The sequence below is a fragment of the Mustela erminea genome, chromosome 9 (assembly GCF_009829155.1).
Source record: "Mustela erminea isolate mMusErm1 chromosome 9, mMusErm1.Pri, whole genome shotgun sequence".
Taxonomy (NCBI): domain Eukaryota; kingdom Metazoa; phylum Chordata; class Mammalia; order Carnivora; family Mustelidae; genus Mustela; species Mustela erminea.
Genome location: NC_045622.1, coordinates 107,347,225 through 107,558,843, shown reverse-complemented (window position 1 = coordinate 107,558,843; position 211,619 = coordinate 107,347,225). Strand labels below are relative to the sequence as shown.

Here is a 211,619-nt window from a genome sequence, read left to right as displayed (position 1 = left end):
CCTGGGAACAACAGACCCTGGCTGCACACGCCGATGGACTGTGGCTGCGAGGACGACCCCAGCGGGTGCGGCACGTCGGGGTACCAGACAGCATCTGGAGAGTTGAACCTGCGCTCCAGCCTCTGGCCCAGGGGGCGGAGCCAGGGGTGGGGCCCGAAGCAGGTGGGCCACTCAGGGATCAGGCCAAGTGCAAGGGGCGGTCCCGAGCGCGGTTGCCAGGTCAGGACCCCTGCGAACCCGAGGGGTAGCACCCGGAGAGGCGGGGCTTGATGGAACCCCAGCACCGGGGGCGGGGCTAGGGCGAACCGCCGGAGACACGCGGAGGGCTGAGAAGGGTACGGAGCAGGGGAAGCGGTTGGCTTAGCAGTGTGCGCAGCCTGAGTACCCCGGGGAAGGAATGAGCCCTAGTCCTCCCAGCCAGGCCACGCCTCTCCCTTGGCTTTCCCAGGGTCATACGATCACCATTTAGGGTCAAGGGAGCGCCAACCTACCTAGGGAAAGGAGGTGCGGCCTGCCTTGGGGGGCAGCACCTTGAAAAGTGAGAGGGCCTTTACATCCGGGCATAGTCAGGCTCTCGTTGATCCCTAGAACTCCATCCCTCCCCCTGCCCTGCGGTCCACTTCTGTCCCTTCTGCCCCTGATCTCCTTCCCTCAGGTCTGGTTCCAGGGCAAGTGGCAGGCTGGGCCGGCTCCCAAGACAAAGCAGAGTAGGGGTGGGGTGTGAACATCTGCTTCCCAACAGACCAAATAAATGTTTGTGAGCGAGAAGCCAAGGGGTGGCCTAGCTTCAGAGAACGCCTCAGTGAGTGCCAGCCTAACCTGGGCCAATGGTCCAAAGGCCTGTCCTTCTAAGTGGTCCCGGGAACCTGGCTGGAGACTCTGGGGACAAACCCCCTTCCCCTGTCATGTCAGGAACACCCGCACAGACACAAATAGTAGTGGCTTCTTTACTCCCTGAAGTCCCCTTTTCTCCACAGAATATTTACAAACAGGGACAGGGTAAGGGGGACTTCACCACCAAATTCCGGGAGGGGGAGTGGGGCAGTGCTAAGATGCGCCTCTGAGCGCAGGGAGAGTTCCTGAGGAGGGCCCAGGGACCCCACTGTGCCCCAGGTGCCCTGAAGGGCCTGAGCTGTAGCCAGCAGGTCCCCAGCCAGGCTGAGGCTGGACCAGACAGTCGGCTCAGTCCAGATCAGTGGTGGGTGTGCCCAGCTGCTTGGATGCCAGGAGCAAGCGGGTGGCAGCGCTCTCCGACTCAGCCTGAAGCCTCCGGTTGTTGTGCCGCAGGCTCCGGACCTCCTCCTCCAGGGCTGCCCTGTCGGCCCTCTCCTGGGGTGGGGGGAGGCAGGTGTCACGACGCTGGCTCCTTGCCCAGGGCAGCCCTGTACACTCCCTGCTGACCCCCAGCCCACCCACACTGTCACCTTCTCCAGGTCCTCCTGCAGCTTCCTGAGTGTGGCCTCCAGGTGAGAAACCTTCTCGGACAGGCTCCCGGGTTCTGGCCTGAGGACAGAGGGGTCAGGTCACAGGACCAGGCAGGCAGGAGCACCTCTGCCTGCCCCCCCAACCCACTTCAATGGGACAGGCCCAGTTCCTGTGTTCGCAGACTTCTATGTCTGGAAAAGCAGAGCCCTGCCTGGGACAAGGCTTAGTTCTCGTGCATGGGCACCGACAGTGGTCCCACGCGCACAGTGAAGGGACTAGGTCCGGCACCGGGAGGCTTACTCAGCATCGGCCTTTGGCATTCCCTTGCCATCTCCATTCTCCGGGATGGGCTGTCCTGTGGGCGGACACAGGGATCGTGTGGGCAGGGAGGTAAACGGAGAAAGCCCCACCCTATCCCGGCTCCAGCCCCAGCGCCCTGGTGGCCTCACCCTCCCGGGACAGTGACTGCAGGATGGTGTTGCAAGTGGAGGCGATCTCTGAGATGGACTGCCACTCATCTTCCAGGGTCTCACTGCCTGCCTCCGACATGACTGTGGACACAAGGAGGTGGCTCAGCCAGGGAAGCCCAAGCCAGCCGCTCTGAGCCCCACCCCCACCCCCACCCACCTTGCCCTAGACTCACTTTTGCTGATGGAGTTCCGCAGAGACAAGGTTCGCGGCAGGAAGGAGGCTCTCAGCTCTGGGGCCGGGTCGACCCTGTCCTCACCACCACTGGGGCTGCTAGGCCCATCCTGGGGGGGTGTGAATGGGTATGGATGCACAGACGTCCACCACCACCATTGTGCCCAGCCCCGTGCTTCAGGCTTCAGAGCCTTGTTTCTGCTCACCTGGGTGGGGGGTGTCTGTCTGCCAGTACTGGGTGCTGCCGGCTTGGCCGTGGTGGCCAGGAGGAGGTCCGGGGTGGTGTTGGGCAGGACCGGGGCCTCGTCTGACAGGGAACTGGGGAGAGCAGGGACAGCTCAGCAAGGGAAGCTGCACCCCACGGCCCCTGCTTTCAGGACCACACCGGTCCAGCCTCACTGCGCCTAGAGAGGAGGGAAGGCTGAGAGGGGGCACCTGCGGGGGGACGGTGAGTGCTGGCTGTGCAGGAACTCAGTCCTCTCTTCGGCCAGATCCCCAGGCCCTGTGGGACTGCCACCATCGTGCAGGCACAATTGCAGCAGCTGCTTCGTGGTGGGCAGCAGGGTCACCACCCCTGGGGCCTCCTCCTGCACCGGCTCCGGGGGCCCCCGCCGGCTGGGCTCCTGCAGAGATAGCGTGTACAGCTCCGAAAAGCTCCTGCAGGGAGGAGTGGGCAGTGTCAGGCAGGAGCGGCCCGTCCCCAGTGTCCTCCATCTCCAAGCCCACTCCCAGCTGTCGCTGAGGCTCACTTCCAGGAGGCGAGCTCTCCAAACTCCCTAACAATGAAAACTGTTTGCCTGACTGCTGGCCATTTTTCCGGCCCCAGTGCTGCCCCTGCGTATCCCGGGCAACTTGCTCGGAACACCGATTTCTCCATCTGTGAAATGGGGTTAACAGTACTGGTCCACAGCTTGCTGTGAGGCCTTAAATACTAACACAAGTAAATCACTTAGCGTGGAGATCGAAAACCTACTGCTCGTGAACCAAATCCAACCCGTGTGCCTTTTTCTGTTTCAGCAGATGTGACTGTTCTTGTACTCCTGTGTGAGAGTGGGTTTTACATTGTTAAACCATTGAAAGAAATCCAAAGAATATTTCATGGCACGTGAAAATCAAGAAAATTCGAACTTCAGTGCCCACAAAGTTTTAGCGGAATAAAGAAAACTCATGCATTTACCAATCGTCTACGGATGCTTTTGTGCTGCAGCAGAGCTGTGTACCTGCAGCAGAGACCAGATGGCCCAGAAAACCTAAATATTTATTATCTGGCCCTTTACAGAAAAAGTTCGCATATCCTGGCTAAGGCAGCAATTAATCAATAGCATGTATGTGTCTTGGATGATCCTTAAAAAAAAAAAAAAAAAAAAAAGATGGAACTGATTGTTGGATCCCGAGCAGTGAAAACAGCCTGTTTAATTGGCTTCACACTGCATATGTGACTCCCAGGGATTAAGAGATAGAGTCTCTCGAGGAGAGCCTGCCTCAAGGTTAGGTACTCTCTGGGAAATGCTAACGGCCACCCGGGAGGCCCGGGCTCCGAGGTGGCCAGCGGCCGGGTCCTCCCGCCTCCCCGCGTCCCGGGCCTGACCTGCGGGGCCGGCCGCTCTCGTCGGGGGGCAGGACGGTGACGCAGACCTTGGGCGCCGAGCGCAGGAGCTGGGCGGCGGCCTCGGAGCCCAGCGTGGGCAGCGTCTGGCCACACACGCGCAGCAGGCGCGCCCCCGGCCGCAGCCCCGCCGTCTCGGCAAATGTGAAGCGCTCCACGTGCGTGATGAAGCCCTCGGCGTCCACCTCGAAGCCCAGGCGGCCTTGGCCGTCGCGGGGCAGCGCCAGCTCGCGGCTCTCGCAGCCGCGGCTCACCAGCTGGGGCGAGGCGGGGCATGAGCGGGGGAGAGAGGGGACCGCCCCGGCGCCACCCCCGCCCCCGCCCCCGGGGCCGCCCGGACCTTCCCGCACCCACCCCGCGGACCCAGGGTCTGGGGCTCAGACAGCGCAAGCCACCCGCCCAAGGACCCCCCAGTTCCAGCTTTGCCAAGCGCCAGAGGTTTCCCCTTTCACGGGAGAGGCGGCGGGAGCGAGGGGTTCCACCGCCCACTCGGCCCTCGGAGGCGCTGGGGGGACCCGGCGGGGAGACTGCCCTGACTCCCGGGCCTCACCTGCAGGCGCGCCACGACCTCGCCTACGGCTTGGCCGGGGGACCCGTCGAACCGCAGCGTGATCGCCTCCCCGCGACCGTAGTACAGGTCGAGCCGCTGCTCCGAGAAGGTCCAGGCCAGCACGTCGCGACAGGCGCAGTTGAAGACCACGCGACCGTCGCGCGGCGCCACGAGTACCAGCGCCTCGGCCGAGATGCCCAGCAGGCAGGGCACCTCGGCGTCGTCGGGACCTCCGGCCTCGACCCCGGCCCCAGCCGCGCCCCGCGCTCCGGGCGCCGCGCGCACGCCCCACACCAGCGCCCCCGCCGCCTGCAGCTCGGCGCCCGGGCCCCGAGGGGGCGCCCGCCGCCTCCCGCCCAGGGAGGGCAGGCCGAAGCGCGAAGCCGAGTCCAGCGACGTGGTGGTCACCTCGTTGGTGGCCAGGTCCTGCAGGTACTGCTGACGCGTCCGCGTGGCCATGGCGTGGAACTGGCGTGCGTGGCCCGCTGCCTGCTCGCCGTTGAGCGCCTTGGCCAGCAGGAAGGCGCGGAAGTCGGAGTTGGCCGCGAAGGGGCCTCCGCCCGGGGGCAGAGCTGGTCCAAAGGCCGGGGTGTCCTGGGTGCGGCTCACGGCCACCCTGAGGGGAGGGAGGCGGGAGTCAGGGGCAACCGGGAGGCCCCCTGACATCGGCAGAACTGAGACCCTCCGGGCACCCACCTGTACGAGGTGTGTGGAGTGCAGGGCGCGTCAGCCCGCACCACCAGGAACACGTGCTGGAAGTGTGAGCGGATGGTGGTCGGGGAGAAGGGCTTGCTGCCGGGCTCCTGGAACACGATGGTCACGATGTCGTTGCCGATGTGGCGTTTCCGCAGGAGCTGGGAGTTGGACGGTGGGGGGTGTAAGCGGGACCTGTCTGTCCTCCAAGCCCCTCCACATGCAGTCAGGCCAGAGCCTGGGCGTCAGCGCCCCCCCCCCCATCTGCCCCTGGTCAAGGTCTGGGTGTTTGCCTCTGGGGAAGATTGTTAAGGCTCAAGAGAAGCCAGGCCAAGGCTCAAATGCCTCCGCCCACACAACACCGCTGCAGGGGTCCCCAGAGGCTCTTGGCTAGCCCCCCCCAAGCTAGCCCCCTCACACCTGCTGCTGGTTATTGGGGGTGTAAGGCAGCATCGTGGACACGTGGAACATGATCTCGTGGTCCTGGTAGGTGGTGTAGAGGGAGTGCGTGCCCGTGGAATCCGCTGCGGCCAGGGAATTGGGGACACAGAGGGAGAGGAAAGGGAATCTTCTTGAACTTGCCATCCCTGCCTGCGGTCTGGAGCTCCTCTGTCCCCAGCCTGCAGGTGGACAACCCCTTCCCGCCACGGGCCATGAGCTCTAGGGGCCTCAGCTTTGGCTGCTCCCTTCCCCTTCCCCCACAGGCTCCAGGCTCCAGGCAGGCGGGCTGAGACAGAATGAAGACCGAAAGGAGGAATGGGCCGCTATGAGGGAGGCGGGGGTGGATGTCCCGGGAGAGGACAGATGTCAGCCCAGGCACCAGCATGTGGGGAGCAGCTGAGAGTGGGAGGCAAGACTGGTGCTCCATGATGGCCCCTGGGACACTTCCAACCAGAGAAGCAGGCGCGCTCCCCAGGAAGCTGGGCTGGCGGACTATGTGTGTGGTGGGGGGCATGGTGCCCGCACACCCCCTTGGCCCCAGCTCAGATGGTAGGACGTCAGGGCCTCGGGGGACGATCCTAGTCCCTCCTTCCAGCCTATGGCTCGCTTGGCCCCCACAGCCCCTGGCCTGTATCCTCAGCCTACCCAAAGAACTCTGCAACCCCGAGCCTGGGCCCAGGCCAGCATGGGGTAGAGAAGTGACAAGGCAGCTGGTTCCCGCCAAAGGCTGTCTGCCCCCCACTCCCCAGCCCCCCAGGACCTCACTTTTGGTGTCCAGTTGGGCCCTGTAGCTCTCAAAGCCTTTGAGCCGCACCACGTCGCCCAGCAGGGTGAGGAACTGCAGGAAGGCAGGTCCTGCCTCGCGGTTGTTGTACATGTCCTCCTCCGAGGCCTGGCCCGCGCGGCAGTACAGGACGCCCACCTTGCGCTGGAAGCTCAGCTGCCGGGTTGGGGGGAGGGGGAACAGATGGAAGGCCCAGGTCTCAGTCTCTGGGGTCCCCCCACCTGGGTCTTGGGGAATGACCCGGGGGCCGGGCTGTCCCTACATGTGGCCCTGAGCCCCACCCTCCCTAAGCCGCCTCTGGGTCTTCTAAGAGGTTCGGTAGGTCCTGCTGCCAGTGGCCGGGAGAAGTCACACGTGGGAAGGGACCCGGAGGGGCGCTGGTTCTCGAGTGACCCCTTGAGAGAGAGGAGGTGGTTCGTGGAGAAGACCCAGGCAGAGCGTGCTTCATCCCAATAAACGCCCCCATTGTTCTCCTCCTTATCTCAAGGTTAGCCTGGCCTCCCCTCCCTCAAATCCCAGGCACCCCCAGCCCAGCCTCTGGAGGCCTTGAGATCTGCACCACCTTCGCTTGCCCTGCCCCTGGCTCCTTTAGCTTCCTCCCATCGGGGGTTAATCGTGCCAAGGTCAAGGTTCTCGGGCCCCTCCAGCTCAGGCCTCCTTTCTTCATATGAAACTTGTCTATACCCACAGGCCCCACTTTGAGTGGGTCCCTCGGAACCCCTGCAGCCCCGCTTCCACCCCAGCTTCCCCTGACAGCCCACAGGCATGGCTTCGTCCTGGCACGGTCATACCACAGCAGGCACTTGAACAACTAAACTTCATGTTGCCTGAGACCCTAGCGACCCCACCTGCCCTGGTCTGGGCCTCTTCTCCACCCATGGTCTTCAACCTCAGTGACTGCAACAGCTGTCTCCATGGAAACACACTCCAGTCTCTGCGTCCAGCCCCAACCTCTCTTCTGAGCTCCACACATACTCTCCGCCGGGTGTGGCCTGGATGACTGCAACAGCCTTTGGCCTGGCCTCCCTGACCCTCCAGTCTGGTCCCCATACTCCAGCCAGAGGCTCTACCTCTCATATCTTTCCATGGCTCCCCAGTGCCCCCACCACCAAATGCAAGCCTTCCCCCCCACCCCTTCTCCCCAAGCACGACTCCAGCCACACAGAACTCCCTACAGGACCCCAGTGTGACCTGCTCTCAGTCTCTAAGCTTTCACACAAGTTGTTCCTTCTTCCCAGAAAATGCCTGATTTTCCTGACTTAAACGCTTACATTTCTACCATGACACTAAACCCCCGGCCAAGGCAGGGCTGTCAAAACAAACTTCGTGCCCCATGGAGCCTTCAACACTCCCCTTTCACTGCTCCACAGTCCCTCATGATTCCCTGTGGGTCAGTCTCTCGCTCTTTCCCCCTGCTGGCTGTGAGCTACTCAGAGACAGCACCTGGTCTGGACATGTCTCCAGCGTCCACTCTGGGGCCTGGCACCAAGGTTGAGGAAATGTTTGTTGAGTGGCTGACAGATTGAATGACACAGAGGAGGAGAATCAGAGCCAGCGGGCAGCTTTCAGCACAGGCTAGGGAGGGACTTCCACTGCCCCATAGTGGGATAGGCAGCCCCAAGGAGTAAGCACCCCGCACTGAGAGGAGACTACGCAGCACCTTGCTGGCCAAGTGCACAGAGAATGGGAATGACAGCTGTGTGCAGGAAGGGGAGGGGATGGTCAGACCAGTGCTTCTCAGCTGAAACGTACATAGGAATTAATTCCGGACCTTCTTAAAGTACAGCCTCTGATTCAGCAGACCAGAGGCGGAGTATAGGGCCCCCAAATCTGCATTTCTAACTAGCTCCCAGATAATGTGGATGTTGCTGCTGGTCTACAAACTTTACTTTGAGAGGCAAGGTTCTGGATGAACTCTGCTGCCCTCTCTGAAAGGCCAGCTCTCCCGGGTCACCGTCTGGCCCGGATCAGGGTCAAGGCTGGGTCGCTGGGAGCTGGACAGGCTGGATTCTGACCAGGTGTATGTAGCTGTTGGGTTGGGGTCCGAGTGGGGGCCCCGCCGGCCACTCACCACTTGCTCATCCAGCGTGAGCAGCGTGCGTGGCACCTTTGGTGAAGCTGAGCCCAGGCGCAGGCAGGTCGGGCTCAGCCGCGGAGCCACGTGTTCCAGAAGCTTCCTAGGGGACAGGCCCCGTGGGGGCCCCGGCGGCAGCGCATCTTCCGAGATGGTGCCTCGGAGGGTCCGGAGCTGAGGAGGGGATGTACGGACCTCAGAATTCATACAGGTTTTCAAGGAGGCAATGCGCGATCGGATCCCAGGACCCCCGCCCACCTGTGTGGTCCGCACGATGATGCGGTAGCTGTGCAGAGTGCCCCCTCCGCTGCTTTCCTTCTCTTCCCTCCGCAGGCTCACTGCCACCGGGCCCAGCACCTCGTCCAGTCCGAAGAAGTTCTGATGTTCTGGTGGGGAGCGGGGCCCGGGCCGTGGATGACCGGTCCCGCCCCCGCCCATCTCGAAGCCCCGCCCACGCCGCATCGCACCTCGTAGTGCAGACCCTAGACTAAGGCCCCCTCCCTCCGCTGCCCCGCCTACATCCTACAAGGCCAAATCTCTATTCGTGCGGCCTCCCTGATGCTCGGCCCTCTTCCCCGCCCCCTCGGAGGCTCCGCCCACAGCAGCCTTGCCCCCGACGCAGAGGGCCAATGCCTGCCTGCTTCCAGGTCTACGTCCTGCAAGGCCCCGCGCGCCACGCCCATGTTCCGCGGCAGGATGTAAGCGGCCCTCCCTTCTGGCCGCTGATGTGAAGGAACAAGTTTCCCACAAGGGTACAGAGGTTCTCAGACCTGTTTCCACCTCACAGAAATGTTGATGGGAAATCTCCCCCAAGCCCGGAGGGGTAGGAGGACGAATCAGATGGCGGCCAAAGGCCTTAGGAACGTGGTTAAAGCTCGGCTCCGCAGGGCGGTTTGGGCCCCAGAGGCAGAGCACGATCCTTCATATGGCCAGGAACTTAACAGGGAAGGGACAACTCGTGAGCCCTACTGTGCTCCCCAGGTGACAGGGACTGCCGCCCGGCCAGGCAGCCCTCCCCTTACCTTTGCCGTAGAAGTACTTGCGGTAGTAGCCGGCGCCCAGGTCTGCGTGCTCCAGGCTGTAGGCTGAAGTTCGGTTCTGTGGCTCCTCCAGGACGGACACGGCGGCGTTGGGCAGTGCAGGGGGCACGGGTGGGGGCACGGGTCCACCCAGGCCCAGCTCGCCCTCACCCCCAAGCTCACTCACAAAGCCAGGCGCTTCAAGCAGCAGGTCCGAGCCCGCAGAGCGGTCCTCAGCAGAGGCCGGAGTCCCAGAGGTGGCCTCCGCGTGGCCCCCTGTCCCCCGCGGCTTTGGAGCCCAGTCAAAGAGGAGACTCTGCACGTCATAGTGGGCAAACCAGTGGGGCTCAGGCACTGGCGGAAAGGCGGGCTCCGGCTCCTCGGCCGGCAGCCCCAGCAGGGCCAGCGGGTCAGTGAAGAGCCGGGTGGGGCCCGCGGCAGGGCGGCTGGCCTCCTCGTGGCTGTGGGCACGGGCACGCGGGCTGGCTGGTGTGGGGGGCCGGGCCTCGCCCGCATCGCTGCCGCTGCGCAGGAGCGGGCCGCGGGCTGGCCTTGGCTCGAAGGTGTGCGGTGTCAGCGGGGGCCGTGCCGGCTGGCGCAGCTTGCGCGCAAAGAGGTCATCCGTGGGTGCAGGGGCCGCGCCCCGCCGAGGGCTCCCCACGCCGCCGCCGGCCCACATGGGCGTGCTGTGGGCCTGGCTCTCCGGGGAACGGGTCGCATTGGCGGGCACGGGGGTTGGTGCCCGGGCAGCAGGCCAGTTCCTGCCCTGAGGGAGGAGGGGTCTGCTCAGAGGGGCCTGGGGAGAAAACAGGAACCCAGGCCCCCAGCCTGGTCCTCTACCACGCGGGTTGGCTTCCGGCCCCCTCCGCGACCATCAAAGCCGCTTCCGCTTTCCTGGCCACTTCCTTGTCTGCCTTAGGCTGAGGTTTCCAGCCCCCTCCTGAAGCTAAGCACTGGTCAGGGCCAGGGGCTGGGCTGTCCCAGTCTTGGCCCTGGGGGCTTGGAACCCGGGCAGCACCAAGGCTGCCAGGGTCCCTCAGTTCCTACTCACACACCTTGGCTTTGGCCTGGGCCCAGAATGAGGGTCCCTACCAAGTCCTGGCCCAGCTGGACAGATGGGTTTGTCCCGCCTGGGACGGGAAACCCATGGGGCCACTGGTGTCTGAGTCCGGCCCACTTGACAAAGGGAGGACGTCCTGTCCCCAGAGACCTTCCTCCCTGCCCCTCCCACTTCCTCCAGGGTCCCTGAGGAGCTGAGCACCCAGAAGCTGGGTCTCAATGTCCTGGCTCTCATGGCCTCAACACCTCAAGGACACAGGGGTGCCCGGGGGCACTGGCAGGGCAACAGAAACGCAGGAGCACTTCCTTCAGTACAGGAAGTGGCCCCAACTCTGAGCCCAGCCCCCTGCCCAGCCCCATATCCTGAGGAAGGTGCTGGGGTCACACCAGCCCAGTCATGGGATCCATCACCCCAGCTTGAAGGACAGGCCCAACCAGGCTCACTCTCTGCAGGAGACTGTGGCCATGCCTGGGGGGCAGGGGAAGGAGTCACACAGATGGAGCCCCCTTGCAGGAACTGGGACCATGGGACCTCTGCCTACCTGATGCTGACAGGGGAGTCTGAGCCCCATGTGACAAATGCTCAAACTGAGGTCCAGATAAAGGGAGGCTCTTTGCCTGACATAATCCCACATTACAGCTAGGATTTGAACCCGGGTCTGCCAATCTCCCAGGCCTAAACAGTGCGGTACCTGCCCACAACTGTCCCTGTATGTGTAGGTGTGAGGTGAATGGGGGTTGGGCTGAGGCTCAAAGTCTCACAGGATGTAAGACTGAGACACCCAAGGCACCAGGGACCTGCTAAATGCGGAAATGTGTGGAGACCCAAGGGCAGGTGCAAAGGGTGGTGTGAGAAAGTTGGGGAAGGGGGGCCGCCCCAAGTGGACCCAGGTTGGTGTGGGCAGGCAGGGCAGGCATATGGGACCCTCCACTGGCAACACAGACAACTGCTGGCAGGTCTTGGTCCATCCTCCAGTGATGCTGTGTGTGGCTGGGCTGGGACAGGGCAGGGGCAGGGGTTCCGTGCAGCCCTCATCCACAGCTCCAGGACCCTGCAAGGGTAGGCCTCCAAGCTCGGGGTGCCTCCTCCCATAGTTTCTCCTAGACAATGTCTGACACCGAGGCTGAGCCTGTCCTCTCATCTCCAAAATGAGGTTACCCCTTCTGCCCTTTCCCAACACCACTGGGAGACTGAAAGGAGGTTCGAGAGTGTGAAGCCGGCCATGTGTTAAGTATGTGGTGGTGAGGCAGGCCTTTGGTCCATGTGCCAAGCTCTCGGGCCTGGGCTGTGATGTGTGTGTTGGGGCGGGAGGGGACAGGAGGGGACATGAGAGGGGAGCTGTGTATGCCCCTGTTACGTGTGGGCTGAGCTCTGTGTATGTGTGCGTGCACAGCCCATGGGCTGCCTCTTGTTCTGGCCCAAGGCTGGGCTCTGGCCCTGCCTTCGGGGGTGTTCTTGGGCTCTGCCCCCCACCCGGCAGCTTCACACAGGGTCCATTGAGGCCGGGACATTCCTTGCAGCCTGTGTCACTGGGGGGAGAGGGCCGGCCCCGCCCCCACAGATCCGGAAGGCCTGGCTGCCCCAGGAGGAGGCGCTGGACGCTTCCCAGCACATCTGGAGGTCATGACCCCATTTCTGCTGCCAGGGGGCGCGACAGATGTTTCCTCCCAGGCCAGACCTCAGACTGGGGGGCGGTGTGCAAAGGCTGGGGAGGAGGCCGTCCCAATATCAGGGGAGCCCCAGGACAGGGGGAGCCCCGCACACGGCCGGCAGCAAGGGCAGTCGCCAGCGCCGCCCAGAGGAGTCGGGGGCCGCCGCATCCAATCGCCCTCACACTGGCCGGGCGGGCCGGCCCGTCACGCAGAGGAGAGTGGGGGCCGCCAGCCGGCCGGACGCAGGGGACTGGACGTGCTGACTCGGACCGGAGCCCGGACGGAGGTTAGGAGGGTGCAGGCAGCGAACGCGGCAAGGATCCCCCTTCCACATACACACCACCCGGGCCCACGCCAAGCCACCTTTCCCCCTGTCCGGCCCGACCGCGGTGCTTCCACTCCCCCGCTCCCGCCGGTACCTCTGGGGCTCCCGCCTGGTGGCCGCCTCCCGCGCTGGGGTCCCGCTGCCTCTCCTGCTACTGCTCGGGCGCTGGCTCCGCCTGGGGGCGGGGCCATGTGGGGGGGGCGGGACCGCCGCGGAGGGGGTGGGCCCAGCCTGGGAGCAGTCTGCGGCGGGAAGTTCAGAGGGCGGGGACTGGAGGCCCTGGGTCGGTAAGGTTGGCGCTGGGTCGGAGCACCCAAACCGATCCCGGCCCAGTCCGGCCCTGCTGTTGGGCCTCCAGCCTCAGCTGAGAAACGCAGAATAGTGTGCCTGCTTTCCAGACCACCTGGGAGGGCTACAGCAGGGTTCCTTGGGTCCCCTGTGCCCTTGCCCTCCTCCACCCCACCAGGCAGGTGCCCAGAAACTGCGACTATTTAAGAGCACTCACTAAGCACTGAACCCTGCTCTACACACGCTCTCATTCTTAAAACACCTTAGACAGGTGTCCTCTCTTCTTTATAAGCTGAAGAACTTCAGGTTCAGAGAAAGGCTTTCACCAAGGTCAAGGCTGATCATTTTAGGCACTAACCTCATGAGCTGGAAGTCTGAAAATACAGGGGTGAGAAACTGAACAAACTGAACTTCAGATGAAGGTTTAAAAAGGAAGTCTTCTGAGGAAGGGGACCTAGGCCTACTTGAACCCCACCTGGGCCTTACTACTATCTCCCATCATCACCCAGCCCCGCATTCTTTATCCCCAACCCCACTCTCTGTGCTCATCTACCCTGACCTGGCCATCCTCCCCCACACTCTACCCAAACATTCCCAGTCAGAAAAAGAAAACACCAACCAAAATCAAAAATAGTGTTATTAATTCTGGTGTCTCCGAAGCATGGAAAAAAAAAAAAAAAAGAAAGAAAGAAAAAAAGAAACCACCCTTCCCACATTTCAGCCCCAGGTCCTGGCCAGGGGGTTGCCCCTGCAGGCAGTGCGGGCCCGGGGGCCAAGTCAAGTCAGTCCTGGCCACAGGCTCGAAGCGGGACCAGCCCATGGGTTTGGCTTTTGGGGCCTGGCTGGGAGGCTGCCTGCGTCAGTTTGGGGAGCCCAGGCCCTGGACTAGGGATGAGAGATCAGGGATCAAGGTCAGAGGTCTGGGCCACTTAGTTCTGATACTCTGGCTAAGGCAGCCAGAGGTCAGGGTTCAGATGTGGAAGCCAAAGCCCCTCAGTTCTGTGGTCCAGCAGAGGAGGCCAGAGCCCGGGGATCCAAGTTACTGAATCCTGGGGCTGGGATCCAGAGGGTACCAGGCCGCTCAGTACTGATGCTCCAGCAGGGGCTGGGCGGCCGGGCTCTCACGCTCCTCAGGAGGGGCAGGCCAGTCACCCAGGGTCCCAGTGGGTGTGCCACTTTCAGGAGCGCTGCTGTCCAAGCAAGGAATGTCCTGGGCTGCTCTGGGGGGCGAGGAGGCGTTGGTGCCAATATCCGGGCTGAGGCTGAGGTCTAGGGGCGCCTAGGGGTGGGGAGAGAGGTCGGTGGAACAGCAGACCTGAGCAGCCCAGGACCCAACTCTTCCACAGGACCCTTACCTGAGATTTGGGGGTTCCTCCTTTGGGGCTCCCTGAGGCTGGCTCCGCCTCAGATCCTGCTAGCCCCTTCCGGCCCCCCAGGCTCCACTTCCCACTGGGACCCTCAGAACTGAGGAGACCAGGGCCAGGGGGCCTTGAGGGCCGGGGACCCTCAGTGGGTGCAGGGGAAGCAGGGGTTGGTCCAGGGAGCCGAGGGGGCGGCCACTGCAGCAGAGGAGGCGGGCGCCCGTCACCAGAGCCACTCAGGGAAGGCCGAGGGCCCCAGCCTGGGCCGGGAGGGAGGGGTTGGTCGCCACTGCCTGTGGGAGACAGATAAGAGGGTTGAGGTCTCAGCTAGGCTGTCCTCTCCCACTGGCTCCGGCCGGCCTCGCCAGCTCACCTGCTGTGTTCTCAGGTGTGGGGTGGGCCAGCGGGGGGTTATTGCTGAGGGAGGTCAAGGCGCCGCCTCCACCACAGTCCGAGTCGTCCACGTTCCCGCCGCTGTTGCAGCCGGCGCCGCAGCCCTTATGAAGCCTGGGAGGGCGGTGGCAGGGAGGGACAGGTTGGAAGGGGGAGGGCCCAAGACCCCAGAGGCGCAGGTCCCCAGCTCTAGGACAAGCCAGCTAATGTTTCTGAGCCCCAGGACCCCGTCTCTAAGAGATCTCGCCATCTACTTTCTAGGACCTTCTAAGAGGCATTATCGATGGCTCTGAAGGCGAAAGGCCACCGTCAGCTGTGGGAGAGCGGCACGAAGGCGGGTCCGCTCTGGGACGGTGTCGGCTCTCCGGGCCCAGTCCTGGCTCCAGCACTTCCTCACTCTGAGCCCTAGGAGGAAGTCGCTTCACCTCGCCGAGCCTCTGCCTCCCACTCCAGGACCTCGGCCCCCCGGGCTCACCTCTCCCAGCTGCGCAGAAGCCAGCGGGCAATGGCGCTCAGGCTGATGGGGCCGCCCCACAGGGCCCGCAGCTGGGGGTGGCTGCCGGCCAGTGAGGTGGTGAGGGGTGACACGTAGATGGGGTAGCCCAGCGGCTGGTCACAGGAGGAATTGATCATGTTGCGGAGGGCCTGCTTGGCGTTCTGGATGCTGCCGCGTTCGGGATTGCGGTTGCGCAGGAACACCAGCTCCTGCTGCTGCCCAGCCCACAGGCCCCGGACGCACTCGCGGTTCACCTGCAGGACAGCCCGCACAAAGGTCAGGGGGGCTGGCACCAGGCGGGGGCGGGGCAGGGGCCAGGCCCTCGGTCCCCACCTTGATGACCCGGAAGCTGAGGTGGCGCCGGTTGAGCATGATGATCTTGTACTCGTCTGAGGCGTCGTCCAGGACGTGGCGCAGGGCCAGCAGCGAGGGCGTGTTGCTGAGGATGGCGCTGCGCCAGGCGGGGTCACCCTCATGTGAGATGACCAGGCGCTCCTCGTTGGCGGCGATGGCATCGTACAGAGCGGCCGGCTCCTCATACTCGTCCGGGGACGTGAAGTGGTCCTGTGGGGCCAACAGGAGAGCTGGGTCAATGCCCCCCGCCCCGCTCCATCCCCCGACACCCACCCTCCCCCGCACGCCTGTCCCCACCTGGTGGAGCTTGAGGGCCATGCGAACCCCGGGCGCCACCACACGATGAAGCAGGTCCATGTCCGCGAAGACCCACTCATCCCGCGGGGAGGTGATGCGGAAGTCGCCCTTGAACAGGGCATGAAGGCCATAGAGAAAGGGCTCTAGGCTGGGGGAGAGAAGCAACAGGTGAGCGTGAAGGTTCCGAGTTCTGGTGCTCCACTCCAGGACTCGAGCCCAGACCATGCCTCCAACGGGGCCTGTTTCCCCATCCCGACAAGGTCCAGCTCTGTCTCGGTCCCTCAAGGGGTGGTGGGGACCAGGAAAGGTCTAGAACTGGGCGGTGCCTTGCCCATGTGGCAGAGCCGACCTGGAGGAAGGGCCGATGCGGTTCCTGGGGGCCGCTGGCCCGGAGCTCTTTGTGGAGGGGATAGAGAGAAACATGGGAGGCCCAGCTGGCCCCATGGCACCCACCTGGCAGACATGCTGTGCGAGGCTGTCCCCAGGGCCCGTCGGCCCAGCACACACAGGCCGAAACACAGCGTGACCAGCGGCGAGTTCCAATCTTGGTCCACGGGCTGTGGCACAAGGACCCCGTCCCCAGAGCCCCACTCAGACCCAGGGCAGGGAAACGTGCGGTGGGGGCTCGGGCCCAGACCAAGGGAGGCTGAGAGCGAGAGGAACTGGGACAGGGGAGGGGGAACCGGGGTTGGAGGGCAGCCCCAGGGCAGTGGGGGCTGGACCTGGCTGCGGCGGGAGGCGCAGTACTGGATCCACTCGAGGTGCACCGCACAGAAGGCAGGCAGTGAGAGGCCGGAGAGGCGAAGGTCATAATCCTCGTCCACACTCAGAGAGAAGGTGGGGTCCGAGTCCGCGTAGCCTGGTGCCCTCACTGGCCGCAGGGCCGTGGCGATGCCCTCGTGGCTAAGCCATGCCTCCAGCTTTGGGGAGCGGCTCACGTAGTAGATGATACTCTGCGAGGAGGAGCAGGCATTAGGCCTGGGGCTGGGGAGCACAGTCGCGCCCTCGCCGCGGAACAGAAAGCCCCAGGATGTCACCTAGGACTCCCACCTTGTGTCTCCTCTGAACTCCCTGAAGGCACACAGGCCAGTCTGATCCCCTCTCCGAGGCCAGGGAGGAGGAGTGAGAGTGTGGCCAGGAAGCAAACCCCCCCTTACAGAGCAAGCCCTGGAGGGTCCTGCCTGTGACAAGTGCTCGCCTGCTTGCTTCAGAAGATCCCCGTTGATAAGAGACCAGGGTGCAGAAAGACAGCAGACTTGCCTGAGGTGAAACAACAGGGCAGACTGAGCTACGACTGGAGCCCCCAGTACCTTCCACGCCATTACGCTGTGGGATGCGATCTGAGAGGCCTTGGAAGGTCAGGCTGAGGTAGTGGGGCTGCCTGCAAGCCAGTGGGGCCTACTGTGGGTCCCGGTCCCTCTAGGCAGTGGAGGTCTGGGAGCCACAGGGCGCTCCTCTCAGAAAAAAAGAAAGGCACAGTAACCTGTGTTCCAAGTCACAGGCTGCTATATCCTTTAAGGGGATGCTGGCTGCTGCATAGGGCTTTGAGCCGATGGAGAGTTTCTGGAAGGCAGACGGGCAGGGTGGACGGGCAGCATGAGGTTGGCAGCTGGCAACCAGCAAGGTCACTGGGATTCCATGTGCCCACCCTGGGTGGGCCCCATTCCCTGGGGATGGGGTGGCGAGTCCAAGGCTGGGGTGGGTGCCGCCACTGGCCCCAAACACAGGGCACCCCTGCAGTAGGAGCAGGAACGTCTAGCAGGGTAGCTCTGGTGCAGTCTGCAGGCCCAAGAGGCTGCCACCTCACCCAGGCACTGCCCCTGGCAGCCCCAACTCCTCCTTCCAAACTTGAGCCCACACTGTCCTTGGCAGAGCACCCCCAGGTTCCCCGGACGCCGCCACCCCGCTCCAACTGTGCCGGCCTATGAGGCGGCTACAGCCGTGGCGAGTTAGCCTCCCCATGCGACGGTCAGCTTGGCAGGGCTGGAGCTCATCTCAGCCTGCAGCCTGGGCCGGGCTGCGTGCCTGGTGTGCGGCCACAAGACGGCCGTGTTGGCCTTGAGCTGGGCTGGCGGGAGGCAGCAGGGTGACCTGCGTAGGGGCAGCTCTCTGACAGTGGGGGACAGGACAGGTGGACAGAAGCGTGACCTCTGGATGACCTGAGCCTGGGAATGTCCCTGTCTGGACCACAGTGTCTCTCTGGGTGAAGGTGAGGGGCGGGAGGCTCGCACACCCTTCCCTAGGAGTGGCTGGGGGGACGGGAAAATTGACAGAGGAATTCCAGGTTCTCTGACATATGCCACGACGGGGTGTCCGCAGAGGCAAGGGCATAGCCGGGAGGTGCAGAGGACTGCCCTCAAGAGAGCCTCAGGTGAGCTGGCTGCCCTGGGCCCTGACGGGCCTCCCCCACCCCAAGGCCCTGCACAGGGAGCCCCAGGGCAGACGCTAAGAGGGCACAAGGGGCCCAGGAGGCACCCTCACCTCACTGAAACAGTGCCCTTCCCCCGGGGGCCATCATTCCTGCCCTCTCGCGGCACTACAGGGATCCCTCCTCCTCAAGGGGATAAACTGAGGCACAGCAAAAGAGGGGCCATCCCAAAGGAGGCTTCCTAGAACCCAGTCCAGGGCTGCTGCTGGACCCCACACCGTGCCTCACAGCCCTCAACCCCCCGTGCAGGGGCTTGGAGCACCCACATAACACAGGGAAGCCCAGGCCTGGATCTGAGCTCGGCTCCGCCACTTTCTCCTGATCCTGGGGCCGCAGGCTAATCGCTCGGTCCTGCCAGCCAACTGCCAGAGCTGACAGCAGGCTCTCCCCTGGAGGGCGTGGTAGGCTTCACCCGCTTGGGAGTGGAGCCTGGCTCAGAGCCTGCCCCCCGGTAGCCACCAGTGCTTGGCAGCCGTTCCTGGGATCATCATTTACCGCCGTTAGCATTATCGGTGCTCTGCAACCGGAGTGGGGCAGGCTCCCAGGGGTCTAGGAGGCTGGCCTCCGCAGCCGCCCTTCCCAGGACCAGCAGCCCAGTGAGGGGATTCATGCACACGCTGCCTGCCCGCCGCCAGGACTCACTGTCCAGGTGCATCTCCCAGAGGAGGCGGACAGCAAGCCCTGTTCTCCGCCCCACCCCCCAACACTAGACTGTCAGAGGCACGCAAGCCGCTGGGACCCGTGGGGCCCGCTGTCAGGTGGTGAGTGGCATCTTGAAGGACGCTTAAAGCTCTCTAAGGCCTATGTTTCTCTTGGGGAAAACGGGTTCCCAACCATCCAGAAGGTGGCACTCGGGATGCTCCCGGTGAGCCGTCCAGGGACCCCTGCTGCCCAGCCCCCGCCAGGCATACCTTGACATAGTACGTGATGAGGATTTTGCGGAGATCAAACACCTGCAGCATGGAGGCCGCATTGTTGTCGCTGATGCTGTAGCCCTCCAGCACGTACTTGCTGGCCGTCACCTCCCAGGCCAGCCAGCGCTGCCCAAAGGCGGCATTGAAGGACAGGACCCGTGGCAGGTGGCCGGGCTCACAGCAGCAGCAGCCCTCGTCCTCCTCCACGCCCTCCGTGATGGCCTCTACCTCGCGCTGCTGGCAGTAGGTACCTGGGGGGGGCGGGGGGGAGCAGCCAGTCAGGGGGCCACTGGGACCTCCCTGCTTGCCTTCTCCCTGTTGAGAGCCCAGGCCTTAGCCGCTCCCTGTCCGAGGATGCCGTGAGCAACAGTTACTAGACGCGCGGATTAACAAATGAACCTTCCTCCTCCAGACTCCCAGAGGCCAGGGCAAAGACAAGCTCAGAGCAAAGTGGCCTGCTCAGGTCCATGGTGCTCGTGAGCTGGGCCTCGAGCCCTTCTGTACCCTCAGAGGCCTCTTCCGAATCTGATGTCCAACATGTGCATGGCCCGGAGGGCAAAGACCTGGCTCGCTCACCAGGGGCTGTACGTGACACCCAACCTGAGCCAAGCCTGAGACCAGAGAGCAGGCCTGGGGCAGCTGATGGGAGAGGCCAGAGCTCCGGGCCCACACTTCCACCAGACCAGCCTGTTCGATCCCTGTGGACCCAGAGTCAGGATGGGGGCACGGCTTGGCCGAAGGAGGCCCTGCCACCTCAGCACTCAGACTGGGAAACCCAGGCCTAGGGAGGAAGGGTGCCTTGCCCCACGTCACCCTGCAACCAGAGCAGGGCTGCACCAGAAGCCGGCCCTCCTGCGCTATGAAACGCAGCGGCCTGCGTCAGACCCAGGCCCCGCGGCTCACCCCGGAACTCGAGGCCACGCAGCTGGAAGGTGACAAGGCCATTGCCAACCTCGATGAGGTGCACCAGGGCGTTGAGGTAGTCAGAGGCCAGGACGAAGCAGTCACCGGGGCCGTAGTTGCCCCAGCGGCCCAGCACCAGGTCCCCACACAGCGTGTGCTGCAGCGAGCGCGTCAAGTGCTCATAGAAAATGGAGTTGAGGTTGTTGTCGTCAGCGCCTGAGGCCCGGGACAGACAGACACGTGGACGAAATGACAAGTAAGCGAGGCCCCCTCCCCAGGGAGGCACCACCCGAAAGGCCCCTGGATGGCTGAGAACACACCGGGGTTCCGATCCAGCTGCGTGACCAGGCGGGTGTTGGAATGGTCCACACGTTTAGTGCTGTTCAGACAGAACGACAAACCCAGTCGGCCGATAGGCTCGGGGGAGGATTCCTGCCAGCCCACCACAGCATCCTCATGGCCCACAGCCCTGTTCTCTGGGCAGATGTCATGAGAGCCCCATTTCATAGGAGGCCGAGGCTCCAGGACATGAGGGGACAACCCCAGGACCCCACAGCCGGGACGCCCAGGGTGGGATCCCGAGGCTTGGCCCGACTCAGATTTTGCCCTTATCACATCAGCCCCCTGAAAGTGGCTGTGCCCCCCCAGCTGCGGCCCCTCGCTGTGCCCCACCCTGCCTGGGCCCCAAGCTCCCCCTCCTTCCAAGGCACCTCTGGAGGACCCGCCTGCTCCCCCAACACTCACTTGTAGTCGCGCTCCCAGAACTTGAGGGGCCGCGCGTAGGACATGATGAAGACGGCGCTGCCCAGCAGAGGGTTGAGCGGCGTGGAGAAGAGTGCTGAGAGCAGGGCTTGAACAAACAGCATGGCCGAGTCTGGGCACGAGTCAAGGAGGTGGCAGGCACACAGGACCCCACGCTAGCCTCCCTTGCCACCCGTGGACTCCCACCAACCTGCCCCGCGCACCCCCCTCCGGGACGCCGCCCTCCCCGCATGCCCCATCTGCAGGTCACAGGCAGCAGGCTGGGTACGAGGCACGGCGAAGGGCTGGGCGAAGGCGTGGAAAGCGGAGCCCCAGGTGATCTGCCAGGGCGCAATGTAGGTCAGCACAAACCGCAGCTTATACAGCAGGTCCCACAGCTGGCGGGTTGGAGACGGCGAAAGGAAGAGACACACAGGTCACTCACAGAGGCGGGGTCGGCCAAGTACCCCATTCAGAGCCTCGGGCTACCCCAGGGGCTGCCCCTGTGGGGGTCAAGCTCACCAGGACTCCCAGCCCTTTCTCTCTGGACCTAGCACAAAGGAGCCCGTTTCCATTGGCAGACCCTCTATGGAAGCAGCAATGACTTGTGGGACCACCCTGAGAGCCTCCCATCTTGTCCCATTTCAGGACCAGATGGGAAAGTTCAGAAAAAGCAGGGCAGGACAACGGCTTGCTCAAGCCATCGGTGAGTGATGAAACTGGGCCTCAACCGTGACACTGGAAGTCGAGACGGGCCCCGCCCTCAGAGGGGAGCACACTTCAGATCTCTACCATCCTGGACCAGACCAGAAACCAGACTAGAATGCCCACGTCAAAGAGAAAATGGCTCAGGCCCATGCTGGGGTCCCATGGCAGGCACCACCATAGGCCTCCAGGACAGTGCCAGGGAATGGTGCTGTTCAGTGATTCCCCGCACCCCCGAGCCCCACATCAGGGGGTCCCACAGCCTGGCAAAGCAGTCTAGATCTGTCCAGGCCCCATGGGCCTCTGAAACTCAGCTCTTCACTGCTCCCCGAGGCTGTGGCTGGCAAAGGGGCAGAGTTCAGAGGCTGGTTTCCAAAGGCCAAAGCCAAGTCTTAACTACTTAACTCCCTAGTAACTGTCCACAAGGAAGGTGATGAAGGGCCATGACTCTGAGAGTGGGCAGCAAAGTCATAGGGACCCGGATTCAAGTCCGGGCTGCTCACCAGTTCTCCGGGGGACAGAAGGCAAGTGACTTTAGTGCTTTAAACCACAGCTTCCTCTGTGCCCCTGGGGGACCTGCTGCAGAGGCCCACAGCGGGGCGGACGTGGAGAAGCAGCTAGCGGGGCTGCAGGCCCCTGGGAAAGTTCTCCCCGCAGCCAACGCAGACAGGGTCTGCTCCCGCCGCTCACCCTGCAGCACAGCCACCAACTCACCTTGCTGCAGAGCAGAGACATGAGGAAGTAGTCGAGTAAAAAGCCCTGGGAGAGGCGTGGGTAGTCAAAGTGGAAGAGCAGGACAGTGAAGGCCAAGGTCAGGTACTGCTGGGGAGGGCAGCAGAAGGCTGAGCGCAGCAGCTTCAGCCCAGCCACGGTCATCAGCAGCGCCCGGCAGCTGTGGGGGAGGAGCAGGCATTACGTGGCAGGTGGGATTCGGGGGGCAGCAGGGAAGAGGGCCCATCCCTCCCCAGCCCTGGCCGGGGCTCTACTGAGCCGGGCCCTGCTCTCCTGAGCAAGAGACGCGCAGTCTCTGCTCTCTAGAGGGGTCTCCCTTTTAAGACACATCTGGGAAACACATCTGTCTTCAAAGAGGCAACTATCTTCAACAAAGGGCAGCAGGAGTTCGCTTGCTGGGGCAACTGAGGCAGGTTTCATTCCATCTGTGGGCTTCAGTGTCTCACGTGTCCCATGGGAATATGGACGATGGGATGGCGGGGGCCGGGGCAGTCCTCACTAGAGGCAGAACTTGTCTGGGTGGCTGACGACGGCATGGGCGTCCACCGTGAGGGCGTTGAGCACCACCGCCGGGTAGATGAGGTACTTCTCGACGCACTGGAGGCTGGCATACAGCTTCTCAAACCACATCACCTGCGCAGCGCCTGCGGCAGAAGGCGGCACTGCTGACCGGCCACACTCCCCTCTCACTGCCTGACCAGGTGAGGTATACGCCCAGAGGGAGGGAAAACCAGGGGCCATGGCTCTCTGGGCCCCCAGAGACTTTGTGGCAGCTCAAAGGAGGTGATGAGGCCCAGGTAGGCCATTCCGGGTCTTAGGGCACATGCTTTGCCCATTCTGTCATCTGGAAAAACAAACCAAATGAGGACATCCCAGGTGCCCGCTGGAGGTTCGGTGAGGCCCGCATCCACGGTGACCTCGAGCGGCAGCCCTTCATCACGTAGCCCTTCATCTGACCGTAGCCACGTGAGAACGCCAGCCCAGGGGGCAAACTCTTTATTGCGGACGTAAAACAGGGCACGTGGAATTTCAGGCACCAAATCCAGGTGATGAAACAGAGGCTTAGAGACGTCTGCATCGCACAGCCCAAATAAAAATCCGCCAAGCAGACCTAGTCTGTGGGCAATCGATCAATCCTTCTGGACAAAAGATCCCCTTAGGGCCTTGGAATTCTACATCCTCCATCTCCCCAGTGAAAGCAGATGGGCAGAGGAAGGCAGGGTGGGCGGGGCGAGGGGCAAGCAGGGGCCAAGTCGGGGCGCAGTCAGTTGGAGGGGAGAGGACAGGCAGAGAGCACAGGCAGGGCTGCACAAGGGCCGTGGGGACAGGGCGGCATGTGCAGAGGCTGCCCCCTGCTGGCGCAAGGAGCCTAGAGGGCCAGAGGTCCCCGGGGCATGGGGCAGGGAGGCAGGGGGGTCAGAGGGGCCCCAACCCTGGGAAAGGCACTCACCTCGGACCTCGTACTGGCTGTACTCGGAGGGCTTCAGCACGGGCTGCGACAGGCAGAACCAGGGCAGCTGTTTGCGCAGCTGCGGCAGCAGGTAGTGCGTGAAGAAGCCCACGGCCCCGGCCAGTGCGTACAGCACGAAGCCCAGCACCGACTGCAAGAGGGACAGGCCGGAGGCTCAGCCCAGGCGAGCGGGCTGAGAAGCCCATGGGGCCCAGCACAGGCGGGCCAGGGCAGAGAAGGACGAGGCCACGCCAGCCCAGCACCCTCAGGCAGACGGAGAGCGGGGGGGCAGCCCAGGCCACACGAACCTTCAGGGCAATGAAGACGGTGCTGGCGCTGATGGCAAAGGTGAGCACGGCGATCACCACACACATCACCAGGTCAGAGTGCAGGACCTCACGCTGCAAGGCCGGGAGACACCAGCGTGGGTGCCCGCTACCCCGGGGCCGACCGCTCCCGGGCAGCCCTCCGCCCCAAGACCAGGACCCCACGCGCCAGCCTCTCACCACCGACTGGCGCATCTTATCTGGCAGGGGGTCCGGGGGCTCAGCCCGAGCCGTCTCCAAGCTCCGCTCCTCCAGCTCAGGGAAGAGCCTGCTCCGGATCAGGGACCTGGGGTGGGTGAGAAAAGGCAGAGGCCTGGGTCTGCGGGGGCCGCCCCTCCTCCTGCGGGCTCCAGGGTCAGCTGGTGACAGGCACATGCACAGACCCCCACCGCCAACCCTTGCCATGCACACTCACGAAAACACACACATGCGCACAGACAGGCCCATGCAGGCACCCACCAGAGCACAGTGGGGTCACTGCTCTGACGGCTCAGGTGGTAGGACAGTGCCACCAGGAGGCCACAGAAGACCGAGAAGAGGACAGGGACGTGCTGCTCCGGCCAAGGAGTCTGGGGAGAGAACCCATGCTGGTCAAGGGAGGCAAGGGGAAGCGTGGGGAGTGGGGGGTGGGGGTCCCCCCAAGGGAGAAGCCACTGCTGAGCCCAATTCACAGTCCCGTCCCAACGACCCCCCTGGGCCTCAGCATGCCCCCCACCCCACAGGTCATCCCTACCTTGATGGCCCCAAGGCAGAAGCCATAGAGCAGGGCAGCGGCCAGCAGGCTGCGGGAGAGGCTGAAGAGCGCTGTGAGCGGGCTGGTGGCAGCTGCGAGCGGAGAGACAGCAGGTAAAGCCCAGCTCCCACCTGCCGGGGCTCCGATGCTCCTTAACTCCCATGGGCTAACCTCCCTGGGCCCCATCCCCAGTCCAGTGCTGTCCACTCCCCGAGCCCTGAGAGGCCTTCAGAGCTTCTAACATTCTTGGGTTTAAGCCATTTGCTGGGGGGGGGGGTCGGGGGAGAGGAGACGGGCTCTTGGAATCCACCGCATCAACAGGGAGAAAGATCAGCAGAAGGCCAGAGCCACGCCGTAAACCACAGCCCCTCCAAGGCCCCATGCTCTCCCGACCCCCCAGGCTACCTATGGGCCCCCTACCTGTACCCCCAAAGCCGTGCATATCTATCTGCTCCAGCAGGTACATGAGGCAGGTGTTGACCTGGGGCAGGAGGCCCAGGAGGAAGACGAACGGGAAACACAAGGTGAACACTGGCGGGGAGAGAGAGCAAAGGCCCGGTCAGTCCGCCCGCGCACCGCCCCTTGGCCTGCCAGCCTCGGGGCCTCACTCCCCTGGGCCACACCGCCCCATCTCACCAGTGGCCACGTCCCGGGCACAGAAGAAGAAGGAGGCGGAGAAGAGCGTGAGGCCGTACAGGGAGACGGGGGGGAAGGGCTGGGCTGAGCCCAGAGCGTCCAGCAGCCAGATGAGGAGACAGCAGATGCAGAAGTAGACAGGCCGGCTGTATGCGATCACCCAGTTGTGGCCCTGGGGAGCGGGACAGCGAGGAGCCAGCTGTCCCCAGCTGACCATCCCGCACGCACACGCGCACACACACACACACACACACACACACACACACACACGCATACACGTGCCCTGCCCATGGCCCTGGAACCAAAATAGGAAGCCTGGCCCTCAAGGTAAGGGCAGCAGGACTGAAGATCTGAGGCCACAGAGGTGGTAAGGGAGCCCTGCCCCTCCCAGAGCCCTCCACGTCTGTGTCAGCCCCTGCCCAGGGCCCACGCCCGAGCCTCGTGGGTAAAGGCAGGGTACTCACGTGCATGGGAGATGCCGCATCGGGCTGGACACTCTGGAAGAGACAGGAGCCATGTTGGCAAGGAGAGCGAGAGCCCAAGGGAGGATCAGAGACCCCAGACCCTGCTCAGTTCCACCGGCGGACTATCCGGGGTGGCCAGGGCAGGACCTTACACCATTTGGAGTCTCAGTTCTTTCACGGGTAAGACAGAGAGCTAACTACAGGAGATCTTAAACACCACCTCTGCTTTCAAGCTCACACCCCTCCACCTTGTAGGCATGGAGACGTCTGGAAAGAGGGGTGTGGGGGAAGGAAACCCAAGGAGCAAGGCCTGACCTTCAGCAGGGAATACTGGCAGGAAGCGATGACCAAGCAGAACTGGAACACCCAGATATCCGTGAAGAAGCCCTTGAGCAGCAGCAGGTAGCCCAGGAAGGCGACGAGGCTGCTCAGGCCCACACCGAGGATGTTCTCCACCAGCCCCCGAGTCCTGGAGAGACAGCAGGGTCAGGACACACCCATCCCCTTCCCAGCTAGTGGGACGAAGGCAGGCGGCGTGGGGAGGAGAACAGGACCTAGCCACAAAGGCCCACGTCTGAGCCTATGCCCAAGCAACCCCTCGTCCTCCAAATATGCGAACCTGTCCCTTTCAGGGACGAGGCCAGGGGCACCTGCTCCAGAAAACTGCCCCATTGCTACCCTGCATCCCGATCTTTGCCCCTTCTAGACCCCGAGGTTCCAAGGGCCACCACCACAGGGCTTGCCTGTCTCTGGCTCACGCATGCCCGGTCAAGCACGCCATGCTGTGCACACAGGCGGTGCCGGACACGTGCCGGCTGCAGGGCCGGGGGCCATCCAGAGCGTGGGAAACTGGGCCACAGGTTCAAGGCCCGAGCCATCCATGCAGACAACAGAAGTCATCTGACCTTCCTGTCTGGCTTCCTGGGCCTCAGTTACCCCGAAGAAACAGGAAGGCTGACATAAGGGGTTTGTGAGCTTTTCTAGACCACAGAACTCAATTTCATCAGCTCTAACACCGAGCAAATAAAAACAAGAGACTGGCTGGGAACAGCCGATTTGGAGCAGAGCTCTGGGGCAGGGAGTGCCTAGAGCACCACCCATAAGGCCATGCCCTTACATCCCAGGAGGACCTACCTAGTCAAACCCCACCGCAGACCCCAGCCTGAGGCACCTTCAGGGACGCCACAATGGGCTCCCCACATTTAGAGGCTCAGGAAGGCCCGGGGGCCACGGCAAATGGGCACTCACCGGTCCAGCAGGGCCAGGAGGGCCAGCCGCTCATAGCGCACGGACGTCCAGCGGCCGGGAAGGAGCCAGTACTTGTAGCTGTGCTGGGCCCGAGGAGGTGCCTCCTCCATCAGCGTCTGCTCCTGGGATTCGTGCAGGGAGTCCTGGTCCAGCAGGTCAAACTGCGGTCCCCACAGCCGCAGCCATCAGCCCCTCGCCCCCCAACACGGCCCATTGCCACCACACTCCCCTGCCTGGAGCACACTGACTGGTCCGCCGTCTCCTCTGCCACAGAAGGCCCCACGATCTAGTGGCCCTGCGGCCTGTCCTGCGACTCCATCACAAAGGCGCGCTCATCTCTCCAGGTCCCCGGGACGTGCCCCAGTGGCTGCTGAGGGCCGGAGTCTCTCCTCTTGCCTCTTCCTGGGCTCAGTGAGGTCCACCCTGCCCTCTGAGACCCAGTACAAATCCTACCATCCTCTGATGACGGAGCCATCGGGGGTCACCCTGACCTCCCCAGCCTGGAGCACACAGAGCCCCAGCCCTGACGACAGGCCTGGGTGCCAGGGGCCATGCTGTGAGACCCCAGGCAAGCTACTTAATCTCGGGATTTCTCATGCCCACAAGTACTCAGGAGGCAAGCTATGGGTCTGGAGCTCTGCGGGGCCTTGGGGATCCCATGCAGAGCTGGATGTGGCCATCAGCGGTGTCAGGACCGTGGTGTCCCTCCTGTGTGACCACTAAGGAAAATACATGCATCAGGAAGGGACACACGGGGCTTCTGGGCACTGCATGTACTCTGTGACCCTAAGCGTTAGACATGTGGGTGCCGTTTTACCACCGTTCTTTAAGTTCTGAGTTTTTCACTCATCCTTAACACGTCTGCTATTACCACGTTGACCATGTAACTTATGATGCAAACCGGGACACTTTCAGGAGCAAAACGGGACATTACAATAAGGAGCAGGGACAGAGCGCCCCGAGCCATGCCCCATGCCTGGGCCCAGCACAGGGAGCGGCAGGCCTCGGCCAGGTAAGCTGCGCTGCCTCTTCGGCGGGTTTCCCTGCAGAGACCCGCCGTCCCAGCTCCCTGCAGGCCCCTCCAAGATCAAGTACTCCGGACACACTTGTTGAATAAGCAAACGAACGACTCCTTGAGTCACAGAGATCCAGAGCCTGCACACCCATAGCCAGCCGTTAAAGGTCAGGATGGACACCAAGGGCCCCCAGAGCACTGACTCGAGCAGCCTGTCCCTCTCGGTACGGGGGCAAGTGCTCCGTGAGCCGCCCGCCCGCCCCCGCCACTGCCCCTCCTGCGGGTCCTTCCCCGACCACTGGCTCCTCACCTCCGGGATCTCCAGGGGCACGCGGCGCACCTGCATACCCTGCAGGACCACAGGTCTCGGCTGCAGCAGGTTCAGGCTGCCTGCTGCCTCCGGGACATCGGCCGAGTGGAAGCTGGAGGAATGCGAGTGGCGGTCCCTGTGGGCACAGCAGCCATGAAGAAAGATCGGGGCCACTGGAGGGCCCCAGGACCGCAGTGGGGTTAAGGCCAAAGCCAGGCCATAACTGGGGGCTCCGGGGGCTGCTCAGATACCCAAAAGGAGCACCAAGGATCCAGAGGCAGCAAAGGGCAGAAGTGTCTCCCTCCCAGACCGTGGGCTTCCTGGCAGCCTCCTGCCCAGAAACGCCACATTACTGCGGTATCACAGGATCCCCGCAGGCCTGCCCCTCGCTGCTCCCCTCTCTTCTCCTAGAGGTTCTGAGCTGCCGCTACCCCAGCACAGCGCAGAGAGAAAATGCCCAGAAACGGTAAACTCGCCAGGCTGCAGGCCAAGAGAGCCCCAGCCGGGAGACTCACCAAGCTCCGTTAGCTGCCTGCTCCCCTTGCTGTCCCACAGGGTTCTCGTAGCCGCCTCCAGCGAGGCCGAAGGTGTAGGAGCGCCGCACACCTGGGCCCGGGGACACAAGGCAGCATGTCAGGGACGGGGCACCAAAGCCCGACCCATATGAACCACCCAGTGAGGCGTTCCCCTGGACGGCAGCCCAGCAGCCCCAGGAAACCACGAGCCGGAGAAGAGAGGGCCTGCAGGTCAGCCCGCCCCGGGTTTGGGTCCCTGTTCTGCCACTTGCTCAGCTGGGACTTCAGGTAGTGCCTTGGCTTCCTCACAAGCAGAGCAGGGACAACGAAGCCGCCCACATCTCAGAGAAACTGCAAGTTTGGTGGCGGGCAGCACGGGGGCTGAGCAGGTCCGTGGCCAACAGAGCGAGCACTGCCGCGGGGACAAGGAAGACCCTCGGCAGGAGGGAAGGGGGGTGGCGGGCCACAGAGGCCAGGCCACTGGACGCAGGGAGGGGCTCACCGCTCTCATCGTAGAAGTAGTGTACGGCCCCCTCGGACGTGTCATCGAAGGTGCAGGCCTCGTGCACGGCGGCGCCGGCCCTCGTGAGCAGCAGCGAGGAGGCGAAGTGCAGGGCGGAGGGCAGCGTCAGCGCCCGGGAGTGAGAGGCGGCGCGGCTACGCTGAGCCTCCTGCAGGCTGCTGAGAAAGGGACAGCCCGCAGGTCAGCGCCACTCAGAGCCACGGGCCCCCACCACCCCTCCGGCCACCCGGCAGGTGCTCACCTGGGCGGCGAGCCCATGACAGAGGCTGGAGGGGTGGGGTTGCTGCCCGCATTGTGGCGTCTGCGGATCGCCTGAGTCCGCCGCACGCTGCTCGTACGGTCCCGCTTGCCAGTCTCGTCAGCTGCTGCCCAGAGAGAGGCCCCGCGCGTGAGCCACAGAGGCGTGGACACAGCCTCGGACTTGGGTAGCGGCCGGGGGGCGGCAGCAGCCCCTGCCCAGAACTACAGGTCAGGTCTCATCCAAGCATGTCCTGCCTCTGGGGCCCAGCCAGGTCACCTAACCACTTGTGCCTCGGTTTCCACATTTGGAAATCAGGACACGATGAATGTGGATGCTGAGAGCCCTCAGTGGACAAGGGCTTGGCGCTAAGTGCAGGACCTGGAGCCAGGGGTCTGCGATCTCCCCGCCCCACTCGTGTGAGGGGTTCAGCAGACAGTACTCCCTCGCTCAGTCCTCATCTACCCACTGCCTGAGCCAGAGGCCGAGCTGACTCTGACCAGCTCCACTCCAGCCTGGGCTCTGTCCAAACCCGAGCCCATACCCAGCTCACCTCCCCCGCCCCCCAGCAGAGCGGGCACTCACCTCCCCCCACAGCACCTTCCTCTTGCAGCTCCCCCCGCCAGCCGGGCTGGTTGGCAGCAGGTCCCCTGTGGGCCTCAGCAGGCAGCAGAGCAGGCTCACCAGAAGCCAGCTCCACCCCCGCCTGGGCCTCCAGCTCCGCCTTGGAGCCAGCCAGGGGGGCCCTGAGGACATCACCCCCTGCCCCATCCATGCTCAGCACACGCGCATGCGTTTTGGCGCTGGCGGTACTAGGCGTCCGCTGGGTCCCATAGGGCCGCTTGGGGGGCACAGCAGCCCCCTCCTCAGCCCCATGGGGGGCCCGTCGCTTCCGGGGTCCCCCAGCTGCCCCACGGGAGCTCTCGGGGGAATAACAGGAAGTGGAAGAAGAGCTGTCAGTACTGTAGCGGCGCTGAGATCGGAGGCTGGAGGCTGGGCTCAGTTCGCTGCCCTCGCTGGTGTCTTCGTCCTCAAAGAAGCCCCCGCCTTCAAGCAGGGGCCGCCTCGGGGCACGGCCAGGTGGGGAGTGTCTTCGCATGGGGGGCCGCCGTTTGGTAGGCCGCAGCAAGGCCAAGTCCTTGGGCCGCACAACCAGGAGTGGCTCAGCTGGACCCGGTGGCGTCCCTGCGCCTATGACGGTGTCAAAGGAACGCAGCGTGTCATCGGAGGGAACCCCAGCATCTGGTGATGCGGGCAGCTCAGCCTCGGAGGGTGGGTCTGTGTCACTGCCCTCGGGGGCGTGGCCACCGGGGGGGCTGTCCAGATGGGTTGAGTTCGTCTTCTCGCTCTTGAAGCTGCTCAGCGTCTCCCTATCGGTGCCACTGAAGCAGGAATCCGAGGAGCCTGCTTTCTGGGGTGTGGGCTCACCCGAACCCCGCCGGTCCAGGGGCTGGTAGCCACCTGCTCCCCGGCGTTGTTCCCGTCGACTGCTGGTCCTCACCAGGGCCCGCTCAGGCCGGCTCAGGGTCAGGAAGCTCTTGCTCAGCTCCTGGCTGAGGCTCCCCTTCAGAAGGGGGCTCATAGGAGTGTCCGCCACACTGCTCCCACTCCAGGGGGCTCCATCCCCGGCCAAGGGAGAACGATCTGAAGAGTCTGTGCTGGGGAGAGAGGGGTCTGGGGCAGCCCCCGGGGGTGTCTGGGGAAGGTCTCCAACTATCAGAGAAAAGGAAAACAAAATGAGGAAAGGGCATGCTGCAAAAGGAACTAACCACTAAGGGGGTCCTGTGGCCACCACTTCCCCAGAGCCCAGCTGCAGCAGGACCATGAGAAGGCCCCATTCTGAAGGCCAAAGAGAGCTCTGGAGAAGCAACAGTTGGGGTGACTCAAAGATAAGATAGCCCATCCTCCCCCTTGGCGTCTGCCAGAGCATGCCCACTCACTCAGCTTCTCCTGTGAGCTTAACTTCAGCATCTCTCGATCCGCCGAGGTCACGATCACATTGTTGCTGCCCTGCTCCCGCACCAGCTCCTTGATGTCTGCAACCACAGCCCCACAGGTGTCAGCAGGACTTCAAGACACCAAGGCGCCATCCCGTTCCACGCCGCCAAGTTCAGACCTGAGCAGCAGCCACCTACCTCTGAGGGGACCAGAGTCCTCCATCCGGGGCAGCAGCTCCTGAGCAGACAAAGAGAGAAGTGAAGGAACAAGCCGGATAAGAAGTAGCCTCAGGACATACCCGGTGGGGATGGGCTCTTGGGAGAGGAGTGGGACAGGCTGAGGACAGGCAGCACTCACCGAAACCTGGTTGAAGCCAAACACAGAATGCTGGGAGCTACAGCGAACTGGAGGCGTGGAACTCACTTTCCGAAACACTGTCATCTCCACTCCTGGGTCCCTAGCAGGGGAGAAAAGTGCCAGCTTTCAGCTAACCTCCCCCTCCCTTTAGGTCCTACTTCCTCCGCTATCCCCAGCACTCCTCTCTTCTCAAGGGTCCTGTGGGGCTGACCACAGAACAGGGACTCATCTGCTCCTGAAGCCAACGTCCCCAAGGCGCAGATGCTTAAGCCCAGGCACCAAGACCCCTTAGTTCCCCACACGGCCCCTCCCCCACTCACCTGGGCAGACTGCTGTCCCCCTGTACAGGCTCCTCCTCAGGCTCCCCCATGGTCGAGTTGCGCTTCTCCACAATCTCGCCCTGATCGAACATGGCATGTAGCCGATAGTTCACTGTCTTGATGGTAGTGAAGATGACAGCCACCACGAGGCAGTACACGCCAGCCACCATCAAGCTGGGGGGCAGGACCTGGAGGCGGCACTGAGTCAGGTTCTCCTCACACAGCCCTGTCCCCATGGGATAGACCTACTGCCACAGTCACAGCCAGCATTAACAAATTCACAAGACCTCCTCACCCGTCCCTTGCAACTGGTCCAAACACCCTGTCAGGGGGTTTTATCCTCTCACTGGAAAGAAATCCAGTGAGAAGCTCAAGGTCACCCAACCCAATTAAAGGATAATCTGGTCGCTCCTCCATATACCCCCAAACTCTGCAGTGAGTCCTTTCTCCACCCCCAAGCCTACAAAACATAGCGCCGAATCACTGCCAGTTCTGCACCCCTCCGTGACACCTGCCCTCCCTTTCCCCGGCGGGAGTTACAGGTGGCGGCAGCATCTCACCATGTACAGCAAGAAGGGAAAGGTGAGCAGGAAGATCCAGACGTAAAGGTGAAAGCAGTTGGAGAAAGTGCTCTGGTGCGGGTCGAAAAACCAACCGCCGGTGAGCGAGGCCCACACCCCCTGGCGCAGGATCTGCAATACCTGCGACCCCATGGCCCCGCCGCTGCTGCGCGCGCCCCCCTCCCGGGACCCTCATGGGGGCGGCCGCCGGCCCATGCCCCGTCTGGCGCCCGAGGGCCCCGGGGCCCGGCCTCGCGCTCACGCCATGGCCTCCCCTAGCCGGGGAGAGGGGTCGGCCGGGCGACGGGGCGGGCAGGGGGCGGGGCCGACCCGAGCAGTCAGCGGTGCGAGGCCTGGACGCGGGGGTGGAGCCTCATTAGGGGCGGGGTCCAGGCCCCCACCCCCGGCCCAGAACTCCGAGGGGCCGAGCCGGTAGGCGGGCGCGGGGCAAGGGCCGGACACCCGTCGGCGGCATTCAGAGTTGGGCGTGGGGTGGGTGCTCCGCGGGTGCAGGCGACGGCTCCCTCGGCTCCGGCCCGGGGAGAGCCCCGGGACCCTGAGGTCCACTTCCGGGGTTACAGGTCAGTCGCTTCGGTCTCCGCGCTCGCCCGGCTACTGCGGGACCCGGCCCAAGGGGAAGGCCGGAAGGAGCAGCGAGCCGCCAGCCAGCGGTGGCGCATGCGCCCGACGAGCCTAGTTGAGACCCGGAAAAGGAAAACTTGAAGGCGGAAACCCGACGCACGCGCAGGAAGGTGGTGGAACGCTAAGACGCCGGGGAGCCCTTTGGGCATGCGCAGAGTCGTAGCGCTGGGACGCATGCGTACACTTAGGCGTTGGCAATCCCGTTGACACCACTGGGCGGAGCCGAAGGGATAGTTGAATGGCCACTGGGTAATGGCGGAATTAATTGGCACAAAACTCTCCCAGTGAGTTACAGGAGGCGGGAAGAGGTTGGAGGCGTGGACTTCCCAGGGCTACTGCGACAGTTCGCCACCAAAGCACGCCCCTTTCGGCCCGCCCCTTTTAGTGCTGGACCTCAAATCTGCACTCTCGCCCCGATCTGCCTCTACTTCCGGGTCAGAGCTCAGACTTAGCGTGTAGAAAGCAACCCTCCAGAACAGGCCTGAATAATAGAAATAGGATAACGTCGCTTTTCTTAAAGTGACAGGCTCTAGGCAATGGGGGTGGAGGGTTCTATCCAGCGGTTGTGACGGCGACTTAGCCATTCTGAATCCAACCACTGGGCGAAGTTCAGGTCGACAGTCTCAGGTTTCCAACCACTTGGTAAGGGGCATGAAAGAAGTGGATTATTTACCAGGTGAGGGGAAGAGGATGGGTTTAGACAACCCGTTCCTAAAGCTTGAGATGCAGTCAGTTCCGTATTCCAATCTTGCCCATTCCCAACCCAAGGAGCTTCTGGTCCCTGTGTCAGCTATGAAGGGAAGGAGGCGAAGAGAAGATGAATCACACAGCCGTGCAACTTCGGAGCCAAGACTAGATTCACTCCCAAGCCAGATTCTTTACCTCATTTTGCTGATGCGGATGCAGAGGGGACGGCCTGTCCTTAGCAAAGACCAACCTTGACCCTGAACCTTCAGGGATGGGCATTTGGGGATACCCATCCCCTCCTGCCCTTCATTGCCCGCCTACCCGGGAACTGCTGGGACCAGCGCCGGCAGCCTCTGGGAGGGGAGCAGTCTACCCGCCCGCGTCATCTGATGCTGTTTCCTGCAGGAGGGAGACGAGCGGAAAAAAGTGAAACTCCACCCTCCACCTCTGCCTCCCGCCCCCGGGCCAAAGTACAAAGGGAGGAGGAAGAAGGGAACGGGGTTGGAGCCGTCGGGCTGAGGGAGCCGGATTGGGAAGCCACAGCTCGGCCCAACTAGGGACACTCCAGCCACCCCCTGTGCGCAAAAAGACCCAACGGAGTCCAGGCGCTGCCTTCTTGCTGGCCCCACCTTGCGCTGGGCGAGTGCTGGAGCCAACCTCCCAGGACTGTTCCGGGACTGAGGGACATTCCCGATCCCTCCAAGCTGGCCATGGTGAGACGCCGGAGGCCTCGGGGTCCCACCCCCAAAGCCTGACCACACTGCCCTGGGTGGCCCTCCAGACGCCCGAGATGCGGGGGGCCGGGAGTCAATACTCCTGGCTCCCCAGAGAGGTTTGGGTCTGGGGCTGAGGGCCAGGGCCCGGATGCCCAGGTTCCGGGACTAGGGCCTCGGGCGCCAGCGGGGGTGGGGACCAGGGGCACCCAGGGAAGGTACCCCGCTTGCCCCAATATCGGCTCCCAGCCATGGAGCCCTTGAAGAACCTCTTTCTCAAGAGCCCGCTGGGGTCATGGAATGGCAGTGGTGGTGGGGGCGGTGGGGGCGGCGGCAGCGGAGTCTGGCCAGAGGGGTCCCCGAAGACAGCAGCTTATGCCAACCCTGTGTGGACAGCCCTGTTTGACTACGAGCCCAATGGGCAGGACGAACTGGCCCTGAGGAAGGGCGACCGTGTGGAGGTGCTGTCCCGGGATGCAGCCATCTCTGGCGATGAGGGCTGGTGGGCGGGCCAGGTGGGCGGCCAGGTGGGCATCTTTCCATCCAACTATGTGTCTCGGGGCGGCGGCCCGCCCCCCTGCGAGGTGGCTAGCTTCCAAGAGCTGCGGCTGGAGGAGGTGATCGGCATCGGCGGCTTCGGCAAGGTCTACCGCGGCAGCTGGCGAGGTGAGCTGGTGGCCGTGAAGGCGGCTCGCCAGGACCCCGATGAGGACATCAGTGTGACAGCTGAGAGCGTGCGCCAGGAGGCCCGGCTTTTCGCCATGCTGGCACACCCCAACATCATTGCCCTCAAGGCCGTGTGTCTGGAGGAGCCCAACCTGTGCTTGGTGATGGAGTATGCGGCCGGCGGGCCCCTCAGCCGTGCCCTGGCTGGGCGGCGTGTGCCCCCACACGTGCTAGTCAACTGGGCTGTGCAGATAGCCCGCGGGATGCACTACCTGCACTGTGAGGCCCTGGTGCCCGTCATCCACCGAGACCTCAAGTCCAACAACAGTGAGTTTCGGGGAGCATGGTTGGAGGGCGGCATGGCCCAAGCACACACCTGCCAGCTCTCAGCTGAGCCACCTGGGGGGTCTACTAGAGGCTGGAGCTCTTGTCCTAGGGGAGCCCCAGTTGACTCGGGGCGCCATGGGCCCACACCGGCCCCAAAGCCGGAGACCCAGGCACCAAACAGTCCTTTGCGCCCGAGCCTCAGGAGTCCTTGGCCCCAGCTCCCAGCTGCCAGGTTAGAAAATTGGGATCTCCCAGGTGAGTCGTAGGCATCCATGGGAGCTCTGGATGTGCTGTTGATGCTGTGCTCTGGGGGTAGAAAGCGCTTCCAGAACAGAGATCTTGGAGTGGAAAGCCCCCCTGCCCGGCTCCCCACCCCTGGTGGTCAAGGCTGGGGACAGGACTGGAATTCTGGCCCTGCCCATACCCCTAACTACATGACCTTTAGCTGGTTATTTCAACTCAGAGCCTCACTTTCGGACTCTGGATAAAAGGAGTGACCAGGAAGGGGAAATGGCGCCAGGGGCTGGAGGGGTCTGGCACCTGCTGCCTGCCCTGCGGTGGGTCTGCAGCTGTGAGGGTAGACATGTCCGGTCTGGATCGCCGAGAGGGCCTTACCCAGAGTTAGCACTTGGGGTGGGCGTGGTGGGGCTAAGGGAGATTTAAGCAGTAAGGTACTCCACCTCTAGCCATCTTAGGCCCAACACACTGCCCAGCGTGGGTCCAAGACAAGTGAGTGACAGGCTCAGAGGGCTTCCTGGAGGAGACTAGCTTCACACCAGGCCAGAAGCAGGCCGCGTTCAGAGAGGCACCAGCTGGATGTTTTGGTTAGGGCCTGGGCCAGAGCGAAGGCAAAGAGGCAGGGCCCAGCGCCACATACCCCGCCCCCCAGTAGTGGAGACACAGGGCTGGGGCTGATGGGTTATTGAGAGACATGGGCAGCTCCTGGGGTGTAGTGAGCATGGAGATTTTGGGCTGCCTGGCCTGGGCTGGCCGTATACAAGTGACTTGTGGGGAGAGAAAGGCAGAACCCAATAATACCCGAGTCCCTGCCAGGACTGGAGGGGTCTGGGGAGGCCTGCCGGCCACCCCCCTACTCCCCTCATCCAGTGGGGCACTTCGCACTGCTCAGCCTCCCTCCCTGGCTCTAGCCCCCCAGGGACCCCCACTCCCTGTGCCAACCCAAGGGAGATTCCCCGAAGGCCTTGGGGGAGGGGACTCCCTTCTTCTGTTTTTCCTCCAGTTTTCTTTCCAGAAAAAATGGAACAATAGCCCAGGCCCCTGCTCCCCACCCTCCCCACTGCTTCCTGCGTTTCCTGCTGCCCCTGAGCCGGCTTCCTGCCCCTGCTCCAGCCTCTGCTCCCTCCCCAGCCCAGCTGCCTGCAGGGAGGAAAGAGCCAAGGGTGGGGGGGGTTTCTGTGGGAGAGGAAGGAGCCAGGGGTTACATCCCCCCCATCCTGTATGTCTCTCCCAGAGTCTGGGTGGTGGTGAAGGACAGGGAAGGTGCCCTCAGCCTCCCTAAGCCCGGCCTCCCACCTCGAAGACCCCAGTCCTAGGCCTGGGGTGCTGTCTGCGGGATGGTGGGGGGAGTCCCTGGGTTGGGGGGGCACAGGCAGGAAACAATGGCGTGATTTTCCTGGACAATGGGGGCCTTGTGAGGAAGCCTGGCGGGGAGTGGAGGGGGAATTCTCCAGGCCCACGAGTCACAGGACTAACCAGCCAGCCCAGCCTGGGTCTGACCTCCCCCAATGCTCCCCCAAAGGACTCCCCCCCCAGTTGGAGACCTGGCCCAGGCCTCCCAGAAAGGAGAAGTAGGGACCATGGAGGGAAGCGGAAGAGGTGTGAGCTGTGCACGCCACTCCCTAGCCCCGCAGAGGCCAGCCTGGGGAGGGGGCTGGAGGCCAGGGCCCTTCCAGAGGCCAGGAAGCCCCACATGGGGACTGAGAGCTTGGGATCTCCAGCACCCTCTCCTCCAGGTGGCTCCTGATTACCCCTTCCCCAAGGTCTAGATCAGGCGCCAAATGAGCCATTTGGGTTGGGACAAATTCAAGGGGATGTGGAGATGAGGATAAGGATTCAAAGGTGTCAAGCCAAGTTGGGGGGCGGGAGGTGACAGGTCACCAGGACAAAGAAGTCCCAAGGCTTGGATGAGAGGCTGCCTATCTCTGGGCCTCAGATTATGTGATGGAAAAGGGGAGGCTGGCCTCCTAGCCAGAGATGTTGGTGCGGAAAGTGCTTCACTGGTCTGTAAGGTTCAAGTGGCTAGAGGCCTGGCCGGTGGGTCTTAAGGAGGATGGGTGGATCCCGTCACCAGAGGAGACCGGAGTCCCTCTCCTGCCTCAACACGCAGACCCTCCGGCTGGTTCCGCTCCAGCCACCTGCCCTCCCCCTGTTCTGGTTCTGCTCTGGAATGAACCTGTGTAGTGTTTACTAAATGGTCCGGTTCTGAGCCTCCAGCACCCAGGCCAGAGGCTGTTGCAAATCGGGGAATGCTGGTAACAGAGGACAGTGAGGAGGGCCGACTGGAGATGGCGGAGGACTAATCTTTAGGAGAGCGGACAAGCTTTAGGACACGCATACTAGACGTCCCACCCTGTACTAAGGATTTAAAAAGTGCGATCTTGCTGGGGGTGCTGGTGGGGGTTGGGGCTCAGTCAGTTGAGTGTCTGACTCTTGATCTCACTTCAGGTCCTGATCTCAGGGTTGTGAGTTCAAGCCCTGGGTTGGGCTCCACACCAGGCATGGAGCCTACTTAAAAAAAAAAAAAAAAAAAGTGGGGGTCTTGTTAAATGCTTATGCCGACCATCCGAGGTGGGTTTTGTTATCCGTAGCTTTATGAATAGTTCAGGACTCAGCCCCAGTCTGGCTCCAGAAGAGAAGAGGGTGGATGGCAGGACCATTCACTGGATTAGGAGAAATTGCAGGGAGATTTGCCCCGTGGTGGGTGGATAAAGGTGGGGGCGGGAGGGCATTTGAACATGAGATAGTGCAGTGATGGACAGCTGAACCGGCTCCTGGCGCAGAGCTCCAAATGTGGGAGGGCCCATGGGGAGGGGGCAGCGGGCACTTAGGAGAAGCCAAGACAGCCCGGGGACAGTGGGTAGGGGTTGAGGAGAGGCCACTCTCTGAGGACCACTGACACTGAAAAGGCTGAGGCTAGGGGAGGCCCTAAGGAAACGCCACAAGCAGGCAGAGGCCCCAGGATCAAAGACAGAAGGGAGGGGTGACAGAAGGGCCAGGTGCCCCACAAGGCCCAGAGAACTTGGCCAGTGACCAAGTTCTGGGATCGGGAGTTAGGGCTTTACCCCTGGTCCTGCCACCTCCTCTGAGAAGTCCTCCCTTTCACCAGGCTGGGTTAGGTGCCCATCCCCTCTGCCCACCCCTCTGCCCCTCACCCTAAGCTGCCCCAGAGTAGTGCCGTCACCCTGGCCAGGAGAGCTGAGAGGTATGTGCGCCCTGAAATGACATATGTTCAGAAAGGTAGTTGGTTTGGATGTCGCTTCTCTACATTTACCAGGAAAGGGAGAGGCCTTTTCAAACCCTTGATGATTCTATGACTTTATCGTCTTTCTGTTCCTCAAAACCTTCTCTCATTTGAGCCATGTTTGTCCTGATGAGATTTGCAAGCTGCTGCTTCTCCTCTGTATACAAGGCCCCCCTTGGGTCAGCTCCACAAGCCCCTGTCGGATCTGACCATCCACTCCCACATTTGTCCCAAGCTCCTCCTTTTCTGGCCGAGAACCTTCGCTTCTCGAACCCCCTTGTTCTTCACATCCAGCTCTGCAGCGGCAGACATCTTTGGTTGGAGGCTCTCATCTGGGCGGGGCTGTACCAGCCATGAGGGGGTATGGGCACTGGGGCGTACTGGGTTTCCTTTCTCACCAAGGGGTTCCCTCTTGCTCCCCATCCCAAGGGAGGTCCTAATTCACACTCCTGCCTCAGCAACATGACAAGACACAGGGGTTTCTATGCAATGAACACCAGCTTTAGAACCACACAGATGGGGTTGAAATCTGTTCTTTATTTGCATATGATCTCAGCAAGTCATTTCTCTGCCCAGTTTCCTTTTCTGTAAAATGGGGTTGATGATGTGTACCTCAGAGGCTGTTTTGGGAGTGCTAGAGCTGAGCATAAAAGCCTGGCCTCAAGGAGCCCCTCCAACCACGTTTCACAGTATGGCTACTTTTGTCTGATTCTGCCTCAACCGTCCAGAGCAAGATCACCTCTGTGCTCCCAGTATTTAGCCAGCATGTCTGTCAGATGATGGTTTGCTTCTAGCTCCTCCCTTGACCCCACGATCTGAACACGGAGTACCCACAGTCCTGCCCCCTCTTCCCCAGTTCTGCTGCTGCAGCCCATTGAAGGCGATGACATGGACCACAAGACCTTGAAGATCACTGACTTCGGCCTGGCCCGGGAGTGGCACAAAACCACACAAATGAGTGCAGCAGGCACCTACGCCTGGATGGCTCCTGAAGTTATCAAGGCCTCCACCTTCTCAAAGGGCAGTGATGTCTGGAGGTGAGGCCTGGCTGCAGCCTGGACAAGGCCATCTGTGGGGCTGAGGAGGGCCAAGGGGGGTATGGAAATCGAGGGCTGGGCAGAAAGGCAGACCCCTGGGGGAGGGAACTCAAATCATTTGGCTCCTCATTGCTTTGGGGTGAAATGGAATTGAGTAAGTAGAGGAGGGAACACAGACCCTTTGTCTTGCCCACAGTTTTGGGGTGCTGCTGTGGGAGCTGCTGACTGGGGAGGTGCCCTACCGTGGTATCGACTGCCTTGCTGTAGCCTACGGAGTAGCCGTCAACAAGCTTACACTGCCCATCCCGTCCACCTGCCCTGAGCCCTTCGCTCAGCTCATGGCAGGTAAGGGGACTGGAGGGGGAGAGGCAGAGCTCCTTGGCACAAGACACATCCCCCCACAGACCCCTTCTCACTCTGTGCCCCCTCCGCTCCGTGTCCCCAGACTGCTGGGCGCAGGACCCCCACCGCAGGCCCGACTTTGCCTCCATCCTGCAGCAGCTGGAGGCGCTGGAGGCGCAAGTCCTGCGGGAAATGCCGCGGGACTCCTTCCATTCCATGCAGGAAGGCTGGAAGCGCGAGATCCAAGGCCTCTTCGACGAGCTGCGGGCCAAGGAAAAGGTAGGGGTCCCGGTTGGAAAAGGAAAGGAAGTGCCTCCCCGGTCTTCTTGGGGCAGAGTCTGTACCGGGCTGATGCCACTGCCTTCACTGTCCCTGGCACAGGAACTTCTGAGCCGCGAGGAGGAGCTGACCCGGGCTGCGCGTGAGCAGCGGTCACAGGCGGAGCAGCTGCGGCGGCGCGAGCACCTGCTGGCTCAGTGGGAGCTGGAGGTGTTCGAGCGCGAGCTGACGCTGCTGTTGCAGCAGGTGGACCGCGAGCGGCCGCACGTTCGCCGCCGCCGCGGCACCTTCAAGCGCAGCAAGCTCCGCGCGCGGGACGGCGGCGAGCGCATCAGCATGCCCCTCGGTAAGGGGCGGGGCCCAGCGCGTGGCCCAGCCATTGGCTGCGTGAGCGGAGGGGAGCGGGGCCAGGCTTGTGCTGGCCATACTGGGATTGGTCGGGGAAGTTGGTGGGTGGACCTGTGAGCCGAGGGCTGGAAGGGGTGGGACCGGGAGCGCTGTTTTCGTGTGTGGGCGGGTTCTGGCGGAAATATTTGCATGGCGGCCGGGGAGTGGCTGCGCCCGCGGAGGGGCGGGGCTCATGAAAGTTCCGGTAAGGCCTGGGGACTTGGCGCGTCCCCTCCCGGGAATCTCCGGCTGCGTCTGGCTTCTTCGGATGCTGGCGTCCAGGAAGGCAGTGATGCGGGCCCCAGTCCCACAGCTACCGTGCCAGGCCCGGTCCCTGCACTGCCTTCGTGGCCTGGGAGCCGGCTGATGGCCCTGAGGGCTGGAATCCTGACTCTTATTCACCACAAACCTTTCCCCTGCTTTTCCCCCAACCCCAGACTTCAAACACCGCATCACTGTGCAGGCCTCACCTGGCCTGGACCGGAGGAGAAACGTCTTCGAGGTCGGAGCTGGGGATTCGCCCACCTTCCCCCGGTTCCGGGCGATCCAGTGTAAGAAACCTCTTCTCATGCGAAACCCCTCCACGGCCCCTTCTCTTCTGTCAAACCTTATCTTAGGAGGTGGGTTCCACCCACTGTCTCCTCCTCTGACTGCTGGCACCCAGGCTCCCTCCGCTGTCTGACTAGGCTGGTACCTCTGAGTTCTCAGGCAGCATTCATTTTCTCTAAGTTTCATAGATGAAAAAAGTGGAAAAAAGTAACTTAACAAATGTCACACAACTAATGAGGGGCAGGGCCAGAATTCAAACCCAGACAAGATTGCCACAGTGAACTAACTATACCCCACCCGAGTGCTAGCCCCAGGACCCTAACCCACCCACCGTGTCTCAGTTCTCTTCAGATTCTCTGTGGCCCAAAGCCCACCCTTGGAATAGTATGGGCTCCAACCTGATCCCCCATCCTCTAAGAAGGTGTCCCTGGTGACTGACTCTCATGATGGGGCTCCTGGCCTCAGTTCAGACTTGGTTCTCCTCCTACAGTGGAACCCGCAGAACCAGGCCAGGCATGGGGCCGCCAGTCCCCCCGACGTCTGGAGGACTCAAGCAATGGAGAACGGCGAGCATGCTGGGCCTGGGGTCCCAGTTCCCCCAAGCCTGGGGAAGCCCAGAATGGGAGGTGAGTGCCTGAGTGTCCCCACCCCACCATCATCTGCCTCCCGATAGTCCTAAGATTGCTGAAGCCCGACTTCCCTCCCCAGGAGAAGGTCCCGCTTGGACGAAGCCACGTGGTACCTGGATTCAGATGACTCGTCCTCCTTGGGATCTCCTTCCACACCCCCAATGCTCAATGGTGAGTGGCTTTGTCTATCCCCAGCAGACTCTTGCTGCACCCCTGTGGGTACTATGGGGAGAACTACAAGAAATTAACTGTAGGGCCGGCCGCTCCTAGGATTCGCACCTGCCCTGTAGGTCCACAGCTGAGCCAGGTGCAACCCAGGCTTCCGGGGGCCCAGAGTGCGGCCTCTTGTCCAGGCCTGGCCTGTGAGAGAGCTCGGTCCTGGCCCTGTAGCAGCAGCCGGGCTTTGGCAGGTTGCGGGGAGGGAAGGAAGACGGAGTGGTACTGCCCATCTGGGACCCAAGGGAAGCTGGGTCCAGAGAGGGGACCGTGCATAGGGGAGCCAGGCAGGTGCCTGCCACACTGCGCTTCTCAGAGTCCCTTCTGGGGATCCTGTAGGTGAGAAGAGGGTAAGCAAGCTGAGCAGGGGTGGGGGGTGGGGGGGAGGGAATCCAGGGCCTGCTCTCACTGCGTCCGGGTCTGGGCTGTTCTCTTCTCCGTGAGGACAGCGGCAGTTACGGGCACCAGGCATTCCATCTGAGCAACAACCCAGTGAGGGACGTGCTATTATTTTTGCCATTTGAGAGATGAGAAAATCGGGGCTCTGAGAGGTAACGTAACCTTACCTAGAGCCCTCAGCTTTTGAGGATCCTAAGCCTCAGGATTTGAGAGGCTTAAAAGCTTTCACCTGAAGAAAGGGCTGGGCACATACAGAGAGGTGCAGAGAGGTTCTTTGGTTTGATGTGGGGTACCCAGCAGAGGAGAGATTTGAACCCAGATCTGACTCTAGAGGCAGGACCCTGGACCGTCCTCTGACACACCATTCCCCGCTCCAGAAATTGCACTGCCCCAGGCTGGCTGGACTGCAGGGACTGAAGGGAGCACTGGAAGGCCAAGGGGGAAGCTTGGATTCACCTGCTCTTGAATGTGCCAAGCTAGAAGGGCCAATAGAGAACTTAAAGTCCCGTCAACCCAGGTGTTTAGGTTGAGGCTGCCCCTACCATGCTCGGCAGAGCCCTCTGGGCCTGCCCTTCCCAAGCAAGCAGGAGTAGGAACAAAAGGGCCTGAACCTCATCCTCCACAAGCTTGCCCCTTATTTGGAAGGAGCTCCCCTACCCCAGCCCAGCTGCTGGCCGAGCACTTGGTTCCCTGAGCACAAGTCCACACTCCAGTGGCCATCTTGGGTCCAGGAGAGTACATGACCTTGACCTCTCAGCCACCCACAGAGTCGGGAGGCTGGCTGAGAATCGAAGAAAACCCTGTGAGATTGCCCAGGCAAGGGCCGCACTACTGGGGAACGGGCTACAGTGAGTTGCCTGCTGGTGGAACAGTCAGCCTACACTGATGGAACAGCCCCTCTCATCCTCATGTCCCAGGGGTTCTGGTTCAGGTTCAACACAAAGTATGTTGTCCTAGAGCCACTAATGACCACATGGTGTGTCCTTGCTGTGAGGTCTCACGGAAACGATTTCATCTGCATCCGTGGGTCGAAAATGGTTGTACTTATCCTAAACCCAGGGATGCCTCCTCCTCATGCTAGGAAGCTCAGAGGCAAATTCAAGGAACCCCTTCCTGAATTACCTCGAGCAAGGCACGTACCTCTCGGAAACCTCTGTTTCTCAGGCCATTGACCAGAGGAATGTCTTTACGCTTTCCATTTTGCAGACTGACTTCCATCTCCCTTTAACTCTGTCTCATTTTTCGCGCTGGTGTGAGACAGGTTTGTCCCCTGTTCTGCTTAATTTTATAAACGGCCCGTGCCTTCACCTGCACAGTGGGAGCGTAGCATTCAGCTTGTGTAGCTGTGGCAGGGGAGCAGGAGAACGGACTCTTCCATCAGACTGTGTCAGTGCATTTTATGAGCCAGTCATCGACACGTTAGGAATCAGCCCTCCCGTGATCTGGGGGCGGGCCTAGTCTGGCGGTCGGGGCAGCTCAGAAACAAGTGAGAGCAGCAGGCAGCAGGAAGCGGCTGTGTCAGGCCTGATGAGAGCCATAAGCGCTCTGGTGGGGGGTGGGTGCTTCCAGGAAGCCTTCTAGAAGCAAGAAAAAACCTTGTTCTCCCCTAGGTGTCACCCACTCCACTTATGACACCAGATGTGTGGTTCACAGTCAGTTCTGACAGGCTAGCCCGCAGGTGAAGGGCTCTGTACCACAAGAGCCCTCCCTACCCCGCATCTCCGCCCCACCTCGGTCTCCAGCCGCAAGTCCAGTTGTCCCCTGTGCTGCTTCTAAATCAGTGGTTCCCGTCACCTTTGATCAGTTGCTAGAATGGCTCAAAGAGCTCAGGAAAACGCTTACTTACTAGATTACCAGTTTATTATAAAGGACATCGCTGGAGAACAGCCAGAGGGAAGAGATGCGTAGGGCAAGGCATGTGGGAGGGGGCGTGGGGCTTCGGTACCCTCTCTGCGGGCGCCACTCCTAGCTCCTCCAGGTGCTGGCCGACCTGGATGCTCTCGGAACCCTTTGGCTAGGGTTTTAATGGAGCCTTCATTATGTGAATGTGATCAGTTGATTTAACCATTGGCTGTTGGTGATAGACCTCAGTCTCCAGCTCTCTAGTCCTTTGGTCCGTGCTGCCAGCAACCAGACCCTCTTCCTTATGAGCTTTCCAGAAGTGACCTAATTAACCTGAACGTAAATGTGATTAAAAGGGTCTGGTTAGGAAGAGCAGAGATGCACCTTTTGCTTCTGTGATCCAATCCTTTAGGAAGAGCTGGGAGTTTCAGGAGTTCTGTGCCAAAAATGAGATGAAGACCCAATGTATATTTCTTGTTGTAATTAACATATCAGGGTTTCACAGAGGAGGGGACCCTTTACCTAGGTCTTAAATGGTGAATAAGGGATCACAGAAAGGCGAGGTGGAAAAGGTGTGCTGGGCAGAGGGAACAGTGTGTGTGCAGGCACCAGGTTTTCCACACCCAGGGGAGAGGAAGCCTGGCTGGGACCCGGAGGGGAGTTGACAGCCTGGGAGTTACAGGTCTCAGGCAGCAGGTGAGGGCCAGGCCTTCATCCCCTGGGTCTGTGGGGCCCAGCCGAGTCCCAGCAGATGTTGGTTGAGTGAATGGGTGGGTGAAGCCAGAAAAGCAGGCAGGAGCCAGTTCAGGAAGGGCCAGAAATAAGAATGAATTTGGCCAATTTGCATTTTAGAAGGCAAGGACCTGGGGTAGGGGCGCGAGGATGGGTCAGAGCCTGGGTAAGGGCTGTAGCTGAGAAAAGGGACCCCGAACTGAGTTCCTGCTAGTAAAAGCTCAATTTCCCCAGCATTGCATTTCTTCCTCTGGATACCCAGCCCCATGTCCTGCTCCAGGCTGGGTGCAAAGTGGGCAGAGTGCGAGAAGGCTTTGAAAGCCCGGCCAAGGGGCTTGGACTTTATGTTAGTGGTAATGGAGAGCCATGGCAAGTTCTAGTGCCAAAGAGGACTTAACAAAATTGGGCTTTGTGGGAGGCCATCACAGGACCAAAGGACCCTACCACCACTACCTTCTTAATGTGTGGTTCCCCAGAGTCGCCCCTGGTGGTCTAGAACGGAGTCAGGTCAACCTTAGGCCCATAGACAGGACACCAATGTCCTGAAATCCGGAGCAGAGTCTGGGCGGGAAGTGGTGGAGAGTGAAGGCTCTGTTGCCTCCACCTGGAGTGCGGCCATCTCCAGCCCTCCCTGGCTGTGCAGCCTTAGACACACCCTTAACCTTTCTGAGCCTGGAACCCCTGCATGAGGATCGGATAACATATACCCCTAAATCAGTGAGCTCGAGCCTGGCACTAACCACTCTGAGTCTCAGTTTCCTCATTTCTAGGAGAGGGACAGTGACACATGCCTCTCGGTGCTGTTGTGTACGTTGGAACTGGCCTGTGTGCCCCATACAAGCTATTGATCGAGTAGGGGGAGGTGGGCAAAAGGACCGGGCCTGACCAGACAAGAAGGAGGTGGACACAGGGCACAGGAGCCCTGCAGATGCCCCTGGCTGGACACTAAGGCCACCGAAGTCGGCTTGGGATTGGGGGGGCAGTCCCCATGGGTGGGCAGGAACTGAGTTGGGGAGTAATGGGAGTCCGGGAAGACGCTGGTGAGGAGCAGAACTCGGTCCTTGTTCCAGGGCCACTCAGGGGTCCTCGTGGCCCCTGCCCAAAGACCGCCTAATGTGTGCCCACCCCCGCTGCCAGGTAACCCCCAGCGGCCCAGCCCTGAGCCCGAGGAGCCGCGACGCGCAGGCCCGGCGGAGCGGGGCAGCGGCTCCGGGACGCCCAAGCTGATCCAGCGCGCACTGCTGCGCGGCACCGCCCTGCTCGCCTCCCTGGGCCTGGGCCGCGACCTGCAAACTCCACCGCCGGGGGGACCAGGCCGCGAGCGCGGGGAGACCCCGCTGCCGACGCCCCGCGCACTGCCCTCCGTGTCCCCCGCCGAGCCGCCCCCCTCCCAGCCCATCCGCTTCTCCCCCAAGACGCTCGACGTCCCCGCCTCCCTGCTGACCCCGGAGGCCCCTGGCCCACCCGCCCCTGCACCCCTGCTGCTGGAGCTGGGGGTCCCTGTGGGCCAGCTGTCCGCCAAGAGCCCCCGGCGGCACGACGAAGAGAGGCGTGGTGAGTAGCCCCCAAGCAGGCCTGATTGCGGGGTGGGGGGGACCCGCAGGGCGGTGAGGCTGGGGGCTGCCTGGAGGGAACTGAGTTCTAAGTTCAGCCACCCAGTTGCAGGGATGGGGTGCGGCGGGCCGGGCGGGTTGTGAGATAAAAGGAATGATCATCTGGAGGGGAGGAGAGCTCCGCCTACTGGTTGCTCACTTGCGCCAGGTTCTGTTCCTCCGGCCACCCCGCCACGTAGGGCGATTGTCTCGCTTAACCACCTGCCCACCCTTTGAGCACGGCGCTCAGGTCATACCCAGGCTCTAGGTGAGGAAGCTCAGGGCACAGAGAGATCAAGGGACTCAAGGCTCCCAGAGGTAAATGGCAGAGCTGGGATCCGAGCCCAGGCCAGGCTGTCACAGAGATCTTGTTCTTAACACCGCAGAGGTGGACGTCCTGAGTCAAGCAGCTCCCTGTGCAGATGGGCAAACCCCCACCTGACCCCATGCCTCTTCCTCCCACTCCTAGGAAGTACCGTCTCACCCCCGCCGGGGATATCCCGCTCGGCTCCTGGCACCCCAGGCACCCCACGCTCACCGCCCCTGGGCCTCATCAGCCGACCTCGGCCCTCACCCCTTCGCAGCCGCATCGACCCTTGGAGCTTTGTGTCAGCCGGGCCCCGGCCTTCGCCTTTGTCCTCACCCCAGCCTGCGCCTCGCCGGGCACCCTGGACCTTGTTCCCAGACTCGGACCCCTTCTGGGACTCTCCACCTGCCAACCCCTTCCGGGGAGGCCCTCAGGACTGCAGGGCACAGACCAAAGACATAGGCGCCCAGGCCCCGTGGGCGCCCGAGGCAGGGCCTTGAGTGGGCCAGGCTGCCCCCGCCTGGGCTCCAGCGGCCCTAGAAGAGCCACAGTGTACACTGGAGCTGGGCAAGCCTCTGCAGCTGCCTCGGTTTCCCCCAGGGACCTCTCTGGGGGGTCAGGAACACTACACTGCACAGGAAGCCTTCACACTGGACGGGGGGCCCACACCCCCCACACCCCAAAACCTGTGGGTCCCCCAACTTACCTGCCCCATTGGGGCCCAACACTGTACCCAGCTGGTTGGGAGGACCAGAGCCTGTCTCAGGGAATTGCCCCCAGGGGTGGCACAGGAAGGAGGGGTAGGGCCGGGGAGAGGGGCCAGCCTCAGCCGTCACCAGCACTTTTGACAAAGCCCTGCTACTGTGGCCCCTGCCCCAGGGCTTGGTGCCTGGAACCCCCCCACCCCACCCTGGGGGTTTTCTGGGGCCGGGACTCTCTGGGTGCCTTCCTACTGCCCCGGCCAGGGTTGGGGCCTCGGCCTCGGGATCCAATGAAGCCAAATAAACTCCCCAAGCTGTCTCCCCAAGCCTCGCCTGTCACCTTTCTGGAGGTAACTGGGGGCTCCAACCCGTCGCTCAAACCTGGTGACCATGCCCCCAGCGCAATGGGCAGTCAGCCTGGGCCTTGGCTGGGGTCCAGTCCACGGGCCTCAGTCAGGCGATCCAGACCGTCCTCGGACCCCACTTTCTGCAGGCCTTTCCTGCTCATCCTCGGCAGCTTGCCGAGCTGGGGGTTGGGGCTGGTGCCTGGAGCCCTCCGGGCAGCATCCTCGGGGTTTGTCCTGGGTTTGTCTATACCATGGTCTGGCGCCCGGAGGAGGAACCCGCCCTGGCAGAGGGCCCCCCACACTCTTACTGCTCCAGGGCTCTGTGGGCGGCCACCCCCATGCCAAGCCCCGGGGCAGGCCCCCTCTGCGGTTCTGGGGAGCGGTAGCTTAGGCTCCCCCTCGCCACTTCCCAGCAGCCAGGCCCGCCAGGTCCCTTGTTCTGTGGAACAGGACCTCGGAGCATGGGGGGTTCTCAGGGAGGACTCAGAATGGACGTGGGTGAACATCTGTCCAGAGGCCACTGGGCATCCTCGGCTCCACTCACCGCCCTCCCCTACCTGACCCATCCCAAATCCTGCTCCTCCTCTCCCCTCCTCCGCAGAGGACACCTGCCGTAACCCCCGTCGGTCTCCCCGGGCTGCTGCTGTCCTCCAGGCCTTGTGTCTTCACCCTCATCCCCCCCCAGCCAGTCCCCGCCCCCCCCCCCCAGCTCTCTCCCACCTTGCCTGGCTGGCCTCTCCTGTTCCTCAGAGGCAACGTCACTCCACTTCTCCAGGAGCCTTCCCCAGGGCACCCCCCCACACACACAAAAAACCTTCAGGACACATGTGACCACGTGAAGTTAGCACATTTCCTTGCTAACGGGTTTCCGGTGGCGACACCAGAAGGGAAGGGACCTGGGTCCATCCTCTTCTCTGGTGTCCTCCGGACCGAAGCGCTTGCCGAGTGGGTGAACAGAGTGTGTGTGGCTAAGCGAGCTCGAAGGGGCCTCCACCATGGGGCCTGAGCCAGCCGCTCGCTCTCCAGGCCTCCCCCTGCGGCTCCACACCCGCATCTCCCCAGCTGCGGGGAATTGGGCAAATGATGTCTGGGCCCAGGAACAGGGACAATGGACCTCGATCGCCTCCAAGCTTGTTCACATCTCCCTGGCTTCCCAGTCCCCAGCGTCCCTCCGTCTCCAGCCACCCACGCCCCGGCGCCTCCTCCCGGCTCCACCCTGCCCAGCCCCTCCCAGGTGCCTGCGGTTGGCACAGCCCCGGCTGCCACAGCACCTCCAACCCCGGGCGGCTCACCATGGGGGCTCTGAGGCCCTGGGCCCGATTCCCACTACTGGTGGTGGCCCACCTGCTGGCCCTGGGGATTGGGGCTGTGGTGTTTCAGGCCCTGGAAGGGCCTCCAGCGCTCCAGCTCCAGGCCAAGCTCAGAGCCGAGCTGGCCACTTTCCAGGCGGAGTATGGGGCCTGCCTGCCCCCGGGGGCCCTGGAGGAGCTGCTGGGCACCGCTCTGGCAGCCCAGGTCCACGGGGTCTCCAGCCTGAGCAATGGCTCAGAGGCCGGGAACTGGGACCTGCCCTCGGCCCTGCTCTTCACTGCCAGCATCCTCACCACCACGGGTAAGGGTGCCAGGCGGCCGGGCAGGAGGGGACTCCTGGGGACCCTGGGGGTGTAGCCCTTCTCCCAGCCCCCAAAGGTCAGCCAGAGCCCAGGCCTGACAAGGCGTGATGTCACAGCTGCGCTTCCCACACCAACACCCCAACTGGTGCCTCCACTTCAGCTGCCAGGTGGGGTGTGTCCTCAGCCACACCCCCTGACACCCCCTAAAACCAGACCCCAGGGCCTGAGACAAAGGGAGGGGACAGGTATTGTGGGGTGAATTCTTGGGTGGAGGAAAATGGAGTGAACCCCGGATACAGATTAGGCCACCGACTGAGGAGCGAGTGTCCAGGGGAGGAAGTCCTGATGAGATGTTAGCCATGGCAAGAGGGCACGGAGATGAGGGAGGAAGAAATTCCTGGCAGAGGGAACAGCATGTGCAAAGGCCCAGAGAAATAAAGGAATGGGACAACCCCCCCCCCCAGCCCTGCAGGTTCTTCATCCTGGAAAGTGTTTAAATGTCTTTTGAATGAAGGTCTATATTGCCTGGTTCTTGTGACCAATCAGGAAACCTCTTTGCACTGGGCCAGAATCCCTGTGAGGGGTTCCATTTTGTCTGGAAGAGGCCTGCCCTTTGGGGCAGAGCGTGTCCTCCCCAGGCCAGCACAGTCCCCACCACTCCCTCTTGTCTCCCCTCTGGCTCCTCCAGGCACTCGAGTTTACCACCTTGGCAGGACTAGCCGGTCCTGTTCTCCCAGCGCTGCCTGCTCTCCCACCTCGCCCTAAATCTGCACATACTTTTCCAGGCTGGAATGCCCTCTCGGGCACGCTGCCTCTTTTTGCAGCACCTGCCTGTCTCCCGGCACCACAAAGCGGGGCCCGGACAGACTCAGATGCTAGAGCAAGGCCTAGCACACGGGATGTCTCAGTACTCCTTCAGGGGGTGAAACAGCAGGTACCATTCTTTCTAGTGGATTTGCAAGTATTGTGTCGGTCAAGGGCAGAGCTGAGGAATCTGAGAACACTCAGCCTCCCCTGGGACAGGACAGCAGTTCTCAGAACTGTCCCAGCTACAAGAGGCCTAAGGTGACTGCCTCTTCTAATTCCTACATTTTCCAGAAAAGAATGGCCAGAGAGGTTTGTTTATTTATGTATCTATTTATTTATTAGAGAGTGGGGGGTGGGGGGCGGGACGGTGCCCAGAGGGAGAGGGAGAGAATCTTTTTTTTTTTTTTAAGATTTTATTTATTTATTTGACAGAGATCACAAGTAGGCAGAGAGGCAAGCAGAGAGAGAGAGGAAGGGAAGCAGGCTCCCCGCCGAGCAGAGAGCCTGATGCGGATGCAGGGCTCGATCCCAGCACCCTGGGATCATGACCCGAGCCGAAGGCAGAGGCTTTAACCCACTGAGCCACCCAGGCGCCCCAAGAGGGAGAGAGTCTTAAGCAGGCTCCAGGCTCAGTGCAGAGCCCCACGGGGGGTTGATTTCATGACCCTGAGATTATGACCTAGCCAAAATCAAGAGTCGGACACATAACCAACTGAGAAGAGGGGCCAGGGAGGTTAAGAGACTTGCCTAAGACCCCCAGCCAATGAGGAGCAAAGCCAGCTAGAGCCCGGGCCAGAACAGTTCCCATCATCTCGGCCACCAGAGGGCAGCCTTCTGCCGGACGCCTGGTTGGGGGACACCAGCATCCCTCTCGCAGGTTCATTGCCCACAGCCTTGCTCCTTTCCAGGCTACGGCTACCTGGCCCCACTGTCGGCTGACGGAAAGGCTTTCTGCATGGTCTATGCAGCCCTTGGGCTGCCAGCCTCCCTCGTGCTCCTGGCCACCCTGCGCCGCTGCCTGATGCCCCTGCTCTGTCGCCTGGGGGCCTGGGGAGCCAGCCGGTGGCAGCTGGCCCCGGCCAGGGCAGCGTTGCTGCAGGCGGCTGGATGGGGCCTGCTGGTGGCCGCCATCTTCGTGCTGCTTCCGGCCCTGGTGCTGTGGGGTCTGCAGGGTGACTGCAGCCTGGTGGAAGCCGTCTACTTCTGCTTCGGCTCACTCAGCACCATCGGCCTGGGGGACCTGCTGCCGGGCCATGGCCGTGGCCTACACCCTGTGCTCTACCACCTTGGCCAGCTGGCCCTTCTTGGTGAGTCCAGCTGCCACGGAGTGGGAGGGAAAGGAGATGAGGGGCGAGGAGCTAGGACCAGGACTCCCATAAAGGGCTGGGGAGGCTAAGCGGCACAGGTGAAGGCCTTACCTAGGGTGCGGGGTGCGGGTTGTGGTTGGAAGAACCCTGATGGCTGCGTTCAGAAGACTGTGAGCGGTACCAGGTGCCAGGCGTGGCGGGTCACCTGCCTGGCAGGGGAGCAGGGAGCTGCCCTAGCCCACCTCTCCTCCCCAGGTTACTTGCTCCTCGGGCTCCTGGCCATGCTGCTCGTTGTGGAGACCTTCTCAGAGCTGCCACAGGCCCGTGCCCTGGTCAAGTTCTTTGGGTCCAGTGGCCCGATGACCGCTGAAGACCAAGGTGGCATCCTGGGCCAGGATGACCTGGCTCTGAGCACCCTGGCGCCCTCGGCTGCAGCCCCAGAACAGGCCCCGACTTGCTGACCGGGGTCAGGTGATGGAGTTGGGCTCCTTCCAGGTGGACAAGCCTCCAGAGGAAGCCTCCAGAGAGGGGAGGGGAGGCGGATGACTGTAAGGCCCTCAGGCAATAGTGTATTTTAAAAAGCGGGGCCAATAACCCTGACTGTTTTCGTCTCTTCTTTCAATGGGCCTCCTAAAGCGATCGACAACCCACGACCCAAACCCCATCATCCTGAAACCGCACCATCCTTTCAGGGTGAAGCCCCAGCAGGCCCTCGGCTGCCTCTTGGAACCTCCAAGCCCGCACGGGCCCCACTCGGGATCCCAGACGACCTTATCGGCCTCAGCCCCACCCCCTTCCGTCTATTGAAAGCCCCAGTCCTGAGAAAGGCTTGTCCAACTTTATTGCTCACGACGATCAGGAAAGAGGGGAGGGCGGGGGCGCCCCGGCCCAGCGGCCATCCCTGCTCCTGCGGCGGCCGGCCCGGGCCCCGCCGTCGGGGAGGGGCGGCTCTGCGGGGCGCTCCTGGGACGCCCCCCGACCTCCGGCCCGCGAACACACGCTCACGCACTCACAAGGACCAATAAATACGGCCCGGACGGCACGGCCGTCCAGCCGCTCCCGGCGGTCCGGCCCCAGGGGCCCCCCTCCTCCTCCCAGCTCAGGGGCGGCGGCGGCCCCCACGAGCGGCGCGCTGCGGCCGTGCGGCCCCGGTGCTCCGGAGCGCCAGCCCAGGGTGGCGACCCACGCGGCGGCGGCGGCGGCGGCGGCGGCGGCGGCGGGAAAACCTGCGGTGCGGGCGGGCCGGGCTCAGCTCAGCGAACAGCGCTCGCGCCGGCTCAGCTGCCGGCTCAGCTTGCGGCGCCGCTGCTCCAGGCCGCGTTCCAGGCGCTCGTCCTCCTCCAGGGCGCTGCCAGGGCGCGGCTTCAAGTCAGAGTCGGGGCCCTGCTCCTGCTCTGCGCACCGCACCCCCACCCCCAGTCCCGCGGGCCGCAGCGAGCACCTCCCACCCCTCGCCCCCCAGACCCCCACGCGGAGCCTGCCCCACTCACATCCGCTCCCTGTGGTCCAGATCCCGGACCAGCTCGTCGCGCTGGTTCACCAGGGACACCAGCTCCTCCAGCAGAAGCTGCTCTCGGTGCTGCTGCGCGGCCGTTTTCAGCCAGTCTGAGGGCGGAGGAGGCTGAGGGTCAGGAGGCGCCGGCCCCTGCTCTGTCCTGGCTCTCAGCCCCTCCCGCCCCATCTCCCAGGCCCCATCGCCCACCTTCGATAGCTAGCATGGCCCGTAGCTCCCGGCTCAGCAGCTCAAACCTGCGCTCCAGGTCCTGCTCCTCGATGCTGTTTGGGGGGGGGGGGGGAGGTGGGTCGCGGACAGGGGAAAGGGAGGGGGAGGGGTCCCACCGCTGTGACCGCTCCCTGCCCCCCCATGCCACCTCATTACCCGTTGGGGGTTGGGCCGGCCTGAGGGCAGCTCTGTATCCCTCTCCCTGCACCAAATCATCTTCCAACTGTTCCCCGAGTTCTGGATGTTTATATGGTTTTCTCCCATCCCCACCACTCCTTCCTGTCTGTCTGTCTGTCTGTCTTTCTTTTAAAGAAACAACCTTGCAGGATTATTTGGATGATCATTATTCATAAGCCCTAAGTATTATACCAAAGTTATTCTGAAAAATGATCCAAAATGCAAAGGAGGCAAAACTGCCTTCATCATGCAAGACTAGAAAAACAAACATGGCCAAGAGTCGCGTTTGACCCCACTTCGGGAGCCAACTCAGCTCCCCCTGGGCCTCGGTTTTCCTTACTGTAAAGGAACAGACTCAAACTGAGGCACTCAGCCCTGACCTGCCTGTTAGGTATCACGTTTTTCCCTGGGCCTTGGTTTTCTGATTCATAAAAACAGTACCAATTTACAAGGTGTACGACTTATACAGGACTTTTCCGGGGGAGGAAATAAGATGACTGAACAATTTTTCAAAAAGATCTTTGCAGAAAGAAGAAAGCGGTGAATAACGGACCAAAGCCGCCAAGATTCCCTCTGTTCCGCGGGCCCTGGGTTGGCTGGGGTTGGCGCCTGCACTGGGCGGGGCCTGTCTGCGCTGGGCGGGACCAGCCCGTGAAGGGTGGGGTCTGCCCGAGCTGGGCGGGACCAGCCCGTGAAGGGTGGGGCCTGCCCGCGCTGGGCGGGGCCTGCCTGCACTCACAGCAGCTGGAGCTGGTCCTGCCTTCGGATGAGAGCGTTCTTCTTGTTGACCAACGTGAACCATTCCTGGATCAGCAACTCCTCCTGCAGCTTGTCGGCACCTAGAACCAGGCCAGGACAGTCACAAGGCCTGCCCCCAACCCAGATGGCAGGAGTGGGTGGCTGGGGTGTGGGAACGGTGCTTGCTTCCCTGCAGGCGTCCCAGAAACCAGAGCCGTGTGCCTCCAGCAAGCTGCTTCCCTTGTCCAGCTGTAAATGGGACAGTGACCCCAGCCTTGCCTCCTCCCAACTCCTCCCCAGATCGGGAAGGGCCGCAGGGCTAGGCAGACCTGGTAGCATGTGTTGGCGAGGGGACTCGGAGGCTACCCCACCTGACTCCATAAGGCTCCTCAGCTGGGTCTCCACCTCGGCTGCCCGCCCGTCTATCTGTCTCTGCTCCTGCTCCAGGGCCTGCAGCTCTGCGCACACATACTGACTTGTGTCCTGGAACCTTTGCTGCAAAAAAGGGGGGCAAAGGCCAGAGTGGGCTCAGCCCCGGCTCTGCCTAGAGAGTGCCCTCCACCAGCTCCAGCTCCGCCCACCCCAGCCCATCTTACCAGCCCAGCCTCCTCCGCTGGACTTGGGGGTGGCTCCTCCGAGGGGGCACTCCCACCTGCAGACAGAGACCAAGCTAAGACACCTCCAACTGACACCAGCCCCCCAGGGGATCCCCAGCTCAGGATGGATCTGTGAACAGCCTGAACTGAGCTGGGTTGCTCCTTCCGCAGAACTACTCACCAGGGGGCTGCTGTGGGGCTGTGGTTGTGGGTGGGCCAGGGGCTGAGCTGGGGTCAGGGCTCAGGCCTTCCTGTGGAGAAAGAGGCCAGTGAGGCCTTGTAGGGCTTTCCCAACAGTACCACCCACCCTGGGGCCAGCCACAGCCTCTTGCACAGGTAGGACAGGAGGGCCTCAGCTCAGGCCGTGCCCACCCCGCTGCTTCTCCAGTTCCGAGTGCACAGAGCTCCACCCCAGCCCCTCTAGGGAAACTGCCTCTTCAAGCAAAGGCCATGGCCTTCACCCTCCCTGGCCCTGTGGTCCTGGGCCGCTCTACTCCCACTCTTGGAGCTGCACAGTCTTTGTTCCTGGGGCTGGGCTGATAAACCCTGGCTTCAGGGGGATTTTGTGAAAGCCAGGGATGAAAGACTGAGAAGGACCGGACAGGGGCCTCTCCTTCCCTCTCTCGTCCCCTCCTCCATGGAGCTCCATCAGGCCACTTCCCACTCGCATCACCTAGCACTTGCGTCTCGATCATGGCCATGGGCCCACACAGTGACACACGCTACTGAGCTGACCTGATACAACTCATTGCAGGACCAAGGCCATCCTGAACCAGCACCTCCATATCCTGGCCAAAAGGGGGCACCCTCCCACTTTATCAAATCTAACGCCTGTTGGGCTCTCCACAGGACCCTCAGAAAAGGCCAGGTTGGCTGGACCTACCAATTTCAGCCTGGAAAGACAGGGCTGGCCCCTTTTATTTATTTATTTTTTAAGATTTATTTATTTATTTGTTTGTTTGTTTTGACAGAGACCACAAGTAGGCAGAGAGGCAAGCAGGGGGTGGGGGGGAAGCAGGCTCCCCGCCGAGCAGAGAGCCCCATGCGGGGCTCGATCCTAGGACCCTGGGATCATGACCTAAGCCAAAGGCTGAAGCTTTAACCCACTGGGCCACCCAGGCACCCCAGGGCTGGCCCTTAATAGGCCCCACTCCTGGCTAACCACTGGGAGAGGCAGCTGGGGGGGTGGGGGGCATCAGGTCCCCTCTGATGGCTCCTGCTCCAGCCCCCCTTCTGGGTCACAGGGTGGGAAGAAGGGCTTGAACCACCTGGCTTTCCAGCCCACCCTGCACTTCTCGGAGAGGCACCCCTGGACACACCCTGCTCAGGGGCCGCCCTTTGTAGCCTGGGTCAGCGGCAGCCATTCCCCAAGCCCTGCCTGCCGACTGCACCCTCAAGCCACAACTGAGGGGTCTTCCTAAAGCAGTCCCACGCTGGTGTCAGTCTCCCCCGACCCCCGCCTCAGCCCTCAGCCTTGTGGCCAAGGCCTGGTGGCAGCTCCGGCCTCTACTACTACCCCCTAACCCTGCGCATGGACTTTCGCTTCCCCAAATAGCTTCCTCGGCCCAGAATGGCCTCTCTCTGGGGCAGCCTCACATCAGCAAGCTTCACGACCCAGCTCAGCTCTGCCCCCTTGAGGCACCTTCGGGTTCTCACACGGCTCCCCTCCCCCTCCCTCACCTTCACACATCCCGAAGCCTCACTGATCCCCAGGCTGGACTCACTGACTCCCTCACTGATCCCCAGTGCTCCCGCGTGGCCTCCCAGGCTGTCCCCGGCACAGCGCCCACGCCGTCATGGCTGCTGGCTACCCGTGTCTCCCTGCCCAGAGGTAGCCCCTGCAGACGGGGGTGGGAGGGGTGGCCAGGGGGTGCACGTGGGGACCACTGATGAAGGGCTATTGACTAAACATCGATGCTTCTGGCGCAGCGCATATACGGACTCCTTCAGTTCCCCCAATGACCCGGGGTGTCGGGTGATTAACATCCCCAGTTTACAGATGAGGAAACTGGAGGTCAGAGATGAGGCTCATACGGAGCCTGGCTTAGCACCCAGGGCTGTCCAATCCCGTGATTTGTTCCCAAGCTTAGCCACCAATTTGCTCTTTGCCTCTGGGCCAGTGAGATCCACTGGGTTTCTGTTTGTGTCTTTTTTGTGTAGGAGGAAGCCCAGCCCTGTGTAATCTGGGGGTCGCAAAGCTCTAGAAAGGCATCTGGGGGAGAACACAGTCCCCCCCCCTTTTCTTAAAGATTCTATTTATTTAACAGACAGAGACAAGTAGGCAGAGAGAGAGGGGGAAGCAGGCTTCCCGCTGAGCAGGGCACCAGATGTGGGGCTCCATCCCAGGACCCTGGGATCATGACCTGAGCTGAAGGCAGAGGCTTAACCCACGGGGCCACCCAGCCACCCCAACAGTTCCCCTTTTTTTTTGACAGCACCCTGAAGGGGTGTCGTAAGGCCACTCTGGGAGGAACTTTCATGCCCTTGCATGCTTCTCATCCTCAGGGAGAGAGCACAGAGAGGTTAAATGGCTTGCCGGGGGTCACACAGCCAGTCAATACTGCGGGGCCTTATAGAAAGTGCCATTTAAGAGTTCTGGGTTGGAACGCCTGGGTGGCTCAGTTGGTTAAGCAGCTGCCTTCGGCTCAGGTCATGATCCCAGCGTCCTGGGATCGAGTCCCACATCGGGCTCCTTGCTGAGCAGGGAGCCTGCTTCTCCCTCTGCCTCTGCCTGCCATTCTGTCTGCCTGTGCTCGCTCTCTCCCCCCCTCTCTCTGATAAATAAATAAAATTTAAAAAAAAAAAAGAGTTCTGGGTTCACAGGTGAACCTCAACTTTCTCTGCTTCTTCCTTCATCTCTCTGAGCCTCAATGTTCCCACCTGCAAAATGGGGTGATCATTCCTCCCTGGAAGGGGTATTGTGTGGAGTCAGTTAAGAGCCAATAAGGAGTCATGGGAACAGGCGAGGGACAGGGAAGTGGGCTCTTCACCAGGCAGAGCAGGCAGAGGCAGGAGGGTGAAGGAAAAACCCCAACCTCAGCAACAACTCAGCTTACTCACCCCAGCCCTGATGGGAATGCCAATGCTTCCTCATGTCTGACCCCAATTCCGCTTTCTATACTCTCATGTATGGCCCCTCCTCCAGGAAGCCTTTCTGGGCAGAGGCGTCCTGCCTTCCCTATGGTGTTGCTTCTACCCCACCCCAGCTTCAAGGTGCCTGACGTCATCCCAGCCAGGACTCTGGGAGCTCCCAAGGGCAGGAACAGGCCTGACCTTCTCCCACTGCATGTATGGGGCATGGGGAATGGGAATGGCCAAGAACGAGGAGTCCCAGGGCGCCTGGGTCATGGACGGTCTGACTCTTGGTCTCTGCTCAGATCATGACCTCCGGATCATGGGATCGAGCCCTGTATCAGGCTTGGCACTCAGCACAGACTCTGCTCGAGATTCTCTCTCTTCCTCTGTTCTTCCTCCTGCTTCTCTCACTCTCTCTCTCAAATAAACAAATAAATAAATAAATAAATCTTTAGGAGAAAAAAGAAACAAAACAAAACAAAAAAAAAAAAAACAAAACGAGGTGTCCCCTCCAGGCCTATGGGACAAGGTCTGGAGAGGGGCCTGGCTTGGAAGGACCAGACGCTGGGACTTGGGCAGAGAAAGGTATAAGATGGACCCTCCCCTTTGAGATTCAAAGAGCCACTGACACACATCAAGGAGGCGTTGCCAGAGGCCAACAGATTGGCCCATGGGTGGCTGTGTCTGACCCCTGCCTACCACATCCCCTGTGGGTGCCTCTGGGCCCCTCCTGTCTCTCATTCCCAAAGCCTGCCTCTGTCACTGCTCTGTCACTGCAAGACAGCCTCATCACCACCTGCGGGCCTTAGCTCTGTGGGATGATAGGCAGGCTGATCCCTAAGTGAGACGCGAGCTTTCCTGCCAGCAGTAATTGCAGCAGGTCCCCCCACGTCAGAACCACCCCCTCTCAGCTTTCATCTGGGAAAGCTTGCCCACCTGATTTATCAGCCTCGATCACATGGCTGCTTCTTCCAGAAAGACTTTCCCAGTTTGTGCCCTCCTTTCTTTAGAACTCAGGGGTCATCCCCGGGCAGTTGAAGGCGTGGCCTCACAGAGCTGCCCCTGCTGTCACAGGCAGGACGGGTGCACTGGGTGGAAGGAAGCCCAGCTGGAAAGCCATTTCAGCCGAAATGGTTTCAGTTTTCTTGAGCAAATCCCTGCCTTCTCTGGGACCGTCCCCCTTTCAGTGCAGTGACCATGGGACATCCCGAGAGCCCCTAACCTGAGACCTGCAGGGGCAGGGGTGGGGGACATCAGCACCTGGCTGGGTCTACCATCTCCAACCTCCCGTTATGAGAGAAGAATGGGTCTCCAGGATCTGGAGTGGAGTCAGAGATCCTCCGGGCTGGGAGGCCCTGGATGGTCCCTGTGAGCACAGAAGCTCTGTCCCAGCTTACAGGACAACGGTGGCCCCTGGGTCACCTGCAGGGTGACCTTTTCCCTGCAGGGAAAGAAACGCCTAACCCACTTTACAGTTCATAAACAGCAGTGCGCTGAGTGCTGAAAACATGGAGTCTTCTAGGAACTTCCTACTCCAGCTCACGATTCTACCACCTGGGGGTCAGGCATTAGCCTATATCCCAAGACTGGAAACAAAGGTGGAGCCTCTGCCCCCGCCGCTGCAAGCCTGAGGGGCCTCGACTTGCATGTGTCCCCAGCGCAGGAGCTCACTACCTCGTCGGGGGACTCCGCCGCCGCACCTCAGTCCCTCCACTCAGAAAATGCCTCGTCGGGTCCAGCTGAATCCCGCCGCCCTGGGCCAGCCCTGCTCTTGGGGGCCTCTCCGGGCCGGTGCTTCGCTGGCCCGCTCTCCCGATCCCCGCGCCACAGGGGACACTCACTGCGGCCACCGCTCCGGAAGTCCTACTAGCGGCTCCGGCGGCTCCGGCGGCTCCCGCCGCTCCCGAGTCCCCGTCGTCCACCGAGAAGGAGTTGCTGTTCCGCAGCCGCGAGCGCCTCTTCTTCAGCAGGTCGGCGTCGCGCACGTGGGAGAAGGAGCCGTGCGCGCGGGGCGGCGGCACCGGCCCGGCCTCCCCGTTGACCGACGGCCGCCGCAGCCTCACGCCGCCGCCCGCGCCCGGCGCCCCGGCCCCGTTCACCAGCCCTTCAGCCGGGGGCACGGACGCCCGGGCTCCGGGACCGTCGGCAGGGGCCTCCGCCCTGCGCGCCTCCTGGGCCGCCTCGGCACCGTGGTCCTTGGAGGCCGCCTCAGGAGCCGCCCGGTCCTCCGCGCGTTTCTCGGGCTTCTCGGGCTCCTTGGGCCCCTTGGGCTCCTCCGGCGCCTCCGCCCGGTGCTCGCGCAGCCGCTGCGCCAGGCCCCCGGCGTGCAGGCCGTCGGGCGGGCTCGGCCGGGCGCTGGCCACACAATACGTGCCGGCGCCGCCGCCGCCCTCCAGCTGCACCAGCTGCAACTCCTGCCCGGTGCAGAAGGCGCGGATCTGGCACAGGTACGTCATGACGATGAGCTTGTCGGGCACGGACAGCAGCACCATGTCCGCCGGCTCCAGCAGCCGCGACACGCCCAGGGCCGCGAAGCCATCGAAGGCCTAGGAATGGGGGAGCTGGGGATCAGCAGCGGCGGCGGCGGCGGCGGGCGTTACCCGGCGACTGGCAAGCCAGGAGTTGCCTAGCAACGCCTTCGCCCTTCCATTGGGGGAGATCTAGCTGCAGGGCCCGCCCCCGCCGTCACCCAGCAACCGCACACCGAAGGGTGGTTTGGGAAAAACCCTCCGGTGGAAATATGCTGTAAAACAAAACTAAACTAAACTAAGGAAACCAAACGATTTAAAGCTCAAGAGAGTTAAAAAGTGGCAAAACTTCAAAGTCCACGGCTGGGGCCCTGCAGCCCCCAGATTCCTCTCCTGAAGAGTTAGGGACCCGCCTGAAATCTTAGTCCTAGGCCTGGCTCTAGAACCTTCCCTCCAGGCGTGGCTCCCTCTGCATCTCACCTGCTTGTTGTTCTGTTTGATGTTGAGCGGATCCAGGGAGGCATAGTCACTGCAGAGACAACACTGGTCAGAGGCGGGGCTCCCACAGCCCTCCCGGGAGGCTCCCCCATTCTTTCCCACCCCCTCCGGCGGCTCACATCTTGTCTGGGTAGAATCGGTGCAGGATGGCACAGAAGGCCAAGCCATTGCGCCACGATGTAGTGAAGTTGGTGACTCGGACGCCACGGTAGCCAGCGGTGACTTCCTGGCACCACTCCAGCAGGGACTGACTGGAGCTGACTGGGGCAGGCGGTGCCTAGGAACACAAGGATGGGCTCAGGGCCTGTGAACATAGGACCGTGCCCTCTGCTCCTCGGGCAGAAAACAGCCCCAGCTCTGGGTTTGCAGGGATCACCAGAGACCACTGGTCAGAGCCCTGGGACCAGGCAAAGGGTTTCCAGCTCTGCGGTTATCTACCAAGGTCACCTAAAAGGTCAGTGGCCCCCAGGCAAGATCAGAGGTCACCAGCAGCCACACCTCAAGGTCAGCCCAGAAAATCAGCTTAGGGGGTGTCCGGCTCCATGCAGCCCAGGGAAGACAAGAAGGGGGAGCCAGGGCATCCTGAGAGAGGAGAGGGTGAGGGGGGCTCCTTGAAGCTGAGCCCCTGTCCCACCACTCCCCAGTCCACCAGGTGGGTCCATGCAGAGCCGCCGTTAGCTCAGCCCCAGGTTAGTGGGAAGCAGCAGACTGGGCCCTCGGCGGCCCCCATCCCTACCTGGCTGCCCGGCAGCCTCCTGTCCTCTTCAGGCTCCTCTGGGGAAGAGGCCCCTGAGGGCTTGGGCACCCCGGCCCCTGCCCCGCTGGCCACCTGCACCTCAGTCAGGCTGGCCTCTGGGAGGTCTGCCTTAGCTTCTTTCCCCTTCTCCATCCCCGAGACCCCAGCTTCTGCATCCTGGGCCTCCAAAACACCGGATTTGTTCTCTGGTGGCCCAAAACCCTCCACCTGTACTTCCGGGGCTCCCCAAGCCCCAGACTTGGTCTCTGAAACCCCCTGAGCCCCAACTTCCACCTCCTGGACCCTTAAAACTGTACTCTCCACCTCTGCCTCTGCTCCCTGAGGCCCTAAAACTCCATACTTAGGGATGGGATCCTGTAAAGCCTCGTATTTGAGGGTCCCCCCAAGCCCAGTCTCTGCTTCCTGGACCCCCAAAGTCTCAGCCTTCGCCTTCTCAGCCTCTAACACTGTAAACTCTGGCTGATGAGTCCCCAGTTCCTCAGCTTCTGCCATTCCAGCCTCTGTCCCTAAAACCCTTGAATCTGCCACCTCCGTCTCCTGGGCTCCTGTCACCTCATTCTCTGTCCTGGGGACCCCTGAACCCCCAGCTTCTAGCTCCTGGGCCGTCTCAGTCTCAAATACTGGCATCCCTGAACCACCCACCTCTATTCCCTGGGTCCCTGCTATCTCAGATTTTATCCCTGAAACTCCCACTTTTGTCTCTTGGGTCCCCAATATCTCCACCTCTGCCCTCCCAGCCTCTATCTCTGGCATCCCGGAACCTCCCACCTCTGTCTCCTGGGCCCCCCGTATTTCAGATTCTGCTGTCTCAGCCTCTCTCCTCAGTATCCCTGAACCACTAGCTAGCTCCTGGGCCCCCAATATCTCAGTCTCTGCCATCCTAATCTTTGTCCCCAGAAATCCTGAATGCTCAGCCTCCGTTTTCTGGGTTCCCAGTTCCTCAGACTCTGCCATTCCGGCAGCCTCTGAGTCCAGGACCCCTGATCCCACGGTCTTCGTCTCCTGGGCCCCCAATACCTCAGCTTCTGCTGTCCCAGTCTCTATCTCTGGGAATCCTGATCCCCTCATTTCTGCCTCCTGGGTCCCCAGTACCTGTGACTCTGCCACCCTAGTCTCTGTTCCCAGGATGCTCAAATCCCCAGCCTCTGCCTCCCCAAACCCCAGATCCCTAGACATTACTCCTTGGTCAGCTGCTGGTGGGGCCCTCTGGTGCCTGCTCACCGGGGACCTGATGCTTGCTGCTCCAACAGAGGGACCCTGCTCCAGGCCTGTCCCCCCAACACCAGGGGCTCTACCTTTCACCTCTGCACCCTCTCTCTCCTGGCCTGCGGCAGCCCCGGCCCCCTTGAGGTCACCAAGAGGCAGGGTGTGCCCCGCAGGCTCCGCTGGGGACGCGCTCAGGATTGTGGGAGCCTCATTCCTGCTCCTGACCCCTGCCCTTCCCTGGCAGCCCCTCGGAGGAGCCTCGGGAGTCTCCTTGAATGTGGCCTCAGACATCACCCCTGTAGCTTCGGACCCCTTGGTGTCCTCGTGTCTCACCTTTGATCTCTGCTCAGCATCCACTTGACTTGGTCCTAAACTCTCTTCAGCCTTCCCCGCGCTGATGACTGACCTCTTAGTGTTCACCTCTCTGCCTCCTGACTCGTGCCCGGCGTCCACCCCGCTAGCCCCTGGCCTGTCCCCAGCACTCTCCTCCTCCACCTCGGGTTTCTGCCCTACCAAAGAGACTCTGGAGCCTCCACCCTCGATGCCCGGGCCCAGCCCGGGTCCCTGAGCCTCTGTCCCTTCCTGAGGGCTTCCCTGGGCCTGGGTCTCCCCAGAGGAACCCACTCCTGCTAGGGGAGCGCCTAAGGCTTTGGGAGCCTCATCTTCCCCTTGGGTGCCTGGGGGCCAAGGGGCATCAGAGCCTTTCCGGAGCCGAGGGGCTGGGGTGGGGGCCGCATCCTGGCCTGGCTGTCTTGAGGACCTGAGGGGAGAGCAGGAGAAAGCATTGGGGAACCCACATAGCTCCCCACTGACAGCCCCATCCCCACATTTCTGATTGCTGAGGCCCCGGAAAGGCAGGTAGGAAGGGGGAATGGAACTTTCTAACAGTGGGGCAGGGGATGGAGGTAGGGCCCATCCCAAATCTCACCTCCTCTCTGGTGGGGTTCCCGGGGGCCCCTCCTGGCCCCCTGCCACAGCAGCTGGTTCTGACCCCTGGCCCCGGGAGGCCCTGGCTGGGGGCGCAGGGGCACTCACAGGGGCTGGGCTGGTATCCTCCGTGCTAGAAGGGCGGGCAGCTGGGGAGGAAGGAAGGGAGGGGCGCTGAGGCCTGGGCCCTGAGACTAGAGGTCCATTCCCTCCCCAGCCCTAGCCCCCCAGCCTGGGCCTCACCTGCCTGCGGGGCCTGTGCCCGGCCCCCCTCTTCCTCCTCACAAACTGTCTTCAGCTCCCGAGGTGGGTCTGGGGGGAGGATGGGGGGCAGGTCAGCCCAGGGGAGGGCCCCTCAGGTCGGACCCCTTTCCCCCCAACCAGAGTCTTGGGCCTACCTGGGAAACGCCCCAGCCTCAGGGCACCGCCCCGGCCTGCGAGAAGAGACAGGCCCTCGGATGCAGAGAAAGAGAGAGAGAGAACCGCAGGGACAGACAGAAACAAAGCCTTAACGAGCCAAGGGAAGGGTGAGGAAGCTAGTGGCTGAGCATGAGGGTCGGTGGCGAGGGTTGGGGAACCAGGCCGGCATCTCCCCGCCACGCTTTCGGCCCGACCAGCGCAGGACGGGTGCCAACCTGGGCAGGCACCCCATCGGGGCTGAGGAGAGGGCCTGGAGGACTTAGCTAATGAGCTAGGCTGCCACGGGACTAGGAGCCAAGTTTGGACAGTCAGAGCTGCTGGGCAGGTTGGGACTGCCTGGGCAGGAGCGAGCCCCCCGACTGGGCCTGCGCCAGCGGCCCGCGGCCCGGCTCACCCCCACCCTCCCTCGGTCCTGGTGATCTCATCCACGGCAGGCTATGAGCCCACCTGGCTGCGGGGCATGAGCCCGTGCTTCGGGGGCCCCTGGGCCATTAGCCTCCTCCTCATCGCTCTCAGCAAAGTCGTCCAGGTTGCCCACATCGCTTGGCTTCACGCTCATGAGGCTGGCAAGACTCTGCATGTCATCGTCCCTGGTGGGGGGTGGGGAGGGTCAGAGGTCGGGGGTGAGAGCTGGGGTCGGGGGTGCAGACCGAGGCCAAGGAAAGAGGGTGGGCACTCACGTGGCGCGTCCCTCCCGCAGCAGAACCCCGGAGAGGGTGAGGCTCAGCTCGGCGTGTACCACCTTCACCGACTTGGGCTTTAGCCGCAGCCGCAGGGGGACCGGGGCCAGCATGGGCCCTGCGTGGTGGGCCAGGTCCACGTCGGCCGTGGCCAGCACCTTCCGCTGCCCCTTAGACTCCTGCAGGCCAGGGAGAGGGGCCAGGGGAAGGGCCATCAGTGCCAACCCGCAGCCCCCAAGAGCCCGGGCCCCAGCCTGCTGGGCCACTCACATTCTCAATAACAAACGTCCACTCTTTGGCCTCGTACTGGTCCACGTGAGGGTCCTAGGGAAAGGGGCACTGGTGAGTACAGCGGCTCTGGGGTGAAGGCAGCGTGGGGAGAAGGGCCAGCTGTCTCTCATACTGCTCGGGGCCCTACATGTGCATGCTACCTCCTCCGAGGAGACCTCCTGGGCCACCCCCACCCCCATCTCGGTTCTCAGTCTCACCCCTTTGTGCTCTGCTATTTGGATAGATAACCCACTGGGGGATCCCCCGTGTTGCCCGCCCCCCCCATTCCCACCTGTGCAGAAGGGCTAGGGACTCACCCTGTAGAGGGTCACAGAGATGTCCACATTCTCCGGCACCATCCACACCACAGTGCCCCGGTACGGGTTCTGGATGCCTGGCTGCCAGCTGTGGGCCTGCAAGGCACAGTCTGAGGCCTGCCTGACTCACGGCTCTCCCCTCGCCCCCTGCCCTTAGCCCCAGACTCAACCTCATCTTTCTCTCCTTTATATGGTTTCAGATCCAAACCTACACCAGACTCCACTCCCCCATCAGGCCTCACTCACCCACTATCCCCACACCCGGCTGGCCTCACCCCCAGCGGGCGACCTCCCCCACCTTGGAGCAGACTCGTCGGTTCCGCCGGGTCCACACCACCACCAGCTTATCGGGTTGCCTGGGGGTGGGGAGAAGGAGGTTCTACTCAGTTAGGCCCACCCGGCCTGGCTCTCCATCTCCTCCGGGGTCTTCCTTCTGCCCACATCCCCCTCCCCCAGGAGATGGCCCAGGCAGCTGGTTATCGGGAGCCACCAGGAGGAGGGTGAGGCTGCGCAGGCAGGGCGGGGCCCAGGGCAGAAGGGCAAAGGCCCCAGGTGGGTCTGCAGGGATCATGAAGACAGACAGCAAGAGAGACAGTGACGTTCGGAGAGACAGGCACACACAGAGACGGAAAGACCCACATAAACCCAACAAGGACCTTGCAAGAGACACAGACTTAGAGACACGGAGAGGCACAGACTCAGAGTTAAACAAACCTGTTCACTCACAAATATGTGGGGAGTGCCCCCTGTAAACCTAGCCCAGTTTAGGGGCAGGGCAGAGCAGAGCTAAAGGGAGGCAAGACCCTTCCGGGGCTGGGGACGACAGAGGCTGGGGAAGAGTGCCAGTCAAGAAGGAAAATAAATTAACAAGCGGACTTCAGGGAGACGGGAGAGAGCCACTGGGATCCTCTTGAGGTTGGGGTGTCTGAGCAGAGGCTCAGAGGGAGGGACAGGCTGTGCGCGGGTCTGGAGAAGGAAGGCTCCAGGAAGAAGGAATGGCAAGCGAGAAGGTCTGAGCTTGGGGGGAGGCTTGGGGTCAGAGAGAGGGGTAGAGGGTGGGAGGTGGTCGGGGAGGAGGAGGGTCAGCTTGCCATTAGATACCCTCCCACAGCCCGGGGGCCCTGAGAATCAGCCATGCTCCCCAACTCTCAAAGCCCGAGCTCTGGACTCTAGCTTTGCAGGGCCCCTGAACTCCCACAAGGGACATCAAGGAAGACTTCCAGAGGGTGACTGCCAGGCTGAACCGCACAGGCTAGAGCCGACTCAGGGGAGAGGCAGAGATGTGAAGAGACAGAGAACACAAGAGCAACGAGTTGCTTGCGCCGAGCCCGGCCCCCCAGACCTGACACACGGCTGGGCCGGGGAGAGAGAAAGCTGTCTCAGGTTAGAGGGTCCAGCTGTAACCCCGGAGGGTGGGGGTGGTTGAGGGGACCATGAGGCCGAGGACAGGACAAGAGGCCTTCTTGCCTGTGCCCAGCCCAAGCCAGGACGCTTAGGTCTGCCCACCTCACCGCCCCTCTGTGGGCTGAGGCTGGACAAATGGCTTCCTGGTTAGCCCCTGAGGATGCTAAGGCCCAGAGAGGTTGGGAGCCAGGCAGGGTCACAAAGCAGAGCCCAGAGCCCTCTGGCCTGCAGCCAAGCTCCTCTTCCCAACCCCAGACTGACTGTAGGCGATGGCTGAGCAAGGTAGCCATGGGGCCTTCCCAGAAAGGGGAAGCAGACAGGGGGTGCCTAGAGAGGGCGGGGCCTGGCCAGGCAGCCTGACTCAGGCTGGGCACACCCTCCTGGGCAGTCAAGACCTGGGCAGGGGCAGCTTCCTATCCTGGACTCCCATGACTCAGATGCATTGCCACTGCCCGCACCCCAGGCCTGGGCTCTGGGACCATGCCCAGCGTTTTCCCCCTGGCCTCCCCCAGGATCCTGGGGCAGAAGGCAGAAGCCAGAGGCCGGGGTTCAAGTCCTAGCCCTGTGCTGTGTTACCTTAGCCAGGCCCTGGTCTTTTCTGGGCCTCACCAAGGCAGTGAGCTGGCCCTCTGGCTGGCCCAGTCAAAACCAGGGATATGGCTGCTGCCCCAGGGACCCCAGCCTCCTGCTCACTCTCCTCCCTTTGGACCCCATAATCCCTTCCTGCCGGAGCAGCTCTTCCTCTTGGGAGCCTAAATTTAGCCGGGCCTGGCCCTGGCGGGTGAGGCCCCCACAGCTGTGCCCTAATCCAGCCAAGGGAAGCCGACACCAGCGAACACCAGTGAACACGTATATTTAGGGTGTGACGCAGGGGTCCCGGCAGCTGCGGGTGGGAGCACGTGAACGAGATGCCCCCTGGGGCCCTCAGGCGTCCAGTTAGGTCCTGTACACTCTCACCTATCCTCCCCACCCCGCAGCCGCGCCCTCCAAGCCCTCTCCTCCCAGACTCCGAGCCCTCTAGGCCCTCAGGCTCCTTTAAGTAGATGGGGCCTCCCTCCTCATCCCTCCCAGTGCTCAGTTTCCCCTTTTAAGGACATCGTGGAGACACAGCCAGCCTCCCAGCACCCACTCTGGCTCAAGTGTGCGTGTGGGTTCCTCTGGCTCAACAAGCGGGCAGAGGAGGAGGGGGCAACACCCTTGCTCTGCACTGAGGTCTGTGGAGGTTTCTGCCACGACCAGGCCACCCGCAGACCTCAGAATTTGCTCCCTTTTCTGATGTTACCCCAATCGTCCCTCTGGTCACAAAAACATGAGACCTCCCTTCCCCCAGCGCTGAGCGCCACTAGGGAAGGTGTGGGCACAGACAGATTCTCAGGCCTGCCATTTCTGACCTCCACTCCCCAAAAGCGACCCACACCCCCAACTCCAGGGGTCCCACAAGCTGCAGAGGCATTTTTGAGTCTGTGTCTGGGACACCAGGGCCCAAGGTGGGGGCAAGGGGCCACCGGGCTGGGGACAGGGTTCTCTCGGGCTCCAGCGGCGCCGTGGGGTCCCAGCCTGTCTGCAGAGGCCCCCAGGCCTCCCTGCCACTCACCATTTCTTGGTGCACTCCACCACCAGCTCGTGGTAACAGGCCACAAACTGGAACTTGGCGGCCCGCTTGCCCACGCGCTGCAGGCGCTTCCACACCGAGGTCATGGCCCCCGCCGCCCCCGGCGCCCGCTCCTCAGACTCGGGGCTCCCGCTGGCCCACGACCGCTGGCCGGGCCTGGGTCCCCATGGCCCCCCGGGCTGCTATCCGCGCCACCCGCCCCGTCCGTGGGAGATGTCCGAGGCTCGGACCCGGAGCCGATCACCCCGCTGCCGCCGCTGGGGCCCGCCGGGTGGTCGGGCTGAGCCGGCCGGGTCGTCGGGGCGCGTCGGGGCGCGTCGGGTCGCGGGAGCGCTGAGCGGCGAGCGCGCCGTTTCCTGGAGCCGCACCCCCGTCGGAAGGCGGGCGGGGCTCCGGCGGGGGGCGGGGGCCGGGGCGGGAGCGGGGGGCGGGGCGGCCTGGCTTCCGGGGCCTCGCGCGGCGGCCGCTGTTGGGGCGGCAGCGGGGGAGGGGGGGGTGTGCCTGGGGGGCGTACCAAGGGGCCCGCCGGGACAGCACGGCCCGCTGATAGCGCGCGGAGGCGGTGTGGACGCGTGGGCCGGGGAGAGAGCTACCAGCAACTTGGTGCCGCCCTCAGGAGCACTGCCCGGGCCGCCACCCTTCCTGCCCGCAGCCCTGGGAGGTACGTACTGATTGACGATGGCCCCATTTCACAGGTTGGGGAAACAGAGCCCCAGAAAGAACAGACATGCTCGGGGCCACGCTGCGAATCTGGGCCAGAGCCAACTGTCAACACTGGGGTGGCAGACTCCTGCTGTCATCCAGGTCTTAGAGCAGAGTCAGGGGTCAACTCGAGTGTCCCTACCTTTGGGTAGCACGCATTTGCCAGTCACGGAAGACAGTCCCAACACCCCACAAGCAGCTGATTTCCAACAAGTGTGTGACTTTGGGCAAAGTACTAACATTCTGAGCCTCAGTTTCTACCTCGGTTAAATAGGGATAATTATAGTTCTGACTCTTACAGTCACTGAGAGTAGGAAATCTTGGGAAGCATTCCCTACATAGACTGGCTGATTTTCTGAGGTCTCATTAAACGGAATCCGTTATTGCAGACTGAAGGGAGGGAGGGAGGGAGAGAGAGAGAGAGAGAGAGAGAGAGTGTGTGTGTGTGTGTGTGTGTGTGTAAGCAGGAGCTTGGGCTACACACACACACACACACATTTACTCTACCTCTCCGAAGAAGCCTGCCCCAGGCATTAGCTGCCTTGTTCACACCTAGATCAGAGCCCTTATCGCCTACCTGCGGGCCCAGCATGCTAATGAGCACCTCCCGGTGTCAGGGCTGGAGTTAGGGAACTGCCCTGGGGGCAGCTCCTCAGCTTTCCCTCCCTGCCGGCACTAGGAAAGGTTTGTGAACGGACTGCAACCTGGTGCTTAATAAATACTTGGTTGGAACAGCCTCTCTGACCTGCCAAGAGTGCCGACTGTTGTCTCCAGAGGCAAGGGACCGTGCACAGGGTGTGGGGGTGAGCAGCCTGGAAGCCTAAGTGTGTAACCACGAGGTCCTCTCCTCTTCGTCTCAGGGAGCTGTAGGGGGTTTATGTGTGTGCCTGGAGATCTGAACACCCACCATCCCCAAAGGTGTAGGCTTCTTCCGGCGAGCCTGACACGTGGGTTTGTCTCCCAGGCCCAGCGGCGTGGTCCTCCGTAAGAGGAAGTCCCTCACACACAGGCCTAAAGTCTCCAAGTGCTGTTGGGGAGCCAGGCGGCCTGTACAAGAGTAAGTGCAGAATGGGAGTGTCTGGAACGTAAACGCTCCTCACCAGAGCTGGGTCTCCTGTCCAGGAGCGCAGGGCCCTGGTCCTTTCTCCCCGCCCCCTCGCCCAGGGCTTCTGTGGCCTCTGGGGAAGTGTGGGCCATCGCCACCTCATCCCCTTCTGCCCCTGCAGCTGTTTCCTCCCACCCGAAGAGCACTCACTAGCTCCTGGGCGCATCCTGGAGGCGCCTTCCCCTCTCCCTCCGAAGGGCCCCTAGGCCAGCGGGCTCCGGCCCACCCATTTCCTGTGCCGCCCCAGCTCCGCCCCCACTTGGGGTGGAAAGTTTCTCTCAAGATAGGCGGCTCCTTCTCCTTCCTTCCCGGCGGGCCAGGAACCACCAAGGCACGTTGGCGGGGCGGGAGGGTTGGGCTCCCAGATCTCCGGCCAGAGGGGAAGTCACTCGCCCGCCGTCGCAGACCGCGGTGCTAGCTCGGCCAGGTCCGCATGTTCGCCAGCCCGGTTGGTGGAGGGAGGATTCGCACTCCCTCGTAGGCAAGCCTTTCTTCCACTCGGGGGTCTTCGGCGCCACCTACCGGCGGAGCGCGGGACCGCACTTCCCAGAAACACCGCTATCTCCCCGCCCCAGAGCCAGGCATTCAGAACACAAGAACGCTGAGAGAGTATTTATTTACCTACGTGCCCAAGAGTCTGGCCCCTAAACTTAAATATCCAGCACGGAGCCTTGGCCCTCCCGGCCGTGGGTGGGTGCAAGAATGGGGATGCCCTGGTCTAGAGCAGTGGAACCCAGGGACCAGAGGGGGGATGCCCCTGAGCCAGCAGCTGCCAATAGCAGCAAAAGGTGAAAAGGAGATGGGAACCAGGCACTCATCCCAATCCCAGAGACGTCAAGGGGAGTGCCAGATGCTTTGGGCCCCACCACCAGACCGCAGGTTGGCCAAGCTGGGGTGCACACATGTGGGAGGAGTGGAGGTTCGGTGCCATGGGCCAAGGCTGTAGCCCAGGTGCCTGCCCCAGTGCTAGCTAACCAGAGTCGGGAGAGAGGGCGTTGGCAAGTTTACCTCTGAGGGGCCCAAAGGTTTGCCTTCTTGTGAAGTGAGGTGGAACAGGGAAAGCAGGCACTAGAAGCCTGAGTACTGACTGCGGGCTGAGTTTCTGAGCCTTTTGCATGGGTGCGTGTTCCCCCCACCCCCAGCTCTTCAGAGGCTGATGTGAAAGGCATCCTGCAGCCACTGGTCCCGGGCATTGTGTGTCTGGGGCACAGTGAGGGGTGGCGGGTCCGGGGGCAGGCTGGCATCGGGAGGCTCATCGTCATCAGACAGGCCAGCATCAGGTGGATAAGAGCTGTCTGAGTGCAGGGAGGATGACAGGTCCTGGCACAGGCTCAAGTCTTGGCACAGGTGCTTATAGTCTTGGATTGACTCGTACAGGCCCCACAGCTGGCACAGCAGGGACATGTCCAGCTGCCGCAACCCCACCTGCAAAAGACTGAGGGTGGGCTGGGGTTGGGGTCCAGGCCACCCTCAGCCCTAGCCAATCTTCCTGCACCTCTCTAAGCAACAAACTTTTGTGGACAGCCGACGCCATCTACAAGCTGTAAATCTTTAGACAAGTCACTGACCCTCATCTGTAAAATAGGGGTAACATTTACCTAGCAAGATGGAATAAAGTAACATGAGTAAAGCACTTAAAAAATACATGGTAACTACTGGCATAAACGGCAACTATAATCATTGTTACTGTAACCCCTCTGACCCAACCCGCTTCTGCAGTTCTTCTGACGCTCAGGCCATGAGATCCCGGTTACGGGCCTCTGACTGCGCTCCGCCCCGGGACCTTCATGCTCAACTGCAGCCCCCCGCCCAGCTGGCCCGGGGCCCAGCCTCTCACCATCTCCTTGCGCAGCGCTGCTAGTGCTGAGTCCAGATTGACAGGGCGACGCGGGCCGGGGTGACCGGCGGCGGGTCCCGCGTCGGTGGCGCCCGCAGCGTAGCGGGGCCCATCGGGGATACGTGCCGCGCGGCTCAGCTCGTCGTGGATGCGGCTGCGCTGGCTGTAGACGCGCTCCAGCTCCCGCCACGAACCCCCGCTTGCGTTGAGAAGACCGCTGAGGCCGCGCGGTAGCGGAGGGAGCCCGGCTAGGGCGCAGCCAGCACCGCCCGGCGCCTCGGCCGAGGGCAGCCCATTCATGGCCCGGCCGGCGCGGACGGCGATGCTGCCTCTTTCCCTTCAACCCTCCGCCCGGGCCGCAGCCCGCAGGCCCCGCACCGCGCGGCCCCGCCGGCCGAGCCCAGCCGCCGCCCGCAGGCCGCGCTTTGTTCCTTCCCCGACTCCTCCGACTCCGCCCCTGCCCCACCCCCTTCGTATGGGCGGGGCCTCTCTTAAAAGGGCTACGGTGGTGGGACCACATCGCGAAAAGCTGAGAAAGGGAATGGGCTATCCACCAGAACGGAGCGAGAAAAAGGGGCGGGGAAAGAGACTGAAAGCGGCGAATGGGGTTCCTTAGCGGTTCTTCTTTGCTCCCCCCACAAAAATGTGTTTAATTATTCTGCTCAATTTTAACTCCCCAGGGAAAGGATCTAAGCCTGGGGGTGGGGAGTCAGGAAACTTGAGTTAAGTCCACACTGGGTCCCTAACGTGAAACCAGACGCCCTGTCAGTGTCTCATGTCTGAGTACCTTGACTGGGCATGAGGTGGGTCAGGATGGTGGGATCAGAATGCTCAGGGGACAGAGAAGATACCAAAAGGGGCTGGAACCCAAAATCTCACTCAAGACTGGGAATTGAGCACTGGACGGCTGAGAGGCTGCAGGGATGCCACAGAGGTCCATCCCTCTTGTCCCTGCTTTTGAGGAGGCTATGACCTCCTCCTCGGAAAAAAAGGATCATATAGTCCTCTCCCTCCCCCCTCATTCTGAGTGGGGGAAAGCAAGCACAAACAAGCCCAACGAATCTCTCAGGGCATCAAGGAGAGCAGACAGTGGTAGAGTAAGAGGCCAAAGGCAGGAAAAAGGCAAGTGGAGCTGGAGCTGGCATGCACACTCAGAACCAAGAAAAGAACAAACCACACAAGAGGACAGCTGTTTTTCTAGAGGGTTTTTCTCAGGAGGGGCCTTTCAGTGTTGCAGCTGCCGCAGGCTGCGCAGAGCCTCAGCACAAGCCCGGATTAGGCTACACAGCTGGATGCTGGTCTCCAGGGAGGTGCTAGGGCCCAGCTCAGCTGAGGCCCAGGTCAGCTTCTGCAGGAGGGCCTCCTGTGTGCAGGCCAGGACATCTGCATTTGGAGGCACAACAGGAGGGGGCGGCCCCTGGGCTGCCTTGAGCCCTGCTGCAGCTCCCTCACAGTGCTCTGGACGGGGTACTGGGGGCTGAGGGGCTGGCCGCGAGCCGGAGGGGAGCTCCGAGGCGGAGGCAAGCTGGTGTTCCCGAGCTTGGGAGAGGGCAGCCTGGGCATTCAAAGCTAAAAGAGGAGAAAGTGGACGGAGTGGTCAGGAAGTCTGTCCCCCATCAGCCCTGAGCCACCTCCTCTCTACTACTCTGGTCTTCCTATGCTTGAGATGTTTTTCCTTCCTCCGTTTTCTTCTTTGTGTCAGAGTTAGTCATGCCCTTCCTTCATCTCTCCCATTAGGACTATGCCCAACTGAGCTCAGACTCTTGATAGTGTCTGGCACACAGGTATTTAGTGCTTCTACTGAATGAATGGTCCTAGCCGAAAAGGGAAAGCGCCTTACCTCCGCCTCACCCAGACTCCACTGTCACCTCCCAAACCTACTGTTTCTGGGCCTCTATCACCACGCAGCTTCTCCAAGCACATTCGCCCCTCACCCGGGTTATCTTTATCCACGTCTGAGTCGAGCTCCTGGCAAGCCACGCAGTAGATTTTCCGCTGTTTATCTTGGAGGAGGATCGTCTAGAAGCAGAAAGCACGCGGGCACGGATGAGACACAGGGTGAGATGCAGGGCGATGGGGTCCAGAGGGGAGAGTTGGGGAAGGGCCGGGCGGCCTGGTCCGCGGTCCCAACCCGGATCCCACGTCCTGAGTGTCTCCTCACCCCGCAGTCCGCGCACGTCTCGCCCAGCATGCGGTAACCACGCAGCAGGTAGTCGCCCATGAGCCGGGAGATGCGATCCTGTCGCTCCCTTCGCGCTTGCAGAACCTTCGTCTCCGCTTCGGTTGGGGGCTCCCAGGAGAAATCGTCGACTTCTGGGGGAAGAGGGGCACAAGAGACAGAGGAGTCTTTGCCGAGCGGGCTACCTCCTGCACCCCTCAACCACAGGCCCCCACAGCCCAAACCCTCACCAGCACCGTTCAGAGCCATGTTGCCGTTGTCGCCACTAGGCTCACCGGACGTGACGTACAAGCAGAGCGCTTTCCGCTCGGCTCCGCCCCCTCTTTTTAGGCCCAGGATGAGGGCGGAAATGGCGCCTCTCAGACGTCAAGTTGCCCGTAGTGGGGCGTGTCTGCTGCTGGAGCTCTTGGCCTGTGGGCGAGCTCCTCCACGCGAACCGGGTAGACGAACTTTGGGCTCGCTGGGCCGCAGGGCGGGAGTCTCCAGGCTAACGCCGCTCGGGTCGCAGGACCTGAAAGTGGCTGCGCGGGGTCGCCCTTCCTGCCCGCCGCAGATGGGGACCACTTGGTTTGAGAAATCCCCGCTGGCCTCCATCTCCCCTTGGATTTCCCTTTCCGCACAAGTGGGCCCCGGGGCAGGCTGGGCAGTGGCGTAATCAACAACACCCCTGATGATAACAAGTGGCCCCTTGCGCCCCCGTACAGCCTCTTCCGTCGTCAGTGCTTCTCACTTAACCCGCAAGACCGGCCAGGCGGGGGGTCGTCCTCCCTTTCTGTACCTTTCAGCCTAGTTCAAGACACCCTCACCCTCTTCTGCATGTTCGGAGGCCCAGTCTGCCGATCCCGTTAACCCCAAGGCCTGGGACTGATGCGAAGTCCGCCCCTCACTTTTTTTTTTAAATCTAAGTCCTCGAAACGCGGGCCGGCTGATGAGCGCTGTACCTGGCATGTGCAGGTCGGCGTCCAGCGGCCGCGGAGCGCTTCCCGCAGGTTGGTGAAGCTGAATGATCTAGAATAGTTATGGTTATGGCCATTATGCTGTTTTTTAGGTGGGTTTCTGTTAAAATTACTCGTGCTCCCTGAACACTGGACTTGATTTCCGCCCCCCCCAACCTTCTGTGTTCTTTTTCTTAAACATCCTCTCCCTTATTAGGTTTGGAGAAGCCAGATGAGGCAGGCAATGGTGCCCTAAAGTGTAGCCTGAAGGGCCTTAGGGCGGTTCGCAGGGCAGGGGAGAAGGAGCTAGGATTTAGACACCCCCCTCCCCCGTAATCTCATTGGCAACCTCCTCCTTTAACTAGACAGCACATGCTTCTGCATTCTTACCTGGAGGTTGAATGCCCTTCTCCTGGCCCCATCTTCCTGCCGTCTGCTTACTTGGAGAGCCCTGTGCCCCTCTTCACTGTCTCCATCTACTGGCAGGTTCTAGGGCAGCAGTGCTCCTGACTCTGGGCCTGACCCTAGGTAAGTTATGCCAAGCTGACTAGAGGACCTCTTGAACTCTAGCCGGCATGTACAGACCCTCCAGGTGCATACTGTCTTCAGCTCCCAGTCCCATCCTAAATTTCTCAGTGCACCTTCTGTCACCGTCATGGCCAGTATCCACTCAGCCAACAGCTATTCTTCCTGGCACCAACTAAGACCCCGGCACTCCTCCTTCTGTTTAATCCCTATCATTTACTCCTCATGCCAACCTTATCGGGAAGGTACTACTGTTATCCCCACTTTGCAGAACAGGAAACAATTATTTTAAAACATAAATCAGGGGACGCTTGGGTGGCACAGTCAGTTAAGCGTCTGCCTTCAGCTCAGGTCATGATCCTAGGGTCCTGGGATCGTGTTCTACATTGCCCTTCTTGCTTGGGGAGAGCCTGCTTCTCCCTCTGCTTGCCACTCCTCCTGCTTGTGCTCTCTCTTTCTCCCTCTCTCCAACAAAATAAACAAAATCTTCAAAAATAAATAAGCGAATAAATAAATAAATAAACAAACATAAATCAAGGGGTACTTGGGTGGCACAATCAGTTGAATATCAGACTTTTGGTGTTGGTAAGGTCGTGACCTTGGGGTTGTGGGATCAAACCTACATGGGGCTCTGCACCCAGCTCCCTCTCCCTCTGCCCCTTCCCACTGTGCTCTCACTTAACCGGCAAGACTCTCTCTCTCTCTCTCTCTCTCAAATAAATAATAAATAAATCTTTAAAACATAAATCAAGTCAGGGGCGCCTGGGTAGCTCAGTGAGTTAAGCCTCTGCCTTGGGCTCAGGTCATGATCTCAGGGTCCTGGGATCGAGCCCCGCATCAGGATCTCTGCTCAGCGGGGAGCCTGCTTCCCCCACTCTCTCTCTGCCTGCCTCTCTGCCTACTTGTGATCTCTGCGTGTCAAATAAATAAATAAAGAATTAAAAAAACATAAATCGGGTCATACCACTCTTTTGCTCGAAACTCTCTGGCATCTCCCAATCACCCTTAGACAAAAATCCAAAGTCCTTACTGTGGTCTCCAAGGTCCTACAGATCTGGCTCCTGGCCCCTCTCAACCCTTCCTGCCCTCCCCACAATCCTGTCCCACTACTCAAGGGAATTGCCATCATCTTTCTCCCCTCAGAGCCCCGCCATGCCTCAAGTTCTGCAGATAGGATGGACAAGACACAGGCCTGGAATCAGGTTGGCCCGGGTTTGATCCCGGATCCACTGCTTACTGGCTCTGTCACCGGGAGTAATTCACTTCACTTCCCTGGACTTCAATTCCTCATCTGTGAAACCAAGTCAGTTAAATACCTACTTGGCAGGGTTGCCATGAGGATTTAGTGAGATGTGAGGAGTGAGGCGGTAGGAGACCACTGATCACCGCCTCTCTCACGTGAATACAGGTGTAGTGAGCGGAGACATTACCTTGGTTCCAGACTGTCTTTTGCTGGATGTTTGTATAGTGGACAGCCTTGGACAGTAGAGACAACTCGCCCCTCTGGAGCAAAGGGCTGGCGTATTACTGCCCCTTATAAAACACCTGGATGCCCCCAGCTCAGCGTCCCTCCAGGCACCTATAGGAGTCCGGCCGCCTTGCTTTGGCAAGACTTGAGGGGAAGGGGAAGGGACCGATATGCTCACATTCATGACACTTGTGTGCTGTGAGTAATCAAGTTCTTTAAAAAAAAAAAAAGATTTGGGGACGCCTGGGTGGCTCAGTTGGTTAAGCGGCTGCCTTCAGCTCAGGTCATGATCCCAGCGTCCTGGGATCAATTCCCACATCGGGCTCCTTACTTGGCAGGGAGCCTGCTTCTCCCTCTGCCTCTGCCTGCCTCTCTGTCTGCCTGTGCTTGCTCTCGCTTCTCTCTCTATGACAAATAAATAAAATTTAAAAAAAATCTTTAAAAAAACAAAGATTTTATTTTTTCATTTAACAGAGAGAGGCACAGCGAGAGAAAACACAAGGGAGAGGGAAAGGGAGAAGCAGGCTTCCCGCTGAGCGGGGAGCCCGATGAGGGACTCGATCTCAGGACCCCGGGATCACAACCCAAGCCTAAGGCAGACACTTAACGGCTGAGCCACCCAGGCCCCCTGAGTAATAAAGTCCTTCATCTCTTACTCAAAAGTCTCACGTTTTCTGCTGGTAGTCACAAAATTGTATCCCCATAACTTGTTTATTTGAAAGTAGGGTGAAATGAGAGACCTTACCACAATTCTTGACTGTTTGGGCATGGGGGATGAGACGTTGACAGAAACATGGTTTTCAGGGGCGCCTGGGTGGCTCAGTGGGTTAAAGCCTCTGCCTTCGGCTCAGGTCATGATCCCAGGAGCCTGGGATCGAGCCCCCCATCGGGCTCTCTGCTCTGCAGGGAGCCTGCTTCCTCCCCTCTCTCTCTCTCTGCCTGCCTCTCTGCCTACTTGTGATTTCTCCCTCTCTGTCAAATAAATAAAATCTTAAAAAAAAAAAGAAACATGGTTTTCAGTATGAGGACCTCAGGGGTTTACTAACAAGTTCTGAGGGAAGACCAAGGGAATCAGCAGCACACATGTTGACCAGATTGAATAATCAACCAAGCAGTAAGGGGTCTTCAACTTTATTTCCTGTTCATGAGAACAAATTGGGGAGGTAGTTACCAGCAGAGTACCCGGATGTCGATTCAAGGTCAGCTGCCAGACATCACCCAGGAGTTACTAACACTCCTCCGGGTAGAACTGGGGAGTGGAGGAGTCACCCTCAGGCCCGCCCCATCGTAACAACCAATCCTAAGCCTCATCTAGGGCATACAGAAGTTTCTGTCCCCTTTCAGACAGCACACACACACACTAAACATGAATGGAGGGAAATTTACTACCACTACAGACAAAAACCAGATGAATCATTAGAATTTTGCTGGCTCACTTGGGAGGTGAGGGGGAGGACATGTGCTGCTTGTTAAGGGAGAATAAAAACAGCTGCGCCATCTTGCCACTCAGTCCTTCCTACTGTCTGTCATGCCAATCTTATACCCACTCCAAGATGACAGTAAAAGGTCTCAGGGTTTTTTGTTTGTTTGTTTGGTTGGTTGGTTTGGTTTTTTCCCTTCCAGGGAGTCCTGGCTGCTTATATAAGGGAGATTTATCCCGCTCAGGGAGACTCTCTTGAGACAGACCAACTCCCATAGAAAACCACAGATGAGTCATTGATTACTCTTAGTGTTCTTATCGTCTTAGTTTGGGTTTACAACGCTGCTCAAAGGTGACCCAAAGAAATCCAGTTAAATTCTTGCTATCAGCCCCACTTAGGAAACGCTCCTAGCCCTTATATTAAAACCAGGCAAAAACAGATGTTATTATCACAGTCAGACAGAAATAGCTTCTATCAAGGTAGACTCCTTTAAAAGAAAAGTCACAGCGCGTGACTCAAGCCCAAGTAAGGACAGACATCTATAGAGCACTCCACCCAACACTAGTGGAATGCATATCCTCAAGCATACATGGAACATTCTCCAGAATATATGTTAAACCATAAAGCAAGTCTCAATAAACTTAAAAGGGCTGGAATCATACAGAATATGTTCTCAGACCACAATGCAATGAAACTAGCAATAACAGGAGGAAACTGGGGAAATTCACAAATACGTGGAAATTAAACAACACACTCTTAAATAACTAATGGGTCATAGAAGAAATCACAGGGGAAATTAGAAGCTTCTTTAAGATTTATTTTAAAAATCTTTAAAAACACAACAAACCAGAACTTACAAGTTGCAACCAAAGCAGTGCTTAGAGGGAAATTTATAGTTGTCAAATCTTACTTTTATAAAAAGAAAAGACCTAAAATCAGTAACTTAAATATCCACCTTAAGAACATAGAAAAAGAAGGACAAGCTTAACCCAAAGCGAGCAAAAGGAAGGCTGTAATGAAGATTAGAGAAAATCAGCTAACCTACAAGTTCAACGAAAAGATCAATGAAATTGACAAGCCTTCATCTATATGGACCAACTCAAGCCCAGCTTAGCCAAAGGGCATGAACCTTGCAGGTCCAACTGGAAAGCAAGTTGTGTTTGTTACATGATGTGTTTGCTACAAGATGTGTTTGCAACATCCAGGAGTACCTAAATGCCAGGTAGATAATGTCAGCAATAGTAACCCTACCACCCAATAGAAAGTTTTGGATGGTAACATTTTCAGCTAACTGTGGAAACAAATCAGAGTGGACCAGTCTAGATCACTTATGTAGATGCCCATGCTAAAGGGTCATTCTCTAATGAGACTGACAGAAATCAGGCTGTTGGTTGATCCTGCATTGTCCAGATTGTCTCCATTTCTGCCTGGATCCCTCAACATACCAGACATGGCCACAGGTCCGCCATCATAGAATTGGCACAAAATAAGGGACTCTGGGGGCGCCTGGGTGGCTCAGTGGGTTAAAACCTCTGCCTTCGGCTCAGGTCATGATCCCAGGCTCCTGGGATCGAGCCCCACATCGGGCTCCCTGCTCAGCAGTGAGCCTGCTTCCCCCTCTCACTCTCTGCCTGCCTCTCTGCCTACTTGTGATCTCTGTCTGTCAAATAAATAAATAAAATCTTAAAAAAAGAAAATAAGGGACTCTGTGCTTCTGGTGCCACTCCATGCCAGACTTGTGATTCCTGGCAACGTTCATCTGTTTTTCCTGGGACTAGAGAGGCCAGAGTATATGCCGTGTTGCCTCTGTTCACTCCTGAGGGGTTGAATACATAGAACCTTTCACTCCCTCTTGGGGCTATCGGTGATGCCTCACACTTTTGTGGTTACACGGGTGCTGCTCCAGTCCAACCAGCCAACTGCGGCCACATCATTGTGGTTCTTGATACTAATCCGTGTTTTTAACTTTCTGGATGATTTGATCTAGCAACAGGGTGACTTTTATCCCAAAAGCCACTCCATAATGGGCTTATAGTCTAGGGATATGGTTGCCCTTCCAAACCTTCTCTCAACCCCAGGCATTGGGTGTTGAAGTAACCTCCTCAAATATAAACTCAAAAAGCATGTGACTCTTGATCTCAGGGTCATGAGTTCAAGTCCCACGTTGGGGGTAGAGTTTACTTAAAACAAAACCTCAGGAAAATTTCTGGCCCTCCCTCCTGGTCCACACACCTCAATACAGCAGTTCAGTCCCTGAATGTGGCTGTGCCCAGGATGGAGCCATCTCCCTTTGGTCAGGTCCTTTGTCATGATCAGGACGAGAGGGGTGGAGCTTAGACCAGTTTTAAAAATTCACTGGAGTGCCTAGTTGGCTCAGTCAGTAGAGCATGGGACTCCAAATTTCAGGGTTGTGAGTTCGAGCCCCACACTGGGTATAGAGATTACTTACATAAAAATTCAGACTTCTACACTCACCATTCCTAGATGTAGGATTCTTTCTTTCCCAGTGTTAACTGGCTCCAGCCTGGCTGGTGCATCTCCTGGGTGGCAGCTCAGTCAAAAGGGGGCCTACAATCGTGGGTCAACCACCTAGTTTCTCTTGTTGGGCTTCCTGGATCATGAGAATAAGAGGAGTGCTCTGTGCGTACCTCTCTGAGTCCCCGGAAGTGGCCCTCATGTAGACTGGGGGACATGATGAGTCCATGTGAGTTGTTTTTTTGTTTTGTTTTGTTTAGGTTTTATTTGTTTATTTGACAGACAGAAATCACAAGTAGGCAGAGAGGCAGGCAGAGAAAGAGAGAGAAAGAGGGAAGCAGGCTCCCTGCTGAGCAGAGAGCCCGATGTGGGACTCGATCCTAGGACCCCTGGATCATGACCTGAGCCGAAGGCAGAGGCCTAACCCACTGAGCCACCCAGGCGCCCCAAGTCCATGTAAGTTTTATAAAAATGTCCTTGTCCTTCTTGCACCAGACCCTTCCAGATGAAAGGTTTAAGTAGGGAAAAGGTGACATTCTAGTTACTGGAACAGAACAGATTGATTTTGTAACAACGGCAGGAAAATGACCACCTCAGCAGCTGGGGAAGGAGAAAGGAGGCCACAGGAGGACGTCAGACCCAGGAGACATGGAGGAAGGAGAGACATTAGTGATCGTTGCCTTTCTGGCCACCAGAACCTCCCTTACTGAGGTCAACATCCTGGTGCCACTCACCCAAACTATCGCAAGGGGTTTAAATTTAACTGACTGCTGGGCCTGCTGTCCTCGGTTCTGACCTGCTGGATTGCCATTCTGCTTAACCTACTGAAAGCCTAGAAGGAGCAGAGAGCCGCCTCACCTCCAATACTTTCCACACAAAACACCTGCCAACCCCAGCACCCCCAGGTGTCTTCCTCACCCAGTCATAGCCATCACCACTCCCAATTCCCTGGGGTAGATGAATGCCATCTGGCTGGTGGCATGGACAAATGGGACAGGTTGGGCCATTAGTCAATCCCCCCCAAACAAGGACTAGACTCAATTATTTAACTTGGACTGGGAACTCTAAGGCTACCAGCTTGTGGAGAGGCCAATGGGAGGCACCATCAACCTGTGCTTCCTAACTGATAGAGTTCTGTCCCACTTGGGCTGGCGGGGGGGGGGGGGGCGCGCCAGGTTTCTTCCCAGAAGCACCATGTGCACCCTTGAGACTAGCCAACTTGTGTGGAAGTCAAAGAGTAACTTGCCTCTTTCTTGAAAACAGGATGACTTGAACTGTATCCCCAACTTTAGTTGAAATCATCAGTGACACCACCTTGGCCTGGACGGCTTTTGGGAGAGCTTTCCTTTACCAGCTCACTGGTGCTATAGATGATAGGATTTCCCTGGACTTCTTCTTCCTTACAGGGCCGGGCAGAGTCTGTGCAGCTGTTCATATAAGCTGCTCTACGGCGAGTAACACTTCCGGCCAAGCGGACAGGTTGTTACAGAGAGCTAAGGAGCAGCCACCTTGCCTTTGTCAGGGAGATCGGACGCTTTATGAAATTGTTCAGCTAGGACCTCCTGAGGGTCGTGGTTGAGGTAAGGGCTATAAATTGGCCTCATCTTGGCCTTGATGTCCTGTTGAGAGCAGCCTTAAGAAATGCCGCATGTGACAAATTGGACAGATTTGGTTTCAGACCCTGTTGAACAGGTGTCAATAGAGTGGTGCAGCCTTGGGAAAATCTGCCGAAATTGAAGACAGTTTCGATGTGAGGGTTGGTTGTTCTTGCAAAACAACTATCCAGGAGTCTCTTGAGTTTCTGCTCATTTTGCAGAAATGTGAGAGAGGCCTGGCCTCCCTTGTCCAGGACTTTTCTCAGGGATGTAGGTATAGTAAGCAACCATGGAAGACGGAGACAACGTCTCCTCCAGAGCCAAGTGCGGACATGCTTGCTGGCCACTAGAAAAGATTTGAGTGCTCTAAGGTTAGAATCCTCTCCATACTGCAATGTATTGTGTGCAGACATCTGTCTGGCCCACTGGTGCCACCTCTGTGGGACTTAGGGACAGGGAGACTAATGTCAATAGGCTGGTGATCACACTGTTCACTACGCCGTGAGTGATGAAGTCCTTTGTCTCTGACCCAGGAATCTCGTGTCTTCTGCCCACGCGCACAAAACAATGGTGAGCTCCCCTGTTAGTCTGCAAGTGGGGGATAATCTCAGTCCCTTCCCAGGGCGTCTGTTTTCTTTGGGGCAGGCACTGTGCTAAGCGATTTGCATGAATTATCTCACTTAATGCTTGCGGTGACACTGGGAATTAGGTTTTCTCATCATCCCCAAGTTACAGATGAGGAAGCTGAGGCTTGGCCCGATAAGAGATTTCTCCACGATCACTCAGTTGGGACGCCGCAGGCCTGGGGCTCCCTCCCGGCATTGCACCTCTAGACCCTGATTCTCAGTGGGCTTTTCCCGTGTCTGAAAGGTGGAAGAGGGTAGCAGGGCCGAAGATCTTGTCTGATTGATGGAGCATGAAGAAAGGTTCGTTTCAATTTCCAATCCCATCTCCCAGCTCCCTTCATCTCTCAGTGGCACATCGGAGTGACTCAGTGACAGCCACTCTCACCAGAGTGTCTTCTGAGAGAGATGCTCCAGGGCAGAACTGTCCCCTCCAGGCCTCTGAAACTTTCCACCGTCATCTTCAGAACTGATGAGTAGTCCCACCCCCCTTACTCCCCAGAGCCAGGTCTTTCTTCGGAGCCCAGAAGCTTTGCAAAGACACTCAGAACTCTGAAGCGCCCACTAAGGGGTTCCTTAACATCAGCTCATTTGATTCCATGTCTAACAAGGAAGAAATTGAGACCCAGAGAAGTTGAAGGATTTTCCCAATTCCCATAGTTAGTTCAGGACGCAGCCAGGAAAATCTAAGACCACTGTGCTATGCCGCCTCTTGAACTAGAACTTCCTTATGCAGATGGCTGATGCCCTGTCCCGCCAAGTCCCCTAAGGAGGCACCAGGAGCCCTGGGTTTGAATCCTGGCTCTGCCATTGACGGGCGGTGTGACCTCAGCCAAGTCCCTTGCCTTCTCTGGGCCTCAAGAACCCCCTCAGTAGAAAGAGCCTTCCCTAACATTTAAGCAGTCCAAACACGTCCTGGGTCTGCTCCCCTGCTTCCTCTTTGTCCTAATTCCAGCAGAGCCCCTCGTTGCCCTCAGGGCCCCACACACCCATCTTTGGCACATTTGTGGGACCCGTCCCTTTCCTCTCTCCCAGGAGCACTCTGTCGGTTCTGGATCAGGCAGGCTGGAGTGGCTCTCGGGTCACTCAGGTGATCGGGTCACTCACCTGATGACCTGCGTCTAATCACTTCATCTTTCAAAACCTCCGTTGCCCCCTTTGCAGGGTCACTGGAAGAATGCTATAACGGAGCAGTGCAAAGTGTGCGGTATGTGGTGGGCACTCTCGTGGTCTCACTCCATTTAGTCAATCAACAAACTTCAGCACCCTCTGTGTGTCAGGCCCTGTGCTGGGATCTGGAGACAAAGGTGTGCCTTCCTGAGAGGGCAGGGAGACAGACAGTAAATAAGTAAACATACCCATTAAGAGGAATGTTCCAAGCTGTGATGAATCCCCAGCAGGAAGCAAACAGGCGATAGGACCCAGAGGGCCAGGAGTGGCTGTTTTAGCGAAAGACATAGAGGCAGGAACCCTAGACAAGAAGGATCACCCCTACCCCACACCCACCCCACCTCCCAACCCCTCAGAGGCAAGAGGGGACCAAAGAGAAGCCACCGGATTTTTATTTATTTATTTATTTATTCATTTATTTATTTATTTGACAGAAAGAGAGAGATCACAAGTAGGCAGAGAAGGGCGGGGGGAAGCAGGCTCCCTGCTGAGCAGGGAGCCCAATGCAGGGCTCAATCCCAGGACCCTGAGATCATGACCTGAGCCGAAGGCAGCGGCGTAAGCCACTGAGCCACGCAGGCGCCCCAGGGGTGTTTTCTTTCTTTCTTTTTTTTTTTAATTTTTAAAAAAAATATTTTATTTATTTATTTGACAGACAGAGACCACAAGTAGGTGGAGAGGCAGGCAGAGAGAGGAGGAAGCAGGCTCCCCATGGAGCGGAGAGCCTGATGTGGGGATCAATCCCAGGATCCTGGGATCATGTCCTGAGCCAAAGGCAGAGGCTTTAAACCACTAAGGCATACAGGTGCCCCCCCTTTTTTAAATTTTTATTTATTTACTTGAGAGAGAGAGTGAGAACACAAGTGGGGTGAGGGGCACAGGGAGAAGCAGACTCCTGACTGAGTGGTGGGGGTTATACAACTCCATCCCAGGACTTTGAGACCATGACCTGAGCCAAAGGCCAACGCTTAAACGACTGAGCCACCCAGGCGCCCCCCACTGGAGGTTTTTAAAGCAGGGAGTAGCATGAGGTTTTTAAAAGCTGACTGTCGCCAGGTAGAGGAGGGACCAGGGCAGGTAAGAGTGGCTGTGGGGAGACGTCTTAGGTGCTGAAAATGATCTAGAATGATGGAAAAGGCCATAGTCTCCTTGGGCTTGCAGAAGAACTCCATCTAGGAGGCAGGAAGCATGCCTGTAGATTCTAAGGGGTGGGACAGCTGGATGTGGTGACACAGGACATGAGAATAGACAGTGACCAGGCCAACGATATCCCGTGAGTCGGACTGTCACAGTCTGCCCTGCTGGTCCACGTTGCCTCCTTGTTCTGCTTGCTTCGTGGCTAACCTCATGTCCTAAAGCCCCCCAGGGGCCCCTGCCCACAGACTTCTTTTGGGGTTCAGCCCCTGGGAGGCCTAGGTGCTCCAGAGGAGACTAGAGTAGTGTTTATTTCCCCAGCCCCTTCCCTGAGGCAGCAGGTGGACTGATGCTGAGAGTCTCTGCGGCAGGCCACCGCTCCAGCTCCCTGTGACTCCGGGCTGGGGCAATGGATCCCCCTCCCAGCCCCTTCAGCGGCCAGGGCTTCCCTCCTTTGCCCCTGAAGGTCCCCTAGCGCCGTAAAAGCCCCGCCCATCTAGCCACCTCAGTCACCCACATTAGGGTGCCCTCAGTTCCTTGCTGGCTCCCCACTGGGCTTAAGGAGTTTGGTAGTGACAATAGATAACCTTTACTGAGCACTCAGTACATGGGCTGGGAGCTCACATCACTGGCCCCAAGTCACCACCCGGTCCTGCTTTCAGCAGAAGCAGGAGACACTGTTGGCTACATGCTCCTCCCAAACACTCCTCTTACTCCCCCTCATCGTGTCCCTGGTTTTCCTCTGTGCTCTCTCCAGCGGCTCCTTCTGAGTTGCTTCTGACTCTGCCTTCACTCCCTGACCTGGGAATGGGGACCTCGCTGGCTCACCCAGGACCCCCTTTCTCCCAGGCTAAGCCCATCCTTTCCCATAGCCAGCGATGCCCTTTATGCTGGGGACCCCAGGCCTATCTCCGCAGGCCAGAGATGCTGTCTGAGCTCCAGCCCTCCAGGCTGAGATGTCTCTGTTTGGAGGAAACAAGCATCCCACACTCAACAAGCCGCAAACAGAAGTCCAGCCTCTTCCCCATGCCTCCCTCTCCTCTGCCGCTTTCCTCACCCACCCACAGGCTTGAGCCACAACCCTGGAGCCACTCGTGCCGCCTGCCTCTCTGGTCCCCGCCACTCACCCAGTGCCAGTGTCTAGATCCCCCTCCCAAATACATCATCTGTTCCGGGATGCTGGCAACAGCACCCCCTCTTGCCCTGATACAGTCCCATTGCGATGAAAAGAAAACCCAAATTCCTCCACCTCCGTATTCTCCCTGCCCTTCGCACCCTGCTGCTTCGCTTTCTTCTCTTAGTTCCTAGAAGAACTGAATCTCTCTCCCCTCCCCTCCCCGGGCCCTGCATGCCCCCTGTAAACTGTCTCTTGACCCCTGGGCTCTGATCCCTCTGGCCCCCCACAGGTTTCCCTCCTGCTTGGCTGGCTTCGCCTGCGCCCTGTGAACTCGTGTTCCTCCCCCAGCCTCCCGCTTCCAAGTCCCTTTGCCAGGGGGCCTTCCTGGACCTCCGGGTCCCAGTGCTCTCTTGCTCCCAGTTCTTGTTCTTGGTCACAGCACCAGCCTCTATGGTAACCACCGTCATGTGTGAATTGATTTGTGTCACGTGTCTGGGCTCCGCCCACACAGAGGCTCCGGGAAGGCAGGGACTGGTTCTGTCTCTTACCCAGAGGTTGGTAGGTGGTAGGTTCTCAGTCTGTTGAATGACTAGAGCCCCATTTCACAGGTAAGAATACTGAGGCTTGGAGCGATTAAGACTATGCCTGGTCTGTTTGCGCTGTGTTCCCAGGGGAGCCACAGCCTGCTCTGGGGTCAGGGGAGAGTCAGGTTCAAATGAGTGTGAGGGAAAAATGACCACAGAACGCTCAGCCCCGCACCTGGCAGGTGGAAGCACTCAGCATTGCTCCCTGTGTCAGTGTGCGACCTGCACCCTGGGGGAGGCCGGCGCTGCCCCCCACTTTGGGATTCCAGCAGCTTGGATCCCCTGAGGATGTGGTCTCACCCCATCCCCGCAGCCCCAGGCTGTATGAACAGGTCAGAGCTCACCGAGCAATTCGGGCAGGGGCTGCACTTACGGGTCTTTCTCAGCCCCTCCAAAGCGACCCAAAAAAATCCATCCTCAAAGGAAAAACCGTGAGTTCCTTCGACAGGTGTTCCTGAAGGCCAGTCTCCGAAGGCCCTCCCCTCAGTCAGACTGCCACCGCTAGCGCCAGGCGGGAGAGGGTTTGGTGGCACTCAGACTTGGCAATGTCCTGCTCTGGATACCCTGGTCACACCCGCCCCCTGCCCAGTTCTCTGAGTCAGACACTGAGTCCTGGGGTCTCCTGGCCAGGCCCTGAGGCTATGGCTGGGGCCCCAGGACACTGCAGCCCTCCAGGGCCTCCCTTCCAGACCAGTGGACAGGCCTGGCTCCTCTCCAGCTTTACCAAGCTCAAGGCCCCTCCCCAGCCCCTGCCAACCCCTGCCTTGGGGCCCTGCTGTGCCCCTCCCCAGCCCCCTGGGCCCTCAAGCAGCACCCCCCTCCTCCCGGCTGTTAGCCTGGGAAGGGGGCCAGGCCCTGAGCTCAGACCTTGGCGATTCCAGAGCGTCTGAGGCCCAGAGCCAGCCCCGCCAGCCCGGCCAGACAAGGCGAAGGGGGGTGGGGGCAGGGTGGGCACCAGGAAGCCATTTGCGGGGGGGGGCGGGGGTTGGCAGGGAAGTTGGCTCTCCAGCTTTGTTCTTTCTGCTCTCTTCTGGACCCCTCACGGAGCCCCTGGCCAAAGGGTGCCCTCTCCTTGAGCCTGTCCTCAGAGGGGAGTGGACCGGCACTAATGAGAAGTGACTCTGGGGTGGTGAGCCCCCCGCCTGCGCAAGGGAGGCTGGGAAAGGGCTGAGAGGCCAGGGTTCCAGCCCCACCTGGCCGCCCCGGGGCCCTCCCCCGGCCTCGGTTTCCCGCTCCGACGCGGCCTCGCCGCCCCGCCCGGAGGAATCCGGCGGGCCGCCCGGCGTCCCAGGTGAGGGCCCCCTGGAAAGCGCCCAGCGCGGCGGCGGCAGCGGCGGGTTCCGGCGGGGCGGGCATCTGGGGCGGGGACCGCCCCCGGCCTCCGCCCGCCCGCACGCCCTCGCTCCTCCGGGCGGCCGCGGCGACGCTTGAAACAGAGAAAAAAAAAAAAACTGTCTCCCTGGCCCGGGGCCAGCGTCCCAGCCCCCCTCGCCGCCGCCGCCGCGCCGCAGCCAGGGAAAACAACTGCTCACTTCTCCCTGCGTCCGCCCCGCGCGCTCCCTGCTTCCCGGCGGCCGCGGGAGCCCAGCCCGGCCGGGGGAGGCGCGGAGCGGGCCGGCCGCCCGGCCTTCCTCTCCCCTCGCTCCTCCTCTCCGCCTCAACTCGCTCGGCCTCCGCGCGGCCGCCTCAGTTTGGGGCCTTCGCAGGCGTCCCCCCGCCCCAATCCCCGGCCCCGGCTCGGGCTCGTGGCGGGGCTCCTTCCCGGGGCTCTGGAAGTTTCTGGGCTCCCCGCAGTCCAGCCTCCATCTCTTTGCCTCGCAGCGGGGCCCCCGCCCGCGCCTGCCGTCCCCTCCCTGCGCGCTTCCTCCGTTCCTTTCCCCTGCTGCCCTCTCTCCCCTCTCCCGGGGCTCCCGGCTTGCTACCCCAACTCTTCCCCCCTCCCCGCGCCCGGGCGCCGCGACCATAGCCCCGGCCCGGGCGCGCCCCCCGGGTCCTGCGGCCCCGGATGCCCGGGCCCCGCGGGGCTGCTGGCGGCCTGGCCCCTGAGATGCGCGGGGCGGGGGCGGCGGGGCTGCTGGCGCTGCTGCTGCTGCTGCTGCCGCTGGGCCCGGGCGGCGGGGCCGAGGGGGGGCCGGCGGGCGAGCGGGGCGCCGGCGGGGGCGGGGCGCTGGCCCGCGAGCGCTTCAAGGTGGTCTTTGCGCCGGTGATCTGCAAGCGGACCTGTCTCAAGGGCCAGTGTCGGGACAGTTGTCAGCAGGGCTCCAACATGACGCTCATCGGAGAGAACGGCCACAGCACCGATACGCTCACGGGCTCCGGCTTCCGCGTGGGTGAGGGCCGGGGGCACGGGCCGGGGGAGCGGGAAGGCAGAAACCCCGACAAATAGGGGAGACAGGGCAGAGTAGGGTATAGGACGCTGGGGGCCGGGGGAGTGCAGAAAGCTGAGCTCTGGGGGCCTGGGGCTCCTGGGGCTCCAGGGACACGAGGGGCTTGGGAGGCTGGAGTCCTGGGGCAGGCAGCAGCGGCGGGGCTACGTGGACCAGAACTTCACCGCTTTGCATTAGGGTTGAGGCCTCAGATGTGGGGTCCTGCTGGGGTCCCGGATGACACAGGCCTCTGGGAAGTCTCTGGGTTCTGAGAGGGAGTCAGGTTCAGCACACAGGGGCTTTTGCAGGATGTCAGCTGGGGCCCGGAGGTCAAAGAGAAGGGGTAGATATTCCCCTAAGAAACAGATTTGCTGGAAGAAATAGGAAAAGTCCTTTCAAAATGTCTACAGCAGGGACTGCCAGGGGTAGACACCTGCATGCTCCCGGAGGAGCCCAGGCCAGGGCTGGGGGTGAAGAGGTTAGATATTGGCAAGTTCTGGGAGGGAAGAGGTGCTTAGGCCTAGAGAGGAGTGCAGGCCTGGAGGCGGGGGCTGGTTTGGGTCCTCAGTCCCTCTTTATCCTGCTGTCCCTTCTTTGCCTTCCCCATAAGCTCTCAAGAGCTCTGCCTCAGAGTCTCCCCTCCCCAACAAGGCCTCATGACTCCCCAGTTCCACTTGGAGCCTACCCCTTCCCTAGCATCTCTCTTCAAAGGGCTAGGCCTGGAGTCCGGCTTGCCTCCTGCTAGGGCCCTGTGGGCCAGGCTGGGGGAGGTGTCCTGGCAGTAATTACCCTCCTGGACAGGGTAATTAGGCTGGGCCCAGGATGGCACCAGCAAGACGGCCCCTCTTACACATTCCTACTCACATACCAACTCACAGACCTGAGGAACCTCCCTGATGTGGTTCTTAGTTCTCATGAGATGTGTGTGTGTGTGTGTGTGTGTGCGTGCACACGCTTGTGTACATGCATGGGCTTTACAGTGACACTCTCTGATTAATTACATGTTTCTTTGTGTTGTCTTGGGTGCATGTCTCCAGTCACTATGGGAGTGTTTCTGTGAGCTTGTGTTGGTGCCAGAATGAATGTGTGTGTGTGTGTGTGTGTGTGTGTGTGAGAGAGAGAGAGAGAAAGAAAATGACTATGCATGTGAGTGTATGTGGGCCCAGCCTCCCAGACCCCCTGGCCATCCTGCCCAGGCTGCTGTCTCCATCTGTGTTGCCCACATCCCCAGGCTCGGTGCCCAGGCCACAGTGGGCGGGTGTCATTGAGAGGTCACCCTCACCGCTATGGGTGACTCACTGGGAAGCAGGAAGGAGAGGATCCTGCCTCCCCCAGCCCGGGACACACCCCTCCTGCGCTGAGAGTCCTGGCAGGATGAGCTGGCCTGGGATGCTATTACCCAGGCCCTGGTGGCCATGGCTGTGGGTTGTCCCTCTGAGGCCCTGCAGGTGTCCAGAAGAGCATCATCCCCACCTTTCCCTTCTGGGAAATGAGGGCAGCTGGGTGGGGGGAGGGGGCAGGTAGGAGAGAGGCTGGGTCTGGTGTGTGAGCCCAGGGCCCCAAGGCTGGATGTGGGTTGTGAGTGCGTGTCACGGAAAGACATAGGTCCCAGCCTCTCCGTCACTCCTTCATTTATGTCCCCCGAACCTCCTCTGGGTCCCAGAACCGAGGCAGACACAGCCCCTCCAAATCACCCTTTGCAGTGTGGGAGACAGACATAAATATAACAAGTCAAGTGTAAGGCGAGGAAAGGCTCCCTTCCTGGAGGAGAAGCTGAGACTGGAAATATTTGAATGTGGAGAGGTGGAGGGACAAGGCCCTGAGGGGAGGGGAAGGCGTGAATAAAACCGAGGAGGCAGGAGGTGGGGCAGAGCTGGGGGAGCAGGGGAGGAGCGCGAGGGTGCGGCGTGCGCGTGGAAGGAGCAGAGGGGCATCGGCTTATAGAAGATTCATTCTGGGCCATGGAGAGCCTTAAATGCTTGGGCAGGGAAGCAAGCAGCCGGCAGGGGTGTGACATGCCAGGGCTTTGCCGGAGGCGGGTTTCTCTGGGGGTGCTGGGCTGTGGACAGGCAGGAAGCCAGCAAGGAGCATTGGTGGCAAGGCTCAAGGCACGGGAGGGGCAGAGGGCATGAGGAGGAGGGGAGGTGGGTTCACGAGACTGTACAGAGGCCGGAACTGGGTAGAGTGGGACCGGGAGAGATGGGGCCTCTGAGGCTCAGTAGAATGATCTAGGCAGTCAGGGATTTCCCGGTGGTAGTCCACCGTACGAGGAGGAGTGAGGGAAGCATGAGGCACATCTCCCCAGGGTTGAGGTGCCCAAGGGCATCGCTGATAGTGGTGAGGTGTGGGCCCAGGTTGGCCGGACAAAGGGAGATTGGGGGCGAGGGGAGAGCTCAGAGGGGGCTGAGGTCTGAATGGGAGGGAATTTGGAAGAGGTGAAAGTGCCAGATAGAGATGATATTCCCAGGAGAGTCTGGAGGGGAAAGCCAGAGGAGAAAACGGCTGTTCCGGCACCGTGATCACCATCATCATTCAATACTACTTATTAAACACCCTCCGTGGGCCAGGCACTGTGCTAACTATCTGTACAGGCATCACCTCATTCAGTAGACATGACAAACATCCCTACAGACGGGAACACTGAGGCCCAGGGAGCGGGAGCAAAGTGCTCAGCCACAAGCCACCACATGGCCTTTGAGCGAGGATTTTAAGTCCAGGGCTTCAGACTCCAGAAGCCTACATGGGTAGAAGGATGTTGGAGGACCTAGAGATCAGCTTCTGCGGGTTCCAAAACCGAGCTTCCCAAGGGGGACAGAGTCAGTGGGTGGCAAGGAAGTAAGGAGGAGGGAAAGAGACAGGATGTGTGTGGGGGGCTGGGCCTGGTCCCTGATGCACGTCCCCTCTTCAGTGGTGTGCCCTCTGCCCTGCATGAACGGTGGCCAGTGCTCCTCCCGAAACCAGTGCCTGTGTCCCCCGGACTTCACCGGTCGCTTCTGCCAGGTGCCCGCTGGAGGAGCTGGCGGGGGCACCGGCGGCTCAGGCCCTGGGCTGGGCCGGGCCGGGACCCTGTCCACAGGCGCGCTGTCGCCCCTGGCTCCAGAGAGCGAGTCTGTGGCCAGCAAGCACGCCATCTACGCGGTCCAGGTGATCGCGGATCCGCCCGGGCCCGGGGAGGGGCCCCCTGCCCAGCATGCAGCCTTCCTGGTGCCCCTTGGGCCGGGACAGATCTCAGCAGAAGGTACCGGACCACGAGGCAGACCCGGGGAGGCCGAAGTGGGCGGGCACTTGGGCGGCGGGACCTCGAGGAGCCCCGCCCACTCCCATCCCCCAACCTGCACGACTACCTGTGGTCGGGGGCAGCCCTGAAGCCACCCTGCCCCGCCCCCAGTGCAGGCCCCGCCCCCCGTGGTGAACGTGCGCGTCCACCATCCGCCCGAGGCATCGGTCCAAGTGCACCGCATCGAGGGGCCGAATGCTGAGGGCCCCGCCCCCTCGCAGCACCTGCTGCCGCACCCCAAGCCCCAGCACCCCCGGCCACCCACCCAGAAGCCCCTGGGCCGCTGCTTCCAGGACACTCTGCCCAAGCAGCCCGTGAGTGAATCCACAGTCCAGCTGGACCGGCCCTTGGGTCTCAGGGTTGCCCTATCCCCATTCCAAGGGGGATTGTGCAAAACAGGGGTCCGTGGGCTGACAGGGGAGGAAAAGGCCCCTAGGAGGAAGGCCAGGTGGGGCTGGGCGCTCTGTGATCCCCTCATCCCAACTTCCCCTAGTGCGGCAGCAATCCCCTCCCGGGCCTCACCAAGCAGGAAGACTGCTGCGGGAGCATCGGCACCGCCTGGGGCCAGAGCAAGTGCCATAAGTGCCCCCAGCTGCAGTGTGAGTGCCGGGGCCCATGGGTTCGCGCCACCGCAGGCTGGACCCATGCCCACCCCTTCCTCCCCTGCAGGCGTCAGACCCGCCAGGCCTGAGCCTCTCACTGCCCACCAAATTCCCCGCAGCCTCCCGCTGTGCCCTCCTTTCCCTCCCCACGGGACCCCCCCAGTGTCCTCCCCTGCCACGCTGTCCTCTCTCTGCAGACACAGGGGTGCAAAAACCAGGACCTCTACGTGGGGAGGTGGGCGCTGACTGCCCCCAGGGCTACAAGAGACTCAACAGCACCCACTGCCAGGGTATGGCCCACCAGTAGAGTCTGAAGCCCCTTGTCACTGGGGGAGGCCCCAAGGTGGGTGAGGTTCTTGGAGAAGCTGGCTGTCACCCTGGGACCGCACACTAGAGGGTCACACTTCCGCTTACCGCAGACATCAACGAGTGCGCGATGCCAGGCATGTGTCGCCATGGGGACTGCCTCAACAACCCGGGCTCCTATCGCTGCGTCTGCCCACCTGGCCATAGCTTGGGCCCCTCCCGAACACAGTGCATAGGTGAGAACGAGGGGTCTCAGGTCCCTGGGAGGTCACAAGGCACGGACAGGAGAAGCAAGTCTCCAAGCAGCAAGGATCAGAGGTCAGAGTGGGGTCAAGGGTTGATTGCAGGAGGAGTAAGGCCCAGAGCTGATAGGATCAGGGATCAGTGGGATCAGGAGTCACAGGAGATCTGGTTGGAGGTTACATGGGGTCAAGGACTATATAGAGTGAGGGTCGTATGAGATCATGGGCTTGATGGGTAGGAGGGATGAAGTCTAGAGCAGCCAAGCCAGGGGTCAGTGGGGCCAGTGGTCACAGAGATTTCAGGGGTTATGTGAGGTCAGAGAAACACAGGTTCACGGATCACATGAACTCAGGGTCACCTGAGGTCAGAGGCCACATGAGGATCAAGGGTTGTCTGAGCCCAAGAGGCCAGGTCTAAAGAAGCTGGGAGGAGGGACACGGGCCGCATTTAAGTGCAGATGCCCATGCCCGCCCGTGGCCCCTTGCAGCGGACAAGCCAGAGGAGAAGAGCCTGTGTTTCCGCCTGGTGAGCCCTGAGCACCAGTGCCAGCACCCACTGGCCACGCGCCTCACCCGCCAGCTCTGCTGCTGCAGCGTGGGCAAGGCCTGGGGCGCAAGGTGCCAGCGCTGCCCCGCCGACGGCACTGGTGAGCTGCGGCGCATGGGGCTGAGGGGCCATCCACGCGCCCATCCGGGAAACACTCACTTCTCTGCCCCTTGCTCTGGCCGCAGCTGCCTTCAAGGAGATCTGTCCAGCCGGGAAGGGGTACCACATCCTCACTTCCCACCAGACCCTCACCATTCAGGGCGAAAGTGACTTTTCCCTTTTCCTGCACCCCGACGGGCCACCCAAGCCCCAGCAGCTCCCGGAGAGCCCCAGCCGGGCGCCACCACCTGAGGACACGGAGGAAGAACCAGGTCTGGCCTGAGCCTTTCCATTCCCTGACAGATGTGAAACGCCTACACCTGACCCCTTGACTCCCGATGCCCAGAGTCTAATCCCCAACTCCTAATCCTCGACCTAACCACAGACCCCCAGAATTGGCCATCTCATCCCTACCCAAGGTTGTAACCCCAGGATCTATCCCCTGATCAGCAGAATCTGACCACCGCTCTCCAGATCTGGCCCTGGAACCCCTTTGATTTCCAGACCAGGGCATTGAACCAGCCCAAATGGTGTCCTTAGATCTGGCTTTCTGACTCCCGACCCAAGGACTTGGACCCTAGCTATAATCCAAGGCCCTTGACCAACCATTGCACCCTAAACCTGTTCCCCTGACCCGTGATGCACACACTCCGTGACCCCAGGATCTAACTCTTGACACTTGACCCAGAGACACAATCGTCGAACTCTCAGACCCTGACCACAAACACCAACTGCCCATCCCAGTCTTAATTCCTTCCCCCGCCTTCCGCCAGCCCTGCACTAATGCCCCATCTTCTTCCCTTTTAGGGGTGAGCACGGACTCAGTGAGTATGAAAGCCTGGGTGGGAGGGGCAGGGAAGCGAAGGCGACAGTGGGCTCATGCTGCTGTTACTCATAGCCACTGGTCGAGGAGCAGTCAGCAGCCCAGAGCCACCCGACTGCCACCACGTCTCCTGCCAGGCCCTACCCGGGTGAGCTGCTCACTGCAGGGACCAGTCCTCAAGGGCTGTCCCCAGGGGTGGTGGCCAGCCTGGCCCTCAGGGGATTGTGAAGCCGGTGCGCCCGGAGGGGGGTGCCTTTCCCATCCCCCACACCCCCCTCATGGGTGTACACTGCTGCCTACAGAGTTGATCTCCCGGCCCTCGCCACCCACTGTGCGCTGGTTCCTGCCAGACCTGCCGCCATCCCGCAGTGCGGTGGAGATCGCTCCTACTCAGGTCACAGGTAAGACCTGCCCGCTGAGGCCACAACTGAGAGAAGCCATGTGCCTGGCTTCATTTTACTCCTCCCTTACCCATCCCCACCCAGTCGTTCCTGAGCACTAACACTTATCCTGGGCTTGCTGGGTGCCGGGCCCTGGACTGGGCCCTGGGGAAGCCATCGTGTGCAACAGAGACCCCATTCTGGGTATTGTGGAGCTCTGTCCAGTCTTAAGACACTTTATTCATTCATTCATTGATTCAACAAATATTTATTGAGCACCTACTATGTGCCAGGCACAGTTTAGGTGCTGGGGATACAGTAGCAAACTAAAGCCAGAAAATCTCCGTTCTTGCAGAGTACACAAGCAACAGATTAGTGACTAAAAATCGAGTATGTCTTGTAAATGTCATACAAAAAGTAATCAGAGAAGGAAAGAAGTCTGGTGGTTGTGATAATACGTAGCCTGGCAACGAAAGGTGGCTTCCTGGGCCGGGCTTTAGAGAGTGTTAGAAATGAACACGAAGTGGGGAAGGAAGGGGTGTGCTGGTTGGGAAAAGGGACACCCCAAGTGAAGCCCAGGCAAAGGGCACGAAACACTGGTGGAGGAGGGAAAACCACACGCGGACCAAGTGTTGTTGAACCCAGGAAGGGCCAATGCACAGAGCCTTGTTAAGAGGCTTGGGTTTGATCCCAAAGGCTGTGGGAAGTGTCTGTGGGGTTTGGGGCATCATGATAATTGCTAGCTATGGCTGAGCATTTGCCTTGTGCCAGGCACTGACTAGAGGGTTTTACATACTAAGTATCATTTCACCTTTTCAAACCGTGAAAGTGTGTGCGCTTAGCTTCATGGTTCCGCAGCTTGCCCCCCACCCCTCGTCACAACCTGGAGCCAGGTCCTAGTCCCAGTCTGTGTGGACTCCCTAAGCTGCAAGGGAGCCACCAGCCCGACTGAAATCTAGGAGGCTGGATGTGCTCTGGGGTTGAGGACCCAGGGGGAAGGTGGCCGTCCTGGAGGCTTGTCCAGGCTGGGACAATGTGATGACAGCCCTGGGAGCTGTGGGAAGGTGGGGGAAGAGGCACCTGGGGAGGCTTCTGCGAGGGGGGTGTGTTAAGGAGCTCCAGGGAGAGATACTCTAGGAGAAAAGAACACCCTGCCTGTTTAGGGTGGGGTGGAGCTCTAGAACAGGTCAGGGCTGCTGCTGGGGTGGGGGTGGGGGTGTTGGGGACCTAAAGGAGGGAGTGGTGGGAGGCAGGGAGTTCAAGACTGGTGACAAAAACAGTGGTGAAGGGGGTTCTAGATCTGACCGCTTAGGCACAACCAGGGGGCAAGCAGATTCCCAGGAAATGAGTTCCTGCCTGCCTTGGGAGGGGGAGGAAATCAAGCATTGTAGAATGGGGGGCCCGGGTCCCTGAGGCAAGGGTGTTGGGGTCACTGGGCTAGAGGATAAGGGAGTGTCTACCAATGCAGGGTTTTAAATATTGAGGTGACTGGAGGGCGGTGTCTCAGAGCCCATTGGTAGGGGTATTGGGATAATGGAGGGGCGGGGGGAGAGGGAACGTGGCAGAAAGTGTTTCCTACTCAGCCCCTTCATCGACCATCTCCCCCACCCCCACCGCTCCCAGAGACAGACGAGTGTCGCCTGAACCAGAACATCTGTGGCCACGGGGAGTGCGTCCCGGGCCCCTCGGACTACTCCTGCCATTGCAACCCGGGCTACCGGTCGCACCCGCAGCACCGCTACTGCGTGGGTGAGCGCCGGCGGGCGGGTGGCCCGGGGGCGGCCGTGGGTCCCAGCGCCCCTGTGACGTCTCCCCGCCCGCGCGCCCTTCTCAGACGTGAACGAGTGCGAGGCGGAGCCGTGCGGCGCGGGGAGGGGCGTCTGCATGAACACCGGCGGCTCCTACAACTGCCACTGCAACCGCGGCTACCGCCTGCACGTCGGCGCCGGGGGGCGCTCGTGCGTGGGTGAGCGCGGCGCGGGCGGCGCGGGAAGGGGGATGGGGGGACGGGGCGGGTGATGGGGGGATGGGGGGTCTCCCCTCCGGCGCGCAGACTAACCGCCTCCGCCGCCCCCGGTGCGCTCCTCGCGCTCCCCGCCTCCCGCGCAGACCTGAACGAGTGCGCCAAGCCCCACCTGTGCGGCGACGGCGGCTTCTGCCTCAACTTCCCGGGCCACTACAAGTGCAACTGCTACCCCGGCTACCGGCTCAAGGCCTCACGACCGCCCGTGTGCGAAGGTGGGGGAGGCCCCATCCAGGCCCACAGGGGGTCCTCAGTTGTTCTCGACCTGGGCTAGGGGCCTGGGCCTCCCCGAGGTTGGGCTGCGGGAGCCCCGAGGGCCGGGTTCGGCTTGCTGATCTGTAACCGAAGGAGGCCCTGCTGAGGACACTGAACGCCTGGCCCGCCACGTTGTCCTCGAACGGATCTCCCTCCTTCTCCGCCCCCCCCGGCCCCCCCGCAGACATCGACGAGTGCCGAGACCCTAGCTCCTGCCCGGACAGCAAATGCGAGAACAAACCCGGGAGCTTCAAGTGCATTGCCTGTCAGCCCGGCTACCGCAGCCAGGGGGGCGGGGCCTGCCGCGGTGAGAGCAGGGGTCAGGGGGCGGCGGCTGAGTCCCGGATGCGGGGCGGGAAGGGAAGGTTGGACCGCAAATGGGCGGGGGCCCATGCGGGAGCCGTCCCGCGACCCAGCAGTTTCGGGATCCGGTGAGGGCAGGGGTGGGGCTGATGGCTGTGAGAGGCGCCTGGCCGGTGGGGCCTCCCCTGTCCTGGGCCGAGGAGACCCCCACCCCGGTACCGCGCCGCGTGCAGTGGGGCGGCTACCGAGGCGAGCCTTCGCCGCTGCAGACGTGAACGAGTGTGCCGAGGGCAGCCCCTGCTCGCCCGGCTGGTGCGAGAACCTCCCAGGCTCCTTCCGCTGCACGTGCGCCCAGGGCTACGCGCCTGCGCCCGATGGCCGCAGCTGCCAGGGTGAGCCCCAGCCCTCCTCCCTCCAGCGCCCCCGCACCCACTCACGCGTGGAAGCTGGGGACCCGGCCACCCCGTCCGTCCCACGGGGGGCAGGAGGTCCCCCCTGAGATCCACCCCTCAGGTCACGGACCCATTCACTCGTTTCTCGACAAACCTGGCCGATGAAAGGCCACCAGAATTTCTATGTAGGAAGGGTCTTAGGGACCCAAGGCTTCTGGTTTCTTTGCTTCTGCAAAGCACGTTACTTAAATTTAAGGTGGGAGGGGGGAACATAAAGAAGGGGGAGGGCGCTAGTAGCCCGCTGCGGGCTGGGATTCCGAGAAACTTAGGAACGTTACACACAGACCAGAGAGCGCAGGGCTGTGGGCCTGGCTGGAAGGTGGGTGCCAGGCCTGAATCGTCTTAAAGGACCAGTAGGAATTAGCTGAGCAAAGAAAGGCAGCATCAGCAGACTCAGAAGTGCAAACCAGCTCGGAGTGTGCTGCAAACTGTAAGGTGCAAGCAGAGGGCGAGGGGCAGGGCCCCACTCACCCACCCACCCCCTGCCCTGCCCAGGAGGTCTGGCTTTTAAGGGGAAGAGTGACAAGAGTCACCATTTGCTTTGGAAAGTTTCCTGCTGCTGAGTGTGGCGAGTAGCCGGAGGTCCCCTGGAGACCCAGGGCACAGATGGTGATGACAGTGATGGGAGCAGCGGCTCCAGAATGGTCTGGGGATGGCGTGGGAGTAGGGAAAGGTTAAGGCACATTCCCTGAGCTTATTAACAGGATGTCCGGGTGAGGGGGGGAGCGAGGGACCCTCCAGCTTTCTGGCCTGGGTAACTGTGGTTGTGCTGTTCACTGGGACAGGGTCTCTGGGGTGGTGCAGATTGGAGAAGGAAGACACCAAGTTTCATGCTGGACCAGTTGGGTGGCTGTCCCTGTGGGCCTCTAGGCTGGAGATGCTGGCAGAGGGTGGGCTGTACAGATTGGAAGCTTTGGGCCAGACACACACACACACACACACACACACACACACACACACACGGGAACTGTGGACTGCGGGGGGCCGTGGAACCTTGGGGTGCACCTGCCCAGCCAAGGAGGGTGGGCCCAGGGAGGGGAGCCTCAGCAGAGCCTTGTGGGCAAAGCCACATCAGTGGAAGGTAGGGGAGCAGGAGTGGGAGATGGGGGGGGGGGTTGGAAGGAGGCTCAGGGAGTCCCGGCTGAGAAACCAGGGTAGAAGACCATGAGCCCAACGTAACTGAGAGGTCCTTGAAAAGTAAGAACCGAGTGGTGAGATAAGAAAGTCCCTGGTGACCTTGGTAGGGTGGCTTCTGTGGTGTGAGGGGGCCAGGAGAGGCAGGCGGTGAGTGGGGAAGAGTGAGACCTGGGGCTCTGCCAGATGGGGTTTGGGGATGTAGGCTGAGGAGATGCCAGGAAAGGGGGCTCGGGGATGACAAGGGCAGCGGGGGGAGGAGCCACAGACAGAAGGGACATCTCTTGCCCTAACGGATGTAATGATTTTGGGGAGGGTAAAGATTACCCTTAATTTTCTCAATGAGCAATAAAGGGCCTGAGTCCAGTGGGGGACTTGTAATGACCGGTAGAGGGTTGGGACTGCCCAAGGGCGTGGGAGCTGCCTAGGGACTTTCCAGAAGTCCAGTCTGAGGAGGAGGGATAGGGTGGTGCCAGCTGAGGATCAGGCAGGGCCCGAGGCCAGAGGGAGTGGCTGTGACCCAGGGTGCTCAGCCTAGTGGGTGCCAGCACCCAGGATCTGGAGGCCAGGGGCAGGCATGGCCTCCCAGACCGGCGCGGAGGAAGGAGAGGGGTCATGGGCCCCCGGGAGAGAGGGTGGGCTGGGGGCCTCGAGAGCAGCAAAGGCAGTGGGAAAGCAGCAGCATCGGAGATGCCCACGGTGGGGCAGCTCCCAGGCCGTCGTCCTTTGAGTGACTGCCACCAAAGTGAAGGTCACAGAAACTGATCCAGGGTGTAAGGGCAGAGGCTGGGCCTGGCTGACCCTTTGGATGCTGAAAAGTCCTAGGGTGGGGAACAGGATAGAGGAGGGGGACTGTGGAGGTGAGTGCTGACAGCAGGAGAGGAGGGGAGGCTGGCAGGGGGGCCCGGCGCACCTCAGAGGCAGAGTGGCTTGCAAGGGCCAAGAACCAGCTTCTGCCAGAAAGGACTGCAAAGAAGCATGCTCTCAGGGGAAGGCCAAATTCAAGTTCCTTTACTGCGCGAGCAGAAGACATTATTCTGCCAGAAGGACAAAGACAGGAGCTTATTTCCGGGGGCAGAAAGGGAGCCATGGTGGGTGGGGGGAAGGGGAGAGCAGCTGGGCAAGGGGATGCGGGCAGGATGGGAGAGGGGGCGGGGAGGGTGCCCTTGTTTGGTGAGGACGACGAAGGTTGAGGCTTGAGCTCTTTGGAATCAGCCATGGCCCAGGCTCCCTGGCAGCACCTGGCCCGCTCCCCAGAGCATGGTGTGCTGCACGGAGGGGGTGAGGGGCCTCTGCTTCTCTTAAGCAATATTAGCATCAACTCCACGTCTTAGGCGCGAGTGGGAAAAGGGTAGCAGAGGCCTGAGACCATCCCACGCTGGCCCTCTGACACCCCTTGTGCCCCACAGATGTGGATGAGTGTGAGGCGGGGGATGTGTGTGACAACGGCATCTGCACCAACACACCAGGCTCCTTCCAGTGTCAGTGCCTCTCTGGCTACCATCTATCAAGAGACCGGAGCCGATGCGAGGGTAAGCGGGGCAGAGGGCTGGGAGTTAGCCTGTTCCTCCCTATCCCAGGGCTGCCCCAGGCTGGGCTCCAAGCCAGGCACTCCCCTGTCCAGCGCCCCCTCCAGATCCAACATCGGGTCTGGGGTGTGGGCCCGGCCCGGCCCGGGGCTCTGGGGGAAGCCTTCGCAGCCTCGGGCTAGGCTTTCTGAGCTGGGTGAGCCCCTGAGGTTCCCCACCTCTCTGACCCTCTGCAGACATCGATGAGTGTGACTTCCCCGCAGCCTGCATTGGCGGTGACTGCATCAACACCAATGGCTCCTACCGATGTCTCTGTCCCCAGGGGCATCGGCTGGTAGGCGGCAGGAAGTGCCAAGGTATGGGGGGATTGGCTGAGAGTCACCAAGGAGGGCTGGCAGGGAATGGCAGGAATCTAGACTCCCTGTCGATCTATCTTTCCATCCATCCATCCACATTCACTTCCCCTTCAACTCCTTCACCTACAGTAGCAAAAGTAATGAAAGTAATTACAGGGTGCCTACTGGGTGCCCGCTCGCCAAATGTGCGGTAGACAGCAATTTACTGAGAACCGGCTATCTGCCAGCTTCTGCACTATATGCCAGGTAGGGAGAGACAACCCAGGGCCCCCACTAGGGGAGGCTGACATGTGAGTTGATTCCTACCACAGGGTGCCAGAAGAGGTCTGCATAAGTGATTAATTGGCAACAGAGAGGGGACTATTGAACTAGAACTTGGAGCAAAAAGATGGTTTCTTTTTTTTTTTTTATTTTTTTTTTAAGATTTTTATTTATTTATTTGACAGAGATCACAAGTAACAGGCAGGTGGAGAGAGAGAAAGAAACAGGCTCCCTGGCGAGCAGAGACCCCGACATGGGGCTCCATCCCAGGACCCTGGGATCACGACCTTAGCTGAAGGCAGATGCTTAATCACTGAGCCACCCAGGCTCCCCTAAAGATGGTTTCCTAAGGCATAAATAAAGTCCCCATGCAGAGAGAAGCAGGCATGGTATTCCAGGCCCAAAGAACAATGTGCAAAGCACAGAGATCTGGGAGGAGTCAGTTGTGTTTTTAGGGGAGAGTACCCCGAACATAGATTTGGGGGTGCCAGTATTTAGAATAAAGGATGAAACTGAAATGTATCAGGAGGCCAAACCAAAAGTCCCCAGATGCGGGGCTAAGAGTTAGGACTCCATTTGTTGCTGATGACAGCCGTGGCACCTAAAACCTGCCATGTGAATGGCAGAAGACAGTGAATGTGCTCACCTCTAGTCACACGCACAGACAGACCCGAGTGGACATCGGGTTGTGTGCACTTTGAGATCAAAGTGGAAGTTTGGGTTCTGAGCTTGTGTGAGTCCCTGGAGGCACACCCCGCAGGGAAGGAGGGGCTGGTTTCCTTGGAGCAACTCTTCCTGCTTCTCTTGCTGGCCACAGACATAGATGAATGCAGCCAGGACCCTGGCCTGTGCCTTCCTCACGGGGCCTGTGAGAACCTGCAGGGCTCCTACGCTTGCATCTGTGATGAGGGCTTCACGCCCACCCAGGACCACCACGGCTGTGAGGGTGAGTGGCCTGGGTTCAGAGATGGGTGCTTGTTCCAGCCTCTGGAATCAGGGGAACAAGGAGAAATCCCTTTTGCCTGAGAGTCTGGGGATGGGGGTAGGGGGGCTGGACCTTGCAGGAGGGCCCTGAATGCCACTTTGAGGTTGGAACTTGGCTCTGACAGGGTGGCTGAGGAGAGCCAGGGAAGGTGAGGGAGCAGAGGAACGAGATTGGTGGGGAGCGTGGGTTGGCAGGATTGTTTGCAGGACCCTGAGCTTCCCTCCTCTCCCCTCAGAGGTGGAGCCGCCCCACCACAAGAAGGAGTGCTACCTTAACTTCGATGACACGGTGTTCTGCGACAGTGTACTGGCCACCAATGTCACCCAGCAAGAATGCTGCTGTTCGCTGGGAGCTGGCTGGGGAGACCACTGTGAGATCTATCCCTGCCCAGTCTACAGCTCAGGTCAGGAGTCTCAGTTTCTTCATTTTTGGAAATGTGCTGGGGGAGACAGCCCCTTCCTGGGCCGGTGGGAAATGGGTGGAGAGCTCCGACCTGAGCCCAGCGGCTAGTGCGCCCGCGCTCAGTTGTGCCTCCTTTCTTCCCCACGGCCGCTCTCTCCCCGCAGCTGAGTTCCACAGTCTCTGCCCAGACGGGAAGGGCTACACTCAAGACAACAACATTGTCAACTACGGCATCCCAGCCCACCGTGGTAAGCCCCGACACGGCTCCGCCCACCGGGCAGCCCCGCTCCGCCCACCGAGGTTCGGACCGCCCCGACCCCGCCCGTGCCCGCTAGGTCTGTAGCGGGCCCTGGGGTAAGCCCCGCCCACGTCCTCAGCGTCTGCCCCGCCCCTAGCACGCATACTTCCGGGTCCGGAAAATCCTCTCCCGCTGAGTTCGCTCGGCTCCTGCGGTGAGCTCCGCCCCCACTTCCCTGGCTGCGGGCCCGAGCCGCCCCGCAGGTAAGGACTAGCGGGCGGCAACGGCTTGTCCCTCCGCAGATATCGACGAGTGCATATTGTTTGGGGCGGAGATCTGCAAGGAGGGCAAGTGCGTGAATACGCAGCCGGGCTACGAGTGCTATTGCAAGCAAGGCTTCTACTACGACGGGAACCTACTGGAGTGCGTGGGTGAGTGCAGGCGATCCCCGCGGCCGCGGGACCGCGGCCGGGAGACACACACAACCACCCTACTTCGGGCCATTTCCCTCCACTGGCGCCTTTCCTCCCCGCAGACGTGGACGAGTGCCTGGACGAGTCCAACTGCCGGAACGGAGTGTGTGAGAACACGCGCGGCGGCTACCGCTGTGCCTGCACGCCCCCGGCCGAGTACAGCCCAGCGCAGCGCCAGTGTCTGAGCCCAGAGGAGATGGGTGAGGCCCGGGCCTGCTGGCTGGGGAAACAGGAGGGGGGCGGGGACCGGGCCGAGGCGTGACCACCACCCCCGCACATGCCCTCGCTACCCGTAGACGTAGACGAGTGCCAGGACCCGGCAGCCTGCCGCCCTGGTCGCTGCGTCAACCTGCCGGGCTCCTACCGCTGCGAGTGCCGCCCGCCCTGGGTGCCCGGGCCCTCCGGCCGCGATTGCCAGCTCCCGGAGAGCCCAGCCGGTGAGGGCGAGAGTTGTCCTGGGCCAGTCCGAGGGCCCGGTCCGCTGTGTGGAGCCCCGGGGTCGCGGCCCCTGCGAGGGTGGGTGGGAACGGGGGAGCCGATTGCCCCCCACCCCCGCCTTGGGGCGCCTAGCTGATGCCGGGTCTCCCTCCGCAGAGCGTGCCCCGGAGCGGCGGGACGTGTGCTGGGCCCAGCGTGGAGAAGACGGCATGTGCGCGGGGCCCCTAGCCGGGCCAACCCTCACCTTCGACGACTGCTGCTGTCGCCAGGGCCGCGGCTGGGGAGCGCAGTGCCGCCCCTGCCCGCCGCGCAGCTCCGGTGAGCCAAACCGCCGGCCACCCCCGGAGCGGTTGGGGCAGGAGCTGGGTGCATCCCTGTCGCTGACCGCCCCTGTCCCTCCCAGGGTCCCAGTGCCCGACGTCGCAGAGTGAGAGCAATTCTTTCTGGGACGCGAGTCCCCTGCTGCTGGGGAAGCCCCCTCGAGGTGAGTGTAGCAGGAGGGCAAGGCGTGGTGGTGATCGGCGGGGGTTCCAGTCCGGCTGCAGGTGGTGGAGGTGGAGGTTAATGTCGACATTCTCCCGGCCTGCGCAGAAGAGGACAGCTCAGAGGAGGATTCGGACGAGTGCCGCTGCGTGAGTGGCCGCTGCGTGCCCCGACCCGGTGGCGCCGTGTGCGAGTGTCCTGGAGGCTTCCAGCTCGACGCCTCTCGCGCGCGCTGTGTGGGTGAGCCAGGGGCGGGGTGGGGGCGCGGCCAGAGGGAGGTGTGCAAGCTAAGGGGGCTTCATACTCTGGCGTCCCGGTGAAGATGCACCTGTCGCCCCCACCCCCAGACATCGACGAGTGCCGGGAGCTGAACCAGCGCGGGCTGCTGTGCAAGAGCGAGCGCTGCGTGAACACAAGTGGCTCCTTCCGCTGCGTCTGCAAAGCTGGCTTCGCGCGCAGCCGCCCGCACGGGGCCTGCGTGCCCCAGCGCCGCCGCTGACGCGGAGCCCCGACCTCGGCCATCAGCGTGGGGTTTCCGCCTGAGCCTCTGGGCGAGCTCAGCCTCTGCTGCCTGCCCCAACTCGGGGCTCGGACCCAGGAACTCTCCAGGGTCCTCGGACCCCTCCCTGCGCCCAGCAGCGCCGCCCAGTTTACAGGAAGAGACTGGGTCTCTGGCACTGGCGGCCTTCCTCCCAAAGGGCATTTCCTGGCAACCGATAAATCAGATCGTGCCTCTTTACTCTTGGTTTTCCAAGCAAATTGATGTTCATGTCTGTGGTGGGCGTGGACTCCACAGGGCTGCGCCAGACCCGAGCCTCCTGGGAGGGGCTACACTGAGCCCAGCACCGGGGTGTGAAATAGAATTTATTGTGGCTCTGATTATGTACACGTGAGATGTGCCTGGCCAGATTGGCCGGGCTGCATGGTTTGTACAATAAATACATCCGCGGGGCCCGCTCTCCGCGGCTACAAGCGCCCGCACCTGCAGTTCAGTCCAGCTTCCGGGTGCCCAGCTTCATGGGGCCCTTGGCTGCCTTCTTCTCGGCGCGTTTGGCCTCCATCTCCCGCCTACGCTCCTCACGCTTCTTCCGGGCCAGCTCGGCCTTCCCTTGCCCTGGGAGCAGGAGGAGGTGGGCTGAGGGCTTCAGGAGCACAGGTGGCTCAGCTGCCCAGCCTGCACCTGCCCCAAAGTCAATAGCCCTAGTCCACCAGCTGTCCCAGGGTAAGCACTTACGGCTCTCTGTCTCCAGACCCTCCCAGTTGTCATCGCCCCACGAATCAGGTCTCAGCTGAAACAAAAGCATGGCGGGAGTGGGCATGGACTCCCAGCTGAGGTCGACCCCAGTCTGTACCCTCCCCCAGATGGGTGCCACGTACCTGCGCACCAGTCTCCCGTCGTGCCGACAGGGCAGCAAAGGGATCGCCTTTGTCGCTGGGCTCCGGGCCACCCCAGTTATATTCACTGGCCAGCCGTGTGCCCTCAGGGGGCGGCTCTGGGGGACTTGGGTCCTGCCAGCCCTGCTCCCACGAGCCTTCCGCGTCCCAGCTGCTCCAGTCTGACTCGGGGGATTTGACATCCAGGCTGCTGGTCTGCAGAAGGTGGGGAGGTCGTGCCCGATGGGGTGGGGGAGCTGGCCCCAGCCCCCACAGAAACACCCGTGTCCCACTCTGTTTACCTGCCCAGCACGGCTAGCCTGGCCCCCAGCACTCCAGTCTTCCTGCTGGACCAACACCGCTTCGGCCTCCTGCTGCAGTGTGGGAAGGAGAGGACGGCCGTCGACACGCCAGCCCGCACCCGAAGGGCCAGGAAGCCTGCTAGCCCCTTCCCAGCCATGGGCTCTACCCTTTCTTCTTTTGCATTCCATCTCATTTCCTCCTCAAGCCTTGTTTCCCATCCAGAGTACACGTGCCATCACTCTGAGGCTGGGGAGTAAGGTGGAGCTGGTCCACACCCCTCCCCACAGCCCCAGGCCAGACGCTGCTGGCAGCAGGTGGAGAAATCGGGCCCAGAGGCCTGCCCCATTCCCTTCAGCGTAGCCTCACTCCATCCTCAGCAACCCCCTCTCCATGGGCCTGGGAATGGCCGCTCCTCACTGACCAGTGGAGCCAGTGGGCAAAGGACGGGGACCAGAAGAGAGTGAGGAAGACCAAGGGGCTGCCCCCCAAACCGCCCACCTGGACTCCCATTCCCAGCCCTGCTCCCCAGAGCCCTTGGAGCTGAATGGGTGCCCGCTGCCATCTCTTACCCACCAGAGCTACTCCAGGACGCCGCCTCACCAGGGACGCCAGCCAAGGCCACCCAGGCTCCTTGAAGGCAGGCTTGGAGTCGCCTAGGGAGACCCCCGCGCCCCACTCACCTCCAAGCTGCCCCAGTCTTCATCGTCCCATCTGTCGGCAGCACTGCTGTCCTCTGCCGTGTCTGTGCCCTCCTCTTGCGTCTCCCAGGCGCCTGGGGTTGCGGGTGTGGCAGGGACGAGGGTGGGGGCCGGGGCAGGAAGTCCTGAGGAGCAGAGGCTCACTGAGCTCCCATACACTGGGAGCCAGGAAGGTCTCAAAACAGGGAGAGGTCGGTGGGGGGTGGGGGGAGGTGTAGGGAGGGAAGGCTCATGAGGGGACTAGACTCTGCCCTGTCCCTGCATCCCCACCGCCATGCCAGGGGAAGCCAGACACAATAGCTCCTGGGTGCCGGCACCCCCGAGCCCTCTGAATCACCGACACGGCCACTCTGGGACACTCACCTTCAGGCGTGGGTCTCTGGGGGACGTTGGTCTCAGCCGGGGCGGCTGCTGGGTGTGCACGGATCAGCTTGGAGGTGAGCGAGGAAACCCCTGTCACAGCCCAGCCTGCCCAGCTGGCTGCCGCCCCTCCCATGCCGGGGCTGGATGCTGCGTGGACATCCTTCTCTGGGCAGTGACAGAAGGCAGAGACAGGGACAGTCACCCCAGGCTCTCTATGGGGAAGGTGACAGGAAGGCAGGAACTAACACGGAGCAACTTGTAGTGGCCCCCCTTCTCCAGGCCTGTGCTCTCCCATGGGCGGGATGGGGGCGGTGGGGAGCTGTGGTGTCAGGTCTGCTCCCTGCGGTTCTAGCTTCCAGATACTCCAGTGAGGGGCAAGGGGGCCATGAAAGGTGACAGTTAGGGGCGCCTGGGTGGCTCAGTGGGTTAAAGCCTCTGCCTTCGGCTCAGGTCATGATTCCAGGGTCCTGGGATCGAGCCCCGCATCAGGCTGTCCGCTCCGCAGAGAGCCTGCTTCCTCCTCTCTCTCTCTCTCTCTCTCTCTCTCTGCCTGCCTTTCTGCCTACTTGTGATCTCTGTCTGTCAAATAAATAAATAAAATCTTTAAAAAAAAAAAAAAAAAAGAAAGGTGACAGTTAAAGATGTGGTGGGAGGGAAAGAGAACATGAGTGTGGGCCACTCACCCACTTCAGCCAGCTGGGTGGGGTCCTCGGACACAGACTCCAGTTTGGACAGGAAGCTTCGAATGGCCTTGAAGGCCTGTGGGGGAGGAAGGGGCAGAGCTGGGGCCTCCAGGGTTCCTGCGACCCTACGGGGCCAGCCAGGGCCCAGCTAACCCCCGGAGCCCCAGCTCGAGCCCAGGCCCAGCTGTGCCTCACCTGGTCTCGCACAGATTTCTCGGGATCCACAGTGAGGCCGCAGAGCACAGGCAGGATCTTGTGGGCACAGTCGTTCATCGAGTAGAGGTTGTGGGTGGCCGCAAAGCCCAGGACGCCCGCCACCCGGGAAGGTGCGAATGGGTCCTTAGTGGCCCGGCTGAAGGCAGAGGTGAGGACCCTGTGCCTGGTCTGGGGCGGGCCGGGGGAGAACACTCCTGAGTGCAGGGTCCATACTGGGACCCAGGACTGCCAGACCTACTTCCCAGAGCAGAGCCATCCACGGATGCTCCCGCCCCCAAGTCAGAAAAATGTGAGCTAATCACCGACAAATGGGGAGACTTTTTACTGAAAACCCAATCTTGGCTTCTCCTCTCAGATCGGTGGGTTCCTGCTGCCTCAGGACAGCGGGGGCTGGAGCAGTAGCTGCCTTGGGGCTAGGGCCTGCGCCTCTCTCCCGACCTGTGCACTGACATCATTCATTCACTCACTCATTCATTCCTGCTATGTGTCTGCATTTGCAAACCCTGGCTGAGGGGCTGCCCATGGCCTCGGGGCCAAGCAAGCCGGAGTTCGGTTCCCAGATCCAGCACCATCGGCTCACCGATGCTAGGGCTGGGAGCATGACCGCACAAGGAGGCCTGGCCCTGGAGGACGCTGGGCCCCAAGGCAGTGACAGAAGCCCCAGGCGGCCGGCTGGGCACTCACACTGGCACTGAGGTAGGAGCCGATCTTGCCCAGGCAGACGGTGGTGTTGCAGCGAATGGGGCCCTGCTCGTCCTTGGCCTGCAGCCGCGCGAAGTGCTTCATCAGCTCCACGTTGAGGTTGGCCTCATTCAGCTTCGGGGCCAAGAGCAGCATGGACTGCGGGGGTCAGGGCGGGGTGGAAATTGGGGGTCACAGCCAGCAAAGCACCACGGGGAGGAGTGGCCTCCTGGGAGGGTGTGGAGGCCGACAGGGACACTGGGCTCCGACAGGACCGGCCGAGGCCCTCCCAAACCTGTCTCCCCAGCAGGTCCTGGCCCCTACCCGGAATGCTGAGCAACGGGACACTTCTCTGTCCCCTTCACCCCACAACCTCCGAGGTTTGCTCACGCTCCTGTCTCCCGTGTTTCTCCTTCTGCTCTCTCTTGCGTGCGCTCGACTCAGATGTCCACAGAAACACCCCCACCACACTCTACTAACTGGCTGGAGGGGCGATCACCAGGGACCTCTGTGTTGCTAAGTCCAACGGCCAATTCTCCATCAAACCAAACCCGACCCCTCAGCGCTGTGACATCCCCAAGCTCTCCCTCCTGGAGACTTCCATCTCTGGTCCTCCAGGCCCCTAGCCTCTCCTGGTTCTCCTCAGACCTCACTGGCCGCTCCTTCTCGGTCTCCTGTGGCCGAGATCTCACTGTTCAGAGCCCCAGGGCGGCTCCCCAGGCCCTAGGTGACCCTAGGTGACCCTAGGTGTCCTTACCCCTTCGTGGCTTTGAATGCCCTGAGTAGTGGACAATGCCCAGGTGCGCACCTCCGGCCCCGGCTTCTTCCTTAAACTATACACATGTATAACCAGCGGCCGAACAGACACCTGCACCTGCCTAACAGACGTGGCCAAGAGCAGACCGACCTCTTCCCGCAAAACTGCTGCTCCCAGTCTTCTCGGTAAATGGCAACTTAACCTTCCAGCTGCCCAGGCCGGAAACCTCGGAGCCATACTTGGCTTCACAGCCACCCACGGGCACATCCCGTCTGCCCGCCCTCTTTGGAACGTGGCCCCTTCTGTCCACCCGCTACTGCCTTTCAGATCTGAGCCCCCATGACCTCTCAGACGCCACCTCTCTGCCCCTTCAGCCACGATAACCCTCCTGCTGCTACTCCTCCATTCCAGGCATGTGCTGGCCTCCAGATCTCTGGGCACAGTCCCTCTGCACAGAGCACGTTTCCTCGCCATCTCCCCGCAGCCCGACCCTTGCCTCCTTTCCTTTAGTGACAGCTCCCTAGCAAAGGCTTCCCTGACTGCTGTTCTCAAAACTGCAAACCCTTCTCTTCACACTCTGTGACTTTCCAACACAGTTTTTCTTTTTTTTTTTTAAGACTTTATTTATTTCAGAAAGAGAGTAGTCATGCGTGCACTTGAGCAGGGGGAAGAACAGAGGGAGAGGGAGAAGCAGACGCCATGCTGAGCGCAGAGACCCGCTCAGGGCTCGATCCCAGGACCCTGAGATCATGACCTGAGCTGAGATCAGGAGTCAGTCAACCTACTGAGCCACCCAGGCTCCCCCTAACATATCTTTTCTAATTCTGTTTCCTGTCTGGCAAGCCCACTCTCCATCACCTCAAAAAGCAGCTCCATGAGACAGACCCTGCATCCAAGCACGGGCCACAAGGTTGGGCACTGAGAGAGCCTCAGCCAGTGTCTACTGCACGGAGGATATAGGCCATGCCCGTGCTGCCCTCCCACCAGCTATTGAGCTGCACCCGGGGCCTGGGCCTATATGCAGGATGGTGCCTGCCCCTCCCCTAACCTTCTCAGACGCACAGGCCCAAACCAAGACCTCTGTCCTCGTGTGAGCCCCCTCCGAGCCTCGGAAAACCAGGGCACACCTACCTTGACTGTCTGCTCTCGGATGGCAGGGTTGGTGTCCAAGAAGCCGTGTACGACGTGGGGAAAGATCTGCGTGTTGACTGTTGGCTCATCCAGGTACTGAATAAACTGTTCCATCTGTGGCCCGGTGTTGGCGGGGGGGTTGGTGAGAGCATAGTCAGCCCCTCCTTGCCTGACCACAGTCACCGGCCCATTTTGTGGCTTGGTTATTTCCCCTACACAGGCACTGACCAGCCAGGTGAGTCTCCTGAGCCCTCTACCTCACAGCTGGCCTTTCTCTGGCCTTAGGTCCACATGCAGTGATGAGAGGCTAGGACGGTGCTGGGAAGAACCAAGGACTGGGAGCGGGAGGGTCCGGCCTGTGGCCCTGCACCACATCCCTTCTTAGAGCCTCCACTGCCTCTTCTTTAAAAGGGATTATCGCCCCCATCCGGAAAGTGGCTCAGGGAGGGCTGGCCATGATCCCAGAGATCATGTCTGATGCTCCCAGCTGCCTTGGGGTTGGCAGGAGAGACACTATCCCCACTCTAAACGGCTCTGGTGACCAAGTGAAGAGATTGGGTTGCCAGGGGAAGGCCTGCAGTCTGGGAGGGCTGTGCCTTCTCAATGCTGCGGATGAGGCCCATGATGGTCTCAATTTCCTAAGAGCCTAGGATTACCAGCCCTAGTGTGTGTTTGGAGAAGTTTCCAGGGTGCCACCTCCTGCCACCGGCCTGGGACTGGAGGTGAGGCAGGGGGTCTCCCCAGTAGCCAAGGTGGGGTCCGGGTTGGGTAGAGGGGGACAGGGTCTAACCACAGCCCCGACCTGCTGTAGGAGGCGGATGCGCATGGCCCGGTCAGTGGACGAGAACATCTTGACCACGACAGGGATGATCTTCTGCTGGTACTCCTCCGCGTTGAGAAACTTGCCCACCTTCGGGAAAGAGCAGGAGATGGGGCTCAGCTGCCTCCGTGGAAGTGGGGTGACCTTACTGGGCTCATTCATTTTCCTTGGGCTCCCTGCTTATTTCCCAGGATGGGGATGGGGTGATGTGGGAGGGAGGAGGGCCCTTCTCCAGCAGCCCTTCCGCCTGTCCTCTGCCCGTAACACCTTTTTGGGTCAAGGCAGCCTCTCGGGAGGCCGATGAAAGGTCTGTGCCCCTCCGTACAATCAGGCCCCAGTACACCACATGGACACCCGTGCACACAGAATTCTAACTATAATTCTACCACTTCTGAAGATTGCCAGCCATATGGGATTTGCTTGCTGTCTTCCCCCTTCGTGGAAAAGTGGACAGAGTGGGGAACGGCAGGTGCCCAGGTAAGGGCAGGCTGGGGTGTGGGGAAGGCAGAGAGGATCCACCCGCTAGTTGCCAAAAGAACAGGGTGCCAAGAGGTCAGGAGGGAGGCTACAAAGTGGGGTGGTGAGCCGGCGATCTCCTGGGCCCTGGAAACCAGGTGCACAAGTCAGACCAAGGCTGCTGTCTTGGGGAAACGGAAAAAGGTCTACAGGCTCTGAGTAAGGGGTCTGCGGGAAAAGAATTTAGAGGCACAGGGTTTCCTCCCCCCAAGGACGAGAAGTCCCTGCAGCCTCCCGGATGGCCGATCAGGTGGCCCTGGAGAGCTGAACCGAGGGACTCTCGGCGGTGAGCTCCTCAAGCACGCGGGCGGCTGTGCGTGTGTGTGTGTGTGTGTGAGTGTGTGTATGAATGTGAGTGTGGGTCTGCCCTCACCGGTCCGTCCCTCCCCCAGAGCCCTCTCTTTCACCACTCAGATCCCCCCCCCAGCCAGGGTCTGGGCCCCACCGCCCCCACCCACCTTGAAGAGGGGTGTGAGGACGACCGCTCCTGCGCTGCCGAACTCGAAGGCGGTCAGCAGCTGGGGCAGCACCTTGTGCCGGCAGAAGTCCTCAGGGAACGAGTCTAGGCTCTTGCTCAGCTCTTGGAAGAACTTTTGCTTCTCAGCTGGCTCTTTGATCTGGGGGAACAAGGACAGGTTACAGGTAGGACATCAGCCTAGTCACGCCATTCCTCAGCTACGGGCAAGGACAGGGGGTCGTCCCCCAACCCTGCCTGAAAGACAACTGAAGCGCGTGGCTGCGGGAGCCCAGCGGGGCTGCCTTCAAATCCCAGCTCCCCCTTTCAGTAGCCACGTGACCTTGGGTGAGTGCCTCCATCTGTGAGACGCGCTAACAACTACGCCACCTCACAGAGCTGTCGTGCGCGGGAAACCGTCGGCTCATGGCCTGACACACCATCGTCATTGCCATCACCCGCCGACCTGCTGCTGGGGAAGCAGCCGCTGGGGACAGCAGGCCGTTTGTCGGCCTTGCCTCTCCTCCTCACCATAACCCAAGGTGTGAGGACCATTAACCCCTGCACACAGAGGAGGACACGAAGGCTCAGACAGGGGAGGGGGCTTAGCTCATCGCCCGGGCCCCAGCTGGGCGGGCGTTCCTGGCAAGCTGTGGGGAAGGCAGGGATCAGGTACAGCTGACCCCCAGACCTGGTCCCCCCACTGAAGCCGGACAGACCAGGCTGCCAGCTCAATGATCCCACCAACCTCCCTCTAAGGCCGTCATCCACACAATTCACATTCCCTGAGGACAGACTACAGCCCAGCCAGAGTTATATACTGAAACCTTTATGCAGCTTAAATCATCCCCCCGCAACTTTATGAGACAGGTGCTAACATAATCCGCATTTACTCCACCAAGGAAGCTGATGCCCAGAGAGGGCAAGGAATTGGCCCAAAGCCACACAGCTAAAAAGCAGTCAGGGGAAAGTGTGTCTCAGGGGTCTGGTCCCTCCGTGGTGCTGCCCCAAGGAAGAGGTGCTCACCCCCTCAAGTACAGACAAGGAGGCTGAGGTTCAAGGTCACCAGCCAGGAGTGATGGGGCAGGGAGTATGACATAGTCCAGGCTGCTTCCAAAGTTCCTTTGGTCACTACTGTAACCTCGTTTCCCAAGCTGCTGCCTGGCCCGGAAGAGCTGACCTCTGGCTGGGGATCAGGAGGACCTGGCTGGCGCCGGAGCAACTCAGGTGAGCGCGGGAGGCAGGCTTCGTGCTCTGACAGCACTCATGGGGCACCGGGGCCCAGAGGAAGACTCAACCACACTCCAGGCTGCCTAGCTGGGCTCTCTCCCCTAGTCTGCCAGTGACAGGAAGAGGGGCCTCTAGGCGCTGCCCTCCCACAATCTCATGGGACTGGCCAGAAACAGCCATCGCCTGTGGAGCACATTTTAAGCAGGGCAGCCGGGCCCAGTCAGCCCGTGAGGAGAGGAGAATGTCCCGTAACAAAGTTCCTGCTGCCCCCAAATGGTCCAGGAGGCACAGGGCTCAGTGTTTCCAGCGCTTCTGCCTCAAGACACAGCCCCGGTTCCCCATGCTCGGAAGAGTCCTCAGCCCCTGCTCCATCAAGGTCTGTGCCAGTGTCTGTCACTCCTCCCCAACTCCAGATTCTCAGTCACCTTTCTGTGTGCCCCCCTCACGGCCAGGTCAGAGCAGGTATCCAGGCCGAGCCTTTCTCCTTCATTCCCTACAACAACCTATGGGCCCGCAAAGACTACTATTGCCCCCATTATACAGATATGGAAACTGAGGCTCAAGGAGATTAAGCCAAGAATCCCTTCCTCACACTTTTCCATTTGCTGTTCCCCCTGCCTGAAACATTCCTCCCCAGTCACCATCCCCATGTCTCCCAGTCTTCGGGTCTCAGCTCAGATGTCAGCCCTGAGAGAGGCCTTCCCTGAGCACCCTGACCCACTATTTTCCTTCCTGGTATTTACCCCTGTCCCGGGGAGTACACATTTCCTTTTATGTATTTTTTGTCGCTCTCTACCAGTGAGAGTCCCCTGAAGGAGGGACTGTCATTAGTAACATGTGTCAGACAAGTCACACAGCAAGAGTTGGAGCCAGGATTCAGGCCCAGAGAGCCTGGCTCCATAGTCCCTCCTTGTTTCCCAGGGTCTAATTCCACTTTGTGGAAAGTGGTGGGGGGGGGGGTGCGGGGTGAAGAACACAGGAACAAAGCCCGGGGAGGGGGGCCGGGGGGACTGGGGGGTGCTCACCTGGATCTCTTCCAAGAAGAGGTTGGTCTCCACAAAGCGGTTGTTCATGAAGCCCCCCGGCGCCCGGCAGTTCTGCAGGAAGCGGGCTGGATTGGGACGCACCTTGGGGTTGGCGCCGACTAGCTCGCAGTAATGGGGGACCAGCGATTTGGGGATCTGTAGGAGAAGGGTCAGTGTCAGGGCAGGGCTGGCTGGCCGGCAGACAGGAGCTGGGACTCGGTCAGACACTCACCTTCCCAGGATTGCGCAGGGCAGCCGCCCGAGGTAGGGACCCATTGAAGACTTCCCAGATGAGGCAGCCCAAGCGCCACATGTCAGCCGACCTGAGGCAGGGCAGTGACCAGAGCTGCTCAAGGCCCTGCCACCTGCTAGCACAGGCCTCCTACCTGCCTTGGGCACCAGACCCTCACTGCATGGCAGACGCTGAGCTATGTCCCTCAGCTGACCCTCCCATCAGGAAGGGAGAACCCTGAGAAGCAGGGTGCAGGTTCATTAGTCCCACTGGACAGATAAAGAAAGTGAGGCTCAGGAAAGCAAGTCACACACTTTTCAACCTCAGAACCACCAAAACACACTCAAAGCCTGTGTTTAAACTGCCCTACCTATCCCGGAGGACCCCAGTTCCCTCCCCAGCTGGGCAGCAGGGGACAGGGGGGCGTGCCAGCTAGCTGAGGGGTTCCGAGGCTGCAGGAGCTTCCAGAATAGGGCAGGCTGGGACATGCCATGGCCAGTCACCCACCATTTCTCTCTGACTGCTCTGCCACTGCCATCAGCCAACTCCGGGGGGTCATACTGCTCAAGTTCGGGGACCCCCTTCCGGGGGGGCCCCCCACCATTGCCCTGGGACGAGTACATGTAGTCCAGGCCCCCCAGCTTCCACTCGCCGGCGCGGTCCACGAACACAGCGGCCATGCAGACGTTGTTGTGGATGAGGCTGCAGTCATTGACCAGGAAGCTGAGGGCTTTCTGGGGGCAGAAGGAGCCATCACACCCCCGCAACCCGAGGTCCCCACCCCGCTCTCATCACCATTGCCCCCCACCTCACCACAATCTGGTGTAGCCCCCAGGAGAGCTCCAGCTCCTTCAGGCCACCGGCCTCGGCTCGCTCCTTGAGGTACATTTTCAGTGGGGTCACTGCCTCTGTCACTACATGGAGGCATTTGTCTGTCTGAAGGGGGGACACGGCAGGAGAGGAAGGGGAGATGAGAGGCCCAGGGAGACAGGTGGAGGAGGGGTATCAAATGTGGGGGTGCCCAGGCAGAAGGGGTGGAAACTGAGGGGCAGGAAGACAGAAGACACGACGGGGAGACTGGGAGAAAGCGCGGGGCGGAGATGGGGCAGCCTGGGAGGCAGGTACCTCCAGCCCATCGATGTAGGCCAGAATGTTGGGGTGCCGGAGAGTTTTGAGGCGCTTGAAGGCAGCTTTGGCCACCTGGGTCTGCTCGTCGGCACCGGGCTTCACATCGTACACGAAGATGGACACAGGGCTGCCTGTGGCCTGAGGGGAGGGCAGAGGGACCTGAGGGATGTGGGCCGGGCCCCAGCGACCACTCCAGCTCCGAGAGGGTCGCAGAGCTGCTCAGTGCGGGGAGGAAAGGGTCACCGCCGGCCTCTCCCCAGGTCAGCCCTCGGACACGGAGCCGGGCCCACGTGACCCCGGTTCCGTCCGCCTGTCGTCCCTCGGTCCTTCCGCCCGCCACGTCGGCACTGCCCGGCCCCCTCCCCCGGCCCGTCGCCCCGGAGGCTCCGCAGCCACGTCAGGCGGGGCGCGACGCGGCGGGGCCGGCGGCGCTGACTAGGCGAGGCCGAGGTCGGCCGCGGCCTGTGGAGCGGGGCGGCGCTCACCTTCTTGCGGCCGCGGTGCAGGACCCAGGGCCCGGGCGGGCCGCCCTCGGGAGGGTCCGGGCTGAGCTCGAACGGGAAGTCCCGGACCGGGTCCCGGGCAAAGAACCACATTGTCCCCACCGCCGCCGCAGGCTGGGGACGCCGCTCCTCCGAATCCTCCGGCCGCCGAGCGGGGCGGAGCGGGGCGGGGCGAGGGCGGGGCCTGAGTCGGTGGGCGGGGCATATGGGGGCGGGGCGAGGGCGGTATCGGGGGCGGGGCGAGGGCGGGATCGGGGGCGGTGCCGGCGGCGCAGAGACCAGCTTCCTGGCAACCTGGCCAAGCACCTGCTGGACAGGCGCCACCAGTTACCTACCAGTTACTGTATGGGCCTGGCAGGTCACCCAAACTCTCTGAGCCTCTGTGTCCTTACATCTAAAATGTGGGTGGTAGTAGAGTCTACCTCCCTGCGTTATTAAGGGGATGAGAACTTGAGAAGGAAGAAGTGATGGAGAAACCGAGGCATAGAAGAACAGAGCTAGCGGGACGGAAGAGGAAGTAAGTCGTAGACAGACGTGAAGGAGAGAAGTGGGGTAGACAGAGCCTTAGGGAGGACGATTGTCCCCAAGCCAGATGTTCTCTCCCACCTGCCAGTAGGCAACTCCAGGATCCAATGAGGCATCAATGTTGGTGGATGGAGCCCCTTAGCTGGATGGAGTCCAGTGTCCAGGAGAGACTGATTGGCAATGACCCCCTCTTCAGGTAGGGTCTCAGGGGACCCAGGGTTGGGGACAGTCCTCTAGTCACCTCTATGGAGTGTGGGTGAAATCCTAGAACCTATTATATGTTAGTTGGGAGGCCTTTGAGAGCAGACTGGAGAGTGGGGGATGCCAAGGTCATCAGAGCTGGGTTCCAGTTCCTGCTCAGGCCCTATCACTGGCTGTGGGAACCCACCTTATCCTCTGGAAACCTTGCTTCCCTCATCTGTAAATTGGAATGAACAGTACTCTGTTCAGTACCACCTGACTGAGAACAGTCACTCAGCACAGCACTCATTGTCTCCCTTTCCTTGTCCAAGCACCTGTGAGGGTTGGTCACCCAGAGGGAGGGTTGGACAGGTTGTTGGCTGCTCAGAGCAGAATAGAAGTAAATACTAGAGATTTTCCTGTGTAGCTTCTGTTAGGAAGATAGTGACAACACTGTGAATATGGAATTTGCAATATTGGAGGGTGGGGAGTTAAAGTCACGGGGGTGGGGGGTGGGGAATGGCAAGTAGGAGTCTTGAATGCCTAAACACAGAGCCTAGAAATTTTTTTCATACCAGGGAGGTAAGTAAGCCAGAGCCTGAGCTGTGTGCTTGTGAGTGTGAAATGATAGGACACTTTGGAGCCATGGTAAAGGGGATGGTTCAAGAAAATAGGGGTCATGTGTTAGCATTCAGTCAGTGCATGTTGTCTTAGCCCCTACCAAGTGTTTGGTCTGTGCAGTGCATGGGGGCCTCTCCTGGAGAAGAAACAGGTGCAGAAAGGGAAGGCCACTGGGCTGGGGGAGATCGGGGAGTCCCCAGTGCACAGAGGGACAGCAGGGAGGTAGGAGCCAAGCCTAGCACAGGCTGAGCAGATCACACCAGAAAGCAGAGTTACAAATGAAGAATCAGGAAAGGAGCTTCCTTACAGATTCTCTGTTAACTAACCTGCTTCTACAGTGGAACTCAGCACGGAGGGGCTACGGTCTTCAGAAGAGGACAGCATCCCTTTCCCCGGTTCTCTTTGTGCCCACCTTGCCCTAACATTGAGCCTCCACATCGTCAGCTGCAAAGCGGAGGTAATACAAGTTCACTGCCCTATGAGGGAGGACTGGTGTTCTTCCCATCTTACAGGTGAGGAACCCAAGCTCTAAATGCTCACACATAGAAAGTGGCAGCCCAGGGGCGCCTGGGTGGCACAGTGGGTTAAGCCTCTGTCTTCAGCTCAGGTCATGATCCCAGAGTCCTGGGATCAAGCCCCGCCTCGGGCCCTCTGCTCAGTGGGGAGCCTGCTTCTCCCTCTCTCTCTGCCTGCCTCTCTGCCTACTTGTGATCTCTCTCTCTCTCTCTGTTAAATAAATAAGTAAAATATTAAAGAAAGAAAGAAAGAAAGAAAGTGGCAGCCCAGCTGGGACAAATCCAAGCAGCCCACCAAGACCCGCAAGGACCTGGAGAAATGGTGCGGCAGGCACACGTGCATTCTGTGGGGTACCAGGCGGCCAGCCGCTCCCCAGCAGGTACAGTGGGATGTCAAGCAGGGGGAACCTGGGGTTGAATGCCACGTCTATGGGATCTTGGGAAGGATCTTGGGAAGTCACTTCATGCTTATTCCTTGCCTGTAAACGGACGACTCTCGGAGTAATGAAACATTCGCCTCTGCGGTTAACAGGGGTACTTGGCCCCAAATAAACAGCCACCGACAAGGGAAGGCGTTGAAAAGGAAGTTGTAGATAAGCTTTGTGGCATAGATCCAAAATAAAAGAGGGGGGAAACTGGAAAGCGACGGAAGTGATCTATTAACTAGGGATCTTCAGATGTCACCGGAGACAAAAGCAATCCACCAAGGTGGGAAAATCAAACCCTCAAAAACGGTGCCTCTGACAAGGCGAGGCAGAAGGAGACAGGCTGGGGTCACAGTCAAGGTTAGGAGCGTGTTTTCAGTCTCGCAATACATGAAGGTAATCAGGAATTTTTTTTTTAAGATTTTATTTATTTATTTGACAGAGAGAGATCACAAGTAGGCAGAGAGCAGGCAGAGAGAGAGGAGGAAGCAGGCTCTCCGCTGAGCAAAGAGCCCGATGCGGGACTCGATCCCAGGACCCTGAGATCATGACCTGAGCCGAAGGCAGCGGCTTAACCCACTGAGCCACCCGGGCACCCAAGAATTGTTTATTTTTTCCCAGGAACCTGAGAGTTCCTTATTCCCACGATGATGGTTTTATGAACGAGAGAATGCTGTTCTTCTCCTTTCTCGAAAGAGAAACATTTCTCAGTCACCAAGTTGATAAGTTGTAAAAATCCTTTGTGTATTCAAGTCTTATTCTGCCCTCAAAGCATCTGGATTTTCAGTGCTGCTGGTGGACATGAAATGATGCGGCTGTAGCAAAGGACAGCTCAGCAACACCGACTAAACTTCACCCCAGTAATTCTGCTTCTAGAAATGTATGCTACACAAAGCCTCATTCTGGTATGCAAAGATTTACACAACGCTGTGTAGCTGAGTCAGACTGCCTGTTTCCCAGCTCTGTTCCTTATGAGTCGTGCGACCGTGGGCAAGTTACTTACTCTCCTTGCACCTCAGTTTTTTCATCTGTGAAATGGGTAGAGCAATAGTATTTATTCCACGGGGAAGGTAGGCTGAACAAAGCTCACCTATGTCCACCTCTTAATCCCAGGACTCTGTGAATATGTTGCCTTACACGGTAAAAGGGGCTTCCCTGTTGCAATCTAGTCACGGATCTGGAGATGGGTAAGTCATCCTGGATTATCCCCGTAGGCCCGATGCTGTAGGCGGACCACAGTGAGTAGTAGGTGTGCCAGCAAGAGCATGTGTCTTGTGAGGGAGGGGTTGTGAGCCAAGGAAGGAGGCCGCTTTCTAGAAGCTGGAAAACTCAGCCTCTCTCCTGCAGCCCTCAGAAGGGACATGGCGGTGCTGACCCCTTCATTTTAGATTTCGGGTACCCGGAAGCGTAAGGTAATAAATCAGCGTGGTTTTAGGCCACTAAATTTGTGGAAATTAATACAATAGGCACAGGATGAGAATTTGTGAGTTACTGTAGGTAACAGCTGCAGTGCCTAGCGCAGCTGGTGCTTGGTGGACGGGGCTCAGAGGGCCGCTGGTAATCGGGGCGACGGGGAGGAGTCCGCAGGAGTGCAGGGATTCAAAACTCCATGCATACCGCGAAGCCACAGCAATGGCTAATAAAGAAGTGGCTGTTCCGTAGGCATCGGCGTGGAGACCAGCGGGTGACGCGGACAGGATGAGGACGATGACGTCACTGCTGTTTTCTGCAACCCCCTGCCTGTCAGGCACTGAGCTAAGCGCTCTCCCTCCTTCCGATCCTCATAAGGATGCGCGGGATCTCTTTCAGTCCGAGAGAAACCACAAAGCCATTTGGACTGGAGAAGTCTGACATAAAGAATTATTAACTGGGGGGACGCCTGGGTGGCTCAGTTGGTTGGACGACTGCTTTCGGCTCAGGTCATGATCCCGGAGTCTCGGGATCGAGTCCCGCATCGGGCTCCCAGTTCCACGGGGAGTCTGCTTCTCTCTGACCTTCTCCTCGCTCATGTTCTCTCTCACTGTCTCTCTCTCAAATAAATAAATACAATCTTTAAAAAAAAAAAAAAAGAATTATTAACTGGGGGCTCCTGGGTGGCTCAGTTGGTCAAGCCACTGCCTTCAGCTCAAGTCATGATCCTGGAGTTCCCGGATGGAGTCCCGCGTGGCATCAGGCTCCCAGCTCCGCGGGAGTCTGCTTCTCCCTCTGACCTTCGCCCTCTCGTGCTCTGTCAAATAAATAAAATCTTAAAAATAAAGAAAAAAAAAAGGAATTATTAACTGTGACAGGGATTGGAGTACCAAGGGATTGGCCGGTAAGGAGTAAAGAGGGCTCTTGGGGCGCCTGGGTGGCTCAGTGGGTTAAAGCCTCTGCCTTCGGCTCAGGTCATGGTCCCAGGGTCCTGGGATCCAGCCCCGCATCAAGCTCTCTGCTCAGCGGGGAGCCTGCTTCCCTTCCTCTCTCTGTCTACTTGTAATCTCTGTCAAATAAACAAATAAAATCTTGAAGAAGAAGAAGAAGGAGGAGGAGGCGGAGGAGGAGGAGGAGGAGGAGGAGAAGAAATAATAAAAATAATAAAGAGGGCTCTAAAAAGAATATCGGAATAGCAGATGTAGGGAGCACCCTTCATCCCCAGGGCTGAGATAGAGCACTACCCCACTACCACATCCCCCCCCCCCAACCCCGCCCTCGCCAAGGACCTCCATCCAGCCCAGGGTCTGAGCTCCAGACCTGGCTGGAAAGGGAATGGCTATAACTCATTGGATAGTAGAGACGTTGCTAAAGTCCCACGCAGGTCCCGTGGAACTTGCTGGAACGTCATGCTTTAAGGGGCTGGGGAAGAGGCATTCCGCTGCTCCCAGGATGGGCCCGGGGGAAGAGGCTGATGGTAGGTGCTGCAGGCTTCCTGCGCGGAAGGAGCTTGTACCCGTGGCCTGAGCTGAGCTGCAGAAGCTGGACCTGCCGCCCGGGCCAGAGGAGAGAAGCTCATCACTACCAGAAACCAAATCCTCTGCCGCAAGCAATGGCTGCCGGCGCCCTCTACCGGCAAAGTTTAGCGTTGTTCCACGTGGCTAAGGAAAATATTTAAAGGGCCCAGATCCATTTTTCACAGAGCAGACAAATACAACGAATTTGGAGCTGAGAGGCAATAACTAACTGGCACAGAACAGGGGTTCCGTGTTCACAGATAAGGAAATGGAGGCCGCAGAGAGGGGAAGCCGCACAAGCAGTCCGAAGATTTGCTTTGCTCTACAAAGCCTTTAGAGAGCAGGTTGCAACAGCCTTGCTTCATCATCGTGGTGATAAGTTCACTGACCATGAACGTGCACAGACACACTCTCCAGCCTGGAGAAATACACACCACTTGCCAGTGGTTCCCTCCAGGGCGTGCAGATTACAGGGGATTCTCCCTGCTATATTATTAGGTTGAACAGTAAGAAATCACTGTTTGTAGGTCAAAAAAGAGTGAAATATTGAAATTTCATACAACTCAGCATAGTACTTTTTAAAGATTTTTATTTATTCGTTTGACAGAGAGAGTGAGCACAAGCAGGGGGAGCAGCAGGCAGAGGGAGAGGGAGAAGCAGGCTCCCAGCTGAGCAGGGGGAGGGACCTGGGGCTTGATCCCAGAACCCTGGGATCATGACCAGACCTGGAGGCAGATGCTTAACCAACTGAGCCACCCAGGAGCCCCTCAACATAGTATTTCTGTGATGTGATGTTTGAAGTTTTTATGAGTGTGAATTACTTTTATAAACAGAAAATTATATATATACACATATGCACGCATATACTTACACATACACACATAAATATACATAGTAAACATATGACTTATGTATGTGCTTTGGAAAGTCCTTCCGCTGTCTTGCCTGCAGTGGCATCTTTCCTTTCAATAAAATAGAAACTTTAAGCTTAGCTAAAAGGGACCCAAAGACTTCAGGGGAAGTTCGTTGTTCAACCTACTGAGTGGTTTCAAGAGCTCCTGGCTAATGGTTCAAGCTTTATTCCTCTTTTCTTTTCTTTTCTTTGTTAAGTAGGTCCCTTGCCCAGCATGGAGCCCAGTGCAGGGTTGAAACTCACAATCCTGAGATCAAGACCTGAGCAGAGACCAAGAGCTGGACACTCAACTGACTGAGCCCCCCAGGCGCGCCAGCCTTTATTTCTCGACAACTTTCCGTGTGGGGAACTTGTCATTTGTGTTCCTCCTACTTCTTTTATGAGAGTTAAGTCATGAAACAGAAAAACTGCTGTTAAACAATGGTGGATCTTATGTGACAGTTAATCACATTTCATTTTAGAAAGTATTTAAATTGTGGGTGCCTGGGTAGTCAGTGCGTTAAGCCTCTGCCTTCGGCTCAGGTCATGATCCCAGGATCCTGGGATCGAGCCCCACCATCAGGCTTTCTGCTCGACCAGGAGCCTGCTTCCCCCTCTCCCTCTGCCTGCCTCTCTGCCTACTTGTGATCTCTCTCTCCCCCCACCTCCCCAGTCAAATAAATAAATAAATAAAATCTTTTTAAAAAAAGATTTTTAAAATAATAATAAATAAATAAAATCTTTTTAAAAATAAGAAGAAAGGATTTAAATTGTGCTTTGTTCTAAGTCTAAAATATTGACAATTGGGGTACCTGGGTGGTTCAGCCAGTTAAGCTGCTTTCAGCTCAGGTCATGATCCCAGGCTCCCTGCTCATGGTGGAGGGGAGGGGGGAGACCGCTTCTCCCTCTCCATTTCCTGCTCCCCCTCTTCATGCTCCCTCACTCTCTGTCTGTCTCAAATAAATAAGTAAAATCTAAAAATTTAAAAACTCAAATATTGAGAATTAAAGAAGACACTTCATTGTCTGCAAAAACATGAGAATAACTTTAAGGCAAAAGTTACTTTGCCTCCACACTAAGACCTTCCCCCAAAATGGTTATGGGGGGTTTGTTTTTGTTTTGGCAAACATGACACTCAAGGAAGAAGCTTCTCGTGGATCTTTCCTGTTGTGTTAAGCAGAATAATGACCCCACCCCTCCCCCAAGTGACCATATCCCAATCCACAAAACCTGTGACTGTTATGTGAAAAAAAAGGGAACAAAGGATGCAGATAGGATTAAGTTTACTAATAGGCTGAGCTTAAGATAGATTGTCCTAGATTATCCAGCTGGGCCCAGTTTAATTAGAAGAGTCCTTGAAAATGAAAGAGACCCAACACAGCAGAATATACATTCTTCTCAAATATTCAGGGAATGGCGTTCAGGATAAGCCACTTGGCAAGCCAAAAAATAAACCTCAGTAAATATAAAAGTACAGAAGTAGGGGTGCCTGGGTGGCTTAGTGGGTTAATCCTCTGCCTTTGGCTCAGGTCATGATCTCAGGGTCCTGGGTTCGAGCCCCGTATAGGCCTCTCTGCTCAGCAGGCTGAGTCTGCTCCCCCCCCACCCCGCCTGCTGCTCTGCCTACTTGTGATCTCTGTGAAATAAATAAATAAAATCTTAAAAAAAAAAAAGAAAGAAATACTATAAGTAGTTGAACACTGATAAACTAGGTAACTTAGATAAAAGGGACACCTTCCTAGAAAGACACAAACTACCAAAACTGACTCAAGAAGAAACAGACCATCTGGATACGTCTCTAACACAGAACGAGATTGAATTAGTAATCAGTAACACCACCCACAGAGTCCTGGCCCAGAAGACTTCAGTGGTGACTGCCACCAAACGTTTAAAGAAGAAATAATACCAGTTTTTCACAAATATTTCCACAAAATAGAAGAGGAGGGAACACTTCCCAACCCATTATATCAGGCCAATATTACCCTCTACCAAAAATCAGACAAAGCTATAAACTTTCACGGGCGCCTGAGTGGCTGAGTTGGTTAAGCGACTGCCTTGAGCTCAGGTCATGATCCTGAAGTCCCACCATCGAGTCCCGCATCGGACTCGTGGCTTGGCGGGGAGCCTGCTTCTCCCTCTGACCCTCCCCATCTCGTGCTTTCTCACACTCTCTCTCTCAAATAAATAAAATCTTAAAAAAAAAAAAAAAACTATGAACTTTCACAAGAAAACTATAAACTAAAACGTCTATGAATATGAAGGCAAAAATCACCAAATCAGTAAGCCAAATCTAGCAGCATTAAAAAGACTTACATACCGGGGCGCCTGGGTGGCTCAGTGGGTTGAAGCCTCTGCCTTCGGCTCGGGTCATGATCCCAGAGTCCTGGGATCGAGCCCCGCATCGGGCTCTCTGCTCAGCGGGGAGCCTGCTTCCTCCTCTCTCTCTGCCTGCCTCTCTGCCTACTTGTGATCTCTGTCTGTCAAATAAATAAATAAAATCTATAAAAATAAAAAAATAATAATAAATTTAAAAAAAGACTTACATACCATGACCAAGTAGGATTTATCCTAAGAATGCAAAGTCGGTTTAACATGTGATAATTAATGTAATATGTAATATAAACACACCGTGCCAGTACAATACTCATATTAATAGACTAAAAAACAAACACATGATCATCTCAATAAATGCAGAAAAAGCATTTGACAAGATCCAACACACTTTTATAATAAAAATTCTCAACAGGGACGCCTGGGTGGATCAGTCGGTTGTGCATCTGCCTTTGGCTCAAGTTGTAACCCCCGGTTCCTGGGATTGAGTCCCACGTTGGGCTCCTTGGTCACTGGGGAGCGTGTTTCTCCCTCTGCCTGCTGCCCCCTCCCCAACTTGTGCTCGCTCTCTCTCTCTGAGATCAATCAATCAATCAATAAAATCTTTTTTAAAAATTAAAAATAATAAAAATTTTAAAAACTCTCAACACACAGGAATAGAATGCAACTTCCTTGCCCTGAAGAGGGCATCTAAGAAAAACTCACAGCTAGTATCACACTTAAGGTTGATTGAATACTTTCCTTGTAAGGTAAGGAACAAAACAAAGATGTCCACTTCACCACCTCCATTCAACATTGTACTAGAGATTCGGGTCAGGGAAATTAGCAAGAAGAAAAAAAAAACATCTATATTGGAAAGGAAGAAGTAAAGCTCTATTTGCAGAAGACATGATCTTGTATATAAAAAACCTAAGGGGGGGGCACCTGGGTGGCTCAGTGGGTTAAAGTTTCTGTCTAGGGCTCAGGTCCTGATGCCAGGGTCCTGGGATCGAGCCCCACATAGGGCTCTCTGCTCAGCAGGGAGCCTGCTTCCCTTCCTCTCTCTCTCTGCCTGCCTTTCTCTGTCAAATAAATAAACAAAATCTTTAAAAAAAAATTTTTTTTTTAAGAAATTAAGAAAACAATTCCAGGGGTGCCTGGGTGGCTCAAACGGTTAAGCATCTAACTGCCTTCGGCTCAGGTCATGATCCCAAGGTCCTGGGATTGAGCCCCGCATAAGGCTCCCTGCTCAGCAAGGAGTCTGCTTTTCCTCTCTCTCTGGTGTTTCCCCTGCTTGTGCTCTCTCTGTCTCTGTCTCTCTCTAATGAATGAATAAACTCTTTCAAAAAGAAAGAAAGAGAGAAAGACAATAGAAAAGAGGCACCTAGGTGGCTCAGTTGGTTGCGCTCACGTCATCATCCCAGGGTCCTGGGATCGAGCCCTGCATCAGGCTCCCTGCTCGGTGGGAAGCCTGCTTCTCCCTCTCCCACTGCTTGTGTTCCCTCTCTCACTGTGTGTCTCTCTCTCTCTCTCTCTCTGTCAAATAAATAAATAAATAAATAAAAATAAAAGAAAACAATTCCATTTACAATAGCATCAAAAGAATAAAATATTTGGGAATAAATTTGACAAAAGAAATACAAAATTTATACTCCAAAAAGTACAAAAACATTGTTGAGTGACACTGAAGAGGGTCTAAGTCAAAGGGAAAACATCCGACACTGACAGATCAAGAACCTGATATGAAGATGGTGATATTCCCCCAAATGGATCTATAGATCAATACAATCTTTATCAAAATTCCAGCTGGCTCTTTTGTAGAAATTGATAAGCTGGTTTTTCAATTCACATGGAAGGGTCGCCTGTGTGTCTCAGTCGATTAAGCGCCTGCCTTTGACTTGGGTCATGATCCGGGGTCTTGAGATCAAACCCCACATTGGGCCCCTGCTCAGGCGAGAGTCTGCTTCTCCCTCTGCCCCTTCCCCTCTTCATGTTCTCTCCCTCTCAAATAAATGAATGAAATCTTACAACTTAAATAATAATAATAATAATAAACATATAGAGAAACAGAATAGAATTAAGAGTTCTAAAATATCTCGACTCTGGTAGTAATTACGTGGGGACATACATTTGTCAGAACCCATTTACCTGTCCACTAAAAAGCTGTGAATTCTGTTCCATATAAATTATACCTGGTGGGGTGCCTGGGTGGCTCGGTTGGTTAAGCAACTGCCTTTCGCTCAGGTCATGATCTCAGGGTCCTGGGTTCGAGCCCCACATTGCGCTCCCTGCTCAGCGGGGAGCCTGCTTCCCGTCTCCCTCTGCCTGCCTCTCTGCCTGCAAATAAATAAATAAAATCTTTTTTTAAAAAATAAATAAATAAATTATACCTGGTTAGAATTTTTTTTATTTTAAGAAACACGCTTCCTGACTCAAAGAGTCAAGCCCAAGTACAATGGAACCTTGACAAAGTACACACCTAGTGCGGCCCAGGGGACCCACAGGCAGCCGGATCTACTCGGCCCAGAGGATCTACTCGCAGCAGACTGTGGTGTCTGACAATGTGCCAGCTTCTCTGCTTCTGGATTTTCTGAGGATGCTTGTCTGTAGAGAACAATCTTTCCCAACCAATGATTCCTGCGGGGAGAAGGGGAAGGCACCCTTGGTTTGAGATGGGGAAGATGTAGGCAGGAGGTGGACAGATATTCAAGGCCCCTTGGTCAGATTATGATGGTTAACAGCCTGGAAGAAGACAGGGGCCATTGAGGCAGGGGCACAGAGTGCACATGAGAAACATCCATCAGGCTGCATCCTGGGGAAAAGACTGGAAGGAATAAATGAATCTTCTAGAGCGCCGTCAGGAGGGGTTGTGGTGGTCCAGCTAGGGGAGCTGGGGTTGGGCCTGGGCGGGGGCAGTGGGCAGTGCAGAACCTGGGGTGAAGAGGCAGGAATGAAAACAGAGGGTAGGGGGCGCCTGGGTGGCTCAGTGGGTTAAAGCCTCTGCCTTCGGCTCAGGTCATGTTCCCAGTGTCCTGGGATAGAGCTCTCTGCTCGGGCTCTCTGCTCGGGCTCTCTGCTCTGCGGGGATCCTGCTTCCTCCTTTCTCTCTGCCTGCCTCTCTGCCTACTTGTGATCTCTGTCTGTCAAATAAATAAAATATTAAAAAAAAAAAGAAAGAAAAAGAAAACAGAGGGTAGAATACATGTTTCTCATACAGGCTCCAAGGATTGACCCCTTGGAAACCCTCACTGAAAGAATTTCCAGAAGATACGTGTGCCTTATGAGCAAGGGCCTTGAGCCCAGAAGGAAGGAAGATGATTCAAAGGGACAAGAGCAAAGAAAGGGACCAGAGTGGGTCAGGAGGAAAGGACAATGATTAGCACTCATGTGGGGAGGACATGGGAAGACAAGGCGGTTGCTGGGTCCTCAGCAATAGCAGTCAGGGACGTGCTGGGGTTCTTGTGTGTTGGGCGGAGGGTACAGAGCCCTCAGATAGCTGTGGTTCTCAGTGCCCTGCTTCCAAACACAAGGGGATATCAAAAGATTAGAAACAGTGTGAGTTTCAAAGCCATGAAAAGAGACAAAGGAATCAAGAGGAGGTGAAGGTAGGGGCTGGGGGAAGGAGGCAGAGCCGGAGCTGGAGGGATCTACAGCTCAGCGGGGGCGGGGCGTGGAGCAGCTCTGGACGGAGGACCTGGAATTGAGGGTGTGACCCCACAGCCGGATAGCCTTCTGGGCTCATGCTGTGCCCCTCCCTTGGGGTGATCTGCCCCGTACGTGTGAGCCCCAACATTTCACTAGGGGCCGGATGTGTGCAGAGAGTGTGTGTGGGCGCGTGGCTTCAAGTCTCGGGCGCGGACTCTCGGTGATCCGTGTGCTACTGCCATGAGAGAAGGAGCAGGTGCGGGATGTGACCGTCCAGCGGGGTGACCCGTGCTAACGCTTGGGTGGGAAACCGGAGCACAGGTGTCCGGGAGGCTCCGAGATGGGGGTGGGCGCGCGCAGGAGGATGGGAGACGCGAGGGCGGGGTCCGGCAGGAAGGAGGAGAGGGAGTTACACACCCAGAGAAGCAGGGCGGAAAAGCTAGCAGAAGGGGGGAAAGGCACGAGGGAAGGCCAGACAGGGGACAGTGAGGGGCTACGTGCGGGGAGAAAATGGTTCTTCCAGGGGGCAGGAAGGGACTGCGGGGTAAGCGGGGACGCGGCTGGACGGAGGCGGGTAAGGACGGCACCGAGGGAATCTGGACGGGACCCCTAGCAGCGTCAGTGACAGTGGGCGAGCAGGGAGCGGGGCGCGGTCTCGGTAGCCTGGTGGGTCTGGAAGACACCCCGCGGGGAAGATGCCAGGGACCCCAGCCTGGTGCCCGGCTCCCAGACCGACGGTGGAGCTGAGTGAGAGGCAGGAGGCGGGTTGGGCCCGTGGGCCCCGGGACGAGATCCCAGGGAGAGAAACGGAACAGGTGTGGGGAGGAGGGCACCCACCTGGAGGTGTCCGGTCCCGAACCGAAATGGGGGTTCGAGACTCTCCAAGGGGGACATATCACACGTCCAAGCTTCCGGCGGAGGGAGAGAGGGGGAGGTCCAATGGCCCTGCTTTGCCTACCTCCCAAGGCTCCATCCCCAGCCCTGCTTCCTTTCCTTCTGGGGGCGGTGACCGTGGAACAGCCCCTGTCAGCTGGCCGTCCTCGGGGTGCTGGCTCCACGAGGGCACAGCCCTTGACGGCTGGTTCCTCGCAGTGTCTCCAGGCCTAGGACGGGGCCTGGCTCCCAGCCGGCTGGGAAAGGCTGAATGTGTGTGTGAAGGAGGAAACTCAGGAACCTGCCCTCATCAGGCGGGAGGAAGAGAAGCAGATGAAGGTTTCTCTTCTCTATCCAACCGGCAAACTCCTATTCATTCTTTGAGGCCCTGCCCACATGCCCCTGCCCCTCTCCAGCCCTCCCTGAATTCTCCTGGATGAGAGCACCGCCTCTGTGCTCTCCGGGGAGCCCTGGGTATGTGATACACATAGCCTGTTCTTCGTGACAGCATCCTGGGCTAGATATTATTACGGCCATTTGACAGGAGAATAAAACAAGGCTTAAAGGGGGTAAGTAACTTTCCCAAGTGTGCATGGCCAGTGGGTTCAGGAATCAGGACTGGAGCTGGAGTGTCACACTGCTGTGTGGAGGTGTACCATCTTTTCTTTTCTTGATTTTATTTCTTTATTTCAGAGAGAGAGCACGAGTGAGAGAGGGGCAGAGGGAGAAGCAGAATCCCCAGTGAGCAGGGAGCCTGATACAGGGCTCAATCCCAGGACCCTGAGATCACGACCCGAACCAAAGGCAGACGCCTAACTGACTGAGCCATCTAGGCTCCCCTCTTCATAAATCGCTCTGCTTCAAGACTTGGAGCTGCAGGGAGCGCCTGGGTGGCTCAGTGGGTTAAGCCTCTGCCTTCAGTTCAGGTCATGAGCTCAGGGTCCTGGGATGGCGCCCCGCATCGGGCTCTCTGCTCGGTGGGGAGTCTGCTCCCCCACCTCTGCCTGCCTCTCTGCCTACCTGTGATCTCTCTCTCTCTGTCAAATGAATAAATAAAATCTTTAGGATAAAAAAAAGGTGCTTCCCCTTGTATGTGCATATCTTTCCTTTTACAGCTTTATTGGTGTAAACAAAGTATCCGAAGTGTATAATTTGATGAGTTTTGACATCAGCGCACATCTATGAAACTAACTCCACAATCAAGGCAACCAGCACGTTCATGGCCCAAAAGCTCTCCTTGTGCCCCTCGGCAACTCCTGATCTGCTGTTATTTCAGGGTTAGTTTTCATTTTTTGAGAATTTTAAGTAAATGGAGCAAGACTGCATTTTATTTGTTTGTTTGTTGGTTGGTTTAGACAGTGCACGTATGGGGAGGAGCAGAGGGAGAGGGAGAGAATCCCAAGTAGACGCCATCCCGAGTGTGCAGACCCCAATGCAGGGCTCGATCCCCCCGAGCCAAAATCAAGAGTTGGACACCCAACTGACTGAGCCACCAGATGCTCCCAGAGTGTATGGACTTTCTGAAAACTGGCTTTTGGGGGCACTTGGGTGGCTCAGTTGGTTGAGCTTCTGCCTTTGGCTCAGGTCGTGATCCCGGAATTCCAGGATCCAGCCCCGCATCGGACTCCCTGCTTAATGGAGAGCCTGCTTTTCCCTCTCCCCTTCACCCAGCTCATGCTTGCTCACTCTTTTTCTCTCTCTAATAAATAAAATCTTTTTTTTTAAACTGGCTTTTCTCTCTCAACAGAGTTATTTTGAAATTCCTTTGTGTTATTGTGTAAATAAACGGGTCAAGTAAGATTTAAGACTTCTACTCTTTAAAGACAAAAAATAAAAAGGCAAAGCACATAGAGGGAGAAATATATTTAAAAATACATAGACAAAGGACTCATATCTAGTATGTGTAGAAGCTCTTACAACTCAACAATAAAAAGATAAACAACCTAGTAACTACTTTGGCAAAAAAACCCTGAATACTTAACCAAAAAAGATGTATAATTGGAAAGTAAGCACATGAAAAGATGCTCAACATCATTAGTCATTACAAAAATGCAATTTGGGCACCTGGATGCTCAGTGGATTAAAGCCTCTGCCTTCGGCTGGGGTCATGATCCCGGGGTCCTGGGATGGAGCCATCCGTCTCTCTGCTCAGCAGGGAGCCTGCTTCCTCCTCTCTCTCTGCCTGCCTCTCTGCCTACTTGTGATCTCTGTCTGTCAAATAAATAAATAAGAGCTTTTTAAAAAAGAAAGAAAAATGCAATTTAAGTTCACCTGGGTGGCTCAGTTGGTTGGGCACCTGCCTTCGGCTGAGGTCCTGATCTCAGGGTCCTGGGATGGAGTCCCATGTCAGGCTCCTTGCTGAGCAGGGAGTCTGCTTCTTTCTCCCTCTGCCCCTCCCTCCTTCTCTCTCTCCCTCTCTCTTTCAAATAAATAAAACCTTTTTTAAAATTCCTGCATACACCTATCATACGACATACCAAGAAAAAGGAAAGCATATATCCATACAGACTTGTATACAAATGCTTACAGAAGCTTGATTCCTAATTTCAAAAAAGTGGTAATAACTCAAATATCCATACAATGGAATACTACTCCATTAAGCAATAAAAATGTTTGTTGAACACACAAGTGTTAGGAAGTATTTCAAGGACAGTGTCTGCAATGTTACATTCATCCACTAGATGGCAGCAAGAGCCCACTCACTTCCAGTTCCATGACTTGGCATTAACCCCATTTAACTGGTGGGAAAACAAAGGACTGGGGAGGGCAGGTGACAAGTTTGCCATCCTGCCAGAGCCAGGACCCAGGATTTGGCCTCCACTTTCTGGACTTTCTGGGCTTCTGCATCGACAACCCATAGAGATACTCCCACACCTGGGTCAGCAGACCGGTCCCCCTCCCCTGCTCTACCCCCCACCCCAAGAGCTCTTCTCCTAACCATCACCCCTGTAGTGAAGTCAGAAATCTGCTGCCTGCATCCTACCAGCTAGCACTGGGCCTGGGAGGCCTGAGGGGAAGATTGTGAGGGTGAGAAATGTAAGGGCTACCCCTTGAACTCAGGTGGGTTCTAGCCCGTAACAGGATTGCCAAGATGATGAAATCCAAAACACCTGGTAGGAGACTCCTTGGTACAGCTGGATCTAAATGCCTGCGGTTTGCCTGTGATCATGACCCAGCCCCTTAACTTAGACGCAACCTTTCGGGGAACATCATGTTGGCCTCTGCATATTCGTTTCGTGCTCAGAGAGGGTAAGAAGCGGCTTCTGGGCAGCTTTTCTACCTTCCTGTCACCGACTCTGGTCTTTACATTACCAGTCCTGGCCAATTTAAAACCTGCCCAGTGGGCGCCTGGGTGGCTCAGTGGGTTGGGCCTTCGGCTCGGGTCATGATCTCAGGGTCCTGGGATCAAGTCCCGCGTCGGGCTCTCTGCTCGGCGGGGAGCCTGCTTCCCTCTCTCTCTCTCTCTCTCTCTGCCTGCCTCTCAGTCTACTTGTGATTTCTCTGTCAAATAAATAAAATCTTTAAAAAAGCAAAACAAAACAAAACAAAACCTGCCCAGCACCAGGAACCACGTAGCCGCTAGCAACTGCCTACGAGGCATCTTACTACTTTGCTCTCCAGTGAAGTCTTGTGCTTCCGGGGAGACTTTCAACTCTGGAAGAACACGGAAGACCTTTCTCCCAACATTAACACAGCAGTTCAGGGGCACCTGGGTGGCTCAGTGGGTTAAAGCCTCTGCCTTTGGCTCAGGTCATGATCCCAGGGTCCTGGGATCGAGCCCCACATCAGGCTCTCTGCTCAACAGGGAGCCTGCTTCCTCCTCTCTCTCTGCCTACTTTTGATCTCTTGTCTGTCAAATAAATAAGATCTTCAAAAAAAAAAAAAAAAAAAGACAGCAGAAGAGGGACTTGATCAGGCTCAGCCTCTCCCTATCCCCGGCCTCTTAGATCACTGAAGGTTAAGAGAAAGCCCCTCCACCAGCACAGGACGGGCAGGGCGGGGGCTGTGTGCTGCTGATCCACCTGGACCGTGGTTTCATGGCAGATGTTCATGAGCTGAAGAAACAGTTGAAGTGTTGGGAGACAGACCAGGGATCAGGGATTTTGGCAGAGACCCAAAGCCTGCTTCTCTGTAACACCTTCCTGAGTTGTAACGTAGGAGGAAAAAAAGTGCTAAGAGCTGTTCACTGAAGCGCCTGCACTGGGCTAACTGTGGCCCTCAGGTGTCGGGATGGGAGGGCTCTGCTGGGTGTGGCACCTTGTTCCGATGGGCTCCCCCCCTCCTAGGCCTGGCTGGGTGGAATGGGGCTGGTTGGGGGTACAAGCAGGGCCACTTCAGGGATTACCTGCCAGCTAAGACCAGTATCGCATTGCAGGTCCGTGTGTGCACCGCCCGCCAAGTGTGCAGGCACACTTCTCAACCTAGTTGCCACTGAGGGCATCCGAAACATCCACACGACAGGACCACAGGACCAGCTTGTTTCCCGAACTGGGAACAGGTTTTGTGATCAGGGGTAACCCAAGAACCACCATACAGACCTTGTTTTACTGGGACCAAGTGCCCCTAGGCCTGCAAGGACTTTCTCAGAAGCAACGGGGTCTCTGGGGTGCTCATACCCCGGCCCAACTCGGCAACTGCTCAGTACACAGCAGACCACTTCCTCTGTGCAGAAGTCCCCAGTCCCTTAAATTGCTGACACTGTACCACTTCCAAGTTCCTCTTGCCCATGTCATGGTAACTAGCTAGGAGGTGCAGAACCAGTCTGCCCCCTACCGCAAAACACCCCGCCTTCCCTCAGCTACTCATGGACAGAAGTTTGGTTTGTATACAAAAGAATCACACCAATGAAGAAATTTAATTTTACTTTTATTAACATGAAATTTTAAAGTTTGCAATAGCAAGGCTTCTCCAAACACTAGATGCGCGGGGACTACCTGAAAATTAAGGAACAAGCAGTTCTCATTAGGTTCCCACATAAATACAAATGGATTTAGGTTTCCGACAACTTCAGCAATGTTCTTTTCCACCTGTCCCCAAACCCCAAAGCCAAGCACCTCAAGAGAAGAGGGAAACGAAGAGGCCTGAAGACAAGATTAGTCAAGCAAAGACACCGCAGGGATTTGAACCCCGTCCTGGGAATCAGGAGTGCCAACCACCAGCATCTTTTGCTTTTTTTTTTTTAAAGCTAAGAAAAGGCCAAAAAGCAAAACCTGAGAAAACAAAATTTTGTTTTCTCAGGAAAAGAAAAACCTTTGCGACCCTACTGAAGAACACTGGAGAATCTGCTTCAGCTAAGATGCTAGCTTGGCCAAGTCTGTTATGTTCACCTGAAAAAGTCTTAGCAGAGAATTTTTGCAATCCCACCCAACAGTCCTCCACACTCAAATGCCTACTTCTTCCGTTTTTACGGTGTTACTTTCCCACCCAGCATCACAGTCTCCAAACGTCATTTCTCCACTTACTGGCTTAGGTGTTTTAATCACAGGATAATGGTGTCATGTATTTAATCATAAAGGTTTTAGTTGTGGTTTTAATAACCATTTACAGGCAAATTCACGGCCTTTCTAGTAGTTCGACCCACCAGAAGACCTCAGCAGCACGGTTACCTGGAAACCCATTACGGATCATACCCTCAAGGATCCAAGCTACCGGCAGCATCGAGGTGAGGGGTGAAGGGTCTGCGCTAGGCCAAAGGCAGGGAGTGGCGATGTGGCAGAGAAGTCACTTGAGGGGAGACCTTGCATTTAACAGGCTTCTGGAAAAGCTAGGGAGAAGTGGTTGCCCGCTTTCCCCGTTTCCCTCCCCTGCGACCATCACTTGAGGTCTGCGCTTTTCGAAGAGCTGCTGTAAAAGCAGCGTAATTGAAGGGCAGGACAAACAAGCCCAGGGGTACAGAAGGTACTCGAAACACCCCTTCAGATGCTCCAACCCCCGAAGAGAGCCTCAGTGCATGTCTGCCAAGGCTGTTGAGGCAAGTCCTCATTTCTAACAGAAGATGGGGTTTATCAGGCCGACACCACTTTTATTGACCTTAGTGTAATAGCGCTTTGTTGTCTCTCTTGCCACAGGAAGGCTCCGTGGTTGTCCTACTTTAAGCCTTCGGGTGCCTTTAGGGAGGGGTACCTGAAAAATCTTAAAAAAAGGCTTAGCGCCCACCTCACCCCTCCACCCCCAGGCCAACAAACAGCTTGCTCACATGCTATTTATTCCAGCATAAAGCTGAAAGTCTATTTAACACTAAATTATTTATTCGTAATGGATCTGACTTGGTATGTAAATATAGAAAAAAACTTGTTCACCTGTTGTCCTCATTTTGTCCACTGGTGAATTCAACTGGAAGCTCCTTCTATAGTCTGAAGAATACATCTGAAAGAACTAGTGGTTCCCAATCCCCACATTTACAATGGAATGTTTATTTAAATAAGTAAGCTATTTTTTTTCCTTACTGGTCTGGCTTCTCTGGCCCTTCGCATACGTCTGCTGTTCTGAATGTTCCTGCGTATAAGAATTAAGACCAAGGGAGGGGAGAGAAAAAACCCACAAAAAGACAATGCACTAAGACCACTGAACTGATAAACATTTCCACTTGCCAGTTACATTTCTCGAAGACTGTTGCTTGTTTGGAATTTAGTCTTGTCACTGATTTTAAGGTTCCATCTGGAAAAGACTAAAGGCTTCAGTGCCCTCCCCACCCCCCTACCAGAAGTGAACAAAAAGCATTTTACCTAAAAAGCACAGCAAAAGGTATTTGGCTTCAATCACAAACACGAATGCTTAAAGCTGCAGAAATTTCCTCAACACTCAGCCTTTATCACTCAGCTGGATTTTCCTTCAACAATCACTACTCCAAGCATTGGGGGAACAACTTTTAATCATACTCCAGTCGCTTCACAATGCATTCTAATAGCAGCAGATCAGAACAGTACTGCGTTACTTGCCAACAGAACAGACAGACCTGAGGTCAAGACAACTGCATTCTCTGTGCGGTCTGTAAAAAAAAAGCTAAAACAAGTAAGCCCCCCCCTCCTCCCTTCCCTCCAAAATCAGGTGGAAAAGTTTACTTGAGTTGTATGCTGATACACTGCAAGGTCTCACACACTCACTAGGAGAACAGAAGGCAGAGCCAAGCGCTTATATGCAAGTCAAAGTCCTGAACAGCTTCATGATGGATGAAATGAAGCCTCTGCAAAGGAAAATTCTTTAAAAACCAACATGCCCCCCCCCCAGTACCTACAGGAAAGGCCAGCTGTGTATAAACACTGGCTTAACACCAGCTGAGATTATCAGCATTTAAAGTTAACATGCAAACTCTGGATATGTGGACAGTACACTTACTACTCTACCACTGTGAACTGAGAGATCCCTAACTTTCTGGAAATAGTGTTAGGTGCAGTTACCTGTTATTCTGATCATTATCTCCCACCTGTCTAAGAGGTATTATATTCTTTATTTAGAGGGCCTCTACTGCCATGTGCCTGGAATTATTAAATGCTCATCACTTTACGAAGGATAAAAGATTTTTCCTGCCTTAAAGTTAAATTCGTTCTTCCGCTCATTCCTGATCTTGTCCATTAAAGAGTGTTCGCAGACAAAGTTTCTGAAAGATTAGAGAAGAATCCCCCCAAGATTGCCCAACACTAACTACAAACAAACAAACACTTTAAATGAGGAGACCGCTTTCTAAAAACATACATTCTCTATATTAAAATGTTTTTATTTTGCATGATTTAATGTTTTCTGCACAACGTACATAACGACACATTTAAATTTTAGCAAGCTTAACATCAGATTTTTAACAGCACAGTATGCTAGCCTTTTGTAGGACTTAATGCTCAGATTTAATTTTATAAACGTATTAAGGCACTACTTTTCAAGGCTTTTAACGATTACTTGCCCGAGTGAGGGGTGCTATCCCATCGTGGAAGCCACAGGTCGAAGTCCTGCTTAATGTTAAAGGCTAGATGGGAAAAGCCCTCATAATCCTGGAATCCCTTAGGAAAGGGTCAGGAAAACAACCACATTCAATACTGAAGACCTCCACAGCTCTTAAGAATAAATACTTATTCCTAACATGCAATACTGCATATTCAAGTTAAACTTATCTGTTAACAGCTGCCTGCTGTTTTCTGCTCCCAGATGAAATGAAGCAACTCTTCTGATAACGAAGAGAAACCTGTCTGAGGCAAACGAAAGATTGGCAAACAGCACAGCCTCCTTTCAATCCACTTGATCCCACTCTGAATTATTTCAGCTTCTTTTATTCCAGGATTAATGTTGGTATTATTTTCGTTTCATTTCATTTCATTCTGCTTTTGTAAAAGCAGTATTTTGAGATGGACATTTGATCTTCGTTGTTTTTCTCATAATTCATTTTATTATTTCTCATCATTTCTTTTTTGTGGGTATAGCTTGATAGGCCATTAACTTTTTATATGGTAGATTCCATTAACTTTATTTTTTCTTTTTTTTCCATTAACTTTAAATTGTTTCATTTTTTGTTTTTTGTTTTTTTTTTTTTTTGCATATGCAGACAATTGCGTTCATCAGTAGTAAGGATCTCAGGGTTATGCTTTTTCCCCCATGGAGGTATGAAATATAATCTTTTCTGCCTTTACTTATCATTCACCAAGGAGCTGATTGATCCCTCTCCATCTAGGCCATCATACTGCCAGGCTGGTTATGACTCAGAAGTTGTTATCTGAAAAAAGTCTACAGAAAAAAAAAGGTTTCCCCTCCCTCACCCACAAAGCCCCACCCTCTTTTTCAGAAATTAAACAATTTACATATAGTAATTTTGAAGCATACCTTAACATCTTGTTTGCAGTTATACAAAGGAAAAATACTTTTCCTACACTAAAAAAAACACACTTGCTTATACACAACTGAAAATAGAATCTTACTTGAGAATATAAAAGCTACCATCAGAAGAAATCCCTTCAGGATCATTAAGCCACTTCCTTTGCTCTGAAGCTCCTATAGTAGTATTAAGTTATATTAAATCACCTGAAAAAAATTCCAAAAGAGAACCGCACACTACCATATCCAAACAACTTTAGCCATTTTTTTAAAAATTCCCAAAATATTCCCTATGTCAGCCAGTGGGCTAAACCAACCCCCAGTCCTCCTTACTGTTCTTCCCCCGTGCCCTACACTCTGAACCCAGTGGATCTTCATGAACTTCCCCAGCTGCCCAATTTAAAAAATTGGGGGGGAACAAAAACTAGAGGATTGGGAGTTACTTGCCAACTTGGAAGTTGAGATTTCTTTAGTTTTTCCATCCTAAGTATTTAAGTTCTCTGGCATGAGTTATCTGAAATCATAAACTAAACAATTACCTAACCCCCACCCTCCCAAATCCCAACCATTAACAGGCCACTGCCAACTGCCAAAATTCTCCCCTCCCCTTTAATAAAATTGTGAAGGTCACGTTACTTGAAAACTTAACTTCAACATTTGGCCTAGTCAAGCTCTTCTGAAGTGCTCCTGAGAAGACTGATTATGAACCAAAGCTGCACTGTGCTGTACCATTTCAGCTTCAACTGGAAATACTCTTCCAAGGAAAAAAGCAGCTCCAATCCCTGAAGGTGTTCGTGCCAACAGCATAGCAGTACAATCCTCCTCTACCCCAGTTTGTCAATAGTACTAGAGCATCTGTGGAAAATCTTAAAAGAAAAATTTCTCCCCCACCCTCTTCCCTGGAAAGGCCACCCCAAAATAATGTAACAAATTTAAGGGGTTACATATTAAAATTCTGATAAAGGGGTGGAAAAAAAGAGTAACTACCAGCCATTTCTCCAATGGACAGCTCCGCCACAGAACTGAAAAGAGAGCTGCTCGTGCTCTAGTTTCTAGAAACTGTAAACCTGTGATGTTCTGCTTATCCTGATACTGGATTTTCTTTTTTTCTGTTACCTTGAGTCACTTGCCTTTGGGACTCTAGACAGACCTAAGGGGAAAAGAACTCAAACATATTTTGCCCCCCCCATGCCCACAAAAAAAAAACTTTTCCCCCCATAATTACACACCCAAACTCCGCATTTAGTAAACTTCATAGGGTAAGGGAAGAAATAGGTCATCTAGTCATCACACTGAAAGGCTTCACACCCCAAGCTACAAGTAAAAACTCAGAAACTTGTCTCGTTTGTTCTATGGCATTCATGTTGGTTAAGACAAAAAACTTGCCATCTACCATTCCTCCGGGCCAGGAGTCTGCCCTCATAAGCTTCAGACAAGATGAGAAAACAAGCCTGAAAAAAAGAGAAACCTACAACACCCGACCGGCCTACACCCCACCGACCCTCAGCGCTTCGGGCCGCAACTCCCCGTTACCGTCAAAGCGATGGTTACCACACTGCGGATCCAAACACCCCGCGAGCCGACCTCTCGGGTTTTCCCCACACCACTGGCTCTCCCTGCGGCCGGGCGCCCCGGGCGCGGCGCTGGGACGCGCTAGCTAGCCTCCTCCTCGGCCTGCCGCCGCCCCGCGGGCTCCTCGCCTAGCTCCACCTCCGCACGGGCCGGGCTCCGTCTGTCTTCCTAGCTTCCTTCCTTCCTTCCTTCACCAAACCGCACCGGCTCCCGGACTCCGCTTTCCTTCCTATCTTCACCACGAACTGCTGAACTGCTGCCCGCTGCTCAGTCCTAGCTTCACCGGCACCGGCGCCCGGATCCTGTCTGCCGCTCCTCTCTTCCTAGATCACTGCTGCCACGTCTGCGCAGTCCCTGGGTCCGCTGCCAATTTACGCTAGTCCTCGGCATTTGAGACCATCTTAGCTCAAGTCCAGTGGGGAAAGGTTAAGCTGCTGGTTACTCTTGATCTTGAATTAACTTGTTATGAATCTTTAAATTCGCCAGGACACTAAACGCTACTGCATTTAAACTCACGTTAACTCTCCAAAAATATTCTGCCTGAATTCTTAAGTAACTTCAGTCCTTTTAGTAGCAAAAGCTGTCAAGAGCGGTTTTTTTAACCTTCCCTCTAGCTTCGGGATAATTCTTCTAAGCCGGTCCCGGGCTACAGTAGCTGACACCCTCATCTTCTCCAAGCTAGCTTCTGCACCACCAGAAATCGAACTCCTGGGCTTTTAGCAGAAATTCCAGTAAGAATTTTAAAAACTAATTTCCTTAGTTTTCCTGTTCTTGAGCTTTAGCGAATTTTCTGGATTAACCTTTTCTATCTTCTTTTTGACGTCTATCTCGTGCGCTTGTATTCAGTAGCTGTCCTAGCTTATTTTCCTTTCTCTACCTGAGATACCTTTCCTGACCGTATTTTCCACCTTACTTCTCAACTTGTAACTGAGACCTGAGGTGCCTTCTTTTTCTAGTTTCCTTTTCTTCTTCTTCCTGCCTTCAAGGTCTATTTTTCTGTCTTCTAAAAGACGTTTTTCTTCCAATTTTCCTATCTTCTCTAAATTTCTTCACCTTCCTGTAGTTCTGTCTGTAAGTCTTCACCTTCCTGTACTTCTGTCTTCTGAGGTCTCCAATTTTCTAATCTCCAAATTTACATCCATCCTGCCGCTAGTTTTTAGCCAAGTCATACCTTAACATGTACGTTTCAAATGACGCAACCGAGCTCGCGGCGCCACGAAGGGCTTTTATAACGCCTTTAACCTTTTTAAAAGACAACTTTTAGTTTTAAGCGTCTATAACTTTTTTAAAGGAACATTTAAGCGCTATTTAGATCATTTACATTTTAACTTCAACCTAAAAGGCTGCCCTTCGATTTAAAGATTCTCTGAATGTCGGACTTTGCCGTCCTTTTAGCTATTTTTTTAAAAAATTAGGTTTACTCCACTCCATTAAGAAGCTTCACCTCCTAACCTCCGTCTGGTTCTATAAAGAGCTTTTTATTTCTTAAACTGTTCTTTAAGATCTTCTGTTTACGTTTTTAAAAGATTAATCTAAGAATTTAAAACTAAGCAGTATCTCAGTATTATCGCTATTTACATTTCCTTAAGAATCTTAATCATTCCTAGCTTTTATTTAAGAGAAAAACTTATCTGCAGTCTCCTCAAGCTGCGTCTCCTGCCTGCCCAGCCGCTCCTGCTCTCGCTGCCTGAATGCCTGCCGCACCGCTCCGGAGAGGCGTATTTATAGCCCATGGTCGCCTCACGCCGCGATCTCAATAACCCTCCGCCGCCTTTGTGAGGGACGCAAAAATAGTTCCTCGGACGGGTTAAAAATAGAATCAAGCTTTACAAGGCTTTCTAGATTTTTCGTGACGGTTCAGGCAGCCTGATTACCGACTGTGTACCCGGAAATATTCAAAAGTTGGTAGCCAGATGTCAGCTGAAGATTTAGGCAAAAACAAAAGTCACATTGAAGTAGAGCAAACGGCTCCCCTAAACTCAGCCATTACTTGGGAATTTTTTTTAGTAGCTTTTCAAATACCTTTTATAATTTCTCGGGAGTGCAGGAGGTACTAGTTAGTGCTTTTTGAATGGAGGTGAAAATGGGTTTGCGGACGGCCTTCGTTGCCATTATATAACCGAGCATCAGCCTGACCGACAGACCGCAGCCATCTTAGCTAAGCAAAGCGTCCGTTTGTCCCTCTCAAACCGCCTCAGGTCCTGGGAGCTGGTTCTCAGGTTATACTGGACAAGTTCTGGTTTTCCTGTTGTAGGAGAAGCCCAAATGTTCCGGGATATCTGCTCAAGAATTGTACTAAATGGGGAAATCCACTTCTAGAAAATGGCTCAAGAAGCCACAATGCACGGCTGTCCCCTGCATCGGAGCTGGAGGGCCAACTTGGGGGCTTGCTGCGACCTGACGACGCCTGGTGTGGGGGGGGGGGACACGACTTGTGTTAGTTACTTTGTGCGCTGAATGTCCCCGTCTTTGCAGTCACTAAATACTAGGTAGACCCCCCACATTTTTGGTTGCCTTTTTCAGACCATGCCTACATTTTCTGTTCTGTCCATAGTGAACGTTTCTAAACTAAGATTCTTCTCATTAAAGTTCTCAAAATCCCAATCTGTCAAAACCAAGTTTGATCCCCAAACGCCAAAGGTTTTGCCTCCAAAGACACAACGACCTTAGGCAGCCTGTCCTGCAACATTTCCTGAATTAGTCATGAAACTCTCTTTATGGGTTTGCTTTTCTACAGTTTTGTGTTTTTAGGGTCTGTATTAATGATCTCTGGCTTGGCTCCACTCCCGAGGTGTTTTAAACTGGAGTTGCAGGGGAAACAAAAGCTCTTTTCCAAACCCAAAGCTTTTCCCTTCAGTAGTTTGAGTTTTGCTTCCAAAGCACCCCCTGGAGTCTCCCAACTACAGGGAAAGCTGACTAAGCACTGGATAACAGGGTTTCTGAGAAAAACCTCGTTTCTCGGGGCGGCGGAGGGGGAATTTGACGCCGGGCGAGGCGGAAGAACTTAAGCAACAATGGCGCCGGGGGCTTCCCGATCCGGTTTCCACGCGGCTAAAGCGGAATCTGGAGAGGTGGGTTGGGGGAGGGGGGCGCGTCCACCCCGTCTCCACTCGGCCAAACTCTGCTCCGCGTCCAGACTCTCCGGGGCGCGGGGAGGGCTGCGGAAAGCCGCCTACCGGAGGCCCCAAACGGCCCGAAGCTGCAGGACGGGGACAAAGGATGGGGGAAGGGTGCGCCATAAGCGCATTCCCCACACCCGCCCGGCGTAGGAATACGCGGGCCGTGAGCCGCCGCCTCCCTTTGTGAGGCGCCGGCTCGCGGGCGGGCACCGCTGGCTCTAACCGGATCCAGCCGGTCCTGGCCGCCTCCGTGAGCGGTGGCGGTTGGCGCAGAGCGCCAGCGCGCATGCGCACCCCGCCCCCAACCCCTGTGCTGTGCCAGGGAATGGCGTGGGGGGATGGGGCAGCTGGGTTTGGGTCCCGGCCTTCGTGGCAGTCCCTCCGCTCTTTCACCTAACTCGGGCGGCTCTTCCCTTTCGGGGGCTTCTCGCCTCCCTCCCTCCCTCCTTTTCTCCCTTTCTCCCGTTTACAGCCCAGGTCTGCCTTTTCTTCCCCTTTCCTGTGCTTTGTCATTCCTCCGTATTGTATCAAAGTCACCCATTAATTGAAAATTCGTGCCGGATCCCCTTGTAATTATCAAATGCTCTTAATTTTCTGGAACACACTTGGGGTGCTTGCATGCCCCGGGTCTTACTAGTCTACAATGCGCGAGGTGGAAGGGGGCTCCCGAGACTGACCTAGCAGATGCCTCACTTTCTGGAAGGGAAACAAGCAGAGACAGTGAGGAGTGGCGGGACACCGTGGTTTAAAGCCTGGACCCGGGGCACCTGGGTGGCTCAGTGGGTTAAGCCGCTGCCTTCGGCTCAGGTCATGATTTCAGGGTCCTGGGATGGAACCCCACATCAGGCTCTCTGCTCAGCAGGGAGCCTGCTTCCCCCCTCTCTCTCTGCCTGCTTCTCTGCCTACTTGTGATCTTTCTCTGTCAAATAAATACATAAAATCTTTTTAAAAAATAAATAAAGCCTGGACCCCACGACTGGGTGGTCACACTCGTCCTCTTTCACTTCCAGGGGCTTCATTGTGAAACCTACAAAAGGGCAGTGAATTCGGAGAGGATAAGGGAGGTTAATGACACGGTAGAGTGGCAGCTAAATAGTGACATGGGAACTGGAGAAACTTGGTACTTTTCAAAACCCCTTTGGCTCCTGTAAATGACAGTGGTTGTGAAGACATCGGGGAGCAGGTACTGGCCCTCCCTTTTCGCCCCCCTCCCCGCCTGCATCCCATCACCACCCCCCCACCCCATCCCTGCCATGAGCTGTTTGACTTCAATCGTTCTTCTCCACTTTTAAGGACGGAATATTACTGAGATGCAGATGGCTCCCTCCAGACACAGGCTTGATGTTTGCTCTGGACTGGAAAATTTTTAGTGGGATTTTAGCGCTGGAAGGAGGAAAACTGAGTTGGGTCACCTCATTTTACAAACGGGGAGCTGGGAGCCTGGGGAGTTTGCGATCTGCCTAAAATCAGACACGGCTAATTAGTACCAGAATCTATTCTTGAATCCCCGAAGTCGACCTCGAGCTGCCTCCCTCCCCTGCTGTGCCCTCTCCCCGGGTGTCTTTCAGCCTCTGCTGCCATTTTCTCCAGGGGTGGCAGAGCGCCCCCCCCCCCACCTCCTGTGCCATCCACTCTGCGTCTCCTACTGTAGAGATGAAGAACTTTAAAGTGCTTTAAAAAGCTGTCAGTGTTGCAAACCTAGTCATTTCCATTCTCTTTACAGATTGCAGCTTTTTCCTCATACTGTTTAAAATGGCCGTGTGTTATCTGGTTAATTCTCCATGGGCTTGGGGAAAGAAATAGAGATTTGAATGAAAGGTCAGGACTCAGGAGTCTGTTGAACTGAAAGAGATGAGTTGCTAAGGCCAGAAAGAAATTGCACTAGTTAGTAAGTGAATTATATTTTGGAAGGGAAACGGATGCTAACCCTTGTTTTTACTGTGTAGGCCCAAACATTTACTGACTTCATCTCTCCTAGCTTTTGTTTGACATTCATTTCTCCTCTTTATATAGTGAGTCCCTTCTTTTCTGGAAAACGTATTTAAACAAGTTGGGACCGCCTGGGTAGCTCAGTTGGTTAAGCATCTGCCTTCGGCTCAGGTTATGATCCCAGGGTCCTGGGATGGAGCCCCACAATGGGCTCCTTCCTCAATGGGGAGCCTGCTTCTCCCTCTCCCTCAGCCTGCTCCTCCGGTCCACCTCCTTGTGGTCTCTCTATATATCAGATAAAAAATAAGATCTTTAAAAATAATGATAATAAATAAACAAATTGGCCCCAAAGCACCATGTTCCTTGGTGAGGATATTAATAATACATTTGATTATGTGCCCTTTTCTCAAGTCCTTGAGGATTCCTTTAACATAAAACTGCGTTTTTTCTTTTTTTCTTTTTTTTAGTTTCTCTTTTTTTTTTTTTAAGATTTTATTTATTTGACACAGAGAGAGCGGGGAAGAGCGCACAAGAGAGGGCACACAAGCACAGGGAGTGGGAGGGGGAGAAGCCAGCTTCCTGCAGAACAGGGCACCCAATGTGGCTTGATCCCAGGATCCTGGGATCATGACCACAGCCGACGGCAGACGCCCAATGACTAAAGCCACCCAGGCACCCCAAAACTGCCTATTTTCAAAGCACCTCTTCTCTGGTCTGCATTCCTGTTCCTTTTAGTCAGAACGTCTGATGGCAGCTGCTCTCTCCACTGATGCTTCCATATCCTGCATCACCGACATCTGAAACCTAGCCTTCATCTGGGCCTAAGGACTCAAATATAAGAGGGCAACTCCATTTTAGCGAGTGGTTTCATGCCTCCGCCCTCATAAAAGCCCTGGCTAAAAATAGGTGGCCCTTGGTCTGTTTGTGGCAGTCACTCCACTGACAAACACCCGTGTGACCTTGGGCACTCACCCAAATACCTTCGCTGTAGCAGTTTCCTCCAGTGTAAAATGAGGAGGTTAGATGAAAGGAGTGATGATGCTAGTTCTGTAAAATGCAGTAAACAAAGGAGAAAGGTTTGAGGCCTCCTGGCTGGGCCTTCAAGGAGGCGGGGCAATGCAAGGACTAAAGGAGCAAAAATTTAAGGTTTGGCCTCCAGGCCTGTCTGCAGCAAGGCCGGATCTATTCCTCCAGACTCACGTCATGCCAGAAATCTCCAGAGAATGCTGGAATCCACTCCACCTCCTCCCCTTTTAAGCAAGGCCAGTGACGCTTACTCAAGAGAGAAGCTATCAATGGCCTTCATTTCTGGGTCTGGGGTCCAGGGTTCAGTCTGGGTAAGACTCCCCCTACACCTCTTTTGTTCGATTTTATCTAATCCTGTGATTTTTATCTAATACTGCATTACCCAAGACTGCTCTGGAAATGCAGATCAAAAAGAAAAGGCAAGGGCACCTGGGTGGCTCAGTTGGTTAAGCAACTGCCTTTGGCTCAGGTCATGGTCCCAGAGTCCCGGGATTGAGTCCCGCATCAGGCTCCCAGCTCCATGGGGAGTCTGCTTCTCCCTCTGACCTTCTCGCCTCTCATGCTCTCTCTCACTGTCTCTCAAATAAATAAATAAAAATAAAAAAATAAAAAAATAAAAAAAGACAAGAAAAAGAAAAGGCAAGGGGAGTCCCCAAAAAACAACTTTTTTTTTTTTTCCCTAAAGGCTCTAGGAATTTGCAGTTCCTGGCCCCCTCCTGCTGCCCCCCCAACTTTCCCGGGGCTGATCTCTGGAACAATGATGGTGCAAACGTTTGGCGGTTTTTGCACAGTGGTCAGCTCCGGCCGCTGGGAGGTCCCACAGAGGTGACACAGCTCAGGGTTCCATCGAAGGGAAGAGAGATCGCTGTGTTCTAGGGGATTTTGAACAGCTAGAAACGTACAGAGGAGAAGGTATGAAACCAACCCCTGACACCCGCCAGACACACTATTACCCTGCAGAGAGCTGAGGGCAATTCCAGCAAAAAACAAGTTAGCAAAACTACAGGCAGCCATGTCATTGGCCTTCCCCAGAAAGCTGTCAGAAGAGGCAGCCCCGGGCTCTTCCCTCTCAGGCACTGAACACCCAAAGACAGAAAAGTAAGGGAAACGCTCTCCTGCTGTCTTCCTGAGAGAAGCCTCCATCATCTCTCTGTACCCTCCTCTACGATGTAGACGTAGAAGATTCCATTTGAGATAGAATCCTCTCTCTAAGGGGAACAAAGAAGGTATCTTGGAAGGACATTTCTCCCACCCCCAGCCCATGAGCTCCCTGCTGCTGCTCGTTCCCTTCTTTAGTTTATTCGCCACATAATGTCCTTGGCGCTCGGCCCGGCCCGGCAGCCTGTTTGCGGATCTTTCTGGAAGGCCTGGTAATGGAAGCCCACCAGCTGTAGCACCACGGGCTGCTGGAGGACAGAGCGACAACAAAGGGCAGAACATGGCTCTCTGAGGGGGCTGCTTCAGCTTCATCTCCCCAGTTTAAGAGCTCCGCGGGGCCCCTCACAGGCTTCACTCCCAGCGTGTCTAGACCTTCTCTCCCGACACTGTCCTCCTTCCTCTGGCCACTCCTCTTGTCCCAGTTAATCTTCAGGGGAGATTTTCCTCAGACCACCTCTGCCGGGCCGAGAACAGTGTGCTGTGCTCTCCGTGGTCCCTCCGTTGTCCGGGATATGTCCGCAGGATGGTAACCACAGCACACGGCTTTTTGTTCTGTGACTCTTACTGAGCGCTGGGCTGCACACTTTCCATGACCTTCTAGTTCTCACCCCATTTCCCTGTGAGGGAGACGCTGCTGCGGCCCCTGAGACTAAGGAGGAAACTGAGGCCCAGGACGTCTCCCTCGCCACCACTAGTGCCTGACACACAACAGAAGCTCGATGTGTGTCTCCTGAGCAATGACTACATGAATGCATCTGAAAACATCTCTTTTGGAGTTAAAACCCCAAGCGGAGTAGGGAAGGGGCACATGTGGCCCATGTTCAGCAAGAGCTGAACTGACTGACTGACTGACCACCGAGCCCAGGACAGGCTGTGAAGGACCAAGGGGTCCCAGACCTGGAACACCCCGGCCAGAGTCACTTGTGAAAAATAAGCTCAGTCACCCCGTGAGGCTTCCAGCAGTTAGTTCCACTGTGCGAGTGCGGAGGGGAGGGGTGTTAGGAAGGAAGCAAGAAGGGATGAGACACAACATGCTGTGAGAGGGAAAATGGCGTCTGGAATTGACAGAGACAAGAATGCCCATCGGGTGCGGTGCAGTTGTGGGCAGCAGGAAGAAACCGGGACCCACTTCCCTCTTCGGGGAACTTCCTGACAGACAAAGCCACAGGGAAGAAACCCAGAGGCCACCTTTGGTCTCTCTCCAGGGAGCGCCCGCTGAACACTCAGGCTCCAGAGCGAGGGGAGCAGCGCCAAAGGCTCGGGCCTCCCTGTTGCTCCCGTGTGTGTGACCCACCACCGTGGGAGTCCCCAGTCAGGCCTCATCCGTGCTGGGATCTCTGCTTACTCAGCCCCTGGGGCCTGTCCTGTGGACCTTCAGAAACTGCCTGAAGGAACGAGGAGTCTGTCCACGTTCTTGGGTCTCTGATCTATGCAGTCACCGGCCTGAGGCCCCAGGCGGGTGTTTGGGTCGGCACCGCATACCCAGCGCGATGCTTGTTAAACATTTCACACCTTCCGCCTGTACCCGCACACACGCGCACTGGGTGTGCCCTTCGTCCTCTGCACAGCTGTGGCCTGCCCCCCAGAAAGACAGGTTCTGTGGAACAAGGGAGCAGAGGTCACCCTGTCCCAGGAACTTCTCCTGAGGTGTATTTTTCAGCACAGGCCAGGTGAAAGCAGAAGCCTGTGGCCTTGCAGGTCCTTCTCTGACGCTCATGGGACAGGGGAGCCAGCGGTGATGGAGCTAGAATAGGCCCTGAGGCTCATTAGGGCACCGGCACTCACTAGAAAGGGGGGGGGGCGCACCAAGGGGAGACAGGAGTGAGCGCTGGCAGGGCTTCAGTGACCTGGAGGAGGAGGCTGGACTCTTGCTCTTTGGGCCTCTCTGAACTGGGAGAGGCCAGGGCCCTGGGAAGTCGTGTGGGCTGTGCCCAGCTGAGCTGGGAGAGATGGCGGATGGGAGGGCCCTGGAGTCCACTGTCACAACCCAAGTCAGAGGTCACGGAGGCCCGGATGGGGTGGGTGGTGGCAAAGAAGACAGAGAAGTCTGCCTCGGGTTCTCCGGGCTTCCCACACTGGTTTCCCTCTCTCTGGCTCCTCAGCTCCCCTGGCCCTTTCCAGACTCAAGTTCTTTACTTTCGACGGCACATCTGTTCGGGAGGTGCCTCCCTGACTCCTCAGATGACACTCATTCTCATCACCCTGCCTAGAGGTCACTCCTCAGGAAGGGCCTCTCTGACCAGCGTATTCAAATCATCTCCTGTCCGCACCCTCTGTGACTCTGTCACAACACAAGCCCATATTTTCCTGGAGGCCAATGAGTGTTGACGTGTTCCCTTTGCTTCTCTGAAGGTCCGGGCTATTCCCGGGGTTTACAGCTGGGCTGACGGGAAGGATGAGGTGCCCCTTCTGGAGTCTGAAAGTGGGGCCCGAGGAGCGTCAGGCTCACTCATGTGCAGACATGGCAGAGGCAGGTCTGGGCCAACCTCCTTGAGGGAGCGGCCCTCCCCAGCTGTGGACAAGGGTGTGGGACACCGCGATACATCATTTGGCTCCCTTCTATCTGGGCCCTGCATGCCCAGCTGTTGTTGTACAGGAAGAACCCCACTGGGGCTGGAGCCTGGGACCCAGTGTGGGGAAAGTGGAGGAGGTGGAAATTCCAGAGTCTTCCCAGCCCCGCCCTCTCCACAGAAGTCAGTCTTCCACTTAGGAACTTCTAGAAGTAAATATACAAGATGCTACACCCACCCAAGAAAATAGAGCATCCAGATAATTTCTCAGATGGAGAAGAAGAAGCAGCCCCCAATACTTAGGGCTTAGGGCAGCCGGCTACCGTGTGCTCTGGGGGAGAGACAGCCACTAGGAGCTGCAGTGATGGTGGGCGCTGTCACTACCCGCTTTGCCTTCCCAGGAACAGGAATCTGGGGCCTCTGGGCTCATCAGTGTGGGGACGGCCTGGTGTTCTGTAGCAACGTGAGGCCCTGTGCCTGAAGTTTGGACAAGTTCACAGCCACACAGGTCTTCTCTGGCTGTCACCAAGTCTCTAGGGCTGCTCCCCGGGCGTCTGCAGCCACAGCCTACACAGGCAGAACTGTGGACACAGCAGAGCCTGGGAGGGAGGTGGAGCTGACAGCAGCTTTGGGAAAAAGAACCTAGGTGGAAATTTCCATGACTGTTCTGCTTAGGCAAAGAGGCTGTAGAGAGGTCACCAAGGGTCATCCTTCCTCATTCTTCCAGATCTTTATCACCTACTGCCCCACCCTGAAGCTGGGCCACAAAGCTCAGTCACGTCCCTTCTGTGTCCCCCTTCCTGCCCTATTTACTGCCAGCTCCCTAGTGTATGGACTTCTGCTACCTCTCCCCCAAGGACATGCCCATTCTCCCTGCCGGTTGGAGTCTCCCCCACCCCCCAACTTCGGAGCCAGGCAGGGCCCCTTTCCTCCCACAGGAGGACTTCCCTGCTGAATGGTCAGTCTGTCCTGCCGTGATCCTGGCCAGTGACCTCAGCGCTGCTCCTGTGATCACACCCTTGTCCCAGTGACTCATCTGTTGTTAGCGTAAGCTATGGCCTATTTATTGTTTATCTTGTCACTTTATGTCCTTGAAAACACAGTCCCAGTCTGCCTATCGCCCTGTGTCAGCTCTGCGTGCGGCGTATACAGAATCCAACCAGTTGCTCCTGTGTGGCCTCGGGCTTGGGCTGGTCCGGGGACCCCACTTTGCAGTGGCTGGTTCCCCAGATCTCCCCCACCCCCAAGCCAGCAGGAAGGCAAGCAGGAATGTGTGTAGGCTGGACTCCCTCCCTCCCCCACAGCCAGAGTGCCAGCACTACCGTGTTCTAGAGGCTGAGAGGCCTGGGCCCAAGGCCCAAAGCCTTCTGCGGCCTGTCTGGTCTCACCCAGCAGCCCTCGGCTGGGTACTGGAGTGTTCTAGAACCAGCAGATGTCTCCTCCCTGTTCTCTCACGCAACCTCGATGTCACCCTCCTTGTTAAAACTCTCCTGAAGACACACGGATATTTCCCTCCCATGTCCTGCCCCCCCCCCCGCCGTCGGGTCCTGCCCCACTGCAAGCATTGTATAGAGCAGTCATGAAGAGAATGGCCCCAAGAGCTCCGCTCACTTGGTCCAAGTCTTGTTCCTCCACGTGCTGCTGGTGCTCTGTGACCTGACCAAGTTACTTAACCTCTCTGAATCAAGTTTTTTCCTCAGTGAAATAGGAATGATCTGTGTAGCACCCTGTTGTTATGGTTGTGGGGTTGTCAGCCGCTTAGCACAGTGCCGGGCTCAAAGGTGTGCCCTATAAATGGTGGCTGTCACTACTGACCAGCAACTTCCCTCCCTGGCAGCACTAAGCACCAAACACCATGCATGGCACGCAGCCCCCATCCCAGGCCCTAGGGTCTGACCGGAGCCAGGCACATCCCAGGAAAGGGTTAAACAGCCACAGTGACTTCATCCCTGCCTTGGAACAGGAAGGAGGCAGAGAAGGTAACAAAATCAGGCCTTAGCCTGATGGAATCTTCCAGCGCTCCTAAAGTGGACTAGTCAGGTTGCTAAGGGAGGTCACCATGGAAACGGTCGTGCGCGCCTGTTTCTGGTTATTCCAGACTGGCTCCTGGACGATGACACAATCTCCAGGCCTCCTGATTGGCTGCCACCTTCCTCTTGCCACCGAATCTGGCAGGAGATTGGCCAAGGGCAGTTGCTGGGCTGGAGTCAGACCTCTCCTCACCCCCACACCCCCTTGTACCCGGAACCTGCTGGAAGCTGTTATTTTGAACCTGAGGAAGGGGAAAATAGGCCGCCAACGATGTTGTCATAGCAACCGATTTCCTTTCTGCCCTTCTTGGAGTTAGCTGACTTCTTTGTAGCTGAAGTACTTTTCCAAAGGCAGAGGGACTATCAGCCATTTCACACTGACTTAACCTTCTTTTGAACAGGAACCTTCTTCTGAACAGGAAATCCCTCATCTTCCAGAGTAGTCAAGGAATTTTTGAACCTCTCCTTATGGCCTTGGTTACTATTCTACCCCTGGGGGCCTTGATTTCTCTTCATGAAATGGGGCGTTCATTCCAGAACTCTCTACTTCTAGGGCTGGAGTAAGGCTCCCACAGGACCAAGCTTGCAAATGCTTGTTGTAAACTGTAAGGCTCCATACAGTCGCTTTGTGTCTTTCATTGACCGGTATTGACATCAGCTTAGTGCAGAAGGACCCTGCAAGGTAGAGTTGGGGGCCCCACAGACTTGCTTAGCAAAGCCCAGAACCTAAGGACCCAGAGACCCCTCAGGAGTCTATTTCCCTTCTGTCACCAACTGCCTTCTGGAACCATTAGCAGCTCACATAGTCCCCAGGGACCCATTTTCTCTTTCTGTAAAAGGATTCTTGTGTAGATGGTCTCGAGAGTCCCTTTCTAGTCCTGACATTCCATGATCCTAAGTTGAAGTCCTGCCTGCTTTCCACATAAAATCTGTGGAATTCCTCATCCTCACAGAAGGTAAAAACACAGGCAACTACCCAACACTAAGCACGTTCAGTGTAGCAGGCATCACACATGTGTTAGCTCAACCTTCAAAACAACGTTGGAAGGTATCATTATTCTAGCATCTACCCATTTTACAGATAAGGAAACTGAGGCCCCAGGGTAACATAGCCAGCAAGCCGCAAGGTCAAGATTTAAAGCCTGGTGGTCTGGCATCAAGTCCATGCAGCTATCCTTCCAGGTACAAACTCAAACAAAGATAGACACAGGCCAATTCAGAGTAGGCAGAACACTGGGCGGAGCCAGAAAACCCTGGACTAGGAATCACAAGGCTGGGCTCTCCTCTAGGGCCTGCGCTTAAGTGGCACTGTGTTATCTCCAGAAAGTCACTTTTCTTCTCCTGGCTTTAGTTTTACCATCTATAAAAGTAAAAGTTTACACCAGATTTTTGAGGACCTTTCAAGGTTAAACACAGAGTCTTTGAGAGAAAAATTGGCCTAGAGGAGATGAGTGACAGTCGTCCCGAGTCACAGAGCAAATACATACAGCCTCAAATGGCCTGTCCACTAGCTTTGAGCCCAACTTTTGAAAAACATGAGGTTTGGGAAGGATTGTTTGAAGCTGGGGCCCACAGACCAGTACAGTCCATGGTAGTGTCTACAATGATTATTCCAGAAAGTAAAATCCTATCTGTCTTAAGACTGGCCTTTTTCAGAGATGCCTGGGTGGCTCAGTTGGTTGGACAACTGCCTTCGGCTCAAGTCATGATCCCGGAATTGTAGGATCGAATCCCACATCGGGCTCCCAGCTCCATGGGGAGTCTGCTTCTCCCTCTGACCTTCTCCTCACTCATGCTCTCTCTCACTGTCTCTCTCTCTCAAATAAATAAATAAAATCTTAAAAAAAAAAAAAAAGACTGGCCTTTTTCAGAGATTAAGCCCTTTCTGCATTTTCAGTGTTATAAAATCATTTTTCTGATGAAACGATGGTGATAGCAGATGGTAGCTATTTTATTGTAATGTTCTCGCTTGGGAAATGTTGGCTAATTAGGGAAAGTTAACTAACCTTATGCCAGTATATTATGGAAAATTTCAAGATTTATTTTTTTTTTTAAAGATTTTATTTATTTATTTGACAGATAGAGATCACAAGTAGGCAGAGAGGCAGGCAGAGAGAGAGGAGGAAGCAGGCTCCCTGCAGAGCAGAGAGCGGGATGTAGGGCTCTATCCCAGGAATCTGGGATCATGACCTGAGCTGAAGGCAGAGGCTTTAACCCACTGAGCCACCCAGGCGCCCCAAGATTTAATTTTTTAATATTTAAAAAACATTGGGGCGCCTGGGTGGCTCAGTGGGTAAAGCCGCTGCCTTCGGCTCGGGTCATGATCTCAGGGTCCTGGGATCGAGTCACGCATCGGGCTCTCTGCTCAGCAGGGAGCCTGCTTCCTCCTCTCTCTCTCTCTGCCTGCCTCTCTGCCTACTTGTGATCTCTCTCTGTCAAATAAATAAATAAAATCTTAAAAATATATATTTAAAAAACATTTTATTTATTTAACAGAGAGAGAAATCACAAGTAGGCAGAGAGGCAGGCAGAGAGAGAAGGGGAAGCAGGCTCCCTGCCAAGCAGAGAGCCTGATGCAGGGCTCAATCCCAGGACCCTGAGATCAGGACCTGAGCAGAAGGCAAAGGCTTAACCATTGAACCACCCAGGTGCCCCTACTTTTTAATTTTTTAAGTAACCTCTATGTTCAACATGGGGCTTGAATTTATGACCCCAAGATTAAGAGTCACATGCTCTACCAGCTGAGCTAGCCAGCTGCCCCAGTTATGGAAAATTTCAAGCATATAAAAAAGTAATAAGAATAGTTTAATGAGCCCCGACGTTACCCTTCAATAATGACTAACCCCTGACCACTTTTGTTTCCCAATGCCCCAATACCTCCAAGCCCTCAATTATTCTAAAGCAAATCACAGACATCATATAAATCCATCTGTTTAAAAAAATTAACATAACTATATTAGCATTTTCACACTAAAAGAATTAACAATACTTCTCTCATCTTCAAATATACAGCTTGTCTTAAATTTTTTGCAGTTGGATAGTTTAGTCGAGATTTATACAGAGTCTACACATTTCCTTTGATTATGTGTCTCTTAAGACTCTCTTGAACTCTGTAGGTTTCACTTCCCACCTTTTTTCCCATGTAAGTTATTTGCTGAAGGATCTGGGTTTGCCCTTGGAATTTTCCACACTGTGGATTTTGCTGATTGCATCCCTGTGGTATATTCTTTTGTTCCTTCTGCATTTCTTGTAAACAGGTGATTAGATCTAAAGGCTGGAATCCAATCTGGCTTCCTTTTTCTGTCTGTCTCTCTCTCTCTCTTTTTTTTTTTTACAGGAATATTTTATAGGTGGTATTGAAAATTATCCAATTAAAAATAAAATTGTTGGGGCGCCTGGGTGGCTCAGTGGGTTAAGCCGCTGCCTTCGGCTCAGGTCATGATCCCAGCGTCCTGGGATCGAGTCCCACATCCGGCTCTCTGCTCAGCGGGGAGCCTGCTTCCTCCTCTCTCTCTGCCTGCCTCTCCGTCTACTTGTGATTTCTGTCTGTCAAATAAATAAATAAAATCTTTAAAAAAAAAAAAAATAAAATAAAATAAAATTGTTTGGGGCGCCTGGGTGGCTCAGTGGTTTGGGCTGCTGCCTTCGGCTCGGGTCATGATCTCAGGGTCCTGGGATCGAGTCCCGCATCGGGCTCTCTGCTCAGCGGAGAGCCTGCTTCCCTCTCTCTCTCTCTGCCTGCCTCTCCATCTACTTGTAATTTCTCTCTGTCAAATAAATAAATAAAATCTTTAAAAAAAAATAAAATAAAAAAAATAAAAAATAAAAAAAAATAAAAATAAAATTGTTAGAAAAAAAATGAAATAAGTAAATAATGAAATAAAATTGTGAGTCATATAAACCAAAAAGCTGGAAGACACCCTGCTCTGAAGGGAAGTCTTTACTTCCAGGCCGCAGCCCTGGGTCTAGCTAGGAACTCCTTCCTGGGCCCTGCCAAGCAGCTCAAGCTGAGCTCCCTGGTACCCAGCTCCCTGTGGATGCTACAAGGCTCTGTGAACAACGCCTTGGGTTGGGAAAGAGGCTATCCACAAGGACACATCCCTATATGAAGACCTGTGCGAGAAAGTTCTTCCACATTGAGTGCCAGCAAAAAGTTTACTTTCCCTGAGGAACTGGGACACTTTTTCTTTATGCACAAAACAAATCATGTCACAGTTTTTTAAAAAAAGATTTTGTTTTTGTGCACACAAGAGAGACAGAGAGAGTACATGGGGGGGGGGGCAGGAGGGAGAGAGGGAGAAGCAGACTCCCCACAGGAGCAGGGAGCCTGATTCTGGACTCATCCCAGGATCCCAGGATCATGACCAGAGCCGAAGGCAGACATTTAACCAACTGAGCCACCCAGACATCCATCCCATGTAGCAAATTTTATTCCCTTTTTTGTAAGGCTCCCAAGAGCTCAAAGTCACAATTCAGGCACAACTTTGGCAGTGATCCAGAACTCGGATGCCTTTTCCCCCAGGTTTAAAACCCTGCTTGGACTTTGAAATACCTAGCTGGCTAGTTTACTCTGTTTAAAAAGCTGACTCCAGTCCTTTGTGCAAAAGGTGGATATAAAGAGACAAATTTTTTAAAAAAATTTTATTTAAGACAGAGAGAAAAAGAGAACAAGTGTGTGGGGAGGGAGCAGAGGGAAGGCAGGCTCCGGACTGAGCAGGGAGGCTCCCCCGAGAGAGACCCCAGCCTCAATCCGACCTGCGGGGATGGCAGCTGCTTAACCCACGGAGCCACCCAGGCGCCCCCAAAGATCAATTAAACACACACACACACAAAACAACAACAAAAAAGACAGTAGTAGCAGAGCAGGACCCGGAAGGCCCGGCCCGCGCCTCCCCATCGCGCTGCTCCGGCTCGGGGGCGGCGGGCGGGGGCGGCCGGAGCTGACGCGGCTGCGAGCGTCCCCAGCGGGCTCGGCTCCCGGGAGCGACGCGGGGCCCGTAATTGGAGCTCGCGCGTCACCGCCCAGTGAGCTCAGACCGCGGACGCCCGCGCCCCGGCGGAAGGGGGAGGAGGGGAACAGGGAGGAGGGGGAGGGGAAGAGGCAGGTTGGAGGAGGGGGAGGGGAAGAGGAGGGGGGGAGAAGGGGAGGGAGGCGGCGGGCGGAGGACGGGAGAGGGCACCGGCCAGGCCGCAGTTCCGGACCCCACCCCAGACCCAGCATAGGGGGCCGCGAGGCTCTCGGGCCCTGTCCCCTACCCCCCACCACACACACCGATCGTCCATGGGCACCTGATTCCCACGGTGGCCGAGTGACCCGCCCCACTCAGCTCCTGGCCCCGCGCGGCTCCCAGCCCTGAGGCCCTTTCAGCGCCAAGTGCCAGGCCCGGTGCCAGGGGCGTTCGCACACGCTTTGGTTCTGGGCCTCGGGGAGGCCCGAAAGGAAGTGGGGCCGAGAGGGGAGCTGGCAGGCGTTCCCAGAGAGGTTTTCCCGAAGGGACTGATCTGGGGCTGGGCCCAGGGTGGGGCTGGGTGCCGGGAACAGCGGGTGCAAAGGCACGGGGGAGTCAGAGCGCCCGGGTCGGAACTGGCAGGGAATGTGCGCAGGGCAGAAGTGAGAACCGGGCGGAGAGGGCACTGGCTGGGGCGAGAAGGGGTTTGCCGGTAGGCGGGATGGACTTGCGAGCGGGCCGGGAAGGCCGCGGGCCGGTGTGAGGATGGGAAGGGGGCAGAGTGGGGCGCGGGACCATGCGGGAGATGCCAGCCCCAGCTAAGGCAGAGCAAGGGCTTGAACGCCGTTTGGCAGTGGGCGGGAGGACAGAAAGTAAAGACAACCTTTCGGGCGACCCATGTTCCCCCATCTCCACCTCTTGGGCACAGAATCGTGGGTCTTTCCAACAGTGCTCCTCCCAACACTGCTCCTCCCAGGATGCTGCCCCCATCCTCTCTCCCAACCTGGGACACTCTTCTCCCTGTCACTCCTGACGACCCAGCCCCCATCCGTCCAGCTATGAGCGGCACGGTGCGAGGACCCCAGGCTGCTCCTTCTAGAGCCACTTTCAGCCCTAGATCCCCCTTCCCTGCCTGGAACTCCCCCCCACAACCCCCGTGTCCCAATCTGTAAGGCCAGGACAGAGACCCTGGGAAGGGGAGAAGCCGGACTGAGAGCCCTGCCCATCCTCGAGGGGCTGCTGGGCCCTGAGCGAAGATCGCAGGGTGACCGGGCTCCGACCCCGGTGCCTCACACAGATCTTCCGGTGTGACTCCGTCACCGCAGCGCCTCACGTGACTCTTCTGGTAAACAAACACTCGAGGCTTCTGGGAGTCCCTGGGCTGGGCGGGGTCATGCCGTGGGCCCCAGGCTGCGTCTCAGCAGCGAGGTCCCCCGGTACAGAGGAGCCCTGCCGGAGGGAACTCCGGGGTCTGTGTGGGCCTCTGCCTTGGAGAAGAGCTTTTCCTCCTGGTTGGGCTCAGTCTGGTCTGTTAAAAGCGCCTTCCCCAGTATTGTGGCCCCGAATCCAAAAAGGCACAGAAACGGGATCTGGGCTGGGATGCAGGGCTGAAAGGGCGCTGGAAAGCACCCTGGGTCCCCAGGAAAGGAGACAGTGAGGCAGGGCCTCTGTCCCTGCTTCCTCAGCCTGATGCCCTCCCCCCCTTCCAAGGAGGGCCTCCACTCCTGCCTAGGCTGTCTTGTCTACTTCCCCTTCTGCTCATCCACAGTCCCCACAGGGCCACCTCCCCAGGACTGGGGCTCTCCTGGTTCTTTCCTTGGGGTATCCCCTCCCGTCTCCCCTGAGCCCCAGATCATTTGCCTTTAGGAAACTTTTGAAAACCAGTCTTGGGTCCAGACCCACCCTTGGCCTTCCTGAATAAACTCAGGCTTCTCTGTGGTTACATCAGGCCCTTCAGGACTTGGCTGCCTCTCCCCTGCTCCGGCTCCTCCTGGGGCTCCTGGCTCGCCTGTCACCCCTTCCCCAATCACAGGAGTCTCCTTTGTCCTTAGATCCCTGTTCAGCCCTGCAGCCTCCCTGAAGACATGGGTGTAAGGGTCCTGCCTTAGGGCTCCCTGACCTGAGGAACAGCCTACTCATTCCTGCTCCCTGGGGCCCCCCTCAGGCCTCAAGACAAGGGTGCTGGTGGCACCAGGCCCGGGGACTGCGTCCTCAGAGTTCAGAGTTCAGGTCAGTCCGCTTTCCACCCAGCTCAGATTGCTAACTGGGAAAGGTCTGGATCCGCACAGAAAATTCAGAGAAAAGGTCAAGTAACACACTCCTCTGTTAAAAAGTAATTATTCGGGGCACCTGGGTGGCTCAGTGGGTTAAGCCTCTGCCTTCGGCTCAGGTCATGATCTCAGGGTCCTGGGATTGAGCCCCGCATCAGGCTCTCTGCTCAGGGAGTCTGCCTCTCCCTCTCCCACTCCCCGTGCTTGTGTTCCCTCTCTTGCCATCTCTCTGTCAAAAAATCTTTTTTAAAAAGATTTTATTTATTTATTTGACACAGAGACAGAGATTACAAGTAGGCAGTGCTGCTGCCCCTCGGAACAATTTGTTACTTAAACTGTAACCCTTGGAGGATTTTACTAGTTGCCAAGCACATTTAGATATGGCCTTAAGAAATACATATACTGACAACAGGTCTTTGGGGAGGAGGAGGATGTACGACCGTGAAGCTGGGCAGCTGGGGACGCCCGGCTCGCTCAGGGCGGAATGTCTCCCCTTCACCGAAGCCGGGCAGCCGGGAACGCCTGGGCCGCCCAGGGCGGAAGGCCGCCTGCTTCAGGGAAGCCGAGCACCCGGGAACGGCCGGTCAGCTCAGGGTGAACGAAAACCGCCTGCTTCCCTTTTTAGCTGTCGCCCCTTTCGCTTCCCAGAAGTGCCCGTCGTTAGTTAGATGAGTCCTTTGAATGTGCTTGGTTAACTAGAAACCTTACCCTCCTCCTTGCTTGCCTGTAAGACGTGACTATTGACCTTCATCAATCCTTCTGTTGGCTATTGTTTTCTTTCTTTTTTTTTTTTTTTAAAGATTTATTTATTTATTTGACAGAGAGAGATCACAAGTAGGCAGAGAGGCAGGCAGAGAGAGAGAGAGGAGGGAGCAGGCTCCCTGCTGAGCAGAGAGCCCGATGCGGGACTCGATCCCAGGACCCTGAGATCATGACCTGAGCCGAAGGCAGCGGCTTAACCCACTGAGCCACCCAGGCGCCCGGCTGTTGTTTTCTATCCAATAAAAGTGAGACTGTGGAGTTGCTCGAGGCAGCCGTCCTTTTCGACTGTTGTCCCCTGCACCCAGTCTTTGGCAGCTGACTTGTTTGTGCCTAATTCTTCTCTCGTCACCGACTGGAAGCGTTGCCGACTGGAAGCGGCAGGCAGAGAGGGGGAAGCAGGTTCCCTGCTGAGCACAGAGCCCGATGCGGGGCTCGATCCTAGGACCCTGAGACCATGACCTGAGCCAAAGGCAGAGGCTTAACCCACTGAGCCACCCAGGCGCCCCTAAAATCTTTTTTTTAAAGTTATTCAGAATTGGAAATAAGGCAAAAGGACGACTGCCAATATTAATTCGATAACGAGTAGATGGATAGGATCTAAGTAGTTTCTGTCAGGTAGACGAGCTGGAGGTCGTGGTTTTATTACCATGTAGGTCATTAACCACTGGTATGAGCTCAGCAGTCGCACCGGGACACTTTTTTTTTTTTTATAAAGATTTTTATTTATTTATTTGATAGACAGAGAGAGATCACAAGTAGGCAGAGAGGCAGGCAGAGAGAGAGGGGGAAGCAGGCTCCCCGCTGAGCAGAGAGCCCGATGCGGGGCTCGATCCCAGGACCCTGAGATCATGACCTGAGCTGAAGGCAGAGGCTTAAACCACTGAGCCACCCAGGCGCCCCCGGGACACTTTTTTTTTTTTTTTAAGGCCTCTAAATACTTAGGTCCCTCCAGTTCTCTTTGAACTTGCTCTTCCTCCTTGCGCCTACCCTCCTTGCAGCATTATGTGATCTCCGACTCATACTCTATAATAAGAAGGGTCATGCCTTTAGCTTTGGAAATTGTATACTGTGACGCTTTTGGAGTTTGTCCCATCAGGATGTCCAACCTGACTCGGTGGTCAGAGCCAATTACACTTTGTGGCAGGAAGAACGTGTCACCTGGAACATCACCTTCCCCACCTCGGGCCTCCTGGCTCTACCCTATGACTTATATTATGTATTTAGAAATATTAAGTACATGGATACTTATAAAATTTGAGCAGTACTGTGAAAGTCCCTCAGACCATCACCTCCCATCCTAGGCCCGCCCTAAGGTTGACCACTGTTATTCGGCCATATATACATAGAGATCAATGTTCAGATTATACATACTCTGTATGTCTATATGCATACATGTATCTGCTAAACAGTGTGCATGTGTGTGTACAGCACTCACATATGTACGTAGACTTCATATATGTGTGGATACGCACATCTTCTATTTAACATATGTGCATATATACCCATAGAGAAATGTATTACCACTTCATAGTACGGGACTTCTTTTTCCCATAAAAGGTACTATCCTGGAGCTGTTTTGCAGCTTGCTTTTCCTCATTCAAAATTAGGACTGGAGATCGATTTTGGTACCTGAGACCTAACTTACTCTTTTTTAATTGCTCACATGGCAACACAAGCTATATAATACCTAGGAATAAATTTAAGAAACATGTGAGACTTTACATAGAAAGTTATTAAGGTTCCGTTATAAAAAAAATTAAAACAAAAGGCTGTAATATTTATAGGCCTGTAATATTTCCTACGTTCTATAAACAATGAGACGCATGCGGCAAAAAGTGAAAATACACACACGTGAACACCTCGGAGGCAGCAGCACTGTTTTTCCACGTGGCTTCTTACCCACTTTAAGCATGTCTCTGGAACTTGCTTTCGGGTTGGGTTAAGACGCCGCCTCCAGAGAGTCCAGCGCATCCATAAGTAGCTGGGCTGCGGCGGGCAAGCGAGGCTGAGCCACCAGGGCGCTCTGGGAACTTGTGTCAGGGACAGGGTCATGAGCACAGGGGTGGGCTTTAATTAGGGCCGGAAGGATGAGGTGGCAGAGGAGTTGGGCAGGTCCAGGCAGAGGACTTGGTCTGGAGGTGGGATGACATTTCTGCAGGCAGAACCCTGACCAGGGCGAGACTGAAGGCCCAGGAGGGGCGTGTGGGGCTGAGCGAGGCGGGGGCTGCATGGCCAACTTGGGGGGGTGGTGGGCACCGCCCGATCTGTGGCTCAGGTTCCTGCCCCTACAAACAGGAAGGGTCCAAGCTGGGAACTGTGAAGCTCCTGTGCCCAGCAGAGTGGGGCCCATGGAGAAGCATCTCTTCGCTGCAAAGACGGACAGTCAGTCTGTGTCCAGAAAGGGACTTTCCAGAATGCTGGCGCTGAGAACATGCCTGGTGCGGGAATGGAAGTCCTGGTGCCACAAACCCCGACCACAGGGGGCTTCTGCTCAGAGATGATGCTGGCAGCCACTAGAACTCAGTGGAAGCTGGGGAGGGAGATCTCCTCCTCAGTCTGTCTCATCTCATCAGTTGGCAAATGAATGCGTTCGTCCGGCGTCCTGAGTCCCATCTGGGCCTCCCCAAGAGCCCCTTGGAGGGACACACTCGCCCTGGGGAGCCGGCACCGCTGGTGCAGGCAAGCAGTGTGGGGAGGGTGACACCGGCTCCCCGGAGTGAGGCAGGTCCTTCGGCCCTCAGCCTCTCTCCAGCCAGGCGGGCAGCCGAGTGCTTGGCAAGGGAGACGGAGAGAGCAGGGCCTGGCTCCAAGGCCCTCAGAGAAAGTAAAAGTAGCCCATCTAGAATTCGGATTTCCTGCCCCTCAGAGTCAGGCTGGGTCTATGACTGGCCTTTCATTCCCCCTCAAGAATCGTACCCCGATCCCCCTTTATTCCTTGCCCAAAGTCGCCCAGCTACGGGATGTCAGCACTAGGGTGCTAGGCCAGGTCTAGGTCTAGCAGACCTCCTTCAGTTTCACCTGAAACTCCCACCCCACCTCGTAAGAACCTAAGTAAAAATACGTATTTACTGTATCGAGGAACTAAAGAACCCAGAGGCGGTCTCTGCTCCAGCATGGCTGGACCCGGTGTTCTCCGTGGCTCTGTCTTGAGGCTCTGCTTCCCTCCCGCTCGCCTTCCTTCCCAGACAGGCCTTCTCACTCCGCTTTGATAAAGTGGTGCATATTGTACATAAAAAACAGGAAATGCTTGTTAAACTGTTTTCCCGAGTGTTTAAAAATTGCCAGTTCATGGGCACCTGGGGGTCTTAGTGGGTTGAGCCACTGCCTTTGGCTCAGGTCATGATCTCAGGGTCCTGGGATGGAGCCCAGCTTAGGGCTCCCTGCTCGGTGGGGCATCTGCTTCTCCTCCCTCTGCCGCTCTATGCTCACTGGTGCTCTCTCTCACACAAAATCTCAGCTGAAAAAAACTGACAGGTGGGGCGCCTGCGTGGCTCAATGGGTTAAAGCCTCTGCCTTTGGCTCAGGTTGTGGTCTCGGAGTCCTGGGATCGAGCCCCGCATCAGGCTCTCTGCTCAGCGGGGAGCCTGCTTCCCCCTCTCTGTCTGCCTGGCTCTCTGCCTACTTGTGATTTCTGTCTGTCAAATAAATAAATAAAATCTTAAAAAAAAAAAAAAAAACCTGACAGGTTACTGTGACCATGCTCATGCTATGGAAGGCCAGACTGCAAGAAACCAGGCAGTTTCCTGAGAGGTTCCAGAGCACTATTTCCACCCAAATACTAGATCTATCTGACCACCATGACAAAACAGTCAGACCTGGCCAAAAGAAACGAAAGGGGGTCACAAGACGGAGAGAGACAGGTGCCAGGGAGTCTGGATGTTGAAGTTCAGTGTGAGTTTGGGAAACAGGTGACGTGCAGGGACTGAAGGGCGAGGGAAGGGGGAGCACGTTCCCTGCCCAACTCCGCACCGACTCAAAGATGAGGACAGTATGACTCACTCGATTCCCACGCTCTGTAGCTCGAGGGCTTGCCCTGCAAGGACCAGTGTGTGGCTAAAGAAGGGGCCTTTTCTGCAGCTTGCTCTGTTCTATATGCCTCATTTTTTTTTTTTAAGAGTCTATTTATTTATTTGATAGACAGAGAGAAAGAGGAAGCACACAAGCAGGGGGAGTGGCAGGCAGAAGGAGAGAGAGAAGCAGGGAGCCCGATGCGGAGCTCGATCCTAACACCCTGGAATCATGACCTGAGCCAAAGGCAGATGCTTAACCACTTAATCGACTGAGCCATCCAGGTGCCCCTGAATTGACCCCTTTATCATTATGAATGACCTCCTTCATCCCTGGCAATAATCTCTGCTTCGAAATCTAACTTGTCTGGTATTGACAGAGCCACCGCGACTTCTTTTTCTTTATTATTGTTAGCACAGTGTATCTTTTCCCATTCCTTTACCATTAACCTGTTTGCTTAAAAGTATGTTTCTTGGGATACCTGGGTGGCTCAGTCGTTAAGCATCTGCCTTCAGTTCAGGTCATGATCCCAGGGTTCTGGGATCAAGCCCCACACTGGGCTCCCTGCTCAGTGGGAAGCCTGCTTCTCCCTCTCCCACTCCTCCTGCTTGTGTTCCCTCTCTCACTGTCTCTCTCTGTGTAAAATAAATAAATAAAATCTTAAAAAAACAATAAAAAAATAAAAGTATGTTTCTTAGAGGCAACATGTGGCTGGGTGTTGATTTTGTTATCGACCTGACAAGCTCTGACTCAGTTGTAGTGTTCAGATCATTTCATTTGATTATCAACATGGTTGATAGAATGTTGGTGCTTGGGGCGCCTGGGTGGCTCAGTGGGTTAAAGCCTCTGCCATCAGCTCAGGTCAAGAGCCCGATGCAGGGCTCGATCTCAGGACTCTGAGACCATGACCTGAGCCAAAGGCAGAGGCTTTAACCCACTGAGCCACCGAGGTGTCCCCCCCCCCTTTTTTAAAAGATTTTATTTATTTGACAGAAAGAGAGAGCACAATCAGAGAAAGCAATAGGCAGAGGGAGAGGGAGAAGCAGGCTCCCCACCGAGCAGGGATCCCAGTGTGGGACTCGATCCCAGGATGGTAGATTCATGACCTGAACTGAAGGCAGATGCTTAATCAACTGAGCCACCCAGGTACCCCTTGAACTCCATTACTTTCCTTCTTCTTTTTTAAAAAAAATATTTTATTTATTTATTTGACAGAGAGAGACACAGTGAGAGAGGGAACACAAGCAGAGGGACTAGGAGAGGGAAAGCAGGCTTCCGACTGAGTAGGGAGCCCAATGTGGGGCTCCATCCCAGTATGCTGGGATCATGACCTGAGCCGGAGGCCGACTGCCCCCCTGCAGCAGTGCTGCTACACCATGGTAACCTCTTGTTTTAGTGGCTCTGATCCTAGAACTCAGACTCCATTTAATACCCATGTATATAAAACAGAATGACTGAGTTGCCACCAAGTACAGTAGGAGGAGATTGAAGACAGACCAGCAGCTCCATTTTGGAGTTAGGAAAGAGAGGTCTGGCTGGAGGTAAAAATTTGGGAGTTAGCAGCATATTAATACTAATTTAAAGCCAGGAGATCAAGGGAATGTGTGCCAATGGAAGAAATATAGACGGAGGGTGCCTGGGTGGCTCAGTCATTAAGCATCTCCCTTCCGCATCAGGCTCCCTGCTCGTGATCCCTCTCTCACTATGTCTCTCTCCGTCAAATAAATAAAATCTTAAAAAAAAAAAAAAATTTTAAAAAGACAGAGAAATACAGACGGAGAAGCGTAGAACCCTGAGGAGCCTCAAAGTTTGGAATGTGGGAGGCCAACAAGGACCATAAAGGAGGCTAAGAGAGTGGCCAGCGTGCCGAGATGACAGCAAAGGAAATGCCAGGGGAGGGAGACATGGACTGTGTCAGACTCTGTCATTAACTACCTTGAGACTGCGGTGCTGGGAAGGCCATCTACAGCTCCCAGTGCCCCCAGCTTAGACTGGCGCCCCTGGCTGTGCTGTGAACGCGCCATCACGAACATGCAGCCCAGGTGAGCCAGGTGAGCCTTCCGGCTGACTTCAGCCTCGGCAGACACGGACTGCAACCGCGTGGCCCTTTCCCCGGGGCTTCTCGCAGCACAGCAGCTGACCTTCCTGGAGAAGTCATGAGAGGTGGGGATCCGCCAGCTCCCCCAAAGCCTCTAGATGACCGCAGGTACACCTGTCAACTGGAGTGCGACCTCCTAAAGAGACACTGAGCTGAAACCACCCAGGAAGCCCCTCCCAGATTCCTGACCTGAAGAAACCAGTGAGATAATAAATATTTGTTATGGGGCGCCTGGGTGGCTCAGGAGGTTAAGTTTCTGCCTTCAGCTCAGGTCATGATCTCAGGGTCCTGGAATTGAGCCCTGCATGGGGCTCCCTGCTATATGGGGAGTCTGCTTCCCCACCTCTCTCTGCTTGCCTCTTGGCCTACTTGTGATCTCTGTCAAATAAATAAATAAAATAAATAAATAAATAAAATCTTTTAAAAATAAATATAAAAAATTTTGTTATTTTAAGCCACTACACTTTGAGTTGACTTTAACACCATTAACAAATAACTAATACATGTAGTAATAGCATCATTTCATGGGTGAACAAGGTGAAGCTCACAGGGACGTGACCAGTTCAAGGTCACAGAATGAACAAAGGACAGAACCGGCCTGCATCAGAGTAGGATCTCGTACATGACATGTTGTTGACAAATACTTGTTGAATCGGCCCATTCTTTTTTTCTGTTATCGTTAGGTTACAGCTGAAGTACAACAGTGGTGAGTTAACAACCCATGATTATGCACATAATATCAGTCTATATGACTAATTAAGTGCTCTGGGTCCCAGACATCTTGCCTTTCCATTAAGTGACTTGCTAACCCAGGCTAACCCAGGCAAAGGCCTGTATATCAGGACATTTGTCCTCTTTGTCTCCTGGAATCCCAACATGCTTATTTTGGGGGAAATCCCAAGAGACATCAGAAATAGAGCCTGTATCAGTCAGGGTACAATCAGAAGAAACCACGCAAGAATTTCAACAGTGATTTCATATAAAAATTATGAACTGTCTAGTAAGAATTCTAAAGTACCAGGTGTAAGCCCAGGAGCCCGTGGAAGAGGCTCCCAACAGAAGGGCTGCCAGCCAGACCGCACCGGACAGGACACAGTTCGGATCGGCAGAAGACATACAAAATAAATACAGAGAAATTGCTGTAGTGCCACACTGGCAGAATTTGCTGGAAATCTCCCCTTTCAAGTACTGGGGAAAGCTGTTCATGGGGAAGTGTCTCAGCAGAAAAATTTCATTATAAAACTGCCCGTAGGGGTAAGCCAGGGGGAAATGCTGGCTCTGGGCCCTGCTGAGGGCTGGGCACTGCAGGAGTCCGGCAAACCAGGAAGGAAAATACCTTCCTTCTGCAACGTGTCTCCAGTGCCCTCCACTGACAAAGCTTCACATCATGCCTGTTGTCAAAGAGGAGATATTTAAAGGGCCCAGATTCATTTTAGAGAGCAGACAACGAAGAAGGAATTTGGAGCTGAGAAGCAATAAATTGGTAACTTGCACAACTTGTCTCAAATAGCATCCACAGAAATTCTATAGCTCAGGCATTTTGCTTAAGACAGCAATAGAGAGGGGCGCCTGGGTGGCTCAGTGGGTTGGGGCCTCTGCCTTCGGCTCAGGTCATGATCCCAGGGTCCTGGGATCGAGCCCCGTGTCGGGCTCTCTGCTCAGCGGGGAGCTTGCTTCCTCCTCTCTCTCTGTCTGCCTCTCTGCCTACTTGTGATCTCTGTCTGTCAAATAAATAAATAAAATATTAAAAAAAAAAAGACAGCAATAGAGAGTTTTTTTCTGGCTTGAGGCACGTATGAAACAAAAACTAATTACGGTAACTAGCTCTGTAAGGAAGAAGTCTCAAACTAAAGTTGGGTAGCCAAGTTAAGTTACAAAAGCAAGCACAGTAGGCTAGGTATATGAAAAATCAAATGCCAATGGAAAAAAAAAACAACCCAATTTTTTTTTATGGTTTTTTTTTTAGATTTTATTTATTTATTTGACAGACAGAGATCACAAGCAGGCAGAGGCAGGCAGAGAGAGAGGGGAGGAAGCAGGCTCCCTGCTGAGCAGAGAGCCCGATGCGGGGCTCGATCCCAGGGTCCTGGGATCGTGACCTGAGCCGAAGGCAGAGGGTTAACCCACTGAGCCACCCAGGCGCCCCCCCCCAAAATTTTTTTAACTGAACCACAGTGCAAGCATGTAACATACAACATTTCCAATACTGGATTTTCAAAGATAAAATTTTAAAATACACATTGAAAAACAGAAATCTTTAATTACTAAATTTTTTGTTCATAATCTGTTATTCCTTTAACTTGGAACCAGAAAACTGACATCTTTTTTTCTGCACCAAGACGTCAATGTCTGGTCTTATAGTTTGAGTTGCAATGTGTAGAACTGAATGTAATCTTATATCCTTTATATTTTTTAAAGATTTTATTTATTTGAGAGAGAGGGGAATGAGAGAGAGAGAGCATGAGAAGTGGGAGGGTCAGAGAGAGCAGCAGACACCCTTTAGAGCAGGGAGCCCGATGTGGGACTCGATCCTGGGACTCCAGGATCATTTCCTGAGATGAAGGCAGTCGCCTAACCAACTGAGCCACCCAGGTATCCGTAATCTTGTATCCTTTAACTGGGAGCAGAAATTTAGTTTTACTCAATTTGTTAACAGGAAACAGCTCTTCACAGACATAGGTACTTCCAAACGTGGACAGAATCTTTGCACAGAAGTTTCTGCATCTGGGGTAACTCCTACTGAGGTATTTGTAGAATTCTGGTGTTCCAATGTCATCATATTTAGTTTCTAATACCGTATTACACTGCAGTTCAATAACTTCTGTTTGTAACTCTTCATTAACACTGTCAGTGTTAACTGAGAGAGGTGGGCTGAACTTTATGAGCTCATTTTCAGAATGTCTGAAATCAAAGAACCTTTCTTGGAATTCAATCTTCGGCTCCGCGATTTTGGGGATGTAGCTTAAGCCATCGCTTTCATTTCTTGAAACTGATTTCCGTGTAGGAAAGTGAGCCAGATTATTCACAGCCCAATGAGTTTCCCAAAGACTCAAATTTTGCTAGGAGAGAGCAAACTGAATCATACATTTGGGTCCCCACTTGGGGATGTCTTTGCAGAGAAATAGTCAAAGTGTTTAGATGGTTTGTAATGTCAACCAAAAAGGCCAGGTCTCTGATCCAATCTGCCCTGGTGAGCTGGGGAAGGGGTTTGCCCTTGGAAGGCATGAACAAATCTCTTTAATTAAGTCAAGAGATCTCTTCGGTACTGTGCCACGACTAAGCCACCCTACCTTTGTATCATAAAGGAGATTACCATATTGTGCTTCTAGTTCCTCCAGCAAACCATCTGCAGCTGGAGCCATGGTGCCACCCGACTCACTGTGTTACTCACTACATCCATGACATGCTTTAGTTTTAACTTTTTTTTTTTTTAGGATTTTATTTATTTCTTTGACAGACAGATCACAAGTAGGCATAGAGGCAGGCAGGGGGCGGGAAGCAGGCTCCCTGCTGAGCAGAGAGCCCAATGTGGGGCTCGATCCCAAGGGCCCTTGAGCTCATAACCTGAGCTGAAGGCAGAGGTTTTAACCCACTGAGCCACCCAGGCACCCCTAGTTTTAACTTTTTAGTACAAAACAATTCCTGGTGAATAATGCAGTGCAAAGATTTAAGTTCTGCATCCTTGAAAAGCATTTTGACCTTGGCTCTGAGTTTTGCGACAAGCCCAGTGTTATCACAGACCACCGCAGGAGCACCATTTGTGGTCCCACTTACCAGTTTGGACCAGTCAACATTAAACTTTTCATGACTTCTCTCAACATACCCAAATAAGTCATTTTCAGATGTTGGGTCTATCACGGGCACCATGTCCAAAAGTTCTTCAGTGATGTCCAAATTCTCATCAATGCCCCGGATAAATATAATTAACTGACTTGTATTATTTACATCTGTGCTCTCATCCACTGCAATGAAAATGTCACAAATGATTTCATTTTTTCTCGCAACTTGTCCTCTATGTTCTTTACCATATCTTTTACTCGCTGAGCAGCGTGTTTCCAGTTAGACTTATGTTTGCAAATGCTTGTTTCTGCTCTGGAAACATGATTTCTGCAGCATTCAATAGTCACGGTCTTTTATAAACTCACCATCTGTGAAAGGTTTCAATGTCTGGGCAATTTTTTTCACTTATGACATAACTGCATTTCACAGCGGCATCGCTTATTTGATTTGCCTTTGATGATAAATGCGGAAGAAAGCTTAGTCCTTTTTTTTTTTTTTTAAGATTTTATTTATTTATTTGACAGAGATCACCAGTAGGCAGAGAGGCAGGCAGAGGTATGAGGAAGCAGGCTCTCTGCTGAGCAGAAGCCCAATGCAGGGCTCCATGCCAGGACCCTGGGATCATGACCTGAGCCGAAGGCAGAGGCTTTAACCCACTGAGCCACCCAGGTGCCTCAAGCTTAGTCCTCTTTTTTTTAGTTCATTACGTTTTTCATCATGCATATTTTCTGTTTACCAGTCAAAATTCTTACTATGGTTTGTTTCATAACAAACCATGTATTCTTTTGATATAGACAAAGTCTAGTTGTGTATTAAACATATAGGGCTATTCTTTTTTTTTTTTTTTAAGATTTCATTTATTTATTTGTCAGAGAGAGAGAGCGCACACATAAGCAGGCAGAGGCGGAGAGAGAAGCAGGCTCCCTGCGGGGCAAGGAGCCCGAAGTGGGACTCAATCCCAGGACCCTGGGATCATGGCCTGAGCTGAAGGCAGTGGCTTAACCGACTGAGTCACCCAGATGTCCCAATATAGGGCTATTCCTAACTTCCACAAAGAAATATGCTCTTTCTGATTTTTCTTGAAACATGGGATGCTCTCGATTCATCTTATGTTTTCCCACTTTTTTTTTTTAAAGCATTTTATTTGACAGAGAGAGAGAGGTCACAAGTAGGCAGAGAGGCAGGCAGAGAGAGGGGGGAAGCAGGCTCCCCGCCCAGCAGAAAGCCAGATGTGGGGCTCGATCCCAAGACCCTGAGACCACGACCTCAGCTGAAGGCAGAGGCTTAACCCAATGAGCCACCCAGGCGCCCGTTTTCCCACTTTTGACAGAGATACAGGTATATAAAGAGAGTTCATGTTCCTTTACTATAAGAGAAACAACAGCACAAGCCTGATGATAAATGGTAACTGACACTGGTTTTGAGGAGTGGAGGAGGGAAGAGTGGAAACTGTAGCAAATAGTAAAGCCTTCCAAAGCGAGCAGCCACTACTCAGTTGGTGTGGACTGTTGGTATGTGGCAACACAGGCCCACTGTGACCAGAGCTTCCCAATTTTTTTTTTTTTAAAGATTTTATTTATTTATTTGTCAGAGAGAGAGAGGAGCGAGAGTGAGCACAAGCAGACAGAGTGGTAGGCAGAGGGAGAAGCAGGCTCCCGGCTGAGCAAGGAACCCGATGCGGGACTCGATCCCAGAACGCTGGGATCATGATCTGAGCCGAAGGCAGCCGCTTAACCAGCAGAGCCACCCAGGCGTCCCCAGAGTTTCCCAATTTTTGAAGCAAAGCCAAATATTGTATTTTCACACAAAATCAGCTGACTTCTAGATATTGCAAATTAAAGCAAAAACCGTTAGACATGCTAAAAGCAAAGTAGGTCTAAGGAGCGTAAACATCCCCGAGGCACCAGTCTGGCCTCTGCAGCCCCACTCACCTCCTAGCCCGCGGCCAACCACTTCCAGGGTCGCCAGGGCTTCTACCCCACAAGCACCCAGAGTGGCTTCATCCTGCGGGGGTGAGCCTGCCAGAAGCACGACTTTATCTTTGGTGGTGTGGTCCTCCAGGGAGGCGACAGGGGCTTACGGAAGAAGGGGAGAGTCAAGACCGTTCTCTGAGGAAGTCACGGGAAGCCAGGCAAAGGGCACATGGGTTGCGGAAGCTCAGGGATACACTATGACCTTGATCTGAGCAACTGCCTCCAGGCCGGTCACTTCAAGAGTGTGCAGCTCCCGCGCACGCACAAATCGCTGGAAGTCAGTGCCTTGAAGGCAGAGAAGAGTGAAGTCAGCAGCTGCGAGACGCAGGGAGAGGTGTGTGGGGGCCCAGGACAGTTAGTGGGCCCGGAGAACACTTGCGGGCGGGACAGCATCCCAGGGGAACGGTGGGGCAGAGCCAACCAGAGCCCACAGTGGGGACACGCACGGGGAGGGGGATTACACCTCGCCCGAGCCCAGGCCCTGCTCTCCGGTCCCCCTGAGCCCTGCCGTCCTCCGTCCCTCAGGAATCCTGTTTCCGTTCCACCGGGATCTTACCTGGGACACAGCCTCGCGTCGCCGTCACCGTGGAAACGGAATCCGGAAGCTACAGACCAGAGGCGCGAACACACCGGCCACTGGGGGCGCATTTGCGTCACTGTCCCGCGCCTCTTCGCGCCTTCCGCAGAGGCCTCGCCCTCTCTCTCTTCGCCACGCCCCTGCGCGGTCCGCGCAGGCGCGGGCCCCTCCTGGGTGAGCCCAAGTTTTCGGAGGCGGTAGGCAAGATGGCGGCGTGCTTGCTGAGACCGGTTTCGCGGAGCTGGATAGCCGGTTTCCTTGCACCCTCTGGGACGCGGCACATGATGGGAGCCGCTTAGTCTGACACTGAGACCAAAGTCCAGATATTTGTTGGGACCTCGGAACAATGAGGCCCCCGCTGGAACTTCCATTTTCTCATTCGAGATGGATATCTGTTTAAGCACAGGCAGGGCTAGTTAGGATGCAGAGGAGGTGGTAAAGAGTGCGCAAGACAGGGTCGCGTGGCTGGCTCAGTCAGACGAGACTGCGACTCTAAAAGGTGCAGAAGGGGAACCGTAGGACCAAGGGGCCTCAGGTGTGGCCAGAATGTAGAGGTACCAACCAGGGAGGAGGAGGCTGGGAGTTCCTAAGTGGCCTCAACCGAAAGGAGCCACATGTTCAGTTGGCCTCCCTCTTTTCACCTGGACTAGGAGCAAGGGGGACACTGAATGGAGCTGCCCGGGAACTGTGGGTCCCAGAACCTCAGACCTTCAGCCCACCCTGAGTTGGCAGGGCCTTTGGTTGTAACCCTCAGGCCTCATCCAGCACTGGGGGGTTGTGTTGGAAAGAAATACTCAGAGAGCATTAAGGCAGAATAGTTATGCCCTAGATCATAGGAAAAAAAATCTAGGTCTGAATCCCAACTCAGAATTTACCCTTGGGGCTTGACTATTTTGTAAAGTTGGGTAATAGTAATTACTGTCTTGCAGGATTTTAGGAAATAATGTAGGACTCTCCCTTAGCATGGTGTTGAGTATGTCTGCATAAAACCAAAATCAGGGAAACTTTTTTTTTTTTTTTTAAGATTTTTAAAACAATTTATATACTTGACAGAGTTAGGGAACACAAGCAGGGTCTTGGGGTGGGAGAGGGAGAAGCAGGCTTCCTGCTGAGCAGGGAGCCCAGTGCGGGCCTGGATCCCAGAACCTTGGGGTCATGGCCTGAGCTGAAGGTAGATGCTTAACAACTGGGCCACCCAGGCGCCCCAAGATAGACTTTTAAATATTGAAAACTTTGGGGGGCACATGGGTGGATCAAATGGTTAAGTGTCTGCCTTTGCCTAAGGTCCTGATCTCAGGGTCCTGGGGTTGGGCTCTGGCTCAATGGGGAGTTTGCTTTTCCCTCTCCCTCTGACCCTCCCTCTGCCTCTCCTGCTGGTTGTGTGCATTCTTCGTCTCTCTCTCGAATAAAAATCTTAAGAAACCCAAAACCTACTGAACTTATTTAAAAAAAATATTGAAAACTTCTGATCTTGAGCTGGTATAATGGTTCAGACTTTGGAACCAGGTTGAATTTAGATCCCAGCTCTATGGTTTACAATCTACGTCCATGGGCAAATCACATAAACTTTACCTCTGAGAATAGGAGTAGTAGAACCTACTCACGTGAGAATTGAGTAAGTCAATATATCTATAAAGCGTTTAGAACAATGTCTGGCACAGAATCAGCAAAACAAATTATTGTTAATAAATAAAATAGATACACCATGCTGAGTTAGACTTGTGAGCTAAACGTTTTTTCATAACTCTTCAGACCACTCACTGGAGCCTCACAGATGGAAGCAGACATATCAGAGGCCAGCCCTTCTACAGCCTTGTAACCCACTAGTCTAGACTTCTGACCTTTGCTTCTGCTTTGCTGCCCATCTAGAATGTTCTTTCATCTGTTGAGTTTCTGCCCATCCTTGGAAACCAGTGGCTGAGAGGAAGGTGGTTGTTTCTTCGCTTCAGACACAGAACCTGGGGCTGCCTTGTCACCCTACCTTGGTGGAGTCTGTGGCCAAGTGCTAGTTTGTGGAGCTCCAGCTACCCCCAAGCTCCAGCTACGCCCCAAAGCATCCCAAAGCCCCCAAAGCGTGCCTGATGTTTTATCTTGAGCGGCTGGCACCTCTACCCACCTTAACCTGTGGTTTGCCTGCTGGAAACAGGATCTGTGGGGACATTCCCAAAGGCTGGCATCTGCCTCAGGTCCTCAGGAGTGGCCGGCAGTTGAGCCTGTTAGGGTATGGAGTCGACCACCTCTCAATTAGACAGAGAACACTCTCGATAATGCAAGTCACACAGCGAGGTTTATTTCCAGCTAGCTGGGGTCCAAGTATCTGCCCGGCGCAGCGGGTTTCAACAAGTACCCCGAGCACTCAAAGCCAAGGGTTTATATAGCATTTTCAAGACACTTTTTCATAGCTACATACATATCTTGTGCCCCACTTTGACAGTTTAACTTTGTTTAACCCTTTGCCACCCCGGCGTCACCCTGGAGCCATCCTGGTGGTTAAGTGAGATTTAGGTTTAGAGGAAATTTAAACTTTATTTACATTTCCTTGGCCTCAGCCACCTTCAGTTTTATGGTGGGGAGGGCGACCTTAGGCCTTGAGGAACTGAGCCATCTGTCTCTGGAAATTGGGCCAGTGAAGAGATAGCCTTTTTGTTGTAAATCACCGGGACATTTGTAAACCAAGGGAGATTCCTATCTTGCAGGATTGTGATCTCTGCAAGTTAAGTTTTTCTTTAACATCTGGTTCCTGCGGCGCCATCGCCCAACCACCCTGGTGGTATATGATTAAGTTGTTTTCTCAGGTTTTAGCTACTTTCTCTTAACTCAAGTTATGTGTGCTGTGAGGGCTGGTTAGGGACGCTCAGTAAAATGGCTTCTGGGCCTTCAGGATGGCCATTCTTATGCTAACCCACTCTTACGGTGCAAGGTGCCATCTTGCCTTGCCAAGATGGCTGTACTTATGTCAGGGCTAGACTCTGAGGGCCTTGACAGGCCTTGTTCTTCTTGGCCTCCACACCTGGAGCTGGTTTCCGGAACTTGTTTTTAAGTCCCCTGGGGGAAGGGAAGCAGGGACAGTTTAAGGGTTAAACAAAAAGTTATTGTTTAACCTCAATGGAAGCCTCTGGCTAAAATAAAAATATAAAATCCTTATAAGCTCTCTGTCTCGTGCCCAGGAAAACACTGTTGGTGCCTTACAGGGCTTTCCCAGATGGGATGAAATGAAGGAGAGAGAAGACTCAAGTGCTTGGATTCCCCCAGCAGGCCTGTGTTCGTGGCATAGCATCCCTGTCTCATCCCTCCTTTTGGTTTCTTTCTTTCCTTTTAAAATTAATTAATTAACTAATTAATTTAACACAGAGAGAGATTGGTCACAAACAGGCAGAGGCAGGCAGGGGGCGGGGCACAGGCTCCCTGCTGAGCAGAGAGCCCGATGTGGGGCTCGATCCCAGGACCCTGGGATCATGACCTGAGCCTAAGGCAGAGGCTTTAACCCACTGAGTCACCCAGGCACCCCTTTCTTTCCTTTTTTTTGTAAGTTTAAGATTTTATTTATTTGAGAGAGAGCACAAGCAGGGGAAGCAGCAAATGGAGAGGGAGAAGCAGGATCCCTGCTGAGCAGGAAGCCTGATGCAGAGCTTGGGGCTCGATCCCAGGATCCTGAGATCATGACCCAAGCCAAAGGCAGTCATTTAACCAGCTGAGCCACCTGGGGACCCTCCTTGTGGTTTCTTTGTTTGTTTTTTAAAGATTTTATTTATGTATTTGTCAGAGAGAGAGAGAGTACAGGCAGGCAGAGTGGCAGGCAGAGGCAGAGGGAGAAGCAGGCTCCCTGAGGAGCAAGGAGCCCGAAGCAAGACTCGATCCCAGGACGCCAGGAACATGACCTGAGCCGAAGGCAGCCGCTCAACCGACTGAGCCACCCAGTCTTCCCCTCCTTGTGGTTTCTAATTCAAGAACATGTGGCATAATGAGAACACAGGATTAGGAGTCAGTGGATCTGGGTTTGATTTTGGCCTTGCCATACACGGCTGGTGCTGCCCAGCTTCTCCCAACCTCGGTTTCTATGAAATGGAGATAATACTACATCTGACCTCCAAGGGCTATTAGGATAAAATGAAGGTGCACAAAAATCACTTAGAACTCTGTTCCTTTGTCCCAGAAATCTGAGTCTTCCTGGCCTAAAGAAGGGAGAGAGCCTCCTCCTCAGGTCACCTAAAGCCCCCAGCAGCTGTAGCCTTGGATTCTACATTTATACTTTCATTTCTTCATTCATTCCAGATTCTTATTGAACAGCCCACTCAGTGCCAGGCCCTGTGCTTGCCATCGGGGTACCAGGGTGACATCGCTTGCGCGGACTCTAAGCTTCCAGGAAGGGGAGGTTCCTGACCTGGAGGGCGTGGCCATTTGGCACGGCCCATCTGCATTCTCCCAGGAAACGGGTCCTTAGCTGTGGGAAGAGTAAGCCTAGGGAGAAGGGGCTTATTATTCGTACCCTTGGCAGACCCCCACTCATCCAGCCCGCCCTCCGCTGTAAGGTGCCTTCAGATGGGCAACATTGCCCACCTTGTCTACAAGCACCACCCGTAGAAAGGAGAGATCTCTAGTCGGTGGGTTAGGTGGGTCAGACTTCTGGTCTCTGCCTTTTCAGGACTAAGTGGGTGGGAGCCCAGAAGGCCGAAATGCTCTCCCTGTCCCATAGAGGGATGAGGCACCTGGCTAGGACCCACTGACCTCCTTCCTTCTGGACTGAGGGCTTCCCCATACTGCTGCCAGGTTTGGTGCCCAACACCCAGCAATGAGGTGACGGGAGACCATTCAGACCAGAGCAGCTTCATCTTGCCTTCTAATTTTTTTTTTTTTTAAGGTTTTATTTGACAGAGAGAGACACAGTGAGAGAGGGAACCCAATCAAGGGGAGTGGGAGAGGGAGAAGCAGGCTTCCCTCGGAGCAGGGAGCCCGAATTGGGGCTCAATCCCAGGACCCTGGGATCATGACCTGAGTGGGAGGCAGAGGCTTAACGACTGAGCCACCCACACGCCCCAAGGATTTCATTACTTAAGGCCTAATGGGGACCTTCCATGTCAGATCCCCTTTTCCAGCCCAACACAGCAGCCACTAGTGGGTTCCCAGGCCCTTTGGGCTGACGCCTGATATAGGGAGAACGGAGGGCAATTCCAGGGGACCCAGCGCAAGCTTGTCGCCCTTCATGGCTCCTCTGGCCTCAGCGCAGGTCCAGGTGACATGTAGCCTCCCAGCTGGGTGAAGCTCTAAGGACAGGGTCCTTTTTCCTTGTCTTCCTCTTCCAAGGCAGAAGGGCATGAGCCCCTGACGTACCTAGGAGGACCTTGGAGGCAAGAAGGCGCTGGTGCATGAGGTCCCCACCCTGTGCCTTCAATGTCATTATCTGGGCATTAAAGCAAATGAAGGGCTGATATACACTACGACATGGGTAAAACCCGAAAACATGCCGATCGAAGGAAGCCAGACACAGAAGGACAATTATCTCTATTTATTGTTTATCTCTACTAATGAAAAGATGTTGTTGTTTTTTCTTTCATTAAACTGTAAGGGCATTTTTCTCTTTTTAAAAAACATTTGATTCCAGGGACACCTGGGTGGCTCAGTCAGTTAAGCCACTGCCTTCAGCTCAGGTCATGATCCCAGACTCTTGGGATCGAGTCCCACATTGGGGTCCTTCCTCAGCGGGGAGCCTGCTTCTCTCTCTGCCTCTGTCTGCCTCTCTGCCTACTTGTGTTCTCTCTCTGACAAATAAATAAATAAAATCTTAAAAAAAAATTTATTCCAATATAGTTAACAGTGTTATGTTAGTTTCATGGGACAATTATTTTAGATTCTACTTACTTATATGAAGCATCTAGAATTGGCAGGGTCATAGAAATAGGAAGGAGAGGTCGCCAGGGGCTGTGGGGAGGGGGACATGGGAGCGGCTGATTAAGGGATATGGTTTCTGCTGCAGGGATGAAAGGATTTGGAAACGGTGGTGACAGTTGCACAGCATTGTTACTGTAATTAATGCCATGGAATTAGACATCTGAAATGGTTATATGGCAGGTTTTACATTGTGTGTGTGATGTCCACAATACATTTTTTTAAAGACTTATCTGAAATAAAGAGCAGGGGGGTGGGGCAGAGGGAGACCCTGAGATCATGATCTGGGCCACAACCAAGAGTCAGACACCTAATCGACTGAGCTACCCAGGCGCCCCACAATAAATTTTTTTTTTTTAAGATTTTATTTGTCAGAGAGAGAGTGCACAAGCAGGCAGAGGCCTAGAGAGAAGCAGGCTCCCAGGCAAGGAGCCTGATGTGGGACTCAATCCCAGGACCCCAGGATCATGACCTGAGCTGAAGGCAGCAGCTTCACCAACTGAGCCCCCCAGGCATCCCTAAATTTTTTTTTTTTTTTTTTTGCGTCCCTACATTTTTAAAAAAACATTAGAAAGAGGCCACAAGCCCAAGCAAGTAGTGTCACACTCAGCCCCCACTCAGAAATCTGACACAGGCAACGGAAGCAGGAAAGGCTGGGGAACGAAGTGGGAGTCTGGGATCCACAGGGTCAGAAGGACGGAGAAGAACCAGCAGTTAATGGAAGCAGGGGACAGCCAAGGCTTGAACTTGCCTTCAGCCACCCGCGCGGTCTGTACCGATCAGACACAAGCCCCGCCTTAGCCCTCTCCTCTCTTCTGTTCCCACTGTCCCTGCCCCGCCCAGGCCTCCTCATCCTGCCGTGGCTTCTTCCTTTCTGACATTTGGACCATCTTCCATTGGCTCGGGCAGTGACCTGCTAAAACCCGGATCTGACCACATGTCTCTCCTGCTTAAAATCCTTCTGCAGCTCCCCATTGCCTCTGCTCAGCCTTGCAAGCAAAGCCATTCCCAGCTGACTCCAAGCTGTTTCCCCAGTCCTGCCTTTCCCAAGCCCGAGTTCCTTTATGTCCATGGCCACTTTGGAGTACCTTCCATGTGGCAGTTCATAAACCTTGTCCCTAATTTTTCCCACAACCCTGCAAGATAGAGACCATCGGCCCATTTTAGAGATGGAGAAACGGAGTCTCAAACAGGTTAGATCAGACTCAGGTCCATGCTCTTTGCTACATGTTGACTCCTCTCTCATTCACTCCTGGGCTTCCTGTCTTTGCTTAGGCACCAGCGTAATAAGCCTGTCCATTTGTGGGGAGCCATGTAGCAAGAGCTGGAAGTCACATAGATGGATATGCCTGAGGAGGAAGGGCTGTGAATGTTTAACCCAAAGAAAAATGGGTGCGCTCATGGACGACGCACGTTCAATGCTTGGAGTCACAAGGAGGGTATATGATTAACCTGCAGTTTTGGGAAAGGCACAAGATCTGTAGAACAATAGAAACCTATGGAGTCACGTAGGTGCTCACGAGCATCTCACATGCTCATGGATAAGGTCACTAGTAGTCCTTCTGATTGGTGTTTAGGTGAATCGCGTGATATGGTGATTGGGCATTTGTAACTACTGATACTATAATAAGGGGCTAAACTTGAGGAGCGGGGTTCCCGAATCAAGATATGTAGAAGACTGACAATAAAGAAGTTTGCCACTCAACCTCGACTGCGGGTCGTTCTTGCCGGCGAAGAGCGACATCCATTCCTAGCAGGGGGTTGATCATGTTGGAGGACAACAGGTCTCGAGGCTTCTGGCCAATGCAGCTGCTGCTTTTCAGATAGACAACTTGGTGAACTTTGTGACCTTAGTGCCCAGGTCTGGCTTCTCAGGACACACATCACCCACAAAGACCATGGCCTCCTGCTGCTTCCCTTCACCACCTATGGGAGAAACACCAGACCCAGAAGGCACCCTTCTGTCACCAAAACTTGCCAAGGGGCTGAGGGACTGCAGATGATGACAAACCAGCCATCACTCTCTTTTAGGAGGGCCCAAGGCAAGGCCCTTTATTTTTTGTTTAAAGAAATTTTTTGGGCAGCACCTGAGGTGCTAAGTTGTTAAGCATCTGCCTTCAGCTCAGGTCATGATCCTGGGGTCCTGGGATCGATCCCTGCATGGGGCTCCCTGCTTTGCGGGAAGACTGCTTCTCTCTCTCCCACTCCCCCTGCTTGTGTTCCCTCTTCAGCTGTCTTTCTCTGTCATATAAATAAATAAAATCTTCAAAAGAAAAAAGGGGGGGGGGCGCCTAGGTGGCTCAGTGGGTTAAGACTCTGCCTTTGGCTCAGGTCATGATCCCAGAGTCCTGGGATCGAGCCCTGCATCAGGCTCTCTGCTCAGTGGGGAGCCTGCTTCCTCCTCTCTCTGCCTGCCTCTCTGCCTACTTGTGATCTCTGTTAAATAAATAAAATCTTAAAGAAAAAAGAAGTGGGGTGGGACGCCCCCCCAGCTCAGTTCTGGAGGGAATACTCTTGATCTCAGGGCTGTGAGCTTGAGCCCCATGTTGGGTGTAGAGATTTCTTAAAAATAAAATCTTTAAAAAATTTTTATAAAATTCTACATTCACTGCGGGGCTCGAACTCACAACCCTGAAATCAAGAGTCACATGCTCTACTAATTGAGCTAGCCAGGCACCCCCCAATGTCCCCGAAGATCAGTCAGTTAAGGGTCTGCCTTTGGCTTAGGTCATGATCTCAGGGTCCTGGGCTTGAGACCCAGCAGTGGACCCCTTGCTCAGCGGGGAGCCCGCTTCTCCCTCTCTCCCCCTGCTTGTGCTCTCTTTAACAACTGTTAACAAAAGAGATGTTCTCTCAACCAAAGCTGACCAGCTTCCTGCCCTTCCCCGTGTCCCAATTCCCCTTCCTCCGCCCTGCACACTGCATCTCCCTCAGGCTTGTCCAGGTTTGGCGTCCCCTCCAGCCCATAGGAGCCCAGCACTCCAGAGAGGGCTTGTCCTCTCACATGACCGGAGTTTGGGCTGAGACCAAGACCTGGAACTCTAACCAGGTTCCGAGAGATAGGGGAGCCCCTGCCTGGCTAGAAGAAGGGCCCATTTGCCAGGCCAACTTTGCACACCTCCCCTTCTGCTTTCAGTGTTCCTGATGAGACGGGGCTGTTGAAGGAAGAAGTTCTTGCAGTGATGGACAGAGGGGCCCTGGGAACCATGGGCTCAGGTTGGAGCCAAGGCAGCCCCGTTCCCAGGTGCAGAGAACATCCGTATGGTGGCCAGTGAACTGAATCGGGATCCTCTTGACCTCTCCGGGGATGTGGGGGAGGGCCGGGGGAGGCTGGCCAAAGCTGGGGGAGAGGCGGAAGGAATCCCAGAGACAGAGGTGGCAGCTGCTACGGCTTGCACGGAACTCACTTAGGATCACTGCACACTGCCCCCGCTGGGTCCTGACCTGGGGGTCTCCTGGATCCATCCTCCAGATCCCAAGTGCCTGCAGAGAGTCTCAGACCTCTCAGTGCCCACTCTGGCCCCTCCTGCCCCATGTCCTGCCCCAGGGGGAGTTCCTAGGCCCCTTCCTTCTGCTCCCCCAGGGCCACTCCACACCCCAACCTGCCAGGCCAGAGCTCCGCCCTTCTGCCCTCTGCCACCCAGCCCTTCACAAGAGCCATCCTGGTCCTTGGAGGTGCAGGGCAGCGGCAAGCTGGTCCTGGGAGCCTCAGATGGAAGCGGCCAGCTGGGGAGCACACCCTGAAGAATGTGGTCACTTCAGGTGCACCCCTCAGTCTTGGGGTTCAGGGCCCCTGAGTTCGCTTTTTCTCAGAGGGACTAAGTCATCTTCTCCACAAGGTTCAGGGGAAGTGGGGAGGGGCTGCAGCCACTGGAGCCCTTGGGTGCCCAGGCCCAGGTCCTCCGAAGGGGAAGGGGTGAGGGAGGAGACCGTGGAGAGGAAGGGCCTGGACTGGGGAGCCGGGAAGCAGCAGGGGCGCTGCAGGGACTCGAACCCTGGCCCAGCGGTGCTAGGCGTGCCACCACCAGCGCCTTTTGCTTTTTCCTCCTTGCTTTCTCACAGACTCAAAGGTGAAAAGCAAAACCTGGACGCGGCCATGAGCCGCATCCAGTAAAAGAAACACCTGCGGCGGCTCCACACCCCCCAACACCCCAGGCTCACTCCTCCCTCCCGATCACCCTTTCAAAGGTACAGCCAGGGGGACGGGTGTCCCCTTGGCTCCGCAGCCACAGTTTCCTGTGGTGCTGGACGCACAGTCCCACTGCAGAAGCTCATGAGCTCAGAGGGAGGAAAACGGAACCACAAGTTATGGTCCTGCTCATTCTAGGACAATGTCAGCAGCAATAAGCCCTTGTATGTATATGGAAATTTCCAGAAAGATCCTGAGACATTTGAGAGGCCACCTCTGTGTACGACTAAGATGGATGAGGGGAGAGGATTTTACTTTAGACCTTTCCCAAGGCTTGAATTTTTAACTCGGTGCAGATTCCTTTTATAATTAAAGACAAAAATCTCAAGTTTTTCATCGGAACAGGAAATCTAAGAACTAGGGGCTACCTCAAGCACCCTGGCCCAGCTCAAGCGCCAATGGTCCCTGGAGTCTGCTGTGGCCCTGCCCTTGGGGCCACACAGACTAGCCCACCTGTCTCGCCTTCCAGCCTCGGTCTCTCCACCTCTGCCGGCTGTGGGTCCTTCCTGGGAACTGCCACTGCTTGGAGATGGAAGAAGCAAGCCCAGCAGTCCCAGCTGCCTCGCGGTGGGCTGAGTTCCCGAGAGGACGGGTCCAGGAGCCACGAGGACCAGGGAGCCCACCCTGGACCCTTGGCCAGTTTACCTGCCCCGGGTCACCCTTCCCGTCTGCTGAGCACCGCGCCTGTGGCTCCCAGGCCGGGCCCTGCCTCTCATGGGCCCACGGCGGGTCCAGTGGAAGCGCCCCCACCGGCTCTGTGGTCCTCGTCTGGGAGTCCTGGTCTGGCCTCTCCCTGGGGGAGGCCCCTGGACCCCCTGTCAGCCCTGAGGAGCTCAGCAGTCCCTCCCCAGCAGGGTCCAGAGGAGAAGCTGAGGCTCAGAGAAGCTGAAACCAGTTCAAGGTCACACAGGTGCATCTGGTCAGGCAGAGAACAGGGTCCTCTCTACTAGTCCTGAGGAACTCAAGCAGAACCGGCCCCATTTCACTCATTCATTCATTCACTCTCACACACACACACACACACACACAGGTCTGGGGACCACTGTGCGGCCTCAGAGCCAGGCTTCCATCCCCTTCACCCCATCTCCCTCATGCCCCCCCATGACCTCCTAGTGTCCCGTCACAGCCTCCCTTCAGGCTTCGCCGCCGCCCACCCCCCACAAAGGACAGGCACTTACTTACTGCAGCAGGAGAGGGGAACCAGCCATCTAAGTCCCAACCTGACGAAGCAACAAAGCTCTGGCCTTAAACGGCCTCAGAAATGGGGGGTAGTCAAAACCCACTCTGTAAGATGAGCAAAGAATTCAACACGTTAGTGACAAAACCCGTGAGGCGTGTACTTAAGGCAACCGGAGAGTCACCCACGCCGGGACATGTGTCCCTGGCAAAAACTAAAATGGCTTTGCACACACAGTCAAAACCAGGAAAACTGTGTGGCAGGGCAGGGGGGAAAGGAACTGTGGCCCCTTCGCAGCGCTGGGGGACACAAGGCGTCAAGCCAAGAACCCAGCAGCTGTCGCCCCTTTCTTCCCGCAGGTGGGGAGTGAGTGCCGCTGCCTAAGCAGCCTTGAGGTGTAAAAGGGATTTGCCCAAAGGTGTCCGTGTCTGTGTAATTTACCATCACAAAGTGCTGGAACCAGCCCACCTGGAAGCCCCGGGGGTGGCCCCAGGCAGGCTCACACCCGGGGTGGGAGGACCTCAAGCAGAACAGGTGGGTTGAGCATGGGTAACCGCCACATCACCAGGAGTGTAAGAAGCAAAGTAATTACCAGTCCCAACTGCATTCGATGAACACGGCTGTGAGCAGGAAGCAGAAATTAGATGTAAAAATACTTTCCAAATTCACCAGTGGAAAATTCCCCAACACACAAGCACTTCATTCAAATGTAAACAAGGCGGCAGTCAGGCTAGGGGGCTGGGTACGGGGTAGGCTGGTGAGGGGGGCCACCAGCATCGAGCACTCCAGACCGCAGTCTCCACGTAGCACACGCTGCAGCGAACACAGAACAGAGCTGGTGAGCAATCTGGGGGCCGGGGGAGGCCGAGGGACGGTCAGGGAACCAGCAGTGCTGGGGAAAATGTCATCACACTTCTCATTACAGAGGGATACAGTGGGTTTGGATGGGACCCAATACCACCGAGAGGGACGATATGGAACGTGACCAAGAACACCCTCACATACCATAGAACATTTGTAAGAATCATCGGACCTTAAGCAATGAAGACAGGGAGCCCACATCAGGAAGGCAGAGACCCCACAGGGCACTGCCTAGGGTAACCATTCATTAAGCCAGCAATGGACTGTAATAGTTAAAACAAAACAAAATAAAACAAAACAAAAAACAAAAAAATAAACACAACCTTCCATAAGCATATCCTTAACTGCAACAACAAAGCGTATGGGAAATAAGGACAACCAAGTCTTTCCCCAAATACAGAGGGCGAGTCTCCAATGCCCTACGGGGCACATCATGAATCCTCCCTGTCCCCGCCCCCCGAAGCCCCACGCTGCTCTCCTAGCTCCTGCCAGTCCCCCTCACAGCTCAGAGGCTTTGCTCGTGCCCTTCTCTCAGCTGGGAAGGCTCTTCCTTACGGGTTCGTCTACCCTTCCAAGGAGAGCTCAAAGGCCGCCCTCCCTGGGCGAGCTGGCCTGGGCAGGGCTGGTGCAGGACGGACTGCCTCAGCCCGAGCCTCCATCACTGCGTGTGGCCTCCCTGCCCTCCCGGGGCTCCCGATTCCGCACGCCTCTGCGGGCCTCTGGAAGAAGAGTAACAGAACATCCGACATCCGAGAAAAGCAGCAGAATTAACATATTACAACATGAAGGTAGCAGAACTGCCTATCCTACCTAAAGCTGCTGCTTTGAAAAGGCCAATAAAATAGGTTTCTTGAAAGTCTGATTCAGATAAAGAAAGACCAGGAACAAAAAGTGAACAAAAAGTGAAAACTATTGGGACGCCTGGGTGGCTCAGTTGGTTAAGCAGCTGCCTTTGGCTCAGGTCATGATCCCAGCATCCTGGGATCGAGTCCCACATCGGGCTCCTTGCTCCGCAGGGAGCCTGCTTCTCCCTCTGTCTCTGCCTTCCACTCTGTCTGCCTGTGCTCGCTCTCGCTCTCTGACAAATAAATAAATAAAATCTTTAAAAAAAAAAAAAAAGTGAAAACTATTGATAAAGATTAAAATGCCAAAAAACCCTGCTCCACATTAATACATATGAAAATGGCAATTTTCTTAGAAAATTTAAGCTTGAACACCTGACTTACGATGAAATAGAAATATGGACTAGCCTGTACAAGAAATTCAGAGTTTTTGAAAACCACCGCATCTCCAAAGCGGTGAAGTGGCAGCCCAGGCAGCATTACAGAACTCGGTGCTCAAGTATTTGCGCCCGGTATTTCTACCCCGACGAGGCCAGGAGACGGCGGTGCCCCTCACTCCCAGCCCCGGGGCCCTGCGCGCTCCTATCACGTTCACCCCAACCACACAGTTGGTTCCAACTGGATTTCTGTCCCAATTTTATCAAGGAAAACTGGCTTCCAGGATTAAAGACATTTGGCCAAAGTCATGTGCTAGTAAGTGGCAAAGCAGGGAACAGAAACCCAGATGTCCAGCTCAAAGCTGGGCTCTCGGCGGTGCCTCTGCCTTTTGGGACATCCTGAGACCAACACTTGAGCGTGCCCTGAAGGTGAAGTGAACCCGCCGATTCACTCCTGTGCGGGCAGACCAAAGCACCAGGCCTGGCAATGGTTTGTCTCAGAAATCACGGGCGCACTCCATATTCCGTGATTAATTAACCACAATTAATTGGGAGGAATGTGAGAACATGGAAGCAGAAGACTGGATGCTCGTTCAAAAAAAAAAAAAAAAAAAAAGATGCAGGAAAGACAACTGCATCAATACGGTATCTATTATGCACTTAAAAGACAAAGAGAATATTCTAAGCCATCTACTGCCAGACGATGCCAGCTCTTGCACCAGGCGACACTTGGGGACACCGCCGGTGGAGGGACTCACCAGAGCAGGATCAGGTCACACTCTGTTCTCTGCCCCCACACCATCATTCACCCAACACCTGGACATTGGCCGCCGCATCGGAGTACGGCCTGTCCCACTTTTTTTCCCCTTGAATCCAGTTACTTTTAAAATACAAATTTATGTCAAAGAACACCATGAAGGAAAGTGGAAACACAACCCCCAGAAGGGAACACGTATCTGGCAATCAGCTCTCTGATCGGGGTCTAGTACCCAGAATGTACAAGAACTCTTAAAATCCAGGAATGAGATGAGAAACCCCCAATCAGAAGGGGAACGAAGGGTCAGTACACACTCCTCCGAAGATCCACACGCCGCCAACAAGCGCAAACCAAACTGACCCGAGACACCACTGCACACCCACGGGACGGCCACAGTCAGAGGCGCACGCGGGTCCGGGGCAGGAGTTCAAGCCCCACGCTGGGCAGAGAACTTCTATTAAAAAAAAGCACAAAAAGCCAGGTAAGAAAAGTGTTGACGATGTCATCAAGAAGCTGGAACCCTCCTAAGTTACTGGCGGGCATGAAAAATGGTGCAGCTACACCGGAGGACAGCTCGGCAGCTCCTCAGAAAGTTAAACAGAGAGTTACCATCAGACCCAGCAAGCAAGCGGTTCCACTCCTAGGTACATACTAAAGACAATGTGAAACAGGTTCACATAAAAAGCTCACAGCAGCATTATTCCTAACAGCCCCCAAATCGGACACATCCCAAGTGTCCCACTGATGACCAGATAAACAAAATGCGGTCTCACCCCACGATGCAGCCCCACGAAGGAGCGAGGTGCCCTTACGTGAATGAACGCTGAGAACATTACGCCAAATTGAGACGGACATGTGGGGGCAAATATTGTGAGTCCACTTACGTGAGGAACCTAGAACACGCACGTCCAGACAGACAGACGGCAGAATGAACGTCACCAGGGCCCGCCAGAGGGCGGGATGGGGAGTTACTGCTTCATGGGTACCGGCTTCCGTCTGGGAAGATGTTCTGGAAATGGGTAATAGTGATGGTTGCAAACACGTGGAGTATACTAAAAACCACTGAATGATATACTGCAGAAGCACTAATTTTACGGTATGTGTGGGAGATTTCAATTAAAAAGAGGAAAAATAAATTCCTTTTAAAAGGAGACATTATGCTACCACCATAAATAGAAAACCAGCACTTTTCAAGTACTTGTTAAAATATGCAAATATTAAAACTTAGAATATTTATCAGCCAATCGCCCACACTGAGGACCACTGGAAAGACCATCAATGGGCAGCCCGACGTGTGCTGCTGGGGGCTCACCAGCACCTCCCGGGGCGAGCCCGACCCTTCTCCATCTGCTGGCAGAGCCCACCAGAAGGCTAGGTGGGAACAAGACCGCAGTGCTCCTGGCTCATGAGTGAGGACAGCCCAAAAGAGCAACAAAAGAGCAGCGCGGAAAACGAAATAAATCCCATCGAGGACAGAGCCAGCGGACGACTCTTACTTTTACACCCCAACAGAACGGTGCTCACCCCGTGTCAGCGGGGCCTTCCATCATTTCATTAACCCTCACCCCATTTCTTACTGGGTACCAGGATTATCCCTTCTTACACACAGAGAAACTGAGGCAGGGAGATGGTCTCAGAAAATAAGGAAGACGCAGGTCCAGCATGGGAGCAGTCATCTGACTCAAGCACCCGCCCTGTCTGCCAACATGTAAATAATCAGCATATTTACTTTCAAAATAATGTGTATATATACAAAACAAGTCTTACTACATGCTACCTTAATCAGAAGTCTTTATTTTTTAAAATATGGAACACTTCACCGATTTGCATGTCATCGCTGTATGGGGGCCATGTTGATCTCAGTGTCCTTTCAATCTTAGTACATACATGTGCTGCTGAAGCGAGGACTACCTTAATCAGAAATTTTATTTTCTTTAAGATTTTATCTATTCATGAGAGACAGAGAAAGAGACAGGCAGAGGGAGAAGCAGACTCTCCGCTGAGCTGGGAGCCTGCCATGTGGGGCCTGATCCCAGGACCCTGGGATTATGACCTGAGCTGAAGGCAGATGCCTAACCGACTGAGCCACCCAGGCGCCCCAGAAATTTTAACAGAAAAATGTATCTCACCACAACACAGAATGTAACATTTCTAGAAGCAAGGTCACAAATGTACGTAACTTGCACAAGTCTAAAATTCCATGAAAATCATCCTATCCTGAATGAGCAGGGAGACCGGTTCCTGAATGGGCTGTCTCGGTATCGTAATATATTGATAAACGTGACGCAACTCCAGTAAGAATCAGAAGACCTTCAAAAAGAAGGCCAGGGGATGGTATTAGCACATATTATAATCACGTAAGATACTATCATCAGGTATGATAAAGCTAACACATGGACACACTGGGCTGGCAGAGGAAAGACAAAATGGTGGAAGACGAGAAGGTTCAGAAATAGAGTCAATTATATTAAATATTTAGTCCATAACCGACAAGTGCCATTCTGCGTCAGTAGAGAAAGCATTATTCGGCGTGGTACTGGGAACATCGGTTAGCCATCCTGAAATAATTAGATTCTTACCTCATACTGTACAAACGACTTCTGGATGGATTAAAAAGTCATCTCAAATGTCAAAATGAAAACACCAGAAACCAGTGGGAAACAGTCTAACATCCAAGTATGAAACCACAATAGTTAACAGATTTGATGACGAAACTTAAAACCATCGGCAAGATCCAACATGTACCTTTAAAAGGCAAACTACAACCTGAAACCGGTGACATGTCGTGGGTCAACTGTGCTCAAGAAAGGAAAAGAGAGAAGGAAGGCACACTGCAAGCCTGAAATCTGTTTTGCAGTACAGAAGGGTCAACGTCCTCAAGCCAAGACTTCTCAGAAGTGGAAACATAAGCGAAGCACAAAGTAGACGTACACTTCAGCCAACAAAGCCCAGCTTCACAGAATCAGAAAGTGAAACACGGATACTGAATCTGCCTTCCGATCAGCGAAGATAAACTCCAAAATGCCAGGGCAGGGCTGCGGGAACTGCCGCTGTTGGCGGGCTGGGGAAGCCTGAGGTGCCCTTCCTAAAGACAGGCCCTTTGCATCCTGAGTCCTAAAGCCCAGAAGCCATAAAAGAAAACGTTGATAAATAACTGTATTTGAAACCCCGAACAGCAAATTTTCAGCATGAAACATAAAAACAGGATCAATGACAACAGGAAAGTATTCGCAGCGCAAGTGTCAAAGGGGTTATTTCTACAGTATATCACGCTCTTGAGAATCAGGCACACAGCCCCATAGAAACAGAAGTCAAAACTACAGTGAAATACTATTTTCACATAACCACCCAACTTAAGAACACAGTGTTGGTAAAGGTGTCGACAGAACAAGTTAACCCCCCAGTACATAAGCAGGCAGTGGCCATCACGTTTAGAAAGCCACCTGGACTGTGACCCAGAATCCTCCTGTAAGGAAAGCTTCCCTCAGGGGCACAGCTACCCGATACTCAGCATAGCCTTATACACAGTAAAAATTGCTAGAACAATCTAATTGTTCCCCAAAAGGGAAATGGGTAATTCAAACATGGACTATCACACAGATGTGCAAAAGCCCAAAGCAGACCATAGAAAAAGATCTGCAGTGAGCTCCTCGAAATACTGTTGCTAACTGAATAGTCCAAAGTACAAGACAGGGTAAGGTACAGCGGATCTTCAGTGAAATACCTACACAGGGTTCTTCAGAAAGAGCCAGCAACTGGCCACGGTACTGGCCCCTGTGGGAAGGGAGCCTGGGGGTTAGAGAAAGATGTCACTCCATCTCCTCCAGAGGGTTTGAATTTTTAACACATGCAGGTTATTACTTTCTACATTTTTTATACCTTGAAAAAAATCAGAACAAAACCCTCAGAGCCTTGTCATAGAGGTCAGCATGGGGGAGGGGCGGGGCCTCGCAGTGACACACAGACAGCTGGTCACACTGCAGTTTCATCAACGGAGGAGTCAGGGGGACAGTGCACCGATTACCCCAGAGGCTAAGGGGGCAAAGATAAGGCTGCCAGGCCAGATCCTGGGCCTTGGCGTTCCCAGTGTTAAGCTTTCCAGGACCCTATTAGAGCCCAGTTCCCACCTGTGCTCCTGGCACTTGGTGGCCTCCGAGAAAGCAGCGGGGGCAGTGCTGAGCAGAAGGGCAGGAAAGGACACGGACTGGGTGCACCCAGCCCAGTTCCTTACCACTTAGGATCAGAAATGCCTGCAGACGGATGCCAGGTGAGATTTCAACAGACCAAACCAAGCAACCAACAAGATACAATCAAATGCTGCATTCTGCACAGGTCCCAACTGCTGTCCTAGACTAGTTTGTTTTTCAATCTGCTTAGGGGAAAGGGCACCAGAAGAAGACGGAGTCTGCTGGGTCCATTCTCGTTTTGTGCTAAATGGACAGTCCCAGGCCCAGACAGCACAGAGAGGGAGAGCTGTCGTGTTGTGCTGTCCCGGAGGGGCTGTGAAGGCCTGGAGCTTCCTTAAAAAACATACTTCGGTAGTTTTTTGTTTGTTTTTTAAGTGTTATGAAAAGAAAGCAAGTAAAGATAACCCGGTATTCGGGATGATGGTAAGTTGGCCCAGAGGGAGGCAGGGAGATGGCAGGGGGATGACCCCATGGGCAGAGGAAGCTACTGTCTCAAGTCCTAGTTTTCATACTGAACAGAAGATCCAGAAATGCTTACTACATTATTAAAAACATGGAAGCAAATGAAAGAGCCATGTTATGTCATGAATCAAAGATTAACCCAGTTTTGTGTACTTGAGTTCCAACAGGGAGAGAATATTCTTGCCTTAAGAGGAATAGCAGAGCCTCCACTTAATATGTTTTAAAAAACAGTGACAGTCATCAATAGTTTGATATTTCAGCTTTGTAATTAACTTAGATCTACTCCTAAGTTGGATTCATAGGTCCTTAAATGGCAAAGAGTACTTATTAAACGGTGAGAGTACATACATGTTTAGATAATAAAGAAAAAGTAACTAGAAGCAAAACCAACAGACTTAGTTCTTACTGGACTTGGTATACGAATGTTTTAAAAGTCCTTGTGTGATAATACTTCTTGCACCAACAATAAAAGGAATAAACCAGACTAAGTTTGATAATTGTAACTGGCAAAAGCTTACCTTCTGAAGTGAAGAATTCATGATTGTTAATGAAACGCAATATGGAATTTCACACGGTAAGTGGTCAAAGAGGAAAAGGCAGAGAGTAAAATCAAGTGGTAAAATAAATTAACCAGTAAGTTCAAAAACAGGAATTAAGAATACCGACATACTTCTCAAAGTAGCAATAAACAGTCCCTAACATTGGACTTAGCAATGATTTCTTGGACATGACACCAAAAGCACAGGCAACGAAAGTAAAAAAAAATAAACTGGATAGAAGTTAAAAACTTCTGCGCATCGAAGAACACCATCGACAGACTCCAAAGGCAATCTACACAATGGGAGAAAATACTTGTAAATCACAGATCCGATAACAGGTTAATATCTAAAATATTTCAAGAACGAAAATCAGTAACAGTTAACAACCCAGTTTTAAAAATGGGCAAAGAACTTGAAAGATATTTCTCCAACCAAGACATACGGATAGCCAACAATCCTATAGAAGGAGGTTCCACATCACTAATCATTATGGAAACGCACATCTAAAACCATAGAGACGCCACTTCACACCCAGCAGGATGGCTGTTATTTCAAGTAAGAGACCACGTGCTGACAACAATGTGGAAAACTGGAATTCTTGCAGACTGCTGGGATGTACAGTGGAGGCCGCTACTATGGAAAACTGCAGCTCCTCAAAAAATAAAAACTAGAAATACCGTATGATCCAGCAATCCCCCCGTCTGGGTGTGTCTCCGAAAGAAATGAAAGCAGGGTTTCAAAAGGTTATTTGTACACCTGTGTTCATAGGAGCATTATTCACAATAACCAAAAGGTGGGCACACCCCAAGTGTTATCCAACAGATGATAAATCTTATGTACCATGCAGTAAGTTTCTGCTCGCTTAAGTAACCTCTACATCCAACACGGGGCTCCAACTCATGACCCCGAGATCAAGAGCTGTATGCTGTACCAACTGAGCCAGCGAGGCACCCATATTTCAACTCTTAAGCGGGAAGAAAATGTTGACACCTGCTGTACCACAGGTGAGCCTTGAGGGTATTCCGCCAAGTAAGATATGCCAGTTGCGAAAAGAAATACTTTGTGATTCTACTTAACACAAGGTGCCTAGAGTACTCAAGCTCATAGAGACAGAGAAATAGAATGATGGTTACCAGGGACTAAAGGGAGGTGGTCATGGGGAGTTACAGAATTTCAGTTTTGCAAGATGAGAAAGTTCTAGAGATTGAATACACTCACAAGAGGCAATGTAAGCTTTCCGCAGAGTGTCTGAGCCTCTGACAATAGTTGTAAAACCAGACATGCTCATGGACCAAGCAACGGCACTCTGGGGAACAAACAGGACACAAAATTCGAAATTCGTAGAGATGCTCACAGCAGGAGCCACCTAAAACAGTCAAAACACTGCTTACAACTTAGGACTGGGCTATACATCCAACAGCAGCAGCACTATGGATCAAAATAATGCAGTTGTTCATTTGATCTCTTTTGAGGTCATGGACCTCTTCAGCGAGCTGTATATACATACATACATACTTACACAGTTTGAGCATTCACAGGCCTCTAGAAGCCCATCTGTGGCATTCTTAAGATTTCATTTATCTGACAGAGAAAGCGAGAGAGGGAACACCAGCAGGGAGAGTGGGAGAGAAGCAGGCTCCCCCTGAGCAAGGAGCCCGATGTGGGGCTCAATCCCAGAACCCTGGGATCATGACCTGAGCTGAAGGCAGCCACTTAATGACTGAGCCACTCAAGTGCCAACTGTGGCATACCTGTGAGAGCATTAACCGAGAAAAAGCCACTTTCAATGTATTTGTGAACTCTGCTGATACAGACATGTGCATGGAAACAAAATTACATGCAAAACCAGAACAGACCAGAACACTGATTTGCACACTGATTGTTGTTACATAAAAGGCTCAGAGCAACGCAGGCAGGTGTCTAGAGGGCAGGAGAGGGAGCAGGACCCAGGGGCCAGACCTGAGCCCGGGCAATAAAGGAGAGGAAGGCAGCACCGCAAATGCCTTGTGCCCAACACACACTGCATTTCCCCCGTCACACCTGAGGGTAACGGGCTCGGTGGATGGGGTTGGGTGGGGTTAAGCTGCTGAATAGCCAGGTCAGAAGGACCCAGATCTGTCTTTATGCACCTGCTTTTGAGCACCCCGTCCCAGTGGGGGGTTGCCATAAGTTCAAAACAGAATGGCAGAACAGGGAGCCATGGGGAAGCAACCACCAGGACCCCACCAGGAGATAATACCTGCCTGTCCCCACATTCTTCTCTAGTGAACTGTCCCACTGGGACAACCACCCTCATGGACCACAGGACTCTGCTACTCACTCTGTCAAGGAGCCCCAGGGAGGCCGGCACAGGGCGGGGAGCAGCTTGGGGGGCTCTGAGCAAGCAGCAGCCACCCCCCCAGCCCCACCAGCACAATAAACTCCAGCTGAAGTACATGTTTAAATGTAAAAACAAATGAACCATAAGTGCCACAATAGAGAGTATTGAGGTACTTCAAGGGTGGGAGAGATCTAAGCCCAACACCAAGTACAGAAACCGTAAAGAGTGCCGACCGCTGAAAATGTCACATCACCTTCGAGGTCTGAAACAAAAGCAGCAAAAGGAAAGGCAATCTGCAAACCAGGAAAAATATTAATGTTATTAATGTCTTTAATACATAAGTGCCTTTACATAACCACCAACAGAAAATGAACCAGGAAGCCAAAGCCTGTGTGCACGTGTGTGAACACACACACACACCCCACTGCAAATGACCCAATGCACACAGATGTTGAGGCTCAGCAGCGGCGGCCCAGTAGAGTAGCCTGGACGGCGCCCCCCGCCCCCCGAGCATTACCAGGGTGATACCCGTTCTGTGGAGAACAGCCAGGTCCACACCAACAGTGAAAAAAACAGATTTAGGAAACCCCTCCCAGGAGGGCGATATTTACACCATGAGTGAATCTCAAGTCCTATGTCTGACATAGTGATTTCATACATTCCTATCTCCCCAAAAAATCACCCCAGATGTGAGAAAGTGGGAGCTACAGGGAAGGTCAGCACAGGTCTACTTCCTGAGAGAAAACAAAAAACAAGCAGAAAATAATTGATGTCATCTGAAGGAGATTGTTTAAACTGATACAGCCACACAATGGGTTACATCAACACCACCAAAGTTGCCTCAAAAACAGGGAAAGATGTTCACTGACAGTAACAGGTAACTGAGAATTTTGTTTTTTTCCAATTGTATTGGTAAACCCCGCGATAAACCCTTTTTATATACATGAGAACTTTAGTTAAGATATTTCCCGGGGTGAGGAGGAGGTACGGAGCTGAGGGGCCGGAGGGTGGGGGCCCGCAGCAGAGCAGTGTCCTACCTGCAGGCCACAAGATAGTTGGGGGGGGCACCCACCAGAGCTAGGTCAAGCCCATCCTCCTGGGGACTTACATCCTCACATCTTTTTATTTTGGGTTGTTTTGCTCCCTTTGCCTCCCTCTTGCCACCGCCAGGCCATGTCAGTGTAGTCGAGTTACACGTGAGCGCCGCGCACACACAAGCAGCCGCGCTTCGTTTCATACCAGCACCACCCGAGGCCACAGGTTCCCATTTCCTCTGAAGACTTAGTGACCCGGAGAGGCGAGGTTCGGCATAAAACGTCCTACTAGTCCCTTAATGCTCACAGTCAAGGACCCCAAGGCCTTTTCTGTCCCATGCCTTCTGCGGGGCCGGCCAGTCCTGCAATTCTGTCCAGACAGGGCCCCCAGAGGCGCCTCTACCCACACCCACTCGCGGGCTGGAGTCCCTTTTCCTGGGACTTCCGGACCCGCTTCTTGCTGTCCGTAGGCCCCGTTACTTGTACTTTGCACCGTCTTCTACCTCGTGGATTTCACCGTATCCTCCACAGCTTGTGGCAGTTCAGAGTGAAGGCTCCATTTTATGCTCTAGAATGCAAACTGATCAGCAAAACTCACCAATGCGGTCACCCACACCAGCAACCCAGGTCACCCACACCAGCAACCCAGCCCACGTCACCCGAGCCTAAGGGCAGGTAAGGAACAGGTAGAAACCTCTCCCTTCCAGCGGCCATCTCAGGGGCTCCTGGACTGGAAGGCGGCAGTGAGACAAGGGGCTCAGCCTTCAGCTGCCTGCTCTCAGCCAGTGCCAAACATGTACACCCTCATGAAAATTCTTCATCAGCCCACGCGGTTGCTAGGAAACGGTGACATTTAGGAAGGCATTTATAGCATTTATATCAAGGCCGGAATGCTTCCTCATCAGGAGAAACCAGTTTGGAATAAAGGGCAGGGTGGATGGGGGAAGGCTGGGGTAAAAAGGCAGAGAGAACGGGTAAATAGGAAAGGCGGCCTAGATTGTTCTAGGAGGATCAGGAACCAGAATGGCAAGCAGGGAAGACCCTCAAACCTGAACACCGCAGCCCCCACTCACAGCAGAGCCTTGACCTCCCCAATAGGCCACTTCCTCCTCCCCAGCATCCAACTCCAGGTTCTCAGTAAGACACATCAGGGTTCTTGAGGACCCACAAGCAGCCCACGCAGACCCAAGGAGGGAGGACCACGGCCAGTCCACAGCTGCTCTTCCTTGTCGAGGGCACCAGCACTCACCTGCCCCTAGTTCAGGTCTTGGCTCCCCTTAGAGACAGGCTTCCCTTTCAGTTCCCTCCAGAAACAAAACCCTGAAGGGGCTGGCAGCAGTTTCTATTCTGAGCCCAAAAGCCTTAGGGACTGACGGTATAGGTACCAACAGCAGCAGCGGGACTTTGCTCCCAAGCCAGGGTACACACAAGGCAGTCCCCGAGGCCAACTTAAGACGCCAACAGCCTCTACTCATGCCCCGTGTGTACCCCTGGCCTTCTTCACACAAAGGTACACACCCGAGCCCAATCTTATGTCACCCCACAAAGGCAAACCAAACTCTTTAGGACTAGAGAAAGATGGGCTTAGACCCACACCCCAGATCCATTCCAGCCTCCCCCAAACCACAAACACGGAAAACATGACACGTTCTATTTAGACTGTTTCCCCTCAACAAAAGAAATGACCGGCCCCCTTTCTGACAAGGCCATTTGTAAATCTCACCAGTTCAAGTTCCAAGATATTACAAAGTAGGCCCCGGACCCAGAAACTGACCTCCACCAGCTCTAAGGTTCAGCATCGCATTTTCCACCACCATTCGCCACTCCCCAAGGTGAGCAGAGCGCCCACAGCCACCCACCAGGCTGTGGAACACTCGGGACACCCCGTTCTGTTTGAGGTTACCACACTCCACTTAATGATCTCAGTACTTAATGCTCAAGAGCAAATCCCCGTCTAAATCTACAGTCAGAACACAGTCCATTTCACGACAGGTACCTTGGTTTACATTCAAAATAAAGGTCAAAACACGTAACATAGCCATACAACATTTATGAGTTTAGAATTCCAACCTTTATTCGTGCTGTGAAGGGGGGGAAGAAAACCGATTAGTGATCACATACATGATGCAACAGAACTAGTTCTTACAACAGAGTTAACACAGGATACTCGAACCCACACACCCAAAAGTATTTCCCCATACACGCATGACTAATGCTCCTTCAATTCCTGGACAGCAATTTCATTGTACCCAAGTCACCAATTAAAAACTGGACTAACAGATTCTTAAACATTAAGAACGAACCCAGCAATCCCAGGGGCAGAAGTATAGGGCAGTTTAAATTTTAAGTGAAATTCAAGGGGAAGAGGCACAGATCAAAAGCCACAGGTTATTACCTCACCAAATCAATAGGTGCAGCTCAGAAAACAATTATGAACCATTTTTTCAGCTCTTTCTCTACATTTTTTAAAAACAGACCACCTCAAGCACAGGTCCCTCCCCGCCCCATTTTTATTTCTGATTTTGACTTGATAGTTTCCCAAGTACTGGTCAACTTAAAAAAGCACATTCAAATTAAAGATACAGCCGATTAACTCCAACCTTCTCAAGGGTACATGGTTGTTTGCTCCCAAATACACAGTTACAGGGACCACAAAACCGTTTTCTTTGTTACAAGAACTGAGGTTAATAGCAACCATTTTTACTGCTGTTAATAAACCACAAAAAGGAGATTTGTTTATAAAAAAGTTCCTTTGAAAGTCATTGCATTTTCCCTTTGTTCAATTTTCAATCACAAAATCTTAGTGAACAGAAGTATTATAAACCCATTTAGAGTATACCTTCAAAGCACACCACCTTATTTAAAATTTAAGTGCATTTCAGCAGCCACTTCCAGTCTTTCCTAAGATTTCTAGCTCCAATACGGACTGCTCACCTTCACATAAACCACTGTAGCAGCTAGTGAGGCAGCGAAGGCGGCGCTCATCAGCTGATGGGAATGTCTTACCCCCCCTTCGTGGGACTGGCATTCCCATTCAATTACAGGATTTCAGTCTTTCCCACCCTGCGAGCAGAGCAAAACAATTTTGCTTTTCCTGCATTTACATTTCTAAAGGACTTTTAAGTTTCTAAGCAATGTTTGTGCTCTTCCCCACCTTGCAGAGCAAAACAATTTTGCTTTTCCTGCATTTAGATTTCTAAAAGGACTTAAGTTTCTAAGCAATGTTTGTGCTTCCGAAAAGTCTATTTTTCCTAGTATTACCCATTTTCTTTGCCCCGTTGTTCAGTTTCCCCAGCGCTCTACTTGACCTTTTCGTCCAAATTCCCTTCAACCCACACTCCCCACCACCTCACCCCTCTGCAGCACACACCTCCCTCACCCAACCCTCTCCCTGTCCTCACCCTCTACCCCTCCCAGTACCAACATCGAGCTGTGCTCCACCCCACCCCTCAGGGTCCTCCCATTTGGTAACTGAAACTTTACACAAAAAAACCCAGAGGGCTCAAAAGATCACTGATATACCCCACCTATTCCCTTTGCTTAGTTGCCTGCAATGCAATGGCAACGCCCATTTTTAACAGAATTTGACCACAACCAACTTACATCCCCAAGACTGGAGCGTCAATAACCCCCCTCCCCAAATTTGCCAGCATGCTGCATTCAAGTATTGCCTAAGGCATTTCCAATGTGAACACTTTCCCAAAATACTGCTTAACCATCACACTAATTCCTCCAACCAAGGCACAGGCAGGTGGACGGGTCAGAGAGGGTCACTGGGCTCCCATCTGCAAGATTCATCTACAAGGTATCCCTCTGCGTTGTGGCACCTCAGAACGTCCTACAGCTTAAGAATCTTCTCTCGAAGCAAAGTTCGTAGCCCAGAACCAGTTATGACTGGAGGCACGATCTAGAAGATGCAGCATCTGAAACCTCCACCGCAGAAGAGGAGAGGTGCCTGCTGGCATTCAGAGGCCTGAAGTTGGTGCTCCTGGGTCAATCAAATCATTTCTGGTGATGGCCCGATGGATCTGCTTTGCACTTTTAATGACAGCCCCTCCATAAGCTCATCTGAAAACCTTAAGTGGCCTCCTGAATACAGGGCTTCCTGAGCAAGGCCAGGAAACGGGACACTGGAGAAAACTTCCTCCTAAGCCTCTGGAAATTCAATCTGCAGACATCAATTTAGGCGGGCTCTCTCCTTCAGGGTCTCCCCTCCTGCACTGCTAGGACTCACACTGGCCAGGGGGCTCCATTTCTCCTGGGTGCCATCTGATCACCACGATGAACACTACAGCAACAAACCATGGTCCATGAGGCATTCTGGAACCTTAAGTTGGTGCCGTTGCCGCAGGCCCCTCCAAGGTACACATCTGATCCCCCCATCTCCTCAGGCAGGCAACACCCACCCCAACCCACCCCCGAGTCTCAGCAAGGAGGGACTTTTTCCCCTTCACGTTACCAACACAGCCAAATTTAACTTCTCAGGGCCTTTGGCAACTTTCCCAAGCTTACCACGTTACCAGAAGCCATATTTTAAACGAATGGATAACCTCGAGAAAGTTAAGAAGAGAAGGGCCAGAATGAGTTCACAGAAGTTAGCACCGAACCTAGAGGAAAAGTCCAAAGAGGAACACTGCCACCTGGAAAATAAAGTGTGGGTCAATTTCGTCTGCGGACACACAGAAACATCCTGCCTCGCACCCCAGCCTGTCGGACGTGAGGCGCCACACCAATAACCGCTTAGATGGCACCTTACCTCCTCAATCACTCCTGACACCACCCACACCAACAAGGGGTCTGGCCTGGACCCTCTCCCAGGCCAAACCAGTACTACATACCACCCCGGGCCAGAGTGGTCAGCCCCGCGAAGCTAGTTCAGTTTCCACAAGACCAGGCCTCATTCCCAGGCGGGGTCGCAACCCTCTGGAAAGAAAAGGGGGCTGCTGGCAGTGCCGCCAAGTTCAAGGTCTGCCCTCCCGGCCCACCTGCAGCTACACCCCACGGCCTGCCTTCCTGATCATTCTCCCAAGTATCAACCGCCCAGTTCCGCTTCCTCTACAGCAAGGGGGACGAAATCCTGTCTCCTCTTCCTTCTATTTGCCTTCCTCCTCCCCCACAAACCGGAGAACTTGGGGCCCACTGGAGCTACACATGGTGGTGCCCTCCTAGACGTCAAGTTCCCCTTCCCCAGAAAGAAGCGAGAGCCGGGCCACAAGGGCTAGCCTCCCTGGGTCACTGCGTAAACTATGGACATAACTCTCCCCACCATAGCACCCCCACTTTCCAGCCTCCTCTTTAACTTTGCTTGGTCTTGGACCCCAACCCCCTCCAGTCTCCTCTGACCCTTCCTTCCCCTGCATTTCCCCCCCGAGGCCCTGAACTAACCACCTCCACCCTCCCCACTAAGCCCAAACCCGCGACCCTCCCTGTCGCTAACTCCTGACGGACAGGCCACAACTTTTGCTTTTATAGCCTAGTGCCGCGTCACTCGGGACACTGCTCAACGGGACGATTCCTCCACCGCCACTGGGGGAAAAAAGTCCCTCCCCCACCCTTCCCGAGGAGCCTCGGGCGGGTCCCCGTCTCCCCTCCTCTGCCTCCCCGGGGTCCGCCACCTGGATGCGCTTCGTGACACGGTGAAAAGATTTCAAGGTCACATTTCGGATGCGATTTCCGTGGGGGAGAAGCCCCCTTTGCCTCCTTGGGGGATGCGGGGGAGGAAACAGCACTCCATGAAACGGGGCGGGGGGGGCAGGGGGCGGGACGCGGCCTGGGGACGCACTCCCGAGGGGCGCCGACCCGAAACGCTGGGGTCGCCTCAGGTCACCCCGCCCCGCGCAAGTCCGAAAGAAGGGCCGGCTGAGCGTCTGGAAAATTCCAGGCGGCGGCGGCGGCGGAGGAATCTCTGCAGAGGGCGCATCACCCCGGGCGGTGGCGTGGTGGGGGCGGGGCGCCTGCGCGTGACTTCTCGGGCGGCGGCTCGGCCTCGTGAGCGCCGGTGACGTCAGCGGCGCGGCGCGCGGGTGGGGGCGGGGCGGGGCGGGCCGGCGTGGCGGGGTTCGGGACCCTTCTGGGGGAAGCAGGGGCTGTCGCCGGTTGTCCGCGGGTAGCGTTTCTGCCTGAGAAACGCAGCTGTGATTTGTGTAGGATTAGAAGTGGTTGGGGGCAAGTTGATTAAAACGTTGAGGCCCATGAAGTTGCAGCTTGGTGGCTCGTGGGGAATGTGTTATGGTTTTGTTGTTCTCTGTTACCAGGGACCATATTTCACAAGGAAACTCTGCCCTGGGATAGGCCACTTGATGGTTTTTCATGATATACTAAGTGGAGATAAGTAGTTGCAAAACAGTGAGATCAAAATCTTGTTTATGCAGAAAACAGTACATAACTGCACGCTACAAAACCAAAAGGGTAGAGACATCCAACCCGTTTTACTTTTGCACTGGGAGGTGGGGAAAAGGGAGACTTAAAAACAAAACCCTGGGGGCGCCTGGGTGGCTCAGTGGGTTAAGCCGCTGCCGTGGGCTCAGGTCATGATCTCAGGATGCTGGGATCGTGTCCCGCACCGGGCTCTCTGCTCAGCGGGGAGCCTGCTTCCCTCTGTCTCTCTCTGCCTGCCTCTCCATCTACTTGTGATTTCTCTCTGTCAAATAAATAAATAAGTAAAATGTTTAAAAAAAAAAAAAAAAGAAAAGAAAACAAAACCCTGCGTTCTGTCCAGGGCAGTTTACAGCCTATGATGGACCTGGGGGAGCCCCGATTGATGACCTGGGGGCCCTGCCTTCTGGCTGCTTACATAGAACAGGCCTTCAGCCCCTTGGTTTGTTTTTTAAGATTTTTATCACTTGAGAGAGCTCAGGTGAGCGGGGACAGGCAGAGGGAGAGAGAATCTCAAGCTGGCTCCACCCCAAGCATGGAGCCTGAGGTGGGTTTTGATCCCATGACCTTGAGATGGGGACCCTGAGATCATTCCCCCTCCCAAGGCAGAAACCAAGAGTTAGATGCTTAACTGACTGAACCACCCAGGCACCCCCAACCTGGGGCTTCTAAAGCAGAAGCAAAAGCAAACCCTTCAGACTCTCAGCCCCTTCTCCAGAGCCCGGCCAGGCCTGGCCCAGTGCTTGGCGAGGCTTTTGGGAAGGGCAGTTGGCATCTCCCTGCCAGGGTGAGGGGGACCCACAGCTTGAGAACCCTGTGTGGTCCCTGTTCAGCCCCAGCCCCGCCCCCAGAAGTACAGGGTGGAGGGGTAGAGGGAGGACTAAGGTCAGATCTGAGAAGGCCCTCTTTGACCAACTCCATGTGCAAAGGTCTCCTCCCAGAGCAACCACCCCCGCCCCAAACAAAACCTTCCCTGACAATAGGCTCCCTTGACAACTGGGAGGAAACTGGGAAAGGATTGTTCTCCAGCCTCAGTGAGAGGCATCTGCAGGTGGGGCTGGGCCCCTCCCTGTTGTTCTTGCAAAACAGCATCTCCGGTGACCCTCAGCACCAGAGTCTGCTGGCATGCCCTGGTTTGTTAACCCACAGCTGCTTCCCGAGTTCCTTCACCAGGGGAAGATTCTGGTAGCCGATGGTTCATCAAGATCTGCCCCCTCAGTTTTGTCTTGGCAACGTTTCCAGGGGTCGATTGGAGGGACTTGGCCTGAAAGAACAGTGTGGAAAGAGGGAACTACCTATCAGAATGTTCTAGAAGGCTGTGAGGTGTGTATAATACTGAGCAAATTCTTTTCCTGCTGTGTCACAGTACCCAGGCTGTGGGGTCAGCCCTTTATTTATCTACAAGGCGCCTGAGCCGTGGTAGTCACTGCCCTGTGGCGGCTTCATGGACCCAGCTTGAAGTCTCAGCTTGCTTTTTTCTTCCTCTAGTCTAAAAATTACCCTCCTTTACACATATCGTTCTCAAGTCCCAGAAACAAACTTGCTTAGATTTTATGTTTCAAAAAAGTTAGGAGTAGGTGGAATTAGCAACAAAAAACTTTAGGATTTTACAAAGTTTAGGATTCTCCATCACAAAAGGAACTAAAGCCCTTCTTCGTGTCCTTGTGTTTGGAGCCACCCTGGCCTCCCGACCCATTGTCAAGGACAAAATGGCAGTTTCAGAGAGTCCTTGTTTAGAAGCTCTCCTGGCCTTCAGTTCCACACAGCTGGTTTTCTTTGGGAAAGGAATGTACTTAAGAGACCAGAGTAGGATAGTGTTAAAAAAGAAACAACCGATCCAAAACAGAGTCACGGGGCGCCTGGGTGACTCCGTCGTTAGGCCTCTGCCTTCAGCTCAGGTCATAATCCCAGGGTACTGGGATCGAGCCCTGCATAGGACTCCCTGCTCGGTGGGAAGCCTGCTTCTCCCTCTCCCATTGCCCCTGCTTGTGTTCCCTCTCTCGCTGTGTCTCTCTGTCAAATAAATGAGATCTTTAAAATAAATAAATAAACAAATAAATAAATTTTAAAAATGGAGTCTCTTGTGGCAAGCCACACCAAGATTGAATACCTAACTTAATTGCCGTTTCAGACCAATCAGTCTGGAATTTCTCAATCAGCTCTAGTGAGGTAAGCTGTTTCATAAGGTCCCTTGGCTCTTCCCTTCAAAGAAAGGTGACCTTGCTTGAAACAATGTCTCTTTTGCTAATATCCTCTTTGTCGTATCCTATTTCTGTCTATGAAGCCCTTCTATTTTGTAGGGCGCCTTAGAGCTTTCTGTTTATTAGATGGAACATTGGCCTAATTGATGAATCATTGAATATGGCCAGCTGGGTCTTTAAGTTTACTCAGTTGAATTTTATTTTTTAACAGTAGAAAACCACACAGAGACATCCATCCCTGTCCTGCCTTGGGGGTGGGGGTCAAGACAGTCTCACAGTAAGGGGGACAAAGGAGGGGCCTGGGTTCTGCCTCTTTTTCTGCAAATAAGGCTAAAAATACCTCCACCCTGAGGGAGCAGGAGAGCAGGCAATGCGTCAGCAGGTTTCTTTGGATCAAAACAAGCTGTTCCAGGAAAGGGCTGTAAACAGGAACTTGGATCTCTGGGTGGGGCCGACCAGAGTGGGTGGCTGAAGCCTGTCCTTCCTGGGCAGCACACTTAGGAGCCCAGGGCTGGAGGGGAAAGTATGAGAAAGGGCGCGTTTGGCAGCATCTGGATTTTTCAGGGTCAGGGCCTGGGTTCCAAGGCCTTTCTCACAGCCATGGCCATCTCCCCATCTTGTGAAACCAGCTCAGCTTTGTTTCCAAACACACACCGGCCTAGGAAAGCATCCAGATTTCCTGTAGGAGCCCTTGGAAAAGGGAGAGAAGACGGGCAAGAAACTCGTGGTACTTCAGGTTCACACCAAGGGCAGGGCAACTAGAGAATGTGCCAGAACCCAATCCCATTCCCCTCAGGTCCAGTTCCAGAGCTGTGGCTGCCCGGGTCACCTTGACTGTCCACCCACAGGAGCCCCTGAGCCATGAGGCCCCTTGCCTGTGAGCCTGGGAGAGGAACCTGCAGAGTCACTGTGCTGGCTGGGAGCCCTTCCAGCCCCGCCCGGCCCTGCCTCACAGGCAGGATCCACAACCTGCCCCCGCCCAGTCCCCAGCAGCCTCTGCGGCCCCGGCAGGAAACTAGGCCTCAACCTAGGCTCAGCTCGGCAGCCCCTGTCTCACGGTGTGGCCCTGGGCCCTGTCTTAACCTCTCCCAGACATTCTTTTCTCGTTTCCACTTCATAATTCTGACCGACATTGTTCTAGCTGGAAGTCCCTTTGCCCGGTGGCCGTGTGGCCTGGCTGGCCCTCCGCCGCTTCAGGCCTCTGCTCAGGGGTCACCTTTGCAGTGGGTCCTGGGACTTGAGCTTCTTGAGGGGCTGGGTTTCTGTCTGCTCTGCCGTCCACCGGATCCCCAAACCCCCCAGTCCCTGGCACGCGGTGGACCTCAGCAAATGTGTTGACAAAAGCATGTTTTGTCAAGGTCACTTGGTCCACTGTGAGGCTCTCGACAAGTATTTGTGGTATTGGCGGGCTGAAGGAAGGAAATGGTGCCCAGGTCAGCAGCAGCCCCACAAACTCAATGACAGGCCCGGGTTTGGGGGCCTGTCCAGCCTGGACGCTCAGATCAGAAGACAAGGAGAAAGGGCCTGGGGCTGCTCCCTGTGGCCTGGGTCCCAGCAGCTCACCCTGAATGTCTGGGGCCAGCTGAGGGAACTAGGGGAACCGTGTGTGGTGGAGCCGGCAGAAGGCATTTGAGGGAGAGGGTGTCCAGGAACAGACTCTAGAGGGTGGTGGTGGGGATCCCTAAGGCAGGAGAGGGGTCCTTACATATTTGACCTAGTCTCCTGTCAGGGGACATGGCCTGTGGGCTCTCAGTCCCTGATGCCCTTTCCTGAGGGCTCCCTGCCTAGAGCCAGACTTGGCACCTTGGCCACACCTCCAGGAACAGGCTTATATGGTCAGTCCCCGACTCCTGGATTCCCGGCCACGTACACCCGACACTCCTGGCCACCCCAGCCCGACTGACCGCTCCCTGCTTTCCCTGAGTCTTGCCTAAGCGGACCTTCCGCCTAGAGCTCGCCCTGCCCTTCTGCCAACTCTTTCGCCAGCTCACGGTCACCTCCCTACGTCCCTATGTCCTGCGGCTGCTGCCCTTGAACGCGCACCAGATCCACCTGCCCCGGCCCCCCATGCTGAGCTCCTGTGTCATCGCTTCCCACCCCCCAGCAGAGGGAAGTCCTGTGGAACTAGGGACCTGCTCCCACAAGCCTCGTCTCCTTCAGCCCCTGCTATGTCCTACCAGGGGCCCTCAGACTTCCTCAGCCTCCCTGTTGAGTCCCACTTGCGTAGGCCTGTACTCACCTTGCCAGCCTCTCCCCAAGCCCCATCCCCCAGGAATCCTGGCAACAGTTGGGCCGTCTGGGCAGGGAGCTGGGGGACGTTGACATCCTACTGAGTTTGCACCGCCCCCAAGAAACCCTCCTCTCCCAGCCGCCTGTAGTCCCCAAGGCCAGGTGTCCCGCTTGCAGTAGGGTCCTGCTGCTAGAGCCCCCTCCTCAGACCTGAGTCTTGTCTTGTCTGGACCATGACTCTGCCAGAGCACTGCTCATTTACATTGTCCTTGAACCACTGAAGGAGACTTTTCTACTCTGACCCCTGATCCCGCCCCCATGCCCCCCCCCCCCGTGGCACCTGGGAGCAAGGTGTACATGGCACCAGGCCATCTGCAGGTACAGCAGAAACCCTCGGAGTGGTGCCCCTGGCCACTGGAGGCTGCTGACCTTGACATTGAGGAAAGCCTGTGCTCTCACTGGCCTAGAGTATCCTTGATTCCCAACATCCCCACCACTGAATGCCAAGGTCAGATAGACAGGAGACACAGAGGTCTGGAGGAAGAGCTGGGACTATTATTAACCTCCTCTTGCATATTGTACTTATGACAAGTAGTTTAAAATAGCTGTCCGGCTGAGTCTGGCTGGGGGAGGCAGGTGCTGAGAGACAGCTGGGGGGGGGGGGGTGTTGCTGCCAGCCTGGGACAGTCAGCTCCTGCCGCACAGGGTAGAGCCGGAGGGGGAAGAGCAACCCAGGATGTGCCCATCCCACCTCCTGGATTTCCCCACATAGCCCTTGTTTTAAATATTTTGACTCAATTACCATTTCACAGAAAAACAAACAAATAAAAATTCAAAAAAATAAAAGCAGAATCTGTCTGGAGGACATGGATCCTGATCTTTGGAAAAAGTAGGTCCCCTCACCAGGTGGTGCTCTTGGAGGTCCAGGACCCCCGACCATAGGCTGTAGGATTGTGGTGGCTGTCGGGAGTCAGGGCCCCTGCTCTGGAAGGAGGGACACATGCAGCACCCCATGGAAGGCCCCACAGTTGGCCCCAGGTTCCAGAAGACAGGGGTCTGGGTCGGAAATGCCAGCTCACTGCCTCTGCGGTGGCGCTGGACCGGGAAAGGGCGGGCTCAGCTGCCCCCTTCTGGCCATAGCTGGACCTGCAAGCAGTGACCTTGGCCGACTCTCCTGAAGTCTGTACACCACTCCCCCTGCCAAATGGTCAAACTGGTGGGGGTTGGGGAAAAAAAAGGGGGTGGGGCAGCCAACCCTGGGACTTGAAACTGAAGTCCTGCCCCAGGGCTAATGCTGCCACCCTGTTCTGTGTGACGTCGGGGTAATCGGCCTGCCTTCTCCGATTGGGACAGGAATAAAGCATCAGGCGGCTCTAAAATGTCCTCGTTGCCTGGGAGGAGGAGCAGTGACAATCTGCCCTGAAGTCGCCCACTGCTCTTGCCTCAGGGCTGTGAGTGTCTGTCAGGCGCAAGGTCACAGCCAGGTTTTGCGTGACGCCCCTGTTCTGTACCCCCCACCCATACCCTTTCACTGTGAGAGATGCTCCTTTCATCTCTGTTATATTGAACCTGTCAGGACTTTTCTAGAAAGCCTTCAGTGATCTCCGACTCTCCTCCCCATCTGTCCTCTGTTCCCTTTGTCTCCTGGAGCTTGGGTGTGGCCAGCTCATCAGTCAGGGACCATGAGCCTGTTTGAAGTGGCTTGTGATCCTGGTCATTTCCCATCCCTGGTGTCCCCTGCAAAGCTGCTTGGACCTTGAGCTGACACCCTTTGGACAACTCAGTCACGGACTCTCTCAGCTCCTGGTGCAGGGGCATCTGGAACTGCTTGCTGACACGTGTCAGCGGCCCCAGACATGGTCCCTCCAGACCGCTCCTTTCCAGCTTGATCCGTGTGCCCTGAACCTTTGGCTTCTTGGACAGAGCGTGAAGGCTTCCGGGGTTGCCCTGCTGTATTCTGAGCCCAGTGGGGCCTCTGGCTTCCTGTGGGTGTCTCGATGTACCTCAGGCTGCTGGCCACAGCATGAATCACCAGGCCCCCTCCAGGAGCCGGATCTGCAGCAGCCTCCTGGCCGAGGTTGTAGTGGGAGCCACCTGTGCCTGTCCAGCTGAGAAGCTGGGACTGGGGAGGCCGGCCGAAAGCTCCCCGATGCTGTCAGTGGCAGAGAATGAGCCAGAAGTGCCCCAGCCTCACAAAGGGTTGCCTTATGTTGCTTGTTCCCATGACCTCTGCTGTTTGAGTTCTGAAGCATTAGGGGGTCAGGTGGTCCTGAAGACCCTGGACCCCTGCACTGACCCCTGCACTGGACCCCTTCAACCTCTTCTGGTCCAGGGTCCTCTGGAGCCAGGTGCTGGCTGAGTCAGGCTGGGGGAGGGAAGCCCCTGTGTGAGCCAAAGGCAGCTGGTATCTTAAAACAGCAACATTTGGTGCACTAAAAAGCCCCCCAAAAGGCCATTAGGGTGATATGCAGGGTTGAACTGTGGCCCCCCAAAAAGATATGTTCAAGCCCCAACCCTTGGGACCTCCGCATGTGACCTTAGCTGGAAACAGAGTCGTTGCAGATGTAATTAGTTAAGATGAAATGGCCAAGGGTGGGCCCCTAATCCCCCGTGACCGGTGTCCCAAGAAGACAGATGCGCACAGGGAGAAGTCAGGTGACGACAAAGGCAGAGACGGGATGTGTGCAGCCATGAGCCAAGGACTGCGGAAACGCACCCGAAGCTGGGAAGGGCGAGGAGGGAGTCCTCTGTAGCTTTCAGAGGGAGCGCGGCTCGGCTGACACCTTCTTTGGGGACTTCTGGGCTCCAGAACTGAGAGACGTTACATTTCCATCGTTTTAAGTCCCCCAGCCCGTGGTACTCTGTCATGACAGCCCCAGGAACCTCCTGGGGGTAGAGCAGAGAGAGATGCAGGACAGCGCCTTCTGGAACGTGGTCTTCAGGGACGAGTGAAGGAGCAGATCCGACATAGTCACACAGAGATGCAGCCCCATGGGCTGTTCCCGAGTGTCACCCACAACTTCCTAAGCTGGGCTGACATCTTCACTTCACACACAAGTTGGGACTCGCAGAGCGGTCTCCCGGCCTCCCGGCGGTGGGGGGGGGGGTTCCCAAGCTTGCTGACTGCTTCTCGGGCTTGGCAAGCAGGGGCCGCCTCTTGTTTGTGGCTGTGTGCCACACTCTGCTCTGCCCGTGGGCATGGGAAGGAATCCTGACACAGGCCTCCCATATCTCCCAGGAGCCGGACGGGTAAGGTGTGGCTACCATCCCCATTTTAGAGATGAGGCATCAGAGGCCCAGACACATGATGTAAGTTGCCTAGGGCTGCACAGCAGGGAGGAGGAGTCAGACACTGACCAGGGTGTTGGTGTCCAGGGGAGAAAGGTCTGATCCCTTTGAGGACAAGGACAAGGATGGCGGTCCTGTGGGTGCAGGGAATGTGGGCTGGGGGTGTACTGGGACGCCAGGGTGGGGAGGGGGTTAAGGAGCGCTGAGCAAAGACCCCAGGTGGGGAGGCTGCGGGGTATGTTCTAAAAACAAGGGGAGGGACGCCTGGGTGGTTCAGTGGGTTAAGCCACTGCCTTCAGCTCAGGCCATGATCCCAGTGTCCTGGGATCAAGTCCCACATCGGGATCTCTGCTCAGCAAGGAGCTTGCTTCTCTCTCCGCCTCTGCCTGCCTCTCTGCCTGCTTGTGCGTGTACTCTTTCTCCGACAAGTAAATACATAAATAAATAATAAAATCTTCAAACAAAACAAAACAAAAACCAACCAACCAACCAAAGAAACCAAGGGGAGCTGGCATGTCTGGTGGGCAGAGACCAAGCTAGCATTTGTGTGGGCTGGAGCTGAAACAGTTCTAGAGCCTCTCTTTCAGAAAAATAATCTTCTAAATCCTTCTTTTGCATATTTTACAAAACCATTGAACACACGGATGGCCTGACCCCAGGGTGCTCATGGGGGAGGCAGTAGGATCCCCTTTGCCCCCCACAGCGTGGGCAGCAGGCCTGCCTGGAGAAGAGGGGGCAGAGCACCTCACAGACCAAGAAGGGGAGCTGCTTCTCAGTTGGGTGGTGTCCTCTTGGGTGAGAATTTGGATTTTTTTTTTTGACAGAGATCACAAGTAGGCAGAGAGGCAGGCAGAGAGAGGAAGGGAAGCAGGCTCCCCACCGAGCAGAGAGCCTGATGTAGGACTCGATCCCAGGATACTGGGATCAAGACCCGAGCAGAGGGCAGCGGCTTAACCCACTGAGCCACCCAGGCGTCCCTAGTCACAGTACTATTACCAGTCCCATCTTAAAGGTCAAGTGGAGGCTCATGTACGTGCCCACGGTCGTGGCACCACTCTGCCCTTGCCAGGCGGAGGACACCCCCAGGAGGCATGACTAGGGGAGAGGCCTAGTCCCGGGACCTCCCTGCCACAGAGACCCGTGGCTTGCTCCTTCGAGCTCCCAAATCGTTCACAGTGTGAACTGCAGACCCCAAATGGTGTGCTTACCCCCAGGGCCAAAGCCCGTGCCTACCCACACCGGGATCTATGGCAAACAAGATGCCCCTGGCCAGGCCCAGGGCACGAGGAGCCCTCAGCGTGGGCAAGAGAATCCAACCCCCTGGGTTCTCTGGCCTCTCAGCTGAGGTGCTGCAGTCCAGACTGTGCCCAGGGCCCCCATTCCCGGATGTGAGGACTGGGGCAGCAGGGGGTCTAACAGGCCTTGACTGTATGGCTTAGGCTCAGGGGACAGGGACAAAGGCTCCAGCCTGCCCACTGTCAGCT

General features: G+C 56.2%; 9 protein-coding genes and 3 long non-coding RNA genes across 38 annotated transcripts; 5 read left to right on the top strand and 7 right to left on the bottom strand.

Moving 5' to 3' along the window:
- Positions 1-933: 933 nt before the first annotated feature.
- On the bottom strand, positions 934-12,473 carry SIPA1 (signal-induced proliferation-associated 1). The gene is made up of 16 exons (XM_032357323.1): positions 12,366-12,473; positions 9,238-10,000; positions 8,474-8,601; positions 8,213-8,389; positions 6,123-6,297; positions 5,337-5,440; positions 4,920-5,077; positions 4,224-4,839; positions 3,656-3,930; positions 2,503-2,724; positions 2,274-2,385; positions 2,069-2,177; positions 1,875-1,976; positions 1,726-1,780; positions 1,425-1,503; positions 934-1,329 (listed from the first exon to the last, which is right to left on the bottom strand). Exons 2-16 carry the CDS (start codon positions 9,911-9,913, stop codon positions 1,183-1,185), a joined length of 3,135 nt encoding a protein of 1,044 aa, XP_032213214.1. The 5' UTR covers positions 9,914-10,000; positions 12,366-12,473; the 3' UTR covers positions 934-1,182.
- A 706-nt stretch (positions 12,474-13,179) lies between these two features.
- PCNX3 (pecanex 3) lies at positions 13,180-34,145 on the bottom strand. 6 transcript variants are annotated; one of them, XM_032357306.1, is made up of 37 exons: positions 34,041-34,145; positions 33,832-33,948; positions 32,517-33,639; positions 31,957-32,144; positions 31,637-31,736; positions 31,477-31,516; positions 31,282-31,377; positions 29,927-31,054; positions 29,345-29,468; positions 29,083-29,261; positions 28,581-28,671; positions 28,066-28,201; positions 26,741-26,901; positions 25,808-25,961; positions 25,493-25,525; positions 25,029-25,200; positions 24,813-24,923; positions 24,393-24,484; positions 24,119-24,228; positions 23,840-23,945; positions 23,642-23,734; positions 23,334-23,484; positions 22,383-22,527; positions 21,866-22,043; positions 20,736-20,844; positions 20,450-20,579; positions 20,026-20,084; positions 19,706-19,921; positions 18,800-19,053; positions 16,183-16,413; positions 15,914-16,017; positions 15,461-15,608; positions 15,143-15,373; positions 14,789-15,063; positions 14,294-14,427; positions 13,915-14,213; positions 13,180-13,838 (listed from the first exon to the last, which is right to left on the bottom strand). In XM_032357306.1, exons 3-37 carry the CDS (start codon positions 32,667-32,669, stop codon positions 13,641-13,643), a joined length of 6,129 nt encoding a protein of 2,042 aa, XP_032213197.1. In that variant the 5' UTR covers positions 32,670-33,639; positions 33,832-33,948; positions 34,041-34,145; the 3' UTR covers positions 13,180-13,640. The 6 variants fall into 6 exon arrangements, with proteins under 6 accessions (XP_032213197.1, XP_032213200.1, XP_032213201.1 ...); XM_032357309.1 differs by having other exon boundaries at positions 26,741-26,883; XM_032357310.1 differs by having other exon boundaries at positions 26,741-26,862.
- Positions 34,146-34,276: 131 nt separating this feature from the next.
- Positions 34,277-48,370, top strand: MAP3K11 (mitogen-activated protein kinase kinase kinase 11). Its single transcript, XM_032357324.1, has 10 exons — positions 34,277-35,551; positions 39,889-40,069; positions 40,266-40,414; positions 40,515-40,690; positions 40,793-41,036; positions 41,515-41,628; positions 42,117-42,252; positions 42,335-42,426; positions 46,582-46,998; positions 47,506-48,370. The coding sequence occupies exons 1-10, from the start codon at positions 34,810-34,812 to the stop codon at positions 47,841-47,843; spliced, it is 2,589 nt and encodes an 862-aa protein (XP_032213215.1). The 5' UTR covers positions 34,277-34,809; the 3' UTR covers positions 47,844-48,370.
- A 756-nt stretch (positions 48,371-49,126) lies between these two features.
- Positions 49,127-52,877, top strand: KCNK7 (potassium two pore domain channel subfamily K member 7). Its single transcript, XM_032357327.1, has 3 exons — positions 49,127-50,003; positions 51,720-52,118; positions 52,374-52,877. The coding sequence occupies exons 1-3, from the start codon at positions 49,472-49,474 to the stop codon at positions 52,577-52,579; spliced, it is 1,137 nt and encodes a 378-aa protein (XP_032213218.1). The 5' UTR covers positions 49,127-49,471; the 3' UTR covers positions 52,580-52,877.
- A 64-nt stretch (positions 52,878-52,941) lies between these two features.
- EHBP1L1 (EH domain binding protein 1 like 1) lies at positions 52,942-69,372 on the bottom strand. 12 transcript variants are annotated; one of them, XM_032357312.1, is made up of 20 exons: positions 68,969-69,369; positions 66,269-66,326; positions 65,971-66,066; positions 65,654-65,707; positions 65,384-65,562; positions 65,151-65,293; positions 64,682-64,717; positions 64,527-64,595; positions 64,285-64,432; positions 62,130-64,116; positions 61,513-61,670; positions 61,376-61,424; positions 60,269-60,973; positions 55,534-55,603; positions 55,353-55,408; positions 55,128-55,251; positions 54,758-54,857; positions 53,821-53,894; positions 53,609-53,723; positions 52,942-53,466 (listed from the first exon to the last, which is right to left on the bottom strand). In XM_032357312.1, exons 1-20 carry the CDS (start codon positions 69,070-69,072, stop codon positions 53,367-53,369), a joined length of 4,425 nt encoding a protein of 1,474 aa, XP_032213203.1. In that variant the 5' UTR covers positions 69,073-69,369; the 3' UTR covers positions 52,942-53,366. The 12 variants fall into 12 exon arrangements, 11 of the variants coding, with proteins under 11 accessions (XP_032213203.1, XP_032213207.1, XP_032213208.1 ...); XM_032357316.1 differs by having other exon boundaries at positions 63,372-64,116; XM_032357317.1 differs by having other exon boundaries at positions 63,690-64,116.
- A 2,018-nt stretch (positions 69,373-71,390) lies between these two features.
- FAM89B (family with sequence similarity 89 member B) lies at positions 71,391-73,681 on the bottom strand. Its single transcript, XM_032357330.1, has 2 exons — positions 72,631-73,681; positions 71,391-72,218 (listed from the first exon to the last, which is right to left on the bottom strand). The coding sequence occupies exons 1-2, from the start codon at positions 72,928-72,930 to the stop codon at positions 71,940-71,942; spliced, it is 579 nt and encodes a 192-aa protein (XP_032213221.1). The 5' UTR covers positions 72,931-73,681; the 3' UTR covers positions 71,391-71,939.
- A 141-nt stretch (positions 73,682-73,822) lies between these two features.
- On the bottom strand, positions 73,823-75,143 carry ZNRD2 (zinc ribbon domain containing 2). Of its 2 annotated transcripts, none has more exons than XM_032357328.1 (4): positions 75,040-75,143; positions 74,792-74,943; positions 74,565-74,649; positions 73,823-74,199 (listed from the first exon to the last, which is right to left on the bottom strand). In XM_032357328.1, exons 1-4 carry the CDS (start codon positions 75,056-75,058, stop codon positions 73,856-73,858), a joined length of 600 nt encoding a protein of 199 aa, XP_032213219.1. In that variant the 5' UTR covers positions 75,059-75,143; the 3' UTR covers positions 73,823-73,855. The 2 variants fall into 2 exon arrangements, with proteins under 2 accessions (XP_032213219.1, XP_032213220.1); XM_032357329.1 differs by having other exon boundaries at positions 75,046-75,099.
- Positions 75,144-89,295: 14,152 nt separating this feature from the next.
- On the top strand, positions 89,296-106,569 carry LTBP3 (latent transforming growth factor beta binding protein 3). Of its 4 annotated transcripts, XM_032357299.1 has the most exons (28): positions 89,299-90,186; positions 93,131-93,460; positions 93,611-93,813; positions 93,993-94,098; positions 94,299-94,391; positions 94,521-94,643; positions 95,138-95,296; positions 95,382-95,567; positions 96,103-96,119; positions 96,194-96,266; positions 96,421-96,519; positions 98,122-98,247; positions 98,333-98,464; positions 98,608-98,736; positions 98,961-99,083; positions 99,349-99,471; positions 102,075-102,197; positions 102,431-102,550; positions 103,629-103,757; positions 104,032-104,199; positions 104,363-104,446; positions 104,739-104,867; positions 104,972-105,109; positions 105,206-105,346; positions 105,504-105,665; positions 105,751-105,831; positions 105,939-106,070; positions 106,178-106,569. In XM_032357299.1, the coding sequence occupies exons 1-28, from the start codon at positions 89,862-89,864 to the stop codon at positions 106,327-106,329; spliced, it is 3,906 nt and encodes a 1,301-aa protein (XP_032213190.1). In that variant the 5' UTR covers positions 89,299-89,861; the 3' UTR covers positions 106,330-106,569. The 4 variants fall into 4 exon arrangements, with proteins under 4 accessions (XP_032213192.1, XP_032213191.1, XP_032213190.1 ...); XM_032357301.1 differs by lacking the exon at positions 99,349-99,471 and having other exon boundaries at positions 89,296-90,186; XM_032357300.1 differs by lacking the exon at positions 96,103-96,119 and having other exon boundaries at positions 89,298-90,186; positions 95,382-95,568; positions 96,193-96,266.
- Positions 106,570-106,681: 112 nt separating this feature from the next.
- Positions 106,682-118,118, bottom strand: SCYL1 (SCY1 like pseudokinase 1). 3 transcript variants are annotated; one of them, XM_032357303.1, is made up of 18 exons: positions 117,927-118,118; positions 117,439-117,579; positions 117,127-117,249; positions 116,821-117,047; positions 116,314-116,404; positions 116,082-116,237; positions 113,831-113,989; positions 112,839-112,946; positions 112,037-112,150; positions 110,152-110,307; positions 109,447-109,635; positions 109,252-109,327; positions 108,569-108,733; positions 108,188-108,330; positions 107,507-107,578; positions 107,208-107,420; positions 107,065-107,119; positions 106,682-106,944 (listed from the first exon to the last, which is right to left on the bottom strand). In XM_032357303.1, exons 1-18 carry the CDS (start codon positions 118,035-118,037, stop codon positions 106,820-106,822), a joined length of 2,424 nt encoding a protein of 807 aa, XP_032213194.1. In that variant the 5' UTR covers positions 118,038-118,118; the 3' UTR covers positions 106,682-106,819. The 3 variants fall into 3 exon arrangements, with proteins under 3 accessions (XP_032213194.1, XP_032213196.1, XP_032213195.1); XM_032357305.1 differs by lacking the exons at positions 117,439-117,579; positions 117,927-118,118 and having other exon boundaries at positions 116,821-117,015; positions 117,127-117,211; XM_032357304.1 differs by lacking the exons at positions 106,682-106,944; positions 107,065-107,119; positions 107,208-107,420; positions 107,507-107,578 and adding an exon at positions 107,605-107,753.
- On the top strand, positions 113,925-116,032 carry LOC116598474. Its single transcript, XR_004289082.1, has 3 exons — positions 113,925-114,014; positions 114,158-114,368; positions 114,981-116,032. It is a non-coding gene; the product is annotated as an uncharacterized LOC116598474 (long non-coding RNA).
- A 57-nt stretch (positions 118,119-118,175) lies between the features above and the next one.
- On the top strand, positions 118,176-122,139 carry LOC116598473. Of its 5 annotated transcripts, XR_004289079.1 has the most exons (6): positions 118,179-118,461; positions 118,558-118,665; positions 119,609-119,727; positions 120,034-120,165; positions 121,324-121,397; positions 121,873-122,139. It is a non-coding gene; the product is annotated as an uncharacterized LOC116598473 (long non-coding RNA). The 5 variants fall into 5 exon arrangements; XR_004289080.1 differs by having other exon boundaries at positions 118,176-118,461; positions 118,533-118,665; positions 121,324-122,139; XR_004289077.1 differs by having other exon boundaries at positions 118,181-118,461; positions 121,324-122,139.
- A 75,955-nt stretch (positions 122,140-198,094) lies between these two features.
- LOC116598462 lies at positions 198,095-201,494 on the bottom strand. Its single transcript, XR_004289072.1, has 2 exons — positions 200,881-201,494; positions 198,095-200,682 (listed from the first exon to the last, which is right to left on the bottom strand). It is a non-coding gene; the product is annotated as an uncharacterized LOC116598462 (long non-coding RNA).
- Positions 201,495-211,619: the final 10,125 nt, after the last annotated feature.

Coding starts and splice junctions, on each gene's coding strand:
- SIPA1 (XM_032357323.1), bottom strand. CDS start 9,913: ATGTGGGCCGGCGGCGGCGTGGGGAGCCCTCGGCGGGGCGCGGCCCCT. Junction 5,441..6,122: donor GGCCCAACTGGACACCAAAA/GTGAGGTCCTGG, acceptor CCCTGGCCGCAG/CGGATTCCACGGGCACGCAC. Junction 4,840..4,919: donor ACTCCACACACCTCGTACAG/GTGGGTGCCCGG, acceptor CCCTCCCCTCAG/GGTGGCCGTGAGCCGCACCC.
- PCNX3 (XM_032357306.1), bottom strand. CDS start 32,669: ATGGGGTCGCAGGTATTGCAGATCCTGCGCCAGGGGGTGTGGGCCTCG. Junction 19,922..20,025: donor GCAGCTGGATCGGAACCCCG/GTGTGTTCTCAG, acceptor CCCGGGCCTCAG/GCGCTGACGACAACAACCTC. Junction 16,414..18,799: donor TCATCACGTACTATGTCAAG/GTATGCCTGGCG, acceptor TCCTCCTCGCAG/AGTATCATCTACTACGTGAG.
- MAP3K11 (XM_032357324.1), top strand. CDS start 34,810: ATGGAGCCCTTGAAGAACCTCTTTCTCAAGAGCCCGCTGGGGTCATGG. Junction 35,552..39,888: donor AGACCTCAAGTCCAACAACA/GTGAGTTTCGGG, acceptor CCTCTTCCCCAG/TTCTGCTGCTGCAGCCCATT. Junction 46,999..47,505: donor GCACGACGAAGAGAGGCGTG/GTGAGTAGCCCC, acceptor TCCCACTCCTAG/GAAGTACCGTCTCACCCCCG.
- KCNK7 (XM_032357327.1), top strand. CDS start 49,472: ATGATGTCTGGGCCCAGGAACAGGGACAATGGACCTCGATCGCCTCCA. Junction 50,004..51,719: donor CAGCATCCTCACCACCACGG/GTAAGGGTGCCA, acceptor GCTCCTTTCCAG/GCTACGGCTACCTGGCCCCA. Junction 52,119..52,373: donor TGGCCAGCTGGCCCTTCTTG/GTGAGTCCAGCT, acceptor TCTCCTCCCCAG/GTTACTTGCTCCTCGGGCTC.
- EHBP1L1 (XM_032357312.1), bottom strand. CDS start 69,072: ATGACCTCGGTGTGGAAGCGCCTGCAGCGCGTGGGCAAGCGGGCCGCC. Junction 64,596..64,681: donor GAGGCTGGGGCGTTTCCCAG/GTAGGCCCAAGA, acceptor TCCTCCCCCCAG/ACCCACCTCGGGAGCTGAAG. Junction 64,433..64,526: donor GGCACAGGCCCCGCAGGCAG/GTGAGGCCCAGG, acceptor CTTCCTCCCCAG/CTGCCCGCCCTTCTAGCACG.
- FAM89B (XM_032357330.1), bottom strand. CDS start 72,930: ATGAATGGGCTGCCCTCGGCCGAGGCGCCGGGCGGTGCTGGCTGCGCC. Junction 72,219..72,630: donor CAGCGCTGCGCAAGGAGATG/GTGAGAGGCTGG, acceptor AGTCTTTTGCAG/GTGGGGTTGCGGCAGCTGGA.
- ZNRD2 (XM_032357328.1), bottom strand. Junction 74,650..74,791: donor AGACGTGCGCGGACTGCGGG/GTGAGGAGACAC, acceptor TTCTGCTTCTAG/ACGATCCTCCTCCAAGATAA. Junction 74,200..74,564: donor CGTGGATAAAGATAACCCGG/GTGAGGGGCGAA, acceptor CTCCTCTTTTAG/CTTTGAATGCCCAGGCTGCC.
- LTBP3 (XM_032357299.1), top strand. CDS start 89,862: ATGCCCGGGCCCCGCGGGGCTGCTGGCGGCCTGGCCCCTGAGATGCGC. Junction 99,084..99,348: donor GGGGGGCGGGGCCTGCCGCG/GTGAGAGCAGGG, acceptor TCGCCGCTGCAG/ACGTGAACGAGTGTGCCGAG. Junction 105,666..105,750: donor CTGCCCGCCGCGCAGCTCCG/GTGAGCCAAACC, acceptor TGTCCCTCCCAG/GGTCCCAGTGCCCGACGTCG.
- SCYL1 (XM_032357303.1), bottom strand. CDS start 118,037: ATGTGGTTCTTTGCCCGGGACCCGGTCCGGGACTTCCCGTTCGAGCTC. Junction 117,250..117,438: donor CCTACATCGATGGGCTGGAG/GTACCTGCCTCC, acceptor TCCCCCCTTCAG/ACAGACAAATGCCTCCATGT. Junction 110,308..112,036: donor TCCGAGAGCAGACAGTCAAG/GTAGGTGTGCCC, acceptor TGACCCCCGCAG/TCCATGCTGCTCTTGGCCCC.